General features: G+C 40.0%; 10 protein-coding genes, 1 long non-coding RNA gene and 2 pseudogenes across 11 annotated transcripts; 4 read left to right on the forward strand and 9 right to left on the reverse strand.

Annotated features, from left to right (window-relative positions):
- Window positions 1-282: 282 nt before the first annotated feature.
- On the reverse strand, window positions 283-7,879 carry LOC142367472 (serine/threonine-protein kinase SBK1). Its single transcript, XM_075449445.1, has 5 exons — window positions 7,645-7,879; window positions 3,337-3,481; window positions 3,045-3,247; window positions 2,695-2,856; window positions 283-2,306 (listed from the first exon to the last, which is right to left on the reverse strand). Exons 1-5 carry the CDS (start codon window positions 7,648-7,650, stop codon window positions 1,674-1,676), a joined length of 1,149 nt encoding a protein of 382 aa, XP_075305560.1. The 5' UTR covers window positions 7,651-7,879; the 3' UTR covers window positions 283-1,673.
- Window positions 7,880-12,465: 4,586 nt separating this feature from the next.
- On the reverse strand, window positions 12,466-43,288 carry LOC142367367 (uncharacterized). The gene is made up of 9 exons (XM_075449338.1): window positions 43,202-43,288; window positions 41,672-41,745; window positions 41,006-41,131; window positions 40,649-40,711; window positions 39,774-40,033; window positions 13,921-14,084; window positions 13,640-13,735; window positions 13,366-13,533; window positions 12,466-12,880 (listed from the first exon to the last, which is right to left on the reverse strand). Exons 1-9 carry the CDS (start codon window positions 43,286-43,288, stop codon window positions 12,710-12,712), a joined length of 1,209 nt encoding a protein of 402 aa, XP_075305453.1. The 3' UTR covers window positions 12,466-12,709.
- A 3,196-nt stretch (window positions 43,289-46,484) lies between these two features.
- Window positions 46,485-55,925, forward strand: LOC142367612 (C3a anaphylatoxin chemotactic receptor-like). The gene is made up of 3 exons (XM_075449615.1): window positions 46,485-46,612; window positions 52,651-52,837; window positions 54,697-55,925. Exons 2-3 carry the CDS (start codon window positions 52,658-52,660, stop codon window positions 55,573-55,575), a joined length of 1,059 nt encoding a protein of 352 aa, XP_075305730.1. The 5' UTR covers window positions 46,485-46,612; window positions 52,651-52,657; the 3' UTR covers window positions 55,576-55,925.
- Window positions 55,926-63,940: 8,015 nt separating this feature from the next.
- On the reverse strand, window positions 63,941-73,637 carry LOC142367368 (chitin synthase chs-2-like). Its single transcript, XM_075449339.1, has 20 exons — window positions 73,603-73,637; window positions 72,948-73,083; window positions 72,521-72,709; window positions 71,506-72,385; window positions 71,050-71,233; window positions 70,649-70,747; window positions 70,164-70,325; window positions 69,907-70,081; window positions 69,724-69,825; window positions 69,476-69,611; window positions 69,185-69,385; window positions 68,199-68,314; window positions 67,589-67,757; window positions 67,328-67,507; window positions 66,932-67,210; window positions 65,115-65,179; window positions 64,682-64,792; window positions 64,392-64,603; window positions 64,209-64,290; window positions 63,941-64,048 (listed from the first exon to the last, which is right to left on the reverse strand). The coding sequence occupies exons 1-20, from the start codon at window positions 73,635-73,637 to the stop codon at window positions 63,941-63,943; spliced, it is 3,621 nt and encodes a 1,206-aa protein (XP_075305454.1).
- A 7,386-nt stretch (window positions 73,638-81,023) lies between these two features.
- slc39a7 (solute carrier family 39 member 7) lies at window positions 81,024-87,766 on the reverse strand. Its single transcript, XM_075449605.1, has 8 exons — window positions 87,616-87,766; window positions 85,621-86,108; window positions 84,330-84,498; window positions 83,929-84,009; window positions 83,369-83,503; window positions 83,033-83,140; window positions 82,604-82,800; window positions 81,024-82,059 (listed from the first exon to the last, which is right to left on the reverse strand). The coding sequence occupies exons 2-8, from the start codon at window positions 86,098-86,100 to the stop codon at window positions 81,805-81,807; spliced, it is 1,425 nt and encodes a 474-aa protein (XP_075305720.1). The 5' UTR covers window positions 86,101-86,108; window positions 87,616-87,766; the 3' UTR covers window positions 81,024-81,804.
- Window positions 87,767-89,535: 1,769 nt separating this feature from the next.
- LOC142367369 (uncharacterized) lies at window positions 89,536-111,744 on the forward strand. Its single transcript, XM_075449340.1, has 19 exons — window positions 89,536-89,648; window positions 92,747-93,013; window positions 94,112-94,390; window positions 94,504-94,806; window positions 95,604-95,705; window positions 95,786-95,803; window positions 100,834-100,907; window positions 102,231-102,291; window positions 102,996-103,093; window positions 104,520-104,530; window positions 105,097-105,157; window positions 107,266-107,425; window positions 107,527-107,787; window positions 108,052-108,324; window positions 109,026-109,328; window positions 109,419-109,529; window positions 109,646-109,663; window positions 109,766-109,807; window positions 111,629-111,744. The coding sequence occupies exons 1-19, from the start codon at window positions 89,600-89,602 to the stop codon at window positions 111,646-111,648; spliced, it is 2,511 nt and encodes an 836-aa protein (XP_075305455.1). The 5' UTR covers window positions 89,536-89,599; the 3' UTR covers window positions 111,649-111,744.
- Window positions 111,745-119,585: 7,841 nt separating this feature from the next.
- Window positions 119,586-126,006, forward strand: LOC142367598 (major histocompatibility complex class I-related protein 1-like). The gene is made up of 7 exons (XM_075449606.1): window positions 119,586-119,760; window positions 120,594-120,860; window positions 121,376-121,654; window positions 123,327-123,638; window positions 123,805-123,906; window positions 125,455-125,487; window positions 125,605-126,006. The coding sequence occupies exons 1-7, from the start codon at window positions 119,709-119,711 to the stop codon at window positions 125,679-125,681; spliced, it is 1,122 nt and encodes a 373-aa protein (XP_075305721.1). The 5' UTR covers window positions 119,586-119,708; the 3' UTR covers window positions 125,682-126,006.
- LOC142367601 (uncharacterized) lies at window positions 123,123-123,912 on the reverse strand. The gene is made up of 3 exons (XR_012767129.1): window positions 123,786-123,912; window positions 123,531-123,598; window positions 123,123-123,417 (listed from the first exon to the last, which is right to left on the reverse strand). It is a non-coding gene; the product is annotated as an uncharacterized LOC142367601 (long non-coding RNA).
- A 7,536-nt stretch (window positions 126,007-133,542) lies between the features above and the next one.
- Window positions 133,543-152,922, forward strand: LOC142367370 (uncharacterized). Its single transcript, XM_075449341.1, has 14 exons — window positions 133,543-133,624; window positions 137,829-138,095; window positions 138,683-138,961; window positions 139,580-139,894; window positions 140,061-140,162; window positions 140,379-140,411; window positions 146,094-146,157; window positions 146,232-146,323; window positions 146,487-146,747; window positions 146,836-147,114; window positions 147,983-148,282; window positions 148,367-148,486; window positions 149,677-149,720; window positions 152,168-152,922. Exons 1-14 carry the CDS (start codon window positions 133,573-133,575, stop codon window positions 152,204-152,206), a joined length of 2,247 nt encoding a protein of 748 aa, XP_075305456.1. The 5' UTR covers window positions 133,543-133,572; the 3' UTR covers window positions 152,207-152,922.
- A 1,221-nt stretch (window positions 152,923-154,143) lies between these two features.
- Window positions 154,144-166,402, reverse strand: LOC142367600 (major histocompatibility complex class I-related protein 1-like). The gene is made up of 7 exons (XM_075449607.1): window positions 166,018-166,402; window positions 164,423-164,511; window positions 159,374-159,640; window positions 158,903-159,181; window positions 157,767-158,069; window positions 155,488-155,580; window positions 154,144-155,260 (listed from the first exon to the last, which is right to left on the reverse strand). Exons 2-7 carry the CDS (start codon window positions 164,490-164,492, stop codon window positions 155,256-155,258), a joined length of 1,017 nt encoding a protein of 338 aa, XP_075305722.1. The 5' UTR covers window positions 164,493-164,511; window positions 166,018-166,402; the 3' UTR covers window positions 154,144-155,255.
- A 2,679-nt stretch (window positions 166,403-169,081) lies between these two features.
- Window positions 169,082-178,493, reverse strand: LOC142368057 (major histocompatibility complex class I-related protein 1-like). Its single transcript, XM_075450105.1, has 7 exons — window positions 178,302-178,493; window positions 176,259-176,347; window positions 175,417-175,683; window positions 174,946-175,224; window positions 174,083-174,385; window positions 171,497-171,589; window positions 169,082-171,269 (listed from the first exon to the last, which is right to left on the reverse strand). The coding sequence occupies exons 2-7, from the start codon at window positions 176,326-176,328 to the stop codon at window positions 171,265-171,267; spliced, it is 1,017 nt and encodes a 338-aa protein (XP_075306220.1). The 5' UTR covers window positions 176,329-176,347; window positions 178,302-178,493; the 3' UTR covers window positions 169,082-171,264.
- Window positions 178,494-186,647: 8,154 nt separating this feature from the next.
- On the reverse strand, window positions 186,648-196,111 carry LOC142367371 (major histocompatibility complex class I-related protein 1-like; annotated as a pseudogene).
- A 3,814-nt stretch (window positions 196,112-199,925) lies between these two features.
- LOC142367372 (major histocompatibility complex class I-related protein 1-like) lies at window positions 199,926-202,655 on the reverse strand (annotated as a pseudogene).
- Window positions 202,656-271,961: the final 69,306 nt, after the last annotated feature.

Below are 271,961 nucleotides of genomic sequence, written 5' to 3' on the forward strand. Positions count from 1 at the left end.
CCAATGCATCTTAATTCAGCACACAAGGTGCCCCACGGCACCAGTGCCCCTGATTCTATTTTCATTCTGGAGTGTTTATTTCAGAAGTTTCTCATATGTGGGCTGAAAGAGTAAAACGTCCTTGGATTTAGAAATATGAAAACTGAGATCAAGATTAACTTGGAACAGTATTTGATTAGGTTTAGGAATAACAACGGCTGTGTTCGAAACCGCCTACTACATACTACATATTTGAAAACGGCACACTCATCGATCAGACAGTATGCAGAGCGTTTACACACAGTGCACTTCACTCCTGCCCGAGCCGAAATCAGCCGGCCTGAAAAGCTGATTTCGCTTAAGCTATAAACTCTGTAAATATATAACTTTAGCAACATTTGAAACATTTTCAGGCGAGAAAGTAGTCATTTAGACCCCCAAGGTGTTGAAAATCTGACAAAATACCGGCTATTTACAATTTTGTTCCCACGAATTCGCCGCTAGTAAAGCTAGCCGCTGTGAGCAACGCACTTCCGGTTTCGCCGTTTTGACTGCTCTCGTCCCGTTAACGGAATTTGACCGTTCAAATGGCGATGGGCGACGTCACGTTACGTTGCATCTTGGGTAGTTTGAGTGTGACAAGTAACCTCATGATGAATACTCAACATTTCGGCGAATCTAGTATGCATCTAGTGTACATCCGGGAACTTAAAAAAGTATGACTAGTAGGAATAGTAGGAAAAGTAGGCGGTTTCGAACACAGCCAACCACTGGGCTCGGCACAGGAAATACCTTTTTTTCAGGTTAGGTAGAATGAGAATTACTTAAGTTAAAGAAAAGACATTTGTCTGGTTAAAGATAGTGAAAACATTTTCTGAAAGCACAAGGCCACATTTGCAATTTTCATGTGAGACCAACATCCTTAAACCCAAATATATCAAATTTTCACAGTACTTAGAGGTCTTTGAAAAGCTGAAACCAAAGATTATTTATTGATTATTGCCTGATGACTTGGGTAAACAGTTAGTAAAGGCCTGTACCGTCCAGTCTCGGTCCAGAATGTTTCATATCTTTTGTACGTCGGTCCAGAGTGCAAAACAGAGCATTTCTTTTCAGTACAGATGCTCAAAAATTGCAAAAGCACATCACCTATTTGGCTCCAAAATTGAAAACTGCTCATGAGATCACAACTCACCTACATTTTGCTTTATATGAAACTGCTTTTATAAAACTATAACATGTTCCAAAATGCTTAGAGAAGACAGGAGGAGGTGAACAGTGTAATCCAAACCCAATCACATCTAATTGGGCTCAAAGACCTCAGTGTTAGTTGTAGTTTGTTAGGTTCAGGTCTTTAAAAAAGCATGTGGTTGGGGTTAGGGATAAAAAACAACAGCTTGGCTGAGATATTGGTAAATCCTGTACATGGTTGCAGGTTGGCATCACATTACACTATATCACATACAAAACAACAAGCAAAAAAACATTTGCTTCTCATTTCAGCCCCTTTTATTGTGACTCTTCTACTTGTACATTCTTGAAATATAGACAAATATACGTATGCCATGTTTTCATGTAGATTTGGGCTGAAATACATTCTTTTGTACTAAAACCTAGAAAAAATACAAACCTTCATACAGTTTTATCTGAAGTCAACAGTCTCTCTCTGCTTTGTTTCAATGAATTGTCTTTTCTCACCGCTCTCCTCGCCCCTCCATCTCTTTCATGCATCTGATTGCATCCTTCCCGCTACTCTTCTTCCTCTCCTCATCCAGCCTCATCCTCTCCTTCTCCATCATCCAGTCCGCTCCGAGGTAACTCAACGCATCCTCGGGTCGTCCACGAAGCTGTGGCGTCGGGTTGAGGAGCGTTTGGAAGAAGGAGCAGGCTAACTGGGTGAAGCATGCAAACTGAGGTGCAGTGGGAGTTTGGTCCTTCTGTCCTGTTTGGCTTAAATCAGTGGCACCCTGTGTGCTCTCCGTTTGTGGCTCGGCCCACACGTCCAGTTCATCATTGGGGCCTTTAGCTTGGTCAAACCATTCTTGATATTTCAGGTATGAGCGACAGTCGCTGACTGACTCAGCCCAGGGGTGACTGCCGGTGAGCATGGCGTACGTCAGGATGCCCAGTGCCCAGCTGTCTGTACTCGGCTCCACAGACACCCAAATTCTCTTCTTCTTCTTCTTTTCTTCGTCCTCTTTAAAGCCACCGTTCCCATCGTTGATGCTGCTCCAGCTGTCCTCGTTTTGTCGTGCAATCTCAGCCTCAGGAGTGCAGTAAGGGGAGCTGTACCAGACCTCTGGGACCTTGGTTCCCTTTGCCTTCACCTGTGGTAAATAGAAATAGAAATAGAAATAGAAAAATACTTTATTCATCCCCCAATGGGGGAAATTCAAATTAGTCAAGTAGCTCAAAAAAATGATTAATATTTACAATGATTGTATATTAACGACAACAATAATAATACAAATTCTAATAAAAAATACTACTACTAACTAATGATAATAATAATAATAAATGACTAAAAAAATAATAATAAAATAAATAAAACAAATAATAATAATAATTTAAAAAAAAAATATCAGTTTATGTGCCACTTTCAGTCAAGGTCGTCTCAGCATTGTCAACAGACATACCAAACAGTGCTAGATTTAAGAATGGATTACTCAGAAATGCCATCATTTAACCGTTGATTGAACATATTTTTGTGCTGACCATGCCAAAGTCTCCGAGTTTCACCCATCGGCAGGCGGAGTCGCACAGGAAGACGTTCTCTGGTTTGAGATCTCTGTGAATAAAACCAAGGGAGTGCAGGTGGGAGAGAGCGCCACACAGCTGGGACACCACCCGCTGGCAGCAGTCCTCCTCCATACCCACCTGGAGAACAGGCACCAGACAGGAATCTGTTTAAATGTCAACAGCTGGCACATTTCTTCAGTTCTCTCTCATTTATATTTCTGACTGCAAACCAGATCCAAGACGTCTCATTAGTTATTCTTCAGTCTTTATTAGTCCTGAATACATCATTCAGGACACATAATGCCTCAGTGTGAGTATCTGTATACCTCAGGCATGATGATGTCGTAGAGGTCACCATAGAGGCTTGCTTGCTGAGCGAAGATGTAGTGGGAAGGTGTGGTGTAGGCGATTCCCAGGGCTCTGGTCAGAGATGGGTGGGTGCAGAACGACAGAGAGAGGTTGTACTCTTTCAGGAAAGAGAAAAGCGAGGTGGACTCACGAGGGAAGAACTTCAAAGCCATTGGAGTACCTGGAGCGTTCGAGGGAAAGACAATAACTCGTGTGTTTGCCCGGCCTCTTGCGGCCTCTTCTAATTATTTTGTAATCGAACTTCCTCACCTCTCTTCTTGTGAACAGCCAGCATGACTTTTCCATACGAGCCTTCGCCCAGTAGCTTTATGAGCTGGAAGATCTCCGATGTGTCCATGTCTGTCAGCGACTGAGCCGTCAGATGGCACATCTCATCCAGAAGCTTTGTGGCAGCCTGGACACACAAATACTGGAGTTAAATGACTGCGGTTCCACTTTGTTCGAGCTACTCTGATCAAATCTCGAGTTTTTAAACTAAGTCCTGCTGGAAATAGGACACACCTCCTGATGTATCTAATCAAGGTACCTCAGCAAATAAAGCACACAGAATCAGTCGGTGTGCCTCTCTCTTACCTTGAGCTCCATCACTGGACAGAAATAGACCTTCTCTGGAACTTCTCATGTGGTTTCGTTTACTTTTATGGTTCATTACTTAAAAAACGATATCCCTCATCTGATATGAGTTGTGTAGTTGTTGCATTTTTTTTAGCTTCCTCAAGCGAGGAACAAAGAAATCTCACGGTTCGAACAACAGCCTGAGGAAATAACCTAAACGATAAAGAGTACATTTTGGGTCTTTTTGGTGTTTTAAGGCACAAACCACCAAACTATGACATCACAGCTGGTGCAAACTGCAATAGTCAGCTAGGACTTGTTCCGGTCTTCCCTTTACGCTTTCATTCGATGTCACTTAATTCCTGCTTCTCCCTCATTTCCAGAGCGCTTTGACCACATGTGAGTCTTGTTTTTGGAAATTTAAAAAAAGATCAAACAGCAGAGTGTCCAGTTGTATTTATGCATGCAGGCTATTAAAAGGCTATTTCACACAAAGCAAAGATTTAACCGAGGCCACTCGCATAACATTGGTAGGTGTACGTTTTCAAAGTAGCAGAAAGGGGGATAAAGATCTTCAAATAAAGACTAAATCTGTGATAAAAACTTCTGCAGTGTCAGCGTCTGTGTTACTAAATCTTCTACCTCAAACCTCCTGTATCCTTTGTGGTGAAGCATCGGTTAAGCTGTTGTTTTTAGCTGAATTTACGGCAGCTGCATCTGCTCACATGCAAGGCCTGTGTGGCATAACCTTCATCATTTGGGCAGAAAATATTTGTGACCAACAGACTGTGTTCACCAACTGGATCTTGATCAATGTCCCATTAAAAAATAGAATTAAAAAAAATCTGCAAATCTGTTTGCTTGTAAAGGTAAAGTGAGGCCAACCCAAAGTTTGTTGTCACATGAATTTGACATCAAAAGGAGCATATTGTCATGGTCCTTGGATTTTTGTGTTACGGTTACTTCCTGTTTTATCTTAAAGAGCTTCCCCCTTTCCCCTGTTTATTCCGTTGAGTTTAATTTCTTTTACTGTGTGACACCTGGTTTCTTTTGCTCATTAACTCTCACCTGATTCCAGTCCCCTCATCCCTCCCTCTGCATTTATACTCCTGGTTTTCAGTTGTTCCTTTGTCAGCTCAGATAGAAAAAACTGTACCTGCTCTGCTTGTACTTTGCCATTAATATCGATTTAAAATGATTTAGCTCTTAAAGTTTCAACCAGAGTTTCATAATGCTTGAATGTTTGCTCTCACTTGTAAATCATCTGGGCTAAAAGCAACTGAGAAATGACTAAATCCGTTTGTGATGTGGTGGCTTAAGTCATCTGCATGAAGGACATATCATTTTCTTGGCATTCTTTGTGGATGCAGACTATGGAAACTGTGAAAAAGATGGCTGATGACGAGAGACCCAGAAATTGTGAGAGCATGAACGATCAGGTTTCACATGTCCGATGCAACCATAACTCAATCAAGCCTCAACAGCGGGACACTGATACTGCTCTGAATGATTGCTTTTCTCTTCCCAATTGAATCCCTTGTAGGTTTTTAGGAATGTAACACAACACTTACAGGGATGATTGTCGTCATGGTGATGTTGACAACATGTATCCTGTGGTATAAACAAGCCTTTTAATAGCCTCATAAAGTCCTGTCGCACACATGCTGATCTTTGTTTTGTTTGTTGATGTTTCCACTACAGCTGCCCCCCACCCACCCACCCACCCACGGGGGTCCGGGATTAGATTCGGTGTCGCCGTATAGATCCAAACAGGCGGCAGCTCATTACAGATCATTAACAAACAATTTTGAAGTGAACATACTTCATGCAGAGGCTGTGAAATCCTCAGCGAGGCTTTGTTCACACAAACTGCTTCTGAGATAACGACTCATTTCGCAGATTTCCTGACCAACATGGGCAGATTTTTGTACCCATCATAAATTTGTTAATTCATTGTTTGATTCTGTAATTCCTTAAAATGTTTTCCAGGCATGGAAAGTCTTTATAATAAACTTTCAGGATATTGTAAGATAAGCTCTAAACAACCCTTGCAAAGAAATGAACTCCAAATGAGTTTGCTAGTTCACACCTGATCCTGTGATTTCATTGGAAAATACTCTGATATTTATGCTGCCGTTGCAGCAGGAGTGCACATGTGATAAGTGAGCAAATATACTGCATGAAGCGGTGGTCCAAGTGTAAATTGAACCCTCTAAACGTCTGGGTTGTGCCCTGATTACTGAGTAATTCTGGGGGAAAGTTTTTAATAGCAGGGCCATCTTTACATTTACTTTATACATAGTTTGAGACCTATAGTAAAGCTATTTGATGGGCTTTTTATAATCAATGTTTGTTGAATTTGGAGGTAGTCGTGACTAAAATAGCTACGACTATTTCAATAAGGCTGCTGATGTGTGATTTTGCTCAAAATGTGTGAATTTCAGGTGAATAACAAAGTTCAGGAAGCAGAGCATGAAGATTCCTGCTGAGATACGTGGAAGCGTTTCTTACAGTGAGAGTAAAATCCAAAGAGGCCAGCAGTGAGAGGGATCAGGGTTTAGGAGGGTGTTCAGTGAGCAGCATAGCTGACGTGCTCAGAGTTGGTCAGATTCAGGCGAGTGTAAGAGGAGGAGGCACCAGTCTCAGCAGGATCAGACAAACTCTCCAACGAGCATTTCAGCTGCACGGCGGGCTGAGCGCTCACATAAGACACACAATGTTGGAAGTGGTGTGTTTGAGATTAATGAGCTGGTTCTCTACAAGGGGATGAATCTCTGCAGACCACAAACACCAGAGTGGTGAATGACAAGAGGTCTCACTGTGCTCAGAAGTGTATCTGAACAAACACACACTTGTCAGCGACGGCACACATAAAGAAGTCAACCCACTGTGGCTCTTAAAACGCCGTCCATCAAGGTAAATGGCATTTTTTTTACTTCAGTTAAAACGTTCTGTGATGTATAATCAGTCTAGGAACTTTTCCAGTCAATCCTCATGCTATTATACTCGTGAAAATAAAGAAAAACACCAAAATATAAATCATTTCTGGATGCAAAATATCAAATAGTTCCTATTAACAAAAAAAATATTATTAAAAAATCTATTATTTAACAAATGATTTCCAACCATCATTAATTTACCATCAAACCCATCATTTTGGGGTTTCTTGATCTAAAATCTTGTAAATGCAGAACCACGAAAAAGCTCAACAGTTTTCATTCTCAAGCTGCTGGACTGTTAAATCTGCTTAGCTAACCTGAACTGTCCACTATTGTTTGTACCATGGCTGCACAACTACTGAGTGTTTTATGGAGCTCCGCAAGACTATTTCTCTTTCGCTTCTGATATGAACCTATACGACAATAAAATTTCATTTGATCTTGATTTAATCTACAACATCAAAAGACAACATTGCACAACTGGTCGAAAACATCAAAAGCAGTATGATATTCACTAGTACTAAATGACTAATACAGTTGTGACCTGCAGATGTTACATTTGGATGCTTTCAAAATAACTCAATCATTACAGTAGAAGGTTATAGTGTAAGAAAATGTCTTTAAAATACAATTCAAATGTGCATAAAAATGCTTCTGAGCAGCGTTTTCTCCATATCAGACCAAATATTATCTGTGACAGCTATTTGTGTCTCATTATTCTTCAACAAGTTATTGATTCTTATTAGAAAAAATCAGTTCACCCACTTTACAGGAGTCTTACTTTCTTCTGTCACAGATTATGTGACGTCCACCATGCAGCTAGGTTTGGTTTGATTGGGCAGATGTGACAAATCTGCCCACTGAAGCCTCCTTCCAGGATCATTTTCATTGTTTCTGAATGTGATGTGTGAAAATCTACATCATGGAGACAGAAGTCCTGAATATCAACTATCAACAAGCATTATTTTTGATAAAATGGGTGAAATGTCCCTTTCGCCTGTGAAAACATTTGTGGTGTCGGTTTGGGCGCAGCGAGGGAATCCCTGCTCCTGCTCTCACTTACTGTCATTTTGCTGCAGTTCAGCGGTGGTGCTCCTACGTTAGAAAGCCGTCTGACATAAATCACCAAACTGCCTTTCCCTCAGCAGGTGCACCAGTCAGGAAATCCTCTTCTCTGTATCTTCTTTCAACCTGCAGAAGATAACTGTGGGCTCTCACTCTGCTGCAGTCAGGGTTTGGATGCAGTCTGCGACACTCCGGACTGTCTGACTGGTTCATCGGAGGTTTTCACATCTTCTTCAGCTGCAACTTTTATCTCAAAGGGATCTGTCCCCCCCCCCCCCGGTCCTCCCTCAGCTGCTGCATGAAGGGCGGATCCTGAAGGGTGTCATGCATCTTTGTTTGGATTTGTATTCAATTGAGAGTGTGTTACCTCCTTCCCTCCACTGGTTAGGGTTCAGCTTCTATTTGTCTTTATCAGATGTGAGGAATTCGTGTATGTTTTGCAGTTCTATATTTTCTGGAACCAAGATAGAAATAGAAAAATAAAAGCTTAAGTTTTTGGCTTCACTTTCTGTTTTGGATGTTGGGCTGCGGGTTGTGAGTTTGCATGTTCTCCCCGTGCATGTGTGGGTTCTCTCCAGGTACACCGGCTGACTCCAAATTGTCCCCAAGCAATAGATAGAAATGTGCATGGTTTTATCCCTGTGATAAAGTGGCGACCTGTCCAAGGTGTACCGCAGCTTTTGTACAAAGGCGGCCTGCATAACCTCCATTAGCCCGTGACCCTGAACTGAATCAATTAGACGGATAGTTTTCGAAGATGATATTAGTTTAGAAGTCATCCATCTGTTTTACTTACCAGCTTTATCTCATTCAGCAGATAAAAAAATAACAAATGGATCTATTTGTTCTTTCTTAAACTCTGCTTTTCATTCATCCAGCACCCAGCTTGGTGGATTTTTGGAATTGTATTTTTTTTCTCTTACAAATAAAGTACGATAATAATTCACAGCATCAAAAATCTCATTTTCCTTGATTTCCAGAAACGTCTTTTATTTGAAAGTATAATTACTTATTAAGTATTAGTAATTAACTAAGTATTGATATCATAAATTGTTTATATTCTCAGGATTTATGCTGTCAAATGTTTGTGCATTTAATCCAGAATGAGATGATTCAAAATACAGTGGATCTATTGTTATTCAGCCAACGAGTGTCGAGCTGCACACTTCTGCATAAATATCACAAAAGTGACTGATCTGAAGCATAATCAGCAGCTCTTTCATGCTCCATCGGTTTTTCTCTGCATCCAGTCTTGTTGTAAACTGCAGTAAACAGTGTTGTCTATCAACAGAACAAACATGTTGTATAATGAAAATCTATAAATAGCTAAAAGTAAAAGTCCAAGCATTGTTTTTAATCCGTCTATTGCTGCATAGGTTGTTCTCAAATGAAAAGCCCTCTCATGTCGTTTGTTTTTAGCTGAAGATCTTCCAGTCAGCAGATCGTACCACATCACTCTGCACACACAAGCATCTCTCTATGAATCTCCATCTCTCACTCAGTGTCCAGTCGAGGGATTTTCCTCTAACACCCAGACCTCCTGTGGTTTGCAGATCCCACTCTCAGCTGCCACCAATTACCACAGTCCACACATGCTGTACACATCTTACCCCGGAGGTCGGCATTAGTTACAACGAAAGTCTGTCTGTGTGTGAGATCATCGGTCTGAGAACACATGTCAACACGCAGACATTATGCAAGTCGCTGTGTTACTTTGGTTCACTCATTCAGTCCGCGGCTGAACAGCCGTGTTCATCCCACTCGTGTGTCACTCAGCCATGTGCAGATGCCGTTTACCTCAGCACTTTTACAAATGTTTCCTTTAAGTTTGACAGTAATGGTTCCTGTCATTTGTAGTGCTAGAAGAATTTTTACAGCACAGTTCTTGCTGTCAACTTGTTATGACGTAACTATAAACACTGTAGTTTATGGATATGTCACTTCCCAATGATTCATCGCCGTAATACATCATGTTTAAAATAAACGTGCTTAAACTTGAAGTTCAAGTGTGCAAAAAATGTATTTTTTCATTAATGTAAAAACGTATAAAAATAAGAATAACTGTATTTTATGTCTAATGACACTGTGGGTTGTTAACAGCGGAGACATTTTACTACAGTAGCCCAGAAGGGACAAAGCAAACATTGCTGCTAAAGAAGGCCTCTCATGTTTTTTTTGCTATTTGCAGCTAATGCAGATTGGGACTATTCAGTTGGTTGCAACTTGTGCCACTAGATGTCACTACAACCTGCACACTGGACCTTTAAATTTGAAGAAAAGTAAAAATAAACAACAGAAAAGCATGTTATCTATCGCCCCCAAACAAACACGATCGAGTAAAACAATAAAAGTATATCAAATGTGGCTTCAAAATATCTGCCCTGTGTTGCTGGAGGTGTGTCCACTGAGGAAGCTGGCAGACGGATCAGTTTAATGAGCCACATTATCAGAGCGGGGCTTAATTTAACCGGACCCGACCTATACTTACTCTTCTAACTTCAGTTCTATGAGCAGTTGTGCACCCCATGAACAGCCACGTTGGCTCTTTAAAACTCAAAACAGGAAATACATGCACATGCTGTCTCCTAACAACTGCAGAGCAGCATCATTAACTTGGCCCTTTAATCCACCTAGCATATATCTGATTCTCGGAGTTGCCGCGTAAACTCTTCAACATCTGCGCTGCCACATTTAAAACTTTTAACAAATGTAAACAAATTCCGGGGGAAAATGCAGACACTCAGCTAGATGGCAGCATAGATAAGAGACTGGATAATGCTTTGTGGTCGGGCTATTAAAGCATTACAGTGTTGGGGTCAGAGTCACTCATCTTAAACATCTACTCCGCTGTATCGTGGGATCAGGATTTTAGACTCATCCAAAAAATCCAGAAAGATCATTCAGACTGTCTGCATGACAGGAAATTTTTTTTTTTTTTTAAAAAGGACCCTTGGCTTCACAGTTCTTCAGAGAAATAGATTTCTCTTTTTCAATATGTGCAATTTTTTACACATGAAACACTAATTTGACTTAATTTAATACTTAATAATCAGCTATCTATTATTCTAGGCTTTATTCTTCAGACATCTTGAGCTGTATGCCTGCCATCAGGCTAATTGCTCATATTAGTTATCGCTTTATCTCTTTTCCCTGATAGGCTGATTGCGGTCAACAAGCTGAACATTGACCGACACCAATGTTAGGCTGATATATCGGTGCATTCATACTATTTACCATTCTGAAACAATCACATCAACATTTCACTGTAAGACTTTATTAATGATGTTAAATATACAAAAACTAGACATAAAAAAGTATAAATAGCACTATATAGGTCAATATCGCATGACAATACATTATTATTAATATTATTAAATATTACATAATACAATATCCATAGAAAAAAGTGGGATGCCTGCATCCCAAACTAAACAGGTTCAAATACATATAAAAAGATCATAAATAGCATTGCAAATAGAATAAAAAATAATAATAATAGTCATTAAAAAAAAAAGTTGTTCCACAATGTTTTCATGACATTAAGCTCATCGAGCCAGTCAACAATTAGCAGGCACTGTGAGTGTAAACAGTCTCATGGGAAGTAAAGGTAACAGGTGAAAGTACCTCAATACAGTGCATCAGTACATTTCAAAAGGCTACATGAAAAATGTGGCATACGCTTTTTGTCTCAAACACACAAGACAAGCCTACATTCTGCTTATTTTTTTCTTTAAATAGTTCATATGACAACCTGCTGAAAGAGAAATCTTTTGTAAACATTGTAGCAAATTATCTCCAAAATGCATGTGATTAGACACGTTATGTGTAAACAAAAACTGAAACTCATGCTAGTCACTTTAAAATGTTGTAATCTATCTACAGGGAAGCTTTAAGTCAAATGCCATAAAACCTGGCAACCGACGTCACAGTGTAATCCAACAGATGCTTTTTGCACTGCTCGCACAACCCATGTTCAAAATCCAATGTGATGTTATGATAAAGGTGTTTGAATAGCACACCAATTCAGGCACTCTTTTGCATTTCATTTAAACAAATAAAAAATTTTATGTGCTTAAAATGAGTCTCCAAATGGTTAAGGTACAGGGTAAGGTGTGATCCTGTCATTCCACACACAATAAAATAACCGATAAAGATCTGTAATCAGAGCATGTGGAATGACTTGGCATGTTATTCATTTGCTATTTCATGACAGCCTGCAGAGTGTTTCATTCAGAGTGCAGTGACACGCGGAAACGCAATATGCGTTTTTCAATGATCGGACTTGGCACATTATCCTTTTGCTCTTTTCATGAAACCAGGCTGCAAAGAGGGAATCATACAAAGATAAACTCCTACTGGATGCTAAGAAGTGCTACAATGAAAATATTAACCGCATGATAAACTTGGTACATCCTTAAAAAAGAAAAAAATACCAAAAGAGAAATGGATATGCAATCCAGACAGCCTATTTCCAGTAATGTTCCCTAATATTTTTTTGCCCATCTTATGTGTGGTTTCAGTGCCTATAGGTACTTCTGCAAATCTAGCATTTACGCTAGCTAATGGTTATTTGAATATGAACACAGTGCTGGGAAAATTATGATTCTAACATAATATTTGCAGACAGAAAACAACATTTTAAGTTGATGTTGTGACTATAACATGACTATAACAATGCCGAAGTCACACTGTGAAACGTCATATTGCCAAGCTCTGTACAATTCATGTTAGCTTCACAATCTTAATTTAGCATATTAGCACGCTAACTGGCTAATTAGCACTAAACACAAAGTTTAGTTACCCAGTGAATAACAGCTTTGCAGGTATTTCATTGGACAAGATATTGGACAAGTTGAACATTTTACACAAAATGTATCATTTTTCTTTATCTATTGGGGGCATATATTGTAACAATAACATTTTTTTTAGACAATCCATCCAGTTGTGGTTGAAATAGTTTTGTCAGGAGCAAAGCTGGACATTGGCCAACTCTCTGCCGTCTATTTTCAGTGGTTTTGTGGGAAGACATTAGAAGTTCTGTCATGAAGGTTTACACGGTAAGGTTAATGTTTGGGGCAGCGAGATTGTCGCTGGAAGTGCCGTAACATCCTTTTTGACCAGTTACAAAACACTTGTAACCGTTCAGAGATTTCTACAGAAAACCTGAGAACATCAAAGGTGGCAGAGATGGCAGGGAAGGAGGGTGGTGTCAACTGAGGAACCTCTTCACTGATCTAAAGAGACAGAGGGAAAATAGGAATGGTGAAATCACAGGAACTCACAAAGAGCTTTTCTTTTGGTTATAAATCTGTGACAGCTCTTTATACATTGGCCCAACTTTAAATTTGAAATCTTCCAATGTGCTGTGCACAAATAATCATTTTTAGCAGTACAGTGCCAGATATTTATTATTTTTCTTACTCTTCTTTGCAAATTTCCATCATATTTAGTTACATTTTTCTTGGCAAGAAGGAATATTTTAGATATATTTAGATTACTTCATTGAATTATTTATTGAATTACTTTTACTTGAGGTGATCTTGATATTTCTTAGACTGTAAATGAGGTAAATTTAGAGAATTTTCATTTTTCTACTTTTTTCTAACTTTGAGTTGTATTTCTTCAGAGTGTCTGCTTGTAAACTCCTTTCATGCTTTTGTTTGTTTATAATGTTTAACACAATCCAATCAAATAAAGGGAGCTATACTGCTCCACTCACCTGGTGAAGAGATGTTTTGATCATGTTGGACAGGTGCAGGAGGTGAGTGCTGGTTCCCTCAACTGCCTGGGAGGGCAAGCTAGCATTTTCTTTAGCAGTTTTTAACCAGCTGACGTGAAGTCTGAAGGACTGGGCGTACACGTACAGCAGAGCGAGTGACTCATTTACCTGCAGGCACACGAAACAGACAGATTCCACAACTCAATGAGCTTTTGTCTTGCATATTTCTGCAATCTTTAGATGTATTCCTTGATTTCTGAAACTTTATGGTTACCTTGAATGAGCTGAAATGAGCAGCTGTGTGTTGTATGGAAGGAAGACTTTCCAGTTTGTGTTCCACACCAGCAAAGTTTATGACTTCCTCATCCGTCTGTGGAAACAACACAATAATCAAAGGTTAGATCAAAAATATATTCCCACATAGAACTATAGATATACATTTATGGGGTTAAAGGACAGTACTATGTTGATTAACTCTTATAAAATTCTGTGAAGGTTAAAATAAAATGTGAACGTATGATCGGTGAGATGAGTTAGTACGAAGTGAAATCTTACCAAGCCGTGCATTTTGAAAAAGTTTTTCAACTGGTCCACCTGATGGATCATTGATCCAAACATTCCACAGAGGGAGCTACTCTGGGTGGGACGAGATGATGAATGGACAAACAGCTCAGTCAATAGCAGCAGGTGGAATAGACAAGGGATGGACACGTGAATTACTGCAGAGACAAAAAACAAAACAAAGAAATTAGTCTCAGAATTATGCTTTGGCCTCATAAAAGTGTTATCTGTCACAATTAACGAAGAGCAACCCTTCAAATGGAAGCACTAGATCCACCTGTGATCCAGCTGTTTACAGCTGCACACACAGCTGTACAGAGAGTCCCACAACAGGTGGCAACGGCTGTATTCACAAGCAACACTACTTAGACGATCCCTACTGTGGGTGATTCAGAGAGAAAACCGCAAAACTGAATGGAAACATGTTTTGATTTCTGGACCTCATGACCCACAAGATGAACCCTGAGGCAGCTGCATTTAGCTTCTGTGAATGTTTCAATCTGTGTTTGTCACGAAACTAAGGAAACCGACTGTCAGACATAATTGGGATAATTGTAAGTGCCTGCCAGAGGAGCATTACCACAAAACATTATAACACTTGAATCACAAGTTGACCAACGCTGGAAACCCAAAGACTTACACAAAAAAAAGGAAAGTCATATTTTGATGCTACTGTGCACACATGCACTTCAGTTAACAGTGATATCAGATAAGTGGTAGTATCCTGTGGTCCAGACATAAACAGTCATTCTAAAAATCAGATAAGAGCTGCAGTTAAGTTATGAGATCAAAGCGTTGTGTCATGGACGAATGTGTAGGCACCAAATAGGTCAAATACTGACTTACTGTTAGCATATTTCGAGGCTGAATGAGTGTGGGCGTGAGCAGAGAAAAACAGAGCCTGCACAATGATATGCTTTTGTTTCTGGGAAACATAAACACAAGATTAACAGATCAGCCTCTGCATGAGAAAAACATAATCGATCGGAAGTTTAACTGCTTAAAGTTGTGTTATTCTAGAATAAGTTTTAGGAACAACAACACGAGCTGTCAGTTTGAGCTGCTCACAATGATCGCAGCGTCCTCAAGACAACTCTTGATGAAGAAGTGAAGCAGAATAAATGATATAATACTCACAGCTTTACAGAAAGCTGCATGTCAGGACAGACTCACTTTCTGTGCCGAAGATCAGCCATAATTTACAGGTTTGCTGTCTCATTGCTTTTAATATTTGCCTGTTGGATTTTATATCAGCAGTGCCCCATGATTTCAAATATTAAGGATATCAATGCCAAACTGTATTATCTAATATTTATATTCGACTTCCTTTGAACACTCAATATCAGTTCTTAATCACTGGTATGTAACTTTAAATAAGTTTTGTTATTTCTGTTCCTTTGCTTTAACAACACTGATATATTCAGGTCAATCATTAATTGACTTTACGTCCACATGTAGCTACAGACTTGAACTCTAATTTGCAAAGTTCCCTTGGTTCTATACAGCAACTCCATGACATTCATGCACCAATGTTGTCATGCAGACAGTCTGAATGATCTCAAATTTTAGGCTGCACACGTTCATCTGTGACAAGGTTTTTAATCAATCTTGTAGACACGAGCGGATCACAGAAGGTGGACTCTTTCAAACTTGAGTAAATCACACCTTTGCTGCACGAAGTGGTGAATTTTGCACATTCAGAGGACACACATTCATTTAAGAAAGAAAACTCTTTCAGCTCATACTCACTCCTGGGTTAAATCACTGCTGCGTGAGTCCACCGCTTACAGCAATAGCTGCTAACTTTGTAATTTGCTGCAGAGCAGATTATGTTCTGCGGGTTTACAAGAGATTTAATTGACAACTGGACTGCACTTAATAAAGCTGAAATTCCAGGCTGTAAAACCACACAGTGAGCTGCAGGCTTCACACGGCCAAGTCAAACTGCAGAGTTCAGTGATCACTCTTTGTGGCTTTTTAAATTGTGTTCACGGACCACATTGCTTCTGTATTAAGAAAATATGTTGGAAGCTAGTTTGGTTTCAGTCGTAGGAGGACATTCCAAGCTAAATGAATGGATCTCCATGTGTGAGTATTTTCAGCTGTGTTTAAAAAAATCAACAGAAAGAAAAATCAGCCTGAGAATGAATAAGTCCCCCAAATGTTTTATGGATCATTTTGTTTTTAGCTCTTGGGTTTTTCCTAATGATTTATGACATGTCTGCTAAAAAAAATATCTTTTATCAAGATTAGATCATGTCTGAAAATGCACCCGACGGTTTGTGCAACTTCAAAAAAAACAAAAAAAACAAAGAAAAGAAGTGTCTGTTAGATGTGTTAGGTCACTGATAAGGAATGAGAGGTATGCAGTGTTTTTTTTTTCTTCCCCTGCCTGCTGTGGGCCTCCAGTCGGAAAAGGAGAGGGTAGTTGACCGAGAGGTCTGACTCAGATTAATCTCTTTGTGGTGACATCAGCAGGCTGACGCCTTGGGCTGCAGTCTTTAGAGAGAAAACATCCACTTTATCAAGACTGTCGGGGCACTTTAGACACTTTTACTGCCACCCAGACACTAACAGCAGTACACTTTATGGCTTTATGCTCAGGTGAGAGGTTAACAATGAGGAAAAGCGGGCTTTTTTCATCACTTCCGACATTACTGTGTAAACATAAGATGCATTTGGTGGTACATTTACCTGGAAGATTTGACTCCCATTAAGTTAAAGTATTTAGCCTTTTCTTTCACCTTTCCTTTATTTAATCTTTTATTCGTCCTTATTCTTCAAGTTGCTTTGTACTGTCACATTTGAAGAACTATAGAGCTAACTGTATCCCTATTAAATCTGACTTAAAGTGCACCAGAGAGTCATCACAGCAAGACATTAACTCCCTTGTGTTTTCATAATTGAATGCATATGAGCAGCAGCTGAAATGTTTTGCACTGGCTGCTGTTTCAACCTTGGCCCAGTTTTCCTGCGACCTCAGTGAGCAGTCACTCTCCGAGTGTCAGATTTCACATCACGACTTTGCCGGGAAGACGACAGCGAAGCAGAATTGTAGCAATAAGATGGATTGCCAAGCTTGTGAACTGAAAAATAACGTTGGAGGGTGCTGAACCTGTGTGACGTGAGGTGTGAGGAACGGGAAAAAGTCCACTTCCACTAATAAAACTCATATCTACATGCTGTGTGTCCATGTCTTCCTTTTGTTACGGACTTCCCTGGTACGCCTGTACGTTCAGGAATGAGTTGTTCATGAAAAACAGCGTTGTCCCTCTGAGACACGCACATGCACTGTGTTCAATTAAGCTTTTCCTTTTAGTGTAAGCTGGAAATCTGACGTGGCCGGAACTACACTGAAAAAAACAACTCATAAGATTTACTTATAAAACCCTTTGTAAGTATTTGCACTCAAATGATTGAAGTAATATGGAATGCTGCAATATCAAGTATCACTCACTTGCCAGTATCGAGTCAATTTTACTTACCATAAAACATAACAGTTTTGAAGATATTAAGTAACATTTACTTAATTACATCTAAGTTTTAAGTTATATTTATTTAAACAAATTAGGTAAAGTCTACTTGTTTTCCATAGGCAGGACCATCATTTTATTCAAAATTTTAAGCAAATTTGATATATCTGTAGTATTTGCTGTTATGAAGTAACTTAGTAGATTTTAACGATACACTTTCAGAGTAAAGTTTATGTAGTATTTCTAGGTTTATGGACATACAACTATTAAACATTTAAATTGTATGAGGAAACCTAAGTAAAACTTACCCTTCCCCCATAATTCATGTATTACGTTAATAAAATGTTTAAATTTTACTTAAGAAGCTCGAGTTCTTACTGAATCTTAAAAAATGTAGAAATGATGACAGTTACTCTAATACAGTTTACTTCACCAAGAAGTCACTTTTTTCAGTGTACGAGCACTTAAGTATCATAACAAGCCTGAACTGCATGCTGTAACATTGCCATGTACACAGAAACAGAAGCAGTGGTTCTGAATTCATATGATCTTCTTCCCAGAAGAATCCACCATAGTGCATTATCAAATTTCTTACATAATAGTGTTATCCGAACACAACTACACCCTGGTTTTCTTCACTAGAATTCAGCGCGCCGCTGCCTTTATTTCCCCCACTGAACGTGAGCCAAACGAACATAAAACTCATGCTCATCAATATGTCTTTAGTAGCTTTGCTCCACATGGACGTGTTGGTGTGACAGTCTTGTTCTTTTTGGAGAAATGAAGATAAAAAAAATGAGAATGAGTTCAGAACGAGCTCTCTTCTCAACCACTGAATTACTTTTTGACTGAACAAATCAAATCAAATCATCTTTTTCACAAAGAATCATGAGAAAAGTTTAGATATTGATAGATGATAGTCTCAGATACCAGCTCATTCTCTACAACATACACATGTATTGCTGTGTGTATAGAGGATCTAAACTGTTGTGTAACCACTGCTGATTAAAATGCTGCCTCTCTGTGCCAGAAGATTCCTACACAGTTGTTTTAAATCTCAAGAGCTGTATTTTCCAGGTTAAATAAAGGTCTTCATCATTTCGTAACCTCTTCTTTGTGTTAGCGCAAAGTAAGTTTTCGACTGTGGTGCATTCTGTGTCTTATTTAGCTGGAAACGGATTCACTGGATGGATTCAAAGGCTGAAAGTCCACTGGCTCTGACATTATATCCCATCAGACTTCCTTGTTTTATGTAAATCGCCCCCTGAATCATATTTTCTATACAGTGTTTGCTCCTGTTCCACTTCATAACTATACAGGATATTACAAGAAGACAAAAAAAAGCCCTGACAGAAAGAACCATGAAATATCGCCGCATGCATTCCTCATTATGAGTCAGACATTAACTTCTAGACAAAAATGACACCACTCAGTCTGTTTGACAGCATTTTGGAGGCAGAGAGTTGTGGTGAAGAGACACCTAAAAATGAAACCTTTCACTTACTCTGAATTCTGCCAGCTCATGTTAAACAAAGCTGTGGTTTCAACTCTAAACACACTAATCCTATTAGAGGCTTAAATCACAAACAGGTGTTCACACACAGACACGTTTTCTATTCAGGCATCCTAAATAAATAAGTGCAAAGCTATCTGTTATCAGTTGTTGCATCACGGTGTCCACACATGCAATAACAGGCTTCATACTGTAACGCTTCTCAGTCAGTTAAGGACACACGCTGGAAATTTGGAGCCGCTTCATTTGGCTGTTGGAAAATTACTGAGGAAGAAATCAGCAAAAACTTAGCGTCAAAGCAGAAAGAAAAAAAACATCCACCGGGAGTGTAGCAGCGTACAGTCATGCATCTGGCAGAGTAAACAGCTGTGACAGCATTACAGCTCACAGCAAAGCTGCTTCAGAAGCAGGGTGAATGGGCCGTCTTTGATGTAATAACCAGGCCGTTTCGTCAGAACACATTCACTCACACATGAAACATCGACAAGTGCGTGCAGTGTCTCGCATAATCATCGACTTCCACAGTTTCCGTTTGAGTTCGTGGCCTTTTTTCTGCTTGGTCAGACAAACAAACACTGGAGTTTCCTGAGTTTACTCAGTGAACGCCTTATTTCCTCTGCTCTCTTTACTTTTGCTCTCCAGGACGTCTAATGAACTTCTGAACAGGTGCTCTGTTAACTTTGAAGAACCTGATGAACCAAAAATACAAAGTTTGACATTCATACATGGTTGTTTTTGATTATTTTTTATTCCCTGCTTCTCCCGTGTGCTGAGAAATCCTATAAAACTTAAAACAACATCAATAAACTTAAAGTTGCACTCTTCTTCTCAGCTCTAAGATCTTTCACCTTCCTAAGACTCACTGCTTCTGTGTAATAGTTTGCAGGTTCAGTGTCTGGATGTCATCAGCAGCATCCAGCTGTTATCAGTAATAAGCCAAGTGAACACTCCCTGTTCAGAACAAAACTGCAGACAGACACAAACACACCTAAATAGCCAGAAATTACCATTTACATGACAGCGAAGAGCAAAAATACAGCTAAGCAAGAGTTACATGCATCAAATACACGCGACTACCAAAAAAAAAAAAAAAAACTGTTTACTTGCTATAACAACTTAATGGGATGATAACAGGAAAGAAGCAGTGCTGTAGATAAGGACTTCCATCTGAAACAAACCAACTCTCAAGCAGAGAGGTTATCGGATGACCACGATCAGGCTTTTATAGGTTGGAAAGTTTAACGATACTGACGGATTTAATCGAGATCCAGTTAAAGATTACAATTTCCAGAGAACTGCAGCATAATCTGTCATGAATTTCTTGAAGTGCACAGTCGTGTGACAGTCCAGGGCTTAGTTTCAGGGCTGCGGGTGGGTGTTTTCTAGCACTCAGCTGTTAGATCAGGCATGAAAAAGTGTCAAATTTGATTAATAAAGGCCGAAATGTTGCATGTGATGAAATATGAAACCTGAAGAGGTAATCAAAAAAACATCATAAATGGACTAAGAGTCACTTTGTGTGTGCAGACAGCTGCATTGTCTCTTATTACAATGTCCTTTTTTCTGATATCGAATCCCTCCTAAAGCAGGCAGCGTTGGTTCAGTCCAGAAGGAATTTCCAGGAGTCAGCTTTCATTCTACTGTTGTTCATTCCAGCTTATATGTGCAAGAAAGAAAAAAAAAATCAAAGTGGATTCCTAAAATAGCTGCTACATACTCAAGCGTGTTTTAAACCTTACTCTGCCTTCTTTTACCTCGACCCATCACCGCCCCTCCATTATACCCCACATAAAAGCAGCTGAGGCTGTATTTCACAAAGCTAATTGTCATCGGGCACAAACGAGGAAGCGTGTGTGGAATTTGGCTGCAGTACGACATTTCGCCACTGGGGGCACCCTAGCATGGCTGCTGATTCACTCCATCCATGAATACATCATAGATCTGACCCCACTCGGTGAGTCTGCACCTTCCATTACAGTAAGTGCCCCGGTGATGTGCAACGATGACATCACCGTCTGCTAACATGATTCGCTTTTCATCTCTCCCAGACAAACACACTTTCCCCTGATTAATCTGCTAATCACCATGTTGTCCTAACTGGCAACTTGTCTTTGGCTCCATGAGAGTGTTATGTAATTGTAAATACACAGCAGACGATAGCCGCATCAGACAGAGATCAACCAACAATGGACACAGTGAGGTCACAACTGAAGCACAGGCGAAATAAAGTCAGTCATGTTATTGAATACACCTGTGACCAAATGAAGCGCCTCGAAATCTTTTACCTTCAACCAAAGTCGTCTTCTACAAAACTGCAAACACACAAGCGCTTATCGGGAAAGATGTTTCAAAGCCAGTTGATTTAGGTAAAGCAAAAAAACTGGCCAGAGCCAAAAATCTCTAAATCAAATCCAAAGTTTTCTGCTGACAAAATATGAAAAAAATCCCACAATCAATAGCTTCAGGCTTCACCTTCATGTTAAAAACTCTGCAGCAGTAAAACAAACATCGGCTGCTGGTGCTGTCAGGTGGAACAAGGAAGCCTAAGATGTGGTCTGAAACGTCTGTGGGCCGACTAACACCAAGAATTTATGACTCCGGTGCCTTAATGATACAATAACATTGACATTAGACAAAACACAGAGCATTCTAACACTCGCATGATAAGGCTTGCATGTAACCATATATACAGGATATTTACTCTCTCATTAAAATGCTGAAATAATACTAATGTGAAGGTACTTTAGGGGCTTTCAGATGCTGCAAGACTGAGTTCTTGTAATCAGTATAAGTACTGGTTTGAGGTATTTCTAATTCACTTGAGTATATTCTTCATATGCTGCCTTCTTCTTCAACTTCACTGCTTTTAATCCACTGCAATAATGTGACAGATTCAGTTGCTTGTAACAGTTTTTACTTCACAGCAGTCTCTTGCTGTGACTTTAGTTTGTTTCTTCGATCCCTTTGTTGGCAAACCACTGAAATCGATGAGTCAACCGAATATAAAGTAGATCTAATCGGCTCCGTGAGCAGCTGTGAGAGGGAAGAGCTGCTCGCAGATTCATGCAAAAGTATCAAAAGTGAAGGTTGGTAGAATATGTCAGTCACAAAAGCAGATTCAGACATGAATCAAGTGCTTTTTTCACTTGAAATCAAACTTAAAATATCAATGTGCGGTGTTTTTACACTGGAAATCATACAATAAAGTAAAGAAGTGCTCCTTCCATTCCTGGACAAGTTCAAAGTATCCGGGGAAACCCCTGACACACACAAAGGATCAGCCAATCACAGCCCAACCTGAAGCCAAACAGTGGGTTATTTGTAGAATTTGAATTAAATCAGTTCAACACTGAGACTTGTTTCAGCCATAAACCTTCACAATCATGTATTCATTTACCCGTTCATTCATTCATTCATTCATCATTCATTCATTCATTCACTCATTGACTCTCACTCTCCAACTCATGCTAAAAGTAAAAGTAAAGACCACGTGTAGTAAACCCCCCTCCTCCCCACAAACACACTCCCTCTCTCACACACACACACACACACACACACACACACACACACACACACACATCCTCTGTTTTTCTAAGAGTAACATGAACAAACTTACTTTTCATCTTTCTGCTCCTGCTGTAGTAAACAAACGTCCCTCTGAGTCCAGTGTGAGTGCTGTACGTGTGTGTGATTGTGTTTGTGTGGACAAATGTAAAAGTTCCCTTTTATAGCATAGAGTATGACACATCACCTGAGTCATCAGCCATCGTCGCCATTCAGGCATCAACGCCCACGCTGGCCAGCCGCCCCCTTTAACCCCCCTTTATCTGAAAAAGCTTAAAATTTCTTTGTTTGTTGAGATAATTCTGAATGTAGTTAATCACATATAAAATATTAAATTGAGCATTTCTCTCCTTTCCTTCCTCCTCCCTCTCTCTTGTGCCACTGACTCACTTTTCTTCTTTTGCTGAACCTTTACTAAGCTCAGAAGATAAAACTCTCTGTGTAAAGATGTTAAAAAGTAAATAAAATGAGAAATCAAAGGGATGGAAAGTGGCGGGAGGAAGAAAATACAAATGATTCTCATGCTTCCTGAGATCCTCCCATATCCTCTTCCCCTGTTTCTTCTGTGATGTGGTTATCTGTGTGTATATTTCCTCAAAAAGCCTTAAAAAAATTGCTAATGTCAAATTCAAGTGAATTTTAACAATACTGAATATAAACAAAATAAAAGGTGATAAACTGGACTTGAACTTCAATCATAAAAGTGACTCAGATAATAGAAACTAAAACTCGAACATGAGGAAACTTTACTTCTGTTTCTCTCACTTTTCATGAGTATTTTCTTTTGTGGATTTCTTAAGTTAGGAAAAACAGTATTTCTTTATAATCTTTTCGATATTTTATAACTTCCTGGCTGGAGAAAGTCAAAGGTGATTGCACAAACATACTTAATCTGCTTTCCAAGGAAGCTGAGGTTGAGCTCATGAAGGTTGGAGTTTACTTTCCCTCACTGAGTTTACTTTTCCCCTCACTGAAAGTCATCACTGTGGTGCCATGACGGAAACGTTCTGGTTCAGTTGTGTATCAGTCTCAGTGTCATCATAAATGCGTGTAATTAAATTAATAAAACACTTTGACGATGTTTAAGAGTTGGACGTAATTATCGCCTGGTTACTTATTTAGTTTCAACACCTTGCTTAGCTGTGTGGCTAAAAAAAAAGAAGACCCTTTTGATTCACAAACACAGCTGACATCACATAATTCTTGGAAAGAGGGGGCAGCTCTGACATCCCTATGCGTGATAAGTGCACAGCATCAAAGTGCGCGCTACAAAAAAACAAACTTAAAGACCAGCTGGTGAACAAAGTGGAGCATTTTGAAGCGTGAGAGTTGGATGTCTCTCAGAAACAGAGCTAAAAGAGAGCAACAAACATAGCACTGCACATACAGGTTTTATAAATAAGTAGCAGTATTATATACGTAGCGTTTCCCGACTGGGGCCTTTCTGTGTGGAGTTTGCATGTTCTCCCCGGCTTCGTTCCACCGTCCAAAAAGCATGCATGTTCTACACATGTTACCGGGGAAGGTAGATGACTGTAGTCTGCAACTTCACCACTAGTTGCCACCAAATCTTACACACTGCTCCTTTAAAACTCTGTGCTTTTCTAACTCTGCTGTTATCCCAAAGTAATGGACTCTTACATGACTCCAGCAGTGGCACAGTCGCAGTACTAAAACATTTGCAGTTAAGTAAATAAAATGACAAACTCAGCATTCTTGTCAAAATGATGCAAACATTAAATGTAAAGAATGTGCTGAATATTGCATGCAACACTAATTTAGGATAATAAAACCATCTGTTGGGAAAAAAATTCAAATCTAGGCAGGCGTGACTCATGATTACACCACAAGACAAACGTCCCGAAGTCGGACTTTGGTACTATTGCAGACTAAAAATGTCTATTTAGACCTTTTTTGGCCACTTGGGGGTATCAGAAACCAGCTGTGAACACAACACTGACAAATTATTAGAAAGGTGATCGAGAAAATAGCTTATTCACGTATTAGGCAGTTATGATTCAGCTAATTATACCTGAGTCATGTTTGCAAGCTGCAAAATGTATGCTGAACGTTCACTTTCTCAACACATCAGTGCACAACAACTCCTGGTGTCTACATATCCTTTTCGGAGGTTGTTTCCTTTATCAATAATTACATATTTATTTGATTCTTCTCCATTACCTCTTTACTGAGCGTCATAACTAACTGAGCAAAATGACCTCAAGCTTTTAACCCTTACAGTCCAACTAAATGTGTTCACCAGTTGTATGTTGTGTCCTTATTTTCTCTTTATTCCCACATGCCGTGTCCAACAATGTTCTTTTTCATTGCTTTTTTGTTTGATAACATTACAGTGGACTTGTTTTTTCTGCTTGCTCACTGCTGTCTTTCTCTGTGGTCTTTTCCAAGTGTAAACTGTTTCACAATGTCTGGGCATCGGATCAGCCGGTTTCTGTACTGTGAAGCTGTGGAGTAAGTTTCCATCCTGCCCGTAAAGATTTCACTTCCTCAAATCTTTTTCTCTGGAATATCCCATCTCTACAGTTAATTTGTTTATTTCAATCCTTTCTGTAGGTTTGCATGCAAAATTCCTCTCAAGACGTTTAATTCTGTACTTTCATTGCAGGCTGGCCCATCTCGTTCTTAAGTCTTATGGCAGCTCTGAAACTGCCACAAAACCTAACTAAACCTAACCTAATTAGTGTCCACGGGACAAGACTTTTTCTATGTTTTATAGATAAATATCAATAAATAGTAGTACAGTTGGTTAAATGTTCAATTCAGTTAAATTACAATCAATCACACTCTATCAAGGAAATGATATAATGCATACAGTTTAACACCACTGTGTCTGTAAGTGAAACAAGTAATAATGCCTTCCTAATATTCCCGTTGCATCCTCATCAGCGTTCTAAGCTCTTTCTATTTTATTTGCCAGTAATCTCACATTTCCCATGATCCCATGATAGTAAAGGGAAGAAATGGTTTCAACTTCCTCGTCCTTTCTCTCTACTTTCTTCCTGTTCTGCATCCTCGACATCTCCTCTTCAGCTCATCTGGATTTGGGGTCTTATTCCAGGCATGCAAACAACCTTTCTGCTGGGATGCTATGCAACATATAGTAAAAAATGCTATAATTGGCAGCAGATATCGTTCCAGCAGCATCCAAACCAGAGTCAAAAAAGGCTTCAGAAATGAGTGTTTCAACAGAAAAAAGAAGCATACTCCAGGCAGTTTGCCCTTTCTACACAGCAGATCATATTTATTGATTAGGAGTTCATTTTCGCCAGCAGGTGCTCACATGGCTGTAGAGGCGAGCCACCAGGACACGACTGAACGATACCCAAGGTGCTTTTTCATGGCAAAAACTTTAAAACGTACAATTTTGACAAACATTTTCAGTGGATTTGTCGAGGGTTTTTAATCTTCACTTTTGCTTTCAACCACTGTTTCCTTTTCAAGTGGTAACGGTTAGGTTTTGGCATCAAAATCTACTAAAAATAAACCATTTAATAGCTTCTATTGTATGTTAGAATTCACCTTTTTTGGGCTTACTTGGTGACAAGTCGTACCCTGTGTGCAAAAACACCCAAAACGATGCAGACCTAAAAGAAACAACCCTCTGATATATAATTCACATCTTTGGAGGTCTCGCTTGATTGAACAAAAGCATAATACGTCAACATCAGATGAACACAATCATTTTTGTTATGTGTCTGTTTAATGATTTATCATGAGATGCACTCCATATCCAAACATTTTATTCGCACGTTGCAATGGCAGTGAAACATTAAAAACATTTACAACAATTTATTTGTGTTTGGTTAATAGAAAAACCAAGGCAGGCAGAGAATGCTTCCAATTGAAAATATTTGACATTGCAAATTTGTAATGGAAAAAATCCTTCAGAAAAAATGTCCCGAGTTTAAGCAGCTTAAATGTCTCTCAAGTAAGTCACAACTTAGTCACTCAGGTTAAGTAACTCTGTACTAAAGTGTCAGCTAAAAAAACTGTAAATTTTATGTAATTGGATCATCATTATTCCTCCATTAACTTGTGGTTTGGCTTGAGTCAAAACTGCATTGTCAGGGTGGATCAAAAGGGCATCTGCTCAATGACGTTGCAGGGCTTCCAAGAAGCCACTAGTTTCCTTCTTCTTCTGAAATGCATTAGATAGTTTTAATCTCCACCCAACAGCATGCACAAAACTTAACATATGAGCACTAGAACTGTGCCTCACGCGATCTACCTCCTCAAAATCCAGCCCTCTTTCTATAATATATATACGTTATAGTCATTAGAGCGGCTTGGCTCACAGATGGTGTTTTTCATTAAAATGCTGAGCCGATGAACTTGGGGCCAGCGAAAGTGATGCACGGAAGCACGTCATAACGGTCGCTGGCTGACTCGCTTGTTCTCTTTTTGTCATCAAAGATAATGCCATATGGGGCAATGGAGAGGCTGCGTGTTTCAGAGTGTGTGTGCGTTTGGAGGGGCTGAAGGGAGCTCGTCCTCAATAGCGGTTTTTCACAGGCAAGCCAACTTGTTTCATCATTTCCACAACCACCCACGTTCCGGATATCTCTGACTTTGTAGCTCCCGCCTCTCTCTGTCTTGTCTGACCTCTGCTGAACAGAAGAATGTGAGGAATGCAGCAGTGAATGGGCGAGTGGGGGAGGAAGCATGTCAATCACTGACGGCTGGAGCTTTTTCTCTTTTCCTCGTTTGATATCGCCACAGGCAAAGTTATTGCATTATTACGGTCAGGGCTTGACTGGGCACGTTCACAGTTAGGCCAAACAGTCCACGTATATAATGATTTAAATAACCACTGAAACTTTCAGGGTACACATTAACAGACACATTTGGTACAGATTAAATATTTTTGGGGGATCAAAATGCTCTGCAGCCTCTTTTCTAACCCACAGATTCAACTGGCACCAATCTAAATAATCACATTAAGCAGGAATTCAGCATGACAGCCAGATCCCAACCTGATATCCATATAGACAATAACTGAAGTATGTCATCAAAGAGAAGGTTGAAGTAACCTACGCGATGCTTCCTGTGGAATTTTTTCAGGATGCGGGAATTTGGTCTTCTGTCTGAGACTCCAATGACTCTTTTTTTTTTTTTTTAATATCATCCCATATGAATATAACATAACATGTGTTTTTCCAGCAAAGACAGACGTGTGTTATGCTTTCACCCCTGTCTGTGTGTTTCATAGCACAAAAATGTACAAAAACGTCTCGTCTGTTTTCTCTTTTCTCCTGTTTTTTAAGGAATTTTATGGTCTTTGGACACACATGTGGAAATGGGTGTCAAACATAAGGGCTGCGTCTGAGTGGTCCCAAATCAATTCAGAGCCAGGGTCATGAAGAACTATCTTTAGACACAAGAAAAACAAGGGGCCCTGCCTTTTTACAGATGGTTTGGGTTCCCACAGGGCCCTGTTCTCAAAATCATGAAGCCAATCCGGGATTACGCTTGGAAACAGAAGGCATCCTGAATCCACAGAGGAACTGTAGAAAGTTTTCCAAGATGCATATTTGACATAAAAGGAATACTAACTGGAATCCCTCGAGACCCTAAAAATAAACTTGTAGGACACAATCTGCAAGATGTTAACATATTTCTCCTCCCTACATTGTGAATCCTGTAATATTCAGTCACTGGAAAAAGGTTATTTCTGGAAGCAGTTTGTTGGTTTATTGAGTAAAACAAAAATAAATCCTCTTCTTCCAGAACATATCAGGGAATCTGTGTCAGCGGCATCTGTGTCTGTTTCCTTAAAATGTAATTTTAAGATCATTTAATCCCCTGAGCATGGACCCAGTGATCTTTGCAGCTGGACCCCTTTAAACGTAAAATGTAAAACCCCTGTCGTGGTACCAGTTAACTCTTTGTTGAGCCAGGTAACACAAAGCTGTGTTGAACTTACCTTGCAGTACAACCCCTCTGTTAAACTGCTTAAAGTAAGTAAGCAAAAGTAATTTACTTTTATCAATATAGTACTTTACAAGAATGTCACAAAGTGCATCAAAGAAAGATAAAGCACACCATACAATATACAATACAGTTAAATGAAAGCCAGTTTAAATAGTAGTTTTTTAGGTCAACATTGCTCACACGTCTGAAGTCCAATGGAAGAGAGTTCGAAAGTTTAGGTGCAACAACCTCAAAAGGACTCCTTTAGTCCTAAGCCTGGATCAGGAAACCACCAATAAACCCTGATCAGAGGACCTCAGAGTCCTGTTGCTATGACAGGGCTGCAGCAGATCTTTGACATATCAGGGGGTCTGACCACGCAAGGACCAGATCTTTGAAATGGATTCTGAACGTGACCGGGAGATATGTAATATGTAAAATGTAAAATAGTTTTTGTCAGCGGCCTGGCAGCTGCATTCTGGACTGTTTGTGAATTGTTTAGAGAAGCACTGCACAGATAAGTAAATTATGGGAATTAAAATAATAGAGACGGGATGAGATAAAAGCTCAGACAATCATTTCCATCTCCGCTGGGGACACAACAATATTCCCAAGATGATAAAAACATTAAGGAACTACGCTGTTTACATGCTGAACAAGGCTCAAATCTTTGCTCATGAAAACACCAAGATTACATAAAGTGTGTTTGACTAAAGAAGACGACGAAGAAGAAGAAATCCAGACTGCTTTGGGTCAAAACCAGCTGGAGCAGAGATAAGCCCCTCTGTTTTATCAAATTAATGCATTTCAGAAGCACAGACATCTCAGAAATGTCACAAGGCTTAAAATAAACATATAGCTGAATGTCAGCTGCATAATAATTTCAGGATACACCTTTAAATATACTTATTATATGACCCATAGCAAGCAAATATAGGTTAATAGCACCGGGCCCAGAAGAGAACCTTGGGGAACTCCTGAAGACAAAGGTTCAGCCAGCATAATATGATCTATATGTGTTAGTGTCAGGGTGTGGTGTAGGGAGAAGGACACGGATGCGGACTTCAAAAAGCAAACTAGATTTATTTTACAAAAACAAAGTAACAAACAAAATGCCGGATAACAAAGAAACTTAAACTGTGAAATCAAATGAAACATTAACAAGACTAGGAACAAAAAACAACTTAGCATGGCATGGATAAATACTTAACTTTGAAAAACTTGACATGGCGTGATGGTGCATAAGTTTGGTGCAAGGATCTCACAAAAACTGAAGGCAAACAGGGAACTTAAGTACTGTGGGGAACTGATGAGTGCAGCTGATGGAAATGAGTGCAGGTGACGTGAATGAAACTAATTGCAGGGAAACTAAAACATGGGAAAACAAAGAACTAAACTAAGAACTAAACTAAGAACTAAACTAAGACGTGATCTAAAACCAAACATGACCTAAAAACATAGTCCCATGACAGTTAGTAGATCTGTGCAGTTTTGGGTCCTGTACACGTGAGCCCTGGGATGTTACTAACAGCAGATTTTTACGTGCGTTTGCACCTATTGTCCACATACAAGCGCATATCTGAACACTGAAGCTGAATTTTGGAGAAAACTCTTTCCAGAGAGAAGATTTTCACTGATTCTGACCCTAACGTTTATGTCGAGACCGAAAAACTGCGTATGCTCCCATGTAACGCTGATGCTAACCTTGTTAACAGCACTTTTTTTTTACCTTTTTGCACATAAATGAACAGTTACTCTGCTGCAAAACCCAACACCAGCTCCCGATGTCACCTGTTTCCAATGAGACTGGATCGGACCTTTAGTTGTTGGAACAACTTTGAGACTAAAGTGGTTGTGGTGAGAGTTGCACATTGAATTATTTAGCAAGGCAGGGAGATAACACAGTAAACACCTTTGGACGGTCATAAGTTGTTTGGACAATAATAAGATAAGTATTACAACCACGTGTTCGGTTACCTGTCATTGTGAAACTTGTGTTCTGGTTGCTTTGTGTTTCTAAATTAATGTTTTGGGGTTTTGGTTGTGAATGGTGCTGCCTGGATCTTTCTTAAAATAAAAAGTGCCAAGACATTTTGTTACAGTGTTGATCTGAAAATAAAGAACAAAGAGACTAAAAGAGCTGGTACCAGCACATGAGAAACATTTTGTTGCACTTTTGGCATATCTAAGGAGCATCAAGTTTTTTTGTTTCTTTTTAATCATCTTACCAAATCCATTTTCTATCACCAGCTGTACATTCCTTAAACGCCAGGAACCGTAAAGTCCTCCAACCTATTTGCGCGGACTAGTTGACACCACACTGGCGGCTGCTTAAAGGTTTAAAACATTCCATTAGTGATCACACACACCAGTAATTTCTCAAAACTGTGTCACTGCACAGATTAAAGGACTTGCAGCTCTCAGCATTTTTCTGTTTTTTTTTTCTCTGAGGAAATAAACGAGGCCAAAGTGACATCGCTGTTTTCTGTGTCACAGAAGCTCCTTTGAAGCAGCTTGATTGAAATCTTGTGTTGAAGCCAGAGTGAGGAATGAAAGTGGCTGCTTTGCAAACTCAAGCGCAGCTTTCCATCTGTCAGACAATTTTTCTGACAACTTCATCCTCTGTGTTTCCTGTATTTACACCCGCACCTTTGATTTTAGAGGCTGTAACCTATAAAGGCTTTTTTACTTACCAGATGACCCATTAATCCATTTAACTAAAATAATAATGACTGTATGCATCATTATTTAGATCAATCTAAAATATAGCTAAGTAAAAGTTCTAATTGTATCCGAACGACAACTTCAGCTTCACTTTCGGGGGTTTGAAAAGTTAAAAAAGTCCAGCAGTTTGGTCCAGTTTCAGGTGTTGAGTTTTGTCAATTTGAAAAAATAATGATAAAGAAATGGATACACAGTGAAACACAGATATTTATCTGAAAATACATAATTATATACACTTTTAATTAGTGGTGGGCATAGATTAATTTTTTTAATCTAGATTAATCTCACTGAAATCTTGAAATTAATCTAGATTAATCTAGATTAAAATGGCTCATTCAGAATATGCGTGCTACCCAAGTAATGACTAAAAATCAATCTTTGAGATAGGGTTTCTTAATACAGGGGGTGCATTAAACCAGGTGCTCATTTCCTGTTTCCAAAACCCATCACTGATTGGGGGGGGGGCATTCAGAGAATTTTGTCCCGGGCCCAGCCAAACCTGTCAGCGGCCCTGGTTGGGAGGGCCAGATGGTGCTGCTGTTGAGATAGCTTTTGTGTGCAGTGCGTCTCTGTTGCGCCTCATGCGCAGATCATCTCGAGGGTGGAATTCCACCGTGTTGGAACATCTTGCACGAGCGGCTCCTGAACTTGCCCAAGGGAGGTTTGCTGGACTTTCAGCTCGTCTGCGTTGGCCGGACCCAGTTCCCAACCCAACTTTGAGAATAGATTAACGGCGATGTTTTTTATATCGCCCGATAAGACTCTCAAATTATCGCAGCACATTAACGCCGATAACGGCCCACCACTACTTTTAATATACAGCGCATTGGAGATTAATCCTTGATCACATTAGCTATTCTCAAGCAAAACTCTTGAATGCCTTTGCATCTTTTTAAAATCTCCTCTCAAATGATTCAAACTATTTCTCGGTGCTCTCCGATTCTAATGTAGCTTCTTTCCACCACTTCAAATACAATGAATTCTATACAAAGAGACGCCAACATTTTTAAAATGCCAAGTGTGCAGACAAATCGGGCAAACATCTACTTTGGATCTATTTCCAAAGATTTGCACATGCTCAGACATGTTTGAACACCTCTGAACTGAAATATTTGGTTTAGTAAGATCCTGTGAATTAGAAGCAAAATCCCATGAAAAGTTCTTTCATTGAAACTCTGAAGAAGACACAAAGAAGTCAGCCTGGTCATAGGCAAGAGAAAACAATGGAAAAATATCTTTCTTGTCACTTAGTCTTGTTTTTCATCTACCAAGCAGACACAACCGACTGATCTCATGAGAAGTTAAGTTAAATATATTCACACATTTGAACTTACTGGTAAGTTTCAGCCTCCTAGGATAGGCGTCAACGCTTTCAAAAAAAGGTGAAATCCTCCTAAAACAATGTAGAAAGATAAGGAGTTTTTTAATTCAGCTGTAAACATGTTTACAAAAACATGGCAACAGTGTGGCCTAAGTCGGTTTAAGTTAAGCCTCTCACTGAAACTGAGAACCCAGTATCTGCTAGAGGTAGAGATTTAAACATTAACAGATACCAATGAGAATCTGATTTTAGGATTAAAGATGTAATTACATCGGTACACAGACGTCTTGAGCAAATAAGATCAGTCAAAACAGTCAAAGGCCCAATTCCACCATTAGAATATGCTTGAACAAGGTTGTGCTACAGGTCCTACAGGGGGTCAAAGTAATTACTTATGTGTCAACGTGAGAGTAAAATCTAAGAGTGGGTGCATAGCATTTGTGTTGGTGTTGGTGCGCCAAGTGAGCAGAGTCTCCACTCCATTTGAACTCTGCAAAGGAGCCTATAGCACATCAATTAAGTATCTGAACACTCATCTTGTGGGACATCATGTTGAATCCCTGGATGCTAAAACAGCTCACACAAACTACAAAAACAACACAAGAAAAGCCGGTTCCACCCTCGTGAAGTCTCCAGAACACCAGTGTGCAAACGTAGCAGTAAAAATTCCAGAGCATTTCCTGCCTCAGTGCAAAATGAGTGCGTGTTTGTAAGAGTTGCTCCTTAAAAGTCACTCTATTCCGTTGACTTGCATGCTGCATGTTACTTGCGGTGTTGATATCAACATGTTATGAAGAAAACACAGCAATTTTTCACAGCCTTATTTCTGCATCACTTCCTGCCTCCTCCAGCAGAAACCGCGTAAACACAGTGAACACGTGTGTGAACAGTACCTGACTGAAAATCTCCAGTGTTCACGTGTGAAAACAGCTAAAAAAGCATGAACACTGAAGGTATTTTGCACCACAACTTAGACGCAACTCAGCGAGATCTTCATTGCAAAAGATTTACAGCATGGTTGAGAGTGACTTCTTTGTTGACATGGTGCTGTACATATGCTAGAGCCATGGTAAAAAATACCAAACAAGAAGCAAATGTGTGCCAGACCTGTATATCATAGTAAAGAAAGTCAAGCCAGAACTATCAAATGCACTTTTTTTTCCAGTTTTTCCCCCAAAATACTGAGTCCCATGTCTTTTATTACAGTACTTTAAATGATCTAATAACATATACATAGAAAATGACTCATTTACAAAGGAAATATTGTATTTAGGAAATATGTATTTAGATTTATATTGCATCGTCTTTAAAGGGAAAGATACATATCAGTCGTGAAAGGGGATTTCAATCAGTGTTGAAAGTAAAATCAAAAGCATGAGAATAAAGGCACTAAAAGGGCATTCAAATTCCTTGTCTATTTCTTATCTGTCCCATATGAACAGCTATCATAAATATATTAAGCAACTTATTAAAGGTGCTTTTTATAAAGAAACCCTGCAGTGTGAACTGAAAGTTGGATGCTGATGTATTCAGACACCACTTCTAACTGTCTATCCTGTTTCTTGTCATGTTTCCTGCTGGTGAACATTTCCATGAAAAAACTTTATCTCTCTTATGCACAAAACTTATGCATCAATTTCTACCAAATGCATCAATAAATTCCTAAGGCTGCAGGAAAGAGACTCACTCTTTAATAGGAAAAGTTGCATATCACTTATGTAAACATTAGTCATCTCGACTTCCTATTACAGTCAACCGAAGATGTACCGCTGCATGACTAGACAAGAACCAGATTGTGATGTGCAATCTCTTTATCAGATTCATGTATCTACAGCTTCATTTTTCATACTGTCTGTCGTCGAGCTCCCCGTCAGGGAAGAAAAATCCTGCTTACCTTCAGCCTCCTGGAAAGACATGGGAGGAGCAGGGAAAACAAACACAAAAGGAATGTTGTACCAACTGGCTACCAAAGACTGCAGTGCTGTGCTGAGAAGTGAGATGTAGATACACAGTTGTAAAACACCAGTGATTAATTATTAAACTAAAACATCATAAGATGATATCGAAATTTCCTGGAAAAAAATCCATGTTACACTTAAGTTACGGGTGAGAAAGAGAGATAGAAGAATAGAGATGTAATGGCTAAATATTTGGAAGTAGGAGTATATATACCTCTGATTTACAACCACAGTGTCCACCAGGATGTAGATTTAAAGCCTCATATAGGATAAAGCTACATTGTGAAAAACTGGAGGCTTCCTAAAAGAAAAAGAGGCTATTGTGAGTCAATAAAACTAAAACTTGAGCATCAACAGAAATGACCTTTATAGTTTGTCACGGTACTTTTCCAAACAGTGATTTTCAGATGAAAGAATGTATTGATGTGTGGTGCATTCCTCAAGTTGTTTTGCAATCAGGTAGTTTTTATGGTGTTTTCATTTGACCTCAACTTAACTTTCTTCCCTGTTAACTTACGTTAATCATTCCCTTCATTTCACTGAATCATTTTTGTCTTTTCTGTTTTTTCCAGAATGTGAGCAAATCGGATGAAAGTGCTTTCCATCTTTACTTCAGCCTCACTGATGAACTCACAGCATGACCAACGTATTACACGTTGGGTCTGTTAAGGCTTCTGTGGGTTTGTGGTAATGGGCTCTCTGGTTTCTTAATTATGGTTTAAAATGGATGTTATTTATCTAGTGACTGTCTAATCCAGTTTATTTTCTATTGTTTCAGTTTATTGTGTCTATTTGTACACATCTTCATCCTTATTTGAAAAACTGTATTCAGCATTATCAACCAGTACAGCAACACGTGACATTTTACACTCTGTCATTATTTATTTACCAAAAACTAAATTTAAATGTAGAAGCAGAGTGTGAAAAACTAACTCCATCCTTATTGCTTCCATAGGAATTAAGTAGCAGCCAGGTACTGCTAATCAAATGCACTGATTAATTGATCAGCAGTCAGTGTGAGCAGCTCCATAAATGCAGAAGTTGAGTCAGTTTGCTGCTCTGCAGCATTCAGGTGTGTGTTAACACAATGCCAAGGAGGAAAGACATCAGCAACGATCGTAGAGAAGCAACTGTTGCTGCCCATCAATCTGGGAAGGGTTATAAGGCCATTCCCAAACTATCTGGAGTCCATCATTCTACAGAGAGAAAGATTATTCACAAGTGGAAAACATTCAGGACAGCTGTCAATCTTCCCAGGAGTGGACGTCCCAGCAAGGTCACCCCAAGGTCAGAAACCCAAGAGCTACATCTCAGACTCTGCAGGCCTCAGTTAGCATGTTAAAGGTTAAAGGTCATGACAGCACAGTTAGAAACAGACTGAACAGGTATGGCTTGTTTGGAAGCGCTGCAGGAGAAAGCCTCTTCACTCTAAAAAGAACATGGCAGCACAGCTCAGGTTTGCAAAGCTGCATCTGAACAAACATTACATTACATTAGAATACATTACATTACGGTCATTTTGCAGACGCTTTTATCCAAAGCGACTTACAATAAGTGTGTTCCACATCGGTAGGCAAAAGAACTTTATGTAACTTTATGTATGAAATCATAAGTGCATTTCCTTCCAAAACCAAACAGCTAAGAGCAAAACTAGTGCTAGAGTAAGTGCGGTAAGTTAGGTACCTAGACAAATGGGAAGACAATTTAGAAAACAAAGACAATTTAGGAAACAAATAAGTGTGTAAGAAGCTGGGACGAAAAAGGTGATGTCCTGAGAGTGCGGATCTGGGTAGTGTTTCCTGAAGAGGTGGGTTTTCAGCCTGCGGTGAAAGATGGGCAGCGACTCAGCTGTCCTGATATCAGTCGGGAGATCGTTCCACCATCGGGGTGCCAGAACAGAGAAAAGCCGTGACCGAGAAACCACAAGACTTCTGGAACAATGTCCTTTGGACAGACCAGACCAAAGCGGAGATGTTTGCTCATAATGCACAGCGGCACGTTTGGAGGAAACCAAACACAGCATATCAGCACAAACACCTCACACCAGCTGTCAAGCACGGTGGTGGAGGGCTGATGATCTGGGCTGGTTCTGCAGCCACAAGACCTGGGCACCTTGCAGTCATTGAGTCCACCATGAACTCCTCTAGATACCAAAGTGTTCTAGAGTCAGATGTGAGGCCGTCTGTCCGACAGCTAAAGCTGGGCTGAAACTGGCTCATCAACAGGACAAAGATCCCAAACACAGCAGCAGATCTACAACAGAATGTGTGAAGAAGAGAAGAATCGAGGTGTTGCAACGGTCCAGTCAGAGTCCAGACCTCAGCCTGACTGAGATGCTGTGGTGGGACCTTCAGAGAGCTGTGCAGAAACCAATGCTGCAAAACCTCAATGAGCTGAAGCAACGGTGGAAAGAAGAGTGGGCCGAGATTCCTCCACAATGAAGTGAGAGACTGATAACGTCACAAAGGAAACCATTACTTCAACTTATTGCTGCTGAAGCTGCTGCTACAAGCTGTTGAATCATTGATGTCCCCCTGGCTGACTGCATCACCAGTAACCCCCCCCCCTTCACTTAGATACCTTTAGTGAGGAGAGGGAGTAAATAATTAAAGCTTAATTTGAGGAAAAGACAAAAAGATTTATCCCTGCACAAAGAGGGGAAAGTAAAAATCCAAACTTTCTTTTTTTTTGATGACTTTGGTTCCTTCTTTTACCGGAAATATGTAGTCAGTCAAACATTACACTCTCACGTTCTTCCTTTGCTCGCTTCTTCTCCTTTATGACGAAATCTGATGGGATCCTCATCCTTCAGTTCAAGCAACTTTCCCCCAATCAGCATTTGGCCGACACAGTTGGTCATCTGTGGACGCCGTGCATTGCTAAAGGTTTTGGAGAACTGCACGCAAGCCTGTCCGAGTTGACCCAATACCCATTTTCAGTGTCTTATATGGGCTGAGAGCAAGACAGGATATGTGCAGTACATGCTACAAGTTCAGTGACCATAACGTGTTGGCCACAAATAAATAGTTAGAAAGTCTCTTTCTGCAGCAGAAAGGATTTGGTGGATTTTAATTTAGGAGGCTGGAATATATGTCCTCTGTGAGTCCCATTGTTTTCAAATCATGTTGGGTTACGGTTTGACAACAAGCGCCTTCAGCTACATTCAAGTAAATTTCATGCTTTGGGTTAAAGTTGAACGTTTCTAACACATTAGACCGTAAACTTCCATTGTCAACATGGTTGTTAATTTGCTTCTGTGGCAATGTTAACACCAGCTCATTAACACTGCAGGCAGGCACCTACGTAATCTGGATTAATTTGTTTTGTAGTGACCGTAAAGGGTGACATCCACCCTTCTGGTAGTGCAGTGTGGCTAATCTGCTTCATAATTATGGGATTGATCATGACGTACTGAATTGAGTCAAAAAAGAGGTTGTTGACTAAAATCTTGCATGTGTGCACTGTAGTCGAGGTACAATGGTGATGCAAAGTCCTAAAAAACAGTTTTGCCAGTCACCATTGATATCGACCACTGATACTTTTGACCACGTACGGAGGGTCAATAAATACTCGTATGACACTGAATTATCTTTCACATATAAAAGAAATCAGCTATAAAAATAAATCAGTAAATAAGAAACAAATGAAGTGAATGAAATAGAGGTGATTCTTACATTTTACTTGGTGTTTTTGTATTAGATGTAGTGGCACACGGGAGGTTTGGCATCACTCAAGCACTTAGATGTCACCGTGTGGCCTTCAGGAACAGCAAAGAAAGTGCTGAGTGTCGCTACATTTAATCTAGGAGCATCTGAAGAAAATAAGTGATAAAAAGATTATATCTAAGTGATGCGGCAATGAGGTTCATGGATATTTGAACATCAATTTTATGTATTTAACTTAAAAAAATACTCCACCAGTTTAAGTTGTTGCACTTTCAGCCTCATGATGGACATTTAAAGTCATCACAAAACCTTTGTTTCAAGGTGTTCTTCTTCATAAGAATACCCATAAAGCAACTCAGTGTTTCAGGTGTAGCCAAACTGTTTAGCTGCTGAAGTTACATCACATACACTGGAAAAAATGCCCCTCCAAAAATAAGTTAAAAAAACAACAAATACCAGATGTTTTTGCTTGAAATAAGCAAAAAAATCTGCCAATGGAACTAGTGAAAATCGGCTTGTCAAGATTTCTTGAAATAAGATGTGATATTTAGGACTTTTGAGTTAAAAATTATCTTGAAATTAGCTTAAAAACCTCTTCAAATAAAAAAAAGCTTGTTTCATGTGAAATATGACTCAAAACAAGATGTTTTCAAAACTTTTTCACTTAACAAGATATTCAAGATGTATTGTATTAAAACAAGTCCCTATATCTTGCTGAAATGGTACTTGTTAGGCAATTGTGTCTTATATCAAGTGTAATGAGATACTCAATGAGAAAAATATACTTGGTAAGATTTAGATTTTTTCCAGTGTATGACAGATGATCAGCTTTTATAGACTGTTCTTAAGCCTTAAAATAGGCCTAGTCATACCTGCAAAGTATTTTAAGAGCAAGAAAAATAAACTAAACGCTCCTGAATGTTTGTAGATACTGATATAGGTATCAATGATTGTACCACAACAACAGCAGCTTGAGCCGTGCCACCAGCCATGTTGTGTCGCCCGGTGGGTCATTAGTTACAGCAACACCAAGTTAAGACAAGTTCAGCTGATCGAATGCTGACAAGTTAGAGAAAATGCTTCTCTCTGTGCCATAAAAATCCCCTTCAGATCACGACAGACAGAGTCGCGTTGAAACAAGTCGGCCGCGTTTTATTGTGTCTGACACGTTCAGCAACAAAACGGGCGATGGATCTGTGTCAGCAAACTAGCCATTACGTCGAGAAGGCAGGAAGGAAGTTGAAGAAAGGGAGGAAATTTGAACTTGTCAGCTGTGTCAGCAAATTTATGAATCAACTAAATATTCAGTTACACTGGAAAAAAATCAAAGTCTTACCAAGTATATTTGTCTCATTTGTAGTCCAAATATCTCATTACACTTAATATAAGACACAACTGCCTAACAAGAACTATTTCAGCCAGATATAGGGACTTGTTTGAAGACAATACATCTTGAATATCTTGTTAAATGAAAAAGTATTGAAAACAAATTGTTTTGAGTCACATATCATATGAAACAAGCTTTCTTTTTAAATTTGAAGAGGTTTTTAAGCTGATTTTCACTAGTTCCATTGGCAGATTTTTTTGCTTATTTCAAGCAAAAGTGTCTTTTATTTGCTGTTTTTTTTTCTTGTTTTTGGAGGGGCATTTTTTCCAGTGTACTGAATGAAATCAGTCATGGGTAAAACAAACTCTTACAGCATGTCCGTTGCTCAATGGAGAACTCTTTGGAGCGAGTTGTGACTGGGCCACATGACAGTTTCCCACTTTCTTGTACATCTTCCTCAGCGCAGGTCAGTGTGGTCATTCCCCTCAAACAGCAGGAGTCTCTGCAGAGCAGCCGGTGCAGTGCTGCCCTCTTTCTGTTAGTGAGACAGAGCAGGAGGTACTCTGGCCCATCTGTGATGGCTGGCTGAGATGATGAACTCCAGTGAAACGTCATGATCACCTGCCACATCCTGCTCGGAGAAAATAAAACGACTGAAATTGTCCGGAAAAAAGTGACAGCGTATGTCCCTCAGAGTGTCATATTAGCAAAATAATGAAAACACTTGTTCAAGCAGCTTTATACAAACCACACTTAGCATGTTCTTTAATGACCTCTTATGGCTGCGGACAATCAATGTAGTTTATTTTCAAGCAACAGTTCCATCTAGTGGCCAACGTAGTTATGACAATGAAACCAAAGGTGGAACTCAGGTGGGTTTGAACAGAGACACAAAGTACCAGAGTCTCTTGTGTCTCTTTTATTTTGGGGGTATGTTCCTGAGTTACTGAAGACAGGCAAGAGCTGGCATGAGATGAAGGAGAAAGAGTTGAAACACCTGTAACACATCTTAAAATAAACGTAATTACACCTGCTGCATGACCTCAGATTGAGCAGGAACATTTCCCTCAGCACAACCACATCTAAATCATTCATTCAAATAATATATACACAGCACATTTCAATTCTGTCAACAGGGCTGATAAAATGTATTCGTTGTGGATTCAGTGGAATAAACTGATCTATTGCAGCGTTACTGGAGATTTTACTCAAAATGTCTTTACAAATATAAATGACAGACACACACCACAGGTTACAGGTGAGGTTCCCAAACCAGATGCCCTCCTCTCCACAACTGCGCTTCAAGATCCTGGTCATGCAAATCACAAACAGGATCAATCACCTGAATCCAAGGTTCGACAGTCAGCCGGAGGCTCCTCTCCATCACCCTGCAGAAAACTTTCCCAGGGAAGCTATTCAGGTCCCTAAAACTGATCTATTACATTCTTTGCACGGCAAGAAATCAAACCATTGGAAGATTAAGATTAAAAAACAAGATGAAAAACACACACGCACACACACACGCACTGCTGGTTTCAAGTGGCTCATTTATTAAACGAGTTACTGTTTAACTGAGCAGATTCCAAACGTGACAGCTTTTGACCTGCCACTGTGCATCGGTAGTGACGGGCTTTCTGGAGGAGTGTGGAAGCAGTCATTCTCAGAGTCCAGGCTGATGGTGTGGATAGTGATTTTATCGAGGCAACAAGCCGCGTCACTTTCCCCGATCCTTGTCAGAAAAAAGCACAAGGTCGTCATTAATGGTTCGATACAAACAATTTATGTCACACAAAGCAACTGTGTTAGGACACAGATTCTCAACTGGGTCGTCTGGCTCGGTTAATTGTGTCTTGTTGAGGGGACATTGGGGGCACTGTGGCTCCAACCAGTCTGCAGCATAACACGCAGATCAGGCTAAATGTGAACGCCATCAGGCTGGATTCCCACGTACACGATGCGCCTGATGGTTGGAGCCGCGGCCACAATCATGAGACGCAATTACTCCAGCGATTTGATTAGACGATGCATCTGCTATTGCATGAAAACGTTTGACTGTTTGCGGCTTACACCACAAACATTGTTCAGTATTGTAAGGCGTCACCCCAATCAAAGTAACCGAGGATGAACGAGACCCTGGAAGCCTGAAACATGCGCGTGTGAAAACAAAACTATGAAGTCACACAAAATTATTTCAGAAAAACCTTCCAGAGGGTCTTAAACAACTTTCCTCAGATGGGATCTGAGGCTTTACCTCGCCGTCTCCACTCACCGATCGTCCAGTTCTTCTCCTGACAGATGGCGGTATTGGTTTTTAAAATGATGAACAATAATGGGAGACGAGTCCTGTGGAGAGTTTAGGTGGCGTGAAGCCCTTTACTCGAAACACACATTATACTGTACATTGACCAACGGAAGAAGAACGGTTAGCTTAATTGGACATTCCAATATTCAAATTCAAACTCAGGATTCTCATGACGCAGATGACGTCATGCCTACTATAACAGAAAAAACACAAAAACCATTTTACATAACATTCTACTAAAAGTGTATCATTTTCAACAGGTGGATGAATGAGGCCCCAAAGCAGTCTCCCAGGACATTAACAACAGTGTTGCTGCGGTCTCTGAGGAACACAAAACAAACAACGTGTGTAATACCATGAACTGGGACTTTGTCTCCCCCAACTCTTCAGCACCTGTTTTATGCACTGCTAAATTAAAACATCCACAACATGAGGGCTGCCTTGCTAAAATAGGACTCGTTCTTTTTTTTACATCAAATAGTCATGGAAATACGGTCTTCTGGGCCACTTAACTCTGACCTATGACTCGTTCAAGCATACTAAAGGCCCCGAACTAAAGGCATGAACCAGTGTTGTGTCCACACACAGACAATTTAGCAAAGAACCAATTTTGAATTGTATCTTTAGGCACTTTGTTACTAGCAGCCTGTCACTCCGTCCCATTTATTTAGTTGTATCTATCAAAAATACCAAAGATAACACAGATGGACCGAGAAAAGTATTTTGGCACCAGAATTGTGAAACGGTGTCCATGGAAGGGTGGCTGTCAGGAAGCCGTTCTTAAAGGGGAACTGCGGTATTTTCAACGTTAAGCTTCTTTTCTGAGTCGTCTCCAATGTTTTAGAACCCCCCTCACTGCTTTTTTGGTGTTTACTGCTGTCTCCGGTATTTGCCTAATTTTGATTCTTCTCAACCTGCTTCAGAACGGCAAGTCATGCGCATGTCTAGAAAGGTCCGTAAAAGCACCATAAACGTCCGTTTTCAAAATAATCAACTCACCGGAGTGGTTACTGGTCTGCACTGGTAATCCATATAAAATTTCGTTGCGAAAAGTTGCTTCAGTCGTGTTTTATTTGGCAGCTCGTTCATGCTCACACTATTTTCTTAGCGGAGTAATATCAACGAACATCCAGTACAAAATGTCAAATAAAACACGTGGTACCAGGCCTTAAAGTGCTCACTGACACGGTTTTGATATACAGTATTTCTACTCAATGAATTCGCCAAAATATTTAAAGTTGGTGAAAACTGTTAAATAGCCAAGAGCCACTGATAAGTTAACTACCTGTACTTAGCATGTAGTTACACTCTTAGCCAAAAATGTTTCAGTAAGTCTGCAAAGAACTGAAGCTTGCAAAAAAATATCCGTCCTTAAATAATTTATACCACGCGTGTAAGAAGCATGTCATGATAAATAATACTAGCACATGCATGATCTGGTCATGTGAGATTGGTACAGATAAAGAGTTTGGAGCCAGTACCAACTAGCTAGCTTACCTCTCCGGGTGTCTCCGCTCCAGGTGTCTGGTGAACGTTGATGTGGTCCCGGCTGTTTCGGTGAGAGAAACTTTGCAAAACTTGCATTTTGCAGAATGCTTCTTCCTGGCCCCTGGACTGCAAATGTCTTTATGGTCCGTAAATGCAAATTTGATGATGGCGGAATTTGCTGACATTATTGTTAGGCTACTAGGTCTGACTGAGACTGAGCTACGACGTAAACCTAAAGTTTCGCGCTGGCTCTACACTTGCGTCTTTTGATTGGATGAGCACCAGTTTCTTAATCACAACAAAATACATGCATGTCATTGATTGGTTGCATTTGAAAGGTTGCATTTGAAGGGCGTGAAAGGCGAAATAATTTAATGTTGCATTATCGAATGTTATGTTTTGTATCATGGACATTATTTGTTGCAAATCTCCCGAGACCAAGACAGTGAGAACAAGACAAGACCCGAGGGATCCGAGACCAAGACAAGACCAAGACCAAAGACGGTCGAGACTGTGACAAGACCGAGAACACGTAAGACCAAGACCGGTCTCGAGACATCCAACTCTACAAATCACTTATTTTAATCCTAATGATGTGCCACTGAAAAAGTTAAAACGTTGTTTTTGTTTCTATAGCAACACAGATATTTGCACAAACTTTATTAAAAAATTTTAAAAAATATGATGAAATGGAAAAAGGCGAATTCAGTCATATAAAATTAAGCATTAAATGTGAATTATAAGAAATTTCATGTTTTGTCTTGTTAACTTAATTTACTTAATTTACTTTTAGCACTGTCGTGTTAAGCGTGAATGATAACAGCAGACGGGTTGGTTCCGTTAACCTCCGGACGTTTTATTGCCTCCATAACATCCAACTGTGTGGGCAATTGTTCCACATCAACAACTTCCTGTTAAGAGAAATATGTATCCTTCAAAATAAACGTACATTTGATAATGTTTAGATTAAACCACAACCACTTCTTTCAATATTACTGTTCCTTATTAGCAGCAGAGGACAAAGGAAAGTTGTACCTGTATTATTTGCTTGCCAGCTGGAAAATAAACCGCCAAAACGCAATCTTCAGGTATTGGACATTGGACTTCTTTTTTGCCTGCGTACAAAACCCAACCCCAGTTCAGTGTTGTTGTTTCAACTTGTAGGATGTTTGATTTGACAAACAATCACCACTACACGTCTTCAGATGTTTGGGGTCATCATCTCTGGTTTCAAAGATGTCAACACATTCTTTGATGGCAACATGTCGGAATTGCATCTTCTTTTTCCTCCGCCATCTCTTATTGTAATGTGTGCAGAATGTCTTGAGATGTCTTGCTTTGCCAAGAACACTGATACAACCCCACCTTCACAGAACCTGGCTTTTGGACTTGTTGCTCCTTTCCATCTTCAAATTCTTCAAGCACACATAGTCCATTTCTTAAGAAAAAAATATCTGGAATACTGATTTGTCTGACCAGCTTTTAGGATCCAAGAGATCAACTTTTGCTGCCACCGATTTGTGTGTGTCTGTGTGTGAATTACAAACTAATTTTTAATTGCCTTGTTGCGGGATTTGAAGATGCTCAGATTAGATTGGAAGCCTTTTTACTGCGAGGTGCAGCCTCGGAAACAAAGCTGAAATGGTTGGAAAACCCAGGACTGACAGATTTAGTGAGATCTATAAAGTTCAGAGACAAATATTGTGTTTCACAGGGTTCTTTATACTCCTCTTGGTCTCTACAGGTGGCTGAGTTATGCAGGAACTTTTTTTTCTGAACCTTTTAAGATAAAACAATGCTATGAAGTCACTAGAGGGCACTACACGCTACTAACGCCTGACTCGCAATCCTTCAGGCTCATTCCAAAACACCACAGCATTAAGTCGTCTATACATAAGTGTATGCAAGTATATGTTTTATGTATTTATCCTGACTGGGACTGAACTATGTAGTTATCTTGTCATTTCAAGGTGCTGTACAATAAAATAAAATAAAAACACAAGATAGAACAAAGAAAATTAATTAGTTAATATGAGGCCTACAACATAATTACATATCCGTAGATGTGTAGAAATCATGCAAACATGTCTAAATTCTGTTTGTTTTTAACTGAAGCCCTTTTAGTTGAGAGACTTCTGCTTGTGGGTTTCTATTTTAGTCATGACAGTTTTTACAACATCAAGAGTTCATGAGGCTCTTTTGGAGTTACCCGATTGGCCTGAAGAAGCAGCAGAAGAGGAACTGTGATTGCACAATTCAAACTTTACGTAACAGCAGAGGGAAGGAATGAGAAAGTAATCACCAAAATGAATAATGTTGTGAATGATGTGATGGTTCGTATAGTTTGTGGTTTTAATGGAATTTCCTGGAACTCGTCTTTAATTATGTTGTTGCAACAACTTATCAGCATGACGTTGTTTTATCTCCTTGTACAGACTTTTTTCTGTTTTTGTTTTAAACTGTTTCAACAGTTATTAATCTATTTATTTTTCTTCGGCAGATGGACAATTGAAGGCTGAATATGTCTGTTTTGGACTCTCAAGCTCCCCCAAAACATACAATTCATACATACAAAACATACAATTCAACCTATGATTATACTCAATAACATATCAATATTGTTGAATTGATATTTTATTTGCAATAATATTAAAATCAAATGTGTGACCTGTAGTGGTCTTGGGGGTACCTGCATGGTTTTCTGTGGTTTTCATACAGGACCCAGCGTAGAATTATCTACATGCCAAAAAAGCAGCGAAATGGCCCTTTATGCGTATCCCTCTGATTCCGGAATTGGACGCCAACTTCAGCTGCATCTTCTGCCCTCTGCGATGTATGAACTGATCCTGGAAATACTAAATCATTGTGAAATAAGGCTAAGCTTATTAAATGAAATGTAAAGTTTCAGGCGTTTAATCGAAGTCTTTGAGCATCCTTTGTGGAAATCAGAAAACTTTATATGGACAAGATTACTGTTTGACCTGCACATTAATTATTCACTTGGTAAACTTATCCCTTTATATTAATAATGGCAAGTGTTATAAGAACACAAGGTCATCGGCCCCGTTTGGAGAAATCTGATTGGCCGAGTAGTGCGAAGGGGAAGGTAATAACCCCAAAGGCTGATAAGCATGTTGATCATCCACTCTGTGTGTTTATGTGTGATTGATGCAAAAGTGTTTCGCTTTGAGGAAGAGACACAGACCTGCAGAAAGGAAGACAAAACCAGACTTTGGAGACATGAAAGAGAGAAGTGTGTGAGCTATAGAGAGAACACACAGACACACGTGACACCAACAAAACCACTTCAGGTCACAGCGACGCCGTGGAACCTCGAAGGATGAATCTTCATTTCTCTCTTTGGCATCTGAGACTGAAGCAGGCGACCTCAGCACCTTCATATCAATTCAACATCTGCAGGTAACAAACCAGGACAATTTCATATCTGATTTTACCAATGAGCTCTTTTACATGCTCAGTTCCTTCAAAGTGTTACTGCAGAGTTTGATAAGCATTAGTTTTATCTACCAGGTATAATCGTCATGATTTAAAAAACGAAATCACTTTGCCAAATAGGGAATTTCATTTTGGAACAATCATCACTCCTGTATTATACTTTTTTAGCAGGTTTTCATTCATTTATTTCTTTGTTTTTGGGTCAGTCTTGTAATCTTTTAAAGTAGTCTCGAGAGTCTCGAGCAATAGTTCTCCAGGATTTTGAAGGTTTTTCAGAGTTTTTCTTTGGACATTGGCTGCTTTTTTTTTTACAAGTTCTCAGTCTGTCTGTCTATGTTTTTTTGTTTGTTAATTTAAAAGTGAAGAGTGCAGATAAAATACTTTCAGGTGTCATATGCACAGCTAAATGGAACTGTTTTCAGCCTGGATTTAAACATTGTCAGAGTTGAGGCCTGTCTCACATCTTCTGGAAGACTGTTCCAGATGTTAGGAGCATCAAACTGAAACGCAGCCTCGCCTTGTTTAGTCCTGACTCTGGGTACCAGCAGGAGACCCCTCCCTGAGGTTCTCAGAGTCCGAGTTGGTTCATATGGCTCTAACATGTCAGAGATGCACTTTGGTGCTTGACCATGAAGAGACTTGTACACAAGCAGAGCTGTTTTAAAGTCTATTCTCTGAGCAACAGGAAGCCAGTGCAGAGACCTGAGCACTGGACTAATATGGTCGTATTTCCTGGTTCTAGTCAGGACTCGAGCAGCAGCGTTCTGGATGTACTGCAGCTGTCTTATAGCCCGTTTAGAGAGCCCAGTGAGCAGGCCGTTACAGTAGTCTAACCTGCTGGAGACAAACGCATGGATCAGTCTTTCTAAGTCTGGTTTAGACACTATTCCTTTGATTCTGGCAATGTTTTTTTAGATGGTAAAAAGCTGTTGATGTTACAGATTTAATGTGGCTGTTAAAGTTCAGGTCTGAGTCCAATATTACCCCGAGATTTCTAACTTGATAATTAGGTTTTAGAGAGAGAGTCTCAAGGTGACTGATAACACTTTCTCTTTGTTTCTGTTGGCCACAGACAATGATTTCAGTTTTGTCTGAGTTTAGCTGGAGAAAATTGTTCTGCATCCACACACTGATCTGTTCGATGCAGTGACACAACGTATCTACAGGCCCGTGTTCTCCTGCCGTCAGTGACACGTAGATCTGAGTGTCATCTGCATAGTTGTGGTAGGACACATTATAGCTACGTATTAGCTGGCCTAATGGAAGCATGTACAGATTGAACAATACGGGTCCCAGGATTGACCCCTGGGGAACCCCACAGGTCATAGCCATTTGGTCTGAGACACAGTTACCAATTTCAACAAAATACTTCCTGTCCTCCAGATAGGACTGAAATGGTCCCACCCAGTCTTCTAACCTCTGTAATAAGATCGCATGGTCAACTGTGTCAAAGGCAGCACTCAGGTCCAACAGAACTAAGGGGCACTTTACACGGAAACGAAAACGGGTTAAAAACGCAAAACCTTTTTGCGGATGCACTATATCGTTTAGATGGTAACGGCGTTTTGGGGGCATGAAAACGCAAAAAAGTGAAACCGCCCTTCAGAGTGGAATTCTTGAAAACGCTCCACCTTGTAAAGGATGAAAAACGCAAAACTGCTTTTCTCGTCACATAGAAATGAGTAGAGAAGTAGAAAGACTTGGTCTTGGTAGTGTTGCCACCTAGCCATCTGGCGTGTTTACTGCATCGATAAATATGAAGCGTCACACACTTTTGCGTTTCCGTATGCACGCAGATTTTCACCCTAAAACGCTCGTCTAAATGCAGATTTAAAAGTGAAAACGAAACGCCACTTTTGCGTTTTGGTTTCAGATCGTTTCCGTGTAAAGGTAGCCTAAGACTGTGACTTTACTTGCATCTGTGTTCAGGCGGATGTCGTTTGTCACCTTGATCAGAGCTGTCTCATTGCTGTGGTGGGGCCTAGTGCACCATTTCAAACTTTGTATGAGTTTCACACACGTTTATTTTTCTGTCAAAGCTGGCAGCTGGTCAGAGCCACCTCTGTGTTTTTTATGTGTAAGGTTTAAAAAGGTCACTACAGGAAATCTTTACTGGGCTGAAGTTATTTCTTCTTTCCACCAAAGCGGTTGTCTAAGGGTGAGTGCTCTCATCTCATAGATGTTTTCAGTCTGTGGTCTTTCTATCTCTTTCTGTCAACATGCTCAGTGCAGTATCTGTGACTTTTGCCCATTAAATTGTCTAGAACAACCACTGTGCCACTACCTTACAGCTGTCTACCTGCTCCATCTGTCTCATTACTTCTCATATTTTATAGTTTTCAGACATGTAAGTCAAATGTAGAATAATTAACAATGAAAAACAATTGGATGTTAGTTTTAAAGAGCCACTCCAGCCATTGTCAACCACCTTAAAACCTCATCCATGTTCCTTAGAAAGCATATATTTGGAAGTGTTTGCCATAACAGTCGTAAACAGTTCAACGTGGATGATACAAGCTGCCGTCTGACATCTCTTTTTTGAGTCTGTAGGTGATCATCTGCAGATTCAAAGCAGAAATCCTCAGTCATGATCACATTTTCTGATTTTGCTTATGATACGGTTGGTCTTGTAACATAATAAAAGTATCTCATGGAGATTCTATTATGGTTAAAAAGAGAGGGACTTTTTTTTAGAGAGATGTAGATGACTGACATACATGTAGACATATGTGGTAAGTTAAAGACATGGTTGGTAATCCTGTTCAGAAACACAATTTGTAATACTGGGTGAAATGGTCCGTCTATCTATCCTAAGAGAAATTTATACAAGATGTATTTAGAAAAAGGGACGAAAATAATCAGACCTCTGTGGCAGCTGCAGGACTGAGAAAAAGCTGACGCTGATCTCGGATTGGAGCGCCTACAAAAAACCAATCAGATGCCTCTGCTTTCTGCCTACCCCCCCTCTGTCGGCTCCCTGCTCCGTGTGCGCACGCGGTTCTCCCGGCTTTGGATGAAGCACTGACGGAATGGGGAGGGGGGGGTGGAGCTTAGAGGAGGGGCTACTTTCGAATCTTGCTAGCTCTCTTGCTAGCTCTCTAGGATTACCTATCATAGCTTTAATTAAGACAAATGGAAACAAACGCTTTGTTCTGTGGTTTGGTGTTGACTTTCCTTCTGCTAAACCCTCAACAGCTGTTTGCTGTGAAATAGAAAGGCTCTGTCCTTCTTTCAATAATTTCTATAAGATCAGTTTCTATAAGAGTATGTTGCTTGTATTTGAACAGATACACAGTGGCAGCAGTTTTCTGTATGTTTAATAAAACTACTAGAATTACTTAAATCAAAGTTATAACCCTCACCCGAACCCAATGAGCTTTCTTACTGGCAGATCAACATCAAGAGCTTACCCCCATTTTTGCTTCCTGCTGAGCTTCTGCAGCAGTTTTATCAGATTAACAGAAAGGACCAGCCGTCTGTTTAACCTGGTGAGCATCGCGCACAAGCATGGTTCAGTGAAAAAACACACATTCTGGGAAAAATAGCTCCCCTTATCACAAGCAGCAGAGGAGGTTTGCAGCATGTGGTAAAGCAAAACACGCATGTGGTACATGAAACTGTAAGTTTGACAGGATACATGTTAGTAGATGTTAGGACTTTTTCTCAGTTTCAAAGTGAACGCTGAACACTTTTCTTCTTTGTTGACAACAATAACTGGCATTAACTCTTCAATCCATCCGGTTAAAAATGTTTTCATCTTGATCAACTTCAACGACAGAGAAGATCTCTTCACACTTGACATTGTTGTCTCTGACAGACAGAGTGCAAGTCAGGAATCTTGGGAGTTCTTTTCGAGAACCAGAACCTGTTTTCCACTGGAAAAAAATCAAAGTCTTACCAAGTATATTTGTCTCATTTCTAGTCAAAATATCTCATTACACTTAATATGAGACACAACTGCCTAACAAGTACTATTTCAGCCAGATATAGGGACTTGTTTGAAGACAATACATCTTGAATATCTTGTTAAATGAAAAAGTCTTGAAAACAAATTGTTTTGAGTCACATATCATATGAAACAAGCTTTTTTTGACATTTGAAGAGGTTTTTAAGCTAATTTCAAGATCACTTTTATCTCAAAAGTCCTAAATAAAACATAGGATCAACATGTTAAATTGAGTTTTTAGGTTGTTTAGAATGTATTTTAGGGCGCCCGTTTTGAAATTCCAAAATGGCCGCCATACAGGTGTCTGTTCAAGTGGCAACATTGGTTTTTGGAATCCCCAAGGTCTGCAGATTCCAAAAATGTATAGGTCAACAAATCCCACAAAAATTCCCACAAAAGTACATTTTTGTACACAGTGAACCTAACTGAAATATCACATCTTATTTCAAGAAATCTTGACAAGCCGATTTTCACTAGTTCCATTGGCAGATTTTTTTGCTTATTTCAAGCAAAAACGTCTTGTATTTGTTGTTTTTCTACTTATTTTTAGAGGGGCATTTTTTCCAGTGTGGTTCCTGCATTCATCTAAGTCAGGTTAGACTATTATAACACTCATTCAGAATCTAATTCAAGAACTACAGATCGGTGTCCAGCTGGACAACAGAGTGAACAGGAAATGCGACACTGAGCCTGTCAACACGAAGGAACACAACAGAATCAACATCTATAAATAAGCTTCTTGAGGAAGTAGAAAAAGCTTTCTCATTCAGTGTTCGCAGCAAGGTGTTGCATATCTTCTATAAGTCTATAGAGGAGACTGGCTTTCTGAGCCATCTGTTGGGGCAGCAGCATCAGAGCCAGAGAGTCAGAGAAACTGATGAGGAAGTTCAGCTCTGTGCTGGGGAATGCTCTGGAGAACCAGGAATGCTGCACAAGTTACTAAACATAATGGACAACAACGCACAGAGTCTCTATCACATAGACATAAAACAGTGAAGTGTGCTCAGTCAGAGGCAGTCAGAAGGTAGGACTACAATATACACAGAAGGAGGAGCATCATCATGGCACCAGTAGAATAGCTGCTGACTATTATTAACCCTTCAATGTCCTGCTCTACAGTCTGGCACAGCACATTTTCAGTGACTATACTCTCCTGTGTGAAGCAAAAATGTTGAACCATACTAGCATGACCCGTCTCTACCACTCGGTCGTGGTATGTAATGCTGAAAAATAATATATGTTATGCGATTATTTTCAAAAATTCTCATACTGTTACCATTAAATGACATTTCAATAATCTGTACCAAAAAAAGAAAATATATTATCAACATAAAGGTTTGTCTAATTTCCTTCTTCATTCTAAACGGTTAGAATTATTAATCATCGCAAGATAAATTTAGTAGTGATTCTAGAGTTCTTTGATGGCATTTGAAGAATGACGAGCAGATGGAATTTGTTGTTTCTGAAAAGTAGATGTTAGAAATGATTTTGGCTTGTTTTCTGAGCATTTGAAGGCTGAATTTTACAGTAAATGATACCCCCTGATACACAGATTCAGTAGTTTATATCATAACTGAGATAAAAATAAAGCCATCCAGGTCATAGGTTGAATACAGAAATAATCCCGGATAAATATAGCTACCTGGCCACAGAGCTCAAACGGGGACATTTGACTGTGACACAGGATTGTTTAAGGTTTTTGTGCTCCTGGCATATTCTCAGACAATGTGTCAACTGGGTGCATCTGACTCATCAACATTATGTATCTTACACACAAAGGTTATTCGGAAACTGTTCTTCATCCGTGCAGTCTGTTAAGGCTTGAGACAGAAAAATATACACCTTTAAAGGACAGGGACATTTTTAACAGAAAAAAAACTACTAACACTCAATAACATCTGGCTCTGGAGTTCTATGGAAAAGTCAGTCAAAGACACCCTCCAAGGCTCATCAACTCCTTATGATTACGGCCTGACCTAATCAGCTTTGACCCCTGTATGTCTGTTCACCGTGTTGCTTAGAAACACGAGTAATGTTTAGATTTTCTCTTTTTTAGCTGAACGATGTTTCCAAATGCCTCTCTTCCCGCTGCCGCGGTCATGTACTCCAAGAACGAGCAGGCAACAACGCTGGACGCAGAAGCCATCATGGACAAAGTCAGCATCGTCCTCTACACGCTGACCGTCGTGCTCGGCATCACAGGGAACTCCGTGGTGATCTGTGTGGCTGGCTTCAAGCTCAAGGTGGAGTTAAAGTGTTTCATAAATCCTATTGATGAATGTCTACAATACTCTGTATGGCATTAAACTCAACAGGATATTGTAAACGTTGTAAAGTCTGACATCAACAGATTACAGGAAGTCGGTTTTCAAACATGTACAGTGTATAGCCCCAATCAAATCAATTTAATCAAATTAATTATGTGTGGGTTTGTAGACACGGTGGGCAGCCGTGTAAAGAACATGAAGTAATCATTAACCAGCTCACTAGGATTCATCATTCAGGGGTAAGCTGAACCAAACTTCTCTGTGTTTCCAGATGTAGCCCCGGTTCCAAAAGAATTGGGACACCATGTAAAACGTCAATAAAGACAGAATAACATTAGATTTACAAACCACATAAACCAATTATTTATTTACAAGAGATCATAACAAAATATGTAATATGTTGAACATTAGACACTTTACAACTAAAAATATGAACTCATTTTGTTTAAAGAAAAGTTGGGACAGGCCCGTGTTTACATCTGTGCTGCTTTCTGTTCTTTTAACAACTGTCCGTAAACATCTGGAAGCTGAGGGGAGCGGCTGCTGGACCTTTGGGAGAGGATTGTTTTCGGTCCTGTTTGTTAATAGAATAGATGCATTATGTGGTTTAACATCGTCTTACTGAAATATGTAAAGTCTTCCCTGACAAAGACGTCATCTGGACGGGAGCATGTTGCTCTAAAACCAGTATGTACCAGATGTGCAGGTTCTCAGTTCCATAGACAGTAACGAACCCCCATAGCATCAAAGATGCAGACTTTGGAACTGAGTGCTGATAACAAGCTGAGCACAGAACAGTTTTCCACTTTGCCTCAGTCCATCTTAAAGGAGAACTGCGGTATTTTCAACATTAAGCCTCTTTTCTGAGTCGTCTGCAATGTTTTAGAACCCCCCTCACCGTTTTTTTGATGTTTACTGCTGTCTCCAGTATTTGCCTAATTTTGATTCTTCTCAACCTGCTTCAGAATGGCAAGTCATATGCATGTCTTACAAAGGTCCGTAAAAGCACAATAAACGTCCGTTTTCAAAATCATCAACTCACCGGAGTGGTTACTGGTGTGCACTGGTAATCCATATCAAATTTCGTGGCAAAAAGTTGCTTCTGTCGTGTTTTATTTGACATTTTTTACTGGATGTTCGTTGATATTACTCCGCCACCGCTAAGAAAATAGTGCGAGCATGAATGAGCTGCCAAATAAAACACGACAGAAGCAACTTTTTGCCACGAAATTTGATAGGGATTACCAGTGCAGACCAGTAACCACTCCGGTGAGTTGATGATTTTGAAAACGGACGTTTATGGTGCTTTTACGGACCTTCCTAGACATGCGCATGACTTGCCATTCAAGCAGGTTGAGAAGAATCAAAATTAGGCAAATACCGGAGACAGCAGTAAACATCAAAAAAGCGGTGAGGGGGGTTCTAAAACATTGCAGACGACTCAGAAAAGAGGCTTAATGTTGAAAATACCGCAGTTCCCCTTTAAATGAGCTCTGGTCCAGAGAAGACGGCAGTGTTTCTGCATCATCTTCATGTGGCTTCCTCTTTAACCTGCATTTGAGGATGTTACAGCGAACTGAGTTTGTCTACATACAAACAGGCAGAGGCTATTTAAATGGGCTATTTATTTAAAGTTAAGTCAAACAAAACTTAAAGAAATGTGTTTAATGTACGTATGAGGGGACAACAGCCACCTGATGAATTATTTGTATACAGCCAAGTTGTGACTCCACAAATGTTTTTGACGGGCTGTGAGTTACTGCTTGTGCTAATTACCAATAAAAACATGTAAATAATTACCATTAACATTGCTTCATTCTTTTCTTTCCCTTCAGCCGAAGGTCACCAACATATGGCTTGTGAACCTGGCGATAGCAGACCTTATTTTCTGCTTCACACGGGTCTTCTCCCTCATTAAGAAGCTCTTCTTCGACCACTGGCCCTTTGGGCTCTTCCTCTGCAAATTCAACGGCTTCTTCAAATACACCAACATGTTCTGCTCCGTCTTCCTGCTGGCTGTGATCAGCTTGGATCGAATGCTCTGCGTCTGGTGGCCCGTCTTCACAAAGCGCCGGCGCACCGTGTGGGCAGCGAGGATGGTGGCAGTCTGCGTGTGGATCACAGCGACCCTCTTCAGCACTCCCTACTTCATCTACCGGCAAGTCTACATGGGGAAGAACAACCTGAGCAAGTGTACGCTGGAGGTGAAGGAGAAGACGGAGGGAGACAACACCGCCAAGTATGCTCTCTACTCCATCCGCTTCCTGTGTGGCTTCGTGTTGCCCTTCATGGTCATTCTCATCTGCTACATACTGGCTGGGGTAGGCATCCGCCGCACGCGCATGCGAAGGAAGTCCCGCCCCCTGCGTATATTAGCATCACTGGTCACTGCTTTCTTCCTTTGCTGGGCTCCTTACCACTGCCTTCTACTTGTGAAGATGGTGGACAGTAAGAACGCAGTGGTGAAAATCTGGTATCCTTTGGCGAGAGGCGTGGCCTACTTTAACAGCTGTGTGAACCCGCTGCTGTACTTCTGCATGGGGCTGGAGGTAAGGGGCCAGTTCAGGCAGAGTCTGATGGGGGTTTACAAGAAAGCTCTGGTAGATGATATCGATGGACAGACAACTCAGTCCAACGAACGGTCTTTGGACGACAACACTTCTGCTGTGGTGGCAGGAAGGAGTCAGTCATCGGTGGAAGTAGCTGAAGTTTAAGTATCTGCCAGCAATCTCAAATCTTAGAGTTGAGCTTTGTATTTCAGGGTGAAACAGAAATAAAAGCGGCCTTTGTACAGTAATGGAAGGGATCATCCTGCGTCACCAGTGCTGTGGATGCAGATGAAGGCAAAAGCAATAAGTGTAACTCTTTGGCTGAAAGGAAGGCAAAGTTTTTGCATTAAAAAATGACACAAACAACAACCCAAAAGCTGTTGCTTTCCTCATCGGGTTCAGTTATGATCAGACTGATTCCTGTTTATGAGGTAAGGATGAACAGAAATCAGAAGGAAGAGAGGGAAATGACAGCAGAGAATACTTTGTATATTTAAATAACAGACAAGAATAAAAACCTGGAACATGTATTTTCCAAAGTATTCTGTTGTGTGTGTTATTTTTTACAGTGATTATTGATGGTTGCTGAGTACATTTAACTCTGTAATACCTGCTTTCCTTTAGATTAAGCCTGTTACCATACATCTGAATCGTCCTTTAACAGAGCATTCTCTCTGAAAATCACTAAAAGGACATGACAAACAGTTTGATCCATAATCATAGCTTTCATGTTTGTGTTCTTTTAAGTTTCCCCGATGTGTTTAGCAAACAGCCCACAGACAGTGTCATAGATGATGAGGGTGGCAAACATTTCTCCAAGCATACGTTTATTTACTTTGATAAGGACAATAATGATAATAAATAATGATAATTGACAATAGCTAAATTTTCCTGAGTTGCTGCATATGTGCTCACGGTGCGATGATGATGCTGCCTGATGATGTCTATACGTCCAACATCTCGTTTTCTTAATGCCACGAAGAAGATCCACTAGATAGAATCACAACATCTGTCAAATCAAATCAAACTTATTTGTAGCACATTTCATGTACAAAACAATTCAAAGTGCTTCACATAAAATAAAAGCATTGCAGCAGGGAGTGGAAGAAGCATTAAAAATACATAAAAGAATATAAAGAGAAACCAATTTAAATTAATTTAAAAACAAGCAACAGTCCAGATAAATTAAAAGATATCGTTCAGATTTCATGCATAGACAGGTGAGAAAATAAATGTTTTTAACCTGGATTTAAAAATGTCTCCATTTGGTGAAAGTTTAATCTCCACTGGCAGTTTGTTCCACTTGTTTGCAGCATAACAGCTAAATGCTGCTTCTCCATGTTTAGTCTGGACTCTGGACTGGACCAGCTGACCTGAGTCCTTGGATCTAAGAACTCTGCTGGCTTTATATTCTCTGAACATATCACAGATGATTTGTGTAAAGGGATTGCAGGTCGTGTTCATTACAAATGAAGATATGATAATGTTTATTAACTGTGAGTATGGATTTAGGGTCATAGTTGGACTCCAGCTGTTCGCAGCTGCATGTTCAGCAGGCAGGACGAAAGTCAGCCCCTCCAAATCTTAGGCGATGGTTTTTAACGGGAACGTGGTGGAGTGCTCCCTCTCTGCACCAGTCCATTGTTGTGAAGAGGAAGCTGAGCTGAAAGGCAACAGCAAAGCTTTTGGTTTACTGGTCCATCTTCATTCCAACGCTCACCTACGGTCACAGGATTTTGGTAGAGACCGAAAGATGCACTGGTCTTGGCTTTAGAGATAGGGGGAGGAGCTTAACCACCCAGACCTGAAACATATTGAAGGGAATATATGTTCGATCTACCTTGGGAACGCCTCAGGATCCACCTGGAGGAGCTGGAGAATGTTGTGTGATTTCCCTCCTGGACTTTTTGCCTCTGCAACAATAGAATAGAAAAATACTTTATTCTTCCCCCAATGGGGGAAATTCAAATTAGTCAAGTAGCTCAAATTTTTTTAAATATTTACAATAATTGTATATTAACAACAACAATAATAATACCAATTCTAATAAAAATACTACTACCAACTAATAATAATAATAATAAATGACTAAATAAGAACAAGACCTCAGATAAGCGTAAGATAATTGATGGATGGATTTACAGATCAATCTTTGCTTCCGTGCTGACCGGAGCCAAGGTCCATAACACTCAGTCGTTAATGATCTCTCCAAAAAGATGTTCAGACCCTTCTGAACACAAACTCATTTAGTGCAATAACTCCTCTATATACCTCTATAGTCCTCAGTTGTAATTTGTTTTGATAAAAGCATCTGATAAATCAGTGTGATGTAATAAACCTACGCACAGCAAAGTCGTGAGTCTCATATGTGATGCAGCAGCTTCACACACTCTGCAGTTCATGAACAGCTGATCCCACCAACAGTGAAGGGATACTGAATATCATGGAAAAGCTGTGCCTAGTCAAACCAGAGAGTACCATATTTTTAGCCTGGGTGCCAGCCGAACTTAGCCCCGCCCATAAAAGATTTGGTCGGGAAGTTCGGTCTGGCTCTGCTCAGTTGGGAAATCATTATGCCCGACCAAGAATCGGTCGACCCAATCAGATTGCCAGGGCGGGCTTTATACGATGATGGACAAATGATCAACAGGGACATTATCGACTACGTCACTAAAGAGCGGTTGGTTTGACTTCGTTTGAAACAAACATGGCTGCCGCTGGAGAGCTAGGGTGTGTAGATTCTGCCCTCTATTGAGCGGTATCAGACTCACATTCTGACTAGAATCGTGAGTATGACGTAGTCAGGCTACCATATTTTATCATGTAATGGAAAAATCCCATTAATGACTTGGAATGACCCGTTGGAAGGACGAGATCAGTCAAAATCTCCTTTGCGAATATGAAAAGGGGCATATTACCTCTGCAAAACTCTGGGGTAGGGCCCCTCAAGTGGTATGACCAAGGGAAGGAAATTAGGATTTGGCCACAGTGTCACAGCATGCAGAGATGCTGTTGCAAAAGGAGATATCACAAGTTTCAAAAGGTCAAAAAGTTCAAAAATAGGAAACCAAAAGGATTTAGAAATGGAGTTGAATGACTCACATCCACAGGAACTAAGATTGTTTCCTGACTGACCTCGTAGCTGCAAGACTTTCTTTTGCTTTAAACCTTCCTTCAGTCAGTGTTTTTTTAGACTTTGGCATAAAATACTACGTGGTTAAGTTTAGGAAAACATCATGGCTTTGCCTGAAAATAGACATTCTTCACAACATCATGTGCCTATTAGGACTTCAGCTGTGTTATTTTTTTGTTCGGTTGGTCTTTTTTGTTTTGGCAAATCCTGCCTCGTGAGAAACCTCCCACTGAAATACTTTACATAACTTTGAAAACGAAGCTGGATGACATGAAAACAAACCTGAAGTTGTGGTTAAAACCACTGACTTTCAGTATTATTTCTTTATCAGATTGCATATATTTCTGTTCGGTACACTGGAAAAACTGTACTGATTCACATTATTAGAAATATGTAACACATACACAATGTATGTTTTTTTTATATCATTTTTTACATGTTATTTGTCCAGATTTCTGACCTACACTGAATAAACTTAGTGGATAAATGTTCCTTAAAAAGTGGCATGTTACATTGATATATACTCAGGTTAGATTCAAAGGTTCCTGTGGAAGGTTTATGAGTCGTTTCTGTTTGCATGTGATTAAAGTCACAGATGTCTGGAGGGATAAGAAGGCAGAGGGAAGTGAGACTATTCAAAGGAAATCCAGTAATAGTTCTGTCACGACTTTGTCTTGTTCACCGGTTATACTGAGCGCTCGATGAATTGAAAATGAACAAGAGATCCACTGCTATCTAAATAACCAAACACGTGCACTTACAAAAATAAATGTTTGGTTTTTATGTGTTTTTTTTACCATCTGAAGTGCCTTTAAAGGGGAACTGCGGTATTTTCAACATTAAGCCTCTTTTCTGAGTCGTCTGCAATGTTTTAGAACCCCCCTCACCGCTTTTTTGATGTTTACTGCTGTCTCCGGTATTTGCCTAATTTTGATTCATCTCAACCTGCTTCAGAATGGCAAGTCATATGCATGTCTTAAAAGGTCCGTAAAAGCACCATAAACGGCCGTTTTCAAAATCATCAACTCACCGGAGTGGTTACTGGTGTGCACTGGTAATCCATATCAAATTTCGTGGCGAAAAGTTGCTTCTGTCGTGTTTTATTTGACATTTTGTACTGGATGTTCGTTGATATTACTCCGCCACCGCTAAGAAAATAGTTCGAGCATGAACGAGCTGCCAAATAAAACACGACAGAAGCAAGTTTTCGCAACGAAATTTGATATTGATTACCAGTGCACACCAGTAACCACTCCGGTGAGATGATGATTTTGAAAACGGACGTTTATGGTGCTTTTACGGACCTTTCTAGACATGCATATGACTTGCCATTCTGAAGCAGGTTGAGATGAATCAAAATTAGGCAAATACCGGAGACAGTAGTAAACATCAAAAAAGCGGTGAGGGGGGTTCTAAAACAATGCAGACGACTCAGAAAATAGGCTTAATGTTGAAAAGGAGTTCCCCTTTAATGGTTTCAACTGCTGTTTGTGTAACTTTAACCTCTGACACAGAGACCATAAAATGAAGCCAAGGAAGCTGGTCATTGATCAACCAGATGCATTATCACAGTTATCAGCAACCAGCTGATAACTGTGCATGAGATGCTCCGCAGAGAACTTACACATCACCAGGAGAACAATGACACTGTTTATCTTGTACTTTCTGTTCCGTGAGTTTACAGTTTATCTGCTCTGCAATTGCATGCAGTTAGATTGTGGTTAGATTTTAATCTGAAGTCATTCATCTCAGAGATTATAAGCTTTGTTCTTCTGTTTTAAATTTCTGTAAAATATCCAAACACAAAAACCCATTCATCTGTAAATACAACTATATGTTTATAAGCACAAGCTGTAAAGAAAAATAAATGCTCTAAAATGGTTTAATTCTGCATAGATGTCAACACAAAGGTGTTATGAGTTTGAACTAATTTGGCTAACTTGGAATGTTTGTCGTTTGCAATAAATGACTGTGATTTCTAAATGATTAACGGAATATTTTTGTAAAATCCTACAAATCAATGAAAGAAAAACACACTTCACATTAAATCCACTGTTTTGATCTACTAAATCAAAAGGAGATAATGCAGATAACTAGGGTGACTAAACGTCCGTATTTCCCGGGACGCCCGGGACAGGACGTGAAATACGGACATGTCCCGGGAAATACGGACGTTTGGTCACCCTAAGATAACACAACCTTATCAAACATAACCACCATTGTTTTAGTTAAAGCTGCCGTCGGCAGGTTTTCAAAATTACGAGTCTAAAGTCGGAAAATTCTAACTGATACAACTTTCAGGTCCCTCCCCGAACCTCTACCAAGCTCCAAACCGCCCCCCAAACCCCTCCCCCTCTGTGGACGAGGTTGTGCACGTGAGTTCACACCAGTGTGCGCGCACACAAGCTGGGGCAGACTCACGCTCAGCATGGAAGACGTGGTTGGTGACTGTTCTGCTCAGATAATAGATAAATAATAAACCTAACGTGATTGGTTAAAAACAGCCGGGAGCGCTTGATTTTTGCAAGCATGATTACAGGCTTCAGAGGGAGCTACAGATTTCGTTATTTTTCCTAAACAGCCTATTTAATATTCTACTTCCAGAATCCCATGACAGTTCAAGCTAATATGACTAAAAAAAAGTTGCCGACGGCACCTTTAAGTTAAACCATGTGTGTAGAAATGTACTGATCCAAAATGGAGCCTGATTTTGAGGTTAAAGATGTAATAATATTGGAACATGGAACCATGTGGGTTAAATAAAATGTGCCATAAACTGGTCGATGGCCCTGTTTCACAATTAAAATCAAGTTGAAAAAGGTTTTCAGCATCAAAGGGAGATTCCTGCAGCCACATCAGAGTAAAACATCAGAGCGAGTCTCCATCATTCACACCAAGCACACAGCAGCTGAGTGCTGAGTCAGCATTTAAAAAGCACACGAGCAGGACTGGCATGGTCTACGGGTTTGTGGCTTTCTTTGCTTTTGATGTCATGTGCAGTTAATGTCCTGTAGTTACTCAGGTTTATCTGGGTTTTTGTGTTATCGTTGTTTTATTTACTCCTGTTTCCACAATCTCTATCCTCATGTTACATTATTTCCTGTTTTATTTAGTAGAGCCTGATGTTTTGTTCACTTCAGTTAGTTGGGTTAGGGTTTCTCACCTGTTTTTCATTTGGTAATTAGTTTGGTAATATATTCACCAGGTTTTCTTTTGCTCAGTGCCAGATCAAACTACTTTTTGCCTTTGCACTGTAGGTTATGTATCGTCTCAGCTTCCTCAGTCCTGTGTTTTCTTTTAAGTTTGTTACTTCTTTGTTTTCCTTGTAGACTTCTGTATTTCTGTTTCAGTTCAGCTTTATTCACACAGGGCCAATTTTCAAGAAATGCCACCACAAAGCACTTGAAAGATACAAGCCAATTAAAATCCAATTCATTGTCATACAATCATAATCAAATCATTAAAAGTCATTACTCCCATACTCTCAGTCGTCTCTGCAGTGACTGTTTGTGGAATTTATGTTCGGTGTCTCCTTTGATCTGTTGCATTTGCACCACGTGCACATGCTGCCACCTGTGTTTGGGGAAGCAGATGACAGTTTATCTGCATGGTAGCTGTGTGAGTGCACGTTTAAAGCTGATTTCTGCGTTTCCTTCAATACTACTGCACAGCCTAAAAATGTGTGAATCATAAAATAACTACAACTGACATCACAATGCACAGAAACCAATGTTTTTTGCTTTACTAACACTTCCTCTACAAGCACGCATGCACTCACTGACACAGAAATGACTTCTTAGTGGCCTAAATCCCAAATACTCCACTGGAGCCAGTATTTGGTTTGTCCCTCCTGGTCTACGTACGACAGACTTTTATTCTTCTGCTACTATGTTCACATGAAAGAACCGCAAAGAGGGGGCTGACTCCATCTTTGGATATAATTTTCATTCTTAACTAATGAAAACAAAATTATTCCAATTTCCATTAATACTACAAAAACACAGCTATTATTATTATTATTATTATATTTATGTTGCATGTGAACCAATAGATTGCCCTTAATGTTGCACACAAAATGCTGTGTTTCGTTTTAAAACTGATAAGTGGGGTTGAAAATAGAAAAAAAATAATATAGATACAAGCATTAAATGCTGTGATCTGCATATATCTCTAAATGCAAAATTTATCTGAAAACAAACCAAAACATGGTTTGTGGGTTTTGGGGACTTTGGGTTAGATTTCCTTTGTTTGATTCTGTTTTCTTGTTTGTGGTCTTAGTATTTTGGAGAGATTTGTTTAAATTAGACTTTTCTTGATGTGCCTTTTTGTTTCCAGTCTCTCTTTTAAAGATTTGCCTTTGTCAGTGTTCTTGCTTTTGTTTTATAGTTTTCTGTATCCTTAGTTTTGTCTTACCTCAGTTCTGTACATGTGTTTATCTTTCTGTTCTGGTGTCAGTTCAGTTTCTAGTTGATTCTGTTTAGGTTAAGAACCACTGAATTAGATTATTGGAAACATGGTCAGTATCTCAGTATAAAAAGAGAAGCTCACATTCACTTCTCTTGGTTTTGTGCAGGTGGCATGAAAGATAAATATCTTCTACAGTACCTCACACACCTAAATAGGGGCCTTCATTTTGGAAAACACTGCATTATGTAGGGTCAAGGAAATATTAACGGCGACTTCAGCTTCAATATTTATTTATCTTTTACAGTGTAATACGACACAGCTTGTAAGCATACCTGATAAAGCCAATGACCTGAAATGCCACAGCTAAAAATAAATAATTCTTCATCAATAAATACGTCAGTATGTTACACTTTCATCTGACAGTTTATAATTTAATATATTTGTTATATTTATTTTTAAAAAATCCCAGAGGTAAGACTTCCCTGATTTCTGAATATTCAAGTATTGATCTTCCAGGCATCTTAATAGATTTTTCTTCTTGTCTCATCAGTTAAAGACCTTCATTCATTTGCTTGTGACTGTAGATTCACAGTAATATTAATTATACATTAAAACAAACATGCAAACAGTGCATTAAATACAGGAGGACCAAACTCAAACCAAAGATACAGTGTAAATCAACATTTCAGATCATCCGTAACCGAACAGAACAAACAACGATACATTATTGACATGATGTTATTGAGGCGTTTTCATTTGAGGACAGACTTTTCTGAATATGTGTGATAAATTGATTAAAAATCTATATGAATTACACTTGGCGAAATGTAAACAATTCATAAATACATAGAACAAAGCTTAGACAAATATTGCACATGTCAAGAGTTATTGCTATCAAAAATAAAAAGAGAATATATATAAAACTTAAAACCTAGTAATATATGTTTTAAACTATCCTGCAATCTCACAAACAGTGAATTCCTTCTAAGTTTACACCAGAGTCCCTCCGTGTGGATCTGTGTAGAATGACTCTTCGTCACTTTCGTCCTCCTCTTCCTCCGACATGTAGCTCGAGTCTGTGTTGGAGGTCGAGTCATCCTGGGAAGAGGGTGAATGAACATTAGAGCATTAAAATGTCACGGCTTTTGAACACATCTGGGAGGTGATTGAAGCACTTTTTTTTAGAGTTCGAATGCAGCCAAATTAAGTTGCAACTGGAATTGAGTCAAAACAGGAATTGAATAGAAATTGTGAATACCTGTAAGGCTGTTTTATCTTCACCTTTCTGTCGTTTGGGCTCAGTGTCAAGAAAAGCTACGTAGTGGATGAGGGTGTAGACTCTAGATGAAACACAACACGAAATAGTGAGATTCTTCTTCTTTTTTTAAACCTGTAGAATGAAAACACTGTGGAGAAAAAGCGATTTGATGAAAGAGCTCACCTGTGGTAAAACATGCCAACAAACTGCAAGAAAACCGACACAGCAAATCCCAGAATGAACATGAAGCCCAGGGGCTCGATTTGGATGTTTTCCCCGGTCCCATTCAGGCTGAGGTCATATTTTTCGATGGGGATGGAGAAGGTTTCAAAGACCTCGAATATGAAGGCTGATACAAGCCACAGGGCGTTCACGAAGAAGAAAGAGAAGGTGATCTGTGTAGAGATAAACATCAGATTGACTCTACACGTTTCCTTAAAGAGATGTTACATATTTTAGATCCAAACACTTACCTTGTTTCTCAGTTCTCGGAGGTCATTTTGCATCTTTTTCTGCTCCTCCTTGTCATTTGGCAGAGGTTGAAGGTATTTCTCCTGCAATTCTTTCCAGAAGTTTTCCTCCTCCTGCAGGGAAATTAAAAAAAAAAAAAAGTGTATTTCTTACTAGAAGTCATAGAGCATAAGTCAAACTTTGATCTGTAATGATTTATGTATATGATGTGCAGTATTATGAATTACAGTTTTTGTTTGACATTTCTAGTATTTGTACAAGTTAGGAAACTTGTCAATAGAAAAAAACTATTGAAATGAAAAAAGAAAAGTGGTGGTTAAAAGTGTTAACATCAAACTTTGTTCCATGAATCGAATAGAGATGATAGTCAATGCAATTTGTCACTGAAAAACTCAATTTCCCATTCAACGGATTATGAATTTGACAGTTATTCACCTCATTGAGAGATTCCTCCTGCAGCTTTATGTCACTGGACAAATTCTGCAGTTCTGTTACCCAGCCTGGAGAATAGCAGATAAACATTACATAACATCATATTTTCATGTGTTGTCATTTTTTTACTATAAGAGAAAAGTATTTCTTTTGCACTTACATTGTGTATGTGGATCACAAATTGGCTCCAGTTGCCTTAAAAGAGGATCAGAACATTTATAAATATGATCTCGCTTTGCATTTAAGTTCATTTACTATGTTCAGCACATACCGCTGTTCCTCTTCTGGGATGTCGTCCACAATAGTGTTTTGGGGTTGAGGTTCAGTCTGTGTGGGCTCTGGGGTCATGTTCTCTTGTTCGTCTTGAGACTTCCCACTGGACTTATCACAACATTTAACGCATGAGAAGAAACGCTGGAAGAAGCTTCTGGCTGTAAGTGCAAAGGTGTGAAAGTGAACTTCAGTTCAGTCAGCACAAACATTTGTCACACCCAGGGAATGGAGGACGCAGGAGCAGGAGATGTTGTATCCAAGAGCTTTTATTTTAGGAGCAGAAGTTCTCAAGTCTCTCCAGAGAGGGAAACAAAACAGGCTATAGAAATATTAATATATATATATATATTTCTCCCAAAATGAGAGAAGTATATCTATGAAAACTTATCAGGAAAATCAAAATCCCTCCACTATGCGGAGCAACAAACAAAAGTTCTATCAAACTTTAACTTTAACTAAATGTCACTCCTGCTACGGAGCAAAAAATAACCTCTCCTAAAAAACGGAGGCACTACTCTATGAAAATTTATAAAACAAAACTCACTCCAACTGGGAGGAAAAAACGAGAATGCTATGAAAAGAAACTTACACTGTTACTTTAACAGGACTACTTTATCAAACTTTAACAAGAACAAAAAAATCTCTCTTGACGAGGAAATAGCGAAAGGCAAACTTGGAACGTGGCTGTGGTCAGGCTTGGAAAAAGGCGAGAGTGATGCACATGAGACGAACAGATACAACACACTGGCACAAGACGGGGGGAGACGCATACTCTTAGGCCCCGTTTACACGATAGGAAGACGCAGGTATTTTCCTGCGGTTTGGCCTCTCATTTACACCAAAACCCCGTTTTTATCACAGAAAACGATTATTTCTAAAACCTCCGGCCAAAGTGGAGATTTCTGATAACGCCGGTTATGTGTTGCCGTGTCAACTAGGAGAAACGGCGTTTTAGGTTCTTAAACGTCACATTATGCGCCAGAAAATGCTTAACGTCATGCGAGCGCCTTATGTTTACAGTTTGTTTGGCTACTGATCAGGATTATCACATATGATGTTAAAGTTCTACTAATTTTTACGTTTGTGCAAACGATTCTGGCCTTATTGCATTTGCAACAACTGCTCTACATGGAGGAGCAGAGGCGAAGGATTGCACGCTCAGCCGCCAATAGGTTTGGCATAGTTATTATGGCGCTTGACGGCGTATTTATGCGGGTTGATGTAAATGACAAGTTTTTTGAAAACGATGTTGTGTGCACGATGTTATTATTGAAAAGGGGGGGGGTATTTCTTTCTCTAAATACCCGGCTATGTGTAAATGTGGCCTTATGCACACAGGGATAATAGGGAATAGGTGGAATCATTCATACGACAATCAGACTGGAGCACGAGAGGAAGGGCAAGTGACCTGAAACGAGAGGGAGAGTTAACATTTCAAAATAAAACAGGAAATGACCAGACATGACATGAGACGAGACAAAAACCCACTTGACAACATTAATACTGGTCTCAAGCAAAACCAATATAAAAACCAATGTGTAGCCTACCTTTCTGTTTCGGTGTTTGCTGGGAGGTGGCTGGAGGAGCGGCAGCCCCATCAGCAGGCTTTGTCTCCCTGGTGCCCCAAGAGATACTGTTCATGTTGGCCATGGAGTAGATGGTGAGCAGAAGGTAGGCGCTGGGGATGCAGAGGATGTAGAGAAAGCCGTAGAACACTAGAGAAATTTCCTGAGGATGCATCACTGCAGTGACAATGTAGATGATGGACATGATGACGACAAAGAGGCTGCTGGGTGTCAGAATGGTTTCATCCCTCACCATTGAGCCTGGTAGAAGACAAACGTAAGGCGTAGGTTTTTCAGAGCTAATTCATTTCAAGCATCTAGTATCTTGATATGTGCCTGCCTAAAGTTGTTGCGAACACCTGTGTGAACATAACTTACCGATAATAGACATCGTCACTATCAACATAAGGAATGCATACATGACACTCAAGACTGCTGCAATTGTGATCTGAGTATCTGTCTTCAGCTTAAAACAAAGACCCAGGTAGACGGCAGGAGGGATCACAGCTAAAATGAGAGCAGCAGCAGAGTCAATCTCCAGGACGAAGGTCAAACTACCTGCACGACACAGAAGAAAGGGAAGTTGTTCTCTGCTTCAGACAAAAACAGTCCAATTACATAAACACAAATAATACAAACCTGCAGCCATGAGGCAGATGGTGGCAGGTGCTAGGACAGCTGAGACGATCGCAAACAGCTGGTACAACATGAAGGGTTTGGACATGGACGGGTTCCTCTTGGAAATAACGGTTGAGGAGCCCAGGATATCCACCACATTTGCCATCGTTGATGGTCCCCATCGCTTGCGCTGAAAATAAAAAATAAGCTTAAGTCAGTAAGTTCACATGCACAGATGTCAAGTAATGTTTAGAGTTTGACCTGGTCATTTAACTGACTGCCATCCTTGTTCCAGTATAAAGGCACAAGGGGGGTCCACAACACTGCAAACTGTGTGAGAAAACATTCAAGACAGTCTGCTGCTTCTAACTTTCACCATGGAAGACATATATGTAAGTACAGCTGAATTAACCGCACAAAAGATGTGCTGTAAAGTTACTTGAATGGTGATTTTGTCAGATGAGGCTGCGGTCATTAGGTCAGGACTAACAGAAGAATATGTCTATTTCTAGTGTCATGTAAACATGATATTTGGATAAACTTATACCCAATCTATTCTAAATATTTGGAAGCGAACATGTGACTTTGCCACAGTAGTACAAAAAAGGTTGTGTTGATCTCCTGTACTCACCTGGTTATACAGTTCTTTAAAGTCCTGTGGTGCATTGGTGTAGGCATCAGACGCTGCGTTGTACTCCACTCTCCAGCCCTGCTTCAGCAGCAGAGTGCACAGCCAGCGGTCCTCACCTGCAGAGAGCAGAAAATGTATTTAGATGTTAAAATATAAAAGCCATCACATAATACTCATTCCAGAAACATTCCAAAGCACAGATAGATTAAATACATAAAGATTAGAAATATAAAGGCGTAAGAAACAAAAAGGGAAAGTACAGGTTTGTGAGATAGTTTTATATGTAGGTTGACTTAAAGGGATAGTTCGCCTCTTTTGAAATGAAGCTGTATGACATCCCATATTAGCATTATCATTTATGAACATTTTCTTACCCCCTGCTGCGTCCTGTGAGCCGAGTTCCAGCCTCGTTTTGGCGTTGACGAAGGTAGTCCGGCTAGTTTGCTAGGGTCCCGAAAATAAAGAGTCTTGCTTCTCAAAACAATATGCGTTCAAAAGAGTAATACATTTGCATCACAAAATCCTCCCTTCAGAAAAAGTCAGACCTCACATCGCTTGGCGCTATTTTCTCTCCCTTCATATTAATGTGTTCAGCCACCTAGCGATAGCCGCACCTGTTACGGTGTTTACTGCTCGCTCTGCTCTTCGGTCTGCACGGTCTACACAGCAGGCAGTGATATGAAGGGAGAGAGAAATTGCGCCTAGCGATGTGAGGTCTGACTTTTTCTGGAGGGAGGATTTTGTAATGCAAATGTATTACTCTTTTGAACGCATATTGTTTTGAGAAGCAAAACGCTTTATTTTCGGGACCCCAGCCAACTAGCCGGACTACCTTCGTCAACGCCAAAACGAGGCTGAAACTCGGCTCACAGGACGCAGCAGGGGGTAAATCAATGTTCATAAATGATGTTGCTAATATGGGATGTCATACAGCTTCATATCAAAAGAGGCAAACTATCCCTTTAATGTCCAACAATCCCCACTACCTTGGTCATACTGGATGTAGTGGCTGGCCTGCATGGACTTGGTGGAAAATTTCTTCATCACGTTGTCGTCCATTAGCGCCTCTGCTCTGAACAGACTGAAGCAGCCAGGACTGCACAGGACGCAGCCAAACACATGCTCAGCTGTCTTCTGCAGCCAGTGGCTGACCGCATACTCAAACTTCTGGAACCAAACTGCGGGACCTGCAGAAGAAATAAAAAAAAAAAAGCTATTATAACCTCAACAGGGGCTCCTCTCAGCTCAGTGCATCACCTTTATCTCTTTGTGCCGACCTGATCCAGTGGGGTGAATCCTGCCGCACGCTGCCCCAACACGAGGGTACATTTTCAGACGATCCATGAGCAGCATCACAGCAGCGGGCTGAAAGTCTGTGTCCCCATCTAAAGCCAGGACGTAGGTGTTCTGCTTCTCTTTCTGTAGAAATAGGTGCAGTTTGCTTTGTTTTGCATTCGTGACACGGGCAGTTCACTGAGAAATGTTCGCATGGATGTTCAAGCTCATCAAGTCTGTCTCATTTCACCTGGATCTCTGCTCTTAGAGTCTTCTCTTCCTCTCCCAGCTGCCTGCGACTGTAATATTTGGTCATGAGTTTCCAGCCCAGGAGATAGTAAAGGTACATAACCTGAAAAACGACGTGAAAATGACGACATCTAATGTTTCTGCAAGATTGAAGTATTTAAATATTCCTCGGGATCTTTCCTACCTGCGACCATCTCTTCTTGTGGCGAATCAGGTCTTTATCCTTGAAGTGAACTATTATGTTGTTCCCGTGAGGCATGGTGACGACAAGACGACCTCCATATGGTGTCCTTATGACCCTCTGATCAGGGATTTGCTGCTGTATTCCGAATAACTTTTTGTCTATGTTCTTGAAGATGCTGGTGACAGAGGATAAGAGCCGTTCGTCTCAGCTGGTGAGCCAAATATCACTGCCATCAGAAATACATAATAATCACTTACCCATAAACCTCTGTGATGATAACCACAAGGGTTTTTGCATATTCGTTGAGGTGACGTTCCTGACTTCCTTTCGCATTTTCAAATGCGTCATCAAAGTAGATATGGGCTTCGAAGGTGAAGTCGTTGACCTTGGGCTCTATCTTTGGTCTGTACTTGTCCAGTCTTCAGGGATCAGATAAACATAGTGAGGAAATCCACTTTTTATCCATTATTTAATCTTAATTCCAAGGTTCAAATACACATAGGCTGAGAGAGGCTGAGCTTGAATTTGTTTCAGTTTTTTTTAACCATTATCACAAATTCACAAGTTAATTATGTCAACATAACAAGGTTGTTGTTGTTGTTGTTGTTGTTGTTGTTGTTGTTGTTGTGATATTGGATGGATGCATGCAAAGCCCCTTGTGTCTTCTGTACATAAACTCTTCACTGTTATCATTATTGAAGAGTGTTCTAATGTGAGGTATTAAAAGAGTCAGGGTACTCACCTGAATATTGAGATCATGATGTTCATCATCTCCTCGTAGGTCTCGTGCCACATGGTCGCACACAGATACACCGTGTTAGTGGTGGCTAATTCCTTAAAACTTGATGTAAAAAGATTTCCAAACATGAAAAACATACTTCTTTTCTAAGCAAGTAAGTAGAATTTTATAATATAGAACTTTTCAAGAGCAAATGTCAGAAAGTGTTTCACAAAGATAAAAATTTAAAAAAAGATAGTGATAAAAAACGAATTTCCTCATCAGGATTTTATATTTGTGTATTTGTGTGCGTATAGCATAAAGACGAGGTGATTCAAGCAAGAGTCTAAAGTCAAACCGATGAACAGAAGAGCCAAAAGAACCCAATGGAAGAGCTGTTCCACACATGCTTAACACACACTTACTGGTTCCTCTTGTCTTTGGTCTGGATGTGGTATCGGGTGTTGAGGAGCAGGGATTGCTCGATAAAGGCTCCCTCGTACAGCCTCCTGACGAACAGGTCCTGTGTCTTCTGGATGCGATAGATGTTGAGGTGCCAAACATAGAGAGTGGATAAAACGAAACCTATCCACCAGGATACAGCTGCACCTGAGAGATGTAGAAGAGAAACGTTTTTGTCTTGAGAAGACCACAAAGCACTTCTGCTTTGGCATATCATGGGATGTTTACAAGTATAGCAATAGAAAAGGTTAATTGCTATTGATAGCAAAACGTTAATTGGCGTACAAGAAAGCATTAAGGCTGGCAGATGTGTAGGACAGGTTTCTGAGGCTCTAAATTCTTACCTAAATGCAGACAAACTTGTATGTGCACTGATCTAGTGCTCCTACTTTACATGACACATAATTGTATTAGTTTACCTGTCAACAGGCCAATGTCGGTGATCTTGGACATATCCAGGAAGCACAGAGTTTGTGTAACATCCAAAACCAGATGTGGGAACACACTACCGTTCAGGGTTTGGTTCCTTCCCTCCACAGCTACACTACAGTAGCTGGTGAAGTTGATGCTTTCAGTCATGTTCAGACTTGTTCTGTAGTCCTGGTAGTAAACAATGACAGGGATGATGAGCAAAGCCATTACAGCCAGGGAGGCCAGGTACAAAGGCAGGACGAAGCATCGCCGCATGGCGTGCATCTTGCAGGCTACCAATGCAAACCAATGGCAGAGTGCTGAGGAGATCAGCTGGACCCCAACGATGATGCCTATGATCCTCGCCTCTCGGCTCGGGATGGATGTCACAGTGTCCCAGTCCATTTCGGCCAGGGGGACGTAGGCTCCGAGCACACATGCAGTCACCACAATCCTGAACAGGCTGGAGAGGATGTTTAGCATGTTCTGGCACTTTGTCATGTCTTTTAACAGGTTCTTGAGGAAGTTGGATCTGTCATTCTCACAGATCAGTCTAAAGTAATTCTCCCACCAGTTGAAAGACATCAAGACAGACGCTCCAACAGCTAAACCTACCCAAATGCCCATCTTGATATCTGTGGGGTCTTTCGTGATGTATAAAACAAGGAACAGAACATAACCGAGCAAAATGAGGATGAGTGCGATGATGGAAGGCAGCAGGAAGCGGTTCATTGCCTTGGCAGTGCACTGAGCGACTATTTGTAGGAGCGAAGAGAGGACAGCGACACCGTTCAGGATTGTCACATTGGTCACAATGTCCAGGTGTGGCATTGCGACAATGGTGAGAACTGCTACACCGGCAGACACCAGAAGCTCGGAAAACAAAACCTGAAGAAGAAGCAGATGAGCAGATACAATTCTATGATGATTTGGCAAAGAAGAGAAGAAAGTATTCTGCAATGCTTAGACTTTAGCATCAGTCTGAGATGAGTAAAAGTAAAGAAACGTTAATTCATGTCTTACTAAGGCTGTAGTTGTTAATCTTGGCAGCTTTGATGTTTTGTAGCATGCTTTCCAGATGCTTTTGAGGAACACAAGGACACTGGGTGCAAAAAGGGTGCAGCCAATACAGAGCAGGGCGAGGGGTTTCTGATCAGACGAGAGGGTCTTTGTGCCATCATGGGACAAGGTGATGAGGAGAAGGAAAGATGTCTGGAAAGGAGAAGATGCACAACACAGATGGAGGTAGATATAAAGTCAGCAGCTGCTCTGTAGACAATAAATGGTTCTTGAGTATTTGTATTTATCAAACCAAATTTAAATTGAATAACTTTGGACTGGTTAAAAATATATTTCTCAGATTCTTTAGTTGTTTTTTTAACCATTTCTGTTCAAATTCACGGCATCAACGTCATATAAGTATAAAAATGAATGGATAAAAGGAGCTCACCTTGCTGCAAAGAGCCAATCCAAACACAATGATAGCCACTACAAATAAAGTGAGGATCCTGAGTAGTTTGATCATTTTCCAGGGCGTTCGTTCATCTTCAATGACCGGGACCTCCCTACAGGTGTCCCACGGCCTCCTGAGAAAAGACAGAAAGTGTCACGAAGGACGATGGGAGAAAGAAGTATCTGCACAACATCCAAGAACACATCACTACCAATAATTGGAATAATTTTTCAGCTTATTCAGTAAAAATATGTATGTTTCTCTGAACAGATCATAGATAGATATAGATATCTGAAGCTCAAACACAAAAAAATCTGACCCGACAAGCAAAATGACAGAGAAAAAAAGCAAACATTTAAAGACCTTTAGCCACATTTTATAACTGTGTAATTTTACAGATAGTTTTATTAGTTTATTTTTGGGTATTTCAAAAGTAATTGAAAAAGTTAAAAATATGTTAATAACTGCAAATACTCATTATTAAGTTATAAATTATAAGTTGGAACAACTGATTACCTAAAAAGTCTTTAATAATTAATAATTAGTCTTTAATATTAAGTCTGATTAAATAAACTGATTTTGGCAATAACTGTATAATACCTTCTATTACTAGCAATATAAAAAAGCCTATTCTGTTCATGCCTTTACTTACTTGAGCTCTCGTTCTAGTTCTCCATCCCCTTCCATGGTGATTGGCATTAAGTTGCCGTTTGTTGGCCCATTTATATAAAGATGCTGGTATATGACTCATATTCAGGCCCGCATACAGTAGTCGTAAAACTGGTTAGGCAGGATTGTGTTGGATGTAGATCTGGGATGTTTTAAAAAGTTGCGAGATAAAGTATAAAACTACTTTATTTCATAAAAGTATGTTTTTCAGGTTAGTACTCAAGGCACTTCAAAGAAACGGTCCAATTTAGGCCAATTACGAAACAACTTATTGAAATATAGTCATTATCCAGTGAAATCAAATTCCTTAAATTCAAAATTAGCCCATTTGATACAAAGACAATAAAAAAAATTAAAAAAAGATGCCCGGGTAAGAAAACTAACAGATCACATTAAAACTGCTCTTCAGTGCAATCTCCCATCCTGAGCATTCACAAGGCGAACCTCCACCTCCAGCAGAACCAGACAGAACCAGGAAGGACGCCCATCTGCCCCGACCGGCTGGGACAGGAAAGAGGGGACAATTATCAAGATGGAGCTTTATGTGCGAGGAGAATAATTTTAAATTCTATTCTGAATTTAACAGGGAGCCAATGAAGAGAAGCTAAAACTGGAGAAATATGATCTGTGCTGTTAGTTCTCATCAGAACTCTGGCTGCAGCATTTTGGATGAGCTGGAGGCTTTTCAGAGAATTTGTGGGACAGTCCGATAATAAAGAATTACAGTAGTTCAGTACTAAAGTAACAAATGAATAGAGCAGTTTTTCTGCAATAGGATTTTCCTGATTTTTGCAATATTACGAAAGGTAAAAGAAAGCGGTCCGAGAAACCTGTTTTATATGTGAGTCAAAGGACAGATTCTGGTCAAAAATAACTCCAAGGTGCCTCACTGCAGTACACAGTAAGCTAATGTTCAAATCGTTAAAGAACTTTTATTTTTAAGCGTAAGATGTCTGTAAACTTCGTTGCCTCACAGCAAAAGGGTTCCAGGTTCAACTCCCGGCTGGGGCCTTTCTGTGTGGAGTTTGCATGTTCTCCCAGTGTATGTGTGGGTTTTCTCCGGGTACTCCGGCTTCCTCCCACTGTCCAAAAAACATGCATGTTAGTGTAGTAGATAAGAGGGATGGTCGCCGAGCCGATGTGGAGATGAGTGATGAAGAACTCTACCTGTCCAGGATGTACCTCGCCACTCGCCCGATGTGGCTCCATCCCCCCCGCGACCCGACCGATGGATAAGCGGGTATAAAAAATGGATGGATGGATGTCTGTAAACTGTAAACCATGCATGCTGGTTGGAAAGCACCTTTTCTTCTTAACATGAGCTTTAATTTGGGAACAGTGTTTTCTGTGTTTCAGAACAGCCATCGATGTTTGTTGCATGTCGGAAAATTGAAAAAAAGTTACAAATTAATTTTCATGTTGAAATTGCATTTTTTTTTTCTCAGTAAATAAAACAGGAATTGGGCAAAGCATTGAGGAACAACCTTGAATTTATACTGGATCATGCAGGAGGGGAGAAAACCTTTTAACCCATTGTTGGGTAGTTTACACTCATGCTAAAAGTAAACTTGAAAAAACTTCTCACTCAACTATGTAGTTTACCATGAATCAGAAATCTGTCACATAAGACCCAGAGAAAAGGGGCATTGTTTTTCGTGACCTGGAGCTTTAGTTTTTAGTTTCAACAGGAAATGCAAAAGAATGATTGAAATATGCTGTTGAAATATGAAACGCCCCGTTTTATATAACAGCAGTTTGCTTCCTGCTATATAGTTTACCAAAAGGGTGGAAGCTGGGTGGTACGATTCTCCTGAAATAAACTTTATCTAACAGCATGAATATCTAAACATGATGAAAGATTTATTTTTTTACCCTTTTTTAAACAGAACTATCACCTCTGATGTGAACGTTGAAATTTTTGGGGGAAATATATCATTTCTGTCTGAATATTTAGTCACAGGCAGAGTAGAGGATAAGAGAAGCATTTCCTAATGTGAAATATTTTGTTAAATTGATGATTTTGATCTTTTTTTATCTGTAAAATGTAAAATAATAATTCTATTATCTATCAAACTACTGAATCCCTATAAAGTCTAGAAAAATACATGTGACATCAGGTTGTCAGGTTGCATTGTTAATGCTGGCTCTTTGTTAAAATGTTTTAATCAACAATGCATTTTACCTGAAACCAAAAAAAACATAATAACGAGTTTTGGCTCAACAATGACACTCAAGTCGTTAAAAAAATCTTGTGGAAAATACGAATGAATTGAAACACACTGACCCTTAAAAACAAAAACCCGAGTTCAACAAAACTGTTTAAGGTAACGAATACTGTCTGAATGGATCCCAGTCACAGTCACAAACTATTCTAGGTTATTCTAGGCTGAGTGTTTTGAGTCGGTTGTCCAATAACCAGAAGGTTGGTGGTTCAATTCCCATGAGCATGTGCATGAGTGTGTCAACAGGTGCCAACCTGGATGGGTTAAAAGCAGAGGACAAATTTCATGTGTATGCATGACCAATAAATCTAATCTTAATCTTAATATATCAAAGTCAAAATGTTTTGGGCCGGTAAAAATGGTCCCTTTTGTGGTCATGAGTTTCCAATGACACAGGTCCACCATTAAGCTCTTAAACCAGAACTTCTCACGCTGTCACAGATTTACCTCCCAACACCAGTCAGACCAGTAGAAGTTAGTGCGTGGTTACCTTTAAGGTGTTTAAATTCTTCACATTTCAAAGGAATTGTGCATCAAAGCCACCTGAAGCAGATAATTAGATGTTGGGAATAGGTGTGGCATATAAGTATAGAATAAAGAATAAATTGGTTTACTGAAAGTATGACATCAATAGAAAACCGTGTCTTTATAGTTTCTTTTGAAAACTTTTTTTAAATTATCCTATCTCAAGCAAAGCATTTGGAGTAGACAGACTTGATTTTCCTGCTGATGAAGCCAAGAGAAACATTGCTGAGGACCTTAAAAGGCAAAAAAAAGTCTGGCTTTTGCGGTTTATTTTGGGATATAGATAGATTAACATTATAGATGTTAATGTTTAGTTGCTTTTTTTCACAATTTATTCATAAAACTTATGTTTATTTTTAAATTGGGATGCTTCCATTAATATTATCAACCATACATCAACCAAACAACCAGCTTCTCAGTTAAGAAGAGGTACATTAATGAGAAAAAAAGTGCTCGGTTTAGGGAGGCCCTAGCGATGTTACCAACAATGAGCGCAGAGTCGGTTTAAGGACTGCTGGATCATTTCAACTTGAAAAATTTGAATGTAATGGAAGCTGTTGCACCGATAAAAAGGAAGAGCACCTCGAAAAAACAGAAACCACCACAGAGAAACACCACTGCGGTCAAAAACCTGAAAAGAGAATGCAGGGAAGCTGAATGTAAGTGGAGGAAAACAAAGCTTCAGATTCACTGTGAGCTGTGCAAACAAAGCCTAACTTTCATCAAATGGAGACATTTTTAAATCCAAGTTAAAAATAATTTATTTTCTCTTGTGTCTATGCATGAAATATGCACGGTATCTTTGAACTTATCTTTAATAATTTTAATTATTTTATTTGTTTCTCTTTATATTCTTTAATGTATTTTTAATGCTTCTTCCACTCTGTGCATATGACAACTGAAGGTATTTTATCTGCACTCTTCACTTTTAATTTAATTAATGAATGATTATTTTGGTTTATGGAATGATTTTATTAGCCTTCTTGTGATTTTATGTAGCTGTAAAGCACTTTGAGTTGCCTTGTGTGCGAATTGTGCTCTACAAATAAACTTGCCTTGCCCATAATATGCTGTATTACATGAAGTGCAGCATGACACCATCTATTTCCCTCTTCAGTAAGTCAGACCAGTAGAAGCTGATATTAATAAGTTAGTGCGTGGTTACCTTTAACTTGTTTAAATTCTTGACATTTCAAAGGAATTGTGCATTAAAGCCACCTGAAGCAGATAATTAGATGTTGGAATAGGTGTGGCATTTATTCTTCTTTAATATCATCATAGAAACTCCTTTCTGAATCATCTGGGCAGTCGCTGAGTCAGATCTTTAGCAGGAACTCAAGAACCTTTAAAACATGCGAAACACTTACAGACTCTCTCCCGTCTTTTGATAGCAGCTAAATCCTGGTCGCTCCTGTTCAGTAAAACACAAACTTTCAGACATTAACACATTATTACCTGATAATCTGTCACATTTTCAAGCTTGCATTTTAAACTGAATTTGGATTGAACGTGTTAAGCTTTTCAATAAAAAACCAAAGACGACTTTTGTCTGAATTTGTGTTATGTACATATAATTAATAATTAAAGAGTAGTCAGAGAAATGGTTATAACTTAGAAAAAATTAGCCTTTATTGGGGATGTTCAGCACAGCTTCAAGCTTCAATGATTTTTCATTATTTATGGAATAACAGCGACGAGGTGAGATTATAATCGTTTTAGAGTACACACGATGCCGTTCTGAACACATTTACAGAGGCAACACCTACTTTTCTGTGGAATGTAAAAAATATTGACATTCAGCATCAAACAAAAGTTGAACTCAAATAACGGGGCAGGTGGCTTCAGCATGACCATCGTTCTTTCTGCTCCTCCACTGACGCTGAGTTGATGAGTTCAATAAAGGCAAATACCTGTTGTACAGAATAAATCGGTTTACTGGAAGTATGATATCAATAGAAAACCGTGTCTTTATGGTTTCTTATGAAAACTTCCTCCTGATGAAGCCAAGAGAAACATTGCTGAGGACCTTTAAAGGCGAAAAAAGTCTGGCTTTTGCGGTTTATTTCGGGATACAGATAGATTAACATTATACATAATGTTAATGTTTAGTTGCTTTTTTCACATTCTATTCATAAAACTTATGTTTATTTTTAAATTGGGATGCTCCCGTTAATATTATCAACCATACATCAACCAAACAACCAGCTTCTCAGTTAAGAAGAGGTACATTCGATGGCCCTGTTTCACAATTAAAATCAAGTTGAAAAAGGTTTTCAGCATCAAAGTGAGATTCCTGCATCCACATCAGAGTAAAACATCAGAGCGAGTCTCCATCATTCACACCAAGGACACAGCAGCTGAGTGCTGAGTCAGCATTTAAAAAGCACACGAGCAGGACTGGCATGGTCTACAGGTTTGTGGCTTTCTTTGCTTTTGATGTCATGTGCAGTTAATGTCCTGTAGTTACTCAGGTTTATCTGGGTTTTTGTGTTATCGTTGTTTTATTTACTCCTGTTTCCACAATCTCTATCCTCATGTTACATTATTTCCTGTTTTATTTAGTAGAGCCTGATGTTTTGTTCACTTCAGTTAGTTTTACTGCTGCACTCGTCACAACTGGTTTCTCACCTGTTTTTCATTTGGTAATTAGTCCCTCAGAATATATTCACCAGGTTTTCTTTTGCTCAGTGCCAGATCAAACTACCTTTTCTTGCCTTTGGAATGTAGGTTATGTATCGTCTGAGCTTCCTCAGTCCTGTGTTTTCTTTTAAGTTTGTTACTTCTTTGTTTTCCTTGTAGACTTCTGTATTTCTGTTTCAGTTCAGCTTTATTCACACAGGGCCAATTTTCAAGAAATGCCACCACAAAGCACTTGAAAGATACAAGCCAATCATAATCAAATCATTAAGAGTCATTACTCTCAGTCGTCTCTGCAGTGACTGTTTGTGGAATTTATGTTCGGTGTCTCCTTTGATCTGTTGCATTTGCACCACGTGCACATGCTGCCACCTGTGTTTGGGGAAGCAGATGACAGTTTATCTGCATGGTAGCTGTGTGAGTGCACGTTTAAAGCTGATTTCTGCCTTTCAGAGCATCCTTCAATACTACTGCACAGCCTAAAACTGTGTGAATCATAAAATAACTACAACTGACATCACAATGCACAGAAACCAATGTTTTTTGCTTTACTAACACTTCCTCTACAAGCACGCATGCACTCACTGACACAGAAATGATATCTGAGCTTCGGCTCGCTTGGAACCAGGGCTGAGGTGATACCAAAAGTGTACCCGGTTGCAGGTACTGCGTGCTAGTGGAAACACGCAAATAGTGCGCCGAGCCGAGCCAAAGCGTGCTAGTGGAAACACGCAAATAGTGCGCCGAGCCGTGCCAAAGCGAGCTAGTGGAAACGCGCCATTAGTGGCCTAAATCACAAATACTCCACAACAGAAGACCCTCAACCTCACCTTTCCCTTTATATTATTTTATGTATTTTTTTTAGTATTTTTTTGGGCTTTTTATGCCTTTAATGAGAGGACAGTTGGAGAGAGACAGGAAGCAGGGAGCAGAGAGAGGGGAAAGACACGCAGGACAGGGCCGCTCTGTGCAGGAGTCGAACCGGGGCCAGCTGCAGCGAGGACTGTTGCCTCTGTACATGGGGCGGCTGCTTAACCCACTACGCCACCGACCGCCCCAAGAAAACTCCAGTTTGACTGTGGGCTGGTAGCCTGTAACCTAAAACCACTCAAGTAAATTACTTCCACCTTAATAAATGCCTTTTGACTTAATCTAAAAGGTTGAGTGGTGTCTAAAATGGTGTTACACTGGAAAAAATGCCCCTCCAGGACTGTAGCCTCTGTACATGGGGCGGCTGCTTAACCCACTACGCCACCGACCGCCCCTATTTTATGTTTTTTAATGCTTCTTCCACTCTGTGCATATGACAATTGAAGGTATTTTATCTGCACTCTTCGCTTTTAATTTAATTAATGGAATGATTATTTTGTTTTATGGAATGATTTTATTAGCCTTCTTGTGATTTTATGTAGCTGTAAAGCACTTTGAATTGCCATGTGTGCGAATTGTGCTCTACAAATAAACTTACCTTGCCCATAATATGCTGTATTACATGAAGTGCAGCATGACACCATCTATTTCCCTCTTCAGTAAGTCAGACCAGTAGAAGCTGATATTAATAAGTTAGTGCGTGGTTACCTTTAACTTGTTTAAATTCTTGACATTTCAAAGGAATTGTGCATTAAAGCCACCTGAAGCAGATAATTAGATGTTGGAATAGGTGTGGCATTTATTCTTCTTTAATATCATCATAGAAACTCCTTTCTGAATCATCTGGGCAGTCGCTGAGTCAGATCTTTAGCAGGAACTCAAGAACCTTTAAAACGTGCGAAACACTTACAGACTCTCGCCCGTCTTTTGATAGCAGCTAAATCCTGGTCGCTCCTGTTCAGTAAAACACAAACTTTCAGACATTAACACATTATTACCTGATAATCTGTCACATTTTCAAGCTTGCATTTTAAACTGAATTTGGATTGAACGTGTTAAGCTTTTCAATAAAAACCCAAAGACGACTTTTGCCTGAATTTGTGTTATGTACATATAATTAATAATTAAAGAGTAGTCAGAGAAATGGTCATAACTTAGAAAAAATTAGCCTTTATTGGGGATGTTCAGCACAGCTTCAAGCTTCAATGATTTTTCATTATTTATGGAATAACAGCGACGAGGTGAGATTATAATCGTTTTAGAGTACACACGATGCCGTTCTGAACACATTTACAGAGGCAACACCTACTTTTCTGTGGAATGTAAAAAATATTGACATTCAGCATCAAACAAAAGTTAAACTCAAATAACGGGGCAGGTGGCTTCAGCATGACCATCGTTCTTTCTGCTCCTCCACTGAGGACCAGCCACTTGGCTGAGGATGGAGAGCGTGGTTGGAAACGCATTCAAACCACTTTTGGAGGGAACAAGTTGTCAGTTTTGATCTGCAGTCACGCAGCAGTTGGATGGTCTTTATAGTGTAAGTGGTGAAGGAATTTTAAAACACAAAGATGAAACCTCCATCCCTGATGGAGCCTTACTCTTCCTTCTCACACTTATCAATCCATGTGTTGCTTTCTCGGTGTCCATACAGAGGAGCAGCAGACAAAGCTCTCAAAAAGAAACAGTAACACAGATCAAGGACGTGCCCACGAGTTTCTAAAAACACAAGACAACAAAAATCATCCATTTTCCAACAACTGGTGGTGCTTTTCCCAAAAATACAATTCAATTAAAAAAAAAACAAGAAAACACCACTGGCGAAAAAAATAATCCACTTGAAGTCTACCTAAAACCGTCTTTTCCCTCCGAGTGTCCGCTCTCTCCCTCTTTGCTCGAGCTGTAAAAGTTTCTGTCCGCTCAGCAGCGCCTCACTCGTACTCTGCGATCAGCACCATCATGCCGACTCCAAACAGCAGGGCCAGAATCTCCATGAGCGACTGGCCGAAACTGGAGCGGCCCGCCAGCAGCTCGGGGAGCACAGTCACCGTGGCGATGTAAACGAACCCACCAGCTGTAAAGGGCAGGATCCAGGCGGTCGCCGTGGCGCCCACGCCCTCAGCCAGTAGGGAGCAGGCTGTCCCGGCGAGCGCTCCCACGGCCGTCAGCAGCTGTAGACACATGGCCTGATGGAGAAGAGGAACAATTCACCTTTTTAATCTTCTGAATATTTCTCAACACAACTGAAATATTTTGCAGTTTTAAGAAAATAAAACACTGCAAACTTTATCAAACCTTCCTCATTATCACTAAATCAACACGTGCAGTAGAAATATCTCTAATATATTTTGACTCGAATAGGATGTTAATGATGGCTGCATTCCATTTAGAGAAAGTCCTGCAGCCCTCATCAATGAACCTGAGATTAGCGCCATTTATTCGACTATTTTCTGATCTTTCACAAGTTGCATCATCATTGCAGTATTCAATAACGTTATTCTGTTTTCCAACAAGTATGTTTAAAAAGATGGAAAAAAAGTCATCTACAGCCCTTTCACTGACTGCAGAAGACACGGAAAGCTTGTCTGTATTTGAGCAGCTCATTGCCAGCACACTGGCTCATAATATTCCCCTCATTCATCTTTACGAGCTCCTTCTTTATCATGTGAAAAGAAAAACTTAAATTTCAACATTTCATCATTCTTAACTGCAGTCTGAGAGGTCAGCTACCTTCTTCTTGGTGCAGCCAGACTGTACAAGAATGGCAAAGTCTCCAATCTCATGCGGGACCTCGTGCAGCAGGATGGTGACGGTGGTGACGGCGCCGACTGCTGGACTGACGAGGAATGATGCTCCGATTGCCAGGCCGTCGGTGAAATTATGTGTGAAGTCAGCTGCCAGGTTCAGGTAACCCGACACTTTTATATCTGTGTGGAGAGAAAAGCATTAAAAGGAGTTGAAGGACATTTAAAGGATCAACTCTGAATCCTAATCACCTCATCTTAAACACAAACTAAACAAAAGAGATGACTGTTGGAGCATTTTGTGCTTAAAACAGCACGTTAGGTTTGTTTTCTCAGCAGATTAGACGAGAGTTTTCTCTCATTAGTGTCACCAAACTGCAGCTCCTGAGGTCTAAAACATCCAAAACATGTTCACCTGCGTTCTTTTGTTCTGCTTTCTGCACCTTCACATCTTTGCCTTTTTCACCCTCTTTCTTCTTTTCTTTTTCATCCTCTCCATCACTGTCCTTTTCCTTTGAAGCAGCTGAAAATGTTACACAGAATGACATTTATATTAGAGTTTTACCTATGTGGGTCACTGTGGGAAGATACTTAATCAAAGGTGATAAAAAACACGAGAAAAAACAGTGTAATGAAGCTTTCTGCCAGCAGATAAACCTGGAAATTACAACAGAAAACATCTGCAGTGGTTTGAACAGGACAAAGAAAATCTTTGGTCAGGAGAACCAGAAAAGAAATAATCCCAGCCTACCGTGCGAGTGGCTGTGGGAATGTCCGTGGCTGTGTCCTCCCTTCAGCAGGCGCACAAATTTTTCTACAACCAAGAAGGCGATGATCCCACCGAGGACCCACAGACCCACTGACATCATGTGATCATGTGCAGCTCCTGTGCATGTAAACAAAAAACAACAACAAACAAGTGGTTTGAAGGGGGACAGATGTTCGGAAACAGCTGGATCGTACGTATTAGTGCAACAAGGGTTAATTTGGCTTGGGTATAATTCCACAAAATTATTGTTTTTAAGCTGACAATAATAGTCAGGTGGAACTTTTGTTTGCTTTTTCTGTTTCTGTACATTCTTTTATAGGGGAGCAACATTTGTGACCAAAGACACGGTCCCGCCAAAACTCTTCCTCTTTTTTTGTGACGTTCGGTGAGGAAAGGTGAGCTCCCATTTTGTCTTTTATATTTGGCATTTTGTTTTGTCAGGTATGCTCCATGTTTTACTTTTTTGTGCATTAACCTTTACACAACGCAGAGGTTTCATACCGGTTACATTAGCACGATGAGAAGAAGCGCGAACTGCGTACCATGAGAGTGGCCGTGGTCGTGCTCGTCTTCGTTAGCATGCGAGTGTCCATGATCTTCTTCTCCGTGATGGGAGTGGGGCTCTGTGTGGAATAAACACAACAGGAGGAAACAGGCATTTAACTTCAAAAAGAAAGACTGAAGATCCTATGTCCGATGTTGTTTTCAACCTTCAAAATAAGCTTTTAAATCTACAAAGTGGAGCAAAAACTCCAAAAACAAAGCGACTGTGACCTACAAGAAAGAAAGTTTTTGTGAAATGTTCTTACTACCTGTAAGTGAAGCAGATTATCTGCTGTAGACAAAGTTTAAGAAGCGCTGGATCTGAAGCATTTAAACATTTCCAAATAAAAATGCTTCTAAATAATAAGAAAATGATAAACAACAGCAGTAAGCTACCTACCAAGAGCATGTGGTATGAGGTGGAGGAAGGCATCGCCCAGCAGTCCGCCAGAAGCGAAACTGAGCAGCACCTTGAGCAGGTTCTGGTGCTGGTCGCTGTTGGACTGAACTGGGATCAGAAACAGGATGAGGAAAGGAGCCGCACTGATCAGCAGGGTGGCTCCGATAGCCTGCAGACAACGATGGAAGGAAGTTTACAAATGTGCCGTTTTCCTGCAGGAAGAAGACGTCACCAAACAGAGGGAACAGCATGAAGGCAAAACTGAGATAAGAAAAAAGGTCTGAGCTGACTAAGTTTGTGATCATGGATCTGACACCATTATTGATCAGTAACAATAACTCAACTACATCAGCAGAAACCTACTTCTGAGAGGCCTCTGGAAGATGAAATGTTGCTATGAGTGGCGTTAAGGCTCAAGATGACGTATGATCACATGACCGTCATCACATTTGCTGCATTTCCACTCCTTGTCTATGGTGCCTTAATACTGAAGAACATGAGTTTTTTTTAGTCCCTAATCAATATCTACAGTCAGTCATACCGACTCCCTGAGAAAAACATATAGACCTCTGGATTATCATGAAGTTTCAGAACTGAGGAACATCTTGCACTGCTTATGAAAACAAAGCTCCTCCCAGAGAGAGATTATCTAATACAACACAACTAAGAAACATCAGCAAACTGACTGCGGCAAAAATTAATTAGGTAAGTAAGGTTTCAAAAGTAACTTCAGGAATGGCTTTTGGATTCCTCATAGCAAGACGGCCTGCAACAAGCAACGTGACATAACTTTAACTTTGGCTTCACTTTAAGAATGTTGTAGGATTTCCTTTTGAGTGACAATCTACAACGCAGCCTGCAGTACATAAGACGTAAAAAACAAGCAGCAAATTCCAATAATAGAGCTTTTAAACAGTTTTCCACTTACTTATAGCCTCTGTAAACACTCCTTAAATAATGTAAAGCTGAAACCTGGTGACATCTGCCAAAACTCACAAATCTACATGTTATTCATCATCTGGTTAATCCCAACAAAAACCAGAAAAGAACAACTGCAATTTGTTCCTAAATTAGGGCTCGTGTATCTGATTAAGTCTTTGCTAGCAACAAATAAAATAGAGATAACAATCTGGAATATATAAATAAAGAAAAAGGTTTCTCTTTAAGTTGATTTGTCCACAATCTAAATGTATGAACCTCGAAACATTTGTAGTATAAACTGACTCCTTTAAAGCAACCTGTATTCACATTGGGAGGAAAAGAAAGAAATTCATTTAAATAGAGTTCACACCTGTGTCCACATCTCCACCGTGTCCCTCTTTTCTCCATCTGCTTCCCTCTTTGTTCTTTCTGCACCATGCGAGTGCTCATGTCCACTCTCCTCCTTGTGTACTCGAACAATGTCCTCATGGTGAGCGTGCCCGTGATCATGAGCGTGCCCGTGATCATGAGAGTGTGCGTGTCCGTGATCATGTGCGTGTCCGTGATCATGTGCGTGCCCGTGATCATGAGCGTGCCCGTGATCATGAGCGTGCCCGTGATGCTCCTCTTCGTGAGAAGGCAGGTTGGCCTCAGCACTCCACTTGCTGGCTCCGTGGAACATCTTCACCTGAGGGTCGTTATGATCGTCCTCTCCGTGGGAGTGGCCATGGTGATGGTGGCCGTGTCCGTGGTCACCATGGGAATGGCTGTGAGCAGTGGCTGAATGAGAGGCCAACAGCAATACAGCAGATGTGACCAGTGTCAGTGCCAGCAGACGTAAAAAGCCCATATTATCCCCTACGACAGAGAGAAAAAGAAATCAATATAAACAGGAAAAGAAGGACAGTGGCTCTGCTTACAATCAGAGCAAAGCAGAGTCACTGCGGTGCGGTGCTTCAACTGCGATCTAAAATCAGTCCCCTACGCACCAGGAGCATAATATATTTACTTAATCCCAACAGAAAAATTGATTTTATGAAACTAAGTAACAAAAAAAAAAAGAGATAAAAAATCATATAGACATTATTTATCAATATAACTGCGCTCAACATTAAAGGAATTAAATCTGTGGTGAATAGACTCCAAACTGTAAATATCATCAGCATGTTTACACGCACAGTTAAGTCAAGCTACAACCTTGGCTGGACTTATGACAGGAAAGGAAGTATATGTGACGCTGCAATGCTGTGAATCTGCTGAGTCACCCTTTTTCTGTGGGAGATCATCGCAGATGTAGGCAGAACTGAAATAACTGCACACACTAATGAGATGACGGCAGGATTTTATTAGAGCAGAGCACCAGTCTGGTTTTAGTATAAAACTATTAGTGTCATCGAGCTGTTTGTACCCTCTGCAGCTGCTTGCACAGCTGTGTGTGCTTTGATAAGAAATGAGGTGGTACAGCGAAGTGCAAGAGGAGAGGGATCATTCATGATAAATCTTCTGCTAATAAAGTTAAAACGCCAAGTAGCAAACAGTTTAAACAATTTCAACACATGTTGTTAGACAGAGAGAGTACTAAAACACCAGCTCATAGGAACTAATGAATGCTTTGTGTGCAGAAATGCTGTTGTGATTCTTATTTAAAGCTAACTATAGTCACTGGTTCCTCAGTATAGGAGTCCTTTAAACTTTCTCCGAACATGACATGTGCTAATAAACTGTTTGAGTGGTTTAATGTGTCACAGACATGTTAAAAAGGTTAACAGGTGGTCACTGCTCTTCATTGCATGCAACATCTTGCTCAGTGGGTCAGTGAAAGTATTAACACTAAACCGTATCAGAATGAAAAATATACAATATAATAACTTTAAAAAGGCAGGTTATGGATGTGCAGCACCCAGCAAATTTATGCTGCAGTAAAGTTGGGCGTTTGCACTCTAGATTACCCGGATATAACAATGTGCAATACTGTAATGAACCAGCTAATGTGTGCACTCAGTCTAAACGTTAGAAATGTACCGCTACCTTTTTTTTTTTGACACGTTAACGGTCACCCATCTGAGTGTCGTGTTGCTAGATTGTTGCATTTAAGTCGTGATTGTTTATCTGCCGGAAGTTTCACACGTCAAATGAGGATGTAGAGCTGATAATCTCATCTTAATTCTGTTTGAAAAGAGTCTAATTTAATCCCACAGTAAACAGTAAAAGCCGATCATCAAACAATAAGCAAGGTAAGTTGTTAAGAAGGTTGCTAATGAAATAGCTAGCAAGCTAATATCCAAATTGCTAGCATGTTGCTGCAGCAGGACCATCACTACAAAACATGCAGATTACAATGAAAAAACTAACTATTCCGTCTTACCGAGTGGCGTCAGATATTTCAATCGGCTGGGTGACAGAACAACTCTTTGTCCAGCGAGCAAAAGTGCTAATATTTCTATCTACGTCGTTGCTGCTGGTCAGACGTGGCATTCACTGACTCATCTAAACTCGCCGAAATCTCGCGAGAAAACGTTCCGTTCCAAGTGTGCCTCCTTCTCTTCTCATTCATCGGCGCTAAAATCGAATGACACGCTTAATTTTTCGGGGAACTAAATTCATTTTACATTCTATTATATGATAATATATCCTAATATTGTGTATGTTCATAAATAATGTGAAACGCCTTGTGATATCTAAAAAAAATTAAAATAAAAGAAGGATAACGAGGACCCAACAGAAATATCGCGAGATTAAACCCGAATCATCATTCGTTCGTTCAGCTCTGGAGCATCCTGGAGCACAGGATGCAGATCCGTTTGACACTACAAAGGAACACCTTTGTAATATAACACCAGTGTGCTATTTACAACAGCTTTACAGCGACTTACTTCCATTTACTTGCATCTGCAAAAATTAGTTTTGTAAAATAATCACACTTATTTACGTTTACTATAATCATCATTTTAGTTGTTCTCTACCTATAATATAACCAACAGCCTATTTCAAATTCTGATTTAACGCTTAAAAGTTTGGACTCCATTATGAGTCATTAATGTTTACGTTTTTAGTTTTTTAACTCTTTAGTTTAAGTTTTAGGTTCAGTTTGACTACATTTTCTTGTTATCACTGTATTTGACTATAATTAAAAACAATTTTGCACTGTATAGCTATGACTGTGTATTGTTATTGCACTTTGGGCATATATGATCATTTCGGGCTAATTTGAATTTAATTTTATCTGACCATAAAATCACAAACATGCACACAAGCAGCAGACTCCCTTAGTTTTTTAAGGAAGAATTCAAAGTCACGATTTGAGGACATTCTGAACATGAGGCTGGTGTAGAGCGGACCGCCCAAGTGCCATCATTCCATGCCGTATGTGGGCCGGATGAACATGTCAGGTGTGGGCCGGATACGGGCCAAAAGAGTTTTGCTATCTGGGTAGGAACTCCTTTTATGTCCTGTATGATGTTTCATCATTTATTAGCATCCTATAGCGCACCTGAGTACGTGACACTGAACTAACACCTCTTTTATTCTTAATATGAGTTGAATCTGAGTGAAATTATCTTTACGCTATCAGAAATTCCACCAGATTTGATGTTCTGTTACAGTACCAGTATAACATATATAATATTATTTAAATTGAAAGCAAAAAAACAAATACACTTTATTTGGGCCTCATGTGTTTGCATTAATTATAGCAGGCAGTCATTTTAATTGCTTGATCTTCTTCATCTACAAGGCGGAAGCTGCACCAGTTAGAGTTTAAACAAGGGAACATGCAGCTGCTGGCATCTTTTTTCTCACACCCACTGCAGGATGACCCTTTTATATTGTTGCATCATCATAGCTCTTTATTATTCTGCTACTAAGATGCCCAAACTGCACAATAAATGTTCTGCCTTTTATGCAGTTGAAGCATTTCTTCTTCTTCCAAAGGAGACACAGGTGCACCGCGTCTGTAAAAGAAGTCCATCCAAGCAAATGCACAAGGTTTTAAAAAATAATATTTTCCTGCCTCCTGCTTCTCTTGCTCTGATGAAAAGAAACACATCTAATGTAAAAAAATGATCAACTAAAAGTAGATAAAGGTTACACGAAGCAGTTAAGATAACGGCGCTGAGGCATCACCTGCCCTGTACCTGTTACCTTTGTCCTTGTGTGACTTCCTCGCTTCCATCGACGCATTTTGATAGGAAGAGATGAGAGGAGAGGAGTCGAGGATGGACATTTCAGAAAATGAGATAAGGGCACGGTCTTTGTTTAGTGAACACGCCCCTGTCCTCCAGGTTCAAATCAGCTGACTCTCCTGGAAGCAAGTTGTCTCTGCTCCACCTCATGAGCTCCACCAAAACAACATGAAGAATTTATTCGTGTTTTTTCTTCTTTGTCACGTTGCGTCTCCAGGTAAGAACCAAGATGCGGCTCTTACTTCTCCATATTGAAAGTTTCTCGATGTTTGCATTGGCTTTCCTGTGTCAGCGCACCATAGTTTCATTTTCACTCCTGAAAGTCAAGTGACACTTAAATGGATCATTGGGTTCACTTTAGTGATCATTTGGAACGTCATTACGCATCCCGAAGGCGCATCCCGAAGGCTTTCAGCAGATTTTTTATATTTCCCTGCAGCTATGTCCTTTTGTAACAGAAAGGCAGGATTATGTCATGATCAACTGAGACCGTTGCTGAGTGACAGAATGCGCGTCCACGCGGCGAAAAAAGCACTGCGCTCGTACCACGGCGTCACTCCTGGAAGTGTGAAGGCCCAAAAAAACTACTGCGTGTTTTTGTTTGTTTTTTTTAGCTGCTTGCTATAAGTAATGTTAAACGCAAACATATGAGGCTTTTTCAACTGAAAACTTTGCCCAAAAACGGACTCTCTTAGTTTTTATATTCTCGACAAACTGCTGTCTTTTTGCAGTGACAGATAATGTAAAGTACACGACATAATATTTTTAATGCTTTAAGGGGTGTCAAACTCATTTTCACCACATCAGCATAATCGTTGCCCTCAAAGGGCCAGATGTAACAAATGTAACTAAATGCAATGTAAAATAAATGTAACTACTCCTTTAATGTTAAATAACTCTTAATTTATTACTAATTCAAGTTGCAAATTTTACATATATATATATATATATATATATATATATATATATATATATATAACCTTCGTCTTGTGTTAGGGTCGGCACCGACCCGTTTTTAGGTTTTAAATGCATAAAATAACCATATAAATTTGTTTATTGCATCAAGGCTTTATGACTTTGTCAGGAACCTCTATTTCCACAAAATAAAACAAAGAAAAATGTTTTCACTAAACTATAAAATGCTCTAGTTGAAATTAAGACCTTTGTGTTGTTAGGGTCGGTTTCGACCCAGTTATAAAAATAAGATTATAAAGCAATAATTAGAGCCAAAACTGAAATCACAAGTTCACTGTCACCCAACACACTGCTTTTCATTTTGTGTTTGTACTAAAGTTCTATTACTGAAAAAAGAGACTTTTGTTTGCCTTTTTCTTGAAGTAAATATATGGGTCGAAACTGACCCGTAACACCATAGATGTTACTATAGTTAATATTTTTAAAATGAAAAAATAAATAAAACTAATTTATTTAAGAGATGTGTTCTAAATCCCCTCAGTAATAGTCAGGTGACATAACAACCTTTTAATGATTGATTCTCTTGAGGTTCATTTTACATTCTTTTTTTTATTGAAATTGAGGGGTATACTGACAAAAACAAGGCCCAGGGGCCCACACCAAAATATTAAAACCAATATTTTTATGGATAAAGAAGCCTAACAAGGTAACCAAGAGATGAGAAAACAAATTGGATGATAGATTATTGTTTTTAGTGTATTTTACAACTAAATTAAAACACGGGTCAAAACCGACCCATTAACATAAGAGATGGTAACAGGGAACTAACACAAGACGAAGGATATATATATATATATATATCCTTTTAATTTGTCAGATTATGAAAACCACATCAACTCCATCAATCAACGGTCAAACTATCCAAGTGAATAAAGAAAAAAAACATCAAACACAAGTTATGACATTTACTTTGTTCAAAACTTGATTTATCAAACAAAGCTAGCTTTTACTGCTGCATTGTTTTCGGTTGGGGCTTTCACGAACACATTCTGCTGCGATCGCAGTTTGCCTTTAAATTTTTGGGAAGTTTTGTTGTTTTTCTTGATGCCTGATGTCGGCACACTCAGCTTCGTGTTTGGTCTCAGAATGCGGACGTCGGTCGTACTCTCTGACAACCGCCACCGCCTCATAACACAAAGACATACCGTTTTTTCTCCTTGAAGCACATCCTTCCAATCTATCTTGAAACAGAAAAATTGATGCTGATGGAAGGGCATCTGCATCAATTTTTCTTTTCCTGGACATTTTGGGATCATTATTTGTATTTCTCAATTCCACTTGTTGGGAAAATCGCATCGATTTGGAAACATTACAGTCCAGTGGCGGCATGCCACTTCGCGCGTGACATAATTGGCATGCATTGTGGGAAATGTTAGTTTTTGGTCACTGCATGTATTTGAGTTATTTATTTTTATACAATCAGACCTTTTAAGCTCTCGCGGGCCACATGAAATGACGTGGCGGGCCACATTTGGCCCGCGGGCCTTGAGTTTGACACGTATGCTTTAAGAGTTCACTGTGAATTCAGACTTTTTGATAACTTGAAATGCATACTCACAAATAAACTTAGTTCTGGCTAAACATGTAACTTTTTCTCCTTAGATAAATAAAGGAATCGTTACGCATATTTTAAGGTAATATCTTTAATTTGATATCGTTCCCCAGAGGAAGAGAGACTCATATATGTATTAAATTCAATCCTACAGACTTGTTGCCTTAAATCACATAAATCCTGAAATTCTTATCCTCATTTGTCGATCGTGCCGTTCTGTTTGTTTCCTTTAAAGGACGACATACACTGAAAAAAAGGAAGTGTTTTGGTGACTAAACAGAAATACGATTGCATAACATAAATGCACTGACTTTAAGTTTTATTGTTGGTTGACAATAAATCGAATACTTGAGATAATTACTTGCTGAATGACATAAAAAAGACACATGGAACACATTTCCAGTCAAACTGTCTGGCCACCGTATGGGTGTGCACGTCATACATTTTACACTGCTTATCTTCTCATGTCTTATGTTCTGTGTAAAGCACACTGATTTCATTTACGTCTGCAGTCGGCCCAAATAAAGCATTTTGCATTCAGATGGGAATATTAGATGTCTGAATGAAATACCATACAATGGCACTTGTCTTCTGTTGCGTTATTTTTCCAATCGCTGTTTGCTTAACGTATGAAATGAAAACTGAAATACAAAAAGCTCTGCAAGATGTATAATGGTGTCCAAGTGTGATGAAGCAAAGTCTGAAACTCTCATTTTGGAAATTATTCAACCAAATAATCAATTGATTATGATATTATTCAAAAGCTGCAAATCTTCTTTTGTGCACAGTGAAACACTCCCTGAAATATTTCCTCACTGCCACCTCTGGAGTCCCAGACTTTCCAGAGTTTGTGGGTGCTGCAACAGTAAATGAAGTTCAGGTGGGCTACTGCGACAGCAACATCAAGACAGCTGAACCCAAACAGGACTGGATGCGCAAACTGATTAAAGATGACCCGCAACACCTCGAGTGGTATTCTCTCAAGTGTCTCGGGAATCAGCAGGTCTTCAGAGCCAACATTGATGGCTTGAAGCAGCGTTTAAACCAGACTGAAGGTAATGTGTCATCTATATGTTTCCCCGACTGTTGGAGAGTTTTTTCCCCTTGACAGTATTGAGAATAAGCACATATAAACACCCAGTGACAATCATAACTGAGAAAATACAGGTTGCAATCATGCCACGCAACATTTTTGGTTAGCTCTGACCACTTAAAGATCTTTTACACTTGTCACATTCACACACAATCATACAGTTATAGTCTAAACCAGTGATACTCACTATTTTTTTCACAAGAGCCACATTGGCAGAGCAAAATTAAGGGAAGAGCCACTTTTACAACAACATACTAAAGTCCCCTTTTGCAAATATGCATTTCTACATATGAAACATCCCAGAAAAAAAGAAACAACACAGCCAATACATTTTCAATTAAGACCACATTTACTTTAATACTGGGATGAGCGGAAGCTGGCAGGCATGTCCTTGACTTTCTTCATGTTGCATTTGTAGTTTGTTGTTGTAATCATAGTGAGACATTCAGGATGAGCATGGTTTTTGTGCTGGTTTTTGCCCTTTTTTAATTAAAAACCGATCCATTGTGCCTGCATCTCGCGCTGGCTAAACGAGCTAGTGTGCACGGCGGTCAAGTGTGACGGTGGTTTAAGCGGGCTGCGTTGCCAGGTTTAACAGTGTCCCCCTTTAGGAAACACCATTAAGCCTTAATTAATACTAAGTACTTAATACTACAAAAACGTTAAACTTAATAAAAATACTTAATACTGTGCAGTATTCGCTGTATGTTATTTAAAAAATGTATTGTTATTGTTACCATATTGTTATAAGCTACTATGCGAGGATGAGCCGCCAATTAAAGCTTGAGGAGCCGCGCAATGAGTATCTCTGGTCTGAACAGTCCTTTTTTCCCCTCTGTCATTGTGGGGTGCAGTGTCTTGCCCAAGGGCACTTAGACAAGTGGTTGACCTTTTGATTGGCAGACAGCTACTTTCCAGTTTTCTCATACTCATAAGGAGCCCTGCGTATCTTTATCTGAGTATCTAGCCACTTTTTTGACTCTCCACTTGTCTAATCGTCCTCCTCTTATTACCTCAACAGGCAGTTTTCTCACGGTCCCTTTCTCTTCCATCCTCCCAGGTCCCCACATCTTACAGAGAATGAACGGCTGTGAGTGGGACGATGAGACAGGAGAAATCAAAGGCTTCAATCAGTACGGTTATGACGGAGAGGACTTCATTGCATTGGACCTGCGCACACTAACATGGATTGCTCCGATTTCACAGGCTGTCATCACCAAACTGAAATGGGATACTGAGAAAGCAAGATTGCAGTACAATAAAAACTATTACATTAACAAGTGTCCTGATTGGCTGAAGAAGTATGTGAACTATGGTCGGAGCTTCCTACATAGAACAGGTAAACTACCTGACACTGTTTAGTATTGTTTATGGCCACACCTGTTTCTAACCAAATCCACAATGTATGGACGCACATTACATCCTCTGAGAGTTATAATTTTCTCTCTGCAGTGCATCCCTCAGTGTCTCTCCTCCAGAAGACCCCCACCTCTTTAGTCAGCTGTCACGCTACAGGTTTCTACCCTGACAGAGCTGATCTGTTCTGGAGAATAGATGCAGAGGAGTTTCATGAGGGTGTGGACAAAGGAGAAATCCTCCCTAACCATGATGGGACCTTCCAGATGAGTGTCGAAATGAACGTTTCATCAATCTCACCTGAAGACTGGGAGAGGTACGACTGTGTGTTTCAGCTCTCTGGTCTCAAAGACGACATCATCACCAAACTGGACAAAACAGCCATTCGAACAAACTATGGTAAGAGGAACTGAATTTGTACCGTTTTTCTAAAGTTTTTCTAAAAATCATTTTCTTAGAAATTAAAAGTTTTTTTTGTATTTTGGAGGACTTGAGGAGTTTGTATTAACAGCCTGACATGTATACCACTAAAAACATGAAAAAAATATATTTTCTTTAAATGTACACAGTATTTTTTTATTCATAATGTGGTAAAATACTGTAAAAATTCCCATCTGTAAAAGCCTTTGACTGAGAATTTGAACTTGACTTGACCCACTGTTCAAAATACTCTTTTATAAATTAGCACAGCTTTGATAACAGCTCATTTGCTTGGTGAAACATTCATTTTAGGAGAATTTGTGAGAAAGAAAGAGATTTTTTTCATACCATCCCCCTCTGTAGTTAAATACATTGTACAATGTTAGCTTCAATCACAATTAGAAGACACGTTTAACATTTAGAAGTATAGTAAGGTCAAACCAAAGTTAGACCAAGATGAACATTTAGTGAGGGCCTATGGGGCCAATGACCAATATATCTGAGCATCGCTTCCAAGCTGATTCTGCATATTCACCTGCATATATCTGTTTTCAAAAAACAAAACAAGTCCCTCATCCTGAGGGCTGCAAGCCCTCCTGGATTACATGAGTACGGTTTCTGCTATTAAAGCTTCTTTTTGTAAGGAACTACATCAGCCAACAAAATAAGGGGATCCCAAAGCAATAATCAGAGCTGTTGCACTCACTTAGAAAAACACTTTTAGAGCTGAATTTTCTTGGGTGTGTGACTGAAACCACTTTGTTGCATCTTCTCAGTTTCTCCTTCAGAGTTTCCAGTTGCTGCTGTTGTTGGAGGTGCTGTAGGCCTACTGCTGCTGCTGACACTCGCTGGAATCCTCTGTGCAAAGAACAGTAATGGTGAGACACCACCACTTTCACTCAACAGAATTTGCATGCATGTCATTTTATTTTCACAGTATCAATTGTCTGTGTTTCAGGGTTCAGTCTCGCTGACTGTAAGTACTCTCCCTTTAGATACGTTAAAGTGATTTCTTCATACATTTTTGTAATAAGTTATTAATATTCTATTCGTTGTAATGGGGAAGATTTAACTTTTTCTTTACCTTTTATCCCGACAGGTAATGATGAGGAAGAGGAGAGTCTTTAAATTAACATCACATGTCGCAGACATGATCATCTCCAACAGAGAAACATCTGAAGAATATTTTATGTCAGTCTGTGTTGGAGGCACAAATAATCTGGGCACCACTCTTAGTCAGACACTGACCCATCAGCATGTTTATGGAGAGAACCTGGAGCCACTAAGAACGTCTTACAAAGACAGCTGCTGAACTGCAGCCTGTGTTGGCATTTTCTATGTATACAGGAACGACTAAATCTGTTCCACATAACCTTGCGTCACTAACGATATATCTTTAAAGTAGAGAGTCCACACTTTCACCATCACTTCTGTGGCCTCTTTTAGTGAAATCACCCAAAATTCACACACCAGAAAAAACAAGCTCCCTGACGGTCAAACAAGCAACAAACTGTGTTTGTTTTGGTGATGAGAAAGAAGGGCATTTCACACCTGAGACATGGAAGTGTACAGCAGCAGTTTGCCACAAGAGGGCAACTTTGTCAGTTCAAGATGTAAAGCCGCTTTCGGACAGACAGTTCTAAGAAAGTAGTTATCAGAACTACCCTCCTCGAATTTCGTTCTGATAACTATCCTTCCCCAGCGGAACTGTTTCAGTCTGCATTCGCACATGAGTCGGGACCTGATAGGGACTGATGCGCCGCGCGCAGCCGTCTGCTTCCGTGACGTGTTAGCCGTTAGCCGTTTAGCGCTACATTCAAACACAAAACAAAACGGTAAAAGTAAGGAGAGTAGAACAAACACCACCAAGAAGCTAATATGGAGAGCGGGGAGGTCACTGTGTTTATGGTCTGCATGATGGTGATATTAATCATGGACAATCACATCAGGCGTCTAATATCGAGGCTGGAAGAGCTCACAGAGAGAGTCAGGAGATACTTTTTTATTTCATGAAGGAAGAAAGGAGAGCAGAGCGCTGCAGACAAATGAGACCAGTGTAAGTTAACTTATTAAACACCCGCTGGTTGTGCCTGTGTCATATGAGGAGACATTTCAGCCGTGATAGCGTGACGTGGGGCGTAGCTACCGACCACCACACACCTCCCTTAGATTAGTTCTATAGAACCATGAAAAGACCCGACCTCGGAGAAGGAGCTAAATAGTTATAGGAACTAAGGGAGAAAGCCCCGAGTTCCTGTATGTCCGAACACGGGAGAAAACGGCCCCGCAGATTAAAAGGTTATTAGAACTGCCAAAGGTTCCTACAGTCCGAAAGCGGCTTAAGAGAAAGGGAACGTGCTGTCCCAATAATATTATATGTTTCTTTTACATTTTGATGATCAAAACTGTAGGAAAAAAAAAGAATTTCACAAAAAGTTTAACAGAAATGTGAAATATAGAGAAATGTACAATAAATCTGTAAAAAATTTAGAATGATTATGAGGGAAATATTTGAAACAACAGACTTTTAAGGGACATCAGTCAAATATTTTGTAAAAGAAAGGTAATATGTGATCTTGATGTGAGAGAGGAATGGCTTGTGGATCTTTTTTCTTTCCTGTTCCTACTTTTGAATTCTCTCTATTACTTTGACTTGTCATTAAAACAGTAACCTCACACTGAATCACGTGGTCAGTACTGCTTCTCAGTTTATTTCAACCTCATATTCATATAGGTCAATAGTCCCGGATACGGGATGTCATTAGCCGCTTTCGGAAAGACCGTTCTAAGAAAGTAGTTATCAGAACTACCCTCCTCGAATTTCGTTCTGATAACTATCCTTCCCCAGCGGAACTGTTTCAGTCTGCATTCGCATGATGGTGATATTAATCATGGACAATCACATCAGGCGTCTAATATCGAGGCTGGAAAAGCTCACAGAGAGAGTCAGGAGACGATACTTTTTTATTTCATGAAGGAAGAAAGGAGAGCAGAGCGCTGCAGACAAAGGAGACCAGTGTAAGTTTAACTTAACACCCGCCGGTTGTGTCTGTGTCATATGAGGAAACATTTCAGCCGTGATAGCATGACATGGGGCGTAGCTACCGACCACCACACACCTCCGTCAGATCGTTCTATAGAACCATGAAAAGACCCGACCTCGGAGAAGGAGCTAAATAGTTATAGGAACTAAGGGAGAAAGCCCCGAGTTCCTGTATGTCCGAATACGGGAGAAAACGGCCCCGCGGATTAAAAGGTTATTAGAACTGCCAAAGGTTCCTACAGTCCGAAAGCGGCTATTATTTATGGCCCTCCAAAATATGCCCGTAATGTATTCCATCCCTCAACACCGTCCATCATATTTCTCTCTGTTCATTCCCTATGGCGAGTACATGTGTCGTTCCTTTTTTGGCTACTGGCCAAACATCGCTTTTTTAAAAAGAATTTATTAAATCATACATTGCAAAATGTTTGAATGCATTGTGTTGTTAAATAAGCTGAGTAATAGCAAATAAAACTCGTTATTTGCAAAACAAGTTTTGCAATATGTCGGTCTATTGATTTATTGATTAACAATGTGAAAGAAGTGGTTTTACATGGCTTTAAAATGTTATTAATTCTTGTTCACTCTTGGAAGTTTTTTATGCCAAAAAGAATTGTTTGAGTTCACAAATGTTGGAATAAAATATGATTTTAAAAAATGCTTAAACAGGTTTTTATCTAACATTGTTAATGTTATTATTCTTATTTTGTGATTTCAGCTATTTCCATTTAAGACTATGCTTCCTAACATAAATAATAACAATAGCCTACATTGAATGGGCTAAAATTCAGCTAAGATAGACCTGCTGTATACGGCAGGCATATTTGCTGTTACTTACATGGAAAATCTCCGGCCTCTGGCCCTCTCAAAGAGCCATACAGAGCGAGCTGGCCCTCTTTAGAAAAAGTTAGGGGACCACTGGTTTAGGTTATAGATAACCTACATAAGTCTAACATTTAAATGTCGGTTCAATGTTGTTTAAACATGTTGTTCAGTTTCGGTGGTGACCTTCTTAGGATAAAAATGATCCACCGTGTTAACAAAACACTGAAAGCTTTGGCTTTAGAGCCGACATACCTCACTGTTTACTGCAGTTTCTGTTCTTCAGGTGTTCACATTTTTCAGAGGATGAATGATGTCATTGCAATGATGAAACTGGAGCTTCCAAAGGTTCAAAAGGTCAATTTGGCTGCAATAGTGAAAACTTCATAAGATTTGATGTGAACATACTAACATGAAATACTCCAAAATGACAAGCTGTCGTCATCAAACATGACTGGGACAGAACTGTACACAGAAGTAGTTGTTATAAACAACTGCAGTCATTTCCTTAAAGTATTTGAACCTATAGTCACAGCTCACTGCTGACAACAGGCAGAATTATGAGGGACACCACAAAAGCAGGTCTTCCTCATATATGTATATATATATGTATATATATATATATATATATATATATGTATATATATTTCCCTATGTGCACATTTTAGTTTCATTATCAGATTGATCTATTTTCTATTTTCATCAAGAGAAATAATAAAGTTGTTCAAACGGGCCTCCTCTGCAGCAGCGACAGATGAAAATACCCCAAAAATACAGTGTTTAAATGAAGAATGATACAGAATATTAAGAATATTAATAATATACAGCATGTGAAACATAATGTTTTCTGAAGAACAATGGAAATCAGCCAGAGTGGGATTATTACAAGCATATGTGCAACTTATGTGAGAAAAGAAATAGTTTGCAAAGCAAGAGGAGATCAAAGGTTTTCTCTTTCAATCTATGAGGAACCAACAGAGCAGGTTGATCAAGTTTATTTTCAGATAAAGTCGTCTTTTATGCCGCCGTGAAGATAAAAAGAAAAAAGTGAAAGTATTACCAACTGAAACATCTTTTGTTTGTAACTTGATCATAAATATCCCGACTGCATGTCCTGGGTTGTGGAGCGTTCACTAAGTACAGAAGGAAAATCAGTCTGGAAAAAAAGTACAAAACTTTGTCATTTGTCTTTCTAGGACGATGCACATTAGAACAGGGGTCTTCAACGTTTTACAGGCCAGGGACCCCCAAACTGATGGAGAGTTGGAGCAGGGACCCCCTACTATTTATATGGCATACAATTGTGTTTTATATTTAACAGGGCCTAGTGCCATGTATAAACATAGCTACTCTGTTATTGTACATTCAGCACTAAGCTATTAAAATAATACTAAGGTTAATATAATCATGTTTTTATTTTAAACATGTGCAAGGTACAGGGTGGCCGTGCCACTGCCTTTTATAAACAAACATCTTGCATACAACACTGAGCTACTCAAATAATCCACAGATTTTAACTTTAAAGACATGGTTGGTAATCCTGTTCAGAAACACATTTTGTAATACTGGGTGAAATGGTCCGTCTATCCTGAGAGAAATCTATACAAGATGTATTTAGAAAAAGGGACGAAAATAATCAGACCTCTGTGGCAGCTGCAGGACTGAGAAAAAGCTGACCAATCCGAGATCAGCGTCCCGCTGATCTCGGATTGGTCGCCTACAAAAAACCAATCAGATGCCTCTGCTTTCTGCCTACGCCCCCACAGCCCTTTTACAGACAGCCGTTCCACTTCCTATTCGCCCCATTATAAAAAATTTGGCTGCAGTTCAGTTTGGGTTTTCTGAGAGTGCGTCGTGTCCCTCTTGTGTTGTCGCGCTCCCCTTTGGCAGGGGTGTCCTCTGCGTGACCATCTTCCGCCGTTTTGATGAGTTCCCTTCTATTTCGCCTGTACTGGTGTCCTTCTGCTTCCACCATGTATGACCGTGGCTCGGGTGTTGGTTGTATCACTTTAGCTGGTCTCCACTGCTTGCCGTCTCTCAGTCTCACCGTGTCTCCGAAGATGAGGGCTGGTAGCGTGCGTGACCCTCGGTCTTAGCAGTGCTTCTCTCTGTCTTGACATTCTGTCCCCAACTCCTTCCAGTGTTTTCGGTTTCAGTAGATGTTGTGCTGTGGGTAGTCGTGTCTTCGTTCTGCGTCCCATTAGCAGCTGTGCAGGTGAGGGCAGGCCATCCAGGGGTGTGTTTCTATAATCCAAAAGGGCGAGGTGAGGGTCTTGTTTGTCAGCTTTGGCCTTCTTCAGGAGATTTTTAACTATTTGCACTGCCTTCTCTGCTTTGCCGTTGGATTGAGGATATGTGGGTGACGATGTGGTGTGTTTGAATCCGTACTCCTCGCTGAATGTTTTGAATTCAGTGGAGGAATACTGAGGGCCGTTGTCGGAACAGACTTCATCAGGTATGCCGTGTCGGGAGAACTGTTGTTTGCAGATGTTGATGACTGCTTGGCTTGTTGTGGTGTTCAGTTTGTTTATTTCGATGAAGTTTGAGTAGTAGTCAACCAGGACGAGGTAGTGTTCTCCATCAAGTTCGAAGATGTCGGTGGCGACTTTTTGCCATGGTCTTTCGGGTATGTCATGTCCGATCATGGGTTCCTTTCTGTTCTGCCTCCTGTATGTGTTGCATATGGCGCATTTTGAGACCGCGTCTGTGATCTGTGCTTGCATCCCCGGCCAGAATAGGACATCTCTTGCAAATCTTTTTGTTTTCTCGATCCCTTGGTGACTGGAGTGTATTTTCTTTAACATCATCCTTCTCTGTGTGTTTGGTATGACTAGTTTGTTGCCCTTGAATATCAGTCCATCTTCTACTGTCATTTCGCTCTTGTAGTCCCAGTACAGCTTAGCCTCATCTGGAGTATCGTTTTTTTTGTTTGCCCAGCCTTGGAGAATGAATTGCTTCACTGCTGTGAGTGTTGGATCCATCTCAGTTTCTGTGCGTATTTCCTGGAGTCTCTCGGGTGCTATGGGTAGGCACATTACTGCGCATACTTGTATGTCCTCATTATTTTCATTTTCGTCAGTTTCTTTCAAGAAGTTCCTGCTCAGCGCATCAGCTACGTGTAGCTCCTTTCCTCTTTTGTATTTCACAGTCATGTTGTACTTCTGAAGCCTGAGCAGCATTTTCTGGAGTCGCAGTGGGGTCTCGGCCAGTGGTTTCTTCATAATTACCTCCAGAGGTTTGTGGTCAGTTTCGACTTCGAATGTGCGCCCAAACGGGTATTGGTAGAATTTTTCACATCCAAACATGATGGCAGCCAGCTCCTTTTCTATTTGTGCATATCTTTTTTGGGTGTCTGTGAAGGCTTTTGAGGCTTATGCTATGGGGCAACCGTCTTGGAAGAGTACGGCTCCTATTCCGCAACTGGAGGCGTCCACACTTAGTATGACTGGCTTCGATGCGTCGTAGTATCTCAGCACTGGAGCCTCCGTGACCATTTCCTGCAGTTCTTTTGAAGCTCCTATCGTGTTCCTCCATCCAGCTCCATTCTGTGATCTTCTTCAGCAGCGTTCGGAGTGGGGCGGTGACGGTGGATAACTGTGGTATGAATTTTCCCAAGTACGTGATCATCCCAAGATAAGTCTGTAATTCGGTCTTGTTTGTGGGTTTTTGCATTTTGTTGACTGCTTCTGCTTTTTTGGGGTCTGGTTTAAGTCCTTCTGCTGTCAGAATGTGTCCCATGTATTTCACTTCTTGTGCCGCGAATGTGCATTTTTCTGAGTTGAGTTTGATGTTCTTTTCTCTCACTCGGTCCAGCACTTTTTTCAGTCTTTGGTTGTGTTGCTCTTTGTTTGTTCCCCATACGAGGATGTCATCGACAATTACTTCCACTCCCTCCATGTCCTCAAACATTTTTGTCATCAGTCTTTGGAATATTTCTCCGGCAGTGTTGATTCCGAATGGCAGTCTTTTGTATCCGTATCGTCCGAATGGAGTGTTGAACGTGCACAGCGCTGAGCTTTCCTTGTCCAACTTCACCTGCCAGTATCCACATTGTGCGTCGAGTGTGCTGAATACCTTGGCTCCTGGCATCCGGGCCATCACTTCTTCGATCGTCCTCATGGGGTAGTGTTCCCTTTCGATAGCGTCGTTTAAGTCCTTGGGGTCCATGCATATCCGTATTTTCTGTTTCTCTGGCTTCCATACCGTCACCATGCTGCTCACCCACTGCCTCGGCTCCGTTATCTTTTCGATGACGTCCAGGTGTTCAATCCTCTTCAGTTCATCTTTTATTTTCTCTCTCAAGGCGACTGGGACTCTCCTTGGGGCATGGATGATGGGCTGTGCGTCTGCTCTGATCTTGATGCGCTGTTCTCCTTCGAAGCGCCCCAGTCCCTCGAACACGTCTGAATATTCCGTCGGAATGTCTTGACTTTGGCCTGTTGTTATTTCTCTGATACGTTTTATGAGTCCGAGGCTTACGCAAGTTGTTAGGCCCAGCAGTGGTGTTGCCTTCTGGTTCAGCACTTGAAATTCAACTTGGTGAAACTGGCCCTTGTATTCCGTCAGCAGTTGACATTTCCCCATTGGCTTTAGGCACTGCCCTCCATAAGTTACTAGTTTTGCTTTTGATTTCCCAATTTGTGCTCCTGTTTGTCGATGGATTGATTCAGGTATTACGTTGCATTGCGCGCCGGTGTCTATTTTCAATGTGACTTTCTTGTCGTTGATGACGAGGTCCGCTTCCCAGTCTTCCCCACCGTTTACCTTTACCATGTCGACGTACATTTCTTCTGGATCCGATTCGGATTGTCCTTCTACCCTGTGCACTGGCTTTCTGGTCATGCACGACGCTGTTTTTGACATGCATTTGTTCGAAAAGTGATTCATTTTTCCACAGCTGTTGCATTTTTGACCGTATGCTTGGCATTTTCCCCTCTGGTGATCTCGGCCGCAGTATTTACAGTCCCAAATCATATTTTGCCTGTGTGAGGTGGCGGGTGACGTCTGCTGCTTTTTTTCGCGGTCTCGTTTGATTTCGTTGACTGCACACTCGGCTTGTGCTTTTGGTTGTAATTGGTCCAATTGTATACGGCTAGCCTCTGCAGCGTGGCATATGTCGATAGCCTGGGGTAAGTCTAGGTCGGTTGTTCTCAATAATTTTGCCCTTACGTGGTCATCCCTTATTCCCACAACAATTCGGTCTTTTATCAAACTGTCACATATTTGTCCGTACTCACATGACCTCGCCTTTAATCTCAAATCCGTAACGAACTGGTCAATGCTTTCGCCGTGGGCCTGTACACGAGTGTTGAACACATGCCTCTCAAACGTCACATTCCTTTGGGGGGTGAAGTGTTGCTTGAACTTCTCCAGCAGTACCTTAAGTTTTGTCTTATCCTCTTGCTCTGTGAATTCGAAGTTGTTGTAGATCTTCAGTGCTTCATCCCCGATGACGTGTAGCAACGTGCAGCTCTGTACTTTCTGTGACTTTCCTTCAATGCCTGTAGCCGCCATAAAAAATTCAAACTTTTGTCTCCATCTTTTCCATTTGTCGGCGATGTTTCCTTCCAACCATAAGGTATCCGGTGCTTTTAGCGCGTCCATTTTTTTTTCTTGACGAGGATTCGTCTTTCCTGACACCATGTAATAAAATGCAACTGAGTCCCGTGGCTGTGTAATGATAACCGATTTATTTTGAGAGGCAGCACCGGATATATACCTTGCAGCTTGAGTTATGCGGCGGAGCCCTCTAGCGCCGTTGTATATCATTACAGATTTAGATGAATGTTTCTGTCTCTGTCCCTCCCCCACTGTCTCCTCCCTTCAGATACCTTCCAGGTGAGATGCATTTCATCAGTAATAAATGTGTACAACCTGGACATGTCACCAGTCCGGTTTAGATTTCTGATGAAACAATAAGTTTTGTTTTTATGTTTGCTCTGGCTCTGTCTGAGCTACTTGCACACTTATCAGATGACACCCATGATGATGATCATAGTTGATAAATAAATTCATTGACCCGCATCCAATGACACGGTTTGCTGACTGGAAAAGGCAACAAGAAACAGCGAATGACGCTTAAAAGAAAAAGAAAAAACTCCTCTTGCGGACAAACCAAACCACTACAATCAATTAGGCCTACAAGAAAGAAAATGAATAGATCATTGTGGAGCAGCATAGATGCATGACCAGTTCCCTCACCTGCCTGTAGGCATGCTGTCAATTATTCAATCAGAGGAGTGGCAGTATAAAAGGAGCCCTCCCTCATGCTTTCCCTGTCTGCTTCCATTGAATTGTCTGCTACCGGGTTAGGGGTCATTTTCTCGACAAGGTATGTCTGCTGCTCTCGCGGCATGTTCACCTTTTGGTCTCTCTGGTGTGCTGATTATTTGTTGTTGCTGCAGTTGTGGCCGCTATGCATCCCTGGCTCCAGTGGCTCTCGGGGTGCTGTCTCCCCTCGCGGTGGTGAGTGTTTGATCTCTCTCTGTGTCTCTGTATGCTACATTTTAGGGCTAATGCTAGTATGCTCAGTTAACAGGTGGACTGCCGCCTGGGTCCTCCTCTCCTCCTCCGAAGCGTGTGTCGGTGCGTGTCATCATAAGATGCTGTTGTAATTCTGGTCGCACTGACCGGTAGGCTGGAGACACTGCTGCTCTGCACGGAGCTTCTGATCCTGCTGCTCTGCACGGAGCTTCTGATCCTGCTTTACTGACTGACAGTTCGTCCAACCTGCTCGGGGGTTTTATCTATCGCCGATAAGTATTGCCTGAACAAGGTCTTGCTTGGGATTCCCTGTTTTAATGTTGTAATCGTCTAGTGCTTCAGCCTTACGGTAGGCGTCCACTATTCCGGCACGTCAAGCCGCATCCAACGCATTCAGTTAATTTTCAATGAAATCCGGCCGATCGTTGTCGCCGTGCTCGCAAAGCATGCTGGGATTCCGGCACGGCGAGCGGCGGACCTGCGGCACGTCAAAAAGTTGGGCTCGGCCGGACTTTATGCAAATTTGCCACGGCAGACGGAGTGCGTTATCCAATGACAGTAGATCATGTGTTCTCCTGTGTCGCAGCAGCACAGCAGCTCTCCTCGCTCGCAGATCCGGATCCATGGTACAATATGAAATAATGTTCCATTGCTAACGATTTATACACATTAATTTCCCTCCAAAACTCAAATTTTTAGAGGGAGAAACTTCGGTTGGTTAAAATCACAAGTTATTTACTTTCCCCCGGAGCCATTCTACACACCCCACACACCCACTGTAGTAGCAACACGGCGACAACTAGGCATCCAATCCGGCGAGTTACGTTGACGTGCCGGAATAGTGGACGCCTAGCCTTAACGGCTGCGCCCGGCGCCGACGGACGGCAGTCTGAGCACTGTGCCTGACGCACGGAGGGTCTCTGGCAGTTTTAATTGATTTTGAGGTTACACTCCCTTAGGTGCTGTTTTGTTTTCTTTGTTAGTTTCCGTTAGCTACTTTAAAATAATTTGTATATTGTTTTCTTTTGGAGTACATTTGTATTTTGGTTTTGTTTATTTCTTTTTCAGTTACTAAATTGACCATTACTAAGATTTGTTTATCTCCTTCTCAGTGCTGGTGGTCTGGGTGGTGGTCTCCCCCCTTTCTTTTTGCTGTGTTCCTTTGGGATTTGAGTTCTCACATTTTGGTGTCCTTAAGTTGGTTTGTTTCTTTATATATTTTAGTTAGGATTCTGCCCCCCTTCTCACTAGCCCCTGTTTCCCCAGTCACGCTCAGCACTGTTTAGGTCTTCTTTCATTTTTCTGTATGAATGTTTTTAAATCATATTATAAAAAGACAACGATTATAATAAAAACTATATCTTTTTGTATAAACATCGAACTACGTCTTCTCATTCATTGTATATTGAACCTGCGTGTCCTTGAATCTAAACTTAATAATTCTCTGGGTGAAATTCCTGGACTGGCGTTGTTGGATTACACCGAAAACCATTTGAGCAACTTAGTCTGCTCGGCTTCCACAAGTGCATAGCGTAAGATATCCTGTGTCTGAAATGTAAAGAGAGGATCCTAAGATTTTACTCAGCTCTGATCGGCATGAGTGATTCTGTGTTTGCACCCCCTCCTCATGTAAGGATGATAAAAATGAGGCAATACTGAATACAATGTATGGGTTGATATAAGTTGGGTTGATTTAATTTCAAGGATACTTAGAAATGCCAAAACAAAAGAAGCAGGTAAAAGTTAAGACTGCTAAATTCAAATGCACTATGATCTGTAGATCAGTGATCCATTTCCTAAGAGGATAAAAAGATGAATTTAGACTGCTGTTGTAGTGCTCTCAACACTGACGGCATAATTCACTTTCTTATATGTGTTCTGTTATGTTGTTGGTTCATCCTCTTTAATGTTGTGCGGTTTATCGTCTTGAATGTTATGATTCATTTAATAGTTGTGGTCTCTTTAAGAGATCCGGTGACGTTTCAGGATAACGGCTGTTCTGTTGATGCGCGAGCATATTGTTTTGTCTGTTAATAAAGAGTCTTAATGTGAGAAGTTTTCGGCTCATCGTTTGTAGCACTCATACCTAGCAGGTGATCGAGTCACAGTTCTCAGTAACGAGTTTGCTTAAACGTTTTTATCACAACACGGAGGGATTAAGCAGCGGTGCCAACATCATCTTTCAGGGAAACTTGAAAAACAAAATGAAGATAATATTATTGTTTCTCTTCTGTCAAGTTTCAGCAGCAGGTAGGCCTATAATCTATTTTTCTCGCATCGTTGGTTGAACATTTTTAAATCCTGCGAACTGTAACTAATAGTGATGTTATAAAACTGAAACTCTCCCGCAGTGAAACGCTCATTGACGGTTTTGACCACTGGATCTTCTGGTGTCTCAAATCTGCCAGAGATGAGCAGGGCTATAGCCGCTGAAGGTGTTCGGGTGGATTACTGCGACAGCAACAAAAACAGAAGAAGTCACCCAGGTTTCTGGGAGAAAGTAAATGAAGACGATCCACAGATCCTAAAATTGTTAACCAATGTGTGTTTTGAGACTCTGCCCCTCTACAACCTGGCGATTGATGATTTGAAGAAAGTCAACACAAATGAAGGTATTGTAAAGTATTTTTTATATTTCAGTTTTTGTTTTCTGCCGCACTGTTAATAAATTAAAACACACCTCTTTTCTTTGGCTTTAACCACCGTCTAGGTTGTTTATTTTATGTGCACAGTTTTGTTTTATGATGTTTTTATTGTGTTTATTTTAATGTACAGCACTTTGGTGACCTTTGCGTTTATTTAAAATGTGCTTTGTAAATAAAATTGATTGATTTAAATCCATTCATCTTTGTTAACTGCTGTCTCTGCTGTCTCAGCTGTTCACATTTTTCTGTGTATGGGTGGCTGCGAATGGGACGAAAAGACTGGAGATGTCACCTCCCATTTGCAGTGTGGTTATAATGGGGAGCAGTTCTTGGAATTGGATCTGAATAATGCTACATGGATCGCTAATAATCCAATGGCTGCCATCATCAAACCAAAGTGGAACCGTGATAAGGCTATACTAAAAAGCTATCAAGCCTTCTACAAGCAGACGTGCCCCGATTGGCTGAAAAAGTTTATGGCTTTTGCCCCACTGAAGAGAACAGGTAAAGAAAGGTTTTGTGAATTTTTCATGCTGCAACAATGTACCAATAGTCAGTTCAGTTTGGATTTACATTCAATTAAAGTGACTGTTCAGTCTGACTTAACCTTCTTTTGATCATTTCTGTGCTTGTAAGATCTGATTCAGCTCTGAGAAGATAATAGAAAATAACACTTTGGGATCTAATGTTACCTTCAGTCAAAGCTTAAATTATGAGAGAGAATTCATAATTTGGCTTTGATATTCCCTGATGTACTGAAATACTGAGACTGACTGAATGCACATGGACAGCATGTAGTGTAATAAACAGGTTATAGTGCTGTCATGCTGGGTATTAATGGATGTATGGACCAGTGTGTGTAGTCCATTTACCTCAAAGAATAATCATCACACTTAGGCTGAATTATGCTTATACCTTACACAGATAATGTTGTGTTGTACCCAGAAGGAAAATGTGTTTTGGTTGGTCTAAGATTTCTATTAAACCATAATATCCTCAGTTGTTATTAACATGGCATTTTTTTTATCAGAAAGCTAGTAATATAATTCACATTCACTGAGCCTTCAGAGTCAGCAGTTTGATATAATCTTTCAAACCTCAGAGCATTCACTGTTTGTTCTGTACTCGTTTACGTGACAATTTTCAGACTTTATGCCTCATTTTGTTTCCATGTTTGACTTCCTTCGTTTTTTTTTCTCAAACAGATCTTCCCTCAGTGTCTCTCCTCCAGAGGACTCCCTCCTCTCCAGTCAGCTGCCATGCTACAGGTTTCTACCCTGTCAGAGCTGAACTGTTCTGGAGGAGAGATGGAGAGGAGATTCATGAGGACGTTGAACATGGGGAGATCCTCCCTAATAATGATAGGACCTTTCAGTTGAGCGTTCATCTAAGTGTTTCATCAATCTCACCTGAAGACTGGCAGAGGTACGACTGTGTGTTTCAGTTCTCTGACGTAGAAAACAACATCACAACCAGATTGGACAAAAAAGCGATCAGGACCAACGGGGGTAAGTTAGAGCAGTGGAGTTCATACATGAAACATATTTCTCTCTATAGTTTTGTAGAACGATTGTTTGAATCATTTTGTTTTATTCCAGTTTCTCCCTCAGAGTTTCCCTCCGGTGCAGTCATTGGAGCTGTTGTGGGACTGCTGCTGCTGCTGGCGCTCTGCATCACTGGATTCTTCATCTGGAGGAGGAACAACCATGGTACACACAACAAAACTACTGTTTATAAGAAACTGGTGTTCTGGCTTCACCTTCAAAGCAGAAATCTGTGAATTTCATTCATATTGAATTCATCATTTTTACTATCTATGTTTTAGGGTTCAGACCTGCAAACAGTGAGTCCCCCTTTATAAAATATGTTCATTTACTTCATTTCCCAGATACTTACTGTCTCAACACCCAGTTCTTCTAATCGTGTCTTTGTTTTCTGCTTGGAGCTGCAGATTCCTCAGACCAAACTTCTAATCCAACTGATGGAAGTGAGTCCTGAAATCTTTACTACACACATGTATTTTTGTCTTTTATATAATCACATGTAGTTGATGTTTCAGACATGAGATGTGTAACATTAATGGCTTTATCACTCTGTTAAAGTGACGGCATTCAGTCAGTCACACGTCAACTTTACAAAACCCGTTTCTCACACCTTTATGCCGTTGTTGTCTGATATTTTCCATTTGTGTGACATGGGACATGACATCCAGTGACATATAAAACATATGTTCCTATATAGTGACAGTGTTCTCACATCAGTATGTTGTATCATTATAGCATTTATTATCATCCTGACGAGCGTGCTGCTGCTTTGGGATTAGCTGGAAAAATATTTTAGCTTTACGAACAGCTGGTGTTATGTTCTGTCTGCTTCTTCCATTTAAAAGGTTTTGTTGCACTTCATACCATCAACTTATCCTCTGTTTGTCCAGCTTCGTCAGTCTCCACACCCCAGACTTGCTCCGTGTTAATAGTAATTCGTAAATGTCACTGGTTCCAATGCAGTAAGACACCAGTCGCAGTTTGAGTTTGTAGAATATGGCGTGCTCTTATCACAATTGTTTGTAGGCTTCTTTGGTTTTGGGTGCTCTTTAGTCCAAGGTATTGTACATCCAAGTTCAAAAAAATGAGAAGAAAAGAAATTCTCTGACTAAGGCACTCCCAATTAAAATGTCTTTATTACTTGACAAGTCCTACTTGGACATCTTAAAAACAAGGCCCACGCGTAGCGGCATGAGTGCCTTCTTCAGGGCAGTAACACAAAAGAACAGAGTAGTGCATTTGTTAAGGGTGTAGGTAAGGACAGGTGCAGACAACTATACAATTAGTGCTGAGCTTCTCCACACTGCTGAGCCCGCCTCTCAACACAGCTCTCAGCAGCAGAGAGCTGTCAATCAAACTACAGAAAACAACTGTGGGCCCGCCTCTCACACGGTTCCCAGCATAAGACAGTAAACATTCACAAAATTCAACCAAGAAAATATACACATTACACTTGCTGTGAGATTACACAACCTACATATATGTACATAGAATATAAATAGATCTAGGCCCTATATTTTCTTACGAAACCATGGAAAATTAAAAACAGTCACAAAAAAGGAACATAATCTATTTCCTCATTCAAGCCTGGAAATTCCATTGCTTTTAGTTTCCAAATCCAAAAGGTTTCCCTTTGTAGTAATAACTTGAGTTTGTCACCACCACGTACTGATGTTTTAACTATTTCAACCCCTTGAATTTTCAGGCTTGAAGGGTCACTGTGGTGTGCATCCTTATAGTGCTCGGCCATGGGGTAGTCTTCATTCTGGACTCTAATTGCATACTTGTGTTCATAAAAACGCTCTTTAAGTTTTCTTTTCGTCCTGCCTATATAAAAACATTCACATGGGCATTTCAGACAGTACACCACATATTCAGATTTGCAATTGATAAATCCATTTGTCTTGTATTCTCTCTGTGTTCTCGGGTCATGGAAACTCTTACTTTGGACAACTCCTTCACAATGTTTGCAAGAGCCACATTTATAAGTTCCCCTTAATTCTGTCTGTAGCCATGTTTTTTGTTTGGGGGCCGGTAGGTAGCTTCTTACAAGTTTATCCTTTATAGATGGTGCTCTCTGGAATACAGTAATGGGTGGATCTGGAAAGAATCACTCTGTATTATCTTCCAATTAGATGTGATTATTTGTTTCATTCTTTGGGCACACCTGCTATATTGGGTGAATGAATTTGTCCATTATGGAATATTCAGTAGGAATTTAACTATTGAACTGTTCAAATATTTGTACTTTTCTGTTTTGACAGGCTCTAAAGAAGAATTATAAAATGATGTTGAACTTCGGTGAGCTGATGATGACCACAACACTGATATTTTTGGACGGATCACTCACAGCAGAACCAATATTATTATCAAATGTTAATTGATGATGATGATGATGATACTTAAACACTCATAGTATCAAGCCAGACTTGGTTCACATGTGCGTGCCATGTTGGATTTAATAAATGTAAACATGTATAAAGTACAGTTTGCAGTTTGTTGAGCTATGGCTACTCTGATCAACCTCATTTCAACACCACTGACAGCTGTATCTCTTTTAGTCCGTTAGTTTGTAAAACCTTTTGACAGTTACAATGCATACAACACAGGAGTACAGCACAGATTCCACTTCTAAACTACTAAACAGAGAAAAGACCACAAATACAACAAAAGACCTTCTTAACCACTTTTAAATCACTGCCATCAGGCTGTTATGAGCCCAAACTTTTTCTGGGTCCAATTATATTTTATTGTATTTAGATTGAGATGAATGTTTCTGTCTCTGCCCCTCCCCCACTGTCTCCTCCCTTCTCGTACCTTCCAGGTGAGATGCATTTCATCAGTAAACGGACTTGGTCGTTTAGGTTCTGGAGCAGGGCCACACCTCTAATCACCTGGCAAATCATCTTATATGTCATCCACCCCCTCAGGACTATTTCATTTCTCTTTGTCACGTCCATGGGGTTTTCCCCATGTTTTTAGTTCTGTGTTTTATCATGTTTTAGGTTATTTCATGTCTTAGTTTTTAAGTTCATGTTTAGTTCTTAAGTGTTGGCATGTTTTAGTTTTGCCATTGTTTTTCCTCAGTCCCTGTGTTCAGGTCATTAGTTTCATTCACTTTACTTGTAGTTTTCTCTCCAGCTGCACTCAGTTACCAATCACCCTGTTCAGTATTTAGTTTCCAGGTTTCCCCATTCAGTGGTGAGTTCCTTACGCTGTTTTCACCTTTTACTCCACACCACCTCTAACTGAGCTTAGTACTTTCGTGTCATGTCGAGTCTTTTGTTTTCTTATCACATTGTTGTCATATTCATGTTTTGTTTCCACAGTTTAGTTTCCTCACCCGGCTCAGCCGCGCTTTGTTTTGACTTTTGTTGAAAATAAACCAAGTTTGCTCTTACCTTTGAAGTCCGCATCCGTGTCCTGCCATCCCCAAACCTGACACTCTTGATTCTTCTCTCCTTTTCTCTCATTAGTCTCTCAATCCATTCATCCAACTCTTGTCTTTCTCCTGAATTCATCCATCAGTTTTAATCTCATCCACCAATCCACCCCCCTAACCCTCATCCATCCATCCCTCACACCATCCCTCTTTCATGTTCATTCATCCACTCTTCCTTCCTTCCAGAGACAGAGACCCCACAAGGGTCATAAGGTGTCCCAGAGGAGCCTAACAATATGACTTAATCTTAATTCCTTCTCTTAAATTCTCTGTATTACTTTGACTTGTCATTAAATCGGTAACCTCACACTGTTGAATCACGTGGTCATTACTGCTTCTCAGTTTATTTCAACCTCATATTCATATAAGTTATAGATAACCTGCATAGATCTAACATTTAAATGTCGTTTAGACATCAGTTTCGGTGGTGACCTTCTTAGGGTAACAGTGATCCACCGTGTTAACTAAACACTGAAAGCTTTGGCTTTAGACCCGACATACCTCACTGTTTACTGCAGTTTCTCTTCTTCAGGTGTTTATTTTTCAGAGGATGAATGATGTCATTGGGATGATGAAACTGCAGCTTTCAAAGATTTTATCAATATTACTGGGCATGCAACATTAACAAACTTCTTTATTGGCTTGACAGAGGAGCTGACACAGGTCCCTCATGGGCTCAGATAGAACTGCGTTCCTCAAGGTTTTCTTTACAATCCCTCCTTACCGCGCGACTCCCTCTCAAGATTCATAATATCTCACAGAACCCTGTTGTTACCAACTCCCTGAAAATTTGGTTGCAATTTTGTAAGCATTACGGCTTGAACGAACCCTCAACTTTAGCCCCGATTGTTAAAAACCATTTATTTCCGCCCTCCCTGTCAGACCCTACTTTCAATATCTGGCGAAAAAAAGGCCTACTACACGTCAGGGACCTTTACAAAAAAAAACACTTTTACTGGTTTTACAGAGCTTGCAGCTAGGCTCGAACTACCTCACTCTCACTTTTTTCGTTTTCTCCAAGTCAGGCACTTTGTCCAAACCGCCTACCCCCACTTCCCCAACCACCCACCTGGGTCTCTGATTGACTCCTTGCTCACCCTCGACCCCGCCCAAAGACGCTCCATCTCTGTGATCTACAACTCCATTGATTCCCTTAACCCTGACCAAGTGACTCGCCTGAGGCGGACTTGGGAGGAAGAGATAGGGGTACCAATACCAGACAGCCGGTGGGACCAAATTCTCAAGCTGGTTCACTCGTCCTCCATGTGTGCCAGGCACGGCTTGTTACAATGCAAGGTTCTTTTCAGAGTGCACTACACAAACGCTCGCCTGACCAGAATCTACCCAGGCACCAGTGACAGTTGTAATAGGTGTAAACAATCACCTGCCAATCACACACACATGTTTTGGTCCTGTCCAAACCTTTCTGGCTTCTGGCGCCAAATTTTTGATACACTTGCAATGGTGCTTAAGATGGATTTCACTCCTGAGCCTTACACGGCCCTGTTTGGTTCCCCTCCACTAACAACACCTAATCTCCCTGTGACAAAGCGCCGGGTATTGGCCTTTACTACCCTATTGGCCAGATGCCTGATTTTGTTTAAGTGGAAACATATTCTGCCCCCATCACACAACAGCTGGCTTAGGGAGGTCCTAACTCACATCAAACTTGAGAAGGTGAGATTCTCACTTGCGGGTTCTGGTAATGTTTTCAACAAAACCTGGCAGCCCTTTATTGAATATCTGGACAGAAGTACTATTTAACCAGAAAGTGACTAGATGCCCGCCCCCCCCCCCCCCTCCCTTCTTTTCTTGTTTCTTGTTTCTTGTTTTTCTTTCTCCTTTTTCCGTGTTTTACTTTCGTTTCCTTAACTAACAGTGGGTGGGAAGGGACAATGGGTTACTAAAGTTCAGTCACTAAAGCCGTTCTGGCTTAAGTTAACCTGGTTGTTGTTTTTTCAGCATACGCGGTATGACAATCCTCTTATTACCTTTTAATATGTCTACCTAGATACATATTATGTGTCAAGTACTGCTGTATATGAAAGAAAAATCCAATAAAAAGATTTGTAAAAAAAAAAAAAAATGTTATGGATGCTATTGCTCCCATTAAGACGAAAGTTATCTCTGGAAGGAAGAAGTCTCCATGGCGAAATTCCACACTGGTGAAAAATGGGAAAAGAGAGTGTCGGAAAGCTGAGCACAGATGGAGAAAAACAAATCTCCAGGTTCATTATAACATCTATAAAGAGAAACTTCACTCTTATAATTTACAACTGAGGAATGCAAGGAAGTCCTACTTCTCTGACATCATCACCAAAAATAGTCATAATGCTCGAGCCTTATTTGCTTCAGTTGACAGGCTAAATAACCCTCCTGTGTTAGTGGAAACTGAACTTCATTTCATCATGGCCTGCAATGACTTTGCCAAATTCTACAAAGGCAAAATCCAAAATATTAGACAAGCAGTTGGTACATCAGCAGGAGGTTCAACATATATACCGTGCCCACCGAAAACCTGTTTAAACACCATGACACAGTTCCAACACATTAACAGCAAAGACCTGGAGGACATCTTACGTCAGCTGAACTCCTCCTCTTGCTGTTTAGACATCCTGCCAACAGCTTTTTTCAAAAGGGTCTCAAAGATTTTGGAGTCAGACCTGTTACTGATCGTGAACTTGTCTTTAATGTCGGGTGTGTTTCCAGAGCCACTAAAAACAGCTGTAATAAAACCTCTGCTGAAAAAGGACAAGTTGTTCATTTGTGTCTTGTCCGATCTCAAATCTCCCATTTTTAAGTAAGATCATTGAAAAAGCGTTTTTTCAACAGCTTAATTACTTTTTAAAACAAAATAACTGCTATGACACCTTCCAGTCAGGTTTTAGACAGCACCACAGCACTGAGACTGCTCTGACCAAAGTGTTTAATGACATATGTCTGAATACAGACGGTGGAAAAATGTCAGTCTTAGTTTTAATAGATCTCAGTGCTGCATTTGATACAGTTGACCACAATATATTACTGAAACGACTGGAAAACTGGGCGGGTCTTTCCGGAACTGTACTAAACTGGTTCAAAACATACTTAGAGAACAGGAAGTACTTTGTGTCAATAGCCGCTTTCGGACTGTAGGAACCATTGGCAGTTCTAATAACCTTTTAATCCGCGGGGCCGTTTTCTCCCGTGTTCGGACATACAGCAACTCGGGGCTTTCTCCCTTAGTTCCTATAACTATTTAGCTCCTTCTCCGAGGTCGGGTCTTTTTATGGTTCTATAGAACTAATCTAAGGGAGGTGTGTGGTGGTCGGTAGCTACGCCCCATGTAATTCTATCACGGCTGAAATGTCTCCTCATTTAATAAGTTAACTTACACTGGTCTCATTTGTCTGCAGCCTGCTCTCCTTTCTTCCTTCATGAAATAAAAAAGTATCTCCTGACTCTCTCTGTGAGCTCTTCCAGCCTCGATATTAGACGCCTGATGTGATTGTCCATGATTAATATCACCATCATGCAGACCATGAACACAGTGGCCTCCCCGCTCTCCATATTAGCTTCTTGGTGGTGTTTTTCTTCTCTCCTTACTTTTACCGTTTTGTTTTGTGTTTGAATGTGGCGCTAAACGGCTAACGGCTAACACGTCACTGAAGCAGACGACTGCGCGCGGCGCATCAGTCCCGACTCATGTGCGAATGCAGACTGAAACAGTTCCGCTGGGGAAGGATAGTTATCAGAACGAAATTCGAGGAGGGTAGTTCTGATAACTATTTTCTTAGAACTGTCTGTCCGAAAGCGGCTAATAGGTAACTTTACATCTGAGCACACAAGAGTCACATGTGGAGTTCCCCAAGGTTTCATCCTGGGACCTCTTCTGTTTAACATCTACATGCTCCCACTGGCACAGATTATAAAAAACAACAAAATAAACTACCATAGCTATGCAGATGACACGCAGATATATATTACAATGTCACCAGAAGGCCGAGGCCCTGTACAGGCTCTTGGTAAATGCATTGAGGAGATTAATGACTGGATGTGCCACAACTTTCTCCATCTAAACAAAAACAAAACTGAGGTAATTGTCTTTGGAGCCAAAGAGAAACAATTACAGGTCACCACAGAACTTCAATCTATACACCTAGAAACTACCAACCAGGCCAGAAATCTGGGTGTAGTGATGGACTCAGACCTAAATTTGGAAAAACACATTAAGGCAGTAACAAAGTCAGCCTACTATCACCAAGAATATATCAAGGTTAAAGGATCTGATGTGTCAGCAGGACCTGGAAAAACTAGTCCATGCATTCATCTTTTGTTGGCTTGATTACTGTAACAGCATCTTTACAGGTCTACCTAAAATGTCAGTTAGACAACTGCAGCTTATTCAGAACTCTGCTGCTCGAGTCCTCACTGAGACCAAAGAAGTGGACCCCATCAGTCCAGCTCTGAGGTCTTTACACCGGCTACCTGTCCATCAGAGGATAGACTTTAAAGTTCTGATGCTGGTCTATAAAGCTCTGAATGGTCCTGGACCAGAACACATCAGTGACCTCCTGACCCAGTATGAACCTTCCAGACCCCTCAGGTCATCTGGATCCGGTCTTCTATCAGTTCCCAGAGTCAGAACCAGACATGGAGAAGCTGCATTCAGCTTCTATGCTCATGCACATGTCTTGAACAAACTCCCAGAAAGCCTCAGATCAGCTGAAACACTCAGTGTGTTTAAGTCCAGGTTGAAGATACACCTATTTTCAGCTGCGTTTGAATAAAGCTCAAAACTTAATCGCATTTTAACTTCTGATTTTATATCTATTGTTCTTATTTTTTTCTTTTTTGTTTAAAATTTAAATCATGCTTTTTATTTCTACTGTTTTAATGTATCTGTAAAGCACTTTGGATCGCCCTGTAGTTGAATTGTGCTATACAGATAAACTTACCTTGCCTTAAAACCACCTGTGCCCATAGAGGACAACAGCCATAGCTGTTGCAGTTTGTCAGTTAGAGAGCAAATTGTATGAATGGCAATATACTCATTGTCAAGTTCAGCTGGAGAAATGCTCCAGTACACATCAGGAGTCGCCATGTAACTGCAGAAGCTGAATCGTCTTGCAGCTGGAATTCCCCCGAGGTCGGTCAAAGTTCGTCATCTTTTCCAACACAAACAAAAGAGAGCAGCATGTGACATCACATGCTGCTCTCTGTGACATCCTCAAACATACCTAAAATACTTGACTATGAATTAAGAACAACAATAGCTCTTTATCTGCATGAACAAAAAAAATGCCCACTGCAACAACCCCTACAACAACACACCTGCAGCAGGAAGCAGCACTGAGAGCTTTCTGCATCCACCTGATAAAACCTGCTAAATTCATTTGTAAATTCCCATTGATGCCCCATCAGATATGATGCGTAAAATCTTGTGTTAGAGTCTGAAGGAATTAATATATAAGATTTTACATTATCTTTTATATATGTACATATACATATATAAAAGATAAAAACTAACCTAACCATAAGAATGTAAGCCACATTTCACCCTGAAGGAAATGCTCCAGACTACCTGGAGCCTCTGGATGTTTAACCAAAGAGAGATGACAGGTGGATGGCATGTGGGTAGTTTGATTAGGTTCTTTATACTTCAATGAAATTCTGCTTGTAGTTTAATTGTGTCCAGTTGTGAGTGAATAATATGAGTGTCTTCATTCACAAGAAGTCAGTGCTAAAATCATATCTGAATGGAATGTGAATTGAATCTTTTCCCTCTGCAGGCCTCCATTAAAGTTAGATGGAAATCAGGTGTTGATATGATGCCAGAAGTTCTAATCAATGAAAACATCTTCTTTTCTACATCATTACCACTCTGTTATTTTTAGATGAGGAAATATTAAATTTAGCAAGTTTGTAAGTGTTAAAAATAAAACAGTATGACAACAAAAGCTGTTGCGGATTACGAACTGTATCATGAGTTGCACATAAATTCCCAGGTCTGTCTTTAAACAGTCATTATTACTTTGTTTTACAATATAATGACAGATGTATGCATTTATATTGTGGTATATCTGTGTTGTAGATCAAAACTCCTGATAACTCCTGACATGCAGTGCTAGAATAAACAGAGGTGCTCTCTCTAAACACACTCAGCAAGCAGGCTTTGGCACTTTTTGAAATTCAGTCCTTTTAGATGACCGTGAAGAAAGATCAAAGTCCTGATGCTGTGGGACAATATGCAAGAGAATCTTCCCAACAACTAAAACTTTAAATATCAGTATTACCGTATAACTGATAACATCAAAAGGAAACCAGATGACTTCTACCATGACCACCTGCTCAACAGTGAGACAGAGTTTTGTAATCTAATGTCTCGCTCAGTCTAAACTAAAGTATGTAAAATTAGTATGTAAGAGTAGATAATGGCTAAGAGAGAGGTGGTTATACAACACAGTACGACTCATGGGTTGGTAGTTAGAAAGCAGAAACATCTAATAACCTGAATTTTAGGCGTACAATCCTCATCCATTAAGGTTTAGACTGGAGGAGGGGACCAATTTGTTGTTTCAAGTCCAGGCAATGAGACTGTACATTGTTGAGGCTCTTGAGTCCACGCTGCCATCATGAATTTTTATATGAGCTTCTACAAGTTGATGAGTAGATTTACTAAATCATATGCATATTCTATAGCACAAATAACATTTTGCCTTCTTAATTCTACTAGTATTAGTCATCCACTTTCTTTAGTGCGACAGGAAGTCAACGAAAGAAAGAGGAACTAAAAGAATGTTGGCCCTATTTCACATGCTGGGTGTAGTCAGAATAGGACACACCTCATTGAGATCTTAACAAAAACATCAGACAACAGACGGTTCAGATCAGTTCTTCAGCTTCATTCCAACTATCCGAACATGATGAAGGGAATAATTACACTAATCCTCCTCTGTCATGCTGCAACTGCAAGTAGGAACATATTTAAGGGGTAGCCTATATCATTTTCTAATGTATGTAATTACTCTACTAGAGTAGCTCTGGCGCTGAACAAAGTAGCTCATGGTTGCATTTGCTCATTAATAAATGTGGTAGCTCAAAATAACCCAAGAGAACTGTATAAGCTAAAGAGATTCATGTATTCATTTTGTACCACAGAGTTTAAAGATAATCAGACTATTCAGACACATTGAAAACTAAGATGGTTTTATAGAAAGTGAAACTGCTCAGTGTGTGCCGTGAGTTCAGATTTATAAAGTTTGTTTAGTCATTGATGTTTTTAAACTTATATAAAATAAGCACATTATTTATATTCCATTATTATTATTATTATTATTATTATTATTATTATATCTATAATAAAAAGATAGTGTGTATATGGATCATTTATTCTTTTATATGTACAATATACTTTTTCCAGTGAAATTGACAAATTTCCTAAAATGCAGAAAGTACTTAAATCTGTAACTTGTTTTAGAGGAAGAAATAAATGCTGTAAGAAATGTTTAAAAAGCTTTAACAGTGGCAAACAAAATACAAAAATGTTTAAAGCATCTACAGCAGCAGTTTTCTGTAAGATTCAGCAATCAGCAGATTAACTGGTGACAGATTAGGGCGTCTGGAAAGGAGCATCCACCAAAGGTTTACCAAATTTTAAACCAAGTAAATACAATGAAGGCGGTCAGAATATATCTGTCTCTCTCTCAATATATGTATATATATATGTGTGTGTTTATATATGTATAAATGCTGGCATGATGAATACAACATACAGTGTTTGAATGAACTACTTTCTCTTTGTCCAGTGAAATACAGGGCGGAGTCTGGATATTTGCTATGTTCTGGATCCCCAAATGTCCCTGAATATGCAGTGATGGGAACTCTTGAGGGAGTTTTATTGTTTTACATTGACATCAATGCAACAAAAGCAAAAGTCACACATGACTGGCTAAGAGAGTTGATACTAAAAAATACAGAACAATGGGAAGGAGTAGTAAAGGTATTCTTGGATTACAGGCACATCCTCAAACATGACACTTACAGTTTTAATCAGCAATCAGGAAAAACAGAAGGTATGTTACTGTTTTTTTTATTGTTGTTTGTTTGGGCTTTTTTTGGGTTTTCTTAGATTTATATATCTCCATCTCTTTATTTTCATATTAAATGTTTATAACTGAAGTTTCACTAAACATAAGTGACTGGGAAATATTACTGATTGGTTACCAGAGCAGGACCAACATTTATTACAGCAGAAAAATGTTTGACATTGGTTTCTCTTCTTCAAATTCTCCTCACACGTTTGACAAATTGATGTTGTGCTTAACAGATAATCAATGCCTTTGATAACTTAGCAATTTATCTATTTTATTTTAACCACTTGCTTTTAGTTTTTTACATTTTCGCAAATGCTAGTGTGCAAGTGTACATGCAAAATTAAGATTGAACATGGAAAGCATTATTGTTTTCACCATCAAAAAACGACAAACTGGTGAAGAAGTGTAAATTCCAGGTGATTCTTTGGCAGTGATGATTAATTGCAGAGCTAAAAATGTGACATGAATAATCCCTCATTTTCTGTCTCTCTCAGGTGCTCCCATTATCCAGCAAATTATTGGCTGTGACTGGGACGACGAGACAAATGAGGTGAATAGTTATGTACGCTATGGTAACAATGGAGAGGATTTCATCTCGTTTGACTTGGATACGAAGACTTGGATCACTTTAGATGCACAAGCTGCAGCCATTAAAAAAGAGTGGGATGGAGATGAAGCGCGTAATGTCGCCTTGAAGCTCGACATCACCACAACATGTCCTACGTGGTTAAAGACTTTTTTGACTTATGGGAAGAGCTATCTGACTAGAAAAGGTAAAGTAAAATGGTCTGATTTTCTTTTATATCTATTTCTCGATGTTATTCTTTCCTTTGTCAGAAATGACTGTGAACATGAATATTCTGTCAGGTATCAACTCAAGACATGTAACTTAGGTCAAGGTTGATGGCTTAGTGGTGCACGATTTATGTCTTAATATGAGCACATGACCAAACCAGCCACCAGGAAATATGTTGCTGTTGTACTTGTCTTGAAAGTATTCTATGTTCTGAATTTCAAAATGAGTTCTTCACTGTGCACGCTGCCTTTGGGGCCTTTGCCACCTTGTCCAGTGTGTTCTCCTCTACAAAACTACTCTTGTTCTCTTAAAGCTGCCGTCGGCAACTTTTTTTTAATCATATTAGCTTGAACTGTCATGGGATTCTGAAAGGAGAATATTAAATAGGCTGTTTAGGAAAAATCCCGAATTCTGTAGCTCCCTCTGAAGCCTGTAATCATGCTTGCAAAAATCGAGCGCTCCCGGCTGTTTTTAACCAATCACGTCAGGTTTATTATTTATCTATTATCTGAGCAGAACAGTCACCAACCACGTCTTCCATGCTGAGCGTGAGTCTGCCCCCAGCTTGTGTCCGCGCACACTGGTGTGAACTCACGTGCACAACCTCGTCCACAGAGGGGGAGGGACCTGAAAGTTGTATCAGTTCGAATTTTCCAACTTTAGCTTTAATGGAGCTTCTTTAACTGTTTTATCTGTGTTAAAGGGATAGTTCGCCTCTTTTGACGTGAAGCTGTATGACATTCCATATTAGCAATATCATTTATGAACATTTTCTTACCCCCCGCTGGGTCCTGTGAGCCGAGTTCCAGCCTCGTTTTGGAGTTGACGAAGGTAGTCCGGCTAGTTGGCTGTGGCTAAAAAAATAAAGCGTCTCGCTTCTCAAAACAATATGCGTTCAAAAGAGTAATACATTTGTATCACAAAATCGTCGATCTAGAAAAAGTCAGACTTCACATCGCTTGGCGCAATTTTTGCCTCCCTTCATATCAATGCGTTCAGCCACCTGCCGATAGCCGCACCTGTTACGGTGTTTACTGCTCGGAAGCAGGGGACTGCTGGGTCTGCTCTTTGGTCTGCACAGTTTACATTGGACGCATTGATATGAAGGGAGGCAAAAATAGCACCAAGCGATTGTGAGGTCTGACTTTTTCGAGATCAACGATTTTGTGATGCAAATGTATTACTCTTTTGAACGCATATTGTTTTGAGAAGCAAGACGCTTTATTTTTTAAACCCCAGCCAACTAGCCGGACTACCTTCGTTAACGCCAAAACTCAGCTGGAACTCGGCTCACAGGACGCAGCAGGGGGTAAGAAAATGTTCAGAAATGATGTTGCTGATATGGGATGTCATACAGCTTCATGTCAAAAGAGGCGAACTATCCCTTTAAGTCCGCTCACAGGTGTTTTTTCTTTGGTTTCACTTATAGTACACACAGAAGCAACTTGATTAAGAGCAGCAACATATCTGGTTAGGGTTAGGAAATAAAACAACTTTATTATGGTGTCAAATACAAGCCCAGCCACCAGGAAATAAGGCATGTAAACAATGTGCAATATAAACTGTAAACATATTTTCCTTCTGACTGGGCTGACTAAAGTTGATGCAAGGTTAATAAAGAAAGATTCACATACAAACCATCTCTCCAGATCTTCCTTCGGTGTCTCTCCTCCAGAGGACTCCCTCCTCTCCAGTCACCTGCCACGCTACAGGTTTCTACCCTGAGAGCGCCTTGATATTCTGGAGGAGAGATGGTGAGGAGATTCATGAAGGCGTGGACCTCGGAAACATTCTCCCCAACCATGACGGATCCTTCCAGATGAGTGTAGACTTGGAAGTTTCATCAATCTCACCTGAAGACTGGAGGAGGTACGACTGTGTGTTTCAGCTCTCTGGTGTTCAAAATGGCATCGTCACAGAGCTGAAGAAAGAAGCGATCAAAACTAACTTCAGACAGAAAGGTAAAAAAAAGACATTTAATGTATGAGACACATACTATATAGATTGTATTATATTCTTATAACTAAGTGATAAGCTGTTTGTAAAAACAGCTAGATACATAGAAGCTAATCAGTAGATGTAAATATTTTCTAACCTGCTTTACCTACATGTTTGTTTCCTGAACAGACACACTCTCTGTGGTCAGCATTGCTGTCATTGCTACAATGGCCGTTGTTATTGTCATCATTACTGCTGCTTTAGGATCCATTGCTATCAAAAAGAAGAATGGTAAGAGAGTCAAATGCCCCTTTTCCACCGCCAAGCTAGCCCTACTCTACTCGGTTCGATATAGCCCAACACTACACTACACGACACGGCACCAGTAACATTTTCTTTTCCACCCAAACTGTGGCCTGGAAGTGGGCGGAGTCGGCCCGTTCACCACTAACGTGACGTCGGTTTCAGGTGACAACAAAGTGTCACGCCGTGGTTAGTCAAAAGTAAATACAAGATGGAGTGTAATGTGTAATGGAGTTGACAATCCATATTGTTTAGTTAAACCAAGCTCTTTATTAAAAAAGACAGCACAAAAGTAAACAGCAGGAGTTGTCTCAGATACAGGCGGTGACGCCAGTGTTGGTGCCGGTGGAATGCAGCAGCTGCTGCCTCAGCTGCAGATTCGGTTCTGAAGCCTGCGGGATTGGAGGATCTTCGCTGACCTCAGCAACCGAACACTCATCGGTTGAACAAACCGAGTCTTGACTAAAAAAAAAAATAAAACGTGTGAACATGTGAAACGCATACACGTAACCGCATAGAGAGACACTGTACTAGCCTTCCAAAACAGCGTTGTTTGCTAGCTCACTCAGAACAACTTACATGAGACACCTGTGTAACTTTTTACAAAAGTTAAAGACTGAACATGTATTTGTTACGATATAAAACATGCATTTGTTAAGATATAAGCGTTGCACCAAGGGGATAAGAAGAACACTTACCATTTTCCATCGCCTCCAACAAACACATCGCCGAATCCACGCCGTTCGCCGGGCGGTGACCGTAAATGCCGTCCATTTGGTCGAACCACTTCCATGTCTTTCGGTTTGACCCACTCCGGCTGTTGTGGTCCTTTACCTGCCGGTAATAGCTCTTCAGCTTGTCTCGGCACTGCTGAGAATTCCGGTGATAGTTGGTCAGCTTCTCATTTTGTGTTGCTCTGTCCAGTTCCTTCTGTATGCGGTCCTCGGCCACCCCACACAGAAAGGTCTGCGCCTCGCTCTTCGTCCATGGGTTGCCTTTCCTTCTCTGGTCTTCCATCTTCGCAATTCTGTTTATTCTCTGTTTCTCTCGCAGTTGTGTTTTCATACATGGCGGGTGTTTCATACATAAAGCTCCCCGAGCTTCGTTGCGTGTATGACGTAATTTCACCTGACCAATCAGTGGACAGCACTGATCACGTGAAGTTTTAGCATCGACAAGTACCTACTAGACCCACCTCTGAAGCAGGTACTTGCCGGGGCTCAAAATTGTAACGGGTCCCACCTTCAACCCGCGGTGGAAAAGCTGCCAACCAGGGTCGAGTGGGACCGTGTAGAGCTGTGTTGGTACAAAAATGTTCGGTGGAAAAGGGGCAAAAGAGTTGATAATATTTACATGGAAATAGGAGTCAAGAGGGGAGGTACAAGACTCAGTTAAATTGTGTCTAAATCACAACATACTCAGTGAAGAAATAAGAAAACTAAAGAGAATGTGTTTATTTATCATTTCTTATGCTGGGAGTAATATTCAGTGGTAATAACTGTAAACTAAAAAAACATTTGTCCTTCCATTTTCTAGACAGAGCCATTCCAGAGAGATCCTCTACACCACGTAAGCAGAACTTACACATATCCTACTATTTTCCTGACCTGGATATTGTCCTAACAATGTTTTGTGTAAAGTCAGTCCAGGATCAGAGGACTAACTGTGTGTTTTGGACCCCTACAGCTTCTGACACCATCTCTCTGAGAGACTCGCTGACCAGATCCAGATACGAGAATGATGAAGACAGCATCCTGCACTGATGTCACACATTTGGACATCCTCTTAAAAAAACTCAAAATACTTTTTTCTTTTTGCTGATTTTTCTTTAAAGCGCCAATAGGCTTCTTCAGGTTGAAATAACTCACGGAAGTAAGAAGAGCAAAAACTACTTTTTTATATGTGGATTGTTAGAGGGAAATTTGTTAGAGGGAAGCTAAATGTGTTAAATTGTGTCAGTTTTGGACGTTTTTTAAAACCGATAAAAGTTTGAATATAATTTTGCATGATCAAAGCTTTTTTCTCAATGTTATGTCATAATCAAATTAATTTCCAGAAATATACCAAGTGAAATATATTTTTATATTACAATGCATTATAAAATGTTTAATTAAATTTTATTTTATTTACAAAATCAGAATCATGTATTTCACCAGGCTTCTTCAAATGGCGGCCCGCAGAACCGACTTCCATGTGGCTCAGCATATCGTTCTGACAGAATAAATGAATAAATATATAAAAATCAGAAGCCTTCAGACATTTCTAGATTGATGGAATAAATTCCTACAGTAGTACGGACTTTGAATGCAACACGGGTTACCTAGCAACGTGAAACCCATAATGCACCACGTTGTTGTGTTTTGAAGATGTTCGTGTAGAATTAGCGTTCTGCGAGCACATCTTTTTCAACCCCAAAGGGGAAAATTGACAACGAAAACCGTAGATTTAACTCCGCCTGGAAATACTTTTTTATTTCACCGTCACATTCAAATGCAAAACCGATGTGCTGGATATGTAATGAGTGTGTGGCGGTGTTATAAGATAACAATGTGCGGAGGCACCACAGCGAGAAGCACCAGACTTTCTGAGAGGGCTGCTAAAGTGGAGAGTTTGATTGCATGTTACAACAGGAGCTGTGCAACCACAGTGCGGCCATGCACAGCCCAAAGAAAGAGCTACAGCAGCATCCCTCAAAGCAGAAAAGGCCATTTACAGACGCAGAAACAGCACTGCATGCGAGCGGTCCTAGATGAGATGATAAATAATGACAAAATTGTGTGACAAAAAGTGGGACATCTGCCATAAAAAATGTTCCTCTGTCAGACACTTCAAACTTTCGCAGAATTGAAATTCTTGCAACAGATGTTTGAGATGCTGCTGGAGCACCTGAAGAAAGCGGATGTTATCTGTAGCAGCGGACCAGTCCACAGTCAAAACTGAGTTTTAACTGCAGCTTACTGGTCAAAGACAATTTCTGAGTAGATCATTTCTAATTCTTTTGTACTCTAAAACCTTTCCGTTTTGATTGATATGGTTCAGTTAAACTGTTTAATGTTTAACTTCGTCCATCAGCAGAGTGCAAAGAATAACAATACACTGTATGCTGTGGTATAACAGCACCATTTAAAGCGGAACTCCGCAGCATTTGAAGCGTGTTTCCATTGCTAGAGGTTGTCAAATAATGCAAGTATGACACAGACAGGTGCAAATCTGCGCTCCCTGTGTGGAGATCGCTCTGTTCGCACACCCTGTCATGCGAGGCTAATACGTGGTGGCTAAGGGGCAAGCGCTAACCCTTCCACGTAAAACAACAACTTGCACACTGCAGAAACGTCACACCACTTTATAAACCATCCGACAATAAAGTCACAAGCCTTACCATCAAAACCATATGCATGGTTCTCACATTACTGGCATGGGGACGTTACAAAACAACTTTATAAACAGCATGTCACTCACCGGCTGGTTGTAGGCTCGCGCATGTGAAAGCCCAAAAGAGTCGATGGAGAATAATCCCATATACAAAACAATTATATTCTCTAGAAAAACTGCGTTCAAGTATTTAAAACATTACAACAATACATTCCCAGTAATATTAACGTCCCCATGCCAGTAATGTGAGAACCATGCATATGGTTTTGATGGTAAGGCTTGTGACTTTATTGTCGGATGGGTTATAAAGTGGTGTGACGTTTCTGCAGTGTGCAAGTTGTTGTTTTACGTGGAAGGGTTAGCTCTTGCCCCTTAGCCACCATGTATTAGCCTCGCATGACATGCTGTGCGGACAGAGCGATCTCCACACAGGGAGCACAGATCTGGACCTCTCTGTGTCCTACTAGCAGTATTTGACAACCTCTAGCAATGGAAACACGCTTCAAATGCCCCGGAGTTCCCCTTTAAGCTGCATTAATGACGGCTAATGTCGAAAAAGGTCTGAAATAATGGAAACGGAGCATTTATGGAAGCTTAGAAAGAAGCCAGAAATATTCAACACAATCTTTAAGATTGACAACAAGTGAAACTGTTCATGGTTTCAGGTGAGTCAATCAAAGTATTTGACTGCAACTAACAAATACTGATGAATAGAATCAAATGTGATATAATAAACCCCAAAAATAAAGTACTTGTACTGCAGTTTCAATGTCTAATCCAGGGGTCCCCAACCACCGGGTCGCGGGACATTTCAAACCGGGCCGTGAGATTGGGGGGGGGGGTTATAATTATTATTATTATTATTATTATTTTTTATTTTAAAAAAAAGACATGGAAATTGGGAATTCTTTCATGTCACTCGCTAGATCCTATACTTGGAAACTGCATAGATTGCATTATAGGAGGCCGATTGTGCACGTTTATTTTTTTCAATGAAGACTGTCTGTCTGTCATCATGTCCTAATTATCCTAATTTGTAAAAGCGTCTGCTAAATGTAATGTCTGTTGAACGTAAAGTACGAAAAAGAAAAAATAAATAAAAAAAAGAAAAAAAATGAACCCCCCCCCCCGACCGGGCCGCAGGAAGAAATTGCAGAACCAAACCGGTCCTTGGTGCTGAAAAGGTTGGGGACCCCTGGTCTAATCTACTAAACGAAGAAGAGAAAATAGTTCATTTAAACTAGAAGCAGATTCCAGTTCAACCAGTTTTTGTTTTTACAAGGAAAGCTGAAACAAACTGAGACTGAGCCAAGAGGAAGGGACGCAGGCTGCAAATTTTTAATGGGTGAAAAAAAACAACAACAACATGAATAGATGTTTCCTCCTCACAGGTATCAAACTTACATGACAAAAGACAGTCTCAGTGCAAAGCTCCAGGAACAAGACAGCCTTAAATCAAATCTCCATGACGACAGAAGTCCTGAAATATCCAGTTATCAAACAAACGATCTGCTTCAGTTTCTCCAATATTCTTTCTCAAGCTTGTTTAAAATATTTTTACTGCTGCCAAGTCCGACTTTTAAAAAGTCAGATTTTTTATGCAAAATTCCATCCTGGATTTATGGATCATTCGTGTCTCACAGATCCTGAAAGCATCCTGAACTGTCTGAGAGACTGAAACCAGAGTCCAGATCACTCAACCTCATATTCATATAGGTTATTGTTTGATGACAGCAGCTTTTTAATAATTTATGTTTGTATGTTCAGGTCAAATCTTATGAAGTTTTCATTATTGCAGCCAAATTGATTAAAACCTTTGAAAGCTCCAGTTTCATCATCCCAATGACATCATTCATCCTCTGAAAAATAAACACCTGAAGAAGAGAAACTGCAGTAAACAGTGAGGTATGTCGGGTCTAAAGCCAAAGCTTTCAGTGTTTTGTTAACACGATGGATCAATGTTACCCTAAGAAGGTCACCACCGAAACTGACATTAAAATGTTAGATCTACGAATATAAGTTGAAATAAACTGACGACAGTTAATTAATGCCACAAGCTGGAATTAACTGAGCAGAAACTACAAGAATCTGACAAAGAATGAGCAAAACCATCCATCCATCAATTTTCTATTTCCTACTCATGGTTGCGGGGTGGCTGTAGCCTATTCCAGTTGTCATTAGGTGAGAGGCAGGGTACAACCTGGACAGGTCACCAGTCCAGTTTAGATTTCTGATAAAACATTAAATTATGTTTTTATGTTTGCTCTGGCTCTGTCTGAGCTGATTGCACTCTTGCCAGATGAGCTAACTTCTGCACTTTATTATTTTAGTAAAAGTTGTCATAATTTCCCTCATTCTGGTAGAATTGAGCTGTACCATGTCCTTTACTAGACTGTTAGAATATGTGTTTGAGCAAACCTTGATACTTTGGAAATATCTGTTTTTCAGTGGATGAACAGAACAGAGACAATTTTAATGCCAAGGCAGCTTCTGTTTCACCCACTTCATTGCAGGAGATAAGTCTGATTTCAAATATCTAAGCTGTGCATCTACCTAATGTTTTCAAATGTTTAGTTTAATTTAGTTTAGTTTAGTTTAGTTTAGTTTATTCCAAGCAAAAATAATATACAGAACAAGCGGCTAAGTACATTACAATTTTTGTACAATACATAAACTTATTCGTAATATTTTAAAAGTACATTTATACAACTTAAATTCAAATGTTAGTAATATATACCCTTACCAGTGTATTTCATTTTTATAGCAAGGCCTTTATGCTAGAAAGAAGTGATTGGGTAATGGGGAGCCAGTGCTCCAGTTGAGATTTATGTTGAGCAATGATCCTGTACTAATTGGGAATAATTGGACAAATTAAAAAAAAGAAGACTCAGAAAAGAGAGTGGGACAAAAGCCTGAAGTGTTGTAGTCTGTATCCCAATTGATAAGAAATTAAAAGGCTTTGGCGTCCCCTGGTGGTTCTTGGTTTACCTCTGATACTCTTCAAAGAGTAACGCACAGTTTATTGGGTAAGACATATTAAAGGTTACTTAGAATGCATATCAATGCAGCATGACAAAAATAAATATATTCAGTGTGTCTTCCATGTAAGATGACACAATACATGTTTCTTCCTTGACTGTGATGTTCTGTTGAAAACTCTCCCCAACCACTACACAACCTTAAGGACGCATGTTGGCCTCGGTATTTATTTAGTCATGAGAGGAGGTTCAACACTGTGTTTCAGCTCTCTGGAGTCAAAAAGACTTAATCACCACACAGAATAAAACAATGATCAGAGCCAACATAGAAAAAAAGTCAAAATCACAGATAACAAGTGTAAAACACAGATATTCAAGATGACTTTTTGATTCACTTTCTAAATGTATGATCTCCTCTGATTAAAGCATTAAGATTGAACGAATTTACCTTAAAATGGGTCACTGTTCTGACAACAACAGTGATGTCAGAAGATTTTTTTCCATATAAAAAACTGTAAAGTCACAGAAAACTTCCTCTCATCTTGAAAGTATTTGATTTGGTCCTTCTTTTCCCACAATGTAACTCGGTTGTATTCTTCACTATGGCGTCTGTGGTAAATACCCATCTGTCAAAATCTGCACCTACAGTTTGGAAACTCAAATAAAAAGCATATGTTTTTTCTATCAGAGGAGATGTGGAAAGCCCAGTTTTTTTGATCAAATATGAAATTATGAATAAGCATAACCTTTGTTTTTTCTTTTTGTCACATAGAAATGGATCTCTTGGTCATATTGTTGTCGGCATTCAGATATGAAGCATTGTTGTCTCTGCTTTTCTTATGAAATAACTAAATCATGTAACTTTTATTCATAAATTACAAATATGTTCAGACAAAGCACGATTATAGTTCACTTTGTGAAGCTTTAACTAAAAACTATTCAAATGTGTTTAACATGTCAAAAGTTGAGGAGTATTTCCATTAGATTTCTCATCCTTTTGGAATTTTTCATATTTAGCATGAGAATCATAAGCACAAAGTTAATCTACGGACAATTTAAATGAAATTGTTCAAGAAAGTCTTCGGATAATTTTTTTCTTTCTTTTTTGTTTTTGTTTGTTTTATTACCTTGAGGACAGTAGGAAAACAATGTGGTGAAACCAGGAGAAAGAGCAACAGTCTCATGGTAAAAATGTGATATGATCATTGTAAATTCATTGATCCGCATCCACAGACACGGTTTACGCTGACTGGAAAGGGCAACAAGAAACAGAGCTTGAGCCCATAGAACCACAGCCCAAAGACCCACAGTTTCGATCCCCTCCCTCCCACCCACTTTTTGGGATGTCTGGGATCCATCCCTTGAAGGGATTTATGTTTTTATTTTATAGGAAGCAGCACTGAGAGCTTTCTGCATCCACATGATAAAACCTGCTAAATTCATTTGTAAATTCCCATTGATGCCTCATCAGATATGATGCGTAAAATCTTGTGTTAGAGTCTGAAGCAATTAATATCTAAGATTTTGCTTTAAATAATCACAAATTATGTTTTCTGACAGTTCAAAGCTCTGTTTTTCATCCATATGAAACACTTTTGCTAAATGTTTCATTCAAAAGCAAATACAGGAAATTATTGTTTTCACATATAAATATAAAAAGATAAAAACAAACCTAACCTACATAAGAATGTAAGCCACATTTCACCCTCAAGGAAATGCTCCAGACTACCTGGAGCCTCTGGATGTTTAACCAAAGAGAGATGACAGGTGGATGGCATGTGGATAGTTTGATTGGGTTCTTTATACTTCAATGAAATTCAGCTTGTAGTTTAATTGTGTCCAGTTGTGCAATAATATGAGTGTCTTCAGTCACAAGAAGTCAGTGCTAAAATCATTTCTGCATGGAATGTGAATGGAATCTTTTTGCTCTGCAGGCCTCCATTAAAGTTAGATGGAAATCAGGTGTTGATATGATGCCAGAAGTTCTGATCAATGGAAACATCTTCTTTTCCACATTATTACCACTGTGTTATTTTTAGATGAGGAAATATTAAATTTAGCAAGTTTGTAAGTGCTAAAAATGACAACAAAATCTGTTCTTACTTTGTTTTACAATATAATGACAGATGTATGCATTTATATTGTGGTATATCTATGTTGTAGATCAAAACTCCTGATAACTCCTGACATGCAGTGCTAGAATAAACAGAGGTGCTCTCTCTAAACACACTCAGCAAGCAGGCTTTGGCACTTTTTGAAATTCAGTCCTTTTAGATGACCGTGAAGAAAGATCAAGGTCCTGATGCTGTGGGACAATATGCAAAAGAATCTTCCCAACAACTAAAACTTTACATATCAGTATTACTGTATAACTGATAACATCAAAAGGAAACCAGATGACTTCTACCATGACCACCTGCTCAACAGTGAGACAGAGTTTTGTATTCCACTGTCTCGCTCAGTCTAAACTAAAGTATGTAAAATTAGTATGTAAGAGTAGATAATGGCAAAGAGAGAGGGGTGGTTATACAACACAGTATGACTCAGGGGTTGGTAGTTAGAAAGCAGAAACATCTAATAACCTGAATTTTAGGCGTACAATCCTCACCCATTAAGGTTTAGACTGGAGGAGGGGGCCAATTTGTTGTTCCCAGTCCAGGCAATGAGACTGTACATTGTTGAGGCTCTTGGGTCCACCACGCTGCCATCATGAATTTTTATATGAGCTTCTACAAGTTGATGAGTTGGTGCAATTTGGAAAATCAGATGCATATTCTATAGCACAAATAACATTTTGCCTTCTTAATTCTACTAGTATTAGTCATCCACTTTCTTTAGTGCGACAGGAAGTCATCCAAGAATTCACATAACTCCATAGTTAGCTTGTTAGCATGCTAGCACAAGCTTGTATAACTCTCCAGGCCATTTGAATGTGACATGAACCACGAAATAAATTTAAAAAAAGACTGCGTTGCAGTTTGTGAGGATTGTTAAAAAGAAAGTATAGACTTTAAAGACAAAAATACTCAAATTACACAGACCAAGCAGAACAGGAAACAAAGAAAATTCTTTAGTTTCTGTTAAACATGTGACAGAGAAAATCATAAAGTGGAAGATATAATTATTATTGGTGTTAAATAAAAACTTAATAAGTCCATTTAAAAAAAAAAGAACTAAAAGAATGTTGGCCCTATTTCACATGCTGGGTGTAGTCAGAATAGGACACACCTCAATGAGATCTTGAAAACTATCAGAAAACAGACTGTTCAGATCAGTTCTTCAACTTCATTCCAACTATCCGAACATGATGAAGGGAATAATTACACTAATCCTCCTCTGTCATGCTGCAACTGCAGGTAGGAACATATTTATGGGGTAGCCTATATCATTTTCTAAATTATGTAATTACTCTACTAGAGTAGCTCTAGAGCTGAACAAAGTAGCTCATGGTTGCATTTGATCATTAATAAATGTGGCAGCTCAGAATAACCCAAGAGAACTGTATAAGCTAAAGAGATTCATGTATTCATTTTGTACCACAGAGTTTAAAGATAATCAGACTATTCAGACACAATGAAAACTAAGATGTTTTTATAGAAAGTGAAACTGCTCAGTGTGTGCCGTGAGTTCAGATTTATAAAGTTTGTTTAGTCATTGATGTTTTAAACTTATGTAAACTAAGCACATTATTTATATTCCATTATTATTAGTATCATTATTATTCTATCTATAATAAAAAGATAAGAGTTAGAGTTAGAGTTAGAGTTAGAGTTCTTTATTGTCCATTAAACTTACATGAAATGGAAATTTCTCTTTGGTAATGGCATAAAAACACACAAAGACAAACACATATCACACTCAACATAATAAATAAATAGATACGGGTAAGAATAAGATAAAAACTATAGAATAAAAACACATTACTCTGTCCATTTCACTCAAATATTAAAACCATATAAAAGTTACCATACTACTGCTGAAAGACTGTTTAAGGTGCACTTAGAGCTTATCTACACTATGTTACTTTAGAGGTAGATCTTCATTGAGAATGGCCACAGCTGATGGAACAAATGACCGCTTGTAACCATTCTTCCTTGTCATTGGGACTTTTAGTCTTCGTCCAGATGGTAACAGCTGGAGAGCACAGTTCAGAGGGTGAGTGGGGTCCTGATAGACTTGAAATGCCTTCTTTGTTAGGGCCTGTGTGTATAGATGTGAAAGTTGTAGTTGTTTGTGTCCAATGATCTTTCCAGCCTGGTTGACAATCTGTGCCAGTTTATTTTTTTGTTTGACAGAGAGGTGCCCATACCATGACACGATGTTAAATGTCAGCACACTCTCGGTCAGGGATTTGTAGACCATTGACATGGTGCGCTGACTGGTGTTGAGGCCCCTGAGTTTCCTCAGAAGAGCCAGGCGCTGTCTTCCTTTCTTGAATGTGTAGTCTACATGGTCTTGAAATTGTAGCTGACTATCTATGACTGTCCCAAGGTATTTGAACTGTGACACCTGCTCTACCTCTTGACCCTTCATGCTGATTGGCCTGAAGGTTTGCCCAGTGTCTTTATTGCCTCCCTTCTTGCTGCTTCCCAGCCACATCTCCTTGGTCTTGGAGATGTTAAGATCCAGGAAGCTGCTGTCAAACCATGCAGATAGGGTGTTTATGTACTGCAGGTAGGGGGAGCTGTCTGTGTCCCCTAGGCAGGCAATTAGGGCCATATCATCTGCATACTTGATGAGGGAGAGGTCATTGCTGTTGCATTGCAACTTATTTGTGTATATGGAAAAGAGCAGGGGTGATAGCACACATCCTTGAGGAACACCAGTGTTGAGGACTAGAGAGTCAGAGAGGCAGTTGTTGATGCACACACGCTGGGGCCGGTTTCTCAGGAAGTCCCTGATAAGGAGGACTAGGCCAGAACTGACTTTCATGTCACAAAGGCGCTGTAGGAGGAGGTGTGGTTGCACAGTGTTGAAGGCTGAGGAGAAATCCATGAAAAGAACACGGGCGTGAGTCTTTGGTTTATCCAAGTGAACATATATATTATTTAGGAGAGTGAGTGTGGCATCCTCCACCCCTCTGTTGGTTCGGTATGCAAATTGCATAGGGTCTAATTGACCTGCTACCTGGCGGGTCAGATCGTTGCGAATTAGACGCTCCATGCATTTGCTGAGGATGGGTGTGAGGGCAATGGGTCTGAAGTCATTATTGGTTTTGGCGTGGGGAGTTTTTGGTACAGGAATGATGGTTGCTGTCTTCCAGACTTTAGGGTAAAAGTTGCTGTTCAAGAACAGCTGGAATACCTTTGTGATGGTTGGACCTAGTTGGACGGCACATTCCTTTAACACCCTCCCCTTGAGTCCGTCTGGGCCTGGGGCTTTATGAGGGTTAAGCCTCTGGAATATGGAGGTTACTGCGTGCTCGTGAATAGTCATTGGGTCAGGAGTTAGACCAGCACATACATCATCACACTCTTTTTGAAAATCGTGGATGTCAAACCTGGAGTAAAAAGTGTTTAGGTTGTTTGCGAGCTGGACAGGGTCCTCGTCACATTGAGAGATGTGTCTTTGCTCCCTGCCCATCATTTTGTTCAGCCCTCTCCATGCATCTCTGGCATTACCAGTCCTTAGTTTTTCTTCAACCTTATCTTTGTAGTTCAATTGGGCCTTTTTTATTAGCCGCCTGACCTCCTTGGTCAGTTCCTTTGTTTCCTCTAGGTTACCCTCCATGAAGGCTATTTTCTTCAGATTTAGATGGTGTTTCAGTTCTTTACTGACCCACGGTTTGTTATTGGAAAATATTTTAATTTCCTTTGTTCCAATTACTGAGTGCACACAAAAATTAATATAACTGGTTATGGAGTCAATTAATAGTTCATTATTGTTCTCACAGTCATTAAAAAACAGTTCCCACTCTGTTGTCTCAAAACAACCTCTCAGCATGTCCACTGAGCTATCAGTCCAGGCCTGGCAGCGAATTACAGTGGGTTTAGTCCTCTTCAGTGATTGACGATACTTTGGAAGGAGGTGAATGACGTTATGATCTGACAGCCCCAGAGGGGGGCGGGACCGGGAAACGTAAGCACCTTCCACATTCCCATAACATTTATCGAGTATTTTGCTCAGTCTTGTCGTGCATGTGATATATTGTTCCAAGTTCGGCAAGTGTAGGGAGACATCGCATTTATTAAAATCACCTAACAGAAAAACAGGGTCGTCACCTGAGAGGCGCAGCGCTTTGTTGTAGCTGGCAGCTATGCTGTCTGCAGCGAGTTTGAAATCTGGACCAGGCACATACACCAGGATGACTGTTATCTGGCCAAATTCTCGTGGCAAATAGTGTGGTCTGAATGAAACAGCCATTAGTTCATAGTGAGGAGTGCATTTAGTGTCACGTACCGTGATGTTAGTTGCCCAGCTGGAGTTTATGAACATACACAGCCCTCCTCCAATGCGCTTTCCTGTCTGTGTTGCGTCCCGATCATAGCGAACTAAGGAATATCCCTCCAAGTTTATGTTGTTAATGTCATCGTTCAGCCATGTCTCAGTTAGACATATCAGGTTTGACTGTTTGAAGTCCCTGTCAAACTTTATGAGAACAGAAGGTTCATTCATTTTGTTCTGAAGTGAGCGCACATTGGAAAGAGTTACTGTCGGGAGAGGGAAGCGACTTCCCCTCCGTTTGATCCTGTTACGAATCCCGCCTCTTGATCCTCTTTTCTTTTTCTTCTTATTACTCCATCCATGGAGAAATATTCCAGGAGGGCTGAAGAGGAGTTTTGGTAGGTCATCAGAGGAATATCGGAGATTCAGTAGATCATCCCGAGTGTAGCGAAAGTTGGGCACCTGACAGTGAAGTGGAGTTTCTCTTCCGTGTGCGCTTACAGAGTCCCATATAATTGTTAGGATCCAACTCATTATCGCGATCTTGATCAGCATACTGTCCAACATGTTTACTTCACCGTATTATCACTTGTTTTCCACTAACAAACTTACTACAAAAGATAGACAAACAATGACAAACTCGACACACGCCACTACCGAGGGTCAGCACGTACGCATGCGCCCCTGCTCCTCCTGGATTGTAAATAATATGTATTTGGATCATTTATTCTTTTATATGTACAATATATTTTTTCAGTGAAATTGACAAATTTCCTAAAATGCAGAAAGTACTTAAATCTGTAACTTGTTTCAGAGTAAGAAATAAATGCAGTAAGAAATGTTTAAAAAGCTGTAACAGAGGCAAACAAAATACAGAAAAGTTTAAAGCATCTACAGCAGCAGTATTCTGTAAGATTCAGCAATCAGCAGATTAACTGGTGACAGATTAGGGCGTCTGGAAAGGAGCATCCACTAAAGGTTTACCAAATTTTAAACCAAGTAAATACAATGAAGGCGGTCAGAATATATCTGTCTCTCTCTCTCTCAATATATATACATATATAAATGTGTATACATATATATACATATATATGTATATATGTATATATATGTATAAATGCTGGCATGATGAATACAACATACAGTGTTTGAATTAACTACTTTCTCTTTGTCCAGTGAAATACAGGGTGGAGGCTGGATATATCCTATGGTCTGGATCTCCAAATGTCCCTGAATATGTAGTGATGGGAACTCTTCAGGGAGTTTTAGTGTATTCCATTGACATCAATGCAACAACACCAAAAGTCCCACATGACTGGATGAGAGAATTGATAAAGGACAATGCAGAACAATGGGGAGCATTTCGAGAGATTTTATTGGCTTACAGGCACATCCTCAAAGCTGAAACTGGCCGTTTTAATCAGGACTCAGGACAAACAGAAGGTATGTTACTGTTTTTTTTTATTGTTGTTTGTTTAGGCTTTTTTTGTTTTTTGTTAGATTTATGTATCTGCATCTCTTTATTTTCATATTAAATGTTTAGAACTGAAGTTTCACTATACATAAGGGACTGGGAAATATTACTGACTGGTTACCAGAGCAGGACTAACATTTATTACAGCACAAAAATGTTTGACTTTGGTTCATCTTCTTCAAATTCTACTGATCTTTAGTGTTGTTATTCTGGTTCTTTTGTAATCACTTGTGTCAGTCTTTCTTATTGTACATGTAACATCACACGTTTGACAAATTGCTCTTCTGATCAACAGATAATCAATGCGTTTGATAACTTAGCAATTTATTTATTTTATTTTAACTAATTGCTTTTAGTGTTTTACATATTAGCAAATGCTAGTGTGTTAGTATGTATGCAAAATTAAGATTGAAAATGGAAAGCATTATATTTTTCACCATCAAAAAATGACAAACTGATGAAGAAGTGTAAATTCCAGGTGATTCTTTGGCAGTGATGATTAATTGCAGAGCTAAAAATGTGACATGAATAATCCCTCATTTTCTGTCTCTCTCAGGTGCTCCCATTATCCAGCAAATTATTGGCTGTGACTGGGACAATGAGACAGATAAGGTGAATGGTTATATGAAGTATGGTAACAATGGAGAGGATTTTATCACATTTGACAGGGATACGAAGACTTGGATCACTTTAGATGCACAAGCTGCAGCCATTAAAAAAGAGTGGGATCAAAATGAAGCCCGTAATGCCGACTGGGAGGTTATCATCACCACAGAATGTCCTACGTGGTTAAAAATTTCTTTGACTAATGGGAAGAGCTATCTGACTAGAAAAGGTAAAGTAAAATGGTCTGATTTTCTTTTATATCTATTTCTCGATGTTATTATTTCCTTTGTCAGAGATGACTGTAAACATGAATATTCTGTCAGGTATCAACTCAAGGCATGTAACTTAAGTCTAAGTTGGTGGCTTAGTGTTGCATGATTTATGTCTTAATATGAGCACAAGACCAACCCAGCCACCAGGAAATATGTTGCTGTTTTACTTGTCTTGAAACTATTCTGAATTTCAAAATGAGTTCTTCACTGTGCCCGCTGCCTTTGGGGCCTTTGCCACCTTGTCCAGTGTGTTCTCCTCTACAAAACTACTTTTGTCCTCTTAATGGAGCTTCTTTAACTGTTTTATCTGTGTTAAGTCCGCTCACAGGTGTTTTGTCTTTGGTTTCACTTATAGTATACACAGAAGCAACTTGATTAAGAGCAGCAACATATCTGATTAGGGTTAGGAAATAAAACAACTTTATTATGGTGTCAAATACAAGCCCAGCCACCAGGAAATAAGGCATGTAAACAATGTGCAACATAAACTGTTAACATATTTTCCTTCTGACTGGGCTGACTAAAGTTGATGCAAGGTTAATAAAGAAAGATTTACATACAAACCATCTCTCCAGATCTTCCTTCGGTGTCTCTCCTCCAGAGGACTCCCTCCTCTCCAGTCACCTGCCACGCTACAGGTTTCTACCCTGAGAGCGCCTTGATATTCTGGAGGAGAGATGGTGAGGAGATTCATGAAGGCGTGGACCTCGGAAACATTCTCCCCAACCATGACGAATCCTTCCAGATGAGTGTAGACTTGGAAGTTTCATCAATCTCACCTGAAGACTGGAGGAGGTACGACTGTGTGTTTCAGCTCTCTGGTGTTCAAAATGGCATCGTCACAGAGCTGAAGAAAGACGCGATCAAAACTAACTTCAGAAAGAAATTAGGTAAGAATAAGACATTTAATGTATGAGACACATACTATATAGATTGCACTCTATTTTTATAACTAAGTGATAAGCTGTTTGTAAAAACAGCTAGATACATAGAAGCTAATCAGTAGATGTAAATATTTTCTAACCTGCTTTACCTACATGTTTGTTTCCTGAACAGACACACTCTCTGTGGTCAGCATTGCTGTCATTGCTACAATGGCCGTTGTTATTGTCATCATTACTGCTGCTTTAGGATCCATTGCTATCAAAAAGAAGAATGGTAAGAGAGTCAAAGAGCTGATAATATTCACGTGGAAAAAGGAGTCAAGAGGGGAGGTACAAGGCTCAGTTAAATTGTGTCTAAATCACAATATACTCAGTGAAGAAATAAGAAAACTAAAGAGAGATTGTGTTTATTTATCATTTCTTATGCTGGGAGTAATATTCAGTGGTAATAACTGTAAACTAAAAAAACATTTGTCCTTCCATTTTCCAGACAGAGACATTCTTGAGAGATCCTCTACACCACGTAAGCAGAACTTACACATAACCTACTATTTTCCTGACCTGGATATATTTGAAATTGTCCTAACAATGTTTTGTGTAAAGTCAGTCCAGGATCAGTGGACTAACAGTGTGTTTTGGACCCCTACAGCTTCTGACACCATCTCTCTCTGAGAGACTCGTTGACCAGATCCAGAGAAGGCAGCATCCTGCACTGATGTCACACATTTGGACATCCTCTTAAAAAAAACTCAAAATACTTTTTCTTTTTGCTGATTTTTCTTTAAAGCGCCAATAGGCTTCTTCAGGTTGAAATAACTCACAGAAGTAAGAAGAGCAAAAACTACTTTTTTATATGTGGATTGTTAGAGGGAAATTTGTTAAAGGGAACCTAAATGTGTTAAATTGTGTCAGTTTTGGACGTTTTTTAAAACCGATAAAAGTTTGAATATAATTTTGCATGATCAAAGCTTTTTTTCTCAATGTTATGTAATAATCAAATTAATTTCCAGAAATATACCAAGTGAAATATATTTTTATATTACAATGCATTATAAAATGTTTAATTAAATTATACAACTTTGTCTTTATTTTATTTACAAAATCAGAATCATTTATTTCACCAGGCTTCTTCAAATGGCGGCCCGCAGAACCGACTTCCATGTGGCCCAGCATATTGTTCTGACAGAATAAATGAATAAATATATAAAAATCAGAAGCCTTCAGACATTTCTACATTGATGGAATAAATTCCTACAGTAGTACGGACTTTGAATGCAACACTGGGTTACATAGCAACGTTAAACCCATAATGCACCACGTTGTTGTGTTTTGAAGATGTTCGAGTAGAATTAGCGTTCTGCGAGCACATCTTTTTCAACCCCAAAGGGGAAAATTGACAACGAAAACCGTAGATTTAACTCCGCCTGGAAATACTTTTTTATTTCACCGTCACATTCAAACGCAAAACCGATGTGTTGGATGTGTAATGAGTGTGTGGCGGTGTTAAAAGATAACAATGTGCGGAGGCACCACAGCGAGAAGCACCTAGCCTGATTAACATAGACTTTCAAATCTCTTCGAGATTCTGGTCTGACCAAGACCATAACGAATACGATTCGAAATGGCCTGGTCAACCCGCCTCCCTCGGGTTGCTACTGGTTGTGGCCAGAAAAGGCTGTCAGTGTTGCCAAAAAAAAAATCACAAGAAGTCGCTATTGGCTCTCTGAAAAGTCGCTAAAAAGTCGCTAGATTGCGTCATGACGTCATAGGTGACGTAACCACGCCCATATTATATATTTTCGCTCCTACCCGAGCCGAAATCAGCCGGCCTGAAGCTGATTTCAGCTTTAAACTCTGTAAACTTTAGCAACATTTGAAACTTTTCAGGCAAGAAAGTAGTCGTTTAGATCCCCAACATGTTAAAAACCTGCCAAAATACCGGCTATTTACAATTTTGTTCCGACGAATTCGGCGCTACTAAAGCTAGCCGCAGTGAGCAACGCACTTCCGGTTATTTTGACAAAACTAAAAGACCCGTTGCCTTTTATCATAGGGAAAGCCATTACGATAAAAAAGGTGCTTTTGTTTTGAAAACAGGAAGTTAACGTACCCTCGTTGTAGCTAGCTTGAAACTGCTGTTTTGACAGGAAATGACGGTATGCCGGGTTGCCGCCGTCCTGCAGTGCTTCTGTCTCGGCTTGTATTGTGTCGCGGGGCAACTGATTTGTCACTCACAAAACAAGTTAAATTGTCGCTAGATTCAGCCAGATTGAGCCCGAAAGTCGCTAAGTCGCTAGATTATTTTTTTTGTCGCCAGAGATGGCCAAAAGTCGCTAAATCTAGCGACAAAGTCGCTAAATTGGCAACACTGAAGGCTGTGCCTAAGCTTAAGCCAATCACACCACTCTTTCCTCTGACGTATGATTTAGCTACCAGCGGGGCTAACTGGTAGATTAAACTCTTACCAAAGCCAGTAGGGAGCAAGGCGAAAACGTCTTTCCTGTCAAGAAATGATTCAAGGGCTGTTCTTTGCTCGATTTTTAACGAGAATCTCCCGTCGAACACTTTCATTACAGCATCTACAGCAGTGTCAAAAGCTTGACGCTGCTCCATGTTGATATTGAATGAAGCGCTTCCGTGTACAATCCATGGGTTGAGTGGCAGTTCAACCACGTCACTACCTTGAACACGCCTCTACCCTGGGCCGTTGGCGCTGCTCAAAGTTGATTGCTTCCCGACAAAGTGGGTGGAGTTCCCATTTTTTCGGGAACTCGAATCCACCTGAATGAGCAGTTTGCCTGAGTAAGTGTAGCAGAGCCGAAGGTGTTGCGTCACTGCGAGGGCGGAGCCTGGGTAAGAAGCACCAGACTTTCTGCTCAAACTTTCCCAGGGGATCACAGGAGAGGGCTGCTAAAGTGGAGAGTTTGATTGCATGTTACAACAGGAGCTGTGCAACCACAGTGCGGCCATGCACAGCCCAAAGAAAGAGCTACAGCAGCATCCCTCAAAGGAGAAAAGGCCATTTACAGACGCAGAAACAGCACTGCATGCGAGCAGTCCTAGATGAGATGATAAATGATGACAAAATTGTGTGACAAAAAGTGTGACATCTGCCATAAAAAATGTTCCTCTGTCAGACACTTCAAACTTTCGCAGAATTGAAATTCTTGCAACAGATGTGTTTGAGATGCTGCTGGAGGACCTGAAGAAAGCGGATGTTATCTGTAGCAGTGGACCAGTCCACAGTCAAAACTGAGTTTTAACTGCTACTTACTGGTCAAAGACAATTTCTGAGTTGATCATTTCTAATTCTTTTGTCTGAAAATCTGGCCCACCTGAATATGTAATGGAGTAGCCCTGCATTACATGAACAGTTTGATTCAGGACTCTGTTCAGAAGTAGCACCGTTACACAATGTGTACTACTCTAAATCTGTAACTAAAAACCTTTCTGTTTTGATTGATATGGTTCAGTTAAACAGTTTAATGTTTAACTTCGTCCATCAGCAGAGTTCAAAGAATAACAATACACTGTATGTTGTGGTCTAACAGCACCATTTAAGCTGCATTAATGACGGCTAATGTCGAAAAAGGTCTAAAATAATGGAAACGGAGCATTTATGGAAGCTTAGAAAGAAGCCAGAAATATTCAACAAAAACTTTAAGATTGACAACAAGTGAAACTGTTCATGGTTTCAGTTGAGTTAATCAAAGTATTTGACTGCAACTAACAAATACTGATGATTAGAATCAAATGTGATATAATAAACCCCCAAAATAAAGTACTTGTACTGCAGTTTCAATGTCTAATCCAGGGGTCCCCAACCACCGGGTCGCGGGACATTTCAAACCGGGCCGTGAGATTGGAGGGGGGGGGGGGGTTATAATTATTATTATTATTATTTTTTTTTTATTTGAATTAAAAAAAAAAAGACATGGTTCATTTAAAGTAGAAGCAGGTTCCAGTTCAACAAGTTTTTGTTTTTACAAGGAAAGCTGAAACAAACTGAGACTGAGCCAAGAGGAAGAGACGCAGGCTGCAAATTTTTAATGGGTGAAAAAAAACAACAACATGAATAGATGTTTCCTCCTCACAGGTATCAAACTTACATGACAAAAGACAGTCTCAGTGCAAAGTTCCAGGAACAAGACAGCCTTAAATCAAATCTCCATGACGACAGAAGTCCTGAAATATCCAGTTATCAAACTAACGATCTGCTTCAGTTTCTCCAATATTCTTTCTCAAGCTTGTTTTAAATATATTTTTACTGCTGCCGAGTCCGACTTTTATGACCCAACATCTGGTCAAATTTTGCCCTACATTGCCCCTTTTGGTCACCTACATATTGCAACTTAAAAATTGATATTTTTGTTAAAAAGATTTTAAAAAGTCAGATTTTTTATGCAAAATTCAATCCTGGATTTATGGATCATTCGTGTCTCACAGATCCTGAAAGCATCCTGAACTGTCTGAGAGACTGAAACCAGAGTCCAGATCACTCCTTGATGTCATGTATCCACATGTTCTGTGAAAAAAGATCAACAAAGATTATTTTTTTATTATAAACTGTAACAATCTAACCAAATCTAAACTGAAGTCTAAACTGTAAGGTCAATAAATAAGGAACATTTCCCTTTGTTGCAGTTTTGCATGAGGACAACAGAGATCATTCTGGGGATAAAGGCCTTTATGAACCCTTCAGATCAGAGGTGTGACCAGAATGGCATGTGTGGGTGGCAGTTAGCTCATCTGGGGGGGCAGAAAACAATACCTGAAAAAAATCGGTGGAAAACCACTTCTACAACTTCAAGCATAATAATAATAATAATAATAATACAAATAATAATAATAATAATAATAATACAAATAATAATAATAGTAATAATTCAATTCGGTAATGAAAATATGGTCACATTAGCATAAATCATGACTGTCAATTTTGTTAACAGTGTGGAATTTTTTTATGATTTTTTTTGTGTGTTCACCAAGTAACTGCCAAAGAGAAGAAATTAAGCTGAGAGTAGAAATAGGAACATGAATCTAAGTTGTCAGGTATTTAAATTAGGTTGACGAAAGCTCAAGCTGCCCACACATGCACTGTATGGGCTTAAAGTAAACTCCCGCACAGCGTTGTGCTATTTCAATGGAGGAGGACTGACAGACACGTCCCCTATTCAAACGAACCAACTGGAAAGCAGTTTTGATGATTGTTCTGCCCCTTAACCCCTTTGCCATGTTGCAAATATGTCCTATTTTGGAGAGGTTTTTAGACCAGGACTTTAGGATGCAATAGCTTTTGTTTAACATGCTCCACATTCTCCATTGAGGGTTTAAATTCAAGTAGATACTTGGGGCAAGACATCCAGCCAACTCCAGCTTTTTATTACCTTCATTAAGTCTACATTTCAGATCATTATATACAACAAAAACATCCGAAAATGTGAAAATCGCCCTTTTTTTCAGCAGCAAGGGTTTAAGGTTACGGAGGGGGGAACACGATAACAAAAAAATAAATAAAGCTATCAACTTTGCAGATATATCCTTTTTTTAAATCACCACCTGCATTTATTCTATCAATACAAGACACAAACAGAGATAATAAATTGTGGCCTTTTTTCAGTTTTCTTTGGATGGACAGGGCTTTTCCAGGGGGGCTATAATTTACAACTGAGGAATGCAAGAAAGTCCTACATCATCATCAAGATGGAGAAGATTATCTGAATATCTTTAAGTTCACTGGCTAAGTGTTCAACTAAAACTGTTACAGAAGATATTGCATGTAAAACTAAGTATTTCTGGGTGGTTGCTGAGAAAAAACTTGTGTTGAAAAGGTCAGTCAGTGCTTCTGCACAGAATATTTTAAAAGATATCAAGCAGGAGTACAGCAAAGATTCCACTTCTAAACTACTAAACAGAGAAAACGAAAGCATTTAAGAAAACTTTCAGGTTAAGCAGGTTTTTGTTTTGAGGGGAATTTGATAGACTCTAACAAAACACCAGGGGAAAGTGCAACAAGGAAGAGATAAACAAAAAGATCCTCCACTGTGAACGCTCAATGGAAAAAAAACAAGAAGACATTTCTTAATTTTAGTCTGAAAATATAAGTAGACAACAAAAGACCTTCTTAACCACTTTTAAATCACTGCCATCAGGCTGTTATGAACCCAAACTTTTTCTGTGTCTAATTATATTTTATTGTACTTAGATTTAGATGAATGTTTCTGTCTCTGCCCCTCCCCCACTGTCTCCTCCCTTCTCGTACCTTCCAGGTGAGATGCATTTCATCAGTAATAAATGTCCTTTTACTTTTGTTTTTAAGAACTAGATAACATGAGCTCCTGAGCAGGTCGATTCTTAAAGCTATATTTATTCAGAGCTACAAAAACAAAATGAAAAGGATATTGTTGCTTCTCTTCTGTCACGTTTCATCAGCAGGTACTCACTTTTTGTCACATCAGTCATGTACCTTGTGTTTGCTTCATTTTTTGTTTAAATCCTGTGACTGGTGTAATTGGCTGTGTGCACATAGGCCTTCATTATATTACACTCTGAATATCATTTGATATCTTATTTAATACTGAACACTGTTTTCCTGCAGTGAAACTGACGGCATCGGCCACTGCGTTTTTTGGAGTTCCAAATTTTCCAAACTTTATGGGAAATACTGAGCTGGATGAGACTCAAGTGGATTTCTGTGACAGTAACAACAACAGAAGAATAGATCCACTTTACCTTGAAAGAATGTCCCTTTTCTTTAATCAACCGTTCTTGAATGTAGCCGATGGAGAGTGTTTTCATTTTTGGCCCCCTGTGTTTAAGATTAATATTGATACGCTGAGGGAACTTAACCCTGATGAAGGTAAGGAGCAGGTGTATGTTTCATGTTGGTTGTTACTATTCGTACATCCATACATCTGTGTCAGCTGCTGTCTGTTTGTCTTGCTCAGATGTCCACATCCTACAGGGTATGATAGGCTGTGAATCGAATGATGCGACTGGAGATATCGTCCCTTTTGTACAGACTGCTTATAATGGCGAGGACCTTTTGGAATTGGACCTGAGAAAGCACAAACATAATATTACATGGATTGCTCACAGTCCGCTGGCTGCCATCATCAAACCAAAATGGGACATTCAGCAAGAAGAAATAGCAGCCATCCAGAGTGTGATTGGAATTTGCACTAGTTTTTTACATCTTTCTGCCTCCAACCTTCTGCTGATGCCAGGTAGAGTAACACAATTCCGTATTTCATGGATAAAACAATGTTCATACATTTTTCTCTGACTGAATGTACACTGTATAAAAGTGTCAGTCTGCTCAGCACCTTCATTTGGTCCTTTTCTGTGGCATTACAGTTTGATTGAGCTCCAACAAGGCACCAGAGATTAACAGTTTAGCAGTTCATGATGCTGTGTTGTTACTTTCAGTCAAAGCTAAGCCTATGATACTGAGTACATAATTAGGAAATAAGTTTACAGATTTTTTTTCCTTGGGAACAGAAGCAGCACCATATCAGTGCCAACACTGTGATTGCCTTGCTGTGAAGCATAACAACAGATCTCCTCTCTTCTTCTCTGGATGTTTTTATATTTATTAAGGATGCACAGATATATTGTCAAACACCAGCATCAGCTGATATTCAGCTTGTTGACTGAAATCAATATATTGACAAGCAGGATAACATACAGCAATTAGAGTGGGCGATTTTCTCTTGTGTGTCCCAGTTGTTTATTTGCATTGTATTAACAATTATTTTCGTTAGGGTTAAAGGTTTGACAAGCCAGTGTTTTCACCCTTTTTACAAAGGAAGCTTAAATGTAAAAGGTTATAAGAATGCTTTGTATGAAGGAGAGATCCATCAGTGGTTTGGAGAAGAGCTGAAATGGTTTGACACTGTTCAGTTACTGTCATGATCTCCATTACATTAAAGGTGGCATATGTTAATTTTAGCAATGGGACACAATTGTCTGAGGTCTTACTGAGATGTTCGAGACTGGCTTTAGTCAAAATACTTTTTTAACAGTTATCAAATGCAACTTTAACTGTTTCCTTCTGTCTTGTTCTCTCTATCCCACCTTTTCTTTCTCAAAAAGATCCCTCAGTGTCTCTTCTCCAGAAGACTCCCTCCTCTCCATTCACCTGCCATGTGACAGGTTTCTACTCCAAAAGGGTCTTGATATTCTGGAGGAGAGATGGAGAGGAGATTCACGAGGATGTGGAACATGGAGAGATCCTTCCCAATAACGATGGGACCTTCCAGATGAGTGTTAAAATGAGCGTTTCGTCAACCTCACCTGAAGACTGGGAGAGGTACGACTGTGTGTTTCAGTCCGCTGACACTAAAAAAACCATCACAGTCAGACTGGAAAAAGCAGCGATCAGGAGCAACAGGGGTACGTTAGAGCAAAGGACTTCATAAATGTAACATTTTCTTCTCTATGCTGTTATAGAAATAAAGTATTACTCTTTTATTTTAGTTCTAGTTTCTCCCTCAAGGATCTCTGCTTCTACAATCATTGCAATTGTTGAGGGGCTGCTGCTGCTGGTGCTGGTGGTCTGCATCATTGGATTCTTTCTTTGGAGAAGGCATCTTAACGGTACACATAATAGATTCAAAGATTCGAAAAGCTTTATTTATCCCAAGGAAAATTGCTGTGCAACAGTTAAGGTACAAGGGGGAAAGTACTAAAGTAAAGTAAAATAACATCAAATAAAGCTAAGTAACTGAATACAATAACACATTTATCTATTTACAGCTTGGTTTCTAACTTAACATTCACAAAAAAGTATGTGAATCATTTTTCCTATTGTAATCTCTTATCTGTATTTCCGGGTTAAGACCTGCAAACAGTAAGTCAGATAAACAGATTAATGACACTTTGATCATATCATATCATCAATTACTTAAAGGGGAACTCCGGGGCATTTGAAGCGTGTTTCCATTGCTAGGGGTTGTCAAATAGTGATAGTATGACACAGAGAGATGCGTATCTGCGCTCCCTGTGTGGAGATTGCTCTGTCCGCACAGCATGTCATGCGAGGCTAATACGTGGTGGCTAAGGGGCAAGTGCTAACCCTTCCACGTAAAACAACAACTTGCACACTGCAGAAACGTCACACCACTTTATAACCCATCCGACAATAAAGTCACAAGCCTTACCATCAAAACCATATGCATGGTTCTCACATTACTGGCATGGGGACGTTCAAGTATTTAAAACATTACAAAAATATTAATGGGTATGTATTGTTGTAATGTTTTAAATACTTGAACGCAGTTTTTCTAGAGAATATAATTGTTTTGTATATGGGATTATTCTCCATCGACTCTTCTGGGCTTTCACATGCGCGAGCCTACAACCAGCCGGTGAGTTACATGCTGTTTATAAAGTTGTTTTGTAACGTCCCCATGCCAGTAATGTGAGAACCATGCATATGGTTTTGATGGTAAGGCTTGTGACTTTATTGTCGGATGGGTTATAAAGTGGTGTGACGTTTCTGCAGTGTGCAAGTTGTTGTTTTACGTGGAAGGGTTAGCAGTTGCCCCTTAGCCACCACGTATTAGCCTCGCATGACACGCTGTGCGAACAGAGCGATCTCCACACTGGGAGCGCAGATACGCATCTCTCTGTGTCATACTAGCATTATTTGACAACCTCTGACAATGGAAACACGCTTCAAATGCCCCGGAGTTCCCCTTTAAATGTGAATATTTGTAATAGCTCAGTTCTTTCTAGTTGTGTCTTTATTGTCTTTATTAAAATCTTGTTTTGTTTCATGCTTGTAGCCTCAGATCCCTCAGAGATAGAAATGCAGATGGAAGCATTCACAGTGAGTACTCCATCGTGAAAGTTTTTTTTTTCTTTCTATGAAATCAAATCACTGTACATGATTTACTGAAACCCTTTTTAGACATGAGATTCACAAGATGGGCTGCACAATGGTGTGGTGGTAGTGTGCATGTTTGTGTGTCTCGTTTGTCTTTGTGTGGCCCTGTGATGGACTGGCGACCTGCCCAGGGTGTACACTCCCTCTCCCCCAATGACTGTGCTTCTGGGCAGTTGTAGAAGCAACAAACGGATTCATTCAGTTATCTTGCATATGAATTTGCAGATAAGAAAGAAAATCTTCAAACATTATTTTCTCCACTTCATTAGGATCTGAGAAAACACACTCAGATGTTGCATCTATAAACCTAAGGGGAGCAATTGTGTAGCAAAGATTTGGTTAAAGTTGTCATTTATTGATTCAAAACATTATCTGTCAGATTAATCTGAAAAGCAGCAAATTTACAACTTTCCTCTGGCTGCTGATTCCTTAATGTGACTGCAGCCATTCAGACTTGCACCATGCAGATGGTGATTTCTAAGTGTTACAAGGTCCAACCTTCCAAGATAACTTGTTACTGTTTTGTACCGAAAAAGTTGTTCATTCAGTCATGATGCATGTTTAGGATCAAAGACCAAAATCAAAAATAAATCAATATATGAGGAAATAAATCATTAAAATAGATAAATGATCAATTAAATACATGTGTTTTCATATTTTCCATTTATCTTTCAATTTATTTTTTACTTACTTTATATTTTTTTCCAGATTTATTTTTATTTCCACATTTATATATTTATTGATTTACACATATATTCATCAATTTAGATTCACTTTTCCACATTTCCTAATCTGCACATGTTTATTTTCACACTTTTCAACATTATTTCTTTAGTATGTAATAAGGTGGGCATTACCAACCTTGGACTAAACTAAAGCATGATTGGTCATCTACGAGCAACACCGTCAACCAATCAGCTCTCAACATATCCACATGAAACCAGCTTATTAAATTAGCTCTGGCCTACTTTCTTATGAGAGACAATGGCCTCCTGTTAGGAGATTGCTGGTGAACTAAGGGAAATTGTTGATTTAGCTCAGAATAATCCTAGATTCTTGATCTTCGATAGTTTAGTTTCCATCAGATTAATAGAACGCAGCTTTTTTCAATAAGAGGATTCATCCACAGAGAAGATTGTGGTATGTGACAGGATGGAGTCCTCTCCTCTGGCCCTGCATATATGAGCAGATGCATTTGTCAGTGTGCGTCTGTAGGTAGGCTGCAGTGGCTGTCATTCTCAAACTGTCATTTTAAAGAGGTTTTTACTATGGATTCACGTCTGTTGGTGTGCTTTTGAATCTGTGTACTTTGCACTTATCTTTCATTTCTTGGGGGTCCAAACATAACCAGGTGGGATGTTTGGGCAATATTAACTTTTAAAAAGAACCATTTGTAATTCAAATGAATACATACATCCCCTTTGTCGCCACACATAGGAAAAAAAGAAGGCTGGAGCTATGATTATTTTGGCATAATTGTATATACTAGGGCCGAGCGAGTTAACTCGTTATTATCGCGTTAACTCGCTAATTATTTAACGCTGATAAATATTTTATCGCGCATTAGCAGGTTTTATTATTTATTTTATTATTGTAAAAGTCTGTTGCTCACAGGCTTTTATTTTGTAAAAGTCTGTTGCTGTCTGCTATGGAACCAGAAAAGAAAGTAATCGGCGGATCCACCAAACATGGAGAAGGGTACGGAACTTTTACTCGGCCATTTTCATTTTAAAGTTCTTCCAGACAGCGGAGTCGACAGAACCAAAGTAATCTGTAAACACTGCCAAGTTGAATTGTCTTCTCAGCGTAGTAGTTCCAGTCTAAAATATCACTTAAAGGCAAAACACACAACTGATAGCAGCAAGTCATTCAAGGAAACAGACAGTGGAGCGAGGCTTCTACATAAAAACTACAGAAAGATGCTGATGTTAAAAGTGTGTTTGCACAACAAATGTTATGGCACTTTCATTCATATGGCAGCACATTTAAAATAAAACTAAATGCTAAAAGCTATACACTACTTTTGGATTCATTTTTGGATTTTGCGTACAAATGCAATTAATCGTGATTAATCAGGGAAATCATGTGATTAATTAGATTAAACATTTTTGCCCAGCCATATTATATACGTATAAATAAACCTTTCATCACAACGTAACCAGGGTTGGGAAGAACTGTGACAGGCAATAATATTCAACCTAAAATAGTACTATTGGCACAATAAGTGTTCAAATATCTCACCCCTAACACATTCTATCCAAATGAAAACATATTCTTCGGTTAGAAAGTTGAGAATAAAAGCAAGAAATGCAACCATACAGTGATGCCAAATAAGAATTCCGAGCATCTGACCAATGATAAAATGTCCATTTCCATCTGTGTCTCAACAGGCTTCAAGTGAAGACAACAGTGAACTCCAAATGAAATAATGATGGGAGTAAAACTGGTATTTTTTTTGTGTGGACGACCAAAAGAAGAGGCAAGCTGACTGTAAAATGACACCATTGGTCAGCCAGCTGACTGGAGGAATTTTACCCCTCACAGTTCATCATTTTATGTATAAATGTTGTGCATAAATATGATGGTGCAACCTCTCTTTAAGGTTAAAACTATACTTTAACTTTTTTTCTTCAACATTTTCATTTAAAAAATCAGTATATGAAAAACAAAAGTCATCTTTTGATTTACAAAACATGTATGTTAATAGAGCTGATATATTTCCTCTGATTAAGGTAAGACTGTAATAATGAAGTTAATAATTGATTTATTGCCCCCAGAAGTTGCCCCTTTGTCATTTTAATCAATTGTAACATTATTATAATAAGTCACATTAACCCACTGAATCACAGATAAAGGTACACATCAGTGTAATCACAGTAATCCTTTTTAGCTTGTCGGAGCCATGTTTAATTTTTATTTTGTGAAGTTTTCCCTCAACCACTGGGGGTTGTATTTCATTTCTTGCATTCTACCTGAGGCTGAAGCTGGCCCGGGGTCATGCTGGGTTATTTGAGGTCAACTGTCATGTTACTCAGGTGTTGCTGATTGGAAGGGGCAAACAGTTTTCCAATGTGCTCGGTTTAAGTTTTTTTTGCTTTGTTTAATGGAAATGGAAATAAATCGCTGATATGATGTGAAACACAAAGTAGGAGTCTCGTTGTGATTTATACCTGAGTTCACATAAAAACATTGCCTACCAGCAAACAATACATGTATTACTCTATTCATGGGTACCAGTGATGTCACGTCTCTTGTTAAATGCAGACGCATCAGTTTGTTACATTAATCCAGGAAGTCTACCCCATACATTTGAAGTGAAGGTAATTGAAGGTCAGGAATTTGAATTTGCCTATTTTGAACGAGTATTTTGAATGAAGGGGAAAAGGCTTTATTACATTGTTGAATTGAATATGTGTGCATTTTAAATTGTACTTTATACAGAAGTTTTCATAAGACAGCCATCCTCCATGATCATTTATTTAGGTCATTCATACAGTTTGCCCTCTAACTGACAAACTGCAACAGCTATGGCTGTTGTCCTCTATGGGCACAGGTGGTTGTAGAGGAAGCAAGGGGTGTCTTTATTTTTAGATTCATTCATCTCACATTAAACAATCAAACATCATGCTTTTCTGCCCAGGAAATACAACTGTTTATCAGCAGTATAAAGATGATGATTCCTACAGAGCTAATCTTTATTGTTTTTGGGTTGCTGCAGGTAGCCTATATTGCTGCAGTGAGCTATCTTTTGCTAGCTATTGTTCATTCACAGTCAATCACATCAGTTGTTGACTTTATTACACCATTTGATGTCTAAATCAGGTCTGTGCACCCAGTTTCTCAGATAGATCACTGCTGTTGTCAGGATCTATAAGGTCACAAACACTGAGGCACTAATCCTTCGGAAACAGACTGGTGGAACATCATTTGGAATTTTAAAAAAATTACTTCAAATCTAGCTGATATGTGACTAAAATTATATAAAAAAAACAATGAGTAATTTTAGTTTTAGCTGCAAATGTGTATTCATTCATTTCCATCTCAAATGATCTTTTTACAGATTGTTACATTACTGCCACATTATCACCTTTAAACTTAATTTAATGTTGCAATCTGTGGAATAGCATCGACTCAAATAAAATATCAAAGTTCTGAACTCAGTTATGCAAATGTTCACATTTTTCTAATTTTTTGTGAAGCTTAAAGGAGAGAAAATAAGGTGGGAAAATAAATAAGCATGCTATGTCATCAGTGCTTGAGGCCTTTTATAAAACTTCAAAGAATTTAATGAATTTAATTTAGCTCTTTTTTCATTTAAAGACATTAAACTAAAGGTTAAAACAAAGAAGACACACACTAGCAAAAATAAAAGCAATCGATTTTTATTAAACACAGAAGTTTTCAGTCGGACATCCTAATCATCCACAGGATACTCCTCCCTGGCATATAAAAGCATCACATCATCGCCCTTCAAAATACTTGGCTGGTGCTCTATCAACTCTCATTAGTCAGTCATTTTAATACATAATTATAAAAAATAATGAAATTCATATGACAATTCATATTGCACCTTCTTTTCATTCTTTGTTTTACCTTTAAAGAAAAAAGATTAGTACCGTATAGCCACGTTTATGACAATTTTTAACAACAAATAATTGCATTAAAAAAAAGTATTTTCATTAAATACGGTTAAATACTTCTTCCTCTGTCTTTCAGCTTTTATTGACTGTTTAATCAGTGTTCTGGGTTGTATCTGTAAGAGTGGTTAATAAAAGAGACTTCAAATTTAATTTGTGAACAAAATCCAGAAAATCCCCTAATTTTGCCAAGCTACTGAAGCACAATCTGTGATATATTCATGCTGCAAAACAACACTTAATATAATAAGAATTTCCTATATAAGTGCTATATTTCTTTACATAAGTTCATCATATTTCTCCCTTTCATTTTCTTCATCTTAATCATTCTGTCTAGAAAATCTAACACTGGTGAAATTGGTTCTGTGGCTGTCAGTGGAGATTACACAAGCCAAGCAGAATCAGCACCATATGGCACACACCCTCAAACACTAACTTGGTGCAACATTACAGCTTATACATTTATACGGCAGAAAACAAGATGATGCATAAGCTTTACGTTACCATACTGTTATCACTGCAATACACGAGTCAAAGAGCAGAGACTTCTAATTCTATGAGACTCCAAAGAAAAAACGAGAATAAAAAAAGTGAGGCCTGAAATGTCTATTTTTGTAGCTTTAAATGAAGTGCTAACAAAATGCTAAAGGAATTATTCAGTCAACGGATCAGAAGACTAGAAATGCCACAGTATCTATTGATTAAATAGATATATTTGACAAAATCATTTCTAAATCATTTCTCCATATTTCACAGATTCTATTCGCAAGATCAGTCGTCTTGAAGTCAGTCACATCTGCACTGGGTCCAGTTCAACTTAATTTTACTGGTCAAAACAGAATTACCCTGAAAAAGAGAAAAAAATATATTTGTTGATTATTGTTAATTCATGAAATTAAAACTATTGTTTGATCAGGTAAAAACTGACTTTATATTTTCTTTTCTTTATGTTTTGCATACTTATTATAACCAGTTCGAGCCAAGTATTTTACACGTGGACTAAACTAGCATCACATACATGACATAAACCACCATGACTGTGGCTTTTGCCTAAAAAAAAACATGTGACTCACTACGACTGCTCCATATCTTGATGAACAATCCAGCTACACAGACGAGCGTCACAACAGCTCCAATAACAGCAGCAAAGTGTATCCTTGAAGAACCTGGAAGTATAAGAAAATATTTACTCTTTAAGTCATTATTCTCCATTCACAAAATGTCGTGTGATCAGAAAGTGTTTGTAGTGGTTGATGAAACAACTCTGGACATTGTTCTTAGAATTCAGACGGTGATACTTATATTTTGTGCATCCTTTGGTATGTGACCAAATTGTTTTTTAGTGGCAGTGTACAAGCCATTGGCTATTTTATTAAGTTTATTGTCATAATTGTGGTATGAAAGTGCAACAGTCATAGTGTAACTGCATTAATTGCTTTTAAAGCAATACAATGTAACTTCTCAAAAAGCCCATTATGGAGCTCCCCCTACAGGCTGTTCCGAGAGCAACTCTAGTCCGGTCTCTTGCTTTGTCGGCCTCTCTCTTTCTCTTCCTTGATTCATCAGTCAACGTCTTCTTCTGTTTCTTCGGTGCCTCTTCCATGATGATTGTACTGACAATTTTGCGCTAGCTTAGCCTTATACCTGGGAGCGTGAGAGGGGTCTATTTGTTTTTGCGGTAGGTGTGCCAGAAAGCAAGTCGAAGTACTTCCGCTCAGCTCCCGGGCCGCTCCAGCGAAGTTACATAGCGCTGTTTTTCCAACTTAGACCCTCGAAGGGCATAGGAGAAAGGCCAATCGTAATATTAAAACTCATTCTAGCCGCACAATTTTTTTCAAGCTGTTATTTTAAGGTAGAAATGTTACATAGTATTACTTTAAGTAATACATCTATCTTTTAAACATTTCATTATGCAATGATTATGAATAAAGAATCCTATTTGTTTTTTTGTTAAAACTATTAGAATTTGTTTTGGGATGCCAGAGAGTTGTGCTTCATTAAAATTAAATTCATGCATGCAACAAACAGTTTTCTAAGAGACTCAGGAATACTGATCCATGACCATTTGAAAGGTGGTAATCACTGACACCTCACTGCAAGAACGTACAAGCTTACATCTGTTGGCTCGAGTCTATGTGTATAGAGTTTACATGCACTCCCTTCGATTCCTGGCCTCTTCCTATAGAACAATTCTGCTTTTGTGATGGTCAATATGACTATAACTGGTTGTCTGTAGGAGGATGCTGTTGCAGGAGTCAATTCTGGAAGTGATGAAGGCGTGAATGAGGGTTTCGGCAGCAGAGGAGGAGAGTGTTGGGCGGAGTCGGGCAATGTTCTTGAGATGAAATTGTAAATGGACTGTACTTGTATAGCACTTTTCTAGTCTAGCTGACCACTCAAAGCGCTTCTAACACTACATGCCACATGTAGTTCACACACAATCATACAGCACGTCTACATCTATACACACTACGTGCTTTCTAACATGCATGCATCATGTATGCATCATATATGAATGTGTGTGTGAATGATTCATCAGTAGGCAACGTGGGGTTCAGTGTCTTGCCCAAGGACACTTCGACATGTAGCCCAGGGAAGCCGGAGTCAAACCACCAACCTTACGATTGGTGGGCGACTGCTCTTCCTCCTGAGCTACAGCCGCCCAGAAGAAGGCAGAAGAAGGCAGTTCTGGTGATTTGGCTTATGTGATGGTCAAAGGAGAGGTTACTGTCAAAGATGACTCCAAGGTTGCGACTGTGGGGGGTGGAAACAGGGTGGAGTTGTCGATGGTGAGGCGGAAACTGTGTGGTTTTGGTGAGGGATTTGGGGCCGATAATGATCAGGTCGGATTTGTCACAGTTGAGTTTGAGGAAATTGGTCTGCATCCAGGATTTGATGTCGGCGAGGCAGTTGGAGAGAGAGGAGTGAGTGGCGGGGGTGATTGAGTTGGTGGAGATGTAAAGCTGGATGTCATCGGCATAACAGTGGAAATGGAGACCATGGTGGCGAATGATGTTGCCAAGGGGGAGCAGATAAAGTATGAGGAGGATAGGACCAAGTACCGAACCCTGGAGGACGCCTTGAATTTGGACAAAATGTTGGGGAAAAAAAACCTGGGACTAATAATCTAAGTTGTAAATTATCTTTTAATGACTATAGAAACAGAAAAAATGGTGTTTGTTTTAACTGGCTTTGACATGGTGCCATTCAGTCAACAATTAAATGAAAACAGTCAATCTTTGTCCAATAAACTGACTCTCCACCAAATTTCATAAGAATTCCTTAAGTTATCGGAGCTGTCCAATAAGATATTAAATAAACAGAAAACATCTCTTCTGATATCACGTCTTACCGGAGTTAGTCCTGACTATGGCTTTGTCCAATCTGGAAGTGATGTTGCCCTCGAAACTGGAGAACTGAAACACACAGTCGAACCTCGTCCAGTCTTCAGGTGTCAATGAATGAAGCTGCAGGTCAACAGTCATCTGAAAGGTCCCATCATCATTTGGGAGGATCTCTCCATGGTCCACACCCTCATGAATCTCCTCTCCATCTCTCCTCCAGAACATCAAGGCTCTGTTTGGGTAGAAACCTGTAGCATGGCAGCTGACTGGAGAGGAGGGAGTCTTCTGGAGGAGAGACACTGATGGAAAAACTGGAGAGACAGACAGAAGAATGGTTCATTCATCACAAGGTAATATATCTTACTAAAAAATCAACTTAGAAAAACTTCATGAATTCAGATGGGTTTGTTGTTTGAGGTGCTCTTTGGAAGAAATGGGCATAAAATAGATTATCAAAATAAATAGATAAACAAAACACTCCACAGTACTCTTAAAAACAATTAAAATACGTTTCTCTGCTTCTTTATATAATACTGACTTAATTTAACATTTATTGAATTAAACAAAATTAAAAGCTTTTTTGATAATTACTCATGAGCCGGCTGTAGGGCTGTTTTATAACAGCGCAATATAATTAATTGCTTAAAACTATTTTAAACCTTCTGGGGTAGGCTAGTTGGAAAGTACAGTATTACCCTCTGAGATGTAGTACAGCGGAAGTGTGGGAAAACGTAGCATAAAATGGGAATACTCAAGGGAAGCATGAGAACCTCAAAACTGTAGTTCATTTTAGTACCTACCTTTCCACTAAGTTGGAACTCAGAGCAGCTAAAATACAAGCTATTGCATTCAGTGAGAGTTTTACAGATTTACAGAACACTAAAATATGCTTTTGTGTTTTCTTCGACTCGTTTACTTTTGGGGTTTTTTGGCCTTGACAGACGTGGCAGTATTCATTTGTTTATTACTAAAATTATTCTCCCTGCCTTTGTTTCTAACCACACACAAACGTCAAGCAAAAGAAAACTTTAATGCCAACAAACAGTGTACTGCACCTCATGTAATAAGCTGCGGTATACTTCACTTTACTTCTTTAAAACACATTTTTATGTTTATTAAACTAATGTAGGCCCTGTGGTTCTACCTGTTTTCTGCAGAGCGTCATTTGTGTATTTCAAATACATCTTTAGTAAATCCCTGCATTCTTCTGTAAGTGCAATCTTCCAAAACAAACTTCTATGTCCATCTCTTTCCCAGTCGTGTTTGGTTAGGACAGCCTGACGTTTTGGAGTAATCCACGTCTCAGTTTTCAAATCAAATCTTATTAAGTCTTCGCCATCGTAGCCAAATTGACTAAAACCGTTGAAGTCTCCAGTTTCTTCATCCAAATGACATCCATTCATCCTCTGAAAAATGTGGACACCTGAAAGACAGAAGTAGAAAGTGGATCTCTTTCAACCTGACAACTTATGTTGAAACAACACGAAAGGAACTTTTCGAGGAAGAAGTAATACATTTACTGTAAAATTATGCCTGAAATCAGAGTGAAGACTGAACTTTTGTTTACTGACAACTCCAATTAATGTTTAATGGTTTTAAAGATAAACCAACTTACCCTCAGACTGGTTAAAGCGCTGCTTCAAACTTTCAATATTTGCTCTTAAGCTTTCCCGGTTGAAAAGACACTTGTTAATCAACCACTCCTGATGTGAAGGTATATCTTCTAAGAGTTTTCCCATCCAACTTGTACTGGGGTTAAGACCTGGTTTGTTGCTGTTGCAGCCACCCAATTGGACATCATCAAATACTACAGAACCAAAAAACTCTGGAAAGTCTGAGATTCCTGATGTGGCAGTGAGGATATAGGTCAGGGAGTGTGGTGCTGTAGGACAAACATTGAATTACGCATTATTGTTTTTACATTCTGATGGTTTGATATAGAAATCTTAACAAGAACTATTGATTTGTAGTTATGTATAAAGAAGATTTAAAATATGCACCAATCTGCCATAATCGTATGACCATACACCGAATAGTACTATGGGTACTATGCTTTAAGCTACCAAAGGAGCTCTAACTAGTCTGGGTGTGGACAGAAACATCTCAGGGTGTGCAGTGCATTGTCAGGTGAGGTCTTTGTGGATTGGGCTTCCCACAGATGCCATCAGATTGGAATTTAATGAGGCCATTTGAACCGTTTAGACTCTTTGTCATAGACTCTGACCCCTTCCGAAGCAGTATTTGCGGGGCCGACTACTATCCTGCTGGGAGAGGCTGCTACTGTAGGGTAGGTACTGTTACCATATGGGGGGGCAAGTGTGACTAGTAGGTGGCAAAGTATATATAGTATAGCACACCAGAAATTGTATTGAGGTGCTGATCACTGCGAACAAATCATTTGAAAAACAAAATACCATGACCCCTTTAACAACACATTATGTGGTGGTGGCATGTAATGTGGTAAATTTACAATGACAACATAAAGTAAATTACCAGATTTGTTGGTAATGTTTGTTCCCATTTTCTTATAGCGATCAAGCCATTGTGGTCATTTAGGCCTTTAATAGGGGTATTAGTTAGCTACACGACTATTACAACTTGATTCCCAAAAGAAAAGGGGTACATTCTCTACCTGCAGGATAGCAAAATAGAGTGATAGAGCCCAGAAAAGAAATCGGGATCAGACATTGATGAAAGCCCTCAGCAAGAGATTCACAATTAAAGTTATCTTTCAGTAACAGTGACATAAGTAAGTGGTGATTCAAAGATTCAAAGATTCAAATTCAATATAAACACAAGAAACTTGTGCTAAAGAAAATAAAAAATAAAATAAATAAAATAAAGGACCAGACTCAGTGAATAATTCCCTTCACTCCGTATTATATAGATCAATGAGCAGTGCTGACCAACATATCATTGGGGTCATCAGGTGGGAACCTCCTTTCATCAATGTTTCGTCTAGTTGGGCCCACGACACCTCCAGGAGGCTAGACAATGACCACTGGCGTCCCAGAGTCACCCCCCTAATGCCAGCCAACACTGCCCCTCACACCACAACAACCATAATCTACCTCAGCTTCTCACCAACTGCACACCAGTTACAGCGGGGTGGGGATGCAAACCCTGGTTCGGGTAGGGGAAGAAATAAAAGAGGTAAGAAAAGCAGGAATGGGATTCAAACCCTGGTTCGGGTAGGGGTAATGAAAATATAGAGGGTGCCAGAGGTGGAGGCAGGACAAGACACACTAGCAGATTCAGCAGACAAACTCACCTAAACAGTCCTATAATCACTAAAATACCAGCAAAAACAAAGCCATGCAACTCACTCTCACCAACTGCACACCAGTCACAGCGGGGTGGGGATGCAAACCCTGGTTCGGGTAGGGGAAGAAATAAAAGAGGTAAGAAAAGCAGGACTGGGATTCAAACCCTGGTTCGGGTAGGGGTAATGAAAATATAGAGGGTGCCAGAGGTGGAGGAAGGACAAGACACACTAGCAGATTCAGCAGACAAACTCACCTAAACAATCCTATAATCACTAACAATGCCAGCAAAAACAAATCCATACAACTCACTCCAAGCCAACTCACCCAAAATGGCCGCCTGGTTTCAAAAGGATCACATGTGCCAAACCCTCCACTTAAATAGCTTGAACTTCTTCTTTGCTTTTTCAAAAGTCTGTTTACCCTAAGTGCCCCCCCTGCTGGGCCCCCAGTTGCTATTGAATCTTCTAATCCAAATCCACTGGCTGGATTTTACTGCTTTATCTGAAACCTCCTTCACTATTTTTCTCACACTCTGTCCACTTACACCCAGCTCCCTCAACAATGAGACAACAGACTTTGCAACAAATCCTCTACATCCTACTTCCACTGGACAGATTCTAACCTTCCATCCTCGCTGCTCTGCTTCCGCCCCCAACTCCACATATCTAAGCTTTTTCCTTTCATATGCTTCCTCTACTAATTCCTCCCAAGGAACAGTCAGCTCTATGAAATAGACTCTCATTCTACTCCTAGACCACAAGACTATATCAGGCCTTAGGTTTGTAGAGGCTATTTCCTGGGGAACAACAAGCTTATTTCCTTGCAGTTGCAGTACCTGAACATAACGAACTTAACGGGTCTCCATTTACCCAGAGTTTTAGGTTCTGGGGAGTTGGCAATACATCATATGTTGCCCCTATCAAAAATCTAATACACCTTTCCTCCATACTCCACAGTTCTTTCCAACTAAGCTTTTTCTTTTCTACACCTTCCCAATTCACCCACCGTCCCTGCTTAGCCTGAGCCACTGCCTTTGCACCCCTTAACATTTCCTCCTGTCTACGAATCTGCTCAACAACTAGCTTTCTCTTCTCCTTGGGACCTGCTCTACTCCACACTGGTTTGCCTGGGCCAAGCCCCAAGCCTCCCCGGCCTATTTGCACATTACCCAAAATCTCTGTATGTCTAAGAGTTGCTTCTGCCTCCTGAGCTGCCAATCTTGGTTTCCATTTCCTCCCCTTGGTTGGGTTTGGAACCACCTTACTAACTACCACATCTTTACTCCGAGCTAACAGGAGCTCTGTCCTAACTTTAGTACATTTAAAATCCTCTACTAGACTAGATACTGGGAGCTGGAGTATGCCTTTCCCATACAGTGCCACAGTACTTAAGCATCTAGGAACACCTAGCCACTTCCTAATATAAAAGCTAACTAATCTTTCCATTTTTTCTACAACAGATAATGTAATCTCATACACAGACAGTGGCCACATCAACCTAGGAAACAATCCAAACTGCAGACACCACAGCTTCAACTTTCCTGGAAGCCCTGATTTATCTATTCTATCCAGTCCCTCAACAACATCTTCACGAAACTGCTTTCCATCATTCATGTCTGCCTGGTACCACCTGCCTAAACTCTTCACAGCCTTTTCCCTTATTATTGGAATACTTTCTTCATCTATTACAAACTTTCTATCACTTAATTTCCCTCTACTTATTGAGATACTTCTAGACTTAGTAGGTTTGATTTTCATCCCAGCCCACTTTAGATTTTTATCAAGTCTCTCAAGTATTCTCTTCATACATGGTACTGTTGTAGTCACTAACGTCATATCATCCATGTATGCTCTAATTGGCGTAAGGCGTATGCCATCCTGACGTCTCTCTCCACCTACAACCCACTTGGAAGCTCTAATAATTATCTCCATGGCCATTGTAAATGCTAATGGAGAAATTGTACACCCTGCCATAATGCCTATTTCTAGCCTCTGCCAACCTGTTGTGAAACCTGCTGTACTTAAGCACAGTCTAATATCTTGAAAATATGCTCTTACTAAGTTAACCACTACTACAGGCACTCTAAAATACTCAAATGCTTCCCAAATAAGGCTATGTGGCACTGAACCAAATGCATTTGCTAGATCTAGAAATATAACATGCAAGTCTTTTTTCTCAATCTTGGCTGTCTGAATCTGATGCCAAATCATGCTAGTGTGCTCTAAACACCCTGCGAAACCTGGTATTCCTGCCTTCTGCACAGTAGTATCTATTAAGCTATTCTTTTCTAAATAACTAGCTAATCTCTGTGCAACCAAACTAAAGAAAATCTTCCTCTCTACATTTAGGAGAGAGATCATCCGGAACTGACTCAGGTCCGAGGACTCTTTCTCCTTTGGAATAAGAACGCCTCCTGCCCTACGCCATGCTCTAGGAATAACCTGTTTCTCCCAAACTATTCTTAATTGCCTCCACAAAAACTTTAGGATATCAGGTGCACTTTTATAAAGGCCTTTAATAGGGGTATTAGTTAGCTACACGACTATTACAACTTGATTCCCAAAAGAAAAGGGGTACATTCTCTACCTGCAGGATAGCAAAATAGAGTGATAGAGCCCAGAAAAGAAATCGGGATCAGACATTGATGAAAGCCCTCAGCAAGAGATTCACATTTAAAGTTATCTTTCAGTAACAGTGACATAAGTAAGTGGTGATTCAAAGATTCAAAGTTTTATTTGTCACATGCATAGTTATACACGGTACAACATGCAGTGAAATGACCTTTGACCGCCGTCCACAAAATACAAACTATAAACTATAAAATATAAACTAGGTAGCAAAGTAACATTAATAGAACGTTAAAGTAAAATTAAATATTCCTAAATTAGAATAGTAGAATATCAAATAAAATATATAAGATATATAAGCAAGATTAAAATACAAAATAAGATTAAAAATATATACATATAGAATAAAATAGAGTACAAAATAAAGTAAAGTAAAGTAAATATATGTATGTGCACAAGTTAAAGTCCGAGATATGTACACCGTGTGTGCAAAACCGCAGATTTGTGCATGTGTCATTATGTCATCACCACTTGTCTCCCTGGTAAACAGGAGGGCTGGGTCTGTAACACACGTTACCAGATCACGACTTCTTTACAAACTTCTTAATGGATGAGAAGTTTGTAACTTTCCCCCCCAACAGAATACTAACATGTTAAATCACTCCACTCGGTCATATGGTATCCAGGACTCATACTCATTTCATATGTTTCTGTAATACCAGGCTCTTTTACTCCTCAAATGTTTAATTAGAAAACACTGCAACAGTGGAGTTCAGCATGAATATTGTATGAAGAGTAAAAGGAAAGAAACTCAGTGAAATGTGATAATACCTGGAGATGCAATTTGACAGATGAGAAGAAAAGCAATAAACCTCCTCAGCGGCTTCTTAGTTCCCATCATTTGTCTTCTTTGGACAAAGCTGTGGTCAGGGAAGCAGGAAGTTAATGAGCACTGGAGTTGCAGATGTGTCATAACAAATAAAGTAGAACATTTGTGGTTTTGTGTGTTAATTCGGGCTCAAATAGCTTTAAATATATATATATATATATATATCCTATATACTGTAGCTGTAAAGCACTTTGAATTGCCTTGTGTACGAATTGTGCTCAACAAATAAAATTAACTTGCCTTATATACAGTATATCTATATCTATAAATCCGGATGTTTGCTTCTAGACTGACAGATGTCTAAGTGTGTTTTTGTGTGTTAATGCTGGCTGAAATAGCTTTATATATATATATATATATATATACATATATATATCTATATATATATATATATATAGATATATATATATCTATATATATATCCTATATACTGTAGCTGTAAAGCACTTTGAATTGCCTTGTGTACGAATTGTGCTCAACAAATAAAATTAACTTGCCTTATATACAGTATATCTATATCTATAAATCCGGATGTTTGCTTCTAGACTGACAGATGTCTAAGTGTGTTTTTGTGTGTTAATGCTGGCTGAAATAGCTTTATATATATATATATATATATATATATATATATATATATATATATATATATATATATATATATATATATATATATATATATATATATATATATCCTATATACTGTAGCTGTAAAGCACTTTGAATTGCCTTGTGTACGAATTGTGCTCAACAAATAAAATTAACTTGCCTTATATACAGTATATCTATATCTATAAATCCGGATGTTTGCTTCTGGACTGACAGATGTCTAAGTCCCCAACTGTGCTAATTTAAAAAGTTATCAATTCATAAAAAATACTTGATTGTCCAATGGTCACATCGCACTTAACTATTTCATGTTGCATCTGTTTAAAAAGCATGTTACAACACTAGTTTAATCTTATCTGGCCCATATTAAGATCAGATTTATTTGTCCTGCATACACACGAAATTTGTCCTCCGCTTTTAACCCATCCAGGTTGGCACCCGTTGACACACACATGCACAGGGTCACACACTCATGGAGACAGATGCCAACCTGGAGCGGTGGGCAGCCATTCGCAGCGGCCGGGGAGCATGGGAGAACGGTGCCTTGCTCAATGGCACCTCGACCGTGACAAGGAGGTGGACAGACACCCCTCCGCCAATGTTTTTTGAGTGGTGAGAGTGAGAATCGAACCTGCCAACTTTCCGGTTATTGGACGACTGACTCTGATAACCCGCCGATAACCCGAGGTTCTGCCTATTATTATGCACACCATTCTTTAAGAAGTACTTTAAGCCACAGCCTTTCACACTATTAAATAGAATAGAAATATATAGAAAAATAAATAGAAAAATATCAAATCGAATAGATATTCAAGATTTTAGATGACATTAAAATGGCGACAAAAACAGCAGTTAGTTTCACTTCGAGCATTACCTGTAAAATTAAAAAGTAAAAAGTAAAATACGTGTACAGCAGAAATGACAAACTTACCTGTATTGATGTCTTTGCTCTGTATACTTTTCTTACCTTCCCCCTGGAGAGCTGACCACCTGAGAAATCACCTGACCCCTTAATGCTGCATTCACTGACACTTGGAAAAAGGGTGTAAAAACGCAACGTGTTCATTTTGAGGTCATTTTCTGTACATGGGTTAAATTAGGAAAAAACATTGCTCCCTCGTAGTTTGCTTTGCTATTTTTTGTTACTTAAATGCAGATGACAGGCGAGCTAAAAAGGAAAATTCACTTTCCTCTTCTTCTTTTTATCATTAGTAATTTCCCAATTTCAGATTTGGTTGATAAATTCACAGTGGCCTCCAAATGCAGCATTATTATGACCAATAGTAATAGGACATAATGAAGCATCACAGGTTACCAGGCAGAAACTGACCTACTGATCGGCAGCTCCTGTCTGTTGACAAACATTACTACAATAATGCAGATGAGGACAGTGACTGAGAGTATTACAACATCCAAGATATTAATTAGTCGGGATTTTGATAATTATAATTTATATTAAAAAAAGAAGATTTTAAGTTTTTTTTGTTTGAGAAAAAGAACAGAAGGAAACAAATGGGTATGCATACTGACTTTTTCACATTACAAGAGAATATGTTATCAACCATTCAGCACAAAATTAATGATTAAAACAATTAGCATAAAAAATAATATTTTCAAATAGGATAAATTGTATGACTTTACAGAAATAGAGTCAGAGTCAGCTTAAATACCTACTCTGCTGCATCATGGAGTTGGTGTTTATAACCTGCCCATCAAGTCCTAAACAGAGACTCAAAGAAAATGTGTTTATTATGTTCGCTCCACAGTTTGGTAACACAGTTTTCACTCTTTCAATATCTTTTAATCAACTATTGCCAAATACATGTAACAAAACATGTTTTCCTCTGTGCTTTTTGAAGTTCTTTATTGAGTAATTGATGCCGCACAGCAGAACAGACACACAGTTTGCTTTTTATTTATCTACTTACATTCAGCATTTCGAACGGTGGCTCTGTTTTAGTTCCGCTCAAGCTTGCTGGCAACAGTATATAAAACCTGCTTAGCCAGAACATGCCTCTAGTTGTTTTTCTTTATTTCAAAACAATAGTTCATCTCACACATATAAAGACAAGTACAACGTCGTATTTTCTGACATCCTCAGATCTGTACAAAATATAGGAACTCAGTACAATTTGGGGGAGATAAAGTGCACATTCAAAAGGAGAGTTTGTCAGTCAATGAAGGTAGTGTAAAAAAAAAAAAGTAAGAAAACACGCCATCACTAACATACTTCACTGAAATCTGGTCATATAGGCTTTACATGTGTGACCCCGTTGTCTTACAATTCAATGAACACATATTTCTTAAGAAGGACAGAAAAGTTAATAATTTCCATAGCATAAATGTAATTTACAATATCCATCCACTCTCACATTGTGGAAGGTTCAGGAGGCAACCAGTGTCTTCTGAGGGCTTTTTTACAAGCAGGTACAGTGATACAGTAAAGTTATTGAATAACTTTGTGTATCAGCATCCATAAATAAGCTGACATGAAACCACAAACAATTAATGCATCCGTATGTCATAAATCAATTTAGCTTGAGAAGTGAGATTCAGATTCAAGAGTTTATGAAAAATATTTAAAAGTTGGCTTTACTTTCTGTTTAACGTCAATCTCTTAAATAATTATTTTTCAAAGTTGAGCATATTTCCAAAAAGATTTTCACATTCTGTTCAACATTTGTTCAATGCCTGTTCAGTGAAAATGTTTCCTTTAAGTATTCAATTATTTCTGTTTCATATAAATCACGGACTCTTCATCCTCCAGACTGAAGAGGAGAGGGCCCATTTGACTTGTTATCAGCTTTCAGTTCAAAAGCAACTCGTGCTCCCATTCTGGCAATGCCTTGCAGTCCAGACCTTTCACCCACTGAAAACATGTGGAGCATCATGAAACACAAAATACCAGAAAAAGACCCAGGACTGTTGAGCAGCTAGAATCCTATATGAGACAAGAATGGGACAACATTCCTCTCCCAAAGGGCCAGCTGGTCTCCTCAGTTCCCAGATGTTTACAGATGTTCAAAGAAGAGGGGATACTACACGGTGGGAAACATGGACCTGTCCCAACTTTTTGAGGCAAGATTGTCTAATATTTTTCATGAAATAATGAAATATCTCATTTCTAGTAATAATATGTCTATTTACTATGTCTATCTATTTAAATAACTTTATTATAAATTAAACATATTAATTTTTTCCTAGTATTTGTCCCACAGTGAATCATAAAATGTTTCATTTGCTAAATGTTTTGTAATCCTGTCTTGTGGTTTCTATTTTTACAGCTTTCCTTGTTTAAGAAACAAGAAACTTTCTTGACCTTTTCCTTTTTACGTAAACTTTCTTAACGAGGGAATGTTTTCCCTGATCAGGAATTTTAGGCAACAAAGTAAATAAAAAGCAGTTTCCTCTAAGTTTGATGGAGGCCCACATATAATTTGGGCTTTTTTGCACTTTGGCTCCCCCTACAGCTGAGGGATGTTACTGCTTTGTCATAAAAACAAATCTCCCTGTGAGCCCTACAAATGTACAACCTCACAAATGAATTTGTTGTCATGACTGCAGTTGTTTATAAGTACATCCCTACAAAAACTACTTCTGTGTCCATCTCTGCCCCAGACATGTTTGATGACGGCAGCTTGCCGTTTTTGAATAATTTATGTTTGTATGTTCAGGTCAAATCTTATGAAGTTTTCACTATTGCAGCCAAATTGATTAAAATCTTTGAAAGCTCCAGTTTCATCATCCCAATGACATCATTCATCCTCTGAAAAATAAACACCTGAAGAAGAGAAACTGCAGTAAACAGTGAGGTATGTCGAGTCTAAAGCCAAAGCTTTCAGTGTTTAGTTAACACGGTGGATCACTGTTACCCTAAGAAGGTCACCACCGAAACTGACATTTAAATGTTAGATCTATGTAGGTTATCTTTAACCTAAATGAATATGAGGTTGAAATAAACTGAGAAGCAGTAATGACCACGTGATTCAACAGTGTGAGGTTACCGGTTTAATGACAAGTCAAAGTAATACAGAGAATTTAAGAGAAGGAATTAAGTTTAAGTCATATTGTTAGGCTCCTCTGGGACACCTTCTGACCCTTGTGGGGTCTCTGTCTCTGGAAGGAAGGAAGAGTGGATGAATGAACATGAAAGAGGGATGGTGTGAGGGATGGATGGATGAGAGTTAGGGGGGTGGATTGGTGACAGAAGAGAAGCAACAATATCATTTTCATTTTGTTTTTGTAGCTTTGAATAAATATAGTTTTAAGAATCGACCTGCTCAGGTGCTTAATCTCCTCATGTAATCTAGTTCTTAAAAACAAAAGTAAAAGGATATTTATTACTGATGAAATGCATCTCACCTGGAAGGTATCTGTAGGGAGCAGACAGTGGAGGAGGGGCAGAGACTGAAACATTCATCTAAATCTAAATAAAATAAAATATAACTGGACTCAGAAAAAGTTTGGGCTCATAACAGCCTAATGGCAGTGATTTAAAAGTGGTTAAGGAGGTCTTTTGTTGTCTCCTTATATTTTCAGACTAAAGTTAAAAAATGTCGTCTTGTTTTTTTCCATTGAGCGTTCACAGTGGAGGATCTTTTTGTTTATCTCTTCCTTGTTGCACTTTCCCCTGGTGTTTTGTCAGAGTCTATCAAATTCCCCTCAAAAGAAAAACCTGCTTAACCTGAAAGTTTTCTTAAATGCTTTTATTTTCTCTGTTTAGTAGTTTAGAAGTGGAATCTCTGCTGTACTCCTGCTTGATATCTTTCAACATCTTCTGTGCAGAAGCACTGACTGACCTTTTCTAGCAACATGTCAACGCATGATTTTTTTGTGAAAAAACAAATTAAATAAACAAATGCGCCTGAGCTGGAAAACCAAGAACTGAACACACACACAAAAAACAATAGTTAAAAAAGGCAGTAACGGGAGAAGAATCTGACAAGGACTGATAAACCAGGGGGAATATATACTGAGGGAACTGACGAGGACCTGACTGCAGCTGTGGCTGACTGAGGGGAGAGAGGTGTGAAAAGTGGAGCTGAGGATCAAACTGGGGAACCAGGATAACAAGGAGTATGAATTACATTTGGAATGTTTAAAAAATTATGAACCTGTCAGTGGTCATAATGTTATGACCTATTAGTGTAAACCTATAACTTATTCTAAGCATTGTAAGCGTCAAAAAGTTTTACAAAAAATCCAACATGGCACGCACAGGTGAACCAAGTCTGGCTTGATAAAATTAGTGTTTTCTCAAATACCATCTTCATCATCAATAAACATTTTTGATAATATTGTCGGTTCTGTCTGTTCACACATCATTAGAGAGTTACAGAAAAACATGAATATTATACATACCCTAAATTCCTAATATCCTTAAAACAAATTGACCATTAGTGAAAAAACAGAAGCAGCCTTATAAGATACAAAAGCAATAATGTGATTTCTTTAAAGTGTGCCGTTACCAGATGACATTGCTTGGGGGGGATTATACTAGCCTAATTACAGGAATTATATCTCTATAGAAACTGTATTAACTTAATGAGTTGCAAACTTACATGAACTCCTAACAAGAGGTTGTTTAAAGAGAACGAACGGAAAAAGTGCAACAGTTGAAAAGTGTAGCGTAGACAAACCAGCTATTTCCTGGATTTGTGAAGAAAGCTGTTTCAGACATGCACTGTTTTGAATCTGGTGCCATCAGAACTGTTTCATGTCTGTTGGAGTAACCTGCTGCTTTTTCATAACAAACTGCGACTGGTGTCTTACTGCATTGGACCCAGTGACATTTACGAATTACTATTTACACGGAGCAAGTCTGGGGAGTGGAGAAAACTTGTTCTTTATGTTCTCTGTAGTGTTTGACTGCAGCTTCTACTCTCAGACTGACGAAGCTGGACAAACAGAGGATAAGTTGATGGTGTGAGGTGCAACAAAACATTTCAAAAGGAAGAAGCAGACAGAACATAACACCAGCTGTTCGTAAAGCTAAAATATGAGAAAAGGTATTTTTTCCAGCTAATCCCAAAGCAGCAGCACGCTCGTCAGGATGATAATAAATGCTAATTTCTAAATCATTTCTCCATATTTCACAGATTCTATTCGTCTAGTCGTCTTGAAGTCAGTCACATCTGCACTGGTCCAGTTCAACTTAATTTTACTGGTCAAAACAGAATTACCCTGAAAAAGAGAAAAAATTATATTTGTTGATTATTGTTAATTCATGAAATTAAAACTATTGTTTGATCAGGTAAAAACTGACTTTATATTTTCTTTTCTTTATGTTTTGCATACTTATTATAACCAGTTTGAGCCAATGATTTTACACGTGCACTAAACTATCATCACATACATGACAAAAACCACCATGACTGTGGCTTTTGCCTAAAAAAAAACATGTGACTCACTATGACTGATCCATATCTTGATGACAAATCCAGCTACACAGACGAGCGTCACAACAGCTCCAATAACAGCAGCAAAGTGTATCCTTGAAGAACCTGGAAGTATAAGAAAAGATTTACTCTTTAAGTCAATATTCTCCATTCACAAGATGCCGTGTGATCAGAAAGTGTTTGTAGTGGTTGATGAAACAACTCTGGACATTGTTCTTAGAATTCAGACGGTGATACTTATATTTTGTGCATCCTTTGGTATGTGACCAAATTGTTTTTTAGTGGCAGTGTACAAGCCATTGGCTATTTTATTAAGTTTATTGTGATAATTGTGGTATGAGAGTGCAACAGTCATAGTGTAACTGCATTAATTGCTCTTAAGTAATACATCTATCTTTTAAACATTTCATTATGCAATGATTATGAATAAAGAATCCTATTTGTGTTTTTGTTAAAACTATTAGAATTTGTTTTTGGATGCCAGAGAGTTGTTCTTCATTAAAATTAAATTCATGCATGCAACAAACAGTTTTCTAAGAGACTCAGGAATACTGATCCATGACCATTTAAAAGGTGGTAATCACTGACACCTCACTGCAAGAACGTACAAGCTTACATCTGTTGGCTCGAGTCTATGTGTATAGAGTTTACATGCACTCCCTTTGATTCCTGGCCTCTTCCTATAGAACAATTCTGCTTTTGTGATGGTTAATATGACTATAACTGGTTGTCTGTCACTGTGTAGTAGCTGTTGGCTGACTGGGGACCTGTCCAGGCTGTTTTATTCCTTTCAAGCTCTCTTGCAATTCTGCATAGTGATGAGTGCAAAGGTATAGTGAACAGACTGAAAGTCTGAAAATAGCTCTCAGGTTTTGAAACTTTCTTGGCACATCCAGACATTTACATATTGGATAGACTTGTAGGAATTTAATAATAACAATAATACATTTTATTTAAACGTGCTTTTCTAAATACTCAAAGACACTTTACATAAAAACAACATAAAATCAGCAAAACAATATAAAATAGTACACTAAAAACACATTAGACTGAGGTTAAACATTAAAAGCTATTTTAAAAAGGTGTATTTTTGCCAGAGATTTGAAGGTGGATAAGTCGTTAGGGTCACGGATGTGTTTGGGGAGAGAGTTCCAGAGGGAGGGGGCAGCTGCAGAGAAGGCTCTGTTGCCCCAGGTTCAGTGCTTGGTTCTGAATGGTGGAGTAAGGAGGTTAGCATCAGATGAAACGGAGGCTGCGGGATGGATTGTGGCGATGGAGCAAGTCAGTGAGGTAGGGGGGGGCCTGATTATGGAGGGCTTTGTGTGTGAGGAGGAGGATTTTGAACTGAATACGCTGTGGAACTGGGAGCCAGTGGAGGTTCTGGAGGACAGGAGTGATGTGATCGCGGGTGCGGGTGAGCAGACGTGCAGCTGAGTTTTGGATGTACTGTAGTTTATTTAAAGTTTTGGAAGGTGTTCCGTAGAGGATGCTGTTGCAGGAGTCAATTCTGGAAGTGATGAAGGCGTGAATGAGGGTTTCGGCAGCAGAGAAGGAGAGTGATGGGCGGAGTCGGGCAATGTTCTTGAGATGAAATTGTAAATGGACTGTACTTGTATAGCACTTTTTCTAGTCTAGCTGACCACTCAAAGGGCGTCTAACACTACATGCCACATGTAGTTCACACACAATCATACAGCACGTCTACATCTATACACACTACGTGCTTTCTAACATGCACGCATCATGTATGCATCATGTATGAATGTGTGTGTGAATGATTCATCAGTAGGCAACGTGGGGTTCAGTGTCTTGCCCAAGGACACTTCGACATGTAGCCCAGGGAAGCCGGAGTCAAACCACCAACCTTACGATTGGTGGGCGACTGCTCTTCCTCCTGAGCTACAGCCGCCCAGAAGAAGGCAGAAGAAGGCAGTTCTGGTGATTTGGCTTATGTGATGGTCAAAGGAGAGGTTACTGTCAAAGATGACTCCAAGGTTGCGACTGTGGGGGGTGGAAACAGGGTGGAGTTGTCGATGGTGAGGCGGAAACTGTGTGGTTTTGGTGAGGGATTTGGGGCCGATAATGATCAGGTCGGATTTGTCACAGTTGAGTTTGAGGAAATTGGTCTGCATCCAGGATTTGATGTCGCCGAGGCAGTTGGAGAGAGAGGAGTGAGTGGCGGGGGTGATTGAGTTGGTGGAGATGTAAAGCTGGACGTCATCGGCATAACAGTGGAAATGGAGACCATGGTGGCGAATGATGTTGCCAAGGGGGAGCAGATAAAGTATGAAGAGGATAGGACCAAGTACCGAACCCTGGAGGACGCCTTGAATTTGGACAAAATGTTGGGAAAAAAAACCTGGGACTAATAATCTAAGTTGTAAATTATCTTTTAATGACTATAGAAACAGAAAAAAGGGTGTTTGCTTTAACTGGCTTTGACATGGTGCCATTCAGTCAACAATTAAATGAAAACAGTCAATCTTTGTCCGATAAACTGACTCTCCACCAAATTTCATAAGAATTCCCTAAGTTATCGGAGCTGTCCAATAAGATATTAAATAAACAGAAAACATCTCTTCTGATATCACGTCTTACCGGAGTTAGTCCTGACTATGGCTTTGTCCAATCTGGAAGTGATGTTGGCCTCGAAACTGGAGAACTGAAACACACAGTCGAACCTCGTCCAGTCTTCAGGTGTCAATGAATGAAGCTGCAGGTCAACAGTCATCTGAAAGGTCCCATCATCATTTGGGAGGATCTCTCCATGGTCCACACCCTCATGAATCTCCTCTCCATCTCTCCTCCAGAACATCAAGGCTCTGTTTGGGTAGAAACCTGTAGCATGGCAGCTGACTGGAGAGGAGGGAGTCTTCTGGAGGAGAGACACTGATGGAAAAACTGGAGAGACAGACAGAAGAATGGTTCATTCATCACAAGGTAATATATCTTACTAAAAAATCAACTTAGAAAAACTTCATGAATTCAGATGGGTTTGTTTGAGGTGCTCTTTGGATGAAATGGGCATAAAATAGATTAAATAAATAAATAAGCAAAACAATCCACAGTACTCTTAAAAACAATTAAAAATACTTTTCTCTGCTTCTTTATATAATACTGACTTAATTTAACATTTATTGAATTAAACAAAATTAAAAGCTTTTTTGATAATTACTCATGAGCCGGCTGTAGGAGTGTTTTATAACAGCGCAATATAATTAATTGCTTAAAACTATTTTAAACCTTCAGGGGTAGGCTAGTTGGAAAGTACAGTATTACCCTCTGAGATGTAGTACAGCGGAAGTGTGGAAAAAAGTAGCATAAAATGGGAAAACTCAAGGGAACCATGAGAACCTCAAAACTGTACTGCACCTCATGTAATAAGCTGCGGTATACTTCACTTTACTTCTTTAAAAAACATTTTTATGTTTATTAAACTAATGTAGGCCCTGTGGTTCTACCTGTTTTCTGCAGAGCATCGTTTGCGTATTTCAAATACATCTTTAGTAAATCCCTGCATTCTTCTGTAATTTTAATCTTCCAAAACAAACTTCTATGTCCATCTCTTTCCCAGTCGTGTTTGGTTAGGACAGCCTGACGTTTTGGAGTAATCCACGTCACAGTTTTCAAATCAAATCTTATTAAGTCTTCGCCATCATAGCCAAATTGACTAAAACCGCTGAAGTCTCCAGTTTCTTCATCCCAATGACATCCATTCATCCTCTGAAAAATGTGGACACCTGAAAGACAGAAGTAGAAAGTGGATCTCCTTCAACCTGACAGCTTGTGTTGAAACAACACTAAAGGAACTTTTCGAGGAAGAAGTAATACATTTACTGTAAAATTATGCCTGAAATCAGAGTGAAGACTGAACTTTTGTTTACTGACAACTCCAATTAATGTTTAATGGTTTTAAAAATAAACCAACTTACCCTCAGACTGGTTAAAGCGCTGCTTCAAACTTTCAATATTTGCTCTGAAGCTTTCCCGGTTGAAAAGACACTCGTTAATCAAGCACTCCTGATGTGAAGGTTTATCTTCTAAGAGTTTTCTTATCCAACTTGTACTGGGGTTAAGACCTGGTTTGTTGCTGTTGCAGCTACCCAATTCGACATCATCAAAAACTGCAGAAGCAAAAAACTCTGGAAAGTCTGAGATTCCTGATGTGCCAGTGTGGATATAGGTCAGGGAGTGTGGTGCTGTAGGACAAACATTGAATTACGCATTATTGTTTTTACATTCTGATGGTTTGATATAGAAATCTTAACAATAACTATTGATTTGTAGTTATGTATAAAGAAGATTTAAAATATGCACCAATCTGCCACAATCTTATGACCATCCACCGAATAGTACTAGGAGTACTATGCCTTAAGCTACCAAAGGAGCTCTAACTAGTCTGGATGTAGACAGAAACATCTCAGGGTGTGCAGTGCATTGTCAGGTGAGGTCTTTGTGGATTGGGCTTCCCACAGATGCCATCAGATTGGAATTTAATGAGGCCATTTGAACTGTTTAGACTCTTTGTCATGGACTCTGACCCCTTCCGAAGCAGTATTTACTATCCTGCTGGGAGAGGCTGCTACTGTAGGGTAGGTACTGTTACATATGGCATCCAGGAGTCATACTCATTTCATATGTTTCTGTAATACCAGGCTCTTTTACTCCTCTGTACCAAATGTTTAATTATAAAACAAATACTGCAACAGTGGAGTTCAGCATGAATATTGTATGAAGAGTAAAAGGAAAGAAACTCAGTGCAATGTGATAATACCTGGAGATGCAATTTGACAGATGAGAAGAAAAGCAATAAACCTCCTCAGCGGCTTCTTAGTTCCCATCATTTGTCTTCTTTGGACAAAGCTGTGGTCAGGGAAGCAGGAAGTTAATGAGCACTGGAGTTGCAGATGTGTCATAACAAATAAAGTAGAACATTTGTGTTTTTGTGTGTTAATGCTGGCTCAAATAGCTTTATATATATATACATATATATATATCCTATATACGGTAGCTGTAAAGCACTTTGAATTGCCTTGTGTACGAATTGTGCTCAACAAATAAAATTGCCTTGCCTATATACAGTATATCTATATCTATAAATCCGGATGTTTGCTTCTAGACTGACAGATATCTAAGTCCCCAACTGTGCTAATTTAAAAAGTTATAAATTCATAAAAAATACTCGATTGTCCAATGGTCACATCGCACTTAAAGGGGAACTCCGGGGCATTTGAAGCGTGTTTCCATTGCTAGAGGTTGTCAAATACTGATAGTAGGACACAGACAGGTGCACATCTGCGCTCCCTGTGTGGAGATCGCTCTGTTCGCACACCCTGTCATGCAAGGCTAATACGTGGTGGCTAAGGGGCAAGCGCTAACCCTTCCACGTAAAACAACAACTTGCACACTGCAGAAACGTCACACCACTTTATAACCCATCCGACAATAAAGTCACAAGCCTTACCATCAAAACCATATGCATGGTTCTCACATTACTGGCATGGGGACGTTACAAAACAACTTTATAAACAGCATGTAACTCACCGGCTGGTTGTAGGCTCGCGCATGTGAAAGCCCAAAAGAGTCGATGGACGATAATCCCATATACAAAACAATTATCTTCTCTAGAAAAACTGTGTTCAAGTATTTAAAACAGTACAACAATACATACCCAGTAATATTGTTGTAATGTTTTAAATACTTGAACGCAGTTTTTCTAGAGAAGATAATTGTTTTGTATATGGGATTATCGTCCATCGACTCTTTTGGGCTTTCACATGCGCGAGCGAACCACTAACCGGTGAGTTACATGCTGTTTATAAAGTTGTTTTGTAACGTCCCCATGCCAGTAATGTGAGAACCATGCATATGGTTTTGATGGTAAGGCTTGTGACTTTATTGTCGGATGGGTTATAAAGTGGTGTGACGTTTCTGCAGTGTGCAAGTTGTTGTTTTACGTGGAAGGGTTAGCGCTTGCCCCTTAGCCACCACGTATTAGCCTCGCATGACAGGGTGTGCGAACAGAGCGATCTCCACACAGGGAGCACAGATCTGGACCTCTCTGTGTCCTACTATCAGTATTTGACAACCTCTAGCAATGGAAACGCGCTTCAAATGCCCCGGAGTTCCCCTTTAACTATTTCATGTTGCATCTGTTTAAAAAGCATGTTACAACACTAGTTTCATCTTATCTGGCCCATATTAAGATCAGATTTATTTGTCCTGCATACACACAAAATTTGTCCTCCGCTTTTTACCCATCCAGGTTGGCACCCGTTGACACACACATGCACAGGGTCACACACTCATGGAGACAGATGCCAACCTGGAGCGGTGGGCAACCATTCACAGCGCCCGGGGAGAACGGTGCCTTGCTCAATGGCACCTCGATCGTGACAAGGAGGTGGACAGACACCCAGGAACCAACGTTTTTGAGTAGTGAGAGTGAGAATCGAACCTGCCAACTTTCCGGTTATTGGACGACTGACTCTGATAACCCGCCGATAACCCGAGGTTCTGCCTATTATTATGCACACCATTCTTTAAGAAGTACTTTAAGCCACAGCCTTTCACACTATTAAATAGAATAGAAATATATAGAAAAATAAATAGAAAAATATCAAATCGAATAGATATTCAAGATTTTAGATGATATTAAAATGGCGACAAAAACAACAGTTAGTTTCACTTTGAGCATTTACCTGTAAAATTAAAAAAGAGTTGTATACGTGTACAGCAGAAATGACAGGCATGAAATTGGTGGCTTTATGAAAAGGTAGAAGCATTTATTGTGAATGTCCGTTTTGTGTAAACTTACCTGTATTGATGTCTTTGCTCTGTATACTTGTCTTACCTTCCTCCTTTAGAGCCAACCACCTGAGAAATCACCCGACCCCTTAATGCTGCATTCAATGACACTGTAAAAACGCACGTGTTCATTTTGAGGTCATTTTCTGTACATGGGTTAAATTAGGAAAAAACATTGCTCCCTCGTAGTTTGCTTAGCTATTTTTTCCTAAAAGCTCGTCAAAAACTTTGTTGTTACTTAAATACAGATGACAGACGAGCTAAAAAGGAAAATTCACTTTCCTCTTCTTCTATTTATCCTTAGCAATTTCCAATTTCAGATTTGGTTGATTAAATTCACAGTAGCCTCCAAATGCAGCATTATTATGACCAATAGTAATAGGATATAATGAAGCATCACAGGTTACCAGGCAGAAACTGACCTACTGATCGGTTGCTCCTGTCTGTTGACAAACATTACTACAATAATGCAGATGAGGACAGTGACTGAGAGTATTACAACATCCAAGATATTAATTAGTCGGGATTTTGATAATTATAATTTATACTGAAAAAAAGAAGATTTTAAGTTTTTTTTGTTTGAGAAAAAGAACAGAGTGAAACAAATGGGTATGCATACTGACTTGTTTACATTACAAGAGAATATGTTATCAACCATTCAGCACAAAATTAATGATTAAAACAATCAGCATAAAAAATAATATTTTTAAATAGGATTAATTGTAAGACTTTACAGAAATACAGTCAGAGTCAGCTTAAATACCTACTCTGCTGCATCATGGAGTTGGTGTTTATAACCTCCCCATCAAGTCCTAAACAGAGACTCAAAGAAAATGTGTTTATTATGTTCGCTCCACAGTTTGGTAACACAGTTTTCACTCTTTCAATATCTTTTAATCAACTATTGCCAAATACATGTAACAAAACATGTTTTCCTCTGCGCTTTTTGAAGTTCTTTATTGAGTAATTGAACAGACACACAGTTTGCTTTTTATCTATCTACTTACATGCAGCATTTCGAACGGTGGCTCTGTTTCAGTTCCGCTCAAGCTTGTTGGCAACAGTATATAAAACCTGCTTAGCCAGAACATGCCTATAGTTGTTTTTCTTTATTTCAAAACAATAGTTCATCTCACACATATAAAGACAAGTGCAACGTCATATTTTCTGACATCCTCAGATCTGTACAAAATATAGGAACTCAGTACAATTTGGGGGAGATAAAGTGCACATTTAAAAGGACAGTTTGTCAGTCAATGAAGGTAGTGTAAAAATTTTTTAAAAAAGTAAGAAAATACGCCATCACTAACATACTTCACTGAGATCTGGTCATATAGGCTTTACATGTGTGACCCCGTTGTCTTACAATTCAATGAACACATATTTCTTAAGAAGGAGAGAAAACATAATAATTTCCATAGCATAAATGTAATTTACAATATCCATCCACTCTCACATTGTGGGAGGTTCAGGAGGCAACCAGTGTCTTCTGAGGGCTTTTTTACAAGCAGGTACAGTGATACAGTAAAGTTATTGAATAACTTTGTGTATCAGCATCCATAAATAAGCTGACATGAAACCACAAACAATTAATGCATCCGTATGTCATAAATCAATTTAGCTTGAGAAGTGAGATTCAGATTCAAGAGTTTATGAAAAATATTTAAAAGTTGGCTTTACTTTCTGTTTAACGTCAATCTCTTAAATAATTATTTTTCAAAGTTGAGCATATTTCCAAAAAGATTTTCACATTCTGTTCAACATTTGTTCAATGCCTGTTCAGTGAAAATGTTTCCTTTAAGTATTCAATTATATCTGTTTCATATAAATGACAGACTCTTCATCCTCCAGACTGAAGAGGAGAGGGCCCATTTGACTTGTTATCAGCTTTCAGTTCAAAAGCAACTTGTGCTCCCATTCTGGCAATGCCTTGCAGTCCAGACCTTTCACCCACTGAAAACATGTGGAGCATCATGAAACACAAAATACCAGAAAAAGACCCAGGACTGTTGAGCAGCCAGAATCCTATATGAGACAAGAATGGGACAACATTCCTCTCCCAAAGGTCCAGCTGGTCTCCTCAGTTCCCAGATGTTTACAGATGTTCAAAGAAGAGGGGATACTACACGGTGGGAAACATGGACCTGTCCCAACTTTTTGAGGCAAGATTGTCTAATATTTTTCATGAAATAATGAAATATCTCATTTCTAGTAATAATATGTCTATTTAATATGTCTATCTATTTAAATAACTTTATTATAAATTAAATACATTGTTTTTTTTCCTAGTATTTCTACCACAGTGAATAATAAAATGTTTCATTTGCAAAATGTTTTGTAATCCTGTCTTGTGGTTTCTATTTTTACAGCTTTCCTTGTTTAAAAAACAAAAAACTTGCTTGGCCTTTTCCTTTTTACATAAACTTTCCTAACAAGGGAATTTTTCCCCAGATTAGGAATTTTAGGCAACAAAGTTAAAAAAAAATCAGTTTCCTCTAAGTTTGATGGAGGCCTACAGATAATTTGGGCTTTTTTGCACGTTGGCTCCCCCTACAGCTGAGGGATGTTACTCCTTTGTCATAAAAACAAATCTCCCTGTGAGCCCCACAAATGTACAACCTCACAAATGAATTTGTTGTCATGACTGCAGTTGTTTATAAGTACATCCCTAAAAAAAAACTACCTCTGTGTCCATTTCTGTCCCAGACATGTTTGATGACAGCAGCTTGCCGTTTCACCAGCAAAAGCTCATATCTCCCCCTAAACAGTTCAGCCATGTGTCAAAATGAAGTTTCTTTCTCATTCAAATAGTCAGTGCCCCCAAAATGCATTGTCCTTTTGGCATTGTGTGAGCACTACAAGTCAAAATGTTTAGATGTTTTGTCACTATGGCATAGGACTACCTAACAGAATACAATAGTGTATAAAACTGAAGGAAAAAAGTTTCACAGTAAGAGTAGCCTCAAAGCACACACAATACACTCATACCAACCATTTTTATTCACACAAATACTGTGAAGTACGTAACTTCCATACAGTATAGTATTGTAGAAGGAAAAGAAAAATATACCTAGCACACATATACTGTAATATAAACACAAACAAAAAAACAAGCAAAATTTCGTGGCTATGGATGATCTATAATTGTGGCCCGAATTTCATCTGGGACAGCACGGTGTCTTCGTGCTCCTCGGCCTCTTCCCCTATTCCACCACCACGCATCCTCACTCTTCTTCTTCTTCATCTTCCTCGAGCAGGAACTTGCCCTTGTTCATTTGCTTGGCCTGGTGCCTCCATGTTCAGAAATTGATACTGGCCAAGTTTTTTTTATATAGGCCTACATGTTTGGCAGCACTCACAATCATGGACAGCATCTGTCAGGTAACTAACTATGCCTACCATTTGATTGGTCACCTGAGGTGCTTGAAATTCCTTCGTTAGTAAAGTTCTAGTTTCACCTGATTGTCAATTACGGTCTTGAATTTATCAAAGGTTACATGAGATTCTACAGTATTGATGGTATCATGTTCTTGGCCCATTTTGACAGTTGAACAGATTATTGTGCATGTGATGACTTATACAATGAAATCATGCTGACATATTTTAGATAGAAGAACCATTAGACCAAGAATCAACTAATCAGTTCAGATCACCAAAATCTATTCACTTGGAAAATGTGCTAAATGTAGGCAAACTGTAGGCTACTTGTACTTAATCTTTTGCAGAGATGCACTGAAACAATTGACATATGTATTAAGACAATTGCAATTTGATGAAAGCAATGAGAAATGCCATTCCGTTGTGAACAATTGCGAGGTGGTTTGGAGATTTGTCCATGTTATTTTGATAATGTAATTTCTGTTTCAAGAAATGAGCCAAACCAACAGAGAAAAACTGTAACACGGTGGATCACTGTTACCCTAACAAGGTCACCAACGAAACTGACATTTAAATGTTAGATCTATGTAGGTTATCTTTAACCTATATGAATATGAGGTTGAAATAAACTGAGAAGCAGTAATGACCACGTGATTCAACAGTGTGAGGTTACCGGTTTAATGACAAGTCAAAGTAATACAGAGAATTTAAGAGAAGGAATTAAGGTAAAGTCATATTGTTAGGCTCCTCTGGGACACCTTATGACCCTTGTGGGGTCTCTGTCTCTGGAAGGAAGGAAGAGTGGATGAATGAACATGAAAGAGGGATGGTGTGAGGGATGGATGGATGAGGGTTAGGGGGGTGGATAGGTGGATGAGATCGAGACTGATGGATGAATTCAGGAGAAAGTTGAAAGAGACTAATGAGAGAAAAGGAGAGAAGAATCAAGAGAAATCAAATAGTCCTGAGGGGGTGGATGACATATAAGGTTTGCCAGGTGATTAGAGGTGTGGCCCTGCTCCTACCAAGTCAGTTTACTTTATACAAGGTACATGACTGATGTGACAAAAAGTGAGTACCTGCTGATGAAACGTGACAGAAGAGAAGCAAGAATATCATTTTCATTTTGTTTTTGTAGCTTTGAATAAATATAGTTTTAAGAATCGACCTGCTCAGGAGCTTAATCTCCTCATGTAATCTAGTTCTTAAAAACAAAAGTAAAAGGATATTTATTACTGATGAAATGCATCTCACCTGGGAGGTACGAGAAGGGAGGAGAAAATTATGAACCTGTCAGTGGTCATAATATTATGACCTATTAGTGTAAACCTATAACTTATTCTAATTATTGTAAATGTCAAAAAGTTTTACAAAAAATCCAACATGGCACGCACAGGTGAACCAAGTCTGGCTTGATAAAATTAGTGTTTTCTCAAATACCATCTTCATCTGCAGGAATCTGCCGCTACAAGCAGAAAACAAAGACACGATTAGAAGAACTGGGTGTTGAGACACAGTAAGTATCTGGGAAATGAAGTAAATGAACATAAGGGGGACTCACTGTTTGCAGGTCTGAACCCTAAAACATAGATAGTAAAAATGATGAATTCAATATGAATGAAATTCACAGATTTCTGCTTTGAATTCTCAATCCTATATCCCAACTTCCGTCAGAGGAGAAATCTTCCGCGTCGGAATGCCAAATAGTTGACCCCTCAATTTGGGATTTTATAAACTACATCGTCTCACTTCTCAACAGTGCACGGAAAAATTTTGAAGACGAGTTCCACAACTGGTATTCATTTATAAAATGAATTTGCCTTGTCTTATTTTCCGAATCCACTTGACAGGACACTTATGCACTCTCCCTGTATAAGGCCATGTGTTTTTATATTGGACGTGTTACCATTGAATGCAAACAGACAGACAGTACATTAACACTCGAATCATCATGACCAGAGGACAACTTAATTCAGACAACTTCATTTAGGTTATTCAATATGCAGAAATTTTACATTCAGTCATTAAGTGGTGTTCTGCTCACCTTTTTTCTGGCGCCTCTGATTTGTCTGAAAAAAGCTGTCCCTCCAATCACCTCGAGGCGTCCTCCCTCGGACGGGGTCGGTCTCACGACACGGTGGTCCTTTAGCCTTCCAACCTCGTGTCACGGCACCATTTTGTTAGATTCGGTTCTTTTAGTAGGAGGCTTAAGAACGGACCGAAGTAATTCAAGTGAAAATGAAGTGTTTATTGGTATTCACACATCAAAGCATATCAGCGCTGGGCTCAGTGGAAGAGAGCTCCCGCAGGAAGTCTGTCAGACTGGCCATGATTTCCGGTTATCATGTTTATTTATAGTGTCATAGGTTGGACTCACATTCGACCGAGTATGATTGGACATGAGTAGGTTCAACATGCTTCGTCATATTCTCTGGATCAGCCCAAAACAATGTGTGTGTGTGAATCTGCCCCTGCTTTCCCAGGCTTTTCTAATTGTTATGTCTTTCTACTCCTGGATCACTTTAGGTCATATGGAAAAGTACTGAGACTTATTTCATTCATAATGTCTAAGAACAAAGCCAATTTTGTGCACCAATTTAAACTATGTCCGCAGAGCTGGCAAGACACTCAGGTCAAGAAAGCCCACTATCCAACTGGTTGGACAAAACTTTTGGTAAATGGAAAACAATGATAACATATGTATTCATTGCACTACTGGCATCGGTGACTATGTTTACCTTGTGTGGTTGTTGCTGCATACCTTGTATTCGACAGCTCTGTGTAAAATGCATCACTACGGTTATTGATAATAAATTACCGGCACTGCCCTCGTATCAATTGATTCAGCAAACAGGTGAGACAATTGCTTTGGACGACTTGGACTTCCCTGACTTGGAAGAGGAAGACATCGAATCAGACTCAGAATATGAAGACCACTGTTTGTATACTTAGACCCCAATGAAAAAAGGAGGGTTGCTTCATCAAACCCAGAAATGCAATATATGTCTGTCATCTGTTGTCATCTGTTGTCATTTGGTGTCATTTGTTGTCCCATTTGTTGTCCTAACCTGTGGTGTCTGGAGTTGAGTGTTGATTGTTGTTTATGTGTTGTCATGGTCCCGAAACTGTCTAACGATTTTTCCACAGCAGAATAAATGGATGATGCAGAATTGCTCATGAATGTTGGACAGCAAGCAGATGAGAATTCTCCTATTATCCTAAAAGCAAGGAGGATACCATGTGTGCTGATGTTGAGGTTAATCGTGATGATGTTTCCCAAATAATTTAGAGTTTTTTCACAGCAAGAGAAAGGAGATGGCACGGGATTTCTCAGTAAGGCTGCACAGCAGCTTGATGACTATTCTAGTTCCTTAAAACAAGGGTTATACCAACTGGCCAGTTGTTTTTGTTTTGGGTTATGTTTATTTTGTTATTTCTTTGATTTTCTTTTGGTTTGTTTATTTTGACTTTAGTTTTGTTTGGGGTCCATATGAAAAATAAATGAAAAATGAATTGGCATTGAAATTGAACCTATCAAAGAGAGATACCCTAGTATAGAAATACAGTGCAAATAACATGTTGCACTACTGCGCTGCGATGTTTGCTAATATTATTCCACAGATTCAGAACCACTACAGGACGCACGGCCGGAGGACTCATAAGCTTGAGTTGTGGGAGGCTTTGCCCATCATGCCAAGATGATAGTGAACAACTACACAACAAAATTGTCCCAAAAGAAAATTAGTTGGGGAGAGGGATGCTGAATATCCCTCAAGGAAGCGATGTACTGGTGATCTCTCCTTCCAAGATTAGTTCCGGATCAGAGTGCTGAACAGACGTTCAGCCAAGAGGAGAACAGAGCATCGACAGGATTGGACCACAAGAGACCACACGACTCGTCATGTGGTCATATAAGAAAGATATATCATTTAGAAAGTTAATCATAATTGTTCAAGAGGCTAATATACTCATATACTCGAGCCTTGGTTAAATTTATATTTGTTGTGTTTCATTTTTTAAAGTGTTTAGATAAGTCCTCTTAAAGGCTGATAATGAATCATTTTTAAAATGTCAATTGCCAGTGGGGTGACTCGGCTGTTTGGAGCGGGACCTAAGGTGGTCGGTCGCCAAGTGGAACTGGGGCCATAGGTGAATTTTTCCCGGTCCAGCAATCGGGTTTTCGCTCCTATCCGCTGCAAACGGTGGACGAACCTGCTGGTAATGTTAATTGCCTTAGGCAAGGTTTGAGTGTCAGTAGAATAGAAATGATGTGAAATTTGTTGATTAATCAGTGTTGTGTTGTTATGGTACTTATGGGGAAGCAAGGCCTTGCTAACCACATAAGGTTTTAGGCCATTATGAACAAAGATTCCACACGGAGGATGGGTTCGGGGCCACATACACACAATACATATAGCAAATTATTATTTACATATAATCTATTAAGAAATGTGCTCATTTGCGGAGTTATTATCAGTTGAGTGGGGAAGGTTTTAAACTTACTAGAAAAGAGTCTATATTTCTAGAATCTTGATTAATACTCCTGATATAGAAGGTTTTGCTAACGCATCACAATTATTTTCTAAATGTGCTTATTTGCAGAGTTATAATCAGTGACTTATGAAGGTCTTAATCATCTCGGAAAGAGTTTCTGTTCCGAGTGAAATGATGGAATAGTCCGGATTTGAAGGTGTAGCTCAAGCATTAGAATTATGTTTACTATTTCCAGGCCTGTGCAATGAAGATTTGCTTGCTGCTTTTAATTGCAAAGAAGACCAGCTTACACATGAGCTTACATAATAATATATGAAGTCGCTTCAAAAGGGGGATTGTTAAAATTGGCTTTGTTCTTAGACATTATAAATGAAATAAGTCTTAGTACTTTTCCATATGACCTAAAGTGATCCAGGAGTAGAAAGACAAAACAATTAGGTAAGCCTGGGAAAGCAAGGGCAGATTCACACACACACATTATTTGGATTACTCAGAGACATTATTTGGGTTAGTATGCATATCCAATCACATTTGATCAACAAGGGATCCACCGTGGGAAACTATAAGACATATATACGAATTGTAACCGGAAGTAGGGAGCTCGGTCTGACTGATTCCTGCGAGAGTTTTGTCATACTGAGACCAGCGCTGAAATATTGAGCTTGTTGCCATATCAATAAAAAGACTTCAGTCTTCAGGTGAGATTGATGAAACACTTAGATTAACGCTCAACTGGAAGGTCTCATCATTATTAGGGAGGATCTCCCCATGTTCAACGTCCTCATGAATCTCCTCTCCATCTCTCCTCCAGAACAGTTCAGCTCTGACAGGGTAGAAACCTGTAGCATGGCAGCTGACTGGAGAGGAGGGAGTCCTCTGGAGGAGAGACACTGAGGGAAGATCTGTTTGAGAAAAAAATATGAGGGAAGTCAAACATGGAAGGTAACAATGGAAACAAAATTAGGCATAAAGTCTGAAAATTGTCACGGAAACGAGTACAGAACAAATAGTGAATGCTCTGAGGTTTGAAAGATTATATCAAACTGCTGACTCTGAAGGCTCAGTGCATGTGAATTATATTACTAGCTTTCTAATAAAACAATGCCCTGTTAATAACAACTGAGGTTATTATGGTTTGATATAAATCTTAGACAACCAAAATGTCATGTTTTAAGCTTAGTTAGGCCCACATGCAGAACACACTCAGGAGACAAAAGAAACGTTTCAAAATGTTCATTTTAAAGGGTGAATGATGAACAGGAATTGTTGCTCGGGAACTGGAAGAAATGGTATGGTCATCCACTGTTTGGAGGAGTAGGAGTTAGTTAAACAGGAATGAAAAGAGCTTGAGTGAAGACGGAGGTTATTGCTTACTGAGGGGATGGTGAGTAACCGCCAGGGAGAGATGAGTGAGGTCTGGAAGTTGAGCACTGAAGATAGGGTGATCCTGAGAAGCTGCTTGGAGGTGAATGTTTGATCCAGGGAGTGTAGGTGGCGCAGGTGGATGTCTTCTGGCTGGCGAGAGGGTGAGCAGGGTTCGACTGATGATGATGGAAATCCAGGTGAGCTTATGAGGCAGCTGCCAGCATGGAACCTCTAGAAGTGAGGCAAACTTGGAGACACGCAGGAAAACGAGAACTGGCAAGGTTTCTGGAAAAAGCCTTTGAATTCGGAAGAGGACCTGGAGAAGGCAACAAACGATCGTAAGTTGGCTTCTATAGAAAAGCAAGGAAAAGGGCTGGAGCACATACCACATGGGTTAACACTCTGGCGAAGTGGTGCTGGTAGCAGGCTCCTCTTAAGCTCTCTCCTGATGAGGTCTGATGAGATACACCTGTGAGTCCTCTGCCAGCCAGAGTAGAGGCGCCACCTACTGGAGAAGGGAAAAAACAGCAGCCGAAAACAAAGGGAGAACTCCCAGACCCCAACACAAAACACATTTTCCTTCTGGGTACAACACAACATTATCTGTGTAAGGTATAAGCATAATTCAGCCTAAGTGTGATGATTATTCTTTGAGGTAAATGGACTACACACACTGGTCCATACATCCATTAATATCCTAAAGAGCATGACATAACTATAACCTGTTTATTACACTACATGCCGTCCATGTACATTCAGTCAGTCTCAGTATTTCAGTACATCAGGGAATATCAAAGCCAAATTATGAATTCTCTCACAATTTAAGCTTTGACTGAAGGTAACATTAGATCACAAAGTGTTAATCTCTATTATCTTCTCAGAGCTGAATCAGATCTTACAAGCACAGAAATTATCAAAAATAGTTAAGTCAGACTGAACAGTCAGACTCTTTAAAGGGAAAGTTCGCCTCTTTTGACATGAAGCTGTATGACATCCCATATTAGCAATGTTGTTACAACACTCTTAATTATGATTAGTCATGGCACTGGGGTGTAACACAAACAAAGTAAGTAATACCTCAGTCAGTTGATGTCCATAGAAAAAAAGTATAATTTATTTATAATTGTGAAAAGGTAACATATCAAAAAGATCATCCAAAACCACAGTGAAGAGTAAACTTAAAATTACAAGGGCTAAACTCCCTGCCTGACCAAAAAACAGGAGAAAAGAGTGAGAACAAAAAAACCCCTACCAGCTTCCACTGTGAGAAAACAAAACACAAAATTACTCGTCAGTGACCTAAAGCAAATACCAAAACTGTACACCTTTTCAAAACACAATGCACGATCACGATCACGATCACGATCACGATCACGATCACGATCACGATCACGATCACCAGATCAAGGCCCGAAGGAAAAAGGAATGGAGGCTTGGCACATCTGAGTGAAGCTCTTTATGGAGCAGCTGACGAGCTGTAATACCAATCACCTGTGGCAGCAAGGTAGGCCTGAAACACAGGAAAGGGTAAGAAGGGCGTCTCATGAAGAGAGCTCCCCCCCCTGGAGGTCAGAGACCGTAACACCCTCCCCCATAAAATTTTACATAGTGTAAAAACACAACACCTTCACTAAGTGCACTACACAATGGGATTAACACCACACTCTGGAAAGAACATCAGCTATAACATTCTCAGTTCCTTTCTTATGCCTTATGTCCAAATTATATTCCTGGGCAAGTAAAGCCCAGCGTATAAGTCGCTGGTTGTGGTTATACATGTGGTTTAGGAATACAAGAGGGTTATGATCAGTGTAGATTGTAACAGGATTTGTAGTGGAACCGATGTAAACTTCAAAATGTTGCAATGCAAGTAGCATGGCTAAGGTTTCCTTTTCGATTGTGGAATAGTGTAGCTGATGGTGTTTAAACTTAGCTGAGAAGTAGGAAACTGGGTGACTAACACCGTCTTCATCCTGTAGCAGCACAGCTCCCATTCCTGCCGCGCTTGCATCCATCTCCAGTTTGAAGGCCTTGTTGAAATCTGGGGCTGCCAGTACAGGAGCACTGCAGAGAAGAGACTTTGCACACTCGAATGCATGTTGACATTCAGTGGTCCACATGAATGGTTCCTTTGGACTACACAGTTTAGTTAAGGAAGCTACTACTGTAGAAAAATTTCTGCAAAAACACCTATAGTAGCCAACCAAACCCAAAAATCGCCGGAGCTCACGTCTTGTGGTGGGGACTGGGTAGTTCAGGACAGCTTCCACCTTTGCATTCACTGGACGTACCTGGCCATGACCCACTTCCTTCCCGAGGTACGTCACAACTGCCTTGGCAAACTCACATTTAGCCAGGTTCAAGGTGAGAGAAGCTTGGGCTAAATGAGCAAACACCACTTTCAGAGTGTTAAGATGATCAACCCAGGAAGATGAATAGACCACAATGTCATCCAGATAGACGTTACAGTTCTTAATATCTCTTAACACAGAAGTCATCAGTCGCTGAAAAGTAACCGGAGCATTACACATGCCAAATGGCATTACTGTATATTGTAGGAAATGGTCTGGTGTCACAAAAGCTGAAATATCAGAAGCATTGGTAGTCAAAGGAACTTGCCAGTATCCTTTCAGTAGATCTAGCTTTGTTATATAGCTAGCTGTGCCAATGCTGTCTATGCAGTCGTCTATGCGAGGCAATGGATATGAGTCAGGGACTTTGACTGCATTTACCCTCCTAAAGTCTGTACAGAAACGTGGAGAACCATCAGACTTTGGTGTAAGAAGACACGGAGAACTCCAGGAGCTTTGACTTGGTACAGCTAACCCATTGTCCAGTAGGTACTGAGCCTCCTCTTTCATGATCTCCCTCTTGGCGGGAGGACAGCGGTAGGCGTGTTGTTTAATAGGGGATGCATTCCCCACATCAACATCATGCTCCAGAATTGTGGTCCTAGAAGGGACATCTCCAAATAGATTAGGGTAGGCCAGGATCAGGCTTTTCACATCGTCCTTCTCGTCTCTGGGAAGATATGACAGGTATGCATCTAAGGCATCAAGAATTACAGAGTTTGAAAGCCTACCACAGGGATCTTCACACTTTTTCAAACCATCATTGTTGGTAGGTCCAGACACAGACTAAGGCCGGGTGTGGTATCACCTCACAACACAAGTCTTTCGGGTCATCTTCTCTGGAATGAAAAAGCTTCAACATGTTGACATGACACAAACGTGTTTGTCGCCTCCTATCAGGAGTGTGAACGATGTAGTTTGTATCATTTACTTTGTTTTTCACCACATAGGGCCCCGTAAATTGAGCTGAAAGAGACAGACCAGCTGTGGGAACCAGCATGAGTACTTTGTCACCGGGCTGGAAAGAACGTTGTACCGTTTTTCTATCATACAGACATTTAATTTTCCCTTGGACAGTTGACAAAGACTTTCTGGCTATTGAACAAGCATGGTATAGACGTTCCTGACTAGGGGTGGAACGGTACAAAAAACTCACGGTTCGGTACGTACCTCGGTACGGACCCTACGGTTCGGTACATTTTCGGTACAGTGCCGAAGGAGGCGTGTAGCGAGGTTCGAGCACATGTAATAGATATCTGAATCCTGCCTCTTCTACAGTGGAATATGGGCGCATAGCAGATGCGATGTCAATTCCAATTGCTTCGGTAATTTTTTTTGCTCTGCATGTATTCGTATCCAGGGGTTGTTGTAATACATTTGGGAGACGTAATAGGTCGGGTCTTTTCATGGTTCTATAAGAACGCATCTGACGGAGGTGTGTGGTGGTCGGTAGCTACGCCCCATGTCATGCTATCACGGCTGAAATGTTTCATCATACCACACAGACAGAACCTTGGTGTGTTTAATAAGTTAAACTTACACGTTGTCTCCTTTGTCTGCGGCGCGCTGCTCTCCTTTCTGTGGCAAGCCTAAAGTGCCATATTGCGCATCTAAGTATCACGTTAAGATTGCAATTCACCCGCTAAAATCGCCCGTTTCCCCGAATTTTCGCGCGCTTTTTACGTCCGTAATGATGGTCACGGACGCGCGTTGTCTAGGTAACGACGCGCGTAAGAAACGCGCGTGTTGACCTGACAATACGCGCGTTCAAGACGTGCGTTTTCCTAATATGATAATAATGTCCTTCCTTCTTTTCCGACAGCCAATGCATTTGAAGTGGTTGCGCCCAATCGCTGATCAAGACAGCCAGACCAAGATAGTTCTGCACAGATCTGCTTTGTTGAAAACTCTGCACAGATCTCTGTGTGGCAATGTTGCCAAAGTTCACTGCATTGTCGTTTTACAAAGCTTTGTTACAAATGAGAAATTATACAAAGATGACAATGCCACAACGATCATTGGGCTCAAATTTTGATAGTAATCCCAACAAAATCAATTTTCAAAGGATGGAATGATATTAGCTAACAACCGCACTTATATTACACTTTTTATTGCCGTGTTTTATTGTCATTTGACATATTCAGGGGCAATCGGGCATTTTTTACATAGCATGAAACACACAGAAAACCAAAATATACATTTTAGCATACCTGGTGGAAGCATTTAGAATAGTGTAGTGGAACATTGTATAATTTCTCATTATGCAAATCCTTGTCACTGACCCCAACATGGATTTTTTTTCTGCATTAAGCTCACATTAAGATCACCTACATTAAGATCACCTCACACAAATGAGTGCTGTTCTACATGCAGCTCAGTAGGTGGGGCGGAGGGAGTGAGAAAGACTGTTAATATTGTAAATATAAATAAATATTTTTTTTCTGGTTCAGTTCCTTCAGCATTATGAACTACATGTACACATAAACACAGGCTATATTGTTAGTTTAGTCATTGGTAATTTTACATGTTTTCTGATGGGCTTTGAATTAATTTGAAGCTGAATAAAACATAATAGTCAAGCTGGAACATCTCCTGGATAATGGTAAGTTCAGTGTGGCTACTCCTTATAGAATAGTTAGGCCCGTTAACAGGAACAGATGGATATGAAAAAGAAATAATTTTTGTCCAATACCACATAAAAACTAGATACAGCTTAATTTGATGGGGGGTGCATAATTGAAATGTATGGAGCAACTGCTCCAGATTGATTACAGATAACATAACAGTAACTTAAATTTTAGCGAGAGTTCATTGAAGTTTATAGAGCCACTGCTCCTGATTGATTACAGATAACACAACTCATGTAAACAAGAGTTCACACGGGATTCGAAGGTGCTATTTTAAGAGGCATGTTGAAACATGGTCGCTGGCCTTCGGCCAAGGGATAGCCTAAAGAAAAAAAACTTAAGAAACGGGCTTGGTTAGAGACAAGAGAGAGTATGAGGGGAAAACTTGAAATTACCACTGCGGAATTCGAACCTGCACTGACGCAAGAGATTTGCATGCCAGGCAGTCACTCTAACCACTGAACCATCACTTTGTTGTTTTGAGAGGAACTACTCCAAGTACCAACTCTAACGCACAAAACATTAGTCAGCAATGTATGTCGATGAAAAACACTTTTACACGAACAAATGCATGGAAATGGATTCAAAATAACAGCGAAGTGCATGTGTAGGAGTTGTATTCCTAAAATTAAAGCTTTGTAAAACGACAATGCAGTGAACTTTGGCAACATTGCCACACAGAGATCTGTGCAGAGTTTTCAACAAAGCAGATCTGTGCAGAACTATCTTGGTCTGGCTGTCTTGATCAGCGATTGGGCGCAACCACTTCAAATGCATTGGCTGTCGGAAAAGAAGGAAGGACATTATTATCATATTAGGAAAACGCACGTCTTGAACGCGCGTATTGTCAGGTCAACACACGCGTTCCTTACGTGCGTCGTTACCTTTAGGAAAACGTGTCCGCGACGCGCGTTGTGCGGAACCATCATTACGGACGTAAAAAGCGCGCGAAAATTCGGGGAAACGGGCGCTTTTAGCGGGTGAATTGCAATCTTAACGTGATACTTAGATGCGCAATATGGCACTTTAGGCTTTCCATACCTTTCTTCCTTCATGAAACAAAGAAGTATCGCCTGCGCTTGATCCTGACTCTCTCTGTGAGCTCTTCCAGCCTCGATGTTAGACGCCTGATGTGATTGTCCATGATTAATATCACCATCATGCAGACCATGAACACGGTGGCCTCCCCGCTCTCCATATTAGCTTCTTTGTGGTGTTTTTTCTTCTCTCAGGTTTTGTTTTGTTCAGTTTTGTTGTTGAATGTGGCGCTAAACGGCTAACGGCTAACACGTCACTGACGCGGACGGCTGCGCGCGGCGCATCAGTCCCGACTCATGTGCGAATGCAGACTGAAACAGTTCCGCTGGGGAAGGACAGTTATCAGAACGAAATTCGAGTAGGACAGTTCTGATAACTGCGTTCTTATAACTACTCTGTCCGAAAGCGTATATCTCTACGGACCAATCAGAGCTTGCATGTGGCAGTGTTTAAATGGGTCCTGAAGGAAACTCTTGCAAAATAACAGTTCTGCGTTCAGAAAACTTCTGTACCGTGTGTATTCTGCGTGGAAATGCGCGTACCGAACCGTGACCCCCGTACCGTGACGGTTCGGTACGAATACATATACCGTGCCGGCCCTATGACACTGTGCAACAAATTCAAACACATTTCAGTGTGGCTGTGTGCCAGCTGACAGGAATTGTTCTTTCAGCACTTTCAGTGGTCCCCTCACTTCATGTCCAAAAACTAATTCAGCAGGACTGAAACCAAGAGATTTCTGCTTTGCTTCTCGGGCTGCAAACAGCAAGAAAGGGTAAGAAGGGTGTCTCATGAAGAGAGCTCCCCCCCCTGGAGGTCAGGGACCGTAACAAATGTCATTTATGAACATTGACTTACCCCCCCTGCGTCCTGTGAGCCGAGTTCCAGCCTCGTTTTGGCGTTGACGAAGGTAGTCCGGCTAGTTGGCTGGGGACACAAAAATAAAAAAATAGCGCCAAGCGATGTGAGGTCTGACTTTTTCTGGAGGGACGATTTTGTGATGCAAATGTATTACTCTTTTGAACGCATATTGTTTTGAGAAGCAAGACGCTTTATTTTTTAAACCCCTGCCAACTAGCCGGACTACCTTCGTCAACGCCAAAACGAGGCTGGAACTCGGCTCACAGGACGCAGCAGGGGGTAAGTCAATGTTCATAAATGATATTGCTAATATGGGATGTCATACAGCTTCATGTCAAAAGATTATGATAGATTATGATAGATGATAATTTAATGTAAATCCAAACTGAGCTGACTATAGGTACATTGTTGCGTCCCGAAAAATTCACAAAACCTTTCTTTACCTGTTCTCTTCAGTGGGGCAAAAGCCATAAACTTTTTTAGCCAATCGGGGCACGTCTGCTTGTAGAAGGCTTGATAGCTTTTTAGTACTGTATAGCCTTATCACGGTTCCACTTTGGTTTGATGATGGCAGCCATTGGATTATTAGCGATCCATGTAGCATTATTCAGATCCAATTCCACTAACTGCTCCCCATTATAACCACACTCACCACAAATGGGAGGTGACATCTCCAGTCTTTTCGTCATATTCGCAGCCACCCATACACAGAAAAATGTGAACAGCTGAGACAGACAACAGAGACAGCAGTTATCAAAGATGAATGGATTTATTAACAGTGCGGCAGAAAACAAAAACTGAAATATAAAAGATACTTTACACTACCTTAATTTCTGTTGATTTCCTTGAAATCATGAAACGCCAGGTTGTAGCTGAGGGGTATATCCTTAAAACATATATTGGTGAAGTGTTTCAGGATCTGTGGATCGTCTTCATTTACTTTCTCCCAGAAACCTGGGTAACTTCTTCTGTTTTTGTTGCTGTCGCAGTAATCCACCTGAACACCTTCAGCGGCTATAGCCCTGCTCATCTCTGGCAAATTTGAGACACCAGAAGATCCAGTGGTCAAAACCGTCAATGAGCGTTTCACTGCGGGAGAAGAGGATCCAGTTTTATAACATCATTATTAGTTACTGTTCGCAGGATGTAATCGACAGGATTTATGCCTGCTGATGAAACTTGACAGAAGAGAAACAATAATATTATCTTCATTTCATTTTTCAAGTTTCCCTGAAAGATTATGTTGGCCAGGGACGTTGCTAGGCATACAGCTGTACAGGGGCACAGGCCCCCAGCCAGAACACCAGTAATCTTACTGTAGCACAGTCATTAAATACTTCTACAAGTGTTGCAAAATAAAAATTTAATTAAGAGTACCTGATATGGTCTGAAAAGTTATTCCCGTGATTGAGTAGCCTTTTAAACTAGCTTTCCCACTTTTTACCCATTTATAATGCCCAAGATAGTTTCGTAAATGGGCTATAATTGGCAGAATAGGATATTGTCTTGCGTTTTTCATATGCCATGGAACCGTTTAAGCCTAAATGCAAACGTATTTGGTGTAAGAAATTATAGTGGCCTATCGGTAGGCATGGTTGTTGACACAACAGAGAAAAAACAAATCTCTCACCTCCCTCCACTTCATTCTCAGTTCTCCTTGTAGCTTCTCTGTCCCTGACTCTCCTCCTGAATTTCCTTATGTCCATGACCACGGTGACGGCAATCCATCAATGTGTAGTGGTTCATATAGCCTACTACGCTTTGATTGGCAAAATGTGTGGGCTACTACCTGCTGATAAATATGACGTGCGGGCCGCAGTATCTTGCCTTCCAACTCTGATTTCGTGTGCTACGCGTCACCCACGGTCCATTCGCTGAACATGCACAGACGCACTCAACGCCTGCGAATACAACCTCTTCACTTCACTCTTTGATAGACCTGTGCGGCATTGGCTAAAGTAGGTTACGTGGTTGAAATGGGGAAAATCGGGTCTGTGTTATTCTTCCTTGGCACATAAGTCGCAGCGTAGTCTGAAGGATGTATATGGGATTTTTTACAGGGGCACAACGCATGTTTACAGGGGCACGTGCCCCGGGAAAAAGTGTCTGGTGACGTGCCTGATGTTGGCACCACTGCTTAATCCCTCGTAACGCTGTCCTGGTAGTGAAAGCAAACTCGTTACTGAGAACTGTGACTCACCTGGAAGGTGTGAGGAGGAGGTGCAAACACTGAATCACTCATTCCGATCAGATCTGAGTAAAATGTGGCTGGTTAATGGCTTCCGAAATGGTTTCTGCTATTACCAACCTGATGGAAGTGATAACAAAATCTTAGGATCCTCTCCTTATATTTCAGACTCAGGATATCTTACGCTATGCAATGATCTATTCATTTTCTTTCTTCTGGACCTAATGATTGTAGTTGTTTGGTTTGTCCGCAAGAGGAGTTTTTTTTTCTTTCAAGCTTCATTTGCTGTTTCTTGTTGTCCTTTCCAGTCAGCGTAAATCGTGTCTGTGGGAATGGGACATCACTGTTTTTGTCAAAACAGTGACCCACTGTATGGTAAATTAGTTCAATCTTAATACTTTAATCAGAGGAGATTACACATTTTATTTAAGGCTGTCTTGTTCCTTGAACTTTGCACTGAGACTGTCTTTTGTCATGTAAGTTTGATACCACACCTGTGAGGAGGAGACAACTATTTTTGTTTTTCTTTTGGGGGGGGGGGCTTACCCACAAAAATGTTGCGACCTGCTTTTCTTCGTCTTGGCTCAGTCTCAGTTTGTTTCAGCTTTCCTTGTTAAAACAAAAACTGGTTGAACTGGAACCTGCTTTAAGTTTAAACGAACTATTTTCTCTTCTTCGTTTAGTAGATTAGACATTGAAACTGCAGTACAAACTTTATTTTTGGGGGTTTATTATATCACATTTTATTCTAATCATCAGTATTTGTTAGTTGCAGTCAAATACTTTGATTGACTCAACTGAAACCATTAACAGTTTCACTTGTTGTCAATCTTAAAGTTTTTGTTGAACATTTCTGGCTTCTTTCTAAGCTTCCATAAATGCTCCATTTCCATTATTTCAGACCTTTTTCGACATTAGCCGTCATTAATGCAGCTTAAATGGTGCTGTTAGACCACAACATACAGTGTATTGTTATTCTTTGCACTCTGCTGATGGACAAAGTGTTAAACGTTAAAAGTTACTTGAGACTTTCCCCTGTTTAACTGAACCATATCAATCAAAACGGAAAGGTTTTTAGTTACAGATTTAGAGTACACATTGTGTAACTGTGCTACTTCTGAACAGAGGCCTGAATCAAACTGTTCATGCATGATTCTGATTGTTTAAATAAAGTAAAGACAAAGTTTTATGATTTAATTAAACATTTTATTATGCATTGAAATCTAAAAATAATATTCGACTTGGTATATTTGTGGACAATCATTTGATTATTACATAACATTGAGAAAAAAGTTTTGATCGGTTTTAACAAACGTCCAAAACTGACACAATTTAACCCATTTAGCTTTATTCTTATATAACCTGATTTCCCTCTAACAATCCACATATAAAAAAGTAGTATTTGCTCTTCTTACTTCCGTGAGTTAGTTCAAGAAGTTGAAGAAGCCAATTGGAGCTTTAACGAAGAAACAGTAAATAGAAAAAAGTCCAGCTGTTTTCTCTTCAAGATGATTTTTGTCCAAATGTGTGACATCAGTGCAGGATGCTGCCTTCATCAATCTTGTCTCTGGATCTGGTCAACGAGTCTCTCAGAGAGAGATGGTGTCAGAGGCTGTAGGGGTCCAAAACACACTGTTAGGTCCACTGATCCTGGACTGACTTTACACAAAACATTGTTAGGACAATATCCAGGTCAGAAAAATAGTAGGATATGTGTAAGTTCTGCTTACGTGGTGTAGAGGATCTCTCAAGAGTAGATCTGTCTGGAAAATGGAAGGACAAATGTTTTTTTAGTTTACAGTTATTACCACTGAATATTACTCCAAGCATAAGAAATGATAAATAAACACAATGGGCCTCATGCAAGAACCGTTCGTACGCACAGATTTGTTCTTAAATCGTCCGTACGAGTGATTTAAGAGATTTCACTAATCGCATTCACCAATCTTTTCGTATTTTACGTTTTCTTTCAGGTACGAACAGAATTTACGAGTGATCCAGAGCTGTCGTAGGAGTTTCGTAAAATAGGCCGCTGTTATTCCAATCAAGTTTGTTTGACTAATGGATTGTATATTTAATTACTTTGAAGAAAACATAAATAAATATACATTATACCCCATAATTATGCTGACATTATTCTGTTTGACTTAAATTGTGCACTAATTGAAGGTTCATTTGAATCTGTAATGGGAAGCGCAGCGGCTGTCTTGCTACTTTTGGATGCCTTAGTGCGTCAGGCTCTTGGAAGAGACCGAGTGGAGACAGACGAATGGCTGACATCGCGATTAAGATTCCCAAGGACTGTGCTGCTACAAATATGATGTTTGTTAGAGCCACAACTCCAGAGAGAAACACGCCGATCAAACCCAATTCCACCACACGTCCAGATCCTCACCACCCTTGGATTTTTGGCCACTGGAATCTTTCAGAGGGAGATTGGAGACAGATCGGGGGTGTCCCAGTCCTCTGTGAGCCGTGCGCTCCCCTTGGTCATCAAAACTCTCATCAGTTTATCACCCATGGTACATCAAATTCCCATACACCGCTGTCCAACAAGTACAAATTAAGAGGGACTTTCATGCCGTGGCTGGACTGCCAATCATAATTGGAGCACGAGACACATATACGCATCAAAGCACCCGTGCTGTCGTGGAGCGCACTGAACTGAAGGCCAGGTGGGTGTGTCTCGATACCTCGTTCATGGCGCAATATTGCCATGAACGAGGGTCTCCACCTGAACCAGCCCAGGCAGACCAGAAGGTGTGGTGCCAGAAGACCCCCCCTCATGGACCACCCCATCAAAGTGCCATCATGATGAGGCAACAACTGATTGCACGGCTTTAGTTGCAGTCATCGAGCGCCTTGCCATGGCGAGACGTTTTTTTTAAGCCATTTTCATATCAAACCATTTATTTTTTTATTTCGGTGACATGGTATTAACAGCACTCGTAATTGCTTCCCATTTCTTCGCTTTAGCAGGTCCCGTAATTCCACTGCTGACACTGCTAAAAATGACAGATTTTCCTTTTTGGATCTCTGAAAGCAGAACTTCAGTCTCAGAGCCCGTAAAGTTGTTCTTTATGCGCCTTGATGCCATTTTCATGACTCAACACTTCCTGGCACAGGAGAGAGGAAGCACAGCCTTATATGGTATAATTTTGGGCGTGGAGTATGCAAATCTACTATCCTCGTGCACGTGAACTTAGATACGCACAGGTGTGATTCATCATTTACGCAGGTCGTTTACACACTTTTTCCGAAGTTAAGAGCGCTTGTTGAATCTGACGTGGCGTGTTCGTACGAGACCTTCTTACGAAAAAAGTGAGAGAAATTTAGAATAAAAATACGAAAATTTTCTTGCATGAGGCCCATTCTCTCTTTAGTTTTCTTATTTCTTCACTGAGTATGTTGTGATTTAGACACAATTTAACTGAGCCTTGTACCTCCCCTCTTGACTCCTTTTTCCATGTGAATATTATCAGCTCTTTGACTCTCTTACCATTCTTTTTGATAGCAATGGATCCTAAAGCAGCAGCGATGATGACAATAACAACGGCCATTGTAGCAATGACAGCAATGCTGACCACAGAGAGTGTGTCTGTTCAGGAAACAAACATGTAGATAAAGCAGGTTAGAAAATATTTACATCTACTGATTAGCTTCTATGTATCTAGCTGTTTTTATAAACTGCTTATCACTTAGTCATAAGAATATAATACAATCTATATAGTATGTGTCTCATACATTAAATGTCTTTTTCTTACCTAATTTCTTTCTGAAGTTAGTTTTGATCGCTTCTTTCTTCAGCTCTGTGACGATGCCATTTTGAACACCAGAGAGCTGAAACACACAGTCGTACCTCCTCCAGTCTTCAGGTGAGATTGATGAAACTTCCAAGTCTACACTCATCTGGAAGGATCCGTCATGGTTGGGGAGAATGTTTCCGAGGTCCACGCCTTCATGAATCTCCTCACCATCTCTCCTCCAGAATATCATGGCGCTCTCAGGGTAGAAACCTGTAGCGTGGCAGGTGACTGGAGAGGAGGGAGTCCTCTGGAGGAGAGACACCGAAGGAAGATCTGGAGAGATGGTTTGTATGTAAATCTTTCTTTATTAACCTTGCATCAACTTTAGTCAGCCCAGTCTGAAGGAAAATATGTTAACAGTTTATGTTTCTGGAAATCAATGGGCTTGTAAAGAAAAGAGTGAAATCGAGAAATAGATATAAAAGAAAATCCGACCATTTTACTTTACCTTTTCTAGTCAGATAGCTCTTCCCATAAGTCAAAGAAATTCTAAACCACGTAGAACATTCTGTGGTGAGGAAGAGCTTCCATAAATTATTACGGACTTTATCTCCATCCCACTGTTTTTTAATGGCTGCAGCTTATGCATCTAAAATGATCCAAGTCTTCGTATCCAAGTCAAACGAGATGAAATCCTCTCCATTGTTACCATACCGTACATAACAATTCACCTCATCTGTCTCATTGTCCCACTCACAGGCAATAGTTTGCTGGATAATGGGAGCACCTGAGAGAGACAGAAAATGGGGATTATTCATGTCAATTAGTTAAAAATAAAATAGATAAATTGCTAAGTTATCAAAAGCATTGATTATCTGTTGATCAGAACAGCAATTCGTCAAACGTGTGACGTTACATGTATAATAAGAAAGACTGACACAAGTGATTACAAAAGAAACAGAATAACAACACAAAAGGTCAGTAGAATTTGAAGAAGATAAAGTTGAAAACATTTTTGTGCTGTAATAAATGTTAGTCCTGCTCTGGTAACCAATTAATAATATTTCCCAGTCCCTTATGTATAGTGAAACTTCATTTATAAACATTCTATATGAAAATAAAGAGATGCAGATACATAAATCTAAGAAAAACCAAAAAAAGCCTAAACAAACAACAATAAAAAAAAAAACAGTAACTTACCTTCTGTTTGTCCTGATTGCTGATTAAAACTGTCAGTTTCATCTCTGAAGGTGCGCCTGTATCTCAATAATTGCTGTTGGAATACTTCCCATCGTTCTGTATGTTCCTTTATCAATTCTCTCATCCAGTCATGTGTGACTTTTGGTGTTGTTGTATTGATGTCAGCGTAATACACTGAAACTCCCTCAAGAGTTGCCATCACTGCATATTCAGGGACATTTGGGGATCCAGACCATAGGAAATTTCCACCCTCCGCCCTGTATTTCACTGGAGAAAGAGAATTCAAACACTGTATGTTGTATTCATCATGCCAGCATTTATACATATATGCACATATATATATATATACATTCAGAGACAGACAGATATATTCTAACCGCCTTCATTGTATTTACTTAGTTTAAAATTTGGTAAACCTTTGGTGGATGCTCCTTTTCAGACGCCCTAATCTGTCACCAGTTAATCTGCTGATTGCTGAATCTTACAGAATACTGCTGCTGTAGATGCTTTAAACTTTTCTGTATTTTGTTTTCCTCTGTTACAGCTTTTTAAACATTTCTTACTGCATTTATTTCTTATTCTGAAACAAGTTACAGATTTAAGTGCTTTCTGCATTTTAGAAAATTTGTCAATTTCACTGGAAAACGTATATTTCACATATAAAAGAATAAACTATCCATTTATTTAGATATAATAGAATGGAATATAAATAATGTGCTTATTTTATATAAGTTTAAAAACATCAATGACTAAACAAACTTTATAAATCTGAACTCACGGCACACACTGAGCAGTTTCACTTTCTATAAAACCATTTTAGTTTTCAACGTGTCTGAATAGTCTGATTATCTTTAAACAAAATGAATACATGAATCTCTTTAGCTTATACAGTTCTCTTGGGTTATTCTGAGCTGCCACATTTATTAATGAGCAAATGCAGTACCATGAGCTACTTTGTTCAGCTCTAGAGTAGAGTAATTACATATATTAGAAAATTACTGTATATACCCCTTAAATTTGTAAAATGTTCCTACCTGCGGCTGCAGCATGACAGAGGAGGATTAGTGTAATTATCCCCTTCATCATGTTCGGATAGTTGGAATGAAGCTGAAGAACTGAGCTGAACAGTCTGTTGTCTGATGTTTTTGTTAAGATCTCATTGAGGTGTGTCCTATTCTGACTACACCCAGCATGTGAAATAGGGCCAACATTCTTTTAGTTCTTTTTTTTAAATGTACTTATTTAGTTTTTATTTCACACCAACAATAATTCTATCTTCCACTTTATGATTTTCTCTGTCGCTTGTTTAACAGAAACTAAAGAGTTCTTTGTTTCCTGTTCTGCTTGGTCTGTGTAATTTGAGTATTTTTGTCTTTAAAGTCTTTAGCCTATGTTCTTTTTAACAAACCTCCCAAACTGCAGCTCAGTCTTTTTTCTTTCTTTCTTGGTTCATGTCACATTTAACTGGCCTGGAGAGTTATACAAGTTTGTGCTAGCGTGCTAACAAGCTAACTACTGAGTTATGTGAATTCTTGGATGACTTCCTGTCGCACTAAACAAAGTGGATGACTAATACTAGTAGAATTAAGAAGGCAAAATGTTATTTGTGCTATAGAATATGCATCTGATTTTCCAAATTACACCAACTCATCAACTTGTAGAAGCTAATGTTAAAATTCATGATGGCAGCGTGGACCCAAGAGCCTCAACAATGTACAGTCTCATTGCCTGGACTGGGAACAACAAATTGGCCCCCTCCTCCAGTCTAAACCTCAATGGGTGAGGATTGTACGCCTGAAATTCAAGTTATTAGATGTTTCTGGTTTCTAACTACCAGAAGAAACACTGTTTACACCAGTGCCGGCTGCTGACTTTTAAAACAGGGGAAGCCCATATTACGCGTTCAGGGTTGTAGTGGCTCGTACCATCCCAGAGCAGAAGATAGCAAAGTTAAAAAGAATTAGTTATAACATAGCTGTGTCTAGTATGACAAGTATGCCCAGCAAATACACAGAAAGAAGGTATAGACTTTGAAAATTCACACAGCAAGGCCAAAATCAAGTATGATCGAATCTAAGGCCTGTAAATGGCTGGATCTGTGGCTGGATCAGAATCTGTGGAGCATTTTTCCCTGTCATAATGAATACTTAGAGTTTGATGGTGGTGGTAAGTGTTCTTAAAAAAGGTAACATTTGTGAATGGGCAGCATGAATTCTGGAAAGAAACAACTAAAAGTAGCTAGCTAACACGACAAACAAATGCACAACAGGAATATGATTGACAAAACTTCTAAACAACAAGGATGTGTTTCTTATTTACAGTGTAATATTTACAAAAGTGTATGTGTGTGAGGATGGAAATGGAAACGATGGGAAATGAGTGAAACTCCGACAGCACTTTCACAGACAACCAGTCTCTTTCGTATCCGCTTTGGGACTGAAGTTCCAGCGTGCTTCTCCCCGCTTAAAAATTCGGCTGCCACAAGATCTCTCATGATGGACAAACACTAACTCCAATCATCACGACACAGACCCTCATATTGACACGCCCACATCTAATCTAACCCCAGAGAAGCCGGGCAGCCTCGGAAGTGATGAGTTTTTGTCGATTTAGCCAATAATGACCTAGAATTGTAGAAAAAAATTTGACTCTCCTGCCCCCTCCTGAAGCCGGGCAGCCCTCGGCTCGGAAGCCTGGCTGTTAGTGGCGGCTTCATAACACGATTTCCTCAGTGAACGGCGGCGATTTCAGAACAAATCACTTCATTAAGCTACAGGACAACATGTTGTAGTTATGAAAGTAAATGCAGTATTGGGCATATCTTGTGTTTTGTGAATAACTGTTTTATCGTCAATTTAACATTGAAGATGTAGCAATTTCGCCAGAGAATGGGAGATGCTGTCCGGCTTCCCGTGTTGTACTCTGAATAGCCGCGGCTGGTTTACACCAATACTTCGTTTTTGTGGAGGCAATTAAGAATAGTTTGGGAGAAACAGGATATTCCTAGAGCATGGCTTAGGGCAGGAGGCATTCTCATTCCAAAGGAGAAAGAGTCCTCGGACCTGAGTCAGTTCCGGATGATCTCTCTCCTAAATGTAGAGGGGAACATTTTCTTTAGTTTAGTTGCACAGAGATTAGCTTGATATTTAGAAAAGAATAGCTTAATAGATACTACTGTGCAGAAGGCAGGAATACCAGGTTTCGCAGGGTGTTTAGAGCACACTAGCAAGATTTGGCATCAGATTCAGACAGCCAAGATTGAGAAGAAAAACTTGCATGTTATATTTCTTGATCTAGCAAATGCATTTGGTTCAGTGCCACATAGCCTTATTTGGAAAGCATTTGAGTATTTTAGAGTGCCTGTAGTAGTTGTTAACTTAGTAAGAGCATATTTTCAGGATATTAGACTGTGCCTAAGTACAGCAGGTTTCAAAACAGGTTGGCAGAGGCTAGAAATAGGCATTATGGCAGGGTGTACGATTTCTCCATTAGCATTTACAATCGCGATGGAGATAATTATTAGAGCTTCCAAGTGGGTTGTAGGTGGAGAGAGACGTCAGGATGGCATGCGTCTTACACCAATTGGAGCATACATGAAGGATATGACGTTAGTGACTACAACAGTGCCATGTATGAAGAGAATACTTGAGAGACTTAATAAAAATCTAAAGTGGGCTGGGATGAAAATCAAACCTACTAAGTCTAGAAGTATCTCAATAAGTAGAGGGAAATTAAGTGATAGAAAGTTTGTAATAGATGAAGAAAGCATTCCAATAATTAGGGAAAAGGCAGTAAAGAGTTTAGGCAGGTGGTACCAGGCAGACATGAATGATGGAGAGCGGGCAGTGCAGTTTCGGAAAGATGTTGCTGAGGGACTGGATAGAATAGATAAATCAGGGCTTCCAGGAAAGTTGAAGCTGTGGTGTCTGCAGTTTGGATTGTTTCCTAGGTTGATGTGGCCACTGTCTGTGTATGAGATTCCATTATCTGTTGAAGAAAAAATGGAAAGATTAGTTAGTTTTTATATTAGGAAGTGGCTAGGTGTTCCTAGATGCTTAAGTACTGTGGCACTGTATAGGAAAGGCATACTCCAGCTCCCAGTATCTAGTCTAGTAGAGGAGTTTAAATGTACTAAAGTTAGGACAGAGCTCCTGTTAGCTGGGAGTAGAGATGTGGTAGTTAGTAAGGTGGTTCCAAACCCAACCAAGGGGAGGAAGTGGAAACAAAGATTGGCAGCTCAGGAGGCAGAAGCAACTCTTAAGCCTGATTTATGGTCGGTGATGCAAGACGCAACGCAAGACGCAACGCAAGCCACTATCTACATCACATCCGGCGGCGTGTTTCATCCCCTAATAAAAGACCGCTGTTTTCAAACTGTTATAATTGGCTTTGTTCTTGAAATAAGTCTCAGTACTTTTCCATATGACCTTGAGTGATGCAGGAGTAGACAGACAAAACAATCAGGAAAGTCTGGGAAACCAAGGGCAGATTGATACACACACATTATTTGAATTCCTCAGAGACATTATTTGGGTTAGTACGATTCATATCCAATCACATTTGATCAACAAGGGATCCACCGTGAGAAACTATGAGATATATATACGAGGTGTAACCGGAGATACGGGGCTCTGTCTGACGGATTCTTGCGAGGTCTGTCAGACTGAGACCAGCGCTGAAATACTGCACTTGTTGCCAGACCAATAAAGACTTCATTTTCACTTGAATTACTTCGGTCCGTTCTTGAGCCTCCTACTAAAAGAATCGTATCTAACAAATGGTGCCGTGACACGAGGTTCGAAGGCTAAAGGACCACCGTGCCGTGCGACCGACCCCCATCCGAGGGAGGACGCCTCGAGGTGATTGGAGGGACAGCTTTTTTCAGACAATCAGGCGCCAGAAAAAAGGTGAGCAGAACACCACTTAATGACTAAATGTGAAATTTCTGCATATTGAATAACCTAAATGAAGTTGTCTGAATTAAGTTGTCCTCTGGTCATGGTAAATCCAAGTGTTAATGTACTGTCTGATGTTTGCATTGAATGGTAACACGTGAAGTATAATACACATAGTCTCACATAGGGATAGTGAATAAGTGTCCTGACAAGTGAATTCGAACAAATAAAAGACAAGATAAATTCATTTTATAAATGAATATCCCAGTCGGGGAACTTGTCTTCAAAATTTCTTTCCGTGCACTAATAGCTAAGTGTGGCCGAAGTAGTTTATAAAATCCCCAAATTGAGGGGGGTCAACTAAATAAATAAATAAAATTAGTGGAATTCCGACACGGAAGGTTTCTCCTCTGACGAAAGTTAGGACGAGGGATTGAGACCTCCGGTGTGCGAAGCGGTCTATAATCCCGAGACATAGTCGGTCTGACAAGAATAAATTTATACTGAAGGACACAGGGTCCGATTTTTTAATTTTCATGCAACTGTGGGGTGGGGTTCGCCGCTCGAAGATATTTGACTGCGCCAGCAGATCTCGAGTGGTTTCTGTTCAATATTGGGGTTGGTATAGATAAAAAGGGGGAGAACAAGTGGCTGCGCGTGCTATACGGGTCGCTTTGTTCAGGGAAAGCATTATTTTTATGGTGTGACCCAAAGTTTTGGAATAAACAAATGCTTGGATAAGTGGAGTAACACCGAGTCGTGGAGCGAACAGAACACAGCATTCTGCGTAGAAATTTCTTCACTACTTTCAGCATTTGGGCAATTACGTCTTCCATATACTTTGATTAACACGTGTATAACTTTTGAATATGTCACAAAAATTGATTGACGACTGGAAAAAATGCAAATCCGGCTCGCTGGGGTCGGTGCTGATTGAAACGTTAGAAAGATGGAAGAAAAAAGTGTCGATGAGTGAGGAAAAACGAGCAACGGATAGGTTTGTGGATTGGTCCACAGAGATGCAAAATAGGGGGATGTTTGGACCCGTTGCAAATGAACCGCCCAAGCTTATAATGTTGACAGTTTTTGCAAAGCAAGCGAAAATCAGTAAGGGACAGGCAGAACAGCAGTCTCAGGAAGCGGGAATAATGCAGAGAGGCAGAGCAGACAGAGAATTAACAAGAGCGTCAATTTTTCTCACAGATTGTGAATGGTTTCTCGGGGAATTAAAATTTACTATTCAAATGCGGGCCTCTGCACTTATGCGACAGAAAACCCCAGAAAAAAATTCTTATCCAATAAGCTATGATAATGAGGAGCATAACGCACCTCCGAGCACAGCTCCGAATGAGGAGCACAGGAGCGAATCGCTTCTGCATTCTCCTCCCCCTTATGCTGAAGCTGGCATGCTATTGGAGGCCACACAAAAGCAGATGCCTCAAACAACGCCCACATCTGCAGGCGATTTGTGTGACCCTAGTGTAAGGAGCAAAGTAGTAGTAATTAAAAATGGCTTACTGCAAACTGCACCCTTTCCAGGGGACTTGAACAGCCAAGCACAGGCAGCAGAATACCTAAATGTAACAGCGCAAAACAGTACGCATTTAACGACTAGTACTATATTGGAAGCACCCGCCTCCAGAGCTTCAGATTACACATTCGGATCACTGGATACGCGATCGTACGCAACACCCTCTGTAACACATGTTGATCCATTAGTGCATGATTTAACAGCTTTGCTGCACAGACAAACACTTGGTGAGGGAATGAATCAAACTAATCAATCAGGAAATTACAGCCTCCCCCGCCCTCAAAATAATGGTAATATTCATGCATGTACGGACACCTGTCAGTTTAGGGAAGCGGTGGAAGCATCACTTTTTCCCCCTGGACAAAATATGTTGAGAAAACTTGTTGGATTAACAAACTTAACGTATGACTTGTGGGCGGCCCATGTCACTCAATATATTGATAATGAAATCGAAGAACGGGAACAAGAAAAAGCAGAATTAATATCCCTGCAGACACAAGTGACAAAATTACAGCTTAAACACATGCGGGACAAAGTAAATCAAAACAAGGCTAAAATTAAACAGATGTCTCAGCAGACTCCTCCTCGTGCTGTACAACCACAATATCCAGCTTCTTCATATGGGTCATACCCAGAACAGAACGGACCTCCGTTTAGAACTAATAAAAGAGGAAAACCCCGCCTACGCTTCAACAATAGAAGTAATGACATGTGTTATCTCTGTAAACGATATGGCCATTGGGCCTCTGACTGTCGCGAGGTTCCCTACTCAGTGCAATCAGGAGATGGGACGCGACCATATAAGTATAATAAATACCCCCACAGTGCTCCTGGGGCGGCAGTTGTTTCTCAACAGGTTCCCCAACAGGGCCCGCATCAGGATTCTGCGTATGATGCCCCAGGCTCCCGTCAAATGCCCCAATAGGGAGGCACAGAACTAACGACGGGTGACTCATTGTGTTGTGACTTGTTTCTTGACAGGCTGGATATTGGTTGGTGGCCGAGCGTGTGTGTGATCGACTCATTAGAGAGTTCTTCCACACTTTGGCACTCTGTCAACACCTGTTGCATGTTGTGGGACTTTATTGCTTTTGATTGTTCATTTCTTCTTTCATCCTCTTGCCCGATGAATCAAAACAAACGAGAGAATAAGAATCAAGCCATGCATGATACAGAAGGAAAAAGTTGATAGATGATATATTTGATCCCAAAGTTTATTGAAAAAAGTTAATAATTTTTTTCAGCATCAAAGCACTAATAATGACCTATAAGGAAAAAAATCAACAGATTTGGAGGCTTGGCCTGAGGCCTGAGGTTTCTAACTAAAGATCAGCTGTGCAGGAGCATTACAGGAATAATGAATAATGAATAATGAAAAGCCTCAAACGCTTTTTGAGTCATAATATTCCCAATTTAATTTTATAGTTGTTCTCTTTGTCATAAATGCGCACACCCTAATATTGTCTTTTCTCAACCATGTTTTTTCTCTCATTCAGCCCTGAGAGTGAGAACAATCCAAACAGACTCTGAGTGATCATTGGCCTGAGTTTATGATGATTATAATAGGGGTTTAGCTACTAGTGCAATTAGTATTAATTCATCCATCTATTTTAACATGCATATGATTAGGAAAGACACCAAAGTCTGTAGATAAACTGAAAACAGCTTTACAATGCAAAAATCGCAGTGATGAGATAAGAAACAATAAAATCCAGGAAGAACAGTGTTTGAGACATTCATACAAATTGTTGCTGAAATAAGGTTTAACAGCTCTCTTAAAGAGCTAAAGTCAAATTCACAAGCAGAGTATTTAAGAGATGTGCTCCTTTAATTAAAAAACCATCTGAAAAAATGTTCTACAAATTGAAACTTTATGAGTTCACCTGAAGCAGGACTGAGATCAGACAGTCAGACCATATGACATAGATTAAACAAGCAGGATTTAGGATTTAATATCACGGCCAGACAATCAGATGTCAAACAATTTGATAACATATTAAACGTGTTAAAGCTTAGCCTTTATTGTTATTAGGAGATATTAACTTGACTTTAAAATTTTAGCTGCTCTAAATTTCCTCTGTCTCTGGTCACCAATTCAATAGTCAATAGTTATCACCAATATTTAGATTCAAACTAAACCATTTGACTATTTAACTAAATCATTTAACTATTTAAAGGATAAGACCGTTTTTTTGACATTGGGCCCTTGATTTCACATTATAACATGATGTTCTACTCACCCCTGCTTGTTGTTGAACATTTGGAGCTGTTCCGAAGATATTCGAGAGGCGTCTGGCTGCTCTCTTGAGATATTCGGCCATGAAACGGTTTCCTATGGGCAAGCTTATACAGGCACAAACTATGCTGTTTATAATTTATTAATTACTGTACACTAGCACTGATAACGTGGAGGTGCGTCGCTTACTTAAAAAAATCCGGGTTATTGTAATTTTGATTTTTTTGTCGTAAAGTGGGTGTTACTGACGTCATCATCGTGCTACTACCACAGACAGCCCACAGACCTGCTGCCTATTTATTCATTCGGCTAAAATTCAAAATTAGTAACCCGGATTTTTTTAAGTAAGCGACGCACCTCCACGTTATCAGTGCTAGTGTAGAGTAATTAATAAATTATAAACAGCATAGTTTGTGCCTGTATAAGCTTGCCCATAGGAAACCGTTTCATGGCCGAATATCTCAAGAGAGCAGCCAGACGCCTCGCGAATATCTTCGGAACAGCTCCAAATGACCAACAACAAGCAGGGGTGAGTAGAACATCATGTTATAATGTGAAATCAAGGGCCCAATGTAAAAAAAACGGTCTTATCCTTTAACTGCAGCAGATCTATGAAACAATTAATATACTCTCTTAACAAAGAAGCAAATAGGTTTAGAATAACAGAAGGACAGCTGCAAAGACTGAGCCATAACAAGACAAGTCAAGGTTTGTTTTTATGGCGCATTTAAAAACAGTGAGCAGAGGGCAGCTTAGAAAGCCAAAATAAAGATCTATGCAGACACAGACTTAACTTTGGCTAAAGCAATTCCCTATTAAGCATTATATTATGCATTATTTAACCTAATATTTTATATGATATATAATATATGACCTATATATGAATGTTTTCAGGTTGTCCCACATGAGGCCTGGACGAGGAAAAATACCCTGTCCATACCCTTTTTTGGGACACTATGAGGACTTGTGTGAATGTGGGAAAAAGGTTCGGTTGCCAAGCGATGGCCATGGTGAGTGGGGGCTGAGGAGATCCCAAAGGGGGTGTTCCCAAAGGGGGCACTAACGGCTTGGGGGACAAGGGCTACCTGAGGGAGAAGGAGGAGGACGCCAATAGGTGGCGTGATGGAAATTCAAACTGTGCTGAGTCAGTGCCTGTGGTTGAAAGAAAAAGGATATGAATGGGATGAATGAAATGTTCTGTAATTAGGTGTTTTGGGTCATCGGAAGACGTTCCATTAGAGATGACCAGAAAGTTTTTAATCTACTACACTAAATCGATCAATCAATCAGACGTTATTTATATAGCACTTGTCATCCAAGAAAATGTGGAACAAAGAGCTTTCAGATCGAACGAAGCAGTGAAACCCAAGGCCACATACAGACACATGCACACTCACATATAAAACCACGCACACACACACACACACACACACACACACACACACACACACACACACACACACACACACACACACCACACATACTGGAAGCAGGGACCACAACGTGATCCTCAAAGAAAAATAAAGGATGAAGTAGGATAAATAAAGAAATAAAATTAACCTAGGCTTATAATATCTGTATGGAAACATGTTATGGTATCATGTGATTTTGGAAACAGCTCTGATGTCACACCGTTGGTACCACATGAGGTGTTTCTGATTAAGTTAGAACCGGAAAAACTTAATGCTGATCCTGAACTATCTGTGTACGGCTCAGCATCACGAAACACAGCCACTGGTAAGAATTAAACAACATTATTACTAGCAAACAAGTAAGAATAAAGCAGATTATGCTGAAATTTTATTTTTAACGCTCTGACCTGAATTAAAAGAGGACAGACAATATTTACCCTAAACAAATTAATCAGTTAGGCATTGAAAAGAAATGTCTGCTTTCTTGATGCTGTGCTGCTCCCAATATGAGAACTAACTACAAATATTTCTGTCCTGCAGCAAACAACAACACAGGAGGAGAAACTGCAGCGGAGCAGTTTGGAAATTAATTAACAATTAATCATGGTTCACTAAAACTTCTCAAATTTTCCCAAAAAGTCTGTGTGTGTTTATATCTTCTTTTGCATTAAGACTTCCTGGACCTGGAAAAGGAAGACATGGAATCAAACTCATAATATGAAAACCACTGTTTGTATACTTAGGCCCCAATGAAAATATGACGTTTGCTTGAGCAAACCCACAAATGCAATATATGTTTGTCATCTGTTGTCATTTGTTGTCCTAACCTGTGTTGTCTGGTGTTGAGTGTTGTTTGTCTGTTGTCATGATCCCAAAACTTTCTGACGATTTTTCCACAGCAGAATAAGTGAAAAAAAAAAAAAAACAAGGATTATACCAACTGTGCTGATGTTGATGTTGATCGTGATGATGTGTTCCCTAAATAATTTGAAGTTTTTTCACAGCAAAAGAAAGGAGATGATACTGGATTTGCCATTTCTGTCTAAAATCCTAGAAAAGGTTGTGTATTCCCAGCTCATGGACTTTTTAAATGGACAAAATATCATTGAGATTTTCCAATCTGGTTTTAAACCATTGCACAGCACAGAATCAGCGCTTTTAAGAGTTTTTAATGACATATTTTTAGCTACTGACTCTGGTCACTGCGTTGTCCTTGTTCTGCTTGATCTGACTGCTGCTTTTGATACAGTGGACCATGAAATCCTGATTGCCCGTTTGGAGCAGTGGGTGGGCATCAGTGGCACTGCTCTGGAATGGTTCAGGTCCTACCTGTCACTTCGAACCTTTTGTGTTGGCGTTGGTGACTCTGTGTCGTCCACTGCCCCCCTCTCATATGGGGTACCACAAGGCTCTGTGCTTGGCCCTCTTTTATTCTCTCTCTATCTTCTCCCCCTTGGCTCTATTCTCAGGAAACATGGCATTTCTTTTCGCTGCTATGCGGATGACACGCAGATTTACGTCCCTCTTAAAAAGCCAGATGCCTACAGTAGTAAGCCATTGCTAGAATGCCTACATGACATTAAAGCCTGGATGTCTCTTAACTTTTTAAATTTTAATGAAAGAAAGACCGAAGTCATGGTCTTTGGTGGCACTTCTGTGACCCCCCTGGTTGATCTGGGGTTGTTAGCACAGTACCAGAAGCCGATCATGACCAATTTGGGGGTAAAAGTGGACCCTGACCAGAGCATGTGAACGGAGCGGAGCGCAGCGCAATTCCCACTCCCCGCTCAGGAGGATGTTCGCTCATTCGCTCCCCGCTCAAAGTTGCGCCAGGACGCTCCGCTCAAAACTCGCTCCGCGCTCACCTTAATTTTCCTGCTGCTCAGGTTAAATCGCTCCACGCTCGCTCAAATTTTCAGGAGAAGGAATTTTCTGACATTTTTACTTCATGTAATTATGACAGGGCCCTGGGACACACGGCGTTTGATTTAATGATGTGACCGGTGTATTGTCTTATTTAACTGGCTGTTAAATTATCGCCACTCTGACGTGCAAAAAATAATGTTTAGAAAATGTTGGGCGCCAGGTAGAAAACTACCACGTCAGGACGAAGCCCACCAGATTACTCAGCTTAAATATGCATCACACGACACAGCAAAGAGAGAGCCCAGGCTGGGCTAGGCAGGAGGAGGGAGAGGCGTGCGTGTGTGTGCGTATGTGTGTGTGTGGCCGCGAGAGCATCAGCAGAAACGGAAGCAAAGCAGAGGAAACGAGGGTCACGGTTAGAACTAGCACCTGAGCAGTCAGCTTAATTCAGACAATCAGAAAGGGGAATATGTGTTCACGGTACCTGACCTGTTCCGAGCGTTCCCGTGTCCCAAAACTCCAGACGAAATACACAATCCACGCTCGATAGCGTTTGTAGGCCCTACAGTTCGGGCGTTTCCCTGTTTATTATCCACACTCTCTCTGCAACTAATGCTAGCTCCGACACACATAGAACACACCGTTGCGCCCTCGACTTGAATTGCTCACTTCCTCATTTACTAAGGGTGACATGGCCCGCGTGGCTGCTTGTCCCCAGCTGTGAACGTAACATCTCGCTCCATTCATGTTGCCCCGCGTTTCCTATTTAATTATTAATTTATTACACTAGACTACATTAAATCAAAAATGTTATTTTACAAATTTTATAATCCGACATTTTTAATTGACGTTGTGAGCGCATCGGAGCGAACTGGAGCGGAGCGAAATCCTCGCTCCGGGTTTTGAACTGAAAACCGCTCTCCGCTCTCATCATATTTCACCGCTCCGCTCCACCGTCCGCTCCACGCTCCGCTCCGTTCACATGCTCTGACCCTGACCTTAAATTTGACAGCCAGATTCAATCTGTGGTCAAATCCAGTTTTTTCCAGTTGAGGCAGCTGGCCAAAATTAAACCAGTCCTTCAAAAACAGCACTTTGAAATAGTAATCCACGCCTTTGTGACCACCCGGCTGGATTACTGCAACGCACTTTATATGGGGGTTAGCGGGTCCTCCATTGCTCGTCTTCAACTGGTCCAAAATGCTGCTGCTCGTCTTTTAACCAGCACACGAAAGTATGAGCACATTTCACCCATTTTAGCCTCACTCCACTGGTTGCCTGTCCATTTTAGAATTCATTTTAAAACTCTTTTATTTGCTTTTAAAGCCTTGCATGGCCTTGCCCCACATTACCTTTCTGAGCTGCTCCACCCATACACTCCCAGCCGCTCTCTCAGGTCAGCTGACCAGCTGCTCCTGACCGAGCCCAGAGCCAGGCTAAAATCTAGAGGGCAACGAGCTTTTGCCGTTACAGCTCCAAAACTTTGGAACAATTTGCCCCTTCACGTCAGACAGGCCCCGTCACTGTCTCTTTTTAAGTCCCATCTTAAAACTCACCTCTTTTCTCTGGCTTTTAACCCCAGGTAGTGTGTTGATGGCTTTTAACCCCAGGTAGTGTGTTGATGGTATGTAGATGTGTTATGTGTGCATTATATCTTTATGTATTTTATTTTATTTTATTTTGGATTTGATTTAGTTTTTTAATGTGTTTTTATCTGGCTGTACAGCACTTTGGAAACCTTGTGTTTGTTTAAAATGTGCTATATAAATAAAGTGGATTGGATTGGATTGGATTGGATTTCTCATTAAGGCGGCACAGCAGTTTGATGACTATTCTAGGTCCTAAAAGCAAGGGTTATACCAACTGGCCAGTTGTTTTGTTTTGGTTTATGTTTATTTTATGATTTTTTTTTTTTATTTAATTTATTTTCTTTATTTTGGTTTGGTTTTGTTTGGAGTCCATATGAAAAACAAATTAAGAATGAATTGGGCATTGAAATTGAACCTTTCAAAGAGAGATGCCCTAAGTAGAAAAATACAGTGCAAATGACATTTTGCACTACTGCGCTGCGAGATTTGCTAAAATTATTCCACAGATTCAGAACCACTACAGGACGCATGGCCGGAGGACTCATAAGCTTGAGTTCTGGGAGGCCTTGCCCATCATGCCAAGATGATGGTGGAGAACAACACAACAAAATTATCCCAAAAGAAAATTAGTTAGGGAGGGGATGCTGAATATCCCTCAAGGAAGCGATGTACTGGTGACCTCTCCTTCCAAGATTAGTTCCGGATCAGAATGCTGAACAGACGTTCAGCCAAGAGGAAAACCAAGCATCGAGGAGTGACAGGATTGGACTACAGGAGACCACACGACTCGTCATGTGGTCATCTAAGAAAGATATATCATTTAGAAAGTTAATCATAATTACTCAGAGGCTAATATACTCATATAATCGAGCCTTGATTAAATTTATATGTTTATGTTTCATGTTTAAAGTGTTTAGATAGTTCCTCTTAAAGGCTGATAATGAATCATTTTTAGAATGTCAATTGCCAGTGGGGTGACTCAGCTGTTCGGAGCGGGACCTAGGTTGGTCGGTCGCCAAGTGGAATTGGGGCCATAGGTGAATTTTTCCCGCTTCAGCCATCGGGTTTTTGCTCCTATTCGCTGCAAACGGTGGACGAGCCTGCTGGTAATGTTAATTGCCTTATGCAATGTTTGAGTGTCAGTAGTATAGAAATGATGTGAAAATTTAATCAAATTATTATTTTCTACATATAATCTAGTAAGAAATGTGCTCATTTGCGGAATTATTATCAGTTGAGTGGGGAAGGTTTTAAACTTACTAGAAAAGAGTCTCTATTTCTAGAATCTTGATTAATACTCCTGATATAGAAGGGTTTGCTAAAGCATCAGAATTTTTTCTAAATGTGCTCAGTTGCAGAGTTATAATCAGTGACTTATGAAGGTCTTAACCCTCTCGAAAAGAATTTCTGTTCCGAGTAAAATGATGGAATAATCCTGATTTGAAAGTGTAGCTTAAGCATTACAATTATGTTTACTATTTCCATGCCTGTGCAATGAAGACTTGCTTGCTGCTTTAATTGCAATGATGAACAGCTTTCACATAAGCTTACATAATAAATACATGAAGTCACATCAAAAGGGGGATGACAGACGTCTCCTAACTGGTTGTGCTACATCTCAAAAGGTAAGTGGCTCTTGCAGTTTGGGGGGTGACTGCTAAAGACTTGCTACTGCTAATACAGATGTGACACAATACAGAAAATGACAGTCCTACCTCAGTTATTTGACTGAATTAGTTGAAATGATAAAATCACTTCAAAAGGGGGATTGTTATAATTGGCTTTGTTCTTAGACATTAGGAATGAAATAAGTCTCAGTACTTTTCCATATTACCTTAAGTGATGCAGGAGTAGACAGACAAAACAATCAGGAAAGTCTGGGAAACCAAGGGCAGATTGATACACACACATTATTTGAATTCCTCAGAGACATTATTTGGGTTAGTACGATTCATATCCAATCACATTTGATCAACAAGGGATCCACCGTGAGAAACTATGAGATATATATACGAGGTGTAACCGGAGATGCGGGGCTCTGTCTGACGGATTCTTGCGAGGTCTGTCAGACTGAGACCAGCGCTGAAATACTGCACTTGTTGCCAGACCAATAAAGACTTCATTTTCACTTGAATTACTTCGGTCCGTTCTTGAGCCTCATACTAAAAGAATCGTATCTAACAAAACGCCAAGGTAGAAAGCGAATAAGAAGAAGAAGAAGCATGAATCCACTCGAAGAGAGACTTGCCAAAGAGGTCCTGGCTGTGAATTTCCTTTCATCGTAGCAGGCTTGTCATTGAAAAAACCCGCTGCTCCACCTACTGTCCTGGCGATGAATCGCCATGCAGCACGCGCAACCGCCGACAAAGCAAAATGATGCATAAACGTCTCGAGCCATTAACGCAAGCGCAAGACGCAAGCGCAAGGGCAGTTAAAAGAGGTATAACTCAGCCTTTAGACATGCAGAGATTGTGGGTAATGTGCAAATAGGCCGGGGAGGCTTGGGGCTTGGCCCAGGCAAACCAGTGTGGAGTAGAGCAGGTCCCAAGGAGAAGAGAAAGCTAGTTGTTGAGCAGGTTCGTAGACAGGAGGAAATCTTAAGGGGTGCAAAGGCAGTGGCTCAGGCTAAGCAAGGACGGTGGTTGAATTGGGAAGGTGTAGAGAAGAAAAAGCTTAGTTGGAAAGAGCTGTGGAGTATGGAGTATGGAATAAGGAGTATTAGATTTTTGATAGGGGCAACATATGATGTTTTGCCAACTCCCCAGAACCTAAAACTCTGGGTAAATGGAGACCCGTTATGTTCGTTATGTTCATGTACTGCAACTCTAACGGTGCGTTCACACCGGAATCGTTCGCGCGACGTGATTACATACAAAGTCAATGCAAAGACGCGAATAGAGGCGGATTCGAGCCGGCGGCGCGATGAGGCGAATGCCGCCGCGCGAGTGAAAAGATGCGAATCCGCGCGAGTTCAAAAAATCCAACTTTGGCGAAATGATCACGTCAGACAGCCTATCAGCGTTGAGATTCTGGACGACAGTGACGTGGAGACAGATGGACAGGCGCTCCGCAGCTGAAATGGAGTCGTGTCTGTGACATGCAGATGGGACTGCAGATGGAAATTAGCTGCTAAGCTACAATCTGGTGCAGGTCATCTCTTTACTTTGTAATTAATGTACTTTGCACATGGTCCCTGACTAAATAAACTAAATAAACAAAAAAAATAAAATCACCGCCTTCTCCAGGATTTGCGTCTGGATGACAGCCGCTTCCAGCGGTATTTCAGGCTCACCAGGACCCAGTGTGATGACCTGCTCTGGATGATCGGTGCCGTGATCTCTCGGCAGGACACCAGGCGCTCCGCAGCTGAACGGCACCGATTTCAGGTGATCAAGGTATCGCAGCTCCATTTCAGCTGCGGAGCGCCTGGTGTCCTGCCGAGAGATCACGGCACCGATCCTCCCGAGCAGGTCATCAAACTGGGTCCTGGTGAGCCTGAAATACCGCTGGAAGCGGCCGTCATCCAGACGCAAATCCTGGAGAAGGTGGTGAAATTATCCGAGCTGAATGCACCTCCGGATGATGTCACTGACCCGGACATGACGGCGTGTGCGTTTCAGACGAATCTCGGACTGCCACAGCAGGTACAAGGACGCGATGGTACTTATATCAGCCATGGTTGATGAGAGAATGAAATGGATAGCCCCTTGAGCTATTCGCTCGTTTTTTACTCGCGCGAATAGCGCATGTAAATTCAATTACACCCGCGGCAACACTCGCGCGAGTAACGCGGTGCGATCCGGTGTGAACGCACCGTAAGGCATATTTTGTCAGGTTGTAAGGTTAGTCTGTCACAAGGCCGGTATACATGGCGACATGACCAAGTATTAAGAAGCTTAGCTGCAGGTATTGAAGATAAACGAAGGCAGGTAAACTTAGGAGGGTCTAAGGTGAAGAGAGTTGCAATTCAGTTTGTTCAAGAGGGGGAGAAAGTTAATAAGACGATAAGGAGGCAAGGCAGCTTGGAGGATGCTTGTGATTGGGAGATGCAGGTAGATTTAGGAAATAAGCTTGTTGTTCCCCAGGAGATAGCCTCTACAAATTTAAGGCCTGATATAGTCTTGTGGTCTAGGAGTAGAATGAGAGTCTATTTCATAGAGCTGACTGTTCCTTGGGAGGAATTAGTAGTAGAAGCATATTAAAGGAAAAGGCTTAGATATGTGGAGTTGGGGGCAGAAGCAGAGCAGCGAGGATAGAAAGTTAGGATATGTCCAGTGGAAGTAGGATGTAGAGGATTTGTTGCAAAGTCTGTTGCCTCATTGTTGAGGGAGCTGGGTGTAAGTGGACAGAATGTGAGGAAAATATTGAAAGAAGTGTCAGATGAAGCAGTAAAATCCAGTCAGTGGATTTGGATTAGAAGAAGCAATAGCAGCTGGGGGCCAGCAGGGGGAGAACTTAGGGTAAACAGACTCTTGGAAGAAGCAAAGAAGAAATTCAAGATATTTAAGTGGAGGGTTTGGCCCATGTGATCCTTTTGAAATCAGGCGGCCATTTTGGGTGAGTTGGCTTTGAGTGAGTTGTATGGCTTAGTTTTTGCTGGCATTTTTGCTGATTATAGGACTGTTTAGGTGAGTTTGTCTGCTGAATCTGCTAGTGTGTCTTATCCTGCCTCCACCGCTGACACCCTCTATATTTTCATTACCCCCTACCCGAACCAGGGTTTGAATCCCATTCCTACTTATCTTAACCTCTTTTATTTCTCCCCCTACCCGAACCAGGGTTTGCATCCCCACCCCACTGTTACTGGTGTGCAGTTGGTGAGAGGCTGGGGTAGCTTGTGGCTGTGGGAGGAAAAAAATAATAATAATAATGATAATAAGATGGTGGTTGTGGTGTGAGGAGCAGTGATGGCTGGCATTAGGGGGGTGACTCTGGGACGCCAGTGGTCATTGGCTGTGTTCGAAACCGCCTACTACATACTACATACTTGAAAACGGCATACTCATCGATCAGACAGTATGCAGAGCGTTTACACACAGTGCACTTCACTCCTGCCCTAGCCGAAATCAGCCTGCCTGAAAAGCTGATTTCGCTTAAGCTATAAACTCTGTAAATATATAACTTTAGAAACATTTGAAACATTTTCAGGCGAGAAAGTAGTCATTTAGACCCCCAAGGTGTTGAAAATCTGACAAAATACCGGCTATTTACAATTTTGTTCCCACGAATTCGGCGCTACTAAAGCTAGCCGCAGTGAGCAATGCACTTCCGGTTATGCCGTTTTGACTGCTCTCGGAATTTGACCGTTCAAATGGCGATGGGCGACGTCACGTTACGTTGCATCTTGGGTAGTTTGAGTGTGACAAGTAACCTCATGATGAATACTCAACATTTCGGCGAATCTAGTATGCATCTAGTGTACATCCGGGAACTTAAAAAAGTATGACTAGTAGGAATAGTAGGTGTAAATGGCAGCTAATTTTGTTTATGATAAATGATGCAGTTCTGCCACTACATTTTTGTGCTTTTATTTTGAAGAGCACCGCTCTTCTTCTGTTACTTCCTGTTAACGCTGACGCTAGATTTTCTGCTCCCGTCTCATAACGACATGTGCACGTTGCTCCAGATTTGGTAAAAACACAAGAACAAATTAATTACTTTTTACATTCTGTTGAAAGTTGTGAAAGGTATTTTATTGTGGTTCACTCCGTGTTTTGTGTCATTTGTATGTCACATGCAAAGACTGTCACTGAGAGATGTGGAAGATAGGCTGCTAGCAGACAGAGCTCAAACTTAGCGCCCTTGGAAGCAGAAGGAGGTAGGAGGAGACAAATGGTGTATTTATTTAATGAGTGATTTATTTAATTTAAGACAAAGGGAAATTGTCATTATTATATTATTTTCAGTTAGAGCTGTAACTCATAAAAGGTTAATTTCATGTAAAATTCATTACTTACGTTTACTACAAATGATTCATTTAAGTTTAAAATGTAAACATGGTTCTATGCATTATCTGTGAAAAATGGTACTATGGCATTTGTATTTTTTGTGTCCTTTTTATAGTTTTCACGGTGTCAAAATGTCGGTGGTGAAAAGAGGAGAGAATTAAAGTTGCACCAGTCGAAGCTCTGAGCATTTTGTGTGATTACCGTAAATCCTCTAATATTGCCCTGTATTCCATTACTGGCCGGGATTCTAATATTGGCCGGTCTCGCTGTCGGAGGAGGTAAATACTGGCCGGACTCTTATACAGGCCGGGTCTATAATTAGAACCAACGATTTCTCTGGGCAGCCTCAACATTATACCGGTACTTGTGATCGTAACATACAAGACTTGCAGCTCAATGCGCTTTACAGTCAGACCGGTAACAACAAAGTTAAAGCAAAATTAAAGAAAATTAAGTAAAATAAAAAATAAATAAGTATATGGTATGTTGAAATTAGCATTCACTTCTATCACTATCACATTCGTGAGTGAGCCTGTCCACTGTGACTTGCAATAACGGCCAAACTAAATGAATACCGATATCGTTTTTTACAGCCTGCGCTGCTGCCCGTCTGCGCGAGGAAGAGAACAGACAGGCAGCAGAACATGAGGAGGACGAAGAAGAACTGTACTATAATGAACTTGTTGTAGAGACTGGCGCGAGTGATGAGGAGATTACGGGGAGAGAGAGAGGATGAGGAAATTGTGGAGGAGGATTAAACAGAATGGTAGGATTTCTTTTTTTTTTTTACTACCGTAAACAAGACAATTTGAGTGAGCGGTAGGTTGCCTTTTGTTATGAAATACCGGTAGCCTAATTATCACCATGGTTAAGTGACAATGCACTACTGGTACCGGTATGTTTGCTACGTTTCTGTTACCATATTACCGGTACTACACTGGAATTTAGCCTGAATTGCCGGTATTTGTTGATGATGTTCTTACAGTTATGGTAACTGTACTTGTTCAATAAATAAACCTAGTATTTTATAGGTTTAAATAGACACAAAATCTCGTTTTTATTCATTCCACTGGTAGTCTGTTTTGCTCAAATAGAAATAGAGGCCTGTCTCTAATTCTGGCCTCCTTCCAATAATGGCCTGGACCAAGATGCACGTGAGTGAATAAAGGCCCCGGCCTATATTAGAGGATTTACGGTAATCCAAGTGGGCCGCTACAGTGAAAACTCCTTGCTACAACCTGCAAAGAAGCTGACACCTCATCTGAGATCCAGCTACCAAACTGATACCAGCCAGCTGATTCCGTTTGCACCAATATCCTTTACAGGCAAGACTAAAAAGGCACAGCACACTGAAGGTACAACTACGGATGCTGAAAAGGACATCGAGTGCTAAGGAGCAAAAGAGAACTACCGGTATTTACAAATGGTATGTGTTTTAGGGATGAAAAATTAACGATATGTCTGTTTAGAAAAAGGTTAAAAAAGGTGAAGCTATTAATGTCTACAACGATTATTTATGACACTTGTTACTGTTTTCATGCTAAAAATCCCTTTGAATGTCCATAATCTGTAAATGCTTGATATAGATATTACTCTGTGGTAAAAGGTAACTACAGCTCATAGGTGTGAATTCAGGTATAGGATAATCAAAGCCACGCTAGACTTGAAACAGTTGCACAAACAAACAAGATGTCACTCCCAACAGAAGAAACAGACAATCCCACAGACACGCCACTCAGGTCTAGCTCACGTGAGAGAAAGGCCAAGAAATGCATGACCAAGACACCAAAAAACGTGAAAAAACGTTTAACAAGGCCTATGACTCTTGGAAGCTAGCAGCAAGGGAGACTAGGACAAAACTAAAAACCTTCTGCTCATTAGAAGACCTCAATAAACTACATGAAGATATTCAAGCAAAGTATGATGCTGTAAAACTGCAGTATGAACCTATTCTACGTAACTGTAACACCACGCCAGAGATTGTCAAAAAAATGGACGCCTGTGTTCAATTCAATTCATTTTTATTTATATAGCGCCAAATACAACAAATGTCACCTCAAGGCACTTAGATAGTAAGTCCAATTCAAGCCAATTGGAATTCAATTAATTAATAATAATCATAATTCATAAAATAATCCAATTTGTTCATATAGAGCCAATTCAAAAACAATTTCCTAGCTAAGAAAACCAACAGATTGCACTGAAAACTTTTTGTTTTTCGGTCCAATCTCCCGTCCTGAGCGTGCCTGAGGCGACTGTGGAGAGAAACGACTCCCTTTTAACAGGAAGAAACTCTGGCAGAACCAGACTCAGGAAGGGTGGCCATCTGCCTCGACCAGCTGGGGTTTGAGAAGACAGAAAGGGGGGGGGGGGGGCGTGGCACTGTAACACCATTCAAAGGATATCTGTTGGAACAGGGAAACACGAGTTAATGACCACAATAATATCACATATACATAAAGAGAGTAAAGTGAGGAAAGGTGCGACAGATGAGGCCCCCCAGCAGTCTAGGCCTATAGCAGCTTAACTATGGGATGTTTCAGGATTACCTGAGCCATCCCTATTCAAGGTAAACACAAGAAACTTGTGCTAACGAAAAAATAAATAATAAAATAAAGGACCAGACTCAGTGAGTAATTCCCTATACTCCCTATATAGATCTGCTCCTCACACCACAACAACCATCTTTTTACAGCCACAAGCTACCTCAGCCTCTCACCAACTGCACACTAAAATCAATAAAATAAATAAAAGAGGTAAGATAAGCGGGAATGGGATTCAAACCCTGGTTCGGGTAGGGGGTAATGAAAGTATAGAAGGTGCCAGAGGTGGAGGCAGGACAAGACACACTAGCAGATTCAGCAGACAAACTCACCTAAACAGTCCTATAATCACTAAAAATACCAGCAAAAACAAAGCCATACAACTCACTCTCACCAACTGCACACCAGTCACAGCGGGGTGGGGATGCAAACCCTGGTTCGGGTAGGGGGAGAAATAAAAGAGGTAAGATAGGCGGGAATGGGATTCAAACCCTGGTTCGGGTAGGGGGTAATGAAAGTATAGAGGGTGCCAGAGGTGGAGGTAGGACAAGACACACTAGCAGACACACTATCAGATTCAACAGACCTAACTATAAGCTTTATAAAAAAGGAAAGTTTTAAGCCTGGTCTTAAAAGTGGAAAGGGTGTCTGCTTCCCGGACATTTACTGGCAGCTTATTCCACAATAGAGGGGCCTGATAACTGAAGGCTCTGCCTCCCATTCTACTTTTAGAAACTCTGGGAACCTCAAGTAAACCTGCAGTTTGGGAACGAAGTGCTCTGTTAGGAAAATATCTTACAATGAGATCTTTAAGATATGATGGAGCTCGGTCATTAAGAGCTTTATATGTAAGGAGAAGAATCTTAAATTCTATTCTGAATTTAACAGGGAGCCAATGAAGAGAAGCTAAAACTGTAGAAATATGATCTCTCCTGTTAGTTCTCATCAAAACTCTGGCTGCAGCATTTTGGATCAACTGAAGGCTTTTCAGAGAATATGTGGGACAGCCCAATAATAAAGAATTACAGTAATCCAATCTTGAAGTAACAAATGCATGGACAAGCTTCCCCGCATCACTCTGAGACAAGATGTTCCTGATTTTAACAATATTACGAAGATGAAAGAAGGCAGTCCTCGAAACCTGTTTTATATGCGAGATAAATGATAAGTTCTGGTCAAAAATAACTCCAAGGTTCCTCACTGTAGAACTAGAAGCCAAGGAAATACCATCTAGAGTAACTATATAGCTAGACAATTTCTCCCTGAAACGCTCAGGTCCAAAGATAACGACTTCAGTTTTGTCTGAATTTAGAAGCAGACAGTTCTGAGTCATCCAGGTCTTTATGTCTTTAAGACATGCTTGTAGTCTGACCAACCTATTGGGTTCATCTGGTTTTATAGATAAGTACAGCTGAGTATCATCAGCATAGCAATGGAAATTTATGCCATGCTGTCTAATAATGTTACCTAATGGAAGCATGTATAAAGTGAAAAGAATCGGTCCAAGCACAGAACCCTGGGGAACTCCATGACTTACTCTGGTGTGTGAGGAAGATTCTTCATTTACAAGAACAAACTGAAATCTATCAGATAAATATGACTTAAACCAGCCTAATGCAGTTCCTTTAATCCCAATAACATGTTCAAGTCTGTGTAATAAGATACTGTGATCGACCGTATCAAATGCAGCACTGAGATCCAACAGGACAAGCACAGACACAAGTCCGCTATCAGAGGCTAAGAGGAGATCATTGGTAACTTTCAGCAGTGCAGTTTCTGTGCTATGATGCACTCTGAATCCTGACTGAAACTCTTCAAACAGATTATTTCTGTGTAAGTGATCACAAAGCTGAGCTGCAACTATTTTTTCAAGAACTTTAGACATAAAAGGGAGATTGGATATAGGTCTATAATGAGCCAACACTTCTGAATCAAGAGTAGGTTTTTTAAGTAAAGGTTTAATTACAGCAACCTTAAAAGTCTGAGGTACATATCCTGTCAACAAAGACAGATTGATCAAATCCAATTTGGAAGTGTCAATTAATGGGAAAACCTCCTTGAACAGTCTGGTTGGGATTGGGTCTAAAACACAAGTTGATGGTTTAGAAGAGACTATTGCTGTTGTTAGTTCAGAGAGATCAACTGGACAGAAGCCGTCTAAATACAAATCAGGTTCTAAAGATACTTCTAAAGCTGCTGTACTTGATGATACATCACTGATAATAGTGGGAAGGACTCCATCAATCTTCTCTCTGATAGAAACAATTTTATTAATAAAGAAGCTCATGAAATCATCACTGCTGAGAGTTAAAGGAATAACTGGCTCAGCAGAGCTCGGACTCTTAGTCAGACTGGCTACAGTGCTGAAAAGAAACCTGGGATTGTTCTTATTCTCTTCTATCAATGATGAATAATAAGCAGTTCTAGCTTTACGAAGGTCTTTCTTATACGTTATTAAACTATCTTTCCAGACTAATTGAGACTCTTCTAAATTAGAGGAACGCCACTGTCTCTCCAGCTTTCTTGCAGTCTGCTTTAAAGCACGCAGCTGTGAATTATACCAAGGAGCCAACCTCTTCTGACTGATTACCTTCCTTTTCAGAGGGGCAACATTGTCCAGTGCTGTTCGATTGAAACTATAGTGCTGTCAACAAGAGAGTCAAGTGCTGCTGGAGTAAAGTTTAGGTAGTCGTCCTCTGTCATATCTGCACATGGCAGTGAAGAAAAGGATGATGGAATTAATTCTTTAAATCTGGTTACAGCATCCTCTGATAGACACCTTCTATACGTAAATTTCTTCTCAGAAACTGTATAGTCAAGTAATGTAAACTCAAAGGTTATCAGAAAATGGTCAGATAAGACCGGGTTATGAGGGAACACTGTTAACTGTTCACTCTCAATGCCATAAGTCAGCACAAGATCAAGGGTGTGATTAAGGCAGTGAGTCGGTCTGTGTACACTCTGAGAAAATCCAATAGAGTCCAATATAGAATTAAAGTTCATATTCAGGCTGTCATTTTCAACATCTACATGAATATTAAAGTCACCCACTACAATGACTTTATCTGTACTCAGCACTAACTGGGATAAAAACTCTGAGAATTCAGACAGAAACTCAGAATAAGGGCCAGGTGGACGATACACAACAACAAACACAAGAGGTTTCTGGGATTTCCACTTTGCGTGGGAAAAACTGAGAATCAGAGATTCAAAAGAGCTCAAACTAATCTTGGGTCTGGGACTGATTAGTAACCCTGATCTGAAAATAGCTGCCACTCCTCCTCCTCTGCCTGTGATTCGAGGAACGTGAACATTTAAACAGTCACAGGGAGTTGATTCATTAATGCTAACATGATCCTCCTGCTGCAGCCAGGTTTCTGTAAGACAAAATATATCAATATGATGATCACAAATCAACTCATTCACTAACAGAGACTTCGAAAGGAGAGATCTGATATTCAGCAAACCACATTTAATAGTTTGATGTTTTTGTTCAGTTAAAGTTTTTGTTTTAATAATTTCTTTTTGCACAAGAGGATTTGCTTCTTTTGTGTTAATTGATTGGGTGGGTAGCAGCAGGTGGGAAGCTGCAGAGAAGTGTGTAAGACTACAACTCTGCATCCTGCTCTGAGCCCTGGGTTGTCATGTTTTAGGGTGGCAAATAAATTCATCCATATTTCTAGAAATGAGAGCTGCTCCTTCCAAAGCGGGATGGATGCCGTCTCTCCTCATCAGACCAGGTTTTCTCCAGAAAGATTGCCAATTATCTATGTAGCCCACGTTGTTTGCTCGACACCATCTAGACAACCAGCGATTGTAGGACGACATGCGGCTAAACATGTCATCACTGGTTAGATTTGGCAGGGGTCCAGAGAAAACTACGGAGTCCGACATTGTTTCGGCAAAATTACACACCGATGCAACATTAATTTTAGTGACCTCCGATTGGCGTAACCGGGTGTCATTAACGCTGACGTGAATAACTATTTTACCATATTTACGTTTATCCTTAGCCAGCAGTTTTAAATAGGATTCTATGTCGCCCGCTCTGGCCCCTGGAATGCATTTGACTATGGCCGCTGGTGTCTCTAATGCCACGTTTCTGACTATAGAGCTGCCAATTACCAGGGTTTTTTCCTCAGCGGGTGTGTCGCTGAGTGGGGAAAATCTGTTTGAAGCGTGGACAGGTCGATGGTGAACAACGGGCTTGGCTTTAGAGCTATGCCTCTTCCTGACAGTCACCCAGCCACGTTGTAATCCTGGCTGCTCAGGTTCTGCTAGGGGGAGGCTAATTGAGCTAGCTACGCTAGGTGGCTCCACACTGGCAAAAGGGACCTGGCTCGCTATCGGTTGATTTTCAACAGTGCAGAGCCGAGCTTCCAATTCAGATAACCTTGCCTCCAAAACTACAAAAAGACTACATTTGTTACATGTACCATTATCGCTAAAGGAGGCAGAGGAGTAACTAAACATCTGACACACGGAGCAGGTGAAAGCAGGAGAAGGAGGAAGAGAACCGGTAGCCATGCTACGCTAGAGAACCAGACACACCGTTAAAAAGTGAGAATAAAGATCTGTAGGAGTGTGTTAGAACAGAACGGTAAGCTATAGAGTTTAACTATGCAAAATTGTGTAAGTTATAGATCGAAATAAAGTGATTATCAGTACTCCAAGCGGAACAAGAAATTCCACAGTGCACAAGCAAGGTAACAGGTAGTGATGCAACACGTCTTACCGCAAAGCGTCACAGCGTCATCCAGACAGCGTCATTTGTGCTGACAAAGGAAATTTGTGACCTCATAAGCAACCGTCTAGAGACTATTGATGAAAATTATAACGATCAACTTGAAAAAGAAAGAGTAAGAGAAACGTTAAACAAAAAGGAATATGGGTCTGTCTTTGACCCTAAAACTGAAACTGTAAGTTCATCAGAGTCATCAGAGAAATCAAGTCAACACTCCAGCTCAGCCAGTATCCATAACAGTAGAGTAGATGGAGAAGCAGAGCTCGCTGCTAAACTGGAACAATCAAAAGCCATGGAAGAAATTCAAGCACAACGAGCACATCTTCACAAGTTAGAAAGTGAATGGAAACTTAAAGCTGCCGTCGGCAGGTTTTCAAAATTCTGAGTCTAAAGTCGGAAAATTCGAACTGATACAACTTTCAGGTCCCTCCCCCAACCTCTAACAAGCTCCGAATCGCCCCCCAAACCCCTCCCCCTCTGTGGACGAGGTTGTGCACGTGAGTTCACACCAGTGTGAGCGCACACAAGCTGGGGCAGACTCACGCTCAGCAGCGTGTGCACAAGCTGTGATTGACAGGTAGGATTCCTCCACCCTAACTTGATTGGTTAAAAACAGCCGGGAGCGCTCGATTACAGGCTTCAGAGGGAGCTACAGATTTCGTTATTTTTCCTAAACAGCCTATTTAATATTCTACTTCCAGAATCCCATGACAGTTCAAGCTAATATGACTAAAAAAAAGTTGCCGATCGCAGCTTTAAAGAGGCAAAAATGTTGTCAGAAATTAAACAAAGAGAAGTGGAAATGCGACAACAGTTGGAACAAGAGAGAGCAAAACTGCAGCAGTTACAAGCAACAAAAGAGGTTGCTATAGCCGCAGCTCGTGTGAGAGCATATGACAGTTTTGAAGAAGAAATTGACAACAGAACTAGCTCAGCTCACTACAGGACACAAACTGAGCCTTGGTTGAATCCAGACGCTGCTTCATTCAGACCTCGCCAAGCAGTTCCTGAAGTGACAATGACCCAAGAGTCTGTCAGTTTAGCACAAGCAATTGCTAGCTCATTGAGTATGAACCGCTTGCCAGTCCCTGAACCCACCACGTTCAGTGGTGACCCTTTAAAGTTTACAGATTGGAAGATGTCATTCATGACTCTGATTGACAGAAAACCACTTCCAGCAAGTGAGAAGATGTTTTATCTAAAAAAATTATCTTGCTGGAGAGGCACGCAAAGCTGTTGAAGGTTTCTTTTATCGAGATTCAGAGGATGCATACAATGGAGCATGGAAAGTTTTACAGGACAGATATGGGAACCCATTCATCATACAGAAAGCTTTCCGCGATAAGCTCATGAAATGTCCAAAGATCAGCACAAATGACCCGCTAGCACTACGAGAGTTCGCCGACTACCTCCAAAGCTGCACTGAGGCAATCCCACACGTCAAAGGATTAGCTATTCTTAACAACTGTGAGGAAAACCACAAGTTGCTCAAAAAACTGCCAGAATGGATCGTTCGAAAGTGGAGTCGAATTGTTGTGGAAGAACTTGACACATCTGGCAGCTATCCGGATCTTGCATGCTTCACAGAGTTCCTTAGCAGAGAGGCACGGATAGCTTGTAACCCTATTGCTTCTCCATTCTTGATAAATTTCAAACCTGTAGATGATAGAATCCCAAAGAGAGCCAAAGCTTTCAACACAAGCATACAACCAAATAGTTTAGCTCAAGAGAAACAAGAAACGAACAGCAGCAAACCAAAATCGCCTTGCTCTGTCTGTAAAAGTGAAACTCATGGCATCACAAGGTGCCCCACTTTCACAGCAAAGAGTGTTGAAGATAAGAAGGCATTCATTCATGAAAATCGGCTATGCTTTGGATGCTTAAGAAAGGGTCACATGACTAAGGATTGTAAACGGCGACACACGTGCAACACATGCAGCTGTCGTCACCCAACCTGCTTGCACGAAGACAGGAACCAAAGACCTGTGGAAGCAATAACGAACAGCTCCACTTCCACAGAAGAACGTGCAAGCCAGGAAACACACAAGGTCGTGTCCCATACATCAACACAACGCTCTTCTGCTACCTCAAGTATCGTCCCAGTCTTTGTGTCTTTAGTACAAGAACCACACAGAGAAATACTTACATATGCAATACTGGACACACAGAGTGACTCAACATTTGTCCTAGAAGATGTCCTTGATAAACTGAATGTGGATGTCCAGCCAGTAAAGCTGAAACTGAGTACCATGACAGCCATCGCTCCCGGGTCGGTCCAGCAAAGTTACATAGCACAGTTTTTCCAACTCAGACCCCCGAAGGGCATAGGAGAAAGGCCAATCGTAATATTAAAACTCATTCTAGCCGCACAATTTTTTTCAAGCTGTTATTTTAAGGTAGAAATGTTACATAGTATTGCTTTAAGTTTCAAATGTAAACATGGTTCTATGCATTATCTGTGAAAAATGGTACTATGGCATTTGTATTTTTTGTGTCCATTTTATAGTTTTCACGGTGTCAAAATGTCGGTGGTGAAAAGAGGAGAGAATTAAAGTTGCACCAGTCGAAGCTCTGAGCATTTCGTGTGATTAATCCAAGTGGGCCGCTACAGTAGGAGAAGTAGGCGGTTTCGAACACAGCCATTGTCTAGCCTCCTGGAGGTGTCGTGGGCCCAACTAGACGAAACACTGATGAAAGGAGGTTCCCACCTGATGACCCCAATGATATGTTGGTCAGCACTGCTCACTGGTCTATATAGGGAGTATATGGAATTACTCACTGAGTCTGGTCCTTTTTTATTTATTTTTTTCTTTAGCACAAGTTTCTTGTGTTTACCTTGAATTGGGTTCCAAGGGCTATTTGCTTAAAGGAGACATAATATGCCCATTGTTAACTAATTGACACAATTTAATATCTGAGGTCTCATTGAGACATATGAGACAGTCTTTGGTCAAAATACATGTTGGTTTAAGCACTTTGGCTGTTGTCTGACCCCTGTTGAAGCAGCTTTCAGCAGAGCCTCACACCACAGCAAGCACACGTCTTAAAAGTTTAATTTTAAGACTTGTAATGATTTGAAATCATATTATTGTTTTGAAAAAAGATAACACGGAGGTAAAATCTGTTACAATTGAATCAGCACTCCTGTCTCTGAAGAGCTAGAGTTGAGTCAAGGGCAAGTGAAGACATATAAAGAACCCGTGAGTCGTACTGTGTTGTTTAACCACCTCTCTCTCTTAACCATTATCTACTCTTACATACTAATTTTACATACTTTAGTTTAGACTGAGCGAGACACTAGAATACAAAACTCTGTCTCACTGTTGAGCAGGTGGTCATGGTAGAATTCATCTGGTTTCCTTTTGATGTTATCAGTTATACGGTAATACTGATATGTAAAGTTAGTTGTTGGGAAGATTCTCTTTAGGGTGACCAGATGTCCCGAAAAATTCGGGACAGTCCCGAATTCTAAGCTTTTGTCCCGAATCCCGAATCTGGCTGTACTTGTCCCGAAAATTAAACTTATGCCAAATAATTACTTTTTAACCCCAGGTAAAGTACACACATCTCAAACTAATGCTACTGCCGTCTGTGCCACCTAGAGGCTGCTTGCTTGCGCAGCCCCAAATGTTAAGTGGCTGCGTGCTGCCCCGGCTACAATGATCTATTTTGTTATCTTTAGGACATTCGAATTCCATTCCATTGCAACAGTAAGCGCGAACAATGACCGGCGCGAAAATTCACTTTCACTGACACACAATAGCTAGCGAAATGGCAGACGAAGAGCCACACCACCAAGCAAAAAAACAAAAGCGACAATGCAGGTACAGGAAGGAATGGGAGGGCAAATATTCATGGCTTACAAATGCATTGACGGATGAATTTAAGGCGTTCTGATAAAAATATAGCGTTTAACTTTTGACAGATTAATTTAGCAATGACATGATATGATATGGCATAATATGATAGGCCTATTCCATGTTGAGATGTAACAATAATCAATGTTTGAATAGCGATATAGCCTACAATTTAAAAGGCTATAATGTGTTTTGATGTTTTGTACGTTCAGTTCGTCATGTTAAAAGTTAAAGTTAATTTTAACTTTCATGTTAATTTTATGAACCCCGGAATTTTGGACTGTGTACGTTATAGCAATACACTGGAGCTTGCCATGATATTACCGGAGTGTGCGTCTTTTATTGCATTTATACCCAATCTACACTAGAACACCGACGACAAAGCATTTTATTACTGTACATGTAAGTCAGCCCACACGCGCGCGTTCACATGCGCGCGCGCCCCGTCCCGAATATCAGCCAACCTCATCTGGTCACCCTAATTCTCTTGCATATCACTGCATGTCAGGAGTTATCAGGAGTTTTGATCTACAACAGAGATATACCACAATATAAATGCATACATCTGTCATTATATTTTAAAACAAAGTAATGACTGTTTAAAGAAAGACCTGTGAATTTATGTGCAACTCATGATACAGTTAGTAACCCGCAACAGCTTTTGTTGTCATACTGTTTTATTTTTAGCACTTGCTAAATTTAATATTTCCTCATCTAAAAATAACAGAGTGGTAATAATGTGGAAAAGAAGATGTTTCCGTTGATCAGAACTTCTGGCATATCAACACCTGATTTCCATCTAACTTTAATGGAGGCGTGCAGAGAGAAAAGATTCCATTCACATTCCTTGCAGATATGATTTTAGCACTGACTTCTTGTGACTGAAGACACTCATATTATTGCACAACTGGACACAATTAAACTTAAAGCTGAATTTCATTGAAGTATAAAGAACCTAATCAAACTATCCACATGCCATCCACCTGTCATCTCTCTTTGGTTAAACATCCAGAGGCTCAAGGTAGTCTGGAGCATTTCCTTGAGGGTGACATGTGGCTTACATTCTTATGGTTAGGTTTGTTTTTATATATACATATATAAAATCTTATATATTAATTGCTTCAGACTCTAACACAAGATTTTACGCATCATATCTGATGAGGCATCAATGGGAATTTACAAATTAATTTAGCAGGTTTTATCATGTGGATGCAGAAAGCTCTCAGTGCTGCTTCCTGCTGCAGGTGTGTTGTTGTAGGGGTTGTTGCTGTCAGGTAGGTGTGAGGTAGCCTGACTAACGTCATACTCACGATTCTAGTCAGAATGTGAGTCTGATACCGCTCAATAGAGATTTGAGTATGGGGCGTGTTTCAACCGAACCAGGAGAAAAAATGCCTCTTCGCTCAATTGGATAGACCTACAACCAATCAGAGCAACGTAGTATGTGACGTAGATTAAGCAACACACACTTGTTGTAGGAAGGACGGCAAAAACATCTTTTCTATCGATAAAAGCCTTTATCGCGTTCCTCTGTTCGTCTTTCAAAATGAATGCAATGTGGAGATCCTGTAGAACAGATTCGATGGCAGAATCTACACACCCTAGCTCTCCAGCGGCAGCCATGTTTGTTTCAAACGAAGTCAAACCAAGCGCTCTTTAGTGACGTAGTCGATAATGTCCCTGTTGATCATCTGTCCATCATCGTATAAAGCCCGCCCTGGCAATCTGATTGGGTCGACCAATTCTTGGTCGGGCATAATGATTTCCCAACTGAGCAGAGCCAGACCGAACTTCCCGACCAAAACTTTTATGGGCGGGGCTAAGTTCGGCTGGCACCCAGGCTAGGTGTGAGGAGGGAGGACACGGATGCGGACTTTTCAAAAATAAAGAGTGATTTATTAACAAAAAACAAAGTATCAACACAAAGCGCGGCTTAGCTGGATTCAAAAATCACACAGAAAGAAAAAAAAAAAAAAAAACACACTTGGCATGGCATAATATATAAATACTTATCTTGGACAAAACTGGTAGCATGGGTGAGTAGACATGAAGGGCATGAATGACAACAAAGATCCGGCAAACAGAGGGGAGACTGGAAACTATATAGGGAGTGAGAGTGAGTGCAGCTGAGGGGGAAAAAAAAAAAAAAAACACAGGTGAAGTGAGTGAAACTAATGAACTGGTAAGTGACGTGAGGGGAAAAGCAATGGCAAAACTAAAAACCAAGACATGAACACAAAAACGTAACCTAAAACATAAAACTAAAAACGTAAGTCCATGGGCGTGATAGTTGCAGTGGGCATTTTTTTTGTCCGTGCAAATAAAGAGCTGTTGTTCTTAATTCATAGTCAAGTATTTTGGGTGTGTTTGAGAATGTATGATGTCACATGCTGCTCTCTTTTGTTTGTGTTGGAAAAGATGACGAACTTCTGGGGAAAAACTAAAAACGTAAGTCCATGGGCGTGACAGAGCCCCCCCCTCAAGGGGTGGATCCCAGACGCCCCTAAAAAGTCTGAGGGTGGGAGGGAGGGGCTCGAAGCCGGTCAGACGGGTGACCAGAAACCCGGCGGCGTGGCAGCGGTGGCCGAACAGGCATGTAGCTGAAGTACCGGCTTCGGGCAGCAGGAGGCGGTGGTCTGGCGGACGCCCAGACTTCCGTCGGCGTGGCGGCAGGAGACGATGGTCTGGTTGACACCCAGACCCCCGACGATGTGACAGGAGGCGGTGGTCTGGTTGGCACCCAGACCCCCGACGACGTGGCAGCAGGCGGAGCCGGAGACCGTCCAGCAGGCGGCCGGACATCCGACGACGTGACAGGAGGCGGTGGTCTGGTTGGCACCCAGACCTCCGACGACATGGCAGCAGGAGGAGCCGGGGACCGTCCAGCAGGCGGCCGGACATCCAGCGGGGGGGGAGCCCCCCCTTTAAGGGATGATCCCAGACATCCCCAATGTCTGGGGAGTAGTTAGTATACATTACTTTGTGTCAAAAAAAGATTTATGGGGGGTAATAAAAGTGTGATTTATGAGGGGGGTAATAAAACTGTCATTTATGAGAGGCAATAAATGACGTGTGACCTTTGATGTACTGTGATGTACGTATTCCCGGGCACATCAAAGGGTTAGCTAGGGGTAATAAAAGTGTTATTTATGAGGACGGTAATAAAAACGTCATTTATGAGAGGCAATAAATGACGTGTGACCTTTGACGTGTGACCTTTGACGTGTGACCTTTGATGTACTTTGATGTACGTATTTCCGGGTACGTCAAAGGGTTAGCTATATCATGTGGCAGAGGGGGTGGTTTAGGGGGGTTTGTATTTACAGTATTGATTCTCACAGCAGGTGTCAGCGAATGGTCAGACATTTGGTTTTTATACATTTGGCTTCAAAGGGGTCGTTATAAGTACAATGAGATAGAATGAAAAAACATAGTTATATCACATTTAAAATGCATAGCCTGAATGTCTGGGTTAGAAGTGTATCAGCTGAGTCAATTGGGGAGGGGAGGGGTGGTGTCCCTGTATTCCGCAGAGGTTTTGAAAATGTCTCTATTTGGTGAAAGTTTAATCTCCACTGACAGTTTGCTCCATGTGTTTTCAGTATAACAGTTAAATGCTGCTTCTCTGTGTTTTATAAATAAAAAGTTTTATTTGTTAATAGGAATGATTAAAACCTGTTTTTTTCAGGCTTCCTACATTCAGAGTGAATCACATTTAAAATGCATAGCCTGACTGTCTGGTTAGAAGTGTATCAGCTGAGCCGATTGGGAGGGGGGTTTCCCTGTCTATTTCCTACTGGCTTCAGTAGTTCACAGCAGGTGTCAGCGAATGGTCACACATTTGATTTTTCTACATATGGCTTCAAAGGGTTCGTTATTAGTACAATGAGGTAGAATGAAAAAACATAGTTATATCACATTTAAAATGCATAGCCTGAATGTCTCGGTTAGAAGTGTATCAGCTGAGTCAATTGGGGACGGGTTTCCCTGTATTCATCCTGTTGGCTATAGTAGTTCACAGCAGGTGTCAGTGGATGGTCAGACACTCGGTCTACAATTAAGGTGTGAATTAAGGGTCGGTCTTAAGTATAAAATACGAATTCCCCTACAGCAGTGTATAAGGATTTCCGCACGTGACAGAGGACCATGGATTCGGGTATGCTTAAAAATCATCTTTTAAACCATTCTTGGTGAAAAGAGAATCAGGTTAGAATGTATAGTTCTTTTTTTTTTTTTTTCTGTAGGAAAAACGAATGGAGCTCAGAGTCTTAGACTGACACCCCTCGATTTCGGTGATATATTCAACCCTGTTAGTAGTAAGTATTCAATCTTTCAATCCTAGATAGGCCTATAGCCTATATAGCCTACATATGTATACTTTTATTCAACGTAACTTCTAACTGCCATCTCCAGAAACAGATGACGAGGATTTAGATGATTTTGTATTCACACAAAGCGACTATGGTAAGTTATTTTTTTTTTCAAAATTTGACTATCCTATGACTTGCACAATAATTAATTAAAAATACTACCTGTGTGGTTACTTACAGATCTATTAGCAGCCGCTGAACACCAGGATACCAAACGTAATGGAGCAGTTTTTAACGGCGAGTTGAATCGCATTGAACCGGCACCAGTTAACAATAACCGTTTATCTTTGAGAGGACGAACCCATCGGAGAACTGAATTTTCACAAAATCCTGGAGCTGTAATCGTACACCGCGAAGCAGAGCCATCAGGACTTCACACGCCGCCCAGCTACCCGTTTTCCCCGCGAACGGCGCAGAGGGTAGAACCAGCAGTTTTTAACATCACACCAAGGAGAATCGACTTTGGAGAGCTGACTGAAAACACATGTGGAGTCGCTGTTTTGAACGAGCTCCACGGGCTATGCACCCCGGCCGGGGGAGCGGCTCCTGCAGACCAGAAGGTGGTGGTGGTGTTGACGGATCGTGAAGGTGCAGATTCAGTTGAACTCCAGCCTGTTGTACAGGGTGAGTTGAAAAAACTAAAAACGTTTAATTCTTTTCATTTTTTATTTATTTATTTATTTATTTATTTTCTTTTCTGAGTGGATAAGTCTACATCTGTGTTTACATTTAAATGTAAAACCGTGCTTCCTACGTGTGTGTACAACGTCACTACGTGAGTGACGTATTAGGGGATGGTATAACCGTGGGATGTTAGATCTGTCAGTTTAATGAGTACAAGACTGTGGAGCACGAGCAGTCTGTAAACTCGTGCAGAGTATTGTAATAACGCAGCATATTCATTACCCCTGTGATGCTTTAAATCAAACGTTATACGGTAACATCTAAGTATATATCACATAGTGTGCACTTAAGGATTTCTTTTTTTTTAATCTCTTTTTTTTTTTTTTTTAATTTAAAATTTTTTACACTGGTATCAAATTCTGTTTCATACTATTTCACAGAATCGGCAGCAGCGTTGAGGGCTGTGGTTTCAAAACAGGACCGTCGCAGATTACGCTCAAGAGCCCTACTCGTTAATGGGTTAATCGAAGGTATAATCTCTTATGTTTCTACTTACAACGTAATGCACAGAACCTGGAACATATTAAAGATATGCAGTTTTTTCTTCTGTTTTTCTTATTTTTTTATATTTTTATACCCCTTCACAGAAGCGATACTATGCGTCGATCGCATACAACCCCAGATCCAACGTTCACGGCTGACAAGAAAACATGCTGCTGTCATACAACGGAGTAAATTAACGACTCTCAACTTTCTTGGAACTTCCCTGATTTTGATCCGGAAAATGAACCGTAATTTGTAAGGTATTGCAAAAAGTTAAATATCTGTGTCGTTGTTGTTGTTTTTTTTAGTTTGTTTGCCTGTTTTAGTTTTTTTTTTTTTTTTTTTTTTTTTTTTTTCTGATCTCCTGTTATCAGCTGAACCATTCTTAATTCTGAGTAAACATGGATAATAGGGTAATCCGTGCAGCCCTAGATGAATTATTAAGAGCTGTTGAGTCCTTGAGGGATATACCCATACCGGTTCATCCTTCAGATTACTTTAGAGAACTTAACTATGCACTCCGTAATATAAATCGGGTTAGGGGTGCGAGTGAGGATGATGAGGTAGGTCAAGATAATCAGACAGCTTTCTTACACGAATTAGAACAAGAAAGTCCTCAATTTAAACAGACTCTTGTCATCCTTCCGTGATACTGTTTCAGAAGAAACGGCATCACGGACGGACGCATCGGTGACCTCGAATGTGTCTCCGGAATCCCTCAGTGAAGTTGTATCAGAAGAAGAAGAAGAAACTGCTTCTTCTTCTGATACATCTTTACCGAGAGATGCTCTGATAACCTCAGCAGCGTCAAACCTGTCTCCAGATAGTGTCTCGATAAATCATACTGCTTCGACCTCGTCAGCTGTATCAGAAGAGAACCCACAACACCGCGGCGGGAATTTGAATCAGGAGATTGTAACCAGCGCTGATCAAATTCAGAGAGATAACCCACCGCCAATTCTACGCGAACGCTTCAATACTACTGAAATAAGACGCCCTCTCACGATACCACGGCCACTCCCGGGTAGTGTGCCTGATATTGCCGCTTTCACCACAGCAGTCATGACTGTTCTCGTTGAAATGGCTGAAACAGCACGATCACTGGTCAGATGTAATGATATCGTCCAGCTGGAGTTAGTCGGGGATAATATCTCTCAACACATAGCTGTTACGGTCACTGATGAAGCTAACGTAATTTTGGATGCATTTCTAGATTTTTTAGATGGGTTAACTCAGTCTAATGCAGAGATAACTTCAGATACTAACATGGAGTTAATCCTCCAGTTGGTGACATGTCCTTCAGGGGGTGCTAAACATAAGGCATCAAAAACCTTAGAATGCGAACTGATTCGTAAGAAAAAGCGCCACCTGTACATTGCACACAATCCTGACAATCAACTCTGCTTCGCTGTCAGTCTCGCTTACCTGACTAACCCAGGCTCTACTGACAGTCAGGCCTTAGAACAAGGGAGGGTATGGCAGCAGGCTGTAGGCCTTACTGATCAGACCGCTGTGACCTTGAGTGATGTTGGAAAATTTGAAAATGTCCTGCACAGGAAAATAGTGGTGTTTCACAAAACCTCAAGGGATCAGACTCTGTGTAAGTTTGAGACAGATTTCAGTGATCGTACAAGGCCTCTTTTTCTACTGCTGCTAAAAAACCATTACTACGGGATAAAAAATCTGAAAGGTTTTACAGGATCGCAATACATGTGTCACCACTGCTACACCGGGTACAATAACCCCCACTCACATTTCTGCTCTGGTTACTGTTCTACCTGTCGCGATTCATCTTGTACACTACAGCAATACTGTCCAATAGTCTGTGGGGATTGTAACAGAACCTGCCGCAACTCGCAGTGCTTCGACCGACACAAAGAACCTCGGGAGAGACCCCGGGCTGGAATGCTTGTGAGTGATTGTGACCTGATTAAACTGTGTGCAACATGTAAGAGATTTTATTATGTTGCGATGAGTAAGGAGAAGACTCCGCATGTTTGTCAAGGCTTAAAATGCTCGATCTGTGGTGAGAAGCTAGCTTACGGTTTTGCAGGTGTTTTTGGCGATCATCAGTGTTACATTCAACCCCGTGTTGCTGATGAACAGCTTGATGAGAAACTGGTCTTTTATGATTTTGAATCATTAGTTGGTCAGAATGACGTACACATCCCCTTTCTGGTCTGTGCTAAAACGCTAAAAGGTGAGCTGTACACTGCCTACGGTTTAGACTGTGTACGTCAATTTCTCCTCCATTTCAGGAGACCGCGATACAAGGGTTATACGTTTATAGCCCACAACGCTCATGGATATGATGGCTATCTTATCCTCAGCGTTATGGTGCAATTAGGAATTAAACCCTCTCTTATCACTCAGGGGAGTAAGGTTCTCTGTTTTACAGACCGTGATTACGGCTTGAAATTTATCGACAGTCTGTCGTTCCTGGGTATGAAACTGAGTATGATGCCTAAAGCGTTAGGTTTCACTGATCACTGCAAAGGTTTCTTCCCCCACAGATTCTCTTCAGTGCTGAATTTGAATTATGTGGGGCCTTACCCTTCACCTCGCTACTACTCTGTACTACTCATGAGTCCCTGTGAGCAGGAGGATTTTTACAGGTGGTACGGTCAAGTGAGTAAGGGTACATTCAACTTTGAAAAAGAAGTTCTTCACTATTGTAAGAATGATGTTGAAATTCTTTCCAAAGGGTGTGTTATATTCAGGGAGCAGTTTTTTAACGACACGCACGTGGATCCCCTCAAGTGTATCACAATAGCATCGGCATGCATGCGGGTGTTCGTCAGTAACTTTCTCAAGCCTGAAACCCTGGCTATACCATCACCCTTTGATTACAGAACTCAGTGTAAAACTTTCTCACACGCGGCGATCCAGTGGATCGAGTGGGAAGCATATACCAGGGGCATAAACATCGAACACTCGTTAAACAGTGGGGAGAGGACAATAGGAACCTATCGTGTGGACGGTTATGCAGAAAGCAACAGCGGTGTGGGTGAGATTTTTGAGTTTCACGGCTGTTTCTTTCATGGCTGTCCCAAGTGCTATCTGCCTAAGGATACTTGTCAGATGAGGAAGGCACCATTTGAGCAGTTCTATACAGCAACCCGTGATAGGGAAGCGGTGCTTCGGTTAGTGTACGGTCATCGTGTACATGTCATGTGGGGGCATGAATGGACCGATATGAAGAAAACCAACCCGGGGGTGATTGAATTTCTCAAGAAATATAACGCCCCCGAACCACTCTCCCCCCGACAGGCTCTGTATGGTGGTCGGACCTGTGCACTCAGGTTGAGATACACTGCTGGGGTAGGTGAAACTGTGCACTATGCTGACTTTACATCTCTGTACCCCTATGTAAACTGCAGCTTTCCCTACCCCCTTGGTCATCCCACGATTATCTGTAAAGATTTTGGTGACCCTGACAGCTACTTTGGTTTCATTAGAGCTGTCGTTTACCCCCCGCGTGGTCTGTTTTTCCCTGTTTTACCTTACAGGACATCTCACGGTAAACTTGTGTTCACTCTCTGTCGTTCATGCGCAGAAATGAATAACCAGACAGATGCATGCAGTCACAGTGATGAGGAGAGGGCACTAACAGGTGTGTGGGTGAGTGTGGAGTTTAGCAAGGCGTTAAAGCTGGGTTACCGTCTTGCTAAAATCACAGAGGTGTGGCATTTTGACAGAACCAGTAGCACGATCTTCGTTGATTACATACACACGTTTCTCAAGGGTAAGCAGGAGGCTTCCGGTTACCCTGCTGATGCAGTTGATGAGGAGAGCAAGTTGAAATACATCAGAGATGACAAACTCCATCAGGGCGTCCAGCTGGATCCCGACAAAATAGAGGTAAACCCCGCTAAAAGACAGGTTGCTAAATTGTGTTTGAACAGTTTCTGGGGAAAATTCGCCCAGAGGAGTGACCTGCCCCAGACAACCATCATCAGTGACCCGAATGAATTTTTTAACTTCATGTTCTCGGGTAAATACAAGGTAACCTACTTCCACTTCCTGAATCTGGATATGTGCATGTTGCAAAGGGTCTACAAAAAGCGGTCAATTACCCCTCCGAGTAAAGTGAACAATGTATTCATTGCTGCGTTCACCACCGCTTATGCACGGTTAAAACTGTACACCTGTCTAGAAATCATGCAGGACAAAATTCTCTACATAGACACAGACAGTCTGATCTATGTGGTGAAGGATGGTGAGACTCCTCTAAAGTTGGGGAACTATCTGGGTGACTTGACTGATGAGTTGGCGGGTGATACAATCCAAGAGTTTGTTGCAGCTGGACCCAAGAGTTACGCCTACCAGACCAAAAACAAGAAAAAGGTTTCGATGCGCGTTAAAGGTATCACTCAGACGCATGAATGCTGCGAGAAGGTCAACTTTGACAGCGTCAAAGAGTTGGTGGAGGGTTACCTGGCTGGTTCCAGAGATGAAGTGATTGAGACTCCTCAACGCACCATCAGGAGGGATAAAAAGGTGTTTCAGTTAAAAAATGCGACATTCCTCAAAAAGTTCAGGGTGGTGTATGACAAAAGGCGTCTCTTTCCAGACGGAACAACTCTCCCTTTCGGTTTTTAAGAATGGTTCAGAGGTGAAACAGGAAATTGTAAATAAAAAAACAAACTAAAAATGTCACAGTTCTCGGTTAAAGAGGTTGATTTTGATCCCAGACTAAAGACACCCTTTTCATGTCTGGTTGTGGGACCGAGCGGGTGTGGGAAGTCTTACTTTGTAAAAAATGTTTTAATGAATTGTAACCTTGTAATGGATGTTGTACCTGACAATATTGTGTGGATTTACACGTCTTTCCAACCTTTGTATGCTGAACTGCAGCGGATGAATAAAAAGATCAAATTTGTGGATGGATTGCCTCACTCCTTTGAAGATGAAAATCTGTTTCCTCCTGATCTAAAGCACTTGGTTATTCTGGATGATGTTATTTTTCAGGCGTCGGACCATCCTGAAGTGGTGAAAATTTTCACACAGTACAGACATCATAGAAACATGAGTGTTATGATGTTGACTCAGAATGTGTTTCATCAAGGAAAGTACAGTCGCACCATCAGTCTAAACAGTAATTATCTTGTGTTGTTTAAGAACCCCAGAGATAGATTGCAGGTGAATATACTAGCCCGTCAAATCTTCCCTTCGCAGAAGGCTCTCTTCCTGGAAAGTTTTGAAGATGCCACCAGAGATCCGCACGGGTACTTAATTGTTGATCTCACTCACTCATGTCCAGAACAATACAGACTGAGAACAGGTGTGCTTCCAGGTCAGTGGCCAGTTGTCTACATCCCAAAGCAAAGTGATTCATCATCATGTCCGCGCGTATAAAAAGGAATGCTCCTGTACTCAGAGCTCTGTACCACGCAACACCTCAGAAACGTAAAGACATTCTTACTCATTGTTCACCGGATTTTCTTCGTGCTTTGTGTGAAATTGCTCTAAATATTTTAAAGGGTAACATTAAACTGTCACCTGCTCAATATCGGAAATTGAAAAAGCAGAAGAAAGTTATCAGACTGCTGGCTGATAAGAGAAGCGGTTTAAAACGTAAACAGTTAGCCCTCATAAAACAAAGAGGAGGTTTTATTCTACCCATTCTAGCAGCTCTCGCACCCTTAATTGGAGATCTAGTCGGTGGAATCATCAGAAGATAAAAAAAAAAAATCATGTCTCTCAGAACTGCACAAAAAATGTTTCTCGTTTCACCCCATCAGTTCAGACATTTGACTCAACCAGAGACTTCCATCAGACAGACGGCTGAGGAGGAATTGGATGGTAAAATGAGAGCTATACTTGATGAGTCAGGAATGAGCTCTTATGAAAAAATTAAGAAATATGACGCTCTATTACAAAGATATCTCACCCTAATCAAACAAGGTGAGATAGAGGAACCTCGAGTGACTGTGAGTCTACAGCGTAAAAGCCTTAATGATCCAATACCTGAATCAGATTCCACTGAGACGGATCGTGTTCACGAGTCCGATCAGATAGAATTGGATGCAACTGCGAATGATGTGCTAAAAATCCTTCCTAAGCGTGATCGTCGAAATGGGGAATACATTCTGAGAAAATTATCAGAGAGAAACGGCTGGACCTCCAGAGGAGAATTTGTTTATCAAGGGCACGCTGTCAGAGGATCTCATTTGATTGATTTACTTAAAAATCTTATGCTCCCTTTTAAGAGGAAAAACCAAACCCTGCAACCGACGGGGTGGGTGAGTTTTCTTAATACCCTGAATGAACTGAACATACCCATATCCTCTGTGAACAACCCACAAGCCCGTGATCAGTACCAACGCCTCAAAATGGGACCGAGTGGTTTGGAGAAAAACCCTTCTGTAAAACCTAAAAAGACAATAACCCTTTCCCCGCATTTTTCAAGACCAGTACAGGGTGAGCGAGGTGAGGCTGCAAATGGACAAAGTTTACGTAAAAAGGACAAAACCTCCCCCTTGGACTACCTTTTAACCTTAAACCTCTGTAAGAAATGAATAGAAAGACACAATTATTAGTTTTCAATAAAAAGTTTTATTGATCACAGTTTTTTCAGAGTGTACAGTCTTCTTTTTTTTTTTTTTTTTTTTTTTGAATAAAAGGATGGAATGATCACTTTCATGCATTCACAATTTGTAACAGTCTTTGAACATCTGTAGAGAGCAGGCTCCGTGGTGAAAAGATGTACCACTTTGGTTTCTGATACATCTCTGATATTTTTTCACAAAGTTAGATACCATCGCATCATTTTTAAGAACATCCTCATCGTAGGAAGTTAACACTTCCTGTATAGATAACCCGCAGGCTCGTCGGCAGAGGTAGTAAATACAGTGCTGACCGCATACTATGGACAGGGTGTTCTGAAGTTGGCGATTATGGTGCAATATTTTCCGGGATCGATCGTTCAGAAATGACACAATGTCTGACGGGTAGTGAGCAAAATCTGGTGGTAATCCATAAGAATCAAAAAAGGTGGCTTGACCATTCTCCTCCAAAGTCAGAGCTAACCAGTGTTCTCCGGGCATGTGAGAAGGATGAGTGTTCACGATAAAGTAGGCAGGTTTTGTAAACGTTTGTGTGAGTAAGGGGAGCTGGTCACACGCCCACACGCCGCAGAACAGGTCACCCAGTAGGTGATGCAGCAGGGTATCAATCTCATAGTTATTCATGCTCACTCTTTTTTAATAATAGTCCACCAGCACCTGTCTTCTTGAGTTAATCTCCAAAATGGAATCGTAACACGCGTAAACAATCAGTGTAGTGGTATGAGGAAGAGGGATTCTAAACCTCATTTCCAATCTTAAATTACCGTTGGAAACAGGTGACAACGCCTCAGTATCTTCGGCAGGGTTGAGATTGAACACAAACAGTGTGTAGCCATCGTTAAACTCGTCACGACTGATACTCAGAGGGAGGTCTTTTAAATGACGACCGGTAGCTGTGAACATGTTGTAAAATTCTCTGACTGAAATGCCTTGGTTGAACTGTGGCTGGAATGCCTTGGCGGGGACTTGTTTACCATCTTGACAGAGGGCTAGATATTCTATATCCATATGCTTAAAATTAAAAGGTGAGAGGTCACGTCTCCCCGTGAATGCCTCGTGATGCACCATGCTTAAAACTATATATTTAGGCATCGTCCCCAAAAAGAGATTCTCCTGATTACATTTCCTCGAGTTTTCAGGAATGGAGTATGTTTTCACATTCACACGTGACAAAGGGTAGAGTGCATTTCCTCTCATTAAGGCTGATGTATGACCTAGACGAACCGCTGGGGAGACTGCAACTTTTTTGATAAAAAGAGAGGCACCTAATATCAACAATCGGAAAGTTGAATCTCTAGCACCCATGAGGTAAAAGGCTTCACTAGCCCTGGTTAGTTTAATTCTCATATCCACAGAGTTAAGCAGAAGTCTCTCACAGAAAAAGACATCCCCATGGAGAGGCCCCATTAGATGTACTTCTCTGGAATTAGCTGTAGAGGCCGCTCTCTGGTTTAATCCTCTGTTTGGACCGTTATTGGTCACTATCGAGTCATTAGAACCGGCTGTATCTTTATAGTAAAGACCTGCGCTGAACTGACTCTTTAATGTATCTTCAGAAAAGTTGAGTAAAGTCTCAATCATGGCTCTATAAGGATGTGTGGCACTGGATTGTGAAATTAATCTATCCCCCAGAGTAACATCACATTGACTGAAAAGTGTATTGAGAGGATAATTGATGAGACCCACTGGTGCATCGTTCGCCAGGTCAGTTCCATCTGCATTGGTAATCTTAACACGGAGATGTAACAAGGTGTCATTCAGATCAAGATATTTTTCACCATCTCCAGGTATAAAAAACTCAAACGGTCCGTTCTCAGTAATGGCGGAAATTGGCATAATTTCTGTGTAGACCTTATCCTCGATAGATAGCTGGGTCATGGGTACTGAAAACAAGTCCAGTTCTGCCAGGGTGCATTCAGGGGATTTGTGATGTAAAAGAGCCATGTTTTATTCTCACCCTCTGCTCTTTCTTTTTATGATTCAGTGAAATATATCTCTCCTCCGTGTTGACTTCCTACCCCTAGGTCTGTTTTTTCCAACTGACTTCTTCTTTTTAGCCGCCTTCTGTATTTGTACTCTCCTCACACGTTCACCCGGTGGTCGCTTCCTAGGTCTTCGTGACATAACCATTATCCCCGACCCCTCCTGACCACCCGTGTCTGTAGAACCCGATATTTTCCTCATGGCTTTACCTATGACATCTGACGCAATATTTGTAGCCGCTGTTTTCAGATGCGGCTTAGCTATAGTAAAACCTCTTTTAACTAAGGGCGCAACGAAGCGAAATAAAATAGACCCTATCCCCCGACCGTACATTACAGGTGCTCCGTAAAAACCTGGTAAAGTTCCTCCGACCTGATTTTGATAATAGTTCACAAAACGGTGCGGGTCATCCCGCATGTTCATTTTAACCATGTTGCTGTGTCTTGTTATCGTTTTTTTTTTTTTTTTTTTTTCCTGATACAGGTGTCACCACTGGCTTAACGTTTGCTTGATGTCTTACTCTCTCTATGATATCCGACTGAATGACCGTCATTTCATAACGCGCTGCGTTTTCACCGGTCGGAAATGTAATCTCACAATGGTTTTCCCGTAAGTAAAATTTACCGGAACATTTTGATCTGTTTTGATCTCGATCTGAATGTTTTCAATGTGTCTCTTTGCTACAGGTAGGTAGTTGACCGGGTTAAAAGTATGCGTGATTATATCACCAAACTTCCCCTCTACTCTAACTGTTCGTAAGAGAGGTGCGTACGTATCACCAACAATTTGTGGGGCAACCACATCGCTGTAACAATAAAGCTGGTAGAAACCTGATTTTAAATCCATCGGGTGAGGTGCCACCCTTGTATCAAACATGATCCATTTACCCTGCTCTACACCTAACATGTAGCACATTGGTTGATAAAAACGCATATTATACTGGCCGCCGGCCTGATACATAAGTCTATTTTCAACCGTATTTAGTTGGAGATAGATATCAGAATCTATTTTTCTAAGGTGACCCTCAATCTCTGCCCTGAGTTGATACAAATCTTTAAAGTACCCACATCCTATATTCTGACGGTGTACCTTTTCCGCACCCGTCTTTCTCCACTCGAAATAAGCCTGACCCCTCGGAACATTGTGCCATGTGTGTGGATAAGAAATCTCTGTTAAGGCAACCTGCCACAAACCCTGTAAGTCGATGTGTTGGGCCAAGTCGACACGGAAGCTTGAGCTAGAATTATTCTTAAAAACGTTGAGACTGGCGTTAGACGGCAGGGTGATATAAAACCCTTCGTCCTCTACCGTTCGGTTCATGGTGTAAAGTCAATGGTGAGGGCGGTGGTGAAGTCATCTCTTATATACCGCAAAGGTCGCCGGCTCTAACCCAGCTGTTGAATTTCTCGGGCCAGTTTTTCCAGCGGACAAAGACCTGTTTTACACCTCTGACGGTGCGTCGTTTTAACACCTCCTCCACTTGGTACATCTTATCTTTACTCAGTTGGACTTTCTGGAGCTCCTCCGCATAAAAGGAGCCCTCGATAGGTTCTCCATCGAAATCTTTGAGTTTGTATACACGAGGAGATCGGGCAATCTGGTCACTCACTGTAAACACCTCATCTGTATAACTTTGTTCATATTTTTTGTCAAACACACCTCGCAGTTTAGATATTCTTACACTATCCCCTATTTTAAATCTCATCTTGGTGTCTGGACGTCGCTGACCTGAAGTACTTCCGTACAGGTTTTTAAACACTTGAAGGGTATTTTCTAAAGTCACCTGCATTGGTAACATTCTGATGCTTGAATGGTAACTATGGTTGTAACTTTTCACAAGATCCTGCAGGACATCCAGGTATCGACGGGTGTTGTTAGCAGTAAAAAATCTCCACATCCTCGATTTTAAAGTCCGGTTAAACCTCTCAATCACTGATGCTTTTACTTCACTAGGTGTGGCGAAATGTTTAATGTTATGGTGCTCTAATAAAGCCTTAAATTTCTTGTTAAAAAATTCTTTACCAGCATCTGTTTGAAGTTTTTTAGGCGTCTCACTTTCTCTAAAAACAGATTCAAAACCCCTCACCACCTCTGCAGCGGTATTTCTCTTGAGAGTACGAACGTATGCCTTTTTTGAAAATACATCAATAACTGTTAATAGGTAAATATAACCATCGTTGTGTTCCGCCAGGGGCTGCATGTCGCAGAGATCTGCCTGGAATTGCTTTAAAGGGCTAGTGACAAAAACTCTATTTCTCGGAAAATGTATTCTCGCGGGTTTATGGAGAGTATACGTGTCTTGCTTTGATAAAAACTCTTCAACTTTTTCACGTGTAACTTTCTCACCATTTTCATACTGTACAGTTTTACGTAAGCTCTCTACTCCTCCAAAACTACCTGGGCAGCCGGGATCGTAGTAAACCTTTTTCATTAATCTCTCTTCAGTCATCTTGTCTTATACAGGTTCACAGATGTACTGATGAAAAACATAAAACGCAACTATATTTCAACGTTATCTTTTTATTACACACACACACACACATTTATATATATATATTTATATATATATATATATATATATATATATATATATATATATATATATATATATACATATTCATGAAAAAGCATGAATGGTAGCAATATATGATAAGTTGAAGAATTGAAAAATAAAATATAAAAAAAAAAAAAAAGTTAGATGGTATAACAACATCACACATGATTACATCACTAGTCTAAACATTTATAAAATGAGTCAGTGAAAAAAAAAATAAAAAGAAGTTATAACCCTCTCCTTCAACCCTCCCAAAACTTTGTCATGGTTTGAAGCTGTTGCATTTTCTCTGCATCCTCTCCAATCAACTGCTCGTACATATCCTGAATAGGAGTATAGATTTGTTTCATCAGCGTCAGTTCATACAAGTAAGCTTCTGCCACAGCCCTGACTCTCCCATCATCTTCACGAATCCTGCGCGCAGTCAGAAGATGCTGAATAGAAGCAACGAATCGTTGATTATAAAGTTCACGCATCAGTCTATAGTAGTTGGCATGGAAGAAATCATCCTCCACCACATCCTTACACTGATGTTGCCGTAAACTGGGATGGTCCACGCTGCACCCGTAGCAACACTCCACCATGAATTTTTTGATGGTCTCATTCAAGAGATGCAACACGGCAATTTTTACAACTTTGATGAAGCCTGTGTGCACCCACCCGTCAAATTCATCCTCGCCCTCTCCTCTTCCATCCACGTCCTCCGCTCCACGGTCATCCTGAGTGCCTGCCGATGCACCCTGGCCTGATGGAAGTTGGGAGTCCTCCTTCTCGTCAGACTCAACTTCCTCTGGTGTTATGGCCATGGTGTTGATGCTTGATCCTACCCGGTAGAGCGTTAAGACGCAGTCATCAGGTGCCGTGGAGGAGAACTCAATCTCGAGAGAAGAAGAGGAGGAGGAGAAGTTTTCGGTTGAAGGCGACGGTGAAGGAGGGTGATACGGTTCCATACTGCATCTACCAGTGTCTGGTGATCCAGACTGCGGTGATGCTGACGGGCTCCCAGGCTGCACCAAGATCGTCGGAGAAGTCTCCAGTGAACTGCATTCAGGGATCTCCCCTGACATTGTCTTCTGCGCATTAGTTCTCATCCTGTTCCTTGTCTCGATCGCTGGGTAAGAGTGTGTGGTGGTATGTCTCTTTTATAAACCTGAAGGAATGGGTGTGGTTAATGTTTGGGGGGTGGAGGATGATGAGGTAACACCTCATTGGAGGCGTGTCTATAGAGCCAGAGTCTTCTTGACTGCCAGAATTTCAACCCAATTCTGACAGCTCCGGAAGAGCAAGGAAATCCGATCCGCTATTTCTTTCATCTTGTCCACCCATGCAGCTCGAGGTATTGCTAGCACCCTCCTAAACACACCACAGTCTGAGTTAAAACACTCAAGAACAAAAAGATCAGCGTCATCCTTCTCATTAGGTTTCCGGTAGCTTGCACGAAAGAACCAGCGACCAGTGACGGCTGTTCTCGATTGCCACACCGCATTGAAAGCCATCCTTCTTTGGGCTAGCTCGATGTCATTTAGAGGTGTCATCAATCTCGGGCGTTTAGCTGCAGACGCCCCCTTGATTTCTCCAGGGTCTTCCTTCACTGTTGTCGCATTCTCAGATGGATCCAAACCTCTAGGAGAACGGGGTGTTGCTAGCTTCAACACTCCCCAGTCGTTGGAGGTTAGCGTGCCCACACTGGTCAGGGGTCCCAGCTTCTCATCATCCGCATCGAGCTGATACAGACAGAGGTCGCCTGTTTCATACTTGAACACATACCCCCATTTTCCCTGCATTCCATAGGACTCCAACGACCATTCTTGATGTAGAGATTCAGGCGGGGGTTGCTGGGTCCGACACAGCCACACCATACTCCTTTTGGGTGCATCTGGTATCAATGGAGGATCTTGATATATCGTTACCGGTGTCTCACAAATGAGAGAGCGCCGAGTAAATAACCGCTCCGTCGCTTGGGAAGATTTCTCTTCTTCTTCTTTAACCGCACGGCTCCTTGTCCTGCTCATTGTGAATCAGTTATCTTTCACAACGTTGTCGCTCTCTACACGTAGACCCCGTCAGGGTTTTTATCCATTACCAAAACCCCACCCTCCTGTCATCTCATTGGTTCTTAAAGTCATGGGGACAATTTACATATAACTATGTTCTTTCATTCTATCTCATTGTACTAATAACGACCCCTTTGAAGCCAAATGTAGAAAAACCAAATGTCTGACCATTCGCTGACACCTGCTGTGAGAATCAATACTGTAAATACAAACCCCCCTAAACCACCCCCTCTGCCACATGATATAGCTAACCCTTTGACGTACCCGGAAATACGTACATCAAAGTACATCAAAGGTCACACGTCAAAGGTCACACGTCATTTATTGCCTCTCATAAATGACGTTTTTATTACCGTCCTCATAAATAACACTTTTATTACCCCTAGCTAACCCTTTGATGTGCCCGGGAATACGTACATCACAGTACATCAAAGGTCACACGTCATTTATTGCCTCTCATAAATGACAGTTTTATTACCCCCCTCATAAATCACACTTTTATTACCCCCCATAAATCTTTTTTTGACACAAAGTATTGTATACTAACTACTCCCAGCTGCATGCCCTATTTACTAGGTTCTGACTAACACAAGTGTTCCTAATGTGACATTAACGAGAGCTGCTCTCTAAGAGCCCTTGTGGGAACATTGAATCAGTATGATAATAACAGGACACTGACACTGAAGCAGCTAAATGGAGTCCATTCAAATAACACTGATTTTGTTATCTCTGCATGTGCTTTTAAATTCTAAAATGCTTCTGCGAAACAGCCCAGTTCCACTGTCCAAACCCATGGTCGGCTACATGATTAAATCATTCTGGATGTGTTGTTTTTCCAGTTCAGTCTCATAATATTTGCATGTTTTGGAATGTTTGGTATGCTTTTTAAATTATTTGTTTATCCAACAATCCAAATGAGATATTCTTACACTTAGCTGTGGCATGGCAAGTGTTACATTCATTCAGTTAGACATTACACCCAGACTTTAAACAGTATTCATATTTAATTTATTACATATTTACCATCCTGGCGTCACAACTTTCAATTCTACAAACAGTGAAGTTAAAAATGAAAAAGTTGGCTCAGCTAAAGCTAATTATTTTGCAAAAACTATGACCATGGAAATACCATGACATATCAGTGCTGGAGTAGTCAGTGGAATCATGTCTCATCTTTATTCACTGACCCAGAACATAATGTCTATAATTGATGTCACCAGTGTGGTTCACGCTGCAACAAATAATTGGTTGGTATGTAAGATGATTAGCTTTTTGCTGAAAACAGTAAGACATGTACAAATGCTTTAGCAGAAACATCCCACTTTTTTTTCAGATCTTTTTCAATGGTTCTCATTTGTGAATTCAGTGAAAACCAGAACATATGAGTTCACATGTCTGAAACGGACACAGAACTTGTTCTCCACTTTAAGGTCCAGTATACTGTAAATGAGGTAAGAAATTAGCCTAAGGATTTTAACCCTCATAGGGTCTTCGGCTCTGTGAGACCCATTTTCAGTTTTTAGCTTAATAAAAATTATACAAATAATTATTTTTTCAAACTAAGATTCATTGGCCTTGGCTCATTTTCTGTGAGGAACATAAATCAGAAAAAAATTTCAATGATCCCCCCCCTTCACATTTATATTACATACAGAGTCTTCGGGTCCACTGGACCCGGGGCTAGTGAAAGTGTGGAAATCATAGGTCCTGTGCACCCATATTTTCCCTTACTCCTCTCTGGGCCTCTGTGTGTGTGTATGTTGGTAATTTACCAACTTTGTTGCAAAATTAGAGCACCCAACACTGTTTGAACCCAGATTCCCACACATTTCGACCTCCGTCTTGCAGGAAACCAATCTTGGGGACCTGACACTATAAATAGCTCTGTCGGCGTGGTTCCATACCACAACTGATCAAGATGGCAAAGCGACTCTCTGTTCAGACTGCCTTAGAGTTGATAGTTGAAGAGACAGAGGGTTTTGATGGTGATGCACAGGAAGTATAATGTGAGGATCACCTGAAATGATCATGGACCATAATGCCACAAAAGGAGGGGTGGACAACCTCGATAAGCTGGTGACTGCTTACAGCTGCAAACAGAAGACCCTACGATGGCCTCTGGTGATATTCTTTGATATGTAGGATATCTCCTTGTACAACACCTTCGTCATTTGGATGTCACTGAGCCCAGAGTGTAATGGGGGAAAGCTGCAGAAGAGGCGTCTCTTTCTCTTTCCCCAACATTGGGGAAAATGTTGGTGAGACCTCAGATTGAGAGAAGACGACATCTTCCAAGAACCCCAATCTCGGCAGCCATTGTGAGGAGGATTCAGGTGGAAGATGATGGAGCCACATCCTCCCAAATTACAGAACCACCATCTGCAGAGCCTGAGGTAAGTGTTTGATGCTGTTGCAGTATAAAAAAAATCATGTTTCTGAGAGAGAGAAGTGTTAGTAAAGATCCTCATCTTTTCATTAATCTAGATGGCTGGCAACAACAAAAAGAAGCGCTGTGAAGTGTGTGGACCCAAGAAGGACAGAAAAACACAATATACATGCACCCAGTACAAGAGGTACAGATGCAAAACACACACAGTGAAACTCTGCCCCTCATGTGTGGTATAGTCTGGTATGAAAATAGTCGTGTTCAATGGGGTTAATGTGTTGTTCAGACAGATGTTGTGTAAACTGACCTGACTAGGTTGAATTTCTAATGAAATGCAAATGAATAATACTTGCTTCATTTGTACATTTGTTGATTACTTTCCAGTTATGCCTGTTTTATGACGCACTTCCTTGAATAAGGTAAAGGGAAAAAATTTAACATATGTGTTGTTTATAATACTTGCAATTGGGATGGAGTAAACATCTGCAGAGTATTTTAGCAACAAAAGGTTTGATTATGTTGAATTAAAAGCCCCAAAAAGCAATGGGTCAACCAGACCCAGCTGGACTCTCTGTGTAACAAAAAGACGAGGACCCTGTAAGGGTTAAACACCCTATGTTGTGTTATTTATAATTAATCTAGAGGGAGTCACCGTAACTAACGCTAGCAGCAAAAGAGAATATCTGCCTCACTGTGAATGAGAACAGTGACACACACTGGAGTCATGCTTTTCAGTGACCTAGCTAACAATCCAAATAATTGAACCATTGAAAATTTGCTGTACACCTGAACACAGGCTGATAGGGTTGGATTTAATTAATGCAATTACTGCCCAATGCACTTATATACATATTTACTGTGTTGCATTCTCAAATATTTTTTTTGTTGCGTTTATTCTTTGGGTTTGCAAATGAATCAAAGATAATGGGGATTTTTAAAAAGGGGAATTTCCTGTTTTCATCTACCTGCATTTTTGACATAGAAAAGACGGTAGAGATGATACAATTGTTTTTTCAGGTAGCATGTTTCCACTCCAACAGGAAGTTGTGTCACTTGCTTTGAAGAACTTTGGTGTCAAGATGGTTTCTTTAACCTTCCAGTCCCCTGAACATCTTAAAAAAACTTTTTCACTGTCAGAGACTGCCGCGGAAACAGGTATGTTGGTGGCTGCTCAAACGCATGATAAATGAGTTATTCACAGCAATAATTGGTAAATTACTCACCATTTTATTGACAAATAAATTATGTGGAAACGAACCAAAATAACAAACAACTCAGAAAGAAGCTATGCATACTCTAAGATTTGTTAAAAAACTATGAAAGTTTAATAAAAGTCTGTCAGCAGAAATACAGCCCAGTTCCTTTTGCACAAGCCTACTGATTTGTATTCAATTTTCTTTTTCTTTGAACAAATGTCACAAGTAACTTGAACAAAATCTGATGATTGCTACAATTTTACACGGTGCACTATAAACAATTTTTTTTCTACTAACTGGGAAAAAAGCTGAGTTTTTGGAAGATCTCTGTTTCAGAAATAACAGAAGGTTCAAAGACATTTCAGCTCAGCAAGTAAATGTTACATTTCCTCTTCCCTTGTCTCCCATTCTGTTTCAAGGAGAATTGTACAAATTCATTGTCAGCTTCTCCTCCAACCTTGAAGGCTTCTCTGAGCAGTTACTGATTTTAAAGTTTAGAACATGCCAACAGTCCTCGGATAAATTTGAAATTATATGGCTCTCGGATGTACAGCATCAGATGTCTTGTACTAAATATATCACCCAGCGTTGACTAAGCTCATTGTACAAGTTCCAGAGCATGAAGGGGGACACCTGCTGAAACAAATGATTAATCTATTCTTATATATTTTGACAGATTCCATTCATGAATTTTATCCCCGTCAAAAAATGCACATACTACATATTACAACATGTACTCATAGCTGATATTACAAGTAATTCAAATGATGGTTGTTTGTTTTACACCTCTGCAGTTTCGGGTTAATGTTGCTTGAGAACGTCATGCTTCCCAGAAGTTATCCGCTGTCCGACAATTTAAAAGACACTGAGGAATCAGAGAGGTATGATTTTTCATTTAATCACGCATCAGTTAAGCAGGGACAGTTATTCTGTTTTAATTCAGGAATGTGTCACATTGTTCATAAAAATCATCATGGACAAGCAAATACGTATCAGAGAAATATGATCCGCAATTCAGTAATGTCTCATCTTTGAAACTACTGGATCTGCGCAGGCATCAGATGGCTGGGTCCGTGATGTGGATGAGAATTAAGTCTACGTGAAATTCAGAAAAGAGGAAGAACCGACCATGTAAGGCAGTCCTTACTGTCCTTTGCAATAACTTTTACAACTCTCTGTGCCAGGAGAGGAGACATGAGGGGAAAAAAATTGAATTACCACCACCAAGTGTAATGTTACATAATATTACCCATTGTTGGGTAAATTTATTGGAGTTTAAATCATTTGTTACACCTCTGTCACCATGGGTCCTTATGGGTTAAAGTGCTTTACCTGCTGTTTATTAATATATTTCTTTGTCTTATTTTCCTTTCTTATGGTTTCTTATAAATTGTCATTTGCTCTGCATTTTAATTTCCCTTTGGGATTAATAAAGTGATGGACCTGCATGGCAGCTGAGATAGGCTGTCCCCCTCCCTCCCCACAATCCCACAGAGAAATGATTGGATGGATTCAGATAGTGCTGTTGTATTTAGTTCAATGCAGTCTTTATCTTCACAATAAAATCACCTGAGAGAAATGGATCTCTGTGTTGGCCCAAATGCTCAACTGATTTAAAGTCATTATAACTGATAATATTTTACAGCAATTTGTGCAACTTTAAACTAAATATGTACCAGTAGAATTATTAAGATGCCAGCAACTCCAGTGATCACTGGCTCTCTTTCGCAGACTTAAGACTACATTTGTTTGTATTAAACAAAATTCAGGTTCCCAGCACATTTGGGTGAGGGCATGAGGTGCAATATTAACTTTATTTTCAACCACCTCCTATTTGCCTGTGCAGTGGTGTACAAACAGAGAACACTTCACGGGTCAGGGAAAACAGTAACTTTGGTCAAAGCCCTTTAAATGGATTGTGAAACACAAGACTGCAACATCCTGGTTTTTCACACCCTCCAACTGTACGAAACACAACATTTTATATTCTCTTCAAGTTATGCCCTTAATGTATTCACGTTTGCTTCAGAGGTTTACTGAAACCACAGACATGGCGGCTCGTACTGCCTGGAGATTCAAAGGAGGTGGGCCCCACTGTTTCACTAACAGAGGAACATGGCTTTGCTGAGCAGAGTTTACACACACACAGATACATTATGTGTATTAACGTGTCTAATCTGCTAAATGAAACCTAGTGAGAAGTTCTGAAAGAACCTAAAAGCTTTTTTAACCTCTTAATATGCAGACCAAGTTTTTCTGGGTTGCTGTGTAAAATGTACAAAAAATATTCTTATTATAGTTCACTTGTTTGGAAATCAGTTAAACACAAACATATACATATAAATATATTTTTGAAACTGAGAATTAGTCTTTTTTTAAAAAAAATTATGCTTGGTATGCGTTTCAAAGAATGGTGGGGCAGGAATGAAAAGACTAAACAAAATGTGCTAGCTAGGGTTGTTGCACTATGCAGGCTTTGATGATAATCACAGTATTAAGAAAATGAAATACTGATAAAGAGTTAATAATGCATATATGGTAAACATCATGACATTATGTATTGCAGACTGTATTTGTACAATTTTTAAAGAACCCTGGCCTCCTATTTTGAGTATAATTTAAGAAAAGGAAAAAAAAAACTTGAAATGAGAAAGATCAGTTCATCTGATAAGACAAGTTTTCAATTAATATTCCAGTGCTTTTGTTATTGTAAATGCTGGAGTTCCCTTTTTTATGAATCCTAAAAAAATAAATGAATGGAGATTTAACAGAAAAACAACTCAAGACTGATTAAGGTATCTGCCCAGATCAGTACTATGAAAAGATGATTACAGACAGGCTGAGTCTTTGAACAATGTTCAACAATCTGAAATAGACTCTGTGTTCAAAGAAATTCAGACGAAATTGTTTTTTGAAAAATTATGAACCTATCATCCAAAGAACATAACGCAATACTATTTCCATTTGTAGGAAATCACACTGCAAAGAGTACAGTGCTAAAAATCAATATTGAATTACCTCAATCTTTTGGCCCTTTGTGTTAATTAGGACAATTTTCTGTCATGGAAATCACTGCCTGGGCTCAGGAACACTATTGAAAACTACTGTCAGTAAACCCACTGTGCAGCTGTGAGGCACAAATGCAAGGCAGAACTTTACAATACGAAGAAAGTTTACTATGGTTAGAACTTCCACATCACCATAAGTACTGTTATTCTAAATCATATATTCAGCTTTTTGAAGGTATGCCATGTTATTTCTGGAAGGCGATCCCAGATTCTTCACACATATAATCAGAATTGGAAAAATTGATCCTGGAGGAAACTGCTTGTCCAAGATGCATGCCTTTGCAGGAAAAGAATCTCCAGCCAGAATGCAGTGCAGACCAGTTGCCCATTAAAATGATTTGACATATCAGGCTGCAGCTTCATAGCTTTCAGAGTACCTGTATCTTTTCCTCATCCACTGCTGCCACCTAGAGAAAAAGCTCTGCACTCATTCTTTACTCAGTATTTTCAGAGCACCCCACATTTCTTTCTTTTTTTTTTGGATGCCTTAAGAAAGCCATTGTTGTTATGACTGTCAGCCCTCTGCATGTAACCAATCATATGGGCGTAACTCAACTTTATAAAGGGATCTGGTAATCTAACACAGAGAAAAGAATTAAAGCCCACTCTGGCTGTTTCTATCTTGGACTGTATGATTTTTGAGTGTCTGTCCCCCTTTTTCTTTTTCTTTTTTCTGAATGTGTTTCAAACTTTAAATTCTAAATGAGTAAATATTTTTCCTGAAAAACAGTAACATTTCTGTTTCTGCAGTTGATGTGTTTTCAACTACTGGATTTGATTAATTGAAGATTATTGCATTCACTTTTTTATTCACCTTTTAAATGTGTTGAACTTTTTTTAAATATTGTAGTATGAAAAGTTTAGCTAATGAAAAATTTGAAAATAACAGTGCAAAATGTTTCATGTCAGAAGTTTTCTAACATGAATGCTGTCAGAAAATGTATCTATTTCCTGTAGGTAAGAGATGAGGAGATCGGGGAAATTTGGGGGAGAGGCTGATGAGGGACAAAAATCTGTACAGGTCACATAAGACAGAAGGGTTCAGCAACTCCTTTTTCACAAAACTGCTGAGGAACAAAAGGTTTGGTGCTTTCTTAGTATGTTGTTACTTCTATACTACCCTTTGAAATCTTCATCTCCCCATATGTTTTCTAGGCTTGTTTTTTGTCCACTTTCTTTAGTGATCTTATTTTCCTACTGACCCTTTTTCAGGTCCCATCTTGCAATTCTGAAAATTCCCAATTAATTATTTTTAGATTTATATATATATATATATATAAATAAAGGTAACATCCAGCCTTGTGCTCATTCAAATAAAAATAAAAAAAACTTTGAAAGCCTTGTTTGCACAAAAAAAATGGGGAACTCGGTCATTTAAATACACAAACAATATGCAGTCCTCTTTCATGAAGTGTCAGGCAATGATCAACGTGACACCAACTGTTCTTCAGAGGTGGAGGTTGTGAAAAAATACTTAAAAATCTCTACTAGAAATCTTTACTACTACCATCTTCACAAAAAGCCTGTGAACAAAAATAAACCGAGAGAAATTGGCATCATCACCTCGTATTAAAAAACAAATGAGTATTTTATTAAAACAATAATCTGTGTGGACTTTGACTTATCGCTTCATGTCTGCTGTTTTATAGGCAAATATTTAACCAGTGACGGGACACATTTGTATTGTGCAATATTTATTTCTTAATATAAGACTTCTGAAACTTCACATCTCAGAATTTTTTTTTTGACGTGCACGGTTACACTCCGTGGAAACTTAGGATGCTAAAGTTGTGGTTTTTATCATATTTGGCGTGCATTCTAACTGAGACTTGACCTTCTTAGAGGTTCAACGTGACAATGACTTGAGCTCGAGCCTCTACTGACTGTGGTGGGAGAACTTTGAGTCTTAAAAACTGACCGAATATTCATCAAATAGGGCTCTAAATATTCATCAGGTTACATTAGTTTAATTCTCTTTGAGTGAAGTATGGGTGAGATTAGTTTAACATGCCTGTGGCGGACGTGGATCAGTGGTTAGAGTGGGGCGTCCAATAACTGGAAGGTTGGTGGTCTGATTCCCACTCTCGCCACTCAAAAAGATTGGTGAACTGACAGCTGGAGGGGTGGCAGTCCACCTCCTTGCCACAGCCGAGGTGCCCTTGAGCAAGGCACCGTACCCCCATGCTCCCCGGGCGCTGTAAATGGCTTCCCACAGCTCCAGTGTATGGCATCTGTCTGTATGAGTGTGTGACTCTGTGCATGTGCATGTTCAACAGGTGCCAACCTGGATGGGTTAAAAGCAGAGGAGAAATTTTGTGTATGGATGACGATAAATCTGATCTTAATCTTTTAATCTTAATCTTGTATACAATATCTCTTAGGTTCATCCATTAGTGCTCAAAAGAAGTAGCTTACGGTGGCATCACACTCGCTGATGGCATGCTGACTACTGCACATTTATCAACTCTGTGGTAATGAGCACATTCACAAACTCTCACACTACTTCATGTCTTTCTATTGTCTGACAATAGGCCTTGTGACCAATAAATGTTTGTTCTATGCCCTGTAGCAATGTGTGAGGCAGCAACAGCTGGATGATGCAGTACGAGACCACGCACTTAACCTTTGCTTCCGTATTCAACATCAAAATCAAAGTACTCGTATTTTGCACCATTCAGACTGAAATATATTCCCTGGGGAAGCTAAACAGTCTGAATGTTGAGGTCATTTGCTGAGTTGTCTTCATGTGCACCTGTGATTATTCTGGCTGATTTAGACTGAAGAGGGAAGAGGTGTTGCAGGATCAGGGCGGTCGTGTTTAGGTTCATCTAGATTTTTCACCTTTTGTGCCGATAAACCAGAAAATAGAAAATGCTTAGATGCCCATGTACCTCCTGCTTAGCAGTGTTTTTGCCGAATTTTCAAAAATGTTTGACCTATATTTTAATATAGTCACTTCCAACACTCTTTATGGTCTGTTAATTGGAAATTCTAGACTGAAATTTGCAAATAACTACTTGTGTTACATTGAAAGATTGTAATAAAAAGCTAGATTAGACTACACTGTAATACCCGATTACCTGTACGAATTGAATAGGGGACATTAAGTGCAGTAAGATATTCGTAGTGAGCGAGAATAAAGTTGCACTGATAGGCATATGAGACTTTATTTCATAATAAGCATCAGTATTCCGTTGGACCTGTACCACAAATCCAGTTTAACTTAGTCAGATTCTTTTGACCAATTACTGGCTTCACAGAAATAAAATGTCCATCCCAGATAACCTGTATCCCAAAGCTTATTATCAACTGGCTTTGGTAAATCTATAATTACAGCTAAGCACTCTGCCCCCTGCTGCTCACACTCTGACACTGCAGCTCTCCGGTGGGGGCCAAACAGTCTTATTTATCTCTTCAGGACTTTTCATTTAGTTTCTGTCTAAATTGCTGCTTGAGGTTGAATACTTAACACAAATATATGAATAAATACGAAAACATTTTTACAATTGCCTTTTTTTCCCCTTCTTTCTTAGTCATTTTGCAACCTTCTCAGATTCATCATGTGGCCCTTTGGTGACATCTGCTGATGTCGCCAGTCCAAGAAAAAAATCTTAAAGTTTTGGTTCCAAAAAGAAAAAAAAAAAGTTTATGTTTCTTAATTTATGGAACTATTTATCTCTTCTCCCTGGCTTTTGACACGATGTGAGATGTTGAAATGTGAAATTGCTATTTTTAGTATTATTATTGTTTTAAATTATATTGCTGTTTTGTGCCTTTTTAATTTATTCTTGTATTTTATTCTTTTAAATTTCTTTGTTTTTTATTTTTTGTACAGCACTTTGGTCAACTGATGTTGTTGTAAAGTGCTTTATAAATAAAATTGGATTGGATTGGATTGGATTTAATTCTTTATTTAGCACCTTGAACCAGGTGCTGGGCTGGTTCAACTTTAAAATATTGCTGGAGAGTCATCACGGAGCCATCTGTCATTACCTCAGCAGAAATGGGTTGATTGAACCTCCGTCTAGTGCAGTGTTTCCCAATCCTGGTCCAAGCCCTGTCGTTCCAATAAAAAAAATAAAACGAGTCAGCTCTTCATCAAACTATTCAGAAGTCTGACCCGTTCCGGCCTCGTTTTGGCGTTGACGAAAGTAGTCCGGCTAGTTGGCCGGTTACCTAAATACTTAAAGTGCTGTTTCCTAAGTGCACACACCGTGAACTTACTTTTCTTCAGAGGTGACACTTTTCATTGCAGGACTTCTTCTGAATCAGTACAGCGTGTCCATGGACAGCTGCTTTAACATTTACTGTGTAAACTGCTTTACATAAAGACCTCTAACATCATTCCTTATGGTCAAAACTTATCAGAACCGTAGGTGCAATGTTTCCACAGTAACATTCTTTATGAGTCGAAATGACATCTTAAGATGTCTTTAACTTAGTTTGCACTTGTCGAAACCAAAAAAGTGATCATTCTCAGTGATGATGCTGGATGTGCAGCGCAGATAAACATCAAATCAGCCCTTTAAAATACTCATTTCATTTAATTTTTTTTACCTTTTGCTGAATTTCTTTGTTAAACATATCTGATGGATTTTATTGTTATTTATTTATGTAAAGCACTTTGGTCAACCCAGGTTGTTATAAGGTGCTATATAAATAAACATGACCTTGACCATGACCTTATTTGTCCTTGGAAGAACTTTAGCCGCCATGCGTGGGGTTATGGATTTTAAATATCCACAAATACATTTTTATTCTTATTGAATAGTCTGGATTCCTGGAACATGCTTCCTCATAGATATCTCTCTTTGTAACAAGTTTAATTTCTAAAATCTAAATCTAATCCAGACAACCAGAATGTAATCTGACATATCTGACCAGTAAATACAAACCGTAGATGTATAAAAGTGCAAGAATAACCATAACATAGAAGAATAGAATAGAATGGAAAAATACTTTATTTATTTGTTTAAAGAAAATCACCTTTTAACCTGATTTTGATAACAGTAATTGTGTAATTTTTTTTTTTTTATAATTTATTCTATTTAAACACATAAATCAATGCAATGATGATTAGTGAAGGAACATATCTTCATGTTCTTATCTGAATGACACATTAATGCTGTTAACAGCTGAGAGAACAATGCACTGATGCTTTCAGGCAGTGCAGTTGTTCTCTGCATAACTTTTGTTCATGCAGATGAACAAAAGTTATATGAATTTGAATCATATTTTATTGATGTTATAATATGATGTATGGAGAAGGTTTTATATTCATTTTCAATTCAATTCAATTAATTTTTATTTATATAGCGCCAAATACAACAAATGTCATCTCAAGGCACTTAGATAATATAGTCCAATTCAAGCCAATTGATTTCCTTTTAAAACACACCTGTGATGTTTTTCACCTTTACACCTTGAAAAAGACTCCTGTGAGTCGAAACGCGTCGGTGCGTGTGAAATAATAAAACAAAGGACTTAACAGCAGAGTTGCCTCGGGACCTTCCTTCTTTTTGATGTTTAAGATGCCCCTTTTCCCTTGAAGAGCACCTGCACTACACATTTTACGGAGACCCAAGGCAGCGCTCTCTAGGGGTGGGTATTGGCAAAGAAGTCACGATTCGATTCGAATCACGATTCACATGCCACGATGCGATTCTATCACGATGCATCACGATACTTGAATTATTGCGATGCATCGCGATGCATTGCGATATTTTCACTGAACATACTTAAAAAAAAAATACAACCATTACCAGTGGCTGACTGGCTGTGTATGATCTGGATAGTGTCTTCAATTGATACATAACTCAAAGCAAATCAATTCATAACTGTATTTATTGAAACAACTTTTGGAGGTATTGCCATTAAAACAAATATTACTGGATACAAATATTACTATTACTGGACACACTCATCACAAAAAGTGCATAGGATTTATAAAACTTAAAATAATAAAATAGGGATGATCAGTACAGACAAAAAAAGTGCATAGGCTTTATACAACTATAAAAAATATATACATATATTGCAAACATCCCTTGCAGCGAAATGCATCAATTGCATGTGTCCTATCATTAAAGGCATAAAAAAAAAAAAAAAAAAAAAATTTCAATTCATTGTAATCATAATTATTCATAAAATAATCCAATTCGTTCATATAGAGCCAATTCAAAAACAATTTCCTAGCTAAGGAAACCAACAGATTGCACTGAAAACTTTTTCTTTTTCGGTCCAATCTCCTGTCCTGAGCGTCCCTGAGGCGACTGTGGAGAGAAACGACTCCCTTTTAACAGGAAGAAACCTCTGGCAGAACCAGACTCAGGAAGGGTGGCCATCCGCCTCGACCAGCTGGGGTTTGAGAAGACAGAAAGGGGGGGGGGCGACGGCACATTTGAGGTTGACAAGCTGTTGAGGAGTCTTAAACGCTGCTGTGCCTTCCTCTCTCGATGGTCTTATCTTTGTTCTGGCGGTGGTGTTTTGGTGTCAGCAATTTCTTAAACTTCCTCCACACTGAAGGCACCTCTGGTCTTCCTTCTGAGGGCTCACATTGGTCCACGAGTTGTTCTGGAACTGCTGTGTCTTCTGTTGGATGTGAGGCTGCTGATGGTTCACAGTCCTCTGGATGTTGAGAGGCTGGTTCCATTTCAAGGACGATGACGAGTCTTTCTTGGATTTGGTTTTCAGAGGAAACATTTCCTTTGGGCGGCTCTGAGACATCTTTTGACTGTTGGACTAAGATCTTTGGTTCCTGGACATCGATCGGTGATGGAATGTCTTCCGTCTCTTGTTGCTCCTGGATGATTTTAGGCGGAACAATGATCTGATCTAAATGGAGTTGTGGGATGATGTACAGCTCTCTTTGTTCTTCTGGCTTGTTGATGACAGATTGCACAACAGCCTTCATGAGATCTGCCACCTTCTCCTCTTGAGTCTTTGTTGCCTCCTCCTGTGATGTCAGTTGGGAGGCCAGATTTATGTTGGCGGCAGTCTGTTCTCTCAGTTGTTCTTTCAGGTTCTCGACCTGATTTATGTTGGCGGCAGTCTGTTCTCTCAGTTGTTCTTTCAGGTTCTCGACCTGATTTATGTTGGCAGCAGTCTGTTCTCTCAGTTGTTCTTTCAGGTTCTCGACCTCCTTCAGAACTGCCTGGTATTCAGTTTCTGCTACTGCTGGTTTTAAAGGTTCACTCAGTTCTGCAATAACTTGGTTGCACTGTTTGAGCTCCTGCTCGCACTTCTGGCGGAGATAACGCTCAGAGGTCAAACAGTTTTCCAGGTTGTTTAGCTTTTCCTCAGTCATGGTTAGCTTTTCCTCGGTCATGGAGCGGGCGCTCTCTGCTGCAACTCTTCTGTCTGTCTCTTTTGTCAGAAATAAGTTTTTCTTCTGCAGCTTTGCCTTTAGAATATCCAGGTTCTCTAGCTTTTCCTCGGTCATGATTAGCCTTTCCTTAGTCGTGAAGAGGGCCCTCTCTGCTGCAACTCTTCTGTCTTTCTCTTTTGTCAGAAATAAGTTTTTCTTCTGCAGCTTTGCCTTTAGAATATCCAGGTTGTCTAGCTTTTCCTCAGTCATGGTCATGGTTAGCTTTTCCTCAGTCATGGTTAGCTTTTCCTCAGTCATGGTTAGCTTTTCCTCAGTCATGGTTAGCTTTTCCTCAGTCATGGTTAGCTTTTCCTCGGTCATGGAGCGGGCGCTCTCTGCTGCGACTCTTCTGTCTGTCTCTTTTGTCAGAAATAAGTTTTTCTTCTGCAGCTTTGCATCCAGGTTGTCTAGCTTTTCCTCGGTCATGATTAGCCTTTCCTTAGTCGTGAAGAGGGCCGTCTCTGCTGCGACTCTTCTGTCTGTCTCCTTTGTCAGAAATAAGTTTTTCTTCATCAGCTTTGCCTTTAGAATATCCATCTGATGGTAGAGACAGTTTATCTTGTCATCCTTCTGCTGGTAAGAGTTCTGGGATTTCTCTGATCCGTAATCTCGGTCGGCAGCGGAGGCGTTAGATGGAATCCCCTCGGTTTGGGAAACTGGAGTCTTCCACTTGACGCGACGAACTACGGAGGCCTGGTGATGATCCTGCAGGAGCTGGACCTCCAAGACGTGAGGAGGAACAGCTGGAGCAGGGACCTGGGATGTTTCTTCCACTTCGTCCTTTGATGATTGAGGAGACGGGGAATCCTCGGGGACCTGGGAAGGTTGTTTTTCCATCAGGTTGGTGGGTTCCTCATTACTTTCGCCGCTGCTAAAAGTAATGGTAAAGTTGTAGAACTCCTCGGGCAAATCGTCGTCCACCATGTCGCACCACTGGAGTGGAGGAGATGATTTCTTGATTTGACTCATTGTGCTTGTCTTTAAGTACTTAAAATCAAAAATGACTTTTTAAGATAATAAGTAAGCGTTGTTACTAAGTGCTTGTCAAAATTACTATTGAAGGTAGTAATTAAGTGTTTGTTTTAGGTGATGTGAAAACTGTGCTGTGACTTTCAAAGATGCTTGAAAAACTCGACTTGATTCTTCAGATGAACTGACGAACTGTGGAAAAGCAGCGAGGAGGTCCTATTTATAAACTTTTACTGAGATCAGAGCAGAGATCAGAGCGCTTGTGATGTCACATCAGTGATGACATCATCAGTGATGACATCACGATTTTGTGATGAGTAAAAAAGAGCAACGGTGCTCCGTTCTCAGTCCATCTCAAAATTTTATCATCCAGGTCGGTTTTAATGTATTATTTGTATGTTATGGTACTCACGACTGCTTTCTTCATGCCTCCACTGGAGAATTTGGACCTTATTCTGGGATGATCAGCAGGTTTGAAGGCTTCTGTTCCATCTCTTCTGGTCTATGGTTCCAACCACAGATTCTGGATGGAACTGAAGTCCGGATTCCAGAATGTTGATTTGTGTTCTCTGTTAATCTCTGGACGACTTCAGCTGATTACTTCCTGCCACTGTCACGTTGGAAGGTCCAATTCTGCCAGCTTTTCAGCAGCCAGTATCATGTCTTCCACCAGCAGTGTTTTCCAAGACAGAATAATGTCAGTTTTTTTTAAAAATGTTGCCAAAATAAACTTTTCTTTTTCCACATTTGATATGTTTCACTTGCAATTCAATTCAGTTCACTTTAATTTATATAACGCCAAATTACAACAAATGTCATCTCAGGGCAATTTAATGATTAAGTTCAATTCAGGCCAATTGGAGTTCCATTCATTGTCATAATCCAATTCATTCATACAGAGCAATTCAAAAACCATTTCCTGGCTAAGGAAACCAACAGATTGCACCGAACTTGCACTATTTCTAATTCGATATAACTTTTTAATAGTTCTAAGATCATATCTTTCTGGTTTTATTTGCATTTTACAAAGAGTTTGTGCAACAAGCAGCTCATCACAGACCAAATGTAGAGGAACGTAGCTTCATCTTGCTCTTCGTTCAACATTTTCTCGAATACCTGAGTTTGTTGTTGTTGGTGGTGAAGAGGTCAACAGGAAGTGGCTCTATTGGCAATAGTTGAAATGGGTATAGCGCCACCTATCATACCGGGGTATGACACGCTTTGTGCCTATGATTTCATTCATTCACCGCCATATATCCAAGGATAATTACCCTTGCTTAAATAAGGAGCAACTCAGTCTTATTGTAATTTAGCCAATAATCTGATCCTTTCAGTGCCATGTAACCCCACTGAATGTTCATGCACAATATTGCTAGTATGGGATGTCACACAGCTTCATGTCAAAAGAGGCGAACTATCCCTTTCAGGTCCACGTTTAAAAAAACAAAACAAAACAAAACAAAAAACTTCCCCTTTAACGGGCACTTCTTCAACGCAGTGGAGTTATTTAGCCACTTACAGGACCTGTTCCCCGCCAGTTAGGCTTGGACTATAGCTCACATCTCCCTCTGCCTGTGAGGCGAACTACGGCTGGATCAATACGCCCCTCCTTCAGACGCTAGTTTGATGGTCGTGTGTGTGGGGCTTTTTTTTAAATCTGAAAATAAAAGCAACACTAAATGCGACATAGCGTTCGGGTTCATCTCCACTGGCTCGTTCTGCAGCTCAGCTTCCATAATTTCAAATAAAAATGCAGACTGTCAGCAGATGATTTTGTTTTAGTTTCTCACTTTTATTACAACTGAACTCTTGGTTCATTTTCTGTTCATCTCTTCATCCACAGCTCATCACCCACTTCAGTCTGATGCCAAATCGCTTCATTTAGTAATCGTCCAATCGGCTGCGTGTTCCACCGGTTGAGTTCTCAACGTTGTGTCTTTTGATATAAAGCCAAAAATCATCCTACGGAAGAGTATTAGGGCCAGGCATAAGAAAAAATATTTATATTTTGCCTGTCGAGAATAAAGTCGACACGTCGAGAAAAAACTATATGTCTTTTGTGTTATGAGGCGGTGGCGGTTGTCAAAGAGTACGATCTACGTCCGCATTCTGAAACCAAACGCGGAGCTGAGTGTGCCAACATTAGGCCTCAAGAAAAACGACAAACTGCCCCGAGAATTAAAAGGCAAACTACGATCGAATGTGTTCGCGAAAGCCACAACCAAAAACAATGCGGCAGTAAAAGCTAGCTTTGTTTGATATTTCAAGTTTTGAACAAAGTAAATGTCATAACTTGTGTTTGATGTTATTTTTCTTTATTCACTTGGATAGTTTGATTGTTGATTGATGGGAGTGATGTGGCTTTCATAACCTGACAAATTAAACGGATTTATGATAAAATAACAGAGCAACAAGCAAACATATTTTTTTTTACATCTATGCAAATATATATGCAATATTTGTAACTTGAATAAGTCATAAATTAAGAGTTATTTAACATTAAGGAGTAGTAACATTTATAAGTTACATCTGGCCCTTTGAGGGCAACGATTATGCTGATGTGGCCCTCGGTGAAAATGAGTTTGACACCCCTGGTCTAGGACATCTGTAAATCAATTGTCAAGTCTTATGTCCCTGCTGGGATACCGTAGGTACTGTACACTCAGGCCTCCAATTGGTCAATAGTTTGGCCGTGTTTACAGGTGGTGAGGTGAGTGAGTCCTTAATATGAGGTGCCACCAGGGACATAAATCAGAATTAACTTCCATATACACATATGAAATTAAACTCTTCCACATACTATACTCAAAACCTTGCACAAACACTAGTGAAAAGCTCTCACATAAACTAGTGAAAACATTTACCTCTTATATAACCTACTCAAAAGCTCTCATACACACTGCTGAAAAGCTTACATATATACTAGTGAAAAGCTTTACCTTTCATATATACAAGTAAAAACCTCTCATATACATATGTCAAACCTCTCATACACATATGTCAAAAACTCTCATACACATATGTCAAAAACTCTCATACACATATGTCAAAACCTCTCATATACACATGTCAAATATTTGTGGATTTCAGTTGAAACGGAAGGCGTTTCAGTTGAAACGGAAGGTGTTTTATTAAACTGGGAGTTGTAGTTTTAAACAGAAGTCATTCATTCTGGTTAGCTTCGTCCGTTTTGTGCAATCTCCGGCCGGTATTTTACAAAATAAAATGATCAACAATTGCTCAGCTACCCACTGAATACCTTACACAAGCAGTGGCATTACCCAACTTAATTTTTGCTTCAACGGGGACCCTGTTCCGTTTTCTGTCAAACGCTACAACGCTTGAGCAGCAGCCGACCACCTCAGCCACTAGCTTAGCATAGCGCTACCAGCTTCAGCTGTGGTCAGCAAAGAATCCGTGATCGTAAGAGCTTGGACACAATGCGCTTTCATCTGATCCTTGTTGCTTTACAGATTCAATTGTTCTTGTTTTATACTGCGAGCAATGAAGAAGATGTTGCGAGTTTTTTTAGGAGTGTCCTGCTTTGCATTGAGTCTTTTCAGAGGGGGGACTCCATCAATTTCTCCGAGGAAAGATTGTATAGACAGCTTGAGGATCATACACGATCATTGTCATCATTTATTGCTGCTATGTCTAGATATGATCCTAATAACAGAGACATAATCAACACACTTCAGTTACTGTTTACATGTTTTCAAAATCTGCTACGTGAATATGCTACCAGAATACAATCAAATAATTCCACCAATAGTTTCACACCACCAACAACCTCCACAGGCCACCGAGGACGCCCCAGATACAACATAGGAGCCAAACAAATTTCTCATTGTGTGTCCATTGGGATGACTTGGCAAAGGATTTCATCGTGCTTTGGAATCAGCCCAAGAACTCTATACAGACACAGACAGAGTCTTGGAATAAACTCAGTAGAATATACCTTTCTGTCGAATCAAGATCTTGATCAAATTGTCACTAATATACTCCAGTCTACTCCAAATGCTGGTGAAACATATGTACTTGGAAGCCTCAGATCACGTGGCATAAGAGTACAGCGTTGGCGAGTCAGACAGAGCCTGCATCAATTAGATCCCATCGGCAGATCATTGAGATGACGTCATGCAATAAGCAGGAGGATATACAGTGTTCAGGGCCCCAATCAATTATGGTAAATGTAAACAATTTTGATATCTAAATGTCTGTTAATTTAGTATCCAAATGAGGCATATACATGGGTTATTAAAATTATTTTAATCTCTCAACACAGGCATTTTGATGGAAACCACAAGCTGGTTAGGTGGCGGATGGTTCTTCATGGCTGCGTGGATGGCTTCAGTAGGACTATAATATATTTACGCTGCTTAACTAATAATAGAGCTTCAAGTGTCCTGTCTTTATTCTTGGAAGGAGTTGAGAACTTTGGAATACCTTTGAGAGTCAGATGTGACCATGGTATGGAAAATGTACTTGTTGCTCGTTTTATGTTGGAAAGAAGGGGATTAAACAGTGTAATTACAGGTGTTTCAGAGAATTGAGAGACTATGGGCTGAAGTCAATAGAGTTGTTAGTAGGCACTTTATAAACATTTTCAACTTTATGGAGGAACAAGGTATATTAGACTCATTAAATGAACATCATCTTTTTTGCCTCCATTATGTTTTTTTACCAAGAATTGAACGTGCAATTGTCGAATTTATTAATCAGTGGAACAATCATGGCCTCTCTACACAAGGTGGTCAGACACCACTTCAGCTTTGGCATACAGGTGTCATAAGTAACATTGGAATCCAACCTGTTATAAATGACATTTTTAATTACAAAGTCACTCAAGAAAAACAAATTCATTGTTTTGGTAAGGCCACTTCAAAACCTTGATCTCAATCCTATGGAAAAGATTAAGAAAGATCTGAAAAGGGGAGTGTGGATGAGGTACCCAGCAAATCTGACTGAGTTCCATCAATTCTGTCAGGAAGTGGGTCAGAATTCCAGCAAACAGTTTAAAAGACAATTATTCCTGATGCTGACCACATTTAAACTTCAACATTCAAAAAAAGTTCTAAATATATATATAAAAAAAATATTTTCTAAGTGAAGTGAAAAAGAGAAGTTGGGTCAGTCTTTTTATTTGGTGTATGTAAACATCAGGTTTCAACTGTATTTGTATCACACTAAGATCTTCTATAGTCCTTTTTTGGGGATATACATTGCATATAAGTATTTAATTACTTTTTATCTAAAAATATTAATAAATTATAAATAGGACTGTAGCAGGGTCTTCTTTTGGAGGAAACATCCACTGTCTGGTTGGTACAGATAAAAGCAATAATTATGTCCTGGCCCCTAAGACCAATTAAAAAAATTATATAATTTGTCAAGTTTTAATTCCAATTTATTTTTAAGTCAGTGAAAATTTTAAAATAACTCACCTTTTTGACTTTTTCGAGAAGCTCTGTATCAGCTATGTCTTCTAAAACTGGATTGGTAGAACCATAAGCCAGAAGAGAAAACAGTGTTGGGGAGAGAAAGTTTGGTGGTGGACCACCATGAACCAAGCTTACAGCTATGGCCCTACCAACTTCATAGTACCCATCATCTCTTAAGGCTGCAAAACAAACAAAGAAAAGAAACTATTTTAAAACAACAAAATAACTTTAAATAAGTAAATGTAATTATTCTGATTTTAAACTGGAGAGTCACTACCAGAACTGTTAAGAGCCAGGGTTTTGCTGTTTTCTTTGCCCTCAAACATAGGGGAAGAAGCAATAGTCTCCATCAGCAGCCTCAAAAACTCCCTTCGTGGGCCACCTAAATCAACTCCTTCTTCATGTCTTCCCATGTCATCAGAGAATTTAACACAGATCATATATGTTGGGTTGTAGGATCCTCTTCGGAATCCCCGCATGGCTCCTTCCCAGACAGCAGAGCGATTTATGTTGAATTTTGACTGCTGCGTGGTATTAATTTTGCTTGAAAGATCTTGGAGTATTTCTTGAACTGGAACATTTTGGACACTAAAGACAACATTAAAATACACTAATGAAAACATGCTGATCTTTATAAGTAACAACTTAAGTCATGTAAACATATCAGTTCTAACTTTG

The sequence above is a fragment of the Odontesthes bonariensis genome, chromosome 18, assembly GCF_027942865.1.
Source record: "Odontesthes bonariensis isolate fOdoBon6 chromosome 18, fOdoBon6.hap1, whole genome shotgun sequence".
NCBI lineage: Eukaryota > Metazoa > Chordata > Actinopteri > Atheriniformes > Atherinopsidae > Odontesthes > Odontesthes bonariensis.

Bases quoted from the DNA above. Each gene is read 5' to 3' on its own strand.
- LOC142367612 (XM_075449615.1), top strand. From the start codon at position 52,658: ATGTTTCCAAATGCCTCTCTTCCCGCTGCCGCGGTCATGTACTCCAAG. The intron at 52,838-54,696 runs GTGGAGTTAAAG...CTTTCCCTTCAG, and splicing joins TGGCTGGCTTCAAGCTCAAG to CCGAAGGTCACCAACATATG.
- LOC142367598 (XM_075449606.1), top strand. From the start codon at position 119,709: ATGATGAAGGGAATAATTACACTAATCCTCCTCTGTCATGCTGCAACT. The intron at 121,655-123,326 runs GTAAAGTAAAAT...CCATCTCTCCAG, and splicing joins GAGCTATCTGACTAGAAAAG to ATCTTCCTTCGGTGTCTCTC. The intron at 125,488-125,604 runs GTAAGCAGAACT...GGACCCCTACAG, and splicing joins AGAGAGATCCTCTACACCAC to CTTCTGACACCATCTCTCTG.
- LOC142367370 (XM_075449341.1), top strand. From the start codon at position 133,573: ATGATGAAGGGAATAATTACACTAATCCTCCTCTGTCATGCTGCAACT. The intron at 138,096-138,682 runs GTATGTTACTGT...TGTCTCTCTCAG, and splicing joins GGACTCAGGACAAACAGAAG to GTGCTCCCATTATCCAGCAA. The intron at 147,115-147,982 runs GTAGAGTAACAC...TTTCTCAAAAAG, and splicing joins CAACCTTCTGCTGATGCCAG to ATCCCTCAGTGTCTCTTCTC.
- LOC142367368 (XM_075449339.1), bottom strand. From the start codon at position 73,637: ATGGAAGGGGATGGAGAACTAGAACGAGAGCTCAA. The intron at 70,748-71,049 runs GTAAGTGTGTGT...TTTTACATCAAG, and splicing joins ACCAAAGACAAGAGGAACCA to TTTTAAGGAATTAGCCACCA. The intron at 68,315-69,184 runs GTAGTGGGGATT...TGCTCTCTGCAG, and splicing joins CTACATCCAGTATGACCAAG to GTGAGGACCGCTGGCTGTGC.
- slc39a7 (XM_075449605.1), bottom strand. From the start codon at position 86,100: ATGGGCTTTTTACGTCTGCTGGCACTGACACTGGTCACATCTGCTGTA. The intron at 84,010-84,329 runs GTAGGTAGCTTA...TATTCCACACAG, and splicing joins CCTCATACCACATGCTCTTG to AGCCCCACTCCCATCACGGA. The intron at 83,504-83,928 runs GTACGCAGTTCG...TTACATGCACAG, and splicing joins CGACCACGGCCACTCTCATG to GAGCTGCACATGATCACATG.
- LOC142367472 (XM_075449445.1), bottom strand. The intron at 2,857-3,044 runs GTATACAGATAC...CCTGTTCTCCAG, and splicing joins ACGACATCATCATGCCTGAG to GTGGGTATGGAGGAGGACTG. The intron at 2,307-2,694 runs GTCAGCACAAAA...TATTTACCACAG, and splicing joins AACTCGGAGACTTTGGCATG to GTGAAGGCAAAGGGAACCAA.
- LOC142368057 (XM_075450105.1), bottom strand. From the start codon at position 176,328: ATGATGGGAACTAAGAAGCCGCTGAGGAGGTTTATTGCTTTTCTTCTC. The intron at 175,225-175,416 runs GTAAGTTGGTTT...TCTGTCTTTCAG, and splicing joins GCGCTTTAACCAGTCTGAGG to GTGTCCACATTTTTCAGAGG. The intron at 174,386-174,945 runs GTAGAACCACAG...CTGTCTCTCCAG, and splicing joins CGATGCTCTGCAGAAAACAG to TTTTTCCATCAGTGTCTCTC.
- LOC142367600 (XM_075449607.1), bottom strand. From the start codon at position 164,492: ATGATGGGAACTAAGAAGCCGCTGAGGAGGTTTATTGCTTTTCTTCTC. The intron at 159,641-164,422 runs GTATTATCACAT...TTTGTCCTACAG, and splicing joins CTGTCAAATTGCATCTCCAG to CACCACACTCCCTGACCTAT. The intron at 158,070-158,902 runs GTAGAACCACAG...CTGTCTCTCCAG, and splicing joins TGACGCTCTGCAGAAAACAG to TTTTTCCATCAGTGTCTCTC.
- LOC142367369 (XM_075449340.1), top strand. From the start codon at position 89,600: ATGAAGAATTTATTCGTGTTTTTTCTTCTTTGTCACGTTGCGTCTCCA. The intron at 94,391-94,503 runs GTAAACTACCTG...TTCTCTCTGCAG, and splicing joins GAGCTTCCTACATAGAACAG to TGCATCCCTCAGTGTCTCTC. The intron at 107,426-107,526 runs GTAGGCCTATAA...ACTCTCCCGCAG, and splicing joins CTGTCAAGTTTCAGCAGCAG to TGAAACGCTCATTGACGGTT.
- LOC142367367 (XM_075449338.1), bottom strand. From the start codon at position 43,288: ATGCAAGTTTTGCAAAGTTTCTCTCACCGAAACAGCCGGGACCACATC. The intron at 13,736-13,920 runs GTAAGATTTCAC...TTGTTTCCACAG, and splicing joins TTTTCAAAATGCACGGCTTG to ACGGATGAGGAAGTCATAAA. The intron at 13,534-13,639 runs GTAACCATAAAG...GTGTGCCTGCAG, and splicing joins CTCATTTCAGCTCATTCAAG to GTAAATGAGTCACTCGCTCT.